The sequence below is a fragment of the Nerophis ophidion genome, linkage group LG11 (assembly GCF_033978795.1).
Source record: "Nerophis ophidion isolate RoL-2023_Sa linkage group LG11, RoL_Noph_v1.0, whole genome shotgun sequence".
Taxonomy (NCBI): domain Eukaryota; kingdom Metazoa; phylum Chordata; class Actinopteri; order Syngnathiformes; family Syngnathidae; genus Nerophis; species Nerophis ophidion.
In genome coordinates this window covers 36,478,535-36,746,977 of record NC_084621.1, presented here as the reverse complement: position 1 = coordinate 36,746,977, position 268,443 = coordinate 36,478,535, and the positions used below count along the sequence as shown (strand labels likewise).

General features: G+C 40.8%; 4 protein-coding genes and 1 long non-coding RNA gene across 8 annotated transcripts in view; 3 read left to right on the top strand and 2 right to left on the bottom strand.

Annotated features, from left to right (window-relative positions):
• Window positions 1–18,763, top strand: part of si:ch211-257p13.3 (kinesin-like protein KIFC3) — a 41,995-nt gene extending 23,232 nt beyond the window's left edge. The window contains exons 11-21 of the mRNA XM_061915776.1: window positions 1,174–1,347; window positions 5,040–5,187; window positions 5,256–5,386; window positions 5,456–5,567; window positions 5,630–5,811; window positions 7,685–7,789; window positions 11,243–11,373; window positions 11,777–11,897; window positions 12,553–12,682; window positions 13,822–14,051; window positions 17,109–18,763. Of these exons, the coding sequence (XP_061771760.1) occupies window positions 1,174–1,347; window positions 5,040–5,187; window positions 5,256–5,386; window positions 5,456–5,567; window positions 5,630–5,811; window positions 7,685–7,789; window positions 11,243–11,373; window positions 11,777–11,897; window positions 12,553–12,682; window positions 13,822–14,051; window positions 17,109–17,234 (1,590 nt within the window). The 3' untranslated portion in view covers window positions 17,235–18,763. The remainder of the gene's footprint in view (window positions 1–1,173; window positions 1,348–5,039; window positions 5,188–5,255; window positions 5,387–5,455; window positions 5,568–5,629; window positions 5,812–7,684; window positions 7,790–11,242; window positions 11,374–11,776; window positions 11,898–12,552; window positions 12,683–13,821; window positions 14,052–17,108) is intronic.
• Window positions 18,764–19,042: 279 nt separating this feature from the next.
• On the bottom strand, window positions 19,043–41,342 carry ccdc12 (coiled-coil domain containing 12). Its single transcript, XM_061915786.1, has 7 exons — window positions 41,057–41,342; window positions 27,487–27,563; window positions 21,131–21,210; window positions 20,928–20,989; window positions 20,820–20,854; window positions 19,419–19,495; window positions 19,043–19,297 (listed from the first exon to the last, which is right to left on the bottom strand). The coding sequence occupies exons 1-7, from the start codon at window positions 41,138–41,140 to the stop codon at window positions 19,218–19,220; spliced, it is 495 nt and encodes a 164-aa protein (XP_061771770.1). The 5' UTR covers window positions 41,141–41,342; the 3' UTR covers window positions 19,043–19,217.
• A 6,460-nt stretch (window positions 41,343–47,802) lies between these two features.
• nbeal2 (neurobeachin-like 2) lies at window positions 47,803–194,787 on the top strand. Of its 3 annotated transcripts, none has more exons than XM_061915773.1 (55): window positions 47,803–48,274; window positions 83,376–83,464; window positions 83,617–83,781; window positions 89,039–89,120; window positions 92,508–92,620; window positions 92,811–92,893; window positions 106,803–106,888; window positions 106,977–107,280; window positions 107,349–107,455; window positions 110,968–111,048; window positions 113,368–113,451; window positions 116,481–116,579; window positions 116,729–117,357; window positions 117,436–117,568; window positions 123,705–123,824; window positions 123,922–124,243; window positions 124,320–124,402; window positions 125,393–125,485; window positions 125,564–125,735; window positions 129,019–129,152; window positions 145,018–145,177; window positions 145,385–145,487; window positions 145,572–145,722; window positions 146,970–147,125; window positions 147,201–147,360; window positions 147,941–148,029; window positions 150,387–151,082; window positions 151,156–151,337; window positions 155,523–155,679; window positions 156,086–156,229; window positions 157,284–157,616; window positions 159,767–159,916; window positions 159,995–160,152; window positions 165,362–165,486; window positions 165,568–165,685; window positions 165,755–165,921; window positions 169,850–169,983; window positions 170,061–170,168; window positions 170,252–170,347; window positions 170,444–170,568; window positions 170,657–170,797; window positions 174,595–174,725; window positions 176,737–176,846; window positions 179,905–180,022; window positions 180,104–180,201; window positions 180,282–180,395; window positions 180,461–180,547; window positions 180,626–180,735; window positions 182,127–182,299; window positions 184,059–184,153; window positions 184,249–184,365; window positions 185,578–185,733; window positions 185,802–185,950; window positions 192,734–192,869; window positions 193,043–194,787. In XM_061915773.1, the coding sequence occupies exons 1-55, from the start codon at window positions 48,197–48,199 to the stop codon at window positions 193,151–193,153; spliced, it is 8,415 nt and encodes a 2,804-aa protein (XP_061771757.1). In that variant the 5' UTR covers window positions 47,803–48,196; the 3' UTR covers window positions 193,154–194,787. The 3 variants fall into 3 exon arrangements, with proteins under 3 accessions (XP_061771757.1, XP_061771756.1, XP_061771758.1); XM_061915772.1 differs by having other exon boundaries at window positions 47,805–48,274; window positions 151,153–151,337; XM_061915774.1 differs by lacking the exon at window positions 110,968–111,048 and having other exon boundaries at window positions 47,805–48,274; window positions 151,153–151,337.
• Window positions 194,788–224,301: 29,514 nt separating this feature from the next.
• On the top strand, window positions 224,302–266,376 carry nradd (neurotrophin receptor associated death domain). 2 transcript variants are annotated; one of them, XM_061915771.1, is made up of 6 exons: window positions 224,302–224,750; window positions 239,577–239,709; window positions 239,828–240,181; window positions 254,523–254,736; window positions 254,834–254,976; window positions 260,503–266,376. In XM_061915771.1, exons 1-6 carry the CDS (start codon window positions 224,712–224,714, stop codon window positions 260,814–260,816), a joined length of 1,197 nt encoding a protein of 398 aa, XP_061771755.1. In that variant the 5' UTR covers window positions 224,302–224,711; the 3' UTR covers window positions 260,817–266,376. The 2 variants fall into 2 exon arrangements, with proteins under 2 accessions (XP_061771755.1, XP_061771754.1); XM_061915770.1 differs by having other exon boundaries at window positions 254,520–254,736.
• On the bottom strand, window positions 242,897–252,433 carry LOC133562000 (uncharacterized). Its single transcript, XR_009808814.1, has 3 exons — window positions 251,970–252,433; window positions 251,860–251,879; window positions 242,897–243,099 (listed from the first exon to the last, which is right to left on the bottom strand). It is a non-coding gene; the product is annotated as an uncharacterized LOC133562000 (long non-coding RNA).
• Window positions 266,377–268,443: the final 2,067 nt, after the last annotated feature.

Below are 268,443 nucleotides of genomic sequence, written 5' to 3'. Positions count from 1 at the left end.
AGGCAAAATAATATATTTAAGTGTACAAAGTGCAGCCGGTGGTACATTTTAGTAATCAAATAAGCAGCAACAACTCAAAAATACAGCAAAAAAAGATATAATGTAACAAAGATATGTTGATACTACTAACACTGATTTGTCTTCAAAAATAAGTATAGCCTTTAAAAAAACATGCCTCATAGCCATTTAAGAAAATTATACAACAACGGCCACACCCACCATTCACCCAATTTGAACGCTAATAATAATCTATTTATTTGGCTTTATATGTATTTAATTTGGTCACAAAATAAAACCCTCCGTGGTTTAACTAGGACAAGACATGCCTTTTTGGCTCATCATAACTAGCTTTAAAGACGACAACAATATCAGTGCAAGTTTTACAGCATTATTTATAACCAATTAATAAACACAGGCTCAATCTGAAGTGATCATATATTACTTGGTCTGAATTGTTTTTGTCTATACGGTATTTTCAGCCAAAATGTCAAAGTTGAGATCTGGGGTAGGCAGCAAAAGAATATGCAGTTGTTAAATTCTATGGTGAAAATATGACATTGCTGTGATGTCACAGCTTCTGGTGAAGTGAAGTGAATTATATTTATATAGCGCTTTTTCTCTGGTGACTCATACCGAAATACATTGTGAAACCCATAATCAACATTTAATCCAATCCAATCCACTTTATTTGTATAGCACATTCAAACAACATAAATGCTGCACAACAATACTAAAAAAAATATTCAAATATTATCCTTAGCTCCACTAATGACTGAATAAATTTTTTTTTAAATAAATAAATGTTAAACCAATATAAAAACAATATAGAAATAAATATGATTAAAAATGTTTTTAAAGGGTAAAACCAATTAAAACAATAAGTAGAAATCAACATTTTAAAAACACAGAGGACCACACAACTCACGTAGTGTTAAAAGCCAAAGAATAAAATGTAGGCATAAAAAGAAATAGAAGCTAGATTTACACTAGTGTGGGTGGCACTGGGAGCATGGTGGGTAATGTGACCTGCCCAAGGACACAAGGGCAATGACTAGAATGGCGGAAGCTGGACGTGAACCGGGAAGCCTCAAGTTTCTGGTTGGCCGCTCTACCACCTGAACCACGCCGGTTGATTGCTGTGATGTGTTAAGGTCTCTCTATTCCTTCTTCCAGTATGTCACCCAGACCGTTGAGGTGGAATCCCCCGCCGCCGCCAAGCAGCTGAGCAAAGCTCGACAGAGGAACGAGCTGCTGTCCGAGAAGCTGAGCACTCAGAACGAGCGCTGCAGACAGCTGGAGGAGCAAATCAGAAAATCAGATGAATACAGCTGCAATCTGCAACACAAGGTGCGACAAAGAGTGGAATCCCTTAACGGCATGTTTATTATGATTACTGTATATTCACTCAATCCTTCAAACTTTACAGCTGATCCAAAGTTCTGGACTGCAGTGCAAGAAAGACAGAGCATAAAACAAATGCATATAATACTAAAATAATAGAAAACTAAGTTAAAATTTATAAAAAATGTCATTGCAATCTTAAGCTTTAAATGAATAGGTCTTAAGTCTTAAACAAATTTGTGACGGCCTGTAGTTTGGCTAGTAATGTACAAAACCCCAAACGAGTGAAGTTGGCACATTGTGCGAATCGTAAATATAAACAGAAAACAATGATTTGCAAATCATTTTCAGCTCATATTCAATTGAATAGACTGCAAGGACAAGATATTTAATGTTCGAACTGAGAAACTTTTTTTTTTTTTTTTGCAAATAATCATTAAGTTAGAATTTAATGGCAGCAACACTTTTCCACTTTGCACCAGTCCATTTTAGATAAGCTTGGGCCCAGCAAAGCCGGCGGCGTTTCTGGGTGTTGTGGATAAATGGCTTTCGCTTTGCATAGTAGAGTTTTAACTTACACTTACAGATGTAGGGACAAATTGTAGTTACTGACAGCGGTTTTCTGAAGTGTTCCTGAGCCCATGTGGTGATATCCTTTACACACCGATGTCGCATTTTGATGCAGTACTGCCTGAGGATCAAAGGTCACGGGCATTCAATGTTGGTTTTTGGCCTTGCCGCGTATGTGCAGTGATTTCTCCATATTCTCTGAACCTTTTCATGATATTACGGACCGTAGATGATGGAATCCCTAAATTCCTTGGTTGAGATATGTTGTTCTTAAAATGTTCGACAATTTGCTCACACATTTGTTCACAAAGTGGTGACCCTCGCCCCATCCTTGTTTGTGAATGACTTAGCATTTCATGGAAGCTGCTTTTATACCCAATCATGGAACCCACTTGTTGCCAATTAGCCTTTGTCAACAAGATTAAATTAAGCCTTTGACAAGTTGATTTTATGTCCGTCGCCACCCATTAGGACATTTCAAAAATGTAAAATACAATCCAATCCGCCTTGAAGATGGAGGATTTTATTTAGAAAAAAAACAAGTACCGTATTTTTCGGACGGCGTGGCGCAGTGGGAGAGTGGCCGTGCGCAACCCGAGGGTCCCTGGTTCAATCCCCACCTAGTACCAACGTTGTCATGTCCGTTGTGTCCTTGAGCAAGACACTTCACCCTTGCTCCTGATAGGTGCTGGGTAGCGCCTTGCATGGCAGCTCCTTCCATCAGTGTGAGAATGTGTGTGTGAATGGGTAAATGTGGAAGTAGTGTCAAAGCGCTTTGAGTACCTTGAAGGTAGAAAAGCGCTATACAAGTACAACCCATTTATCATTTATTTATTTATAAGTCGCAGTTTTTTTCATAGTTTGGCCGGGGGTGCGACTTATACTCAGGAGCGACTTATGTGTGAAATTATTAACACATTACCGTAAAATATCCAATAATATTATTTAGAAGCGACACCGATGAAGAAGATTTCATGGGATTTAGCGATTAGGAGTGACAGATTGTTTGGTAAACATATAGCATGTTCTATATGTTATAGTTATTTGAATGACTCTTAGCATAATATGTTAGGTTAACATACCAGGCACATCCTCAGTTGGTTATTTATGCCTCATATAAAGTACACTTATTCAGCCTGTTGTTCACTATTCTTTATTTATTTTAAATTGCCTTTCAAATGTCTATTCATGGTGTTGGATTTTATCAAATTAATTTCCCCCCCAAAATGCGACTTATATATGTTTTTTCCCTTCCTTATTATGCATTTTCGGCAGGTGCGGCTTATACCCCGGAGCGGTTTATACTCCGAAAAATACGGTACTTTATTTTGTGTTTGTGCATGACTTCCTGTCCAACACTGGCAGATTTTAGCGAATTTGAACAGATTTGCTTTTGCGTTCACCAAAAGTAGAAGCTCTGTGTATATTTAGCACTGGAATGCGGAACGGTGACAGCAAGTCAGACGTTCTGCAGGCGGTGGAAATTGACACATTGATTTGAAAATAGACAGAAGGAGTATCCCGCCGCGCGTGGGCTGCACTTAGTGGAAATTTAGGCTTAAGATGCTGGCATTTTGATGACATCATTTTCTGTGCAGTACAGGATACAGAGGGCGTGGCCATTTTGCAGAGGCGAAGCCCTCTACTTCACATCCTGTTCACGCAGCCCATTACTCAGTCGCCACTTCCCAGTGCTTCAGCGTGTTCCTTTTCTTGCCATTCAATACGTTTATTCTATTTTGCATACGCAATGTAGGTTCAAAAAAGTCAATAAACCCGCCTGGAAACAAGGGGGGATTCACTGTGGACTTAGACTTGGAGAGGAGAGGGAACCCCAGAAAAAGAGGAGTCTCCTTCAGAGAGTCCTCCTCACCGCCCTCCTCCTCTCTCTCTGTCTCCACTCCTTTTTTTTGTATTGTAGCAACATGGTTAACATTTTTGAGAGCACCAAAGGGAATTATGTGTGTGCACACATTGACAGTTGAGCTTGCTGTTGTTGTTGAGATGTTTTGATAAGAGATTGTTGATCTATTATGTCCTTGTTATGTTTGTTTGCTATACAGTACAGGCCAAAAAGTTTGGACATACCTTCTCATTCAGTCTGTTTTCTTTATTTTAATGACTATGTACAATGTAGATTGTCACTGAATGCATCAAAACTATAAATGAACACATGTGCAGTTATGTACTTACCAAAAAAAGGTAAAATAACTGAAAATATTTTTTCTATTCTAGTTTCTTAGAAGTAGCCACCCTTTGCTCTGATTACTTTTTCGCACACTCTTGGCATTCTCTCGATGAGCTTCAATAGGTAGTCACCTGAAATGGTTTTCACTTCACAGGTGTCATAGTTTTGATGCATTCAGTGACAAGCTACAATGTAAATAGTCTTGAAAATAAAGAAAATGCATTGAAATGAGACGAGTGTCAAGTTTTTGGCCTGTACTGTATGTACACAGGTGAAATTCAAAAAAATTGTATGTTGTGCAAAGGTTGTTTTTTTCCAGCAATTAGATCTACAAGGTGAAACTAATGACATAGGCTCACATGCAAGTCAAGATATTTCAAAACTTATTTTGATATAATTTTGATAATTATGGCTTACAGCTAATGAAAACATTGAATTTGGGGTTTTCAAAAACTGTCAACTATGATCATCAAAATTATAACAAATGAAGGCTTGTCATGTTTCACTTTGTATGTCATGACCAAAAATCACACATTAGTTTCACATTTGAATTGCTGAAATGAATGGACGATTACACAATATTCTTTTTTTTTTGTTTTACCTGTAGGTTATAGTGTCTTTAAATCAAATTTTTTGACTAAAATATGGACTGTTGTCGAGGCTGGAACCAATTATTCATGTTTACATTGTTTCTCATGGGGAACTCTGCTTCACTATACAAACTTTTTGATTTCTGAACCATGTTGAAGAACCAATTAAGTTTTTCATTCGAGGTTCCACTGAATAAGGAAAACAGTGCTGGTCCAAGAATGGATCCTTGAGGCGCACCAGAGGACAGCAGCGCACTGGGAGACACATAATCCTTCACTCAAGTTCTATCCGTTACTGTGTTTTATGGAACCAAACGGAGGTGTTTGTAACGTTTATTCTGTCCATGCAGATTGCAGCTTATGAGCGGGAGATCGGCCAGCTGAGAGAGGAGCTGCTGAAGGAGATCGGCCATTTGGAGGAGAAGAAGGAGGAGGCGGTGAAGGCCGCTGCAAACTGCTCGGCAGAACACTTCCAGGACCTGCAGCATCAGTTCTTCAGTCAGTCCCATCAAGCCAAGCAGCTCCTGTACGCTAGAGAGCTGTTCATTTCCATTTGTTTTTGGCAGCGTTACAGAAGCGTCTGACGGCCCTGCCCCCGACTCTACACGGCATGAAAACAGACTACGCCAGCCTGAGGAGCCAAGTCAGGAACTTCTCCGAGTTTTATGGCGCGGCGATAAAGGAGGCCAAGAAGCAGGTAATCACCTAACATGGCAAACCTGCTGGTCCAAATTGTTGTAAAAAACTTGTACTCTTTGTTTGGCAGGTTTCAGCAGCGATCTCCGAGATGTCCGAGGCCAACAAAGACCTTTTGGAGAAGTACAGGAAGGAGGTGGCTCTGCGCAGGAAGTTGCACGAGCAGCTGGTGGAGCTAAAAGGTGTGCGGAGAAGAAAGCGGGTCATGTGGCTGCGGTGTTGTCATGTCACTTGTGTCTCCCAGGCAACATCCGTGTGCTGTGTCGCGTCAAGCCTGTGCTGAAGGAGGACCAGCGTGAGGAAGGCCAATCGGTTGTGGTGACCACGGACGGCAATAACGAGTCCTCTCTGAACGTGCTGAGCAAAGGGAAAGGTCGCGCCTTCGAGCTGGACAAGGTCTTTCATCCTCAGGCCACGCAGGAAGAGGTGGGTGAACTACAAAACCAGTGAAGTTGCCACGTTGTATAAATCGTAAATTAAAAAAAAATGGAATACATTGATTTGCAAATCATTTTCAACTTATATTCAATTGAATAGACTGCAAAAACAAGATACTTAACATTCGAACTGGTATACTTTGTTATTTTTTGCAAATATTAGTTCATTTGGAATGCCTACAACATGTTTTAAAAAAGCTGGCACAAAAGGTATGATAAAAGGGCAAACAAACAAAAAAATAATAAAAACGTGTGATTGCCGGATAGATCCTAAATTGATCTAGTTGAAAAATTATGTATTACTTATTTTTTACCCTTTTTTTTTTTCAGTGGGGCCCTTTTGGATCCCTGAACATTTCAGTGTGTTTTTTTAAATGTCATTGCTTACAAATAATAATGAATGAAACTCAATGCTGCTATGAATTATTGACCTGTTTAAGGCTCCAATGGCAAAGTGGCAAAAAGACTGAGAAAGTTGAGGAATGCTCATCAAACACTTATTTGGAACATCCCACAGGTGAGCAGGCTAATTGGGAACAGGTGGGTGCCATGATTGGGTATAAAAGCAGCTTCCATGAAATGGTCAGTCATTCACAAACAAGGATGGGGCGAGGGTCATCACTTTGTTAACAAATGCGTGAGCAAGTCGTCGAACAGTTTAAGAACGACATTTTTCAATGAGCTATTACAAGGAATTTAGGGATTTCACCATCTAAGGTATGTAATGTCATCAAAAGGTTCAGAGAATCAACAGAAATCACTGCACGGGAGTGATGATATTACGGACTTTCGATCCCTCAGGCGGTACTGTACCAAAAAGCGACATCAGTGTGTAAAGGATATCACCACGTGGGATCAAGAACACTTCAGAAAACCACTCTCAGTAACTACAGTTGGTAGATACATCTGTAAGTGCAAGTTAAAACTCTACTATGCAAAGTGAAAGCCATTTACCAACCACACCCAGAAATCCCGCCGGCTTCGCTAGGCCAGAGCTCATCAAAGATGGACTTATGCAAAGTTGAAAAGTTTTCTGTGGTCTGACGAGTCCACATTTCAAATTGTTTTTGGAAACAGTGGATTTCGTGTGCTCCAGATCAAGGACGAAAAGAACCACCCGGGCTGTAATAGGCGCAAAGTTCAAAAACCAGCATCTGTGATGGTATGGGGGTGTATTAGTGCCCAAGGCATGGGTAACTTACACATCTGGGAAGGCACCATTAATGCTGAAAGGTACATACAGGTTTTGGCGCAACATATGTTGCCATCCAAGCAGTGTTATCATGGACGCCCCTGCTTATTTCAGCAAGACAATGCCAAGCCACGTGTTACAACAGCGTGGCTTCATAGTAAAAGAGTGTGGGTACTAGACTAGCCTGCTTGTAGTTCAGACCTGTCTCCCATTAAAAATGTGTGGCACAATATGAATCGTAAAATACCACAATGGAGACCCCGGACTGTTGAACAATTTAAGCTGTACATCAAACAAGAATGGGAAAGAATTCCACCTGAAAAGCTTCAAAAATTGGTCTTCTCAGTTCCCAAACGTTAACTGAGTGTTGTTAAAAGGAAAGGCCATGTAACACAGTGGTAAAAATGCTTCTGTTCCAACTTTTTTACAATGTGTTGCTGCCATTAAAATTAACAAGTATTTGAAAAAAAAAAAAGTTTCTCAGTTCGAAAATTAAATATCTTGTTTTTGCAGTCTATTCAACTGAATATAAGTTGAAAAGGATTTGCAAATCATTGTATTCTGTTTTTATTTCCGAATTACACAACGTGCCAACTTCACTGGTTTTGGGTTTTGTAAAACAACGCACACATGAGGAAGAGTGAGAAAAGTGACGTGTGCTTGTCTGCAGGTCTTTCAGGAGATTGAGCCTCTTGTGACCTCCTGTATCCATGGTTACCATGTTTGCATTTTTGCTTATGGCCAGACAGGCTCTGGAAAGACATACACCATGGAGGTAATGATGTTATGTACTGTCAATGACAGGGGTGTCCAAAAGTGCCCGCTGCAGCTATTTTTTGAACGACCTGTGGCACTTTCTAAAAATACTATTACAAAAAAAACATCAAAAAGTGGAAAAAAGAGCATGCAGATTAAATGCAACGAGGAAACGTTGCAATGTTGACTCTAAAAACACAAAGCTGCCATGCTGGCTGTTTTTTTTTCTTTGAAACTGTCATTGCTCAAACAATAATGTTTTGAATTATTGATCTATTGAAGGCTCCAAATACTTCACATCAAATATTCTACTTAAAAATATTGCATATATTGTTTAATTGCCATAAAACAATTTTTTTCTATGATAAAAGGGCAAACAAACAAAAAAATAATAAAAACGTGTGATTGCCGGATAGATCCTAAATTGATCTAGTTGAAAAATTATGTATTACTTATTTTTTACCCTTTTTTTTTTTCAGTGGGGCCCTTTTGGATCCCTGAACATTTCAGTGTGTTTTTTTAACTGTCATTGCTTACAAATAATAATGAATGAAACTCAATGCTGCTATGAATTATTGACCTGTTTAAGGCTCCAATGGCTTCCTGCTTGGCACTCAGCATCAAGGGTTGGAATTGGGGGTTAAATCACCAAAAATTATTCCCGGGCGCGGCCACCGCTGCCGCCCACTGCTCCCCTCACCATCACAGGGGGTGATTAAGGGTGATGGGTCAAATGCAGGGATTAATTTCGCCCCACCTAGTGTGTGTGTGACAATCACCGGTACTTTAACTTTAACTTTTGACATCAGATATTCTCCTTTGAACATTTTTTTGGTGAAAATGTTGCATATTGTGTGTTTTTGCAATTAAAAAAACATGTTTTTGTTTGACATAAAGAGCATAAAACATAAAAAAGTCAACTTTATATCAACATATCTCCAGGGTGTACCCTGCCTTTCACCGGAATGCAGCTGAGATAGGCTCCAGCGACCCCAAATGGGAAAAGCGGTAGAAAATGGATGGATGGATGAAATCGATCGAGGGATTTAAAATTAATGTATGACCTATTTTGAACATTTTTATGACTGAGACCCTTCCAGGTCCCCGGGACCAAACTTTAGGGGATCCCTAACCTAAAGGTAAAAAAAAATCTATATATTGTATAAGTTTTGAAAATTAAAAATATCAAATGGCCCCCGCTTGCTTTTATATTTTAGTTTGGACACCCCTGGTCTATGACAACATACTCTGTGAAACTGCATGACGACTTGTTATTGACTTGTACATACTGTACTACGAGTAGGGATGGCTGCTTTGCACATTTGAACACCATACTTTTCGTATGAATTAAAAAGTGGGGGGGGGGGAATTGTAATGGGAGGGACGGGAGGCTTCAAATAAAATTCTGCTTAGGCCCTGGGGTGGCCCTGCCCATCTCTAACCAGAGTACAAAGTACAGCATCCCACCAAAGTGTGGATGTTTAGGAAAAATACTACATAAATAAAACTTGGATTTACTTTAGAGTAGTCAGTGTATGGAAACCGAGACATATTTTGCCAGATCTCAGGGCATTCAAGACTTTGACAAACTTTTATGATCCACAAGGGAAATCAATAGTACCTGGACTGTTTGGTTTGTCTAAGAAGACGTTTTGTCTCTCATTAGCATTGTTGGGTTAGTTACTTTATTTCAAAAGTAACTCAGTTACTAACTCAGTTACTTACACCAAAAAGTAATGTGTTACTGTGAAAAGTAACTATTTAGCTACTTCTTTTAAAAAAAAAAACAAGGCTCCCATTAATGCCCTTTTAGCCTTCATTTCAGTACAGTTATTGCACTGGAGAATAATACAATCTGTTGATCAACTTGACATACATTTGCATCACTGAACTCTGCTAAGCAATGTGGTCTACATACAACAGACAAAGATAGAGATATGTTTCAAAGGGCCAATTTATTTTGGGCCAAAATTGACAAAACTATTTTAAACAGCTGCAACATATAATACATAAGTAACAAACCGCATAAAAACAACATGTCACAACATAGCTGTAAACCTGGCTTCACCCAAGGAAGGCACACATGACATGATTATATGTCATGTCACTATGTACAGCACACATACTGCTATACACACGCCCAACCGGGCTTTTTTTTCTCTCTCAAGGATTATTGAAATAAAATCATGCCTTCTTGAGATCAACACTGTACTGAAGCCCAGACTACTCTACGCATTTCCCCAGTTTTAGTTTAGAGGAAAAAAAAAGATTGGCCTGGCCCACTAGGATCCCTCTTTATGTTTGTGGACTTAATAGTCTATATATTCATATGTGATAATCAAATACTGTAGAAGTCTAGAATGAAAGAGTATAGAGAATTGACAGAGTGTGTGTACCTTCAGTGATGAATGATGAGCAGAGTCAGAGTTTGGAGTGTTTTCTTTAGCTTGCTTTCCATGTTTATGTGCTCAATGTCCACTGTGTCCAGCTGCCTGAAATTGGGTGACTCCACTGTAGAAATAGCCTGCATGTCTTCTAGCACATACGCTGCAATGTAGTCCTGGCTAGCAGTCCCTCCAATAAAATCCAGTCGCTGTTGGAGGTGAAGGTGAAGTGTGACTCTCTTTACTAGCTTTGTCGAAACATGTTACTTTTGAAGCTGTTTCAGCAGATTTGATTAGCTGTTTTGGGCAGTAGATGGGATCTTTGATCCAGGACACAACTTACATTTAACTAAAATGTTCTTTTCTTTGTGCTCGACAAAATAAAAGTAGTGAGAATATCTCTATGTTAAGAAACTCGGCTTTGGCTCCAAAACGATGTCTTGTTGGTAAACACAGACACGCTCCCCCAGCCCACACACACTCCTTCTTCCTTGGGACACAGGAACATTCAGAAGGATGACACCGCAGCAATAAAACACACTCGGATCTTCTCAGTTTCTAGCCGATACATTATAATAAATAACGTAAAATAACGCAGTAACACACCATGTAGTAACGGTAACTGAGTTACTGAATATAAAAAATAACACGTTAAACTACTAGTTACTGCCGAAACTAAAGGCTTTACAGTAACGCGTCAGTCCCAACACTGCTCATCAGTTCAGGCTCCAAGAATTAAACTGGTCAGATCTACTCTTAGACTTAGGTTGGTCAGATTTAGTTTAGTCTCAGATGAGATCTGACCAATCTAAATTTAGCATGAACTGAGGAAGCCTACTCGGATGAGAGGCGAGGCATCTTCTAAGAGAAACCAAACAGTCCAGTTGCGATTGATAGAATGCCCTGAGATTACAAAAGACCTGGATGAATGACAACATCCATAGACACATTTCTGCCGGAAACTTGGCTTATGAAAACGGAGGCACAACTGTCTCGTTCCTACATATACGGATATGACCCCCCAGAGGATATACGGATAGATACTCTATGTGGATATACAATAGGCCTATTTGTCTTTTGATTTGTAGGGCAGTGTGGAGAACCCTGGCATCAACCAGCGGGCCCTCAAACATCTTTTCAGTGAGATCGAGGAGCGGAAGGACATGTGGTTATACTCGGTCGCCGTCAGCTCTGTGGAGATCTACAACGAGGTGCTAAGGTACGTGTGGAAGTCTCCATCCCTAGTGGGTTCTCCTGACGCTGACAGAGCTTCACGCTAGTCCGGATGTCTGGTGTTCACAATGTCCTTTATTGGCAGCACACACACGCTATGATAGCACACAACTTTTCAGTTCTTGCTCCGTGACTTTTCAGTCTTTCAAATCCAACCTCCCCCTCGGTGTCTCGGCCCGGCTGCTCCTAATAAGCATGGCAGGTGATTGGATGATGAGTCCCAGCTGGATAATCCAATCACCTGCCAGCTGTGCTTCCAGGCCGGCCCTTACACACCCAGCTCTGCGGCAGGCCCGCAGACAACGCTCCCCCTCCACAGTACGGTTCTGTCAGCGAAACCTGACTGGAATTCAAAACGTCCCATCTTAAACATGTCCTCTTTCTCTCAGGGATCTTCTGAGTAAAGACGGAGAGAAGCTGGACATCAAAATCAACCCGGACGGAACAGGACAGCTGCACGTGCCGGGCCTCAGGGTCATCGAGGTCAAGAGCTTCCAGCATATGAAGAAGGTGTCACATGCTTTACCGTAACATGTAATGTCATGTAACACAGCACGTAACACTTAACGGGACATAATACAACGTAACATGTAACGTAATGTAATGTAATAAGGCCATGCCGGCCCATGGCATTAACAACTCTATGCGGTTGTGTAAGGCCTCTATCAGAAGTGTATGTATATATATATAGGAAGTGTATGTATGTATACATATACACACACAAATGTATACTTTATATATATATAAGTATACATGTGTGTGTATATGTATACATACTGTATATATGTATACATATATATAAAAAATATATATATATATAGGAAGTGTATGTATATATGTATACATATATACAGTATGTATACATATAGACACACAGACATATATACTGTATATATAAAAATATATATGTATAAATATATACATATATATATATATGTGTATATATATATATGTATCTATATATGTGTATATATACGTGTGTGCATATATATTTATGTGTATGTGTATATATATATATATATATATAGGTGTGTATATATATATGTATATATATGTATCTTTATATATATATATATATATATATATATATATATATATATATGTGTATGTGTATAGTGTAAAGTAAGTGTAACAAAAGGGTGAATTTACCTTTGCTTGTATGCAGATATTAGCCACAGCCCGCAGGAACAGGATCACGTTTGGCACTCAGATGAACCAGCACAGCTCTCGCTCTCACGCTCTGCTCTGCGTCACCGTTCACGGCACAGACCTCGCCACCGGCTCCAAAACCACAGGTGAGGAACACAGGTGATAATATCTTACCTCGCTATTGTATTGATTCTTCACACCACAGTCAGTACTTGCCCTGCTGCACATTCCATGTTACAACTGGCGACTCCACATCCCCACTGATTTGAGATTTATTTTATTCATTTTCCAGCATAACATAGCTAAGTGAACAAAACATAGCTAAGTGAATGAAACATAGCTAAGTGAATGAAACATATCAATACTACAGTAGTACCGGCCACTACATGAGACTAAAGCAATCAGAGATCGCTGTTCAGTATCGTGGCCACTGATGAGATCAGCCTCAGCCAGCATTACTGTATTGGATTAAAAGAGTGTAAAGGTGACTAAAGGGTACTATTTCATGTCTAAACAGCTCTCAAAATATTGAAAATGTATTTTCTGTAGAAGGCAGTGAACAGGTTTTTCATGCTCTAACCATACATTTATGGCAGTAAATTAAAAATGTATTTATTATTCCAGAAAGAAAAAAAATATATAAATGAGGGATTACTGTACATTTTTTAACATACAAATTGATGGATGTTTAAATGTTTGTCTATTTGTTGCATGATGAGATATTAACATTTAGAATATATGCAATTTCATAGAGTTGCATATATATTTGTTCTGTCAAAATGGAGTATGTTTAATAAGAAAAAAAAAGTACATTTACTTTTACATTTAATTTCCAGGCTTTCACACGCCACATAAAACGATGAGTATGACTCCTGTGTCCTCAGGTGTCAAGGAGTGAGGGTATACACTCTCACATTCATCCTGACTGTGTTGCCCGTGCGATGAGTATTGTTTTTTGGGATAAATACATTACATGGTTGAGCTGTTATTTAACGCCATAAGTTGGGTTGACTTGAAATTTTTCTCACAGTGCACTACAAATACCCACTGATGCTGAAATTAGGCTGTGGCTATAATTTGATTAGGATTTCCTAGGGAACAACATGGCTACCATGCAGGGGCATGGGTGGTATTACCCATAATTCATTGAACTATTTGGATCATGACAATACCACTTAAGGATATCTTTTGACCACAACCAATGGAGGCTACACAAGTCTCGTGAACAAATGAGACCTCCCCATTTGAAATGCCATCACAGACATGTTCTTCTTCTCATTCTAAGGCAAGTTGAACCTGGTTGACCTCGCGGGATCAGAGAGGGTGTGGAAGTCTGGTGCAGAGGGCGAAAGACTGAAGGAGGCCCAGAATATAAACCGCTCCCTGTTGGCCCTCGGGGATGTCATCCAAGCCCTGAGAGCACGACAGACTCACATCCCGTTCAGGAACTCTCGTCTTACGTACTTGTTGCAGGACTCTCTGGGGAAAGGCAGCAAGACCGCCATGGTCGTGCAGGTAAGATGGTACTTTTCATTTGTACTTGTAACATGGAGAATATAAATCATCCGTGGGTGTGAAAGTACAGTATGTGTGCCGCTCCAGTGGTTGGACAAGGTCCTGACTCAGATGGGTTCTCCCCTCAACCCAATCTCCTCTGTGTCCGAATAGTAGATGTTTTATTGGCTGGTGTATCACACCTTACACCCTAGCTGTGACCCTGAACAGGCGCAAAAGAAGAATAATGAATATGGGGTGTTGGCAGGTAGATTTACAAGTCACCCAATTTTTAATCTAAGGATTTAGGGGCCATTATGGTACTATATAAATATTTTTGTAAAGGGTAAAAACAAACTTATGCCAAGATGACAACATGTAGTATTATCATTATCAACATTTCGACTTTTTCTCTTAACGTGTTCCACCGAGTTTGCAGTTTTTTTTGCATTGTCTTGTTCAATTTTGGAACGTGCCAGAAAAAAAAAAGAAATATCTGCATGCCGCAGTGTTTCCAGATAGGAAATGAAAATTATTGTACCAGGAACGTATTTTGAGTAAAATGTCACCTTTTACTTTTAAACAAGTACCTAGAAATCCAAACTGGTTCTCAAATGTACCAACTTTTGGTACTTTTTTTTGTAATAATAAAATCCCATTTTTAATGTATCAGTTAAAAATTAAATGATAACTGTGCTGTCCAGTTGTTAAATCTATTTTTTCATTTTTTTACATTTCTGAGTTTCATTTGAATGTATTGTATGCAGTTGCAATTCCAAGCCTTTAGATGGCAGTAGTGTATAGGCTATGGTGTGTTGTTCTCGCTCGGAAGTAGTCTTTGCCATGGATGTGCGAGTCTAGTCTAATGTTGCGTCCTATAAACAATTAATACTTTACCAAACTGTAAAACGCCATGTAAAATCACTAATTGGCATGTGGAATGTACTTGGCAATTGTAAATTAGCATCAAGCTAGCACTTTTTATGAAAGTGCATCCTTACTTTACATCTGAGCATTTTCCATAAGGCATACTTGCTTTGTTAGATTGGAAGTTGTGACATTACCTAGAGGCACTCTCAAGTGCTGCGTAAGTGTTTGAGCTAGTCTGCAAGGGTATTGAAATGTGATACCATTAGATTTAAAGTGAAGATGGAATTAAGTCTGTGCCTATAAAAGTACAGAAATGGGTACCCACCCCTAACTGGTATAGCAAATAATGAAAATAAATAAGAGCACAATTAATGCTGACAGAACAGCGCCCCCATATGGCTGAAAAGATGCATGTGAGAGAATGCACAACATTAAGTGCAGTGTTGGCTTGTACCCAGGTATTGGAGGGTCAATTTATTGTACGAACCCCGTTTCCATGTGAGTTGGGAAATTGTGTTAGATGTAAATATAAACGGAATACAATGATTTGCAAATCCTTTTCAACTCATATTCAATTAAATGCACTACAAAGACAAGATATTTGATGTTCAAATTTATAAATTGTATTTTTTTTTTGCAAATAAGAACTTAGAATTTCATGGCTGCAACATGTGCCAATGTAGTTGGGAAAGGGCATGTTCACCACTGTGTTACATCACCTTTTCTTTTAACAACACTCAATAAACATTTGGGAACTGAGGAAACTAATTGTTGAAGCTTTGAAAGTGTAATTCTTTCTCATTCTTGTTTTATGTAGAGTTTCAGACCTTCAACAGTCCGGGGTCTCCGTTGTCGTATTTTACGCTTCATTATGCGCAACACATTTTCGATGGGAGACAGGTCTGGACTGCAGGCGGACCAGTAAAGTACCCGCACTCTTTTACTACGAAGCCACGCTGTTGTAACACGTGGCTTGGCATTGTCTTGCTGAAAAAAGCAGGGGCGTCCATGATAATATTGCTTGGATGACAACATATGTTGATCCAAAAGCTGTATGTAACTTTCAGCATTGATGGTGCCTTCACAGATGTGTAAGTTACACATGCCTTGGGCACTAATGCACCCCCATACCATCACAGATGCGGGCTTTTGAACTTTGCGTCAATAACAGTCTGGATGGTTCGCTTCCCCTTTGGTCCAGATGACACTATGTCGAATATTTCCAAAAACAATTTGAAATGTGGACTCGTAAGACCACAGAACAACCTTTCCACTTTGCATCAGTCCATCTTAAATGATCTCGGGCCCAGAGAAGCCGGCGTTTCTGGGTATCGTTGATAAATGGCTTTTGCTTTGCATAGTAGAGCTTTAACTTGCACTTACAGATGTAGCGACCAACAGTATTAAGTGACAGTGGTTTTCTGAAGTGTTCCTGAGCCCATGTGGTGATATCCTTTAGAGATTGATGTCGGTTTTTTATACAATGCCGTCTTAGGGATCAAAGGTCACGGTCATTCAATGTTGGTTTCCGGCCATGCTGCTTACGTGGAGTGATTTATCCAGATTCTCTGAACCTTTTAATGATATTATGGACCGTAGATGTTGAAATCCCTAAATTTCTTGCCATTGCACTTTGAGAAACGTTGTTCTTAAACTGTTTGACTATTTGCTCACACAGTTGTATACAAAGGGGTGTACCTCGCCCCATCCTTTCTTGTGAAAGACTGAGCATTTTCTGGGAAGCTGTTTTTATACCCAATCATGGCAGCCACCTGTTCCCAAATAGCCTGCACACCTGTGGGATGTTCCAAATAAGTGTTTGATGAGCATTCCTCAACTTTATCAGTATTTACAGCCACCTTTCAAAACTTCTTTGGCACATGTTGCTGGCATCAAATTCTAAAGTTAATGATTATTTGCAAAACAAAAAATGTTTATCAGTTTGAACATCAAATATGTTGTCTTTATAGCATATTCAACTGAATATGGGTTGAAAATTATTTCAAATCATTGTATTCCGTTTATATTTACATCTAACACAATTTCCCAACTCATATGTAAACGGGCTTTTGGAATTTTCGGACATAGATGTAGATTAGAAATAGGTACTCATTGGGAAATGGGCGTGAAAGCCTGCAGTATTGATTCATCTCAAATATGCATTCTTCTTTTGGAACAGTTCAGTTACTTTTGCTTTCCTTGTTGAAGGTGTCTTCCCTGGAGACTAACGTAGGAGAGACATTGTGCTCGCTGAAGTTTGCCCAGAGAGTGTGCAAGGTGGAGCTGGGCCCCGCAGCCAGGAAGATCGAATCTGGCGGCGGGCAGTGCGACTGAACCGACAACTTCCTGATGCTGTGAGCGCACACGCACCAGTCACACTCATCCTAACATTACAACATCAACTATCCTGCACAAGGGCTAAAACTGTCTATGTCAGCCAGACGTGATCTGGCATCAGACAGGTGAGCACCTTTTGACCACCGTTGAGCGCAAGCAGGAATAATTCTACCAACCAAAGCAAAGTCTGCCTCCACCACTTTGTGTGATTCTGTGCTTCCATGAGCCGATATTCTCTTTCCTTTACATATCTTCCGGATCTCCTCACCAACATTTAACGCATTTCTGACTACTTTTGTCCTTCTAAGTGGTATTTAAACATGTTATGTAGCGTTTTATGACACAAGTGTCACATATTTATGTAGTGGCTTAACTCCTTGTTTTGCTTTAGAGCCTTATTTGTTTGCCTTTTTACCAGGGTTAAGTAGGAGGCCTTGTGTAGTCGTGAATAGTGCAATATGCTGGGGAGGTTTGTGGGCCTATGTGGACAGAAAATGCACTTTATAGTCAAAAAGGATGTTTTTATGTCAGACCAGGTATTGAGGTGCTTGCATAGATATCACTAGTGAAGGTCATACCAAAAACAGTTCAAGTGTACCAACCCAAGAATCAAAAGTTACAGTTGAACACTTACAGGTAAATTGCACTTTTTTGGGAATTCTGCTTATGATTCATAATTCCTAGGTAAGAGAACACGTTTTTTGTAATGCATTCTAATTCGTAATATACGGCAAGTTCAATGTACTTATAGGAGTAATCTATGGTGCCCATAAAGCTCTCTAAAAAAACACCCAAAAACCGTAACAATACTCCATTTACATGTCCTGACCTGAATGTTACCCAAGTATTAGCGATAGTTATTAAAAGCGCTAATGCAGACAAACTATTTTTAGCAGCGCCTTGGTGACAGAGAGCTACCTAACTTATGCAGCTATTGACAAACTGAGCTGTTGCATAATTGTAGATGATAAATCATGCCTCTCACCTGGGCAATAGAAGGTTGTTGCCATAAACCGAGAAGCTGGCCAATTTTGACATTCAACTTAGACCCAGAGATGGTGAAAAGGACATGAAAAAACGATTGTTTTCCGCACCTGGGTGAGGATTATGATTAATGGTTCATCTAAACAGGAAGCTATAAACATCCCATCAGTTGGCATCCCAGTGAGAGCAGACATTGCACAGTAAGTGTTTGTACCTCTTGATCGGCACTTGCTGTATACGGCTGCACAATAATGCTGCATGATGCTTAGTGTTTCACTAGAATCTAGATCTGTTTATCACTCAGCTACTAAAACTGGTTGCTCATCTTCTGTATATTCAGGCTCAAAAAGTAGGTTCTGTATCACCCTTTGTCCCAAAGTAATTGTCCCTCATGAAGTCTGCCATAATTAATAGAAGTAGTTGTTGGTAAAGAAAATAATGAACGTTGTGATGAGTCTGTCGTATGCTTGAAATGAGAAAAATATGTAACTATTACATGTTATTATGAATGTGCCTTTTATTAAATTACATATATACTTACAGCGTGTGTATATAAAACAATGATAGAGGCTTTTGGGTGTTTTTTAGAGCGCTTTATAGGCGGAATAGAGCGACTCCCATTGGCTCCAACGTTAGCCGACTTTTGCTATTGTTATTTACGAGTTAGAATGCATAAAAAAGAAAGTGATCTTGTCTCACATAAGGATTGTGATTGATAGACAACATTTAAAAACAATTGCAGTTTCCTTTAAGTGATAGTTGTCTGAATAAATATGTATTTAAAGATGTGTGGATGACATTTGGAAAGAAAAGTAGTGTACTTCTATTCAAAAGTTTGTAGGTTGTTTATAATTGAATTACACATATACAGGATTGTATCATTGGATTTTCATTGTACAAAAATAAAAAGACTAGACGAAGCTGCCGTCGCGTGCCAAAATGTTCCCTGCCTTGTGACGCTCCACATTGTCCACTGTGACCTTTATTCAGTCCAAGTCAGTCTGAGTCCCTCTGGTCTTCTTGCACAGCTCCCACCGCTGCAGCCAGCTCCTCCTCGCTGCCTCGCAGACGATCGCCTGCACACAAAAACTTTGATTTACTCGTGTTCATAATTGACGAGAAGATACGGATCGGATTCGAGCTGAGGGGCTGTTTTGTTTCCTTTTGGGGTTGAGGAGAGAAACAGGAAGTACTCACGGATGAGTTCAGCGATGGCCCTTTGTGTTCTCCTTGATAGCTTCTCCAGTTTCTTTGCAACATCCCGTTTGAGATCCCTAAAACCACAACACATCAACTTCAATCCTACTATTTACACAATAATGGCTCTTTGTTGACTTTACTTTTTTTCAGGAGATACTACAGATGTCCCAATCATAAGATCCAGTTTGCCGCCCACATTTCCCTTTTTGAAATTAGTATTTTTTTAAACTGATTATAAAGATTTTTTTTTAAATAATCATTTGACAGCACTAAATAATACATTTTGATATTGATTTTTTTTGGTAATGAATCAATACTGTGTAGGAGGTGATAACGATACGAAATATTGTGATACTGGTATGACACCAGAGTCAATACAGTACAATACAATATCAGTATGGTTGATGCTAAATGGTAAATTAATGGTTGTACTTGTATAGCGCTTTTCTACCCCTTTTTAAGGAGCCCAGAGCGCTTTGACAGTATTCCCACATTCACCCATTCACACACTGATGGCGGCAGTACAATTGTAATGCTAGTGCATTACGATTGTAATGTGAATGACAACAATAAAATACCTTCTGATATCAATATTTGATACATGCGACTTGGCTTTAATAATCGATAATATAATATGTTTCCAATTTTGATGTTCTTCATTTCCTGAAAAAAGGCTTAAACCAATCGAATATGCTATGAGGCTTATTCTAAGATACTAATCTTCACCAAAAGGAATGGCTAAGCATGCCACATACAATATCGATATATAAAGGATACTAAAGCGATTGATCAATATCTAAATTTTTTTTTGTCACTTTTGTTGTTGTTTTATTGTTTACACACTCAGGGATTAAGTCTCTAGATACAGAAGGCGTTTGATGACAAAACCCAAATGATTTAAATGGGAGCCATTAATAGTGTGGAGGGGGGCGTGGCCTGCGTGCCTGCCACGGAACAGGGTGTGCCAGAACCGGCCTTGAAGACAGCAACAGGTGAGTAGATGGCCCAGGTGGGCCATGTTATCTAATCACCTGTTGCCTTTATTAGCAGCAGCCAGGATGAGACGTGTTGGAGGTGGAGTGAGAGCCAGAGAGATAGAGAGAGAGACACAGACGCAGAAAAGACATTTTGCCAGAAAGCAAAACACTTGCACTATTCTATGAAAATAAAACAGTGTTGTACCACTGATCCAGGCGCTCGTGGCACTGTGTGGTGGTCCAAAGAACCCACTAGAGAGCAGTGGTTTTTTGTCTTTTTTTAGTGCGTGAGCCAAATATTTTTTACAAAAATTGAATACTAAATAAATATTTGATTTACAAAAATAACAGCACATTCTAAATTTAATAAGATAAGCGTAATAAAAATGTGTGATTGTGTTAAGAGCCAAAAGGTTCTTACCAGTCTGGTTTCCTTGGGGCCAGGTTTGCTAAATCCTGAGAACATAGATTGTATAAACAACTTATTTGTTTAGATAGCAACAGAAGGATAGAAGAAAGAAGTACCCACCACTTCTTCAATGATGGGCTCAGGATTGGCTGCCTGTAACTGGTCTTTGACTTTGTCCTCCACTGTGAACAAGAACATGCTCTCATCAAGTCAATTATACACTTCCTGTATTATTAGTACACCGTATAAATATTTGTGTATTGTGCAGCAGCAGTACGACATTGAAAACATTAAACAATAAAAATGTAGTATTCCTAACTAACCTGATGCAGGTTTGGCTTTGGGCACCTGCCTCTCCTTCAGCCCTTCATCTTCTGGAATGTAGTTCCTCAGCTTCAGATCCCTGAGCACAAACACAAGTATGAGACAGTGTCCACCAGCAGGGTGTGCTACAGGCATGAGACTGCAGGGACTCCATCAAGAGACCATCTGCATCCCTGTATGACTGCCTGTTGACAGACTGGAATAAAGTCCCCCTTTTTTCCACCCTGGAAAGCAGTCTAGTTAACATGTCCCACCTGCTCCTGGGCACAGACAACAAGAAGCCGAGGAATGTTGTCCCTGACAATCTAATTACTTTCATCATCTCTCTTTGAGGAATTCTTGGCAGGGCGTGCTCAGAGACCACACAGGGTCCAGCAGGGTGATATGAAGGTAAACTAAAGCGCCTGTTGATTAAGAAGGGAGTTCTAGGCTACTCTGAGCCGTGCGATGAAGCTAGCAGGGGCACGTAGCCGACACATGCATTCATTCACAGACAGATGCATGCCTTGTATGGCTGAGGGCAGGGATGCTGCTCTGTTTGCCACTATTAGCCCTCTGCTCACAGAAGAGGCAGTGTGAGCAAAAAGATGGCTACTGATCCATCTCACCAACATTTAACACTGTTGACTTCATTTACAATTCCACATGTGCATTAAAAATGTGGATGAAAAAGGAAAATGCTCCAAAAGTCAGGTGAAATTCTTATATCCGGTGTGTTTATTTAATTTAAAAGCCGAATACAAGGGAGGCTGCTATTTCCAAAATCCAAAAAACAAAACCCTGTAAACTTTAATATTGATTTGGCGTGTGTGAAAAGTTGAAAGTAAAACATAGCTCTCTCTGACCACAAGGTCATTTATCAAAGAGTATACAGGAGCAACACCGCCGGTGTTCTAATAGCGGTAATGAGCTAACTGCTCAGTAGGGATGTAACTATATGACCATTTAATATCACGGTTATCATTATCATCACAGTATTGTTGAATGTGTTAAGAAGTATTTGTACATACACTGAAATCTTCTTTTTGTTAAATAATCAAAATAGACAGATTGTTAGAAAAGACAATATTTTGCATGTGTTATGTTTCCTATGCTTCACTGATAGTGTTTTAGTCTTAGTATTCCAATGGTTTTATGGCTAAGCTTTTATTGTTTTAAATATTGGTTTGTACAGTAGCACTAATGCAGTCTCCCGGGCTCCCCAAAGCCCAGCCACCCTTGGGGTCTGCTCCCGCTGAGGTCACTGTACAGCTCCTCCCACTATCTTGAGAGAGCGTTTTGAATCCGCTTCCTGACGGGGGACTTGTTCTGGGAACTGTGTAGCTGGTCACACAGCTTCCTCCAGTGCCAGTTCTCCTTCAACGGTGCAACCCACCTCTTCCCCAGCGGGGGCGTCATCAGCTTTAAGTCCGCAGATATCGCCATCGTCAGTTCTTCCTTCTGCCTATGTGCAACATCCAAAAGATTTGCTTCCTTCGATGAGGCACCCTCCATAGAAGTACAGTGTGGCATGGATGGATAAGTGGTGAGAAGGTGCTAAGGGAGCTAGAAATGGAGAATCCACTTCTTGCTTTGACGCTCACACAAGCCAAACTTCCTCCAGCCGGGCTGCTGCCTACTTCACAACTGCCGGCCCCCGGTCCTACGTCCAGCTCAGCCGCCACCTCCTGCACGGCCGCCTCCCCCGGTAATACGTCCAGCCCAGCAGCCTGCTACTCCAGTGGGCCTGCAGACGCCACCAGCTACTCCAGTGGGCACGCAGAAGCCAGCAGCTAACGCAGTGGGCCTGCAGACGCCACTAGCATTCTCTCCAGTGGGTCTTCCTACGACGCCACATCCTCGTCTCCAGTGGGTAGTTCGACGACGCAACCATTCTGGTCTCCAATGAGTCTTCCAGCTCTGCAGCCAGCCTCTGTGTCCCCTGCAGCCAGCTTCTGCGTCGCCTCTAGCCCTGCAGCCAGCCTCTCTGTCACCTGCAGCGCTTCAGCCAGATTCTGTGTCGCTTCTAGCTCTGCAGCCAGCCTCTGCGTCACCTCCAGCTGTGCAGTCAGCTCCAGCCTTGCCTCCAGCTATGCAGTCAGCTCCAGCCTTGCCTCCAGCTGTGCAGTCAGCTCCAGTCTTGTCTCCAGCTCTGGAGCCAGCTTTGCCTCACCTCTAGCTCTGCATCCAGCTAGACCTCCTGCCCAGCAGCCTGCATAACTCCCAGCTTGCCTGCTGCGGAGGCACCTGTGTAACACCCACACACCTTCTCATCGTCGGCCAAGAATGTGGCTGTTCCATGGATGCTCTCTGCTCCATTGGCAGCAACGCCCAGGGCCTGTGCGTGGTCCTTCACTGCTTCTAGAGCGCTGTTCTAACTCAGGTCAGCCTCATCGGCAACGAATGTGGCTCTCTGCGCTGTCAGCAGCAATGCCTAGGACCGTGGCGTGGGTCCTTATGGCTGCAGGTGTGCCACTGCCGCTCACTCTTGCCTCGTTGGGAGCCACAGGTGTGGCCCTTCCGTGGAAGCCCGCCTCGCCAGCTCAAGCGGCATTCAATTTGTTGACGTGACCTTTTTTCCTACGCTTAAAACACTGCAACTTATAAAACGGTGTTTTCTTTGCCAACGGCCATACTGCAAATAGTTTTTATAAAACAAGTAAAGACACTAAGGAGGTGTGTTATTGTTTGTGCTGTGGCGCCATCTTTTGGATGAGTTTGCTCACTGCTGCAGGGTGAACGTCTACAGTATTTTCTTCTGTTTAGTGCTTTGAACCGAAAGTTAAAGGCCTATTGAAACCCACTACTACCGACCACGCAGTCTGATAGTTTATACATCAATGATGAAATATTAACATTGCAACACATGCCAATACGGCCGGTTTAGTTTACTAAGTTGCAATTTTTAATTTCCCGCGGAGTTTCTTGTTGAAAGCGTCGCAAAATGAAGATGCATGGCCGTGACGTCACGGACTGTAGAGGACATATTAGCGCAGCACCATTTGCGGCTAAAAGTCGTCTCTTTTTATCGCGCAATTAAACAGTATTCTGGACATCTGTGTCGCTGAATCTTTTGCAATTTGTTTAATTAATTAATGGAGAAGTCAAAGTAGAAAGATGGAGGTGGGAAGCTTTAGCCTTTAGCCACACAAACACACGGTGATTCCTTGTTTAAAATTCCCGGAGGTGAAGTTTTACTATGGATCAGAGCGGTCAAGCGAACATGGTTCCCGACCACTTGTCAACCGGCAGGTTTCGGTGAGAAAATTGGGGTAAAAAGTCACCTCTTACTGGGGATCAGCTGAGCTTGCGCCGTCCATGCAGCTGCCGTCGATTTCCCTCAGAGACTGGCGTTAAGACACACCCCTCCGATTATCAGGTACTATTTAATCTCACTAAAACACTAGCAACACAATAGAAAGATAAGGGATTTCCCAGAATTATATTTGTAAATGTGTCTAAAAACATCTGAATCCGTCCCAATGCAATCGCCTTTTTTTACTTTTTTTTTTAATTTTTCTACTCCTTCGCAATCAATATCATCATCCACGAATCTTTGATCCTCGCTCAAATTAATGGGGAAATTGTCGTTTTCTCGGCCCGAATAGCTCTTGCTGCTGGAGGCTCCCATTGTAAACAATGTGAGGAGCCCTCACCCTTGTGACGTCATCGTCTGTGACTTCCGGTAAAGGCAAAGCTTTTTTATCAGCACCAAAAGTTGCGAACTTTATCGTTGATGTTCTCTACTAAATCCTTTCAGCAAAAATATGGCAATATCGCGAAATGATCAAGTATGACACATAGAATGGACCTGCTATCCCTGTTTAAATAAGAAAATCTCATTTCAGTAGGCCATTAAGTATAAGTGCCGTTCCACCTTCTAGTCGTCCATATTTTTTCTACTCTTATGGATTCTTTATTCATCACTCCAAGCAACCGTTGTAAGTATTACAATATAACCAAACGGTAGATTTATATTTTTATTATCACAAAAAAAAAAGCTTATTTTGTCTTTTTTTTTTTATTGTTTGCAAAAGTAGGAAATACGTCTCTGGACACCTGAGGGATTTAAAGTGATTTAAATTACAGCCAAAAATAAGAAATAGTATAATAATATAGTATCAGCAATTGGTATGGCCAATACTGCCCCTGTAACTACTTGGTGTTGGATCGATACCCAAATTTGTAGTATCACTCAAAACTGATAAAGTATTGAAACAACAGGAAAATAAATACAGTAAATTCTGAATTATAATTCTCAAATGTTTTTCCGACGCTTTGAACGGTTTGGCTAATTTATTATTTTTTCTTTGCTGAAAGTTATAATAAAAATAATTAAAAATGTGTGTTTAAAAACACTGAAAAGGTTTGTTATTGTTTGTGCTAGGTCACCATCTTTTGGACAAGTTATCTCACTGCAGGTGCTGTAGTGTATTTCCATTTATTGCTTACAACCAGAAATATAAGTCCCATTCTGTCTTTTAGCCGTCTATAGCACTTCGACTTTTATAAATTCTTCATTCATTGCTCCAGCAACATTTGTAAGTTTTACAATTTAGCTAAAAGCATTTATACCTACCAAACCGTCCCATGTGTGATTTCTGCAGAAGTGTTTCGATGATTTCCATGTTTCCATAATTGTAGGTGCTAAGGTAATATAATAAAGCAAGCATTGTCAGCATTAGCTAATATCCTAACACGTTTGTGAGTGTTAGTATTATCAACTTATAACGGCATTCTTTTTGTATTGTTTCCGTTTCACAAAGTCCTCAATAAATTCACCAAGACGTCACCCTGGAGCTATTGAGTCTCTTTAGCTGATTGGAAGGATCGCTTCAGAATCTAGCGGGTCCATGACTTTGGTTTTGTTTGATCAGCTGTTTTACTGCAGTGTCACAGGCACTGTTTGGAAACGATTAAGGTATGTATATAAACATTTACAAAATATTTCTGTATAAATAACTTATTTCTCAACGTATATACAGTATATGCGGCCTATAGTTGCAGCTAATATATGTAAAAAATATTTTTTTCCCTAAAAGTTAAAGGCTGCGGTTTATAATCTCTATAATCTGGAAAATATGGTACTTCGTATATTTAAAAAAAAAAAAACGTAGATAGAACTATGTTACAAAAGAAATTAACCATATATTGACAGTAAATTAACACATAGAATAATGGTTTTGACAAAAAAACTGAAAATGACACAATATGTTAACGCATACATCAGCAATTATTTAAGAGCCATTGCAACCCGTTTTGAAATGGTTGTATTTACATTTACATATCAGATTGGGATACGTATCGTTTATACACATATTTCGATATAGATTCTAGACCATATGGTCAATTCCTACATGATGACACTATAAGTCAACACAAACTTCTGACAAGGCAGCATTTTTTCTAAATATGGCATGGAGTCAGGAGTTTAAAACATTCCTAACATTCAACCTTCGAGGTTCCGCTGCACAAGGATTTGTACAAATTCTAATTTGACAACTAGTGCTTCAACAAAATGGTCACAATGTTTTAGGAATATTGCTCTTGGAAGGATTAATATCCTATCAACAAACACTAACTGTCCAAATATTTATTCAAGACAGAAGTAACTCTGTTGCCCTTTGCTTCCACTCACTGCTGTTGTCATTGTCCTAAAAAAAAAACTTCAATATGAATGTGTCGCTCTCCAAAAGTGTTTCCAATGGACTTTATAAACAAAATGGCTCCACTAAAATCACACGACCTTTCCTATTCAAAGGCAGTGAAATGCCCCCAGAGAACCATTAACTCTTAAAGTTAAAGATAAACTTGTTTTCTTCAACTTTGCTGAGATGCACTCAATGCAAACAGGAGTACCATGCTCTTTAAACACCAGTTTTGAAATGTGATCCCTCATCAAATTTTTAACACTGTGACACATGACACACTCGCTCAAATGTGTCTTAGTTTGCATAAAAGGACAAAGTCAACAAGGCTATATTATGCCTCCTTTAGGACAAATCTTATTATTAGGCCATTCCACTCATTCATTATATTCAGAGTGCTCTTTTGTGTTGGACTGGAGGAAATACAGAGGCACTCCCTTTGGTGTCGTCACCTCACACTCATTAAATATAAACAATGGAAAAAGGTCCTGTAGGACAGGATAGATGGCTGCTGTTTCTTTTTTGCACCGACTGCATTTGAGTATTGAGTATTTGAGAAACTATTATTAGCACAAAGCCATACGAGTAGCCAGTGTAAACAGTATGCATTGTATCAATGCTAATTAGTGTTAAGATAAAGTGTAGATAAATGTTTCACTTCCAACGACAAGCCAAAAATAACACATAGGCCAACAACTATAAAAAACAACTTCATGTGAAGCTCTAACCTGTGTCTCTCCTCCATGCTGTCCTCTTCCAGAGCAGCCTGTTTATGCTTTGGCTCACCATCTTCGGGCTCTTGTCCCTGTTGAGATTTAAAAAACAACATATCAATACTGTATGTTCCAATAAAAGTCATCACCTTCACAATAAAGTAACTCACACATTTTACAACATTAGTATCACTTACCTGATATTATTACAACTTTATTCTAGTAATATTACAATTAAATGATCGTTCTTTACCTGGAAATACATGTTTTAACAATAGTATTGCATACAAAACATCCTGTTCCCATATTAACGCAATTTTAATATTAATAATTGTGTTTAGCCTTTTACCTGTACTATTAATACTTCATGTATTCTATTATGTAGCCGTTATTCTCAAAACGATGCCTACTTTTACTTTAATGAATAAACTACTATTAAAACATTCCCTCATAATAATGTTTTGCTTGTAAAAAAATATGACTTTGTTCTAATGATTTTTGATTTTATGCTCCTAAAATTGTCTAATTATTTTTAGCATAGTCTTGATATTATGTAAACAATAAGATAATGTTCCATTCCTGTGTTGAGCACATTAAGTTGATACGCCGAAAATTTGGCCACAGAAAGACTTGGATCATCAAAACAGCCCTGTCGAACCAGAATATTCTAAAGACATAATCAATGCGTACGTGATTGTCTGTAGAGGAGGAAGAATGTCTGTGATGTGGGCGTACTTCAATATATCCGTGGACAGCGATCTACAAACTGTGCAATGTGCAAATATTAAGAGGACGGTGGCACTCTTTCAGTGGAAGAAATTGCACACGGGGCTTGTGTCGGCGGTACGACCGTGGCACCACTCGCACTTTGGGTTTGGCGGCTGGTGGCTTGGGCTGTGGCTCCTCTTTCGCACACCAGCTTTATCGACTCAGCCCTAAGAGCCAATCCTTGTCCTGAAGTTCCGGATCTGACTTCCCTTAGCCGTACTGTTATAACATGCCAGAAGCTGTTTATCTTGGAGACCTGTTGGGGATATGTGTACATGGCAGTGGCAATTGTTATTAATAAGGCTGCAAAGGAAGCCCAGCTTAATTGCAACTGATTTTCGATGTTCAAATCAAAAATGATAATGCCACTGTTAGCTATCGGAAATTTGCGTGATTTCAATAAATGGCCACCTGCTTGATAGTTTGCAGTTCGACATTGACACGACCAGCCACGCAACAAACTCAAAAGTACTGTATAAAGAAAAAAACAATGTCATGACTGCAAACCGCAAATATAAAGTTTGAGTAAAATACTGTATGTAGGTTCCTTCTGTAGAAAGATCAGTCATGCTGAATCATTGTGGTATTATCCTGTCAGTTTGTATCTACGGGTTTAGTTTCTGACGAGTTACTGCACTTTACTCGACAAACACACGTCCTCAGGGGAAATGTGGTCTTCTTTCAGGCAAAACACTACCGCTTTGGTCCAGTGGCGGCACTATAAACAACTAAAAAATTGCTTTAAATTGCCATTTTTCTTGCTTTTTTAAAGAAAATAAATGCATTATTGTTGATTATGCAAATTATAAGATTACTTCACATTGACCAGGCCCCTAACCACACATCCACCACCAGTAGTGTATTGGCAAGCTAGGGAAAACCCTGATGTAGTTGTAAATTTTAGGGTATAATTAACTCAAATTACTACAATACAAAGCTGTCAAACCACACCTGTTGAATATGTTTTACTTGAATTTGATGTGTGCTACTAAGGACTTTTAAAAATGTGCTTTTGGAAAATCCAAGAAAGAAGAACTAACAAACTGCATCAGTTACAGCCGCTTTAACACAACACCAGCGAGGTAATTTAAAAGTAAAAACAGGCTAGCAAGAATTCTGAGAAAAAGTCCAAGTTAACAAAGGACATCAAATGCCGCCCTTGTTATATTTTCCTGACGAGGCTTCCTGTTCACCTGCTACAACAATTCATAGCTCTGACTGAGTCTTGAAATGGAGTACAAAAGGAAAGCAAAGAATGTCAACAGTCTTCTGTCAAACTTGGCTTGCAAGTCAGTTTGTTTCCATACTGCAACTCCTCGTAGTCATCTACAATAATGCACACCTTAGCCAGGTTTGAACTGCTCAAAGGGGCACATTATTTCCAGAACGTGAACAATGATCATATTTTAAAAAACAAAATACTTTGTAAAACTTAAAATAATCCTGTGCACATTAAGTGCAGTTTTGTTTTATTGGCCAATAATGTGTGTGTTAATCAATTTAATAACTTACACTTGTTTTTCCAAGCCTGTTACACACTGGCTGAATACTAGGACATGATCTTAAGCTCCCGAGATGCCAAATCTTGCCATAGCAGCCTAAATCGTGTTGCTTCTCATCTGGTTAGATCCAAACTTATATTCACAGGAATGCAGTGTTTGTAAAAATCAATATGACTGTGCCTGCATGTGCACACAATAAGAAGAGTGTCATTCAAGATAATCCATAAAATATACCAATTTAAAATCTGTTTGAGGAGATTCATCCATAAAATTGATCAATTATGTGTTGTTACCTATTTGACGAAACTGTTTGCCACGTATTCTTTAATGCATATACACAGGCCTCTTGCAGTTTGAATCAGAATCAGAATAATTTTATTGCCATTGTTTGAGAACTGGTTCACAAACTAGGATTTTTTCTTGGTGCAATCGTGCAACATTAAAGAAAAAAAACACAAGATACAATTGGTGCACCAAACCAAAAAAAACTCCCTTTTTCATGACAAAAAAAAATTAATTATCAAGCGCAGCTACAAAAAGGTTGGGGACCACTGCTTTAATGAATACTTCAGCACGTGTTGCATCTGAAGAGCACCATCACCACTGTGATAGTCATTGGTAACGTCATATGATGTGTGCAAGTTAGTCTACTCAATCTTTCAGAATAATTATTTTACACCCAAACTGGATTTATGACTATGAATATTTTTAACTATTTCTCCAAAAGTTGAAGCATAAAAGGGAATGAGAAAATATTAGCTGTTTGTCGGGTGGAACCCATTAATGTCGACGCCCCTCATGCTGGCTGACTGACGGGCATAAAGGGTTAACAAAACATAACCAAAACTGAAATGATCCACTTTGACTTTGTCCAGAGACACAAAAAGAATGGACTATCATAAAGGAGTTAATTTTTTAAGCTTGTTTACATGCTGTTCATCCATTTGCGCATTTTTTTTGTTTACATGGTTATTATGTTTTATAATCTTATCTTATCGGTATAGCTCGGTTGGTAGAGTGGCCGTGCCAGCAACTTGAGGGTTGCAGGTTCGATTCCCGCTTCCGCCATCCTAGTCACTGCCGTTGTGTCCTTGGGCAAGACACTTTACCCACGTGCTCCCAGTGTCACCAGCACTGGTTTTATTGTAACTTAGATATTGGGTTTCACTATGTAAAGCGCTTTGAGTCACTAGAGAAAAGCGCTATATAAATATAATTCACTTCACTTCACTTCACATATAAGAAATAATAGGTAATAAGATGAGCTGTAACTGAGCTATCAGATCTTGTTATAGTTCATGTGTCTGATGGCCGACGGGAAAAAACTGTTCAGGTGGCGGGAGGTGTGGGTCTGGATGGACCATAGTCTCCTGCCTGAGGGGAGAGGGGAGAATAGTTTGTGTCTGGGATGAGAACAGTCAGCTGTGATCCGACCCACACGCCTCCTGGTCCTGGAGGAGAACAGGTCCTGGAGGGATGGGAGCTTGCAGCCAATCACCTTCTCAGCAGCATGCAGTCGATGCTTATCCTGGACTGTGGCGCCGGGGAACCACACGGTGATGGAGGAGGTGAGGATGGACTCGATGATGGCTGAATAAAACTGCACCAGCATCTTGGTCGTTACCTTCAGTTTCCTCAGCTGCCGCAAGAAGTACATCCTCTGCTGGGCCTTCTTGATGAGGGAGCTGACGGTCGGCTCCCACTTGAGGTCTTGGGTGATGGTGGTCCCCAAGAAATGGAAGGAGTCTACAATGGAGACGGGGGTGGGAGAGTCAATCAGGGTGAGGGGGGATGGTGGGGCTGTGACTTTCCTGAAGTCCATGATCATTTCCACTGTTTTCTTGGCGTTCAGCTCCAGGTTGTTGAGGCTGCACCAGGACGCCAGCCGGTCCACCTCTTTCCTGTAGGCGGACTCATCGCCATCTGAGATGAGCCCAATGAGGGTAGTGTCATCCGCAAACTTCAGCAGCTTTACTGACTGGTGACTGGAGGTGCAGCAGTTTGTATACATGGAGAAGAGCCAGGGGGAAAGTACACCGCCCTGAGGAGTACCAGTGTTCGTGGTTCGACTGTCCGAGACAATCTTCCCCAGCCGCACGTTCTGTCTTCGGTCTGTCAGGAAGTCATAGATCCAACTGCAGACGGAGTCGGGCACGCTGAGCTGGTAGAGCTTGTCTCGTAGCAGTCCATGGAGGATGGTGTTGAAGGCAGAGCTGAAGTCCACAAACAGGATCCTCGCGTAGGTTCCTGGGGAGTCCAGATGCTCCAGGATGAAGTGGAGGGCCAAGTTCACTGCATCATCCACAGACCAGTTGGCTCTGTAGGCGAACTGCAGTGGGTCCAGGAGGAGGGTAGTGATGTCCTTGAGGTGGGGCAGGGCCAAGCGCTCAAAAGGACTTCATGACCACAGACGTCAGCGCAACCGGCCTGTAGTCATTGAGTCCTGTGATCTGTGCTTTCTTGGGGACAGGGACAATGGTGGAGGTCTTGAAGCAGGACGGCACGCGGCATAGCTCCAAAGAGGTGTTAAAAATGTCAGTGAAGACAGGAGCCAGCTGATCCACGCAGTGTCTGAGGGTGAGGGAAAGACACCATGCGGCCCGGGGGCTTTCCGTGTGTACAGCTTCAAGAACTGCCGGCGTATATCCTCCTCTCGGATGGAGAGGGCCTTTAAAGTCCTGTGATGTTCTTGGAGTCCTTTAAATCCTTTAATGGAGTGCTGGCGTTGGTGGGGAGGGTGATGATAGGGGAAGCAGAGCTTTGATGAGCTGAAGGCCGTTCATGACGACAGTAATGAAATTGATACACCTTTTAATAAAACCGCAACGCTTCACTTAGGTATATAAAAATACAATATATTATTTGGATATAATAGAGGAACTGATTATATTGTGAAATATATTCAAAATTTATTTATTACCCATGTAAAATACTGTATCCACAAATGCAACCGGTAAAAAAGAACACCTTGGATAATAAAATACATTAATAAAATGTACATTTCCATCAGTTTGGCAAACTGGAAGCTAAAAAAGCAATTAAAACTTCAGAAATGATAACTAATAATTACATTTTCCTCTTTCAAGGAAAGAGGAAAATGTATGGTGCGGATGGTGTTCTGCTGACCTCAACTGCGGATGTTGTGGATAGGTGGAAGGAATACTTCGAAGACCTCCTCAATCCCATTAACACGTCTTCCTATGAGGAAGCAGTGCCTGGGGAATCTGTGGTGGACTCTCTTATTTCTGGGGCTGAGGTCGCTGAGGTAGTTAAAAAGCTCCTCGGTGGCAAGGCCCCAGGGGTGGGTGAGGTCCGCCCGGAGTTCCTTAAGGCTCTGGATGCTGTGGGGCTGTCTTGGTTGACAAGAGTCTGCAGCATCGCGTGGACATGGGGGCGGTACTTCTGGATTTGCAGACCGGGGTGGTGGTTCCTCTCTTTAAGAAGGGGGACCGGAGGGTGTGTTCCAACTATCGTGGGATCACACTCCTCAGCCTTCCCGGTAAGGTTTATTCAGGTGTACTGGAGAGGAGGCTACGCCGGATAGTCGAACCTCGGATTCAGGAGGAACAGTGTGGTTTTCGTCCTGGTCGTGGAACTGTGGACCAGCTCTATACTCTCGGCAGGGTTCTTGAGTGTGCATGGGAGTTTGCCCAACCAGTCTACATGTGCTTTGTGGACTTGGAGAAGGCATTCGACCGTGTCCCCCGGGAAGTCCTGTGGGGAGTGCTCAGAGAGTATGGGTTATCGGACTGTCTTATTGTGGCGGTCCGCTCCCTGTGCGATCAGTGCCAGAGCTTGGTCCGCATTGCCGGCAGTAAGTCGAACACATTTCCAGTGAGGGTTGGACTACGCCAAAGCTGTCCTTTGTCACCGATTCTGTTCATAACTTTTATGGACAGAATTTCTAGGCGTAGTCAAGGCGTTGAGGGGTTCCGGTTTGGTGACCGCAGGATTAGGTCTCTGCTTTTTGCAGATGATGTGGTCCTGATGGCTTCATCCGACCGGGATCTTCAGCTCTCACTGGATCGGTACGCAGCCGAGTGTGAAGCGACCGGAATGAGAATCAGCACCTCCAAGTCCGAGTCCATGGTTCTCGCCCGGAAAAGGGTGGAATGCCATCTCCGGGTTGGGGAGGAGACCCTGCCCCAAGTGGAGGAGTTCAAGTACCTAGGAGTCTGGTTCACGAGTGGGGGAAGAGTGGATCGTGAGATCGACAGGCGGATCGGTGCGGCGTCTTCAGTAATGCGGACGTTGTACCGATCCGTTGTGGTGAAGATGTAGCTGAGCCGGAAGGCGAAGCTCTCAATTTATCGGTCGATCTACGTTCCCATCCTCACCTATGGTCATGAGCTTTGGGTCATGACCGAAAGGACAAGATCACGGGTACAAGCGGCCGAAATGAGTTTCCTCCGCCGTGTGGCGGGGCTCTCCCTTAGAGATAGGGTGAGAAGCTCTGCCATCCGGGAGGAACTCAAAGTAAAGCCGCTGCTCCTCCACATCGAGAGGAGCCAGATGAGGTGGTTCGGGCATCTGGTCAGGATGCCACCCGAACGCCTCCCTAGGGAGGTGTTTAGGGCACGTCCAACCGGTAGGAGGCCACGGACACGTTGGGAAGACTATGTCTCCCGGCTGGCCTGGGAACGCCTCGGGATCAGTGAATACCTGACGCCATTTAGCCTTTCTTGAAGAAGTCAAAGAACGCACAAGTTTGCAGTGATCACTTTGTTGATATATGTTTAATGTTTAGTATTTCCCATTTAAGTCTTACCTTGATATAATTTGTATTTCCTGAAACACAATTTTGCAAAAATTGTTTCATAAAGCACCAACTCAGGGAGTCTAAACTAAAGAAAGCAAATGTGAGCAGAACCTGAAAGACTTAAGCTTTTACCATAGGCAGCAATCATGAAGCAAGCATTCAGTACATTCAGAGCGTTGAGATATAGTCATATTTTTATGAAGAAACGCATACGTGTAACAGCGCTTGCAACAACATTAAGGCAACAAACATGGCTGTAGACTAGGGCTGGGCGATATATCGATATACTCGATACATCGCGGGTTTGTCTCTGTGTGATATAGAAAATGACTATATTGTGATATTCAAGTATATGTTCTCACGCAGTTGCTTTTAGCTGTGGGCATTACACTACAGGCTCTTCCTACTCTTTGTCTCTTCTCACAGAGACGTAAAACAAGCGCGCCTTTTCACATACGTCACATACAACATCATACGCCCTTACAGAGCAGAGAGGTAGCAGCGTAACATTAGCTGTGATGCTAACGGAGTGGTGTGAGTGGTAATACAAGAGAAAGAAGGTGCGAATCTGGTACCAAATGAAGGAATAATTAATTACCAAGAAAAACAGCACGGGGTCCATCATCTGGCGGTGGTTTGGCTTCAAGGGGGAAGATGTCGAACATACAACCTAATGTCATGTATGTGGCAAAAGGGTACAAATAGTAGCAGCTCTACTAATGTAGCATCATTTGAAAAGTAATCTGCTAGAGAATGAAGAGTGCTTGAAACTCTGCATGTCAACATCTCCGTTTGGTGCCACACCAACAAAATGCCGAAGCAACCATTTCCACATCAACACCGTATGAAAAAAATAGTCAACAACAGAAGGAGATAACGTCCGGAGCAACCTACCACATAATGAAGGACATACACTATTTGATTTCCTATTATAGAGCTCAGTTTTATTTGACAGTTATTGAAATATCTTGTGTGACATCATGCACAAAAGTGCACTTTATTGGTTTTAAACTATTGTAATGGCGTTCTGTATAAATAAAGTGCACTTTTGTGCATGATGTTCCACAAGATATTTCAATAACTGTCAAATAAAAATTAGTTGCACAATAGGAAAGCAAAGACTGTATGTCCCTAGCTATGTGGTAGGTTACTGCGGACGTTATTTCCTTCTGTTGTTGACTATTTTTTTCATACAGTGTTGATGTGGAAATGGTTGCTTCGGCATTTTGTTGCTGTGGCACCAAACGGAGATGTTGACATGCAGAGTGTCAAGCACTCTTCATTCTCTAGCAGATGACTTTTCAAATCATGCTACAAATTAGCAGTTGTGCTACTTTTTGTAGCAACGCTTTTGCCGCATACTTGACATATTACTAGGGGTGTAACGGTACGTGTATTTGTATTGAACCGTTTCGGTACGGGGGCTTCGGTTCGGTTCGGAGGTGTATCGAACGAGTTCCACACGGACATATTAAGTAGCGCACCGCACGTTGTGTAAACAATGCACACCGAGGCACTATGAATTGAATAACGTGGACCCCGACTTACAAACAAGTTGAAAATCTTATTCGGGTGTTACCATTTAGTGGTCAACTGTACGGAATATGTACTGCACTGTGCAATCTACTAAAAAAAGTTTCAATCAATCAAAAAAAAAAAACAACACACGGCATGCTAGCAGCGACCGCGGGCTACGATAGACTGATCATACCTCCTCTTTTCACCGGACATGTCCGCTTTTGCGGGGCTGTACAGGTGGAATTTCTTAAAGGCCTCAAATGTCCGACATTTTAAGTTAGGATTGCGTGTATTTTCAAAGTACGTTCAGGGTTAAAAAGGGGTTAAAAATAAATAATAAATGTGTGCGCAGGCAACATTCATGAGGGAGGGGGAGAGAGAGAGAGCGAGAGAGTTATGATAAATGGGCATGCGTCGCCAGGCTCTGCTTTTTACCCATAGATTTCAAGATTTTATTTTTTATTATCTATAGCAGGGGTGTCAAAAGTGTGTCCCGGAGGCCAACACATTCTAAAAATACTCTTAAAATAAACAAAAACAAATAAAAGTGAAATACAAAAGCTTAAAGGCTAAATGTAATTTAGAAAAAGTTGCAACATTGACTAATAGAAAAAAGCTGTTTTTTTTCTTTATTCTTTTGCTCAAAACATAATACTGAATCAAAATCAATGTTATTATGAATTATTGACCTATCGAAGTTTCCGATTACTTCAAATCAAATATTCCACTAAGAAAAATATTTTAGGTGGAAGATTTAGCAAATGTGTTAAATAAATACCGAACCGTGACCTCTGAACCGAGGTACGTACCGAACCGAAATTTTTGTGTACCGTTACACCCCTTCACATTACGGTTGTCTTTTCAACATCTTCCCGCTTGAAGCCAAACCACTGCCAGACTATGGACCCTGTGCTGTTTTTCTTGGGAATTAATTCTTCCTTCATTTGCTACCAAATTTGCACCTTCTCTCTCTCGTATTAACACTCGCACCGCTCCGCCTGCACCACAGCTAACGTTACCCAATACCGCTACCTCTCTGCTCCGTGGGAGCGTATGACGTTGCACGTGCGGCAGTGTGTGACGTATGTAAGAAGGTGCGTTTGTTTTAAATCTCTGTGAGAAGGAGAGACAAGAAAGAATGAGAAGAGCCTGTAGTGTAATGCCCACACCTAAAAGCAACTGCGTGAGAACGTATACTCGAATATCACGATATAGTCATTTTCTATATCGCACAGCGACAAACCCGCGATATATCGAGTATATTCGATATATCGCCCAGCCCTACTTGGATGATCACCACTGTTTTTCACTTCCGGGAAGAAGTCACGTGACGGAATACAAGCTATAGGGCAGTGTGCAATTCACACGAGCACTTTACAAACTTGTGAATTACCACTTTGTAACAATCAACGAGCAGTTCTTTTCTTGTATGTTTTGGCAGTTGGCACGCTTTAGCACTTGAGCAATTCAGCACTCTTACACTTAAATCCAACTGTCTATGGTCATTTAATTGGTGGTCTGTCATTGGTAATTTGGTTTATCGTTTTTGATTTTTGTTTTGAGTCCTACTGTACTTTCTATTATTGTTTTATCAGTGTTTCCCACAGGTCAGGCATCTATTTGTGGTGGTGTGATCGGGCGGGGGGGTTGGGGGGCAGCGGCGATGACCAAGAAGAACGCGGAGTTGGAATATAATTACAACACTTTATGTACATATTTATATACATATTTATATAATATGTAACTACAAGATCCATTCACAGACTGAGCCCCATTGCTTTTATGAGCGGTCAAGCGAATCAAAAGCCGAAAAAAATATATATATATACGCATGTATATATATATATATTTTTTTTTTTGTGGCGGCCGTAATTCTTTTGTGGCGGGCCGCCACAAATAAATGAATGTGTGGAAACCCTGTTTTATTCATGTACATGGCATTGTTTTCCGGTTGTTTGGTGCTGTCCTGTTTGGTATTAATTGCCGCAGGGACAAAAGTTTAAAATTAGAGACCGGCTACAATCTTGCATATTTACATTTGTGTGTTCATTAATATGTACTGTCGCTGTTTTAAAAAAAAAGTCAAAGTCAAAGTTCATTTTTTCTAAATAATCTTAATCATCTCACCATATGAAATGTAAATTACTTCACCGATTATTATTTATTTATTTTTATTGTGATTACTTATGGAGTATATTGTGAATAAATTGAGAACAGGAAGTGAACAAATGTTTTAGCAACTGTTATGTAAAAGTAAAGGTGTAGGATTAATTAAGGTCTTCTTCTTAGACTAGTCTATAAAATCCGCCACACCTCCCTGATACCGAAGTACATGTCAAACTACTTCCTTAACGTAAATGACCGCCATAACCACAACACCAGGGGGAGTTCCACAAACCACATTAAACCCAGATTCCGATCTAACAAAGGTCTTAACTCATTCTCTTTCTATGCCACATAAAGGTGGAATGCACTCCCAACAGGTATACAGTTGTGATCAAAATTATTCAACCCCTACACAATTTTGGTGTTTTAGCAAGTCGGACATTTATTCCGTATTTTGTTTATAGTCATATCAAATAAAGATGCATTAAATAGACAAATGCAACTTGGATAACAACATTATATTTTGTAACATACCAAACAGTGTCATTTCTCTTAATATCTCATTGACAAAATTATTCAACCCCTTGAAGATCATAACTCTTAAGAACAGAATTTGAATAAGGTCTTTTCAATCAGGTGTTGAAAACAACAATTAAACTGATTGAAAAAGACTGTGACGCTCAGCTTCTTGTAGATGGTCAATGGTGTATTTGCAACATGGTGAAGTCCAGGGAGTGGTCAAAGAAGTCAAGAGAGGAGGTAATTTCTCTTCACAAGAAAGGATATGGATATAAGAAAATAGCAAAGACATTACACATTCCAAGAGACACAGTTTGGAGCATAATTCGCAAGTTTAAAGCTACAGGCGCAGTGGAAACACTACCTGAGCGTGGTAGAAAGAGGATGCTGTGTGCAACTGCTGTCCGGTATTTGAAGCGTACAGTGGTGAAAACCCCCCAGGTAACAGCTGAGGAACTACAACAGGACATTGCAGAGGGGGGAACGCAGGTTTCGTCCCAGACAATAAGGCGCGCACTATGAGATGAAGGCCTCTATGCCAGAACTCCCAGGCGCACCCCACTTCTGACTACCAGACACAAGGAAAATAGACTCCAGTATGCCAAAATTAATCTGGACAAACCCCAAAGGTTTTGGGAAACTGTTCTGTGGAGTGATGAGACAAAACTGGAACTCTTTGGGCCTATGAATCAACGTTATGTCAGGAGGAGAAAAAATGAAGCTTATAAAGAGAAGAACACCTTTCCTACTGTTAAGCATGGTGGGGCTTCAATCATGCTCTGGGGCTGTGTCTCTGCCTCAGGTACCGGGAATCTCCAGCGCGTTCAAGGCATTATGAATTATATTTCCTACCAGGATATATTAGCTGCAAATGTCATGAAGTCAGTGACGAAGCTGAGGCTTGGGAGACGTTGGACCTTCCAACAGGACAACGATCCCAAGCATACCTCCAAATCAACATCAGAGTGGTTGCAGAAGAAGGGCTGGAAGACTCTGGAGTGGCCTTCACAGTCGCCAGACCTAAATCCTATAGAAAACCTGTGGTGGGACTTGAAGAAGGCAGTTGCAGCACGCAAGCCCAAGAATATGAATGAACTGGAGGCCTTTGCTTAAGAGGAAAGGGCTAAAATACCTGTAGATCGTTGCAAGAAGCTTGTGTCCGGTTATGTATCATGTTTGAAGGATGTAATTACTGCCAAAGGGTGTTCTACTAAGTACTAAAGATGCATGTACCAAGGGGGTTGAATAATTTTGTCAGTGAGATATTAAGAAAAATGTCCCTTTTTGGTATTTTGTAAAATACAGTGTTATAATTTAAGTTGCATATGTCTATTTGACACATCTTTATTAGATATGACTATAAACAAAACACGGAATAAATGTCCAACTTGCTAAAACACCAAAATTGTGTGGGGGTTGAATAATTTTGTTCACAACTGTAAAAGTAAGTGCATCTCTATATTCCTTCAAAACTGCTCAAAAACAACACCTCCAGACAACTTCAACCCTTTACTAATACCCTCCTCCATTCACATCCCATCTCCCCGGATTATAAATAACCTAATGTAAATTATCAAATGTACTTCTAATGTATATACTTGTTCTTATGCTATCTGAACTCACTATGTTCTCTGCTCACTGTACATATCATACTATGTAAGACCTGCACTGTTTTAATGTCCAGTTCTCTGTTAATGCAATTGTTGAGGACTGAAGTGCTGATATCAACCAAAGCTCCTCATCCCACCCCCCGGATTGTAAATAATGTAAATAATTCAATGTATATACTATGATGATTAACCTGTGTGATGACTGTATTATGCTGACAGTATATATTTCTACCATGAATTGATTAACGTGGACCCCGACTTAAACAAGTTGAAAAACTTATTCGGGTGTTACCATTTAGTGGTCAATTGTACGGAATATGCACCGAACTGTGCAATCTACTAATAAAAGTATCAATCAATCAATCAATCAATCAAAATTCTTCCTACTCCTTTCCGAACATGTTGAAAAGAGAAACTGGAAATTGTGATGTGTCATGTTGGATGCTTGCATGTTCCAAATAAACTCAAACTTTACTCACTCAAATACCTATGTGATGTTTATTGTACTTGTATGTGTTAATATATACAAGCGTATATTCGTGATAGTGGATTTTGGTCTAATTTAATGTAAAATATATACGACTGTACAGCCTCAACGTAAAACGTTAAACGACTACCTAATAAATGCAGAATACATAAGTACAGTCAGTTTAAGACGAGTTTCACGAAGTGATTTTATAACATGCTTGCTGAAAAGTTGTGATGGGTTAGCCTCTTGCTAGCAGGCTTGCTCGCGGCTAACATAACTGAAAAACATCGAACATTTCTAACGTTGTGTCCGCCTTACATCGATATCTACTTACGTGAAGTTGTTTGTCCCTTAGTGCTTTTAATCTTTCTTTCCTCTTAAGGGCTTGCTCCTGTAGAGACCCGATGTTTTTCTCCATGTTTTGCTCTGCCGCTGCACGGTACACGCCGCTCACTGGTCTCTGCGATCCATTGTACAACCTGGGCTAAGTGGTGCCGTCGATTGACGAGTGGTCGATTGCACTCGCCTTTGTTTTCCACTAATACGTTTAAAGTTAGATAGATCTTTCTGTGTGGGCTTTCCAGGTCCTCCCCGTGACTGCGTGGGTTCCCTCCGGGTACTCCGGCTTCCTCCAACCTCCAAAGACATGCACCTGGGGATAGGTTGATTGGCAACACCAAATGTCCCTAGTGTGTGAATGTGAGTGTGAATATTGTCTGTCTATCTGTGTTGGCCCTGCGATGAAGTGGCGACTTGTCCAGGGTGTACCAGGGCTTCCGCCAGATTGTAGCTGAGATAGGCACCAGCGCTCCCCGCAATCCCTAAGGGAATAAGCGGTAGAAAATGAATGGATGGACGGATGGATGGACGATTTGCATTTACGTGACTGTGTGTAATTGTATTTATTAATACTATTTTAGTTATAATTCATATGGTTTGTGTTTTACTACAGCAATGTCATGTGTATGTGTTGGACCTGTTGACCCCTATAGTGCATGTCATTGATTGAACTGTGCATACCATAATGTAAACAAGGGTCCCAACCCATACAGAGAGGCACTGTCCCACTGCCAGTCTTCTTGATGGAGGAATGTAGGCCATCGCCATTGGAATATAACTCCAGTACTTACCGTCCTTCTAATGATCACCATGAGTGGGTATTGGGTAATACCTCACCCTTGCTTGAGTTGTACAAGTAAAGACTATGCATTTAATTTCAAGATGACAAAGGTAAATCAGTGGTGCTGTCACAGAATGAACACAAATTAAACTGATGAATTTGTGAATTTCAAAATATGCACTTAAATGACCTAGGACAGGGGTCACCATGCGGTGCCCGTGGGCACCAGGTAGCCCGTAAGGACCAGATGAGTAGCCCGCTGGCCTGTTCTAAAAATAGCTCAAATAGCAGCACTTACCAGTGAGCTGCCTGTATTTTTTAAATTGTATTTATTTACTAGCAAGCTGGTCTCGCTTTGCTCGACATTTTTAATTCTGAGAGAGACAAAACTCAAATAGAATTTGAAAATCCAAGAAAAAATGTTAAAGACTTGGTCTTCATTTGTTTAAATAATTTCATTTATTTTTTACTTTGCTTCTTATAACTTCCAGAAAGACAATTTTAGAGAAAAAATACAACCTTAAAAATGATTTTAGGATTTTTAAACACACATTTTTACCTTTTAAATTCCTTCCTCTTCTTTCCTGACAATTTAAATCAATGTTCAAGTTTTTTTTTTATTGTAAAGAATAATAAATACATTTTAATTAAATTTTTCATTTTAGCTACTGTTTTTTCGACAAAGAATATTTGTGAAACATTTCTTCAAACTTAAATCTTATTTCAAAGTCTTTTGAATTTGTTTTAAAATTTTTGTTCTGGAAAATCTAGAAGAAATAATGATTTGTCTTTATTAGAAATATAGCTTGGTTCAATTTGTTATATGTTATAACAAAGTGCAGATTGGATTTTAACCTATTTAAAACATGTCATCAAAATTCTAAAATTAATTTTAATCAGGAAAAATTACTAATGATGTTCCATAAATTATTATTTTTTATTTTTTCAAAAAGATTTGAAGTAGCTAGTTTTTCTCTTCATTTTTTTCAGTTGAATTTTGAATTTTAAAGAGTCGAAATTGAAGATAAACTATGTTTCAAAATGTAATTTTCTTTTTTTTCCTGTTTTCTCCTCTTTTAAACCGTTCAATTAAGTGTTTTTTTCATCATTTATTCTCTACAAAAAACCTTCCATGAAAGGAAAAAAAATGTACGACAGAATGACGGACAGAAATACCCATTTTTTATATATAGAGAGATTTATTTATTTAAGGTAAATTGAGCAAATTGGCTATTTCTGGTAATTTATTTAAGTGTGTATCAAACTGGTAGCCCTTTGCATTAATCAGTACCCAAGAAGTAGCTCTTGGTTTCAAAAAGATTGGTGACCCCTGACCTAGGAGGATCATTGTTTGATAGTAACTACAATTAAAACATTTGCATATAGAACAAAACAATGAAAGTGTAGTAGTTTAATTTAAACAGCAGAACATTTTCAAAAGGGTTCTCTATTTTTGTTTATTTTTTTGGAAGGAAGAAAGTGAGTGTGAAAGACAGTGCTGAGAAGAAGTGAATGATATTGGTTTAATTAAAAGAAAAAATCTTTAAAAATATGACCGAGTGACCGTGATGCCAACTTGGCAAAGCAACTGGAACATAGCATTATAGTGTGCACCATACTAAAGCAGAACAAGTCTAACAACAGCCAATAATGTTAACATAATATCTAAACAGTGGGCATTCATCTGTGAAAAAATGGGAAAGCTGCTTCTGGTGTGTTTGACAGGGAAGCAGCTGGAAGGAGATACAGTAGAAGTTCCCCCTCCAAGGTAAATGCTGTACATTATTATTACCGCTACATTTCTTCATAAAACTATATACTGTACATATAGTTGTTTGTAGTACATTCTATTGTATTGGTTTTTTTTTTTAACCAATATCAACTTAATGTTTGTTTTTTTTATTTAAAAAGCATATTTCATGTGAACATTCTGCTGTTTTGGGGTAAGGGCAAACTTTCAGAGAACAAAACCCGATCAATTAATCTGTATTATAGTAATACCTCAACTTACAAGCTTAATTAGTTCTGTGACAGAGCTCTTAACTAAAAAAAATGTATCTAAAATCAAGGTTTCCCACTGAAATCAATATAATTGCTGATTGGTCCTACCAAATAGCGAAATTTTAACATATTCACATATTTAGACACAAACACATCTAGATCAGGGGTGTCAAACGTACGACCCGAGGGCTGGATCAGGCCCACGAACAGGTTTTATCCGGCCTGTGGGATGAGTTTGCTAAGTATAAAAATCAACCTGAAATTTTTGAATGAAAGAAACTGCTATTCTAAATGTGTCCACTTGATGTCGCTATAGAAATTATTTGTATCTTTGTAGATGATGCTAAATATGTACAACATAAACCACATGATGTTAGTACATCAGTCGAGGAAAATGATCAAACTACATAAAAAACATACTTTAATTTTCATCCATCAATCCATTTTCTACCGCCTGTCCCTTTTAGGGTCGCGGGGGGTCGCTGGAGCCTATCTCAGCGGCATTTGGGCGGAAGGCGGGATACACCCTGGACAAGTCGCCACCTCATCGCAGAACCAACACAGATCGACAGACAATTTGATTTTGATATTATTTTTTTTGATGGATTGAAAATTAACACAAATTAGTTGACTGATGAACATTATCACATAATCTATTCAGAAAATATAAATAGCGACAAATAAAGTCCAGTATATATACTATTAACAGCAACAGCTAATTGTTTAAAAATATATATATATATATTTGTAGAATTTAAGAATGTGCTTGTTCTATTTTTAAACATGGAAAACAATCTGAAGTTGTCTTTATTTTTAAGTTATCGTGCTGTGATTTTACCAGTCCCGCCCACTTGGATGTACATTTTTCTCCATGTGGCCCCCAATGTAAAATGAGTTTGACACCCCTGATCTAGACAAACCTCCCAAATTTGTTTATTTGTAATTAATTATTTTTTTTTTTTAACAAAGTGAGAACAAATTCGACATAAAGAGTTTGACATCTGTGCCTCAGACGGTCTTAGTTTGATTAAAAAACAAATTATTAGAATTTAACTATTTATTACATTTTATTCATGAGGTATAACTCATATACAGTATTGAAATTACAGAAAAAAAAAAGTTGTCCAACTTTACAAAAGCCCAGGTGCTTGCAACATTCCAATTTGCGTGGCCAATCCCTATCATCTTACCATGAATTGATTAACGTGGACCCCGAATTAAACAAGTTGAAAAACTTATTCGAGTGTTGCCATTTAGTGGTCAATTGCACGAAATATGTACTTTACTGCGCAATCTACTGTTAAAAGTTTCAACCACTCAATCAATCAATCAATCAATCAATCAATCAATCAATCTATGCAACAATATGAACAACACAAAAACAAAAAACACACTCATTAATATTACCATGACTTGATTAACGTGGACCCTTACTTAAACTAGTTGAAAAACTTATTCGGGTGTTTCCATTTTAGTGGTCAATTGTACAGAATATGTACTGTACTGTGCAATCTACTAATAAAAGTTTTAAACAATCAATCAATCCATGCAACAATATGACCAACACAAAAACAAAAAACACACTTATTAATTTTACTATGAATTGATTAACGTGGACCCCGACTTAAAATAGTTGAAAAATGTATTCAGGTGCTACCAATTAGTGGTCAATTGTACGGAATATGTTCTGTACTGTCTACTACTAAAAGTTTCAATCAATCCATCAATCAATCACAGGCATTTGTGAAATGAAACATACAAAAATACTGAAAACATTGATTTTTTTTCCCACTTCTGACATGTTTTAATGTAATATGCTTCCTTATGTACAACTTATGTCGTTTTAATGTACAATATGTTTTCTAAATAAGGAGCGTTTTTTTTTTTTTTTTAACTTTTATTTATACATTTCAACATTTACAAACAGACGAGAAACAATAATCAAAATAAGTACAAACACAGTACAAAAACAAAACAAAACAGCGCCAGGGGGTTGTTAATTCAAAGTAACTAAAATGGAATACAAATGTGTATATACAGTATATCTATCCATCCATCCATCAATCCATTTTCTACAACCGCTTATTCCCTTCGGGGTCACGGGGGGCGCTGGTGCCTATCTCAACTACAATCGGGTGGAAGGCGGTGTACACCCTGGACAAGTCGCCACCTCATCGCAGGTATATATATATATATATATATATACACTGTATATCCATCCATTCATCCATCTTCTTCCGCTTATCCGAGGTCCGATCGCGGGGTCAGCAGCCTAAGCAGGGAAGCCCAGATCTCCCCAGCCACTTCGTCTAGCTCTTCCCGGTGGATCCCAAGGCGTTCCCAGGCCAGCCGGGAGACATAGTCTTCCCAATGTGTCCTGGGTCTTCCCCGTGGCCTCCTAACGGTTGGACGTGCCCTAAACGCCTGACCACCTCATCTGGCTCCTCTCGATGTGGAGGAGCAGCGGCTTTACTTTGAGTTCCTCCCGGATGGCAGAGCTTCTCACCCTATCTCTAAGGGAGAGCCCCGCCACCCGGCAGAGGAAACTCATTTCGGCCGCTTATACCCGTGATCTTGTCCTTTCGGTCATGCCGCAAAGCTCATGACCATAGGTGAGGATGGGAACGTAGATCGACCGGTAAATTGAGAGCTTTGCCTTCCGGCTCAGCTCCTTCTTCACCACAACGGATCGGTACAACGTCCGCATTACTGAAGACGCCGCACCGATCCGCCTGTCGATCTCACGATCCACTCTTCCCTCACTCGTGAACAAGACTCCTAGGTACTTGAACTCCTCCACTTGGGGAAGGGTCTCCTCCCCAACACGGAGATGGCATTCCACCCTTTTCCGGGCGAGAACCATGGACTCGGACATGGAGGTGCTGATTCTCATTCCGGTCGCTTCACACTCGGCTGCGTACCGATCCAGTGAGAGCTGAAGATCCCGGCCAGATGAAGTCAACAGGACCACATCATCTGCAAAAAGCAAAGACCTAATCCTGCGGCCACCAAACCGGAACCCCTCAACGCCTTGGCTGCGCCTAGAAATTCTGTCCATAAAAGTTATGAACAGAGTCGGTGACAAAGGACAGCCTTGGCGGAGTCCAACCCTCACTGGAAACGTGTACGACTTACTGCTGGCAACGCGGACCAAGCGCTGACACTGATCGTACAGGGAGCGGACCGCCACAATAAGACAGTCCGTTACCCCATACTCTCTGAGCACTCCCCACAGGAATTCCCGAGGGACACGGTCGAATGCCTTCTCCAAGTCCACAAAGCACATGTAGACTGGTTGGGCAAACTCCCATGCACCCTCGAGAACCTTGCCGAGAGTATAGAGCTGGTCCACAGTTCCACTTCCATATATGTATATATATATATATATATATATATATATATATATATATATATATATATATATATATATATATATATATATATATATATATATATATATATATATATAATAAAGAAAGTGCAAAGCCATAGGCTCACTCAATTTCAGTAAATAACTTACATTTGGAACACAGCATCATCGTTTTCAAAGCTATTTTGTTGTTAGAGGTAGAGAGTGTTTTAACGTAGAGTTCTATATAAAACTTAGCCAATAGAATAATGGGGTTGCAAATGTAAAATTCCTTTTCAAATTTTTGTTGAAAACATCGATTTATAAAGCTAGTTTGTGCCAGTCGTGACGTCATGCACTTAGTATCGATATCTCGACATTGAATCAAGTTTACTTTCTGAAACTATGGTGTTTTGAGTTATGCTTCCGTGGGAACGCTCTTCACTGCGTGTGCCTGTGCGTGAGTGTGTGTTTTGTGTGCGTGAGTGTGTATTTTGTGTGTGCGTGTGTTTGTGTGTGTGTGTGTGTGTGTGTGTGTGTGTGTGTGTGTGTGTGTGCGTGTGTTTGTGTGTGTGTGTGTGTGTGTGTGTGTGTGTGTGTGTGTGTGTGTGTGTGTGTGTGTGTGTGTGTGTGTGTGTGTGTGTGTGTGTGAAAGGCGCTCGCTCTAAACGCGGACATGGGTGTTCCTATCTCCACACATTTCCACCTATGTCTTTCTTCCTGCTAGTTCTACTCGGACATGAATCATCTCTCCGACGATCATCGCGACCTTTGCGGCCTTTTTCGCTCCACTTGCCAGAAGTTCGGAAGCCGACCAGCCTTCACTTTCACGCGGGTGACTGACTATTAAAAGGCAGTAATGGTTGACGGTAGGAGCGCACGGCGGACACCTCCTTCTTCCTCCCCGTCATCTTGTCCTGCGTGTTGGAAACAAGTTTAAGCGCTGTCGACCATGACGACTGCTGTTCGGAGTTTTTAAATCCGACCCCAAAAAAAGTGAATTAATGAGCAACCAGGAGCTCGGAGCCAAGATGGCATCGAAGGAGCGGCTGTACGAGCTGTGGATGTTGTACTACACCAAGGTGAGTGGCACCTGTGCCATTTATTACGAGATGTGGATGTTGTACTATAGGTGAGTGGCACCTGTGCCATTTATTACGATATGTGGTTGTTGTACTATAGGTGAGTGGCATCTGTGCCATTTATTACGAGCTGTGGTTGTTGTACTATGGATGAGTGGCACCTGCGCCATTTATTCAACATACACGCACACAGGTGATCCACTTCGACTTCACACTCGGTTATAAGCGGAAGTAGCTCCACTTCCTCATTTCATACATGAAAACATCTCACATCAGTGATACTCTTAATCAGTTTAAAGTAGAAAAAAAGAAAAGAAAGGATGTGAGGAGCAGGTTCACCCGGTATGTTTAATTGTGTACCAGTAACGCAGGTGGAACTTCACTACGGGGCCACTTCCTGCTTCTTGTAGCCCCGCCCCAGAAAGTCACGTGAATTGGAAGGTATTTTGAAATGCGTTATTACCTGTGGTAACGAATAAGTCACGCTCTAATTTGTAAGGTAAAACACACAAATATTGCTTGGAACGAAATTGAAATAAATGAATGTGTCTGCCAATATGAAGCATTGTATACTATATGCAATATTAAATACTTCTGTAGTTTGATTACTTAATAATAGATTAAATACTTCTCTTGTCAACACTGGACTTTAAGACAACATGTTTTCATGGAGGATTTCTATCCATCCATCTATCTATCTGTCTATCTATCTATCTATCTATCTATCTATCTATCTATCTATCCATACATCCACACATTTTCTACTGTTTGTCCCATGTGGGGTTGCGGGAGGGCGCTGGAGCCTTTCTCAGCTGCATTCGGGCGGAAGGCAGTGTACACTCTGCTATCTATCTATCTATCTATATATCTATCTATCTATCTATCTGTCTGTCTGTCTATCCATCCATCCATCCATCCATCCATCCATCCATCTATCTATCTATCTATCTATCTATCTATCTATCTATCTATCTATCTATCTATCTATCTATCTATCTATCTATCTATCTATCTATCTATCTATCTATCTATCTATCTATCGCTTCATCCATCAATCTATTTTCTACCGCTTGTCCCTTTTGGGGTCGCTGGAGCCTATCTCAGCTGTATTTGGGCGGAAGGCGGTGCACACCCTGGACAAGTCGCTACCTCATCGCAGTCTATCTATCTATCTATCTATCTATCTATCTATCTATCTGTCTGTCTGGCTGTCTATAGCTTCATTTTTTATGAATTGATTAACGTGGACCCCGACTTAAATAAGTTGAAAAACTTATTCGGGTGTTACCATTTAGTGGTCAATTGTACGGAATATGCACTGTACTGTGCAATCTACTAATAAAAGTTTCAATCCAACTATCAATGCTGCTTCAGATACAAATCAGGAAGGTAATATACACTCACAATACTTGATTTATTTTGTTAAAAGCAAATGGGACCAAAAAGTGTTTAATAACAACTTTATCAAATCTTTTTTGGACACTTTTATCATATCATAATTAAAGTTAAAGTTAAGTTAAAGTACCAATGAGAGTCACATATACTCTAGGTGTGGAGAAATTGCTTTTGACCCATCCCCTTGTTCACCCCCTGGGAGGTGAGGGGAGCGCCCCGGAATAATTTTTGGTGATTTAATCCCCAATTCCTACCCTTGATGCTGAGTGCTAAGCAGGGAGGCAATGGGTCCCATTTTAATATTCTTTGGTATGACATCATGACAGTGTTTTTCAACCTTTTTGAAGCCAAAGTACGTTTTTTTTCATTGAAAAAATCCCGATGCACACCACCAGCAGGAAACATAAAAAAATAAAACTCAGCAGCCGATATTGACAATAAAAAGTTGTTCTCGCAATTGTTGGATATGAATACAAACCATAACCAAGCATGCATTACGATAGCTCTTCTCTCAAAGTAGGTGGGCTTTCATGACCTGTCACATCACGCTATGACTTATTTTGAGTTTTTTTGCAGTTTTCCTGGGTGCAGTGTTTTAGTTCTTGTCTTGCTCTCCTATTTTGTTGTTGATTGTCATGTCATGTACGGATGTACTTTGTGGACGCCGTCTGCTGCTCCACACGCTGTAAGTCTTTGCTGTCGTCCAGCATTCTGTTTTTGTTTACTTTGCAGCAAGTTAAGTTTTAGCTTCGTTTAGCATAGCCATCCCTAAATTTCAAGGCGTTTTCTTAGCGGCACACACCTTTTGTTTATTTTTAGTTTAAGCATTAGATACCTTTTGAGCTATACGCTGTCTCCCGCTGTCGTCTGCATATTGTGATCACGACAAACCATGTTCCGGACATCTACAAAGCAATTAGCTACCTGCTGCCATCTACAGATATGGAAGAGAATTAGACGGTTACTTTGCCGAGCTCTAGACAGCACAGACACTCAACAACAGCACATTTGCGGATTATATTAACTGGTTTGCAAAAAATAATTTTAACCCGATTAGGTGAAATTACATAATCTCCCACGGCACACCAGAGAATATCTCACAGTACATGAGTGTGCCGCGGCACAGTGGTTGAAAAATAATGCATTATGAGAACGTCTTTATGAAAGCAAATAACTCCTTTCTTTTTCCTGTTATTGTAATGTGCAACCAAAATCAACAATGATTAGAGCTGGACATATGAATTTAAGTTAAAAAAAAAGAGAAAAAAAAATTCTAAAGTATTTATGCCTCACCTGGTGTATAGTTCACCGCACGTCACTGAAACACATAATAATAATAATTATGTTCAGATATTTGTACAGGTGCATCTCAATAATTATGACTATCTTTGAAAAGTTTATTCCAGTTGCTCACTTATCTATAACATATTTTATTTTGTATTGGGACTAGTGTTACAATAGTGCATATTCTCTGTATATATATCAGGGCTGTCAAATTATACTTTTTAAAAATCTGATTATTCACATCTTGGAATTTGGACTAATGATGATTACTCACTGCATAATTAAAATATATTACTCACTGCATAATTGAAATCTGCTTAAGAAAAGACCCCAATATTTTTACACAAATGTAAATTTTATTGTCAGAATGTCATCCAGGAACATTTTTAAATGTTTCACTTGAATGCATGTCATTTATTTGCGTAAATCTTGATAATAGTTTTATCTAAAGTTTTTTTCAAGCTGTATCTTTGGGGTGAAATTTACAAGCGAGTACACCAGTCGAAGTCTCCTCACTCCTTTTTTTACTGACACATGAGGGTATCGCGGTTAAGATAAAAGAGCTTGTATGGTCAAAATAAATTGCATGATTAATTGAAGTGTGTTCATGATTAATGCAATAATTTTTTTGTCATTAATTAAGTGAGTTAACTCATTAATTTTGCTCTGTATATCATATCTGTATAATATATATATATATATATATATATATATATATATATATATATATATATATATATCTATCTATCTATATATATAATCTATCAGTGACGTGCAGTCAGGGGAGGCAGGTGAGGCGGGGCCTCACGTGCCATCATGGAAAGAAAAAAAATGTAAAAAGAAAAAAAAAATAATTAAATTGTTATATGTATCCAGTGATTATACTATGAAGTTATTTTCCATTTACTTCACCAGTTTGAGATTATTTTTATTCAAAATCGCTTAATTTTCACATTTGCCGTTCAAATACTGAGAAGAGACTTGCGGTGAAACAGCAGCCAGTTGAGCCTCACCATGGATTGCGCAATGACTTGGTTAACTGCTGGCCTGCTGTGCAGTGACACCGTATTGCTATATGAACTATATTATACATTTCCATAGTTTAGTTAGATGAGGTATATAATGTACAGTGTATTTTGTCAACAACTGTATGTGTGTAACATATTTGTTGTGTTGAGCAATCATAAAACGGCTGCGAAGACGCACTGGGTGAGGCTCGTAGTAATCCCGCCTCCTGGTTGTAGAGGGCGCTAGTGATCCCAGAGATCATTCTTGCGACTACTCGGATGCAGAAGAAGTGACAACAAGCAGCAACAGTTAGCAGCCATTGTTTATTTTTTCCTCTCGCCTGGCATTTTAACATGGAGAATTACATATCTAAAATAAAACAGTTTTCTAAAGTCGACTTTCAATCAAAGCAGGAGGTCATAATTAAAGGAAGACCAACGCCGGAGCTAAAAGGTTTGCTTCAGACAGGGATCTCCATCGAGACAGAGAGACTTTTAAAACTGAAGAAAGATAAGGAAGACTTCTATAAACAAGTCATCGATGCTTTTGTTCAAAAGGAGTGGCGCATGGACTTCATTTACAAGTAAAGGTAAGACCATAATAACGTTTTTTTTATTAAATGTGCTTTTTTGTGTGCTACAGTTTGTATGTGTAAAGTTAAGTTAAAGTAGCAATGATTGTCACACACACTAGTTGTGGTGAAATTAGTCCTCTGCGTTTGACCCATTCCCTTGTTCACCCCCTGGGAGGTGAGGGGAGCAGTGGGCAGCATTGGCACCGCGCCCGGGAATCATTTTTGGTGATTTAACCCACAATTCCAACCCTTGATGCTGAGTGCCAAGCAGGGAAAAATGCTGGTATGAGCTTTTAAACATAACCCGTTAACTGCTGCCAATCAAATTGTGAATAAGATACTCTTTAGGGTTCATATGTTTGTAAATCGTCCTGCGATGAGATGGAGACTTGTCCAGGGTGTACCCCGCCTTTCGCCCGATTGTAGCTGAGATAGGCACCAGTGCCCCCTGTGACCCCAAAGGGAATAAGCGGTAGAAAATAGATGGATGTTTGTAAATCTGACTGTGATGAAGTCAGTGCCTCACCAGCCATGAAACTCACAGCACGTCACTGATATATATATATATATATATATATATATATATATATATATATATATATATATATATATATCAGTGGTTCTTAACCTTGTCGGAGGTACCGAACCCCACCAGATTTATATGCGAATTCACCGAACCCATCCGTAATCATAAAATGATATTATTATATTGAAGAAATACTAATAAAGGTATATTTTAGAAACTGAAAGTTACAGGAATGTACACATGACCCCATGTTGACATCTCATTGTGCAACATGTGAATGTTTTAGTGGGAACTGAATGCGATATCTGAAAGGGGTACACATTATTTCCGAAGCAGGACCCCCCACCCAGACATATAATATTCGTACACAGCTCATGAAAAACAATATTTTATATTAATTTTAAGTGGGCCAAAACACTTATATTACAAAATAATATCATGTAAATGACTGCTGTCATTTGATTATAATAATAAAACATTGAACTTGTTATTTAGTCGGGTTTGGGACAGGTGTGCTGCAGGTGTGACCACGGTACATGTGCACGTCTGACGTGGCCCACATGTGCTCCACTCAAGGAGTTTTTGCGTTTGCTCACACATATGGAAAATTAGAGGGAACATTTTCGGGGGGTATCCCTAATACGCCGAGAGGGACAAGTTTTTAGCTCTGCCGAACTCCTGAAGCCGACTCACCGAACCCCTAGGGTTCGATCGAACCCAGGTTAAGAACCACTTATATATATATATATATATATATATATATATATATATATATATATATATATATATATATATATATATATATATATATATGTGTATATATATATATATATATATATATATATATATATATATGTATATATATATAATATGTATGGACAAGCCACCACCTCATCGCAGTATATATATATATATATATATATATATATATATATATATATATGTATATATATACAGATATATATATATATATATATATATATATATATATATATATATATATATTTATATATATATATATATATATATATATATATTAGGGGTGGGCAAATTAATGCGTTAATTACGAGTTAACTCATCAATCTATTAACGCCGACAATTATTTTATCGCACATTTGCGTATGTTGTTTACATGCTTTTATTTTGTTAACGCCTTTTCTTAACAAGATGGCGTCGCCCGGACGGGCTTCGGCGTTGAGGGGTTCTTGGTAAAGATGGAACATTTGGCAAAAATACCGGACAATTCAGCAAATTTCATGGCTGGCTTACAGCGTGGTCACTCCGGGATCACTTACGACCGCCAGACAATTCTGAATGTGGATAGATCGGGCCGTTTTGGACTGAATGATGCGTGCTTGCTAGACCGGCTAGCTAGCATGGGAATACTGTGCCGGCTACATCCAGCGGCCTGAATAATGCAGACGAGGAGTGTTGGCTGAGTTCTTAACGTTTGCTTTCAGAGCGTGCATGTCACAACATACAAGATTCCGTCGTGGCGACACAACCTATGCGCGTCACTCCTGTTGCATGCTGGGTAGGGTATTTTTTTTTTCCCTGGCTCATAACATCACAATATAGTACCATGTATATGATGCGTTCAGTTTATCAAAGCACCAAGCAAACAATCGGAAAATTCCCATCATATCAATTCCTAGATATGGTCATAATTATTTTAAGTGCACTACGCAGAATAAACACAACTTTATTGATATTGCTACTACGGATAATTTGATCAAAAATTCCCTACAACAGCCCACTACCTATAATATAGGTTTTTTAAACATAAGATCCCTGATAAAAAAAATGTTTCTGCTGTTACCTCAGAAATTGCCTGTTCAGATGTTATGATTGTGGCTCAGAGATGTGTATGTAGATTATATTTATTTTCCATAACAAACAGGATAACTTAAATACCCTGGCAGTGGCAACAAGCTTAAATGTGTGTATTTACATTTTTTGAGTTGATTTTCATAAAATATGCTATTTAACTGCTACTGTTTAACAAGGACTGATTTAAATTGTGTTTGCACAACAAATGTTTTGGCGCTTTTGTTCATGTGGGAGAATATTCCAATAAAGGTGCACTACACACTACTTTTGAATTCATTATTGGGCTTTGTGTATACAATGCAGTTAATCGCGATTAATCAGAGAAATAGTGCGATTAACTTCGATTAAAATTTTCAATCGTTGCCCAGCCCTAATATATATATATATATATATATACACAGTTATATATATATATATATATACACAGATATATATATATATATATATATATATATATACAGATATATATATCTATATATATACAGATATAATATACAGGGCAAAATTATATATATATATATATATATATATATATATATATATATATCCCATAGTTATATCTTTTTTTGAGCGATTGTGTTGCATGTTTTGACTTTTTTGATTATTTTCTATTGATGTTTTTATTAAAAAGTGACAGCCATATATAACTGGCAGGAAGCAAACGCAATACAGTTAGACCACTTTCAATAAATTTCTGCAAAGTAGGATTATTATTAATAAATCAAATACTTTCATAGTTGGAGCATAAACAACTGTTTATGACCTTTTAAATATTTTTTTACACCTATCAGAGCTCTCTAAACTCATTTCACCCAATATAGTAGTGTTGCGTGTTTTTTACTGGACATTACAGTACTCACGGGTAGGCCAGAATAGCAAGCTGCAACAAGCTGTAGCATCCTTTTTTTTCTTTTTTTTTTGTAGCATCCTGAGAGCGGTGGCTAGCTATTGCAGCTAAAGCATGTCCATGCATAGTGTGGAGCCGCTTCTGCGTTACTAATGCTCTCCTCCATGGTGGCTAAATGAACTACATATCTAAGTATCATAATCATAGTTAAACATGCGACACACAAGGCAAGAGAGAGCAGCTGGAGTCAAGAAGTGATACTAACGTCTAAAATGTTCAATCGAAAGTAGCGAAAAAACAGAGTGAGGACCTGATCTACATCCGTAGAAGAAAGGTTTCTCTGTCCATCTGTCTTTTTTTACAGCCATATGTTTAATTACGCCAATTTGTGCGTAGATTTCATCCATCCATCCATTCTCTACCGCTTATTCCCTTCGGGGTCACGGTGCTGGTGCCTATCTCAGCTACAATCGGGCGGAAGGCGCTGTACACCCTGGACAAGTCTCCACCTCATCACAGGGCCAACAGAGATAGACAGACAACATTCACACTCACATTCACACACTAGGGCCAATTTAGTGTTGCCAATCAACCTATCCCCAGGTGCATGTCTTTGGAGGTGGGAGGAAGCCACACAGTCACGGGGAGAACATGCAAACTCCACACAGAACATGCAAACTCCACACAGAAAGATCCCGAGTGTAGGATCAAACCCAGGATCTTCGTATTGTGCGGCAGACGCACCAACCCCTCTTCCACCGCGCTATATACATACACACAACATATACACACACATATATATTTGAGGTGGGGGAAATAATAGCTTTTTAAATGCATTGCAATTCAGACATGGACGATTATAAGCATTTTAAGTCCAATGCGGGCCCCCAGTCAAAAAATGTGGACACCCCTGGCCAAGATACATTAATAGACGTCGCCACAAATATGAATATGAAGCATTGTGGCCTTTCCTCAGTCTTTTTACTTGTTTAAATCAAAAGAAGCGTGTCGGCAAAGTATCCACTGCAAGTAGAAATGTGTGTACCCGGTACGTACAGCATTAAGTTGACGTGAGGCCATGCACATTTCCACATTCAGTTCACTCTTTATACATATTAAGTTTACCGGGAAAAAAGGGTGTATGCCAGGTTTTTGTAAATACACATGCTTAATAGATGAGACCCCAGGTACGTATGAAGGTAGCTCGATACAAATAAATGAATGTATGTTATGTAATGTATGTAATTTCTAAGTTAATGTCTCACTGACAGTATAATTCAAAATCAGTCACAAACTGTCCGTTAGCAGTGAAACTGAAAACATTTGAGAGTTGGATGAGATTCAGGTAAATTCTGGATTCTGTCAATGCTTTGACAGCAACATGACATAATATTCTATATATGTCAGTGAGAGAAGGTAACTTACTGTAGTTCACTAGTGCTTTGAGATGTTTACACCACAATTATTTATAAATGTAGTCCACATCCTACAATCATATGAAAGGGAGATTCAAACCACAACTGAACTATTGAAACAAGTCTACATGTTTGAGAGATGTAAGGCATGGCCTACAGTTGTATTAATAAAGGCAGAATTATTGATGCAACTAATGTGTTGTATGTCATTGCATAACGTTTCAGCCTTGTGTGCATATGTTGCCTATTTTGTTTGGCATTCATTTGAGAGCATCATTGCAGTTTGTGAAGGCAATCAACTTATTTTACATTCATAACATGTATTCTCTTGATGGGAAATTACAAATTGGCTCGGGGTAGTATTACTATTTAATGTATTGGCAATTAGCTTCCATGCCTGAGGACAGAGAGAACAAGATGAGACGTTCTCACCCAGTTTTGACTAAGTGGGGCAAGCTTGTCTTATCATAGCAGATCTATCTGCAGTGCTGCTGTCTTGTCAAGGACGATGTTAAGTCATACACGAGGACATTTCTCTTGCAGACCTGTCGAATTTCGACTTAATCGTCTATGCCTGATAGGGTGCTAAAGCAAAATACAGAACGTTTACCAAAATCTTTGTGGCCACTTCAGTTCATTTGCATGTGTGCTTACAAAAGAGTGGTTGTTTCTCAATCTGGCTAGTTTGGAGCTCCGTCGATTACTTTCTTTAATTTATTATTTTTTTTAGCAGGATTTCATAAAAATTAAATCTGGGATTAACTCAAGATTTAGGGAATACGTACAAGAAACGGCACTTTTGTTTCCCACCCATTAAGTATCTTATCCAGATTAAACAAGTTTTAATCTATTTCAAAGCAAGCCATGAGAAACAAATCACTTATTAATAAAACATAACAAACAAAATGCACAGCCTGTTCTTACATGCAAAGTGCGAACATTAGTAGACACTATACAGTAGGGTTTGCAATGTTTAAATAAGCAAAGTAATTTTTGTTTAAGTGTTAAGAGCTAAATGTTGTCCTCTAACTTGTGCCGGTCCCTGTGCCGGGAAAGGCCGGTGTGTGTATCAAAAGTGAAATTGGTGAATTACTGTAAGTTGAGAACAATTAGTTCTGCCTCATACTGCACCATGAGATCAAGAGTAACCAATAATAATGCAAGGCCACATAAATAGGAACTAGAAACGTCAGGCTCCTATACCTGTCTCCAGCCACCATACACAAGCATTTTTACAAATAAAGCCCCCCTTTTCAATAGATGCCTCACCTCAGATAACGCCTGGTACTCTGCAGTGTTTGTAAACAAACACCCCTGGCCCATGTTTAAACAAATACTGCATGTATGAGGGTTTACAATTAGGATTGTTTGGCCTGAAGTGAGGTCTGCACAGGACTTAGTGTCATTTAAGTTCTACATTTTCATCAGGCATCCATGCTCAACTCTCTCTGGAAGCAGAATCTGCTCGTGTGCAAATGATGCCGGCAGTTTTAATTGGGTCCAGGTTTAATCTTTATAGCCAGCAAGGTGAAAGGCAAGCAGAAGAGAGAACAATTATACCCCTGAAGACTTGCAAAGTCTTTGTGTGCTCTCTGTGTCCGAACACATGCTGCTCCATAGCTACAGAGAGCTTGTGAATGGGGCAGATTACCTAAAACAAATTGATTACAAGACCTGAGCTCCTCTGAAAGGGCTTTTTGTTTGTCAGTAAACGCGCCTTTTGACCTGAAACCCTGTTTTAGTTGCCACACACACACGCACGCACGCACGCACGCACGCACACACACACACACACACACACACACACACACACACACACACACACACACACACACACACACACACGTTCTTGTATTTTTTATCTTCTTGAGACCTCAGAAAAATGCCTAGATATATAAAGATTTGTATTTACAACATTGTTAATATAGACATACTATGCAAACATAAAAAAGCTTGTTGTGAAAATAGAGTTGGAATTTAACAAGGAAAAGGTCACAATTTCACAAGAAAAACTTAGAATTTTGGCAGTATTTTAATAAAAGTCGTAATTTTACTCAAAGCAAGTCAAACAAGGAAAACTGAACATTTGTGCAATATTATGATAAAAGTTGGAATTTTACTCAATAGCAGTCGCAATTTTACAAGAAAAAGCTTAAAATGTTGGTAATTTCATGAAAAGAGTCATAATTTTACAAAAGTCACAATTTCATAAGAAAACTTTAAAATTTGGGAAATATTACAATAATAATTGGAATTTTACTCAAAAAATGTCACTATTTTACAAGAACAGCAAAAGAGTTGGCAATATTGTGATACAAGTCAGAAATGTACATGATAAATGTCACCTTTATGCATTAAAAAGTAATAATTTTACATAAAAAATAATTAATTTAAGAGAAAATATTGCAATACGACAGAAACAAAAAGAATATGAGAAAAACACACATTGTGAGAAAAAGACTGCTATTACCTTATTGTTATTATTTATTTGTTTCGTTTGTAATTTATTTTTAATCTTCATTATTTACTTCAAGTTATTACAGTATGTCCCTATATACTACATATTTATTTCATTTTTTTTGTATTAATTTTCTGCCTAGGGGGCGCATTTGATTTTTTACACACACTTGTTATTTTTTTATGTTGACCAGAGGGGGAGCATATTTAAAACCGACACACAGTCAATTTGAAAAATCCCTCCTTTTCGGGACCACCCTAATTTTGATAGATTTCACCACCAGGGGTGCAAATGAGACATTCTCTATTAGATGCAATGGTTTTCCATAATGGGACCATGATTTTGGTCTTAACTTGTTCACTGGTTGTCATATGGAAGGTACTTTTCCTTGTTGATGTCTCAGGAAGGATAGAAATACAAGAACAAACACACACACACACACACACACACACACACTGGATCTCACTTCAAAACGTTGCAACACCATCCCACTATAGATGGCCTCTGTTGTTGCCTGTAATCCTCCAATTCAAACTGGAAATAATGAAAACACAGTATGGTGTACTTACCGTATAAACAACCCTTATCCTGCATTATTTGCAAGTGGAAAAAGTTGCTCGGTCTTACATGTGATGAAGGAAATTGGCTTCTTCTGATTGTGCAACACCTTACACACCCCAGACAAAACTTAAAACCAGCTTCACTTCATGGATGATGGGAGACCCCCAATAAATACACTATTAAGCATATCCTTTAAATAATAAACATGCTTTGCGTTGCATTTTTTACATGCTTCTAAAGTGAGACTTTCATTTTCTAACTGAGCCTCAAATTATTTTTTTAAGAGGTACCTATGATGATTTTAACACACTTCTTTGTGGTCGAGATTATATTTATTGTATACGTTTTCCTTTAATTTTGCCCAAATTTTGCTCCACAGTCACACTTCTAACTCAGTTTGTAAACTGTGTGGAGGCGCTCCCAGATGCAAATGAAACCATGCCCCACCCTCTACATAATATATAAATATATTTAGGGAAAATTTACAATGGCTATATATATTTAAGACGAACATCACCCCTATGACTTTTCCTGACAAAGTCGAAAATAAACTTCATAAACATTGTATTGATTCACCCGGTCATATTAGGTACACTTGCAGACTCTGATTGATACAGATTTGGGAGCTGGATAAAAAAATGCTTTTACCAGGACTTATGTCACTGCATGTTGCACATCAGTGTAATTATGCACATGCCAAGATTAGATGAAAATAATACCTTATATAGCCTTCTTGTGTGTTTCCTTAAACCAAGTCGTGATTCCGCCGCGTTTTTCTGACAGAATTCATTGGCTAATCCCATTTTGTAGTGGCCCAGATAACCGTGGACAAATAATCATGGAAATATGTATTTTATAGTGTTTTCTTTTATAGACTTAGAGCATGCTGCATGGCATGAAATCAGAAGGAATATACATAAGTTCCTGTGGCAGGAGCCTCAACTGGGTGGGCTCAGCAGAGAGGGAGGAGGCTTTCATACACAAGAATGTCCAAGAATGGCAACTTAAGTACGTCCACCATAGTATGACATCACTGGTAGCACTGTGTCCTGCTTGGCCTTGGGATTTAGGATCGAGACACATCCTGCAAATTGGGTCTGTGAAGTCATCAGTGGTCTTTCGCCTATTTGAGTTCAAGAGTTCAATGATGAAGTCACCACATATGAAACTTACTTTTAGAATAGAATAGAATGGACTTTATTGTCATTATATTTTCATATAACAAGATTAAGGACTCCAGGTTAAGGTGCTGTATTGGCTACAAATATGTGGTAAAAATAAATAACACAAGAGGTAATAAAGGAAAAACCAACAATTGAAATAAACAGACTACTATCCCCAAAAAATTATAAGCAATCCTGTACAATATACAAAACACTACAGAAATGCTACTAAATACTGTACAATATACAGAACAAGACAAGAGTACCGGAGTAATAAAATAACAATCAGTGTCAGACGTATTGCACTCGAAAGGTAATACTGCACAGTAGGTTATTAGGTTAGGATATTGTTTAGGGGTGAATTATTATAAGTTTGACTTCAACATGGCGACAGCTCTGGGAAAGAAGCTGTCTCTGAGCCTGTTTGTTCTGGCTCTGATGCACCTGTAGCGCCTGCCCGATGGTAGCAGGTCGAACAGGTGGAAGCCAGGGTGTGTGCTGTCCTTGGTGATGCTTTTTGCTTTGTTGAGGCAATGGGAGTTGTGTAAATGGTGTCAGTAAAATGTGCCTTAATCCAGTCCTCAAACCTTCCAATACTTGACTGAGGTGCTCTGTATATGCAAGTGATCAATATATTTTTGCTTTTTTCATTAAATATTTCAATAGTTATACATTGTAATATATTATTCATAGAAACTTACAGTTTACCACCTTGCAGTGCAAGTCCTTCTTCACGTATGCTGCAACTCTACCTCCATTCTTGTTGTTTCTATCAATGCAATTTAATTCATATCCTTTCAATCCGAAATAAGTTCCTTTTTTGTCATCGATCAATGTCTCTGATTCTGCAATCACTTTGAAGTGTTTTTGGAATTTGGAATTTTTCCAAAAATTGTTTCATGCTGCTGTAGTTCGCACATAAGCTTCTGCAATTAAAATGGATAATTGACAGTGTGTTGTTTGAGTTTATGTTGGTTTTGTACTGTTCTTCCGTTTTATTTAAACAATAATTACTACTGCAGGAAAAACAGTTTGTGTCTGGATCTCTATCATTCTGCACTTCCACTCTTTTATGATCAATATGGCAAAAGGTATTTTTGCCGGTTTGACGGTCCCTCCTTGTGTGATTGAATACTGCCTGTGTGAATATATTAATCTTCTTAGCAGGATACGTCACCAGAATAACTTACTAATTTTCTGCTTATGGTCAGGTTAAGTGTTTTGAAATAATTGATTAGAGCAGCGATTGTCAAACTGTGTTAGACTACTAGTCTAGTATTAGTACCAGTCAGAGTAGTGTACAAAGAGATATGGAAAACTAAGCGAGTGGCGCATACAATTAAGGCATCCTGACATCAGTTTTCCTGACAAAATAAACCAAAATAAGTATCAATACAGTTTTAAATACACTCCAGCTCATAAACGTAGGATAAAACATCAAAGTAGTATAAACAATGTCAACTGCGGTGTGTCTGCCTCCAATGTATTGTTTGTATTTACTGTGCTGTATGCCTGTGCTTTTACTTTCGCTTTTTAAAATATTTTTCATAGGTTTTGCTGTGGGGAGTCATGGCCTCCTGATTTCATTATCACCATGTTAACTTCAATACTGAACCAATGCTGCTTTTTACTGCAATATTTTAACAGTTAGTTGGGATTTTTGATGATACCTACAGAAAAAGTGTAATTTGAAGCAAAGTTTTGTTAGGCTAAGTGTATTAATTCACTGTTACTGAGAGGGCAATATACCACGTTTCCCATGTGCATGAATGCTTGCTTACCGCGCACAAGAAACTGTAGGTATTGGCTCTCCAGCCTTCCGAACGAACCTTCACTTCCCATGTATTTCTCCTTTCTCCTTTTTCCACATTTTTTGCGAGTAGTGCCATCCCCATAACGCACAACAGAGCATGTTTACGCAGCAAACACTCATCAGTTAAAAGAAATGTACCATAAGGAAGTGCAGTGCTGCTTAACTGCGGCTTCAAACTGGTACGTAACATGGCGCCCTGTCAGCACGTCCATGCCTTTTGACCATTCATTGAGGAGATCGCTTGAGACCAGGTTGTCTATACTCTCTCTATACATGACTCTGCCTCTAGTGGGATGCTGGCTCCATCTAGTGGTGATCAGTTGATTAAAGTACAGTGTTTTATTTTCCAATTTCAAACTGTGTGTAATGTTACAGCGGCCAAAAATATTGAATATACGTGTTTAATAAAACCCATGCCTTTTTTTTATATGAATACTTAGGCCTACTACGCTACTTTGTTTTAACATTGGTCAGTGTCGTGGTACTTAAAAAGCTTTTTTCCAAGGTTCTTGGTGAAAATAGTTTGAGAATCACTGGATTACAACCAATAACATAAAGACGGACGATACCGTCCATTTTCAAGCGTATTATTATCTGTTCTGTTGTTTTTGTAAATAAAAGAGAACAATTATTTTAGACAATCCCTTTTGTCATCTAGTTATTGTTTTCAATAATGAACGTGCTACAGGATCTTTTTTTAAAATTTCGGATCAATACATCGCTCATGTCATTTGAGTATGTTTTAATGTTTTAATAAGACCACTACTACGTTTGTACAAACACTCTTAAAGCATATTGCTCGGACAAAGAAAACTGTTTTGAATATTATTACTTTTTATTTTGCTCCCATATATGCATGACATCAACCACCTGGGTTGAAACTGAAGGAGTAAAACAGAATGGTTAATGACACCATTAAATATGGTCATTTATTGAAGTGCACATGTAAATTAGGTTCCTGTTTGTTATCGATGTCGCAAACTTGAGCATTCCCATAGTCTGGAATTTTCAGACAGCCTTCTCTATTTCATTTAGCATCTGCCACTGAGTTCCCTATAGCAAGTATAATATCTTTGTATTCTTCATATTTATTTAACCTTAAATTCATGTTTGTGATGAGTCATATGCTACTATGCAACTAGCGATGTAATGATAAACAGCAATAATGATTGATTTATTGATTGAGAGTTTTATTAGTAGATTGCACAGTACAGTACATATTCCGTACAATTGACCACTAGATGGTAAAACCTGAATAAGTTTTCAACTTGTTTAAGTCGGGGTCCACGTTAATCAATTCATGGTATAAATATATACTATCATCATTATACAGTCATCACAACAAGTTAATCATCAGAGTATATACATTGAATTATTTACATTCTTTACAATCTGGTGGGGGATGGGGAGGGGGGGTTAGGTTTGGTTGATAACCACGGTAAAATTCCCGACGGTTAATATAACAGTTTAAAATTAAAATGATGGAAAAACCGAGATTGATAATTGCACTTTGATTAACTCACGGACCAACTGGCGTCAGCTCGTTATCTTAAATGCTAACATGAAAACAAGAGACGATAACGTTTTTCACCATTAAGAAATGACATACCCCAATCTAAACTTAGATATACTACTGTCTGATCAACTAAGATATTCAATTGTGCACATTCAACCTACAAACTGTGCTCTCTTAAAATAGAGTGATCGTTCTATACTCAGAGAATTATGATGTTTTTACGGTGCGTTCAAGGGCCGCTGAAGAGAGTAAGACGCAACACCCACCAAAAATAATAAATAACAATTACAGATTTTATTTGTGATGCACTTTTCATTTAAACAAATCTTAAAATTCTTCAGTACAAACTAATATTCAAAACATTAAAAAATAGCCATTAAAACAGGTAAAGTACTAAGACTAAAACACTATCAGTATGTGCGTTTCCATTACACCTACAAATGCGTAAAACCTAAATATCGCAATAAGAAACTGATAATGGAAACACCCATATTTCGGAAAAACAGTCTCAAATATCGCCAAAACCTTTTTAAGCTCTCATGAGGTGGTTTTTCAGACATTTTGATATTGAAATGTGTCGCAAACGCATGATGGAAATACTTTTTTTTAATTTACAGGGCACCTAAACACCGAACCGGCGGGGACAACTAGGGCAAAACTAAACATATAAAAAGGACAATTAAGAGATTGGATAAGTTTTTGTTCTTTTGTGGTTGCAATGCCTAAATGTAAGTATGAACACCTGGTTGTGCAGATAAATTGACGTCATATTAAGTGCTCGTAATAAATATTGTGATTGTTGGTCCAATACACCATATTTTCTTAAGTCAATTTTCATTACAGAAAGCTTGTTGTTGTTGTTGGGCAGGAAAGAAAACAGTTTTATTCAACATGAATGACCACATTATAGCGTTTTAGGTGGTATTTGTTAACATCAAGAAAATATTGTTGATAGTGTTAATAAAGTAGATGAGTAATCCTCTTGTAGGCTCAACAGCATACTGAATCTTGAAATCACACGCAAACATAGCTGAACAACCGGGACATCTATAGCTGCACGCAATCCATTTTGCGTCTCTGTCTTCATTAGTATGCAACATATATGCTGATCATCAAAACTGTTACGGATTGTACAGGGACATCGTTTAACTCTATATTTATTTATATACAATAATATGAAGTGTGAACTAACCCAAATATGTGTATGGTGTTTGTGTCTATGTGTGGGAATTTAATGTTGAGTGTTACCAGTAGTGTTGAGCGAGAGGCGGAAGTCCAAAGATGGGCAAGGCTGGCTCGGAAGTCCGTGACCTGGCAGGAAGTCGGGGGCAATAGAGAGGCGTCAATGTCTGTGTCCAGGCGGGAGGTCAAGATCCAAAAGGGGCAGCTAGAGAACCAAGGGGAACACAGGGAGACGAGACACACTGATCATAACGTGGGAGACGACAAGGGGGACACAAGACCAATCAACACGGAGGGAGGAGAAATACAGAGAGAGAGTATGCGTATATCTTGTAGAATTTCGGCTTACTGTACATGAACAGGTAGCTACGTTCAGGACCAGGATAGCAGGTTGTGCTAGTTTAAGAAGGCAGGTCTTCTCATCAGTGACAGGTGCGTTGATTGCAGATGATTAAATGCAGCCGCTTGCTGCAGCTGGAGTGGTGCGCGCCTGGCACGCGCCTGGCGCGCTCTTGGAGGTTTGCCCAGCGCAGCGCACAGATGAATGTGCGCTGGTGTGTGCCTGGGCAATGACAAAACGGCCACAATCACTCGTCCTCTGCGCACGGCAAATCTAGGGCGCCCACAAAATCGAATAAAAAGATAAGTGGATAACAGTGTGCACGTCTGCCGTCGCTCACATGTGCGCCACTGAATGCTCAAGGGGTTTTGCCGTTTGTTCACACATGAAAAATTGGAGGGAAAATTGGCCACAATACTGGGAGGAGAAAATGTAAATAAAATAACTTAGCACGCGCATTGTGATTTATCAACACTGGTCACTGTAATGGAAGCAAAAGTTAGCATTTTATTCAGCATGTCTCAGAAGGACATGCAAAACTGACAGTTCCATCCGGCTGCAAGATTGGTGCTTGCGCTGCAAAGACAGATAATGGACAGACGAGATTATTAACACATTTCCTAATATATTAGACACATTGCCTATTCAGCATTTTCTTTTTATAATTATATAGCTTCTGGATGACTTATGGGGCTGATTAAAACAGATTCAAGTGATGCATTTGATGTCTACTGACGTATTTTTTTTAGTGTTGTTCAAATGCGCTGATGATGCGATCCATAGCCTCGCGCACAGAATAAGTGTCAGTGTGCATATGTGTAGTTGTCTAGATTGCGATTCAGAAAAGGTGTTACAGATTATAGATGTGTGCTGCTGGTTCAACATGTCACACTTAGGCAAGGAGCATGTCAACATGCATCTGCAAAAAATTATAAAGTGTCTGTTTGCTAAAAGCCCCGTGTGCATGCAAAATCCTCATTTGAATAAGGCGGTCTGCACCACTTTTCAATTGCACACTCAGTGTTAGTAGATCACACGCAACACGCCCGCTCATAGTACACACTATTTTATTTTTTTCCACACGCTGTTTAGCACGTGGAATTTGGATCTTAGTAAATCAGGCCCTCTGTGTTTTGCCAAGGTCTTTTATAGGGCTTAATTGTATTCACATTATTTAATTTTCTTTGCAATTTGGTGTGGGAATTAATGTCAGACATGTAGATTGTATCGGAGCTTATTGTTGTCATTGTATTACACTTTCATTACAGTTTATTTTCAGTAAATATCCAATAAAGTCTATCAATTACTTGACTTGTAAGATAGAATTTGTTTACTGTTTATGTGTTTCCATGTGTTCTGCGAAAATTAAGCAGCAAATTTTCGACCGAACGTTTGTGGCACATCTGTTAAGCAAAGATCCATTATATTTTGATGCATATCTTATTCTCTATCAGAATTTTTATCTTCTGTTTTTATTGTTTTAAATTCTGTAATCACAACATATTGCATAGTTCTCTACAAAGCAGAACAAAATAAACCAACAAATGAATGCCGTTCTACGAGTTAGTCACGTTTCTACAGAGAGCGACATCACCGGGATCAGAATAAAAACTGGCACGGCCCGCCCAACGTTTTACATCATCCTCTGTGTACTTGGGCTGCACAATTCTGCATAAAGTGTTAATCCCGATATTCTTGCTTAAATTTGAGATCACAATTCATTTTTACAAAGACAAATGCACACACATACACACACACTCCTCATTGTCTTCTCTATGCTTTAAAGAAACGTCAAGCGGCTGCAATTCGAAGACAGTAGATGCCATTAGTGTGCCATGGCACAAAATTACACGGTTCAACGTCTCATTGACTGCCTGCACGACATCAAAGCCTGGCTTTAAGCTAACTTCCTGAGCCTAAATGAAGACAAAACAGAAGTTATGTTGTTTGGTCCAAGTCGCTCTCCCTTCCCCAACGTTGGCCTCTGCACTCAGACCCCGTATCTCAGCGACTGTGTCACAAAACTGGGGGTAAAGTTCGACTCAGATTTTAAATTCGAAAAACAAATCAGCAGCGTCGTTCAAAAAAGTTTTTATCAATTACGCCAAATAGCGAACCGCGTCTGTCAGGACATGATCTCGAGAAATTAATACACGCCTTTTTCTCGAATCATTTAGACTACTGCAGTGTCCTGTATGTAGGCATTAGCCAGGCCTCCTTCGCCCGCCTGCAGCTTGTGCAGAACTCTGCTGCTCGTCTGCTAACACAGACCCGCAGACGTGAGCACCTCACCCCTATATTAGCGTCCCTTCACTGGCTCCCTGTGCGTTACCGAATCAATTTTAAACTCCTTTTATTTGTTTTTAAATGTCTAAACAACCTCACACCAACATATCTCTCCGACCTCCTTCAGCTTTACTGCCCCACCCAATCCCTAAGATCAGCCGATCAGCTGCTACTGACGGTCCCTGACACAAGGCTGAAGCTTAGAGGTGACAGAGTTTTCGCCGCTGCTGCTCCCAAGCTCTGGAACGACCTACCTCTGAGTGTTAGATAAGCCTCCTCTCTTCCTGTTCGTAAATCTCTCTTAAAAACATACTTTTATTCCTTGGCTTTTAACACTCACTGATATCCATCCTGCAATGGCGCCCCATTATACACCTGTTGTGAACCTGTTTTTATGTTTTATTTATTTATTTTTTATCATTTTCTGTTTGTGTTGTGTTGTTTGCTCGGTTCTCGTATTATCTTTTAACCTGCCCATTGTACAGCACTTTGGCTACCCCTGTTGTAAATTTTAAATGTGCTTTATAAATAAAGTTGATTTGATTTGATTTGACTGTCCAGGCTACGGTGTGTTGCGTAGCCAGGAAGTAGTCTTTGCCAAGAAGCTGAATGTAACAGTTTAGTCTTATGTTGAGACCTACAAAGTGTTTATACTGCTATAGCTGTTTGATTGTAGCATGGATCTTAGTTGTAGTTTTCATTACCAAATTTGGAGGTGTTGAAATTGCCATATATGATTGCTAATGCTAATCAGTAGCATGTATATGGCAAATCTTATTTAAATTAGCATCGAGGTAGTGCATTTTGGAAAAGTGTAGCCTTACTGTACGTTTGAGCGTTTTCTATAAGACGATTTTTTGCTTGATTTTGAGATCACAATTAATTTTTACACACACACACACACACACACACACACACACACACACACACACACACACACACACACACACACTCCTCATTGTCTTCTTTATGTCTTTCATTCTTAATGGGAGGTCCTGTAAGAACGGTTGTCGGTAGACTTTCTTAATAAAAATGAATAGAAACAACCCATCAAGTCAAACACATGGCACACTCGCTCAGTCCACAGTAACAATCATGCACCTAGTAGACAAGACAAAAAAGAAATGTACAATTAATTTTTGAGATCACTCTTCTTGTGAGCTTATAGCCAGGAAGCCACAAAAGTGACACTAGTGTCATGATGCGTTCGAAAATTGTTTAATCAAAAATAAAGATAGAGTAGTGGTTTGGAGCAATACAGTATTTGCGTGTGAAATGTGAAGTGTGGCATGGGTTAAATTGCGTGACTGTCACTGGCAACCCTGTAACATGTTACTACAGTATATACACTTCTGTTAGAATTTGATAAGCACTTATTCTTCTGTTTTTTCAGCACAATATTAGTTTTGGGTGATTCTTCGGTATCGATCCAATACAGGAGGAAGATTTTTCATATCAATGATGCTACTTATATTTAACATTTTCAACATTATTGAATGATAAAAATTATTTTTATAAAAATTATAATTGGACAAAATCACAGGATGGTGGTGTAACAAGATCAATTAATATGTAAATTACTTAATACTTAAGTAAAAGTCCTCCTGTGTCCAGGATGTTATTCTATGTTTGTAAACAATAACAAAAACGACATGATTTTGTGATGATTAAAGTATCGATCTAGTCATTGTAATAACGACTATATACGACTCTTAACTTGATATCGTTTCATTCGGTATTTGTATCATTCCACCCATTTTTTTTTTACATTTAGGGGCGCTAGATTGCTTGATTGCACATTTAGGTGGCTATTTTGAAGAAACTAGAATATAAAACATGTTTTGTATCTGGGGTGTAACGGTACGTGTATTTGTATTGAACCGTTTCGGTACGGCGGTGTACCAAACGAGTTTCTAAGCTAAAGTCTTAACAAGCTGCTTTTTTTCTTCCACCTCTGTCTCAGCACCCAGCATTGTCCTACCCACACAACCACCTGATTGATTACATACAAAGCAATAACAGCCAATCAGCTGTGCGTATTCAGAGCGGTAACAGCCAATCAGCAGTGTGTATTCAGAGTGCATGTAGTCAATGCTTCAGTGTCGAGCAGATAGTTGTTTAGCAGGTGAGCATAAGGCAGCGTACTCTCCAGAAATTTTAATAAACACCTCCCAGTCAACTACTACTAACATCACTATGAGCCTGTTGACGTTCTAGAAACTTAGCAGGACTGCTTCACCTCAAGCAGTCCTGGCTTGAGGTGAAGGCTAATTAGCTTTTAGTGTAACGTTAGCTCATTTTGCTGTGTGTGTGTGTTTGTGTGTGTGTGTGTGTGTGTGTGTGTGTGTGTGCGTGCATGTGCGTGTGCGTGTGCGTGTGTGTGTGTGTGTGTTAGATGCAGCAAAGCCCTGTCTGTCTGTTATTTCACTTGAACTCCATGGTGTTCAGGGATGAATAGTCTCTCCTATTGCTATTGTACTATTTTTTCAGCAATAGTTACATTAATCATTAGTAATGTAGCAGCCTAGTTTTGAATGGCAAGGTCACTGCTATCACATGTTGATAAAAATATAACATTTACATAATAAAAATCAACTACAGTCACCCCAAATGCTGTAATAAATTAAGCATGATAAGTTGACTTGAAACTGTTTAATGTTGCACTTTTTATCTGTAGAAGAAAAGTTTTGTCATTTTATTTAATCTGAGCAACACCTTGAGGCAGTTTAATATGGATTAACATGCGCAGAATTATTATTGTGTTCCCAATGTTAAAAGGATAAAGCCATTGTTTACAAATTTGGTAAATAAATAACCCAAAAATTTATATTTTGTTTGTTTTCTTACTGTACCGAAAATGAACCGAACTGTGACCTCTAAACCAAGGTACGTACCGAACCGAAATTTTTGTGTACCATTACACCCCTAGTATTGAAGCATGATTTGTCATGATCAGTTGCCCGGGTCATGGCTTGATTTATATTTTGTGGCTTTTTCCCTTTGTTAGGCTGTTTCCGTGCCCTAACCGCTTTCCTTTTGTTTACTTTTGGTTTCCATTGACACTAATTCTCCACACCTGCCCTTGTTTTAGTAATTAGTGTTCCCCCCCAGCTGTTTGGTAAAGTACTCCCCTTTATATGTTCTACTCACCCAGCACAAGTCTCGATGAGCTTCAAGCACACCTGTGAAGTGAAAACCATTTCAGGTGACTACCTCTTGAAGCTCATCGAGAGAATGCCAAGAGTGTGCGAAGAAATAATCAGAACATAGGGTGGCTATTTTGAAGGAACTAGAATATAAAACATGTTTTCAGTTATTTCACCTTTTTTTGTGTAGTACATAACTCCACATGTGTTTATTCATAGTTTTGATGCCTTCAGTGACAATCTACAATGTAAATAGTCATGAAAATAAAGTCATTGCATTGGATGAGAAGGTGTGCCCAAATTTTTGGCCTGTGCTGTACATAATTTTTATTGGAAATGTAGCTTGTTCTTGCACAGATCACCGACTTAGGATAGATAATTAGGTAAAATTACGATACAGAGCCTCCATGTGACATTCCAATAAAGAAAAATGGGTATATTTCCAGTCTCTGCGTGGCAATCTGGACACATTAATAGTGGTTTGGCTTGAGAAATTGCATGTGATTATTAGACTAAGTGCACATTAATGCAGCACATACATGACATCCTGGCTCTGCTCAGCCGCACAGCTGAGAAGCCTCCTTCCACATTTGTAATAGAGGTAATGATGGTAATGATGACGATGATACCACAAGGATATTCCTGCACTAGAAAAAGAAGTGAATGCTCACATGATACTTGCGTTTGAATTCTCCGCTATTTGTCAGCACAAGGGCCAGGCAGGACTATCAAAGTGCTCTTTGCTGACACTAAAGTAGGGAGGACGGAACCAAGCAGAATGTCAAGCAGCAGCTGCAGACAGAGCCGAATGGAGTCACTGGGTTTGTGAAATTTGCAGGGTAGGTGTTTTTTACTTGGCGTTTTTTGCCCACATGAGTGTGGGTTCTCAGAAAAAATAGTTTTGTCGGGCATTGTTATTTTAATCATGGCTGTAGCAGGTAATTCCCCTGGTTTTTATTTTATCAACACTTGTTGCCATTTTCTTGTTTGATTTTTTTTTTATGTAGCTGGAATCCTGAGTATTGATATGCCATTAATGTACCAGACAAGACAGAAAAACACAATTACTTACTTCGAAGTCTGCAGATTTAAGGAGTGGTACCTTTCATTTTTGTGTGTGTTCCTGTGTTAAAAAAAAAAACTAAAAAAAAAAAAATAATAATAATAGTTTTTTGACATAATACAAATCCTGTTTCCATATGAGTTGGGAAATTGTGTTAGATGTAAATATAAACAGAATACAATGATTTGCAAATCATTTTCAACCCATATTCAATTGAATGCCCTACAAAGACAAGATATTTGATGTTCAAACTCATAAACTTTATTTTTTTTTTTCAAATAATAATTAACTTAGAATTTCATGGCTGCAACACATGCCAAAGTAGTTGGGAAAGGACATGTTCAACAGTGTGTTACATCACCTTTTCTTTTAACAACACTCAATAAACGTTTGGGAACTGAGGAAACTAGTTGTTGAAGCTTTGAAAGTGGAATTATTTCCCATTCTTGTTTTATGTAGAGCTTCAGTCGTTCAACAGTCCGGGGTCTCCGCTGGCGTATTTTACGCTTCATAATGCGCCACACATTTTTGATGGGAGACAGGTCTGGACTGCAGGCTGGCCAGGAAAGTACCCTTTTTTTTACGAAGCCACACTGTTTTAACACTTGTCTTGCTGAAAAAGGCAGGGGCGTCCATGATAACGTTGCTTGGATGACAACATATGTTGCTCCAAAACCTGTATGGACCTTTCAGCATTAATGGTGCCTTCACAGATGTGTAAGTTACCCATGCCTTGGGAACTAATACACCCCCATACCATCACACATGCTGGCTTTTTAACTTTGCGCCTATAACAATCCGAATGGTTATTTTCCTCTTTGTTCTGGAGCACACCACGTCCTCTGTTTCCAAATATAATTTGAAATGTGGACTCGTCAGACCACAGAACACCTTTCCCCTTTGCATCAGTCCATCTTAGGTGAGCTCGGGCCCAGCCAAGCTGGCGGCGTTTCAGGATATTTTTGTTAAATGGGTTTGGCTTTGCATAGTAGATTTTTAACTTGCACTTACAGATTTAGCGACCAACTGTAGTTACTGACAGTGATTTTATGTATTGTTCCTGAGCCCATGTGGTGTTATCCTTCACACACTGATGTCGGTTTTTGATGCAGTACCGCCTGAGGGATCAAAAGTCCATAATATCATTGCTTACGTGCAGTGATTTCTCCAGATTTTCTGAACCTTTTGATGATTTTACGGACCGTAGATGGTAAAATCCCTAAATTCCTTGCAATAGCTCGTTGAGAAATGTTGTTCTAAAACTGTTCGACAATTTGCTTACAAACTGGTGACCCTCACCCCATCCTTGTTTGTGAATTACTTAGAATTTCATGGAAGCTGCTTTTATAGCCAATCATGGCACCTACCTGTTCCCAATTAGGCCACACACTTGTGGGATGTTCCAAATAAGTGTTTGATGAGCATTACTAAACTTTATCAGTATTTATTGCCACCTTTACCAACTTCTTTGTCACGTGTTGTGGCATCAAATCCTAAAGTTAATGATTATTTGAACACAAAAAAAATATGTATCAGTTTGAACATCAAATATGTTGTCTTTGTAGCATATTCAACTGAATATGGGTTTAAAATTATTTGCAAATCATTGTATTCCGTTTATATTTACATCTAACACAATTTCCCAACTCATATGAAAACAGGGTTTGTATTTAACAATGAGAACATTGTGAATTTTGTGCTGTCTAGTTGTTATATAAATGGGTTATACTTGTACCGTCCGTTTCTACCTTCAAGCTACTCAAAGCGCTTAAACAGTATTTCCACATTCACCCATTCACACACTGATGGCGGGAGTTGCCATGCAAGGCCCTAACCACGACCCATCAAGAGCAAGGGTGAAATGTCTTGCTCAAGGATGCAATAGACGTGACTAGGATGGTGACAGCTAGGGATCGAACCAGGAATGCTAAGATTGCTGGCACAGCCACTCTACCAACCGAGCCACACCGTCCCCATATCTTGTTTTCTTGTTACATTTCTGAGTCTAATTTGCAAGTATTAAATAAACTTTGAATGCGGTTGCAATTGTAAGACAATACATGCCATTAGTGTACGCTCTACAGGCTAGGGTGTGTTGCATAGCCAGGAAGTAGTCTTTGCCATGAAGCTGAATATGACAGTCTAGTCTTATGTTGAGACCTACAAAGTGTTTATACTGCTACAGCTGTTTGATTGTAGCATGCATCTTAGTTGTAGTTTTCATTACCAAATTTGGAGGTGTTGAAATCGGCATGTAAGATCGCAAATATTAATCAGTAGCTTGTATACGGCAAATCCAATGTAAATTAGCACCGAGGTAGTGCAATTTTTGAAAGTGTAGCCTTGCTGTACGTCTGAGCGTTTTCTATTAGAAATGCTTGTATGGAAGTATTATTTGCAAATGCATATCTCAATCTGCGTCTGTAATCCAATTCACTCGTCTTTGTACTAATGTGTGTGTGCGTGTGTGTGGGTAATCAAAACTGCCTGTACAGGTTTTAAGTTTTCTGTCCGTATTATGATTAGTCTATGGGTAAAAAAATATTTGTTTGTCCGTATTTCCTCGATTGATTGTCTTTTTACTTGTACATTTTTGCGACGTTTCTGCCGTGAAAGAGTTGTGTGTGCCTTATCATGGTTGTGTGTCTGTATTCAGATGTGTGTATGTGTAAAGAAGTCTGTGTGTAAGAGTTGTATGATCGTAAAAAACATGTGTCTGTCTGTAATCAGATTTTTGAGAAGCAGGAACCCTGATTCAAATTAGTAATGTTATAACATAGATGGGACACAAATATCGAATTTCCTCTGTCCGGAGGTGGGGCTTCCTGCGATAGGGTGACTGAGGTCCTCTTTGTGGTCTCCTAAGGTTTGGACGTGCCCTAAACACCACCCCAGAAAAGCATCCGGGGGCATTCTGACCAAATGCCCGCACCACCTCATTTGGCAAATAATTTTTGCAACAATAATACTTCTATGTATTTGCTTTGTTGGAGTGCTACTTGTGTGCTTGTTTTACCACCAAGTGTTTGAGCCATCGCATACATAGTCTGCTACTGGACTTGACGACAAACAACAAAGGTGTTAAAACATCACATCGTTGATTTTACATGAGTCGATACTTTGTAGTACCAACAGACTTTTGTTCCAGACACCCACAAATAATAACACAAACAAATTTCATAGGCGAGGTGAGAGCCACACGAACACTACCATTGCACTTTCTACAAGTTTTTTTTTTGGATTCAACTGTGTTTCTCGCCTTCTTAATCAAAGTGTTGGCACTTGCAATTTTATTTGGTCTCATGGTGGATTATTTTGCTGTAGACTGAATAATCACGATATGCGGGCAAACGTATCGCAATTTATTACAATGATTGGCTGTATGATAGGAAACATAAAAAAAAACGAACAAACTTTTGGCAACAATTTTTAAGTACACAATCTGAGGTACTACTTTATTTAAGGTTTGAGACACCTTGATATATATATGAACATAGTTTTGTAGCAATAACAAACACAGTTGTTGCTATAATGAAGGATGTATTGCACATTTGTGTCATTTTAACTACATTCTCACAAATATTTCCAGTTTTAAAAACATACTGACCACCAGTGACGTGTGGTGAGGATTATAGCTGGTGAGGCACTGACGTAATCAGAATCAGATTTACAAATATACAGTATGCGCTCTGCGCATATTATTTGCCATTTGATTGGCAGCAGTTTACAGGTTACCGGTATGTTTAATTTCTGTCCGACAAAGTGTCGCCCACAAAATGTGCATTTCATTAAAAACGAAACAAAAATAATGTTATCGCCGTCTTACCTTTACTTATAAATGAAGTCCATGCGCCAGTCCTTCTGGATAAAAATAGCCGTCACTTTCTGGTAGGAGTCCTCCTTCACTTCCTTCAGTTTTAAGTCTTGTAAGAGTTCCACATAGTTGCCGCGATTAGCAGAGCTCATACTCTCATCATTTCCACGAAATGCTAGCTGTTACGTCTGTTCGGCTTTGTGATGCCGGGTTCGATTCCCTCGAGGATGCGTCAAGTGAACACAGCAAAGGTAAGATATACAACATGTATTTAAATAACAAAAAGAGCTATATAACAAAAATGCTAGAGCTAGTAGAATAAAACAAACAAAGGACGCTAGCATAAAAGCTAGGATATACAACAATGAGAAATAAACTGGCACATAGGCACATAAAACAGTAAAACAAAAACTTCAGCATGAGAACTGGAATGAACAATGAATGGCTAGCGTGAAAAGCTTAGCGAGAATATACATACGATATAGAGTGCAGGCGTAACTTGTTGCGTGAAAGCAAATTATGAACCCAGAATGAACAAACAAAAGAGGACGGCTTATAAAGTGACGGTGATTATCTGTAGCAGGTGTGCGGGGCGTGAGCAGCAGGTGAACTGATGTGTAACCATAGTGATGGACAAAAACAGGAAATAAACGGGTCAGACTGAGAATGAAAAAACAAACATGTGAAGATCTGAGCAGCAGATCGCAACAGTACTCCCCCCCCAACAAAAGACAGATACCAGATGTCTCAAAAAACACAAACAAAAACTTGAACCCCCTCCCCAAAACCAGAAAGTTCACAAACGAAGGGAGGGCGGAGGGAGGCCACGGTGGAGGGTCGCCAGATTGCATGTCGCCGAATCCACCGAGGACACATCATGTGGCGGCGGCGGGTGGAACGCTGCTGCCGAAAAAGTTTTGGCGGCCGACCTCGAAAAGGCCACATTAGTGGCCGCCTCGTAGGATGAGGTGCCCGGCGAGGCGGACGACCCGGGCACGGCCACATCCGTGCCCGACATGGAGGAGGGAATGTCTGGCGAGGAGGACGACCTCGCAGAGGCAACGCCCGCGGTCGACGTGGTGGACGACACCTCAGCACCGAAATCCCAGCAGGCTTGGAAGCAGCAGACGAGGGTGCGGGGACTGCAGCCAAAGCAGGCCCGAGTGCAGCTGGCGAGGATGATGCGGGTGCTTCAGCCGAAGAAGGCGTCGGAGGCGGCGTGGTAGCCGCAGGAGTCATCGGAGGCGGCCTGGTAGCTGCAGGAGTCGTCATTGGCGGCGTGGAAACCGCAGGAGTCGTCATTGGCGGCGTGGAAACCGCAGGAGTCGTCATCGACGTGAATGCAGGCGTAGTCGTCGGTGGTGCTGGTGTGGGTTCCAGCCCCGTCGTCGACGCTGGTGTGGGCTCCAGCCTCGTCGTCGGCGGTGCTTGGCGGTGCTTGGCGGCGCGGAGCTGGTACTGGTGCTTGGCAGCTCGGAGCTGGTACCGGTACCTGTCGTGGTGCTGGTACTGGAGTGGGCTCCAGCCCTGGAGTTTGTGCTGGCGTGAGAACCAGTTTAGAGTCTGAAACTGGCGTGAGAACCAGGCTAGAAACATTTTCTGGTGTGAAAACCAGGCGAGAGTCTAATTCTGGCGTGAAAACCAGGTCAGAGTCATGTGCTGGTGTGAGAACCAGACTGGGAGGAATGCCAAACACCGGTGGAGGAGAACGTGCTTGAGGTAATGACCTAGCAATATTAAACACCGGTGGAGGAGGTCTACTTGGCCGTTGAGACTTGGCCGGGGGAAAAACAGGTGGAGGAGGTCTACAAGGCCGTTGAGACTTGGCCGGGGGATAAACAGGCCGAGGAGGTATACAAGGCCTTTGAGACTTGGCCTGGGGAAAAACAGGTAAAGGTGGTCTGCATGGTGGCTGTGGTTTAGAGGGTAGTATCTGTGCTACCTCCGTAGCACAGCTATAGGTCATAGCCCCTCCCTCCAGACGGGGATCCCAGACCCGTTCCCTATGGTCAGGGACTGACCTTAAGGGAAGGTGGTGGGAGGTTTGGAGGCGGGCCGGCTCCTCCCCTTTAATTTGTCCAGAATTTCCTTTAGAAAAGGGAGGAGCTCCAACCACAACCCTAAGTCGAAGGGTTCCTTCGACGCGAGGGAATTCTTTTTTGCTGGGTTCATACTGTTACGTCTGTTCGGCATTGTGATGACGGGTTCGATTCCCTCGAGGATGCGTCAAGTGAACACAGCAAAGGTAAGATATACAAAATGTATTTAAATAACAAAAAGAGCTATATAACAAAAATGCTAGAGCTAGTAGAATAAAACAAACAAAGGACGCTAGCATAAAAGCTAGGATATACAACAATGAGAAATAAACTGGCACGTAGGCACATAAAACAGTAAAACAAAAACTTCAGCATGAGAACTGGAATGAACAATGAATGGCTAGCGTGAAAAGCTTAGCGAGAATATACATACGATATAGAGTGCAGGCGTAACTTGTTGCGGGAAAGCAAATTATGAACCCAGGCTGAACAAACAAAAGAGGACGGCTTATAAAGTGACAGTGATTATCTGTAGCAGGTGTGCGGGGCGTGAGCAGCAGGTGAGCTGATGTGTAACCATAGTGATGAACAAAAACAGAAAATAAACGGGTCAGACTGAGAATGAAAAAGCAGCAGATCGCAACACTAGCTGCTGTTTGGCGAGGAAGCAGGTCGCATTGATGACATCTTTTAAAATGTCTCGGTTGTCTTTTACCTTAGCATTGTGGACACTGATGTTGAGTCGCCACTGTTCTTCCAAAGCCAAGTCCATCCTCGTCATCCCAAACGTTTTTAGCGCAATCTACCTTTGAATATGAGCGGCCGACCGCTCATGTTTGGCTAGGCTTCTTTGCAAATTCTTTAGGTCACAAAATCCCATTTGAGTCCACACAGTTCCACAGAAAAGGCGGTTTCTTGCAGAACATCCACAAAGCCAGTCTTTTCACGTATACCACTCCGTCTGGAAAGAGCAAGTAACTTTCCATCCTGCTAAATGGAACAAACCATTCAGCTCCGGCGTTGGTCTTCCTTTAGTAATTATCTCTTGCTTCGCTTGAAAGTCCACTTTAGAAAACTGTTTGAGTGCAGAAATGTAGTCATCCATGTTGAAAGTCGGGGTGCACGAGGCGGAAAAAATAAATCGCTGTGGCACTTACCCGCTGAGGCCACCGTATGTCTGGGATCATGAGCGCCCCGCCCCTATTGTGAGGCACGAGAACTGTTCGCCTCACCTCAGATTTTTTTCTCTGCCGTTTTGATGGCTCACCAAGACACAAAACATGTTACTCGCTTCAGCACTTGACTCGCTTATGCCACCGTATGTCTCTGATCATGAGCGCCCCTATCGTGAGACACCAGAACTGTTTGCCTCACCTCAGACTTTTTTCTCTGCCGTTTTGAACGCTCAGCAACACACCAGACAAGAACGCGCTGTGACCGCACGGCAGACAGAGAAGTTTACGAGGGATTGCGAAAATTCAGCGATTTTGAAGAAAAAATAATCCAAATTGGCGAGGCTAGATGAAAATGAAAACTAACAATTACAATTAATTTATCATTATATATTTTATTTGTTTGCATGATCACAGGTGAGGCACTGCCTCCCCTGACCGCACGTCACTGCTGACCACACATGCCAGTCATCCCAATGCATTGTGTGAGCTGTGACCCTTTTTTTGTTTTGTTTTGTTTTTTAAAAAAAAAAACTCCCACTTGTCTCTTCACAACTCGCAGAAGAGGAAGAGGTTTGCCGAAGGAAACAAGTGACATATCATTTCCTGGTCGTTGGTTTGACGTCAAGGACGCTCAAAAAGAGCGGTAGTCTGATTAGTCGCTAGTGTGGGGGAATGAGTCGCCAAGCTGGAGGGGGCCATCGGTTTATCTGAGACTGGGTCGCAGGATTGCGCCCTACAACCCCCTGCTCGGCCTCATACTATGAAAGATGGACTGGCTCATAAGTCACCTGGTAATGTGAACTTCACCAGGATGAACAGCTAATGGTTTTGGTTCTTTTTTTTTTATTCCTATTAGTGGAACTGTGACAATTAGGTTATGAAGATAATGTGCAATGAGGTTTTCTGCTCATGTTCCTCATCTTTTGACCTAATAAGTCTAGGGGAAGCTCTAGATGGATTGTCATGCCGTGTGTTGTTTACAATATACTGGTATTATTTTTGCACTATGACTCAGTCTTCTTCTGATAAGCTTCCGCACAGCCTGTTCATGCACACTCTGCGGCTATTCCCTCATCAAGCACGCTAAAGAATGTTTCAGTGTACCTTGCAGTTTGTTATTTGGATAACATGTGCTTTGTGGTTTGCATGGGTATTTCTAATTCTTGCTTACACGGCAGAAACAAAGTCTGTCGACAGGTTTGACCTACAATTGTGACCTAGCTGATGTTGTCTTGATGACTTTGGTGTAAGATGAAGAAGGTGGTGTGAAGGCAGACAGGATGTGGTTCACAGAAGACGCTGAATCAAGCAATTTTAAATAATTTGGTATGCAATATTATATTCTTCTAGTGCATTCTTGTAATGAGGATAATAGTGCCTTAAATATTCGCCCAGGTAACTCCAAGTGCAATGTGATTGATTAGCCTGAACACCTCTTTCATAGCGTCAGCGCTAATTGTGTTGCTCACACTAAAATTAGTAAACGAAGGCTATTTAAAAGATTATGCTCAACTCTGCTAAAGTTGTGGCTGCATCAATCATGACAATTTGACAATTTTCTGAAATTTTGCTTTGTTTTAACTGCCTAAAAGTGTAGTCTTTTACGAGTTAAATATCTGTGCAACATCCTGTTACAAAATTCAGGTCATCAGGGTTGCTCCGTGCAATGTTTTAAGACACAATGTGCCACATTGTTTGGTACTTTTTTTTCCTTTTTTTCTTTTTTTTTACACCACCTTGGACTGCATGACATTTTTTTTGCCTTGAGCTTTAATCTCATAAGCAGATATATGATTACTTTGTATTTGCTCTGAAAATTAACCCTTTTCAGGGAAGTTGTAATCCTATCCTAAAATGTCTTGTCGCTGTAACCCTTTTAGCAAATAACATTACAAGTGAAAGTATATTTAACTTTATTATTTTTTCATTGCAACGTCATCGTCTTTACTATTGCACGGGCCTTTTATTGGCATCTATGTTTAACTTACCAAATATGGCTCACATAAATTAGAACAATACATGTGTAGGTAGTTTAATATGTATACATACTATATCAATATTTATGTACTATATATATGATGTACTTTATTGCACTTAAAATTTTTTCTTTTTCTCAAAGATCGACAGTGTGCCTCATAACCTGGTGTGCTTGATGTATTATTTCTGGTTGTGCTTATTCTGGTTGTGGTACATGATGTAATGATAAGTGTGACCAGTGGATGGCAGTCACACATAAGCAATACATGTGGACTTCAGGTTGACACCTGTTCAATAAATGATGCTAGCCAATACCGGTAAGCAAGCAGGACAAAGACGTTCATGTTTTATTGAGAATATTGAACATTAAACACGTCATTCAACAATCTGTCAAAATGTTTTAGTACAACTTTGGTAAACTACGAAGCCGCACCGCTGAATGGAATGTCGGAGCATTATGGCGACTGTAGTCAGACGCTTCAACATACGGTTATTCTTAAGGACCCCAAAATGGCACTATTAGGAGCCATATTATCCGGTGTTTTGTTTCGCCCTATTATGCAACTTTTCTTACCTATTGGTACTTGCTATTGTTTTGAACTGGTGATTGGAGGGACGGCGTGGCGAAGTTGGTAGACTGGCTGTGCCAGCAATCTGAGGGTTACTGGTTCAATCCCCACCTTCTACCATCCTAGTCACGTCCGTTGTGTCCTTGGGCAAGACACTTCACCCTTGCTCCGGATGGGTCCTGGTGAGCGCCTTGTATGGCAGCTCCCGCCGTCAATGTGTGTGTGAATGGGCGAATGTGGAAGTACTGTCAAAGAGCTTTGGGCTCCTTTTAAAAAAAGGGGTAGAAAAGCGCTATACAAGTACAACCCATTTACCATTTACCATTGTGTATTCGGGCTCTGCATAAGTCCCGAAAATTTGCGTGCATGCGCCATTTTCGTCAATAAGCTCATTCATCCACTGCTGTTGCCATTTATATTACAAAGTAGCGTATAGTTTTAACTTATATCTGTCAATAAACTCGCTATGGAGCGCAAAAAACTACAACAAAGATGACGGGGAGAGGACGCTGTCGAAGTGGAGGCATGTAAATAAGACCTCCCAAAAAATGGCACATCCTGAAGAGACGGTTAGAAAGCGACCTGAGGATGGTCTGTAAAACATAATCCACACAACATTTTACACAAAGAACCACCATTACATGTTATGTAGACCACAAGGAAGTGTTTTAAATGTAGAAAAAAATGATAATATGGCCCCTTTATTGCGCCTTATAATTCGGTGTGCCTTTTGTATGTAAATATATCTGAATAGACCCATTCATCAACAGTCCACCTTATTATCCTCTTTATGGTCTAAAAAAACATCACTTACATTTTTTTCCACTTGAAAAAACTGTAGCTGAAAATATGCTAATTTACTTACATTTCTTTAAAAAATGCTCTATGTTCCTGCTATGACGAATGCTATTACAGTATTATGCTGATACCAACCACAAGATTATGACAGAATGATGCAGTGCCAGTGTACACCAGCAACAATGTGCACATTGTTTTGGTGACAATGAAAACAGGTTTTGGTTATATTTTTGTCTTTTACTGCATCTGATTGGATGTAGCAGATTTTTGGTATGTTGGTCTTTTGTGTTATTAAAGTATATGTCATTTACTCCCTATCCAGAAAGATGTGGCCTATCTGCAGCAGTGGCTCGAGGCGTTTGTGATGTCCTTTGAGAGGCTCATTGACGTGCACTCACTCGAGCCTCGTAGGTAAGACGTCCTTTCCTTGACGCACACTTGCAGATTCCACTGTTTTCCCCAAAGCAGATTGAACTTAGACTCCCTGCAGCGAAGTTGCTTTGACATGTTTATTTTACGATGCCTTATGTCTCCTCCCTCGCATACTTTCCCTTTCCATCCAGGCCGGTGGAGTGCACTTCCGACGTGCCCCAGCTTCCAAAGGAGGTCCTGGTGTTCCTCAGCAATCAGATTTGGCAAAGTGGGCTGCACCTAACAGGCAGCCATGACAGCAACAACAGCATCCCCCACCCTCTGCTACTCCTGAAGTTCTTGATCATCGTCTGCAGGTGAGGACTAATTAAAGCATATAGTATCTCACAAAAGTGACCACTCACCTTTTAGCAACCATTGTATTATAGCTGAGCTAAATATACTTTAGACTAATCAATGTACAGCTTGGAAAGCAGTATTCATTTTCTTTCCTCCTAAAATGTCTAACAACTTATAATAATAATAATAATGGATTAGATTTATATTGCGATTTTCTATTGTTAGATACTCAAAGTGCTCACAGAGATGTGGAAACCCATCATTCATTCACACCTGGTGGTGTTAAGCTACATCTGTAGCCACAGCTGCCCTAGGGTAGACTGACGGAAGCGTGGCTGCCAGTTTGCGCCTACGGCCCCTCCGACCACCACCAATCATCCATTCATCATTCATTCACCAGTGTGAGCGGCACCGGGGGCAAGGGTGAAGTGTCCTGCCCAAGGACACAACGGCAGCGATTTGGATGTCAATAGGTGGGAAGCGAACCTGCAACCCTCAGGTTTCCGGCACGGCCGCTCTACCCACTACGCCATGCCGCCTCAACTTTGTGGCGATCTGGCGTTCACGTACGAGTCGAGTCTTTTGAATTTTCTGTCAAGTCGAGTTCACGAGCCATTTGTTTGCAAACTGTTTTAAATTGCAAATTACTTGCATATGTGGACTACCTGACTCAACTTGAGTCAACCTTTAAAAAATGAGCCATGAGTCAAAGGAAACAAAGTGACATTAGGATGCACTTTTCTGTTTAATTGTTTTGTTAGAGGGGCACAACACTTTATCTGAAATTTTGCCTATCATTTACAAAACCCAATACCAGTGAAGTTGGCACCTTGTGTAAATCGTAAATAAAAACGGAATACAATGATTTGCAAATCCTTTTCAATTTATATTCAATTGAATAGACTTGATATACAGCTTAAGTTGTTCAACAGTCCGGGGTCTCCGATGTGGGATTTTAGGCTTCATATTGCAACACACATTTTCAATGGGAGACAAGTCTGGACTAGAGGCAGGCCTGTCTCATACCCGCACTCTTTTACTACGAAGCCACGCTGTTGTAACACGTGGCTTGGCATTGCCTTGCTGAAATAAGCAGAGGCATTCATGATAACGTTGCTTGGATGGCAACATATGTTGTTTCAAAACCTGTATGTACCTTTCAGCATCAATAGTGCCTTTACAGATATGTAAGTTACCCATGGCCCGGGCACTAATACACCTTCATACCATCACAAATGCTGGCTTTTGAACTTTGAGCCTATAACGGTACGGATGTTTATTTTCCTCTTAAGTATCTTGTCTTTGCAGTCTATTCAATTTAATATAGGTTGAAAAGGATTTGCAAGTATTCTGTTTTTATTTACGATTTACACAAGGTGCCAACTGGTTTTGGGTTTTGTAAAATACTCAAGTAAGACAAGAACACACATGAAGAGTTCAAGTACCTAGGAGTCTTGTTCACGAGTGGGGGAAGAGTGGATCGTGAGATCGACAGGCGGATCGGTGCGGCGTCTTCAGTAATGCGGACGTTGTATCGATCCGTTGTGGTGAAGAAGGAGCTGAGCCGGAAGGCAAAGCTCTCAATTTACCGGTCGATCTACGTTCCCATCCTCACCTATGGTCATGAGCTTTGGGTCATGACCGAAAGGATAAGATCACGGGTACAAGCGGTTGAAATGAGTTTCCTCCGCCGGGTGGCGGGGCTCTCCCTTAGCGATAGGGTGAGAAGCTCTGCCATTCGGGAGGAGCTCAACGTAAAGCCGCTGCTCCTCCACATCGAGAGGAGCCAGATGAGGTGGTTCGGGCATCTGGTCAGGATGCCACCCGAACGCCTACCTAGGGAGGTGTTTAGGGCACGTCCAGCTGGTAGGAGGCCACGGGGAAGACCCAGGACACGTTGGGAAGACTATGTCTCCCGGCTGGCCTGGGAACGCCTCGGGATCCCCCGGGAAGAGCTAGACGAAGTGGCTGGAGATAGGGAAGTCTGGGCTTCCCTGCTTAGGCTGCTGCCCCGGCGACCCGACCTCGGATAAGCGGAAGATGATGGATGGATGGATGGACAAGGTGCCAACTGGTTTTGGGTTTTGTTAAATACTCAAGTAAGACAAGAACACACATGAAAGCACCTTTAAGCATTTGCACCATTATTTTGGAACAAGGTTGTGGTAGAAGAAAGGTAAAAATATAACAAATCTATTTGTGGCAGTATAAGATAAAGCTGTGTTTAACTTTGACTTTTGTATCTCTGCCCATAACTGTGGCGCATTCAAGGAATCTCAATTAAAAGTAGAAACACAGGCGTGACTATAAGTAGACAGGGGAGACTTAACTCCAAAAAATTGCACTAATGATAATATGCTTAAATTATAATTATAATAATGTATTACTATCACTCGTTATCCACTGATGTAAATCAGCTAATTTATACTTTTCTCTCTGAAGTAAAGGGAAACTTGACATATATATAATTAGCTTCAAGTGAATAATGACAGGTTATATAATCTAATATTGAATTTGTTGGCACTTTTTTAGTAAAAAAAATAACTCACTTTTTTTTTTTCAACAAAACCACATTTCTTAAGGGGTGCTTATTTACATCAGAATGAGAATCAGAATAGTTTTTATTGCCATTGTTTGAGAACGGGTTCACAAACTAGGAATTTTTCTTGGTGCAATCGTGCAACATAAAACAAATATAACACAGAATAGAATAACATGAGCTGTAACTGAGCTATCGGATCTTGTTATTATTCATGTGCCTAATGACCGAGGGAAATACATTGTTCAGGTGGCTAGGAGGTGGGGGTCTGGGAGGACCGTAGTCTCCTGCCTAAGGGGAGAAGGGAGAATAGTTTGTGTACAGGGTGAGAAGAGTCAGCTGTGATCCGACCCACACACCTCCTGTTCCTGGAGGAGAACAGGTCCTGGAGGGGTGGAAGCTTGCAGCCAATAATCTTCTCAGCAGCACATACTATGCGCTGCAGTTGATGCTTATCCTGGACTGTGGCACCCGGGGAACCACACGGTGATGGAGGAGTAAAACTGCACCAGCATCTCGATCGGCACGTTAACTTTCCTCAGCTGCCGCAGCAAAAACATCCTCTGCTGGGCCTTCTTGATGAGGGAGCTGATGGTCGGCTCCCGCTTGAGGTCCTGGGTGATGGTGGTGCCCAAGAAACTGAAGGAGTCCACAATGGAGACGGGGGTGGGAGAGTCAATCAGGGTGAGGGGGGATGGTGGGGCTGTGACTCTCCTGAAGTCCATGATCATCTCCACTGTTTTCTGGGCGTTCAGCTCCAGGTTGTTGAGGCTGCACCAGGACGCCAGCCGGTCCACCTCTCTCCTCGTCGCAATCCGAGATGAGCCCGATGAAGGTAGTGTCGTACGCAAACTTGAGCAGCTTCACCAACTGGTGATTGGAGGTGCAGCAGTTTGTATACAGGGAGAAGAGCCAGGGGGAAAGTACACAGCCCTGAGGAGTACCAGTATATGTTGTAGATATGTTAATTCCTTTTTTATAAAGTCAAAAACTGAATTAAGGTATTTTGTGTTTATTAAAGAGCTGGTTTGAACCAAACCCATGCAATAATTAGGTTCTCGTTCTGGTCGTGGAACTGTGGACCAACTCTATATTCTCGGAATGGTCCTCGGGGTTGCATGGGAAATTGCCCAACCAGTCCACATGTGTTTTGTGGACTTGTAAAAGGTATTTGACCTTGTTCCTCTGGAAGTCCTGTGGAGAGTGCTCAGAGACTATGGGGTACCTGACCAATTCATTGTTGCGGTCCACTTTCTATATGATCAGTGTTAGAGCTTGGTCCGCATTGTCCATAAGTCGGACCCGTGTCCTGTTAAAATTGGAGTCCACCAATGCTGCTCTTTATCACTGGTTCTGTTTACAACTTGTATGCAATCATTAGATTTGCAGTGCATGCATGCATAGTGGTAGTGATAGTGATACCACGTGTGTGTGTATGAGGTGCCGACTTTGGGTTTAGTGTGGGTTGGAGGACCCTTTAGGAGTCTAGGGGCCCAAAATATGGCACTGCATCCTTAGCACCAAGTCATTGTTTTTAGCTCTGCCTTAATCCTCTTGTACATGAAATTCACTGCAATTCTCTTTCAGTCAAGCAAGTTATTTAATTAGTTGGACCAGTGGTTCTCAAATGGGAGTACGCGTACCCCTGGGGGTACTTGAAGTCATACCAAGGGGTACGTGAGATTTTTTAAAAATATTCTAAAAATATCAACAATTCAAAAATCCTTTATAAATATATTTATTGAATAATACTTCAACAAATATGAATGTAAGTTCATAAACTGTGAAAAGAAATGCAACAATGTAATATTCAGTGTTGACAGCTAGATTTTTTGTGGACATGCTCCATAAATATTGATGTTAAAGATTTTTTTTTTTTTTAAGAAATGTTAAGCATTAAGTTCATGAATCCAGAGGGATCTCTATTATAATCCCCAAAGAGGGCACTTTAAGTTTATGATTACTTCTATGTGTAGAAATCTTTATTTATAATTGAATCACTTGTTTATTCTTCAACAAGTTTTTAGTTATTTTTATATATATTTTTCCAAATAGTTTAAGAAAGACCACTACAAATGGGCAATATTTTGCACTGTTATACGATTTAATAAATCAGAAAATGATGACATAGTGCTGTATTTTACTTCTTTATCTCTTTTTTTTTTCACCCAAAAATGCTTTGCTGTGATTAGGGGGTACTTGAATTAAAAAAATGTTCACAGGGGGTACATCACTGAAAACATTTTGAGAACCACTGAGTTTGACAATTCGCGCTCCTCCTCCACCTTCAGGTGCTCAATTGGGTTCAGGTAGTATATCCGAGTTTTATTTCAACACTATTGTTCGTTGATAAAATACTGTAATAAAAATACCACAGGGATGTACTCACTTTTGTGAGCTACTGTAGATTGTGTGGGCATATTTGATATAAACATGATAACAATTTGGACTTTGAAGTATAATATAGATAGCAAGTTACCAAACTTTGAAAATGACTTAATAACTAAATGAAGCAAAATTGCCTTTTGACTAACTGACTGTTAAGGGGAAGCAGACAAATTACAGTTATCTTGTTTCTCCTGATATTGCAACATGGATTGTGCAAAGAGGTCGCAAGCTGGCGTGAGGAAGTCATGCCTTTCAATGTGCACCTATACTGTGTTGTGTTCTTTACCATAGATGGCCATCTTGCAGAAACATCACTTTCCTAACCCATTTTTTCTCTCAAATTGCAGAACCATGGAGAACATTGACGATGACAAGACCCCTGCTTTTGTTTTTGAATCCATAAAGCTTTTGGATTTCTGTTTGCACCAGGTAAGCCAGGATACACACCTAAGTGGTTATAGGCTCTAAGCGTAGTTCATGGGCAAGCAATAAATTAAAGTTTTTTAATATACCCCTCTCAGTGTCTCAAACGGCTTCACAGGCCACAAAGGCAATGGACAATGTTGGCAATTGACCAGGGAGCAATGTATGTGAAGGCGCACACACAAAAAAATGAAGACAATCAAAACAAAATTTGTCAGTTTTCTAGACTACCGCTGCCCATTTCCATTGGTGGCCCCCTCTGTTTTGGAGAATGCAGCACATGTAATAACATGATATGTTATTACATTATTGCCCCTTTGTTGGAATATTATCATTGTTTACCAACAAACTGAGAAATCAAAGTGATAAGTGGTTATTCAAGTTCAGCAAGTGTAGAATTTTGATTTAAAAAGGGTTTCACTGACAAACAAGATTAAATTTTTTTTAATGTCAAAACTGAAATACATCAACAAAGATGAAATGCCTTATGGACGCACATTATTTCCAAACCACTATGGGCCACATAAAACGCAATCGTCGTTCAGGGGTTTTTAACATTTTTGACTTCGGGGCCCACCTCTTCACTACACAGGGACCCAGGGCCCACTCATATATATACTATAATATAGTACTCTTACTCTTGTTTTGAATGGTATTCAATAATTGCAGTATATCTAACCTACTTACAGTTTAACAGGACAAACCTTGTCAAATGATATGAAACCATATGTTAATCACAAATATTATTATCAAGACTTATGTCAGGCTCATTACCAAAGTAGATACTAATCAAATATACTTCAGAACAAGGGACTCATACAGAATTAAATCCATAAAAACATGTATACAACCTCTTAAGGGGACAAGCGTTAAAGATGGATTGATGTATATAAGAATATGTAGTGCTAAAATAAATAAATGATAACAAATAATAATAGAAAATGGATAGATGGATGGATGTATATAACAATATGTAGTGCTAAAAAAAAATATAACAAATAATAATATATTTTTGTTTATCCATCCATCCATCCATTTTCTACCGCTTATTCCCTTTCGGGGTCGCGGGGGGCGCTGGCGCCTATCTCAGCTACAATCGGGCGGAAGGCGGGGTACACCCTGGACAAGTCGCCACCTCATCACAGGGCCAACACAGATAGACAGACAACATTCACACTCACATTCACACACTAGGGCCAATTTTAGTGTTGCCAATCAACTTATCCCCAGGTGCATGTCTTTGGAAGTGGGAGGAAGCCGGAGTACCCGGAGGGAACCCACGCATTCACGGGGAGAACATGCAAACTCCACACAGAAAGATCCCGAGCCTGGATTTGAACCCAGGACTGCAGGACCTTCGTATTGTGAGGCAGACGCACTAACCCCTCTACCACCGTGAAGCCCTATTTTTGTTTAATAAACCATAAATAAAATTAATGAGCAAATGAAAATACAGCTTCAACACTTTAGTCATAATTTTGGCTCTTAAAAAACTTTTATGACTTTAGCTCTAGACTTCTTCTGTTTGTTTGATGATGTCATTACTGCCACAAGTGGTGGAAAAGTGTATTACAACTGTGTACCGCCGCTGCCCATACGAACCACAGCTGAGAAACAACGGGCAATGGGCAAAAAGACTAGAGGTTTTATTTAACAACTTTATTTAATATTTTTGGTGATTAAAGTGCTAGAGGACAGCTAGCTTTTAGCGGCACAATATTGTTATTATTTGAATATTGACAGTATTGCACAATAACAAGGTACATTTAAGACCAGTTTATTGTAAAATACAATCCTAATGTTGTACAAGATGTATAAGTAAGTGGGCCTCGCTCCTTCTCTCCATCAGTTTGAGGGGTCTTTGTCTGGAAAATGTGGAAGGCTTCTGCTAGGGCTTAAAATGAATAAACATAAAGGGAATCCAAAAATGTAATAACACAACATAATATGATAATAAAATCTCTATAATATTTTAATTAAAAACTCATACACATTAACAGTCACCCTAACTTGGATTTGATCCTGGTCCCCAAGTTCAGAGACAAAGCAACATTAGCAATTGAGCTATCCAGCCAATGACAATGCATCTCCTCTATTAGCGAGCTGTTTTCTGTAAAAGGATATGATTTTATTAACAGTAAATGGTAAATGGGTTGTACTTGTATAGCGCTTTTCTACTCCTTTTTAAGGAGCCTAAAGCGCTTTGACAGTATTTCCACATTCGCCCATTCACACACACATTCACACACTGATGGCGGGAGGACCCATCAGGAGCACGGGTGAAGTGTCTTGCCCAAGGACACCACGGACGTGACTAGGATGGTAGAAGGTGGGGATTGAACAAGCAAACCTCAGATTGCTAGCACAGCCACTCTACCAACTTCGCCACGCCGTCCCCGATGGCCGATTGTCAGTGGGTTGGCTGTTGAGGACCTCTGTTCCATAGGTTTTGAGGCTACAATGTAACACAGTTTACTGTAAAAGCTATAGGGCGACACAGGACGCCACCATCTTGCACTGACGTGACATTACCTTATACACTCTACTATGTGTCATACCATCCCTCCATTCATCCATCCCCTTCCGCTTATCCGAGGTCGGGTCACGAGGGAAGCAGCCTAAGCAGAAAAGCCCAGACTTTCCTCTCCCCAGCCACTTCGTCCAGCTCTTCCCGTGGGATCCCGAGGCGTTGCCAGGCCAGCCGGGAGACATAGTCTTCCCAACGTGTCCTGGGTCTTCCCCGTGGCCTCCTACCGGTCCGACTTGCCCTAAACACCTCCCTAGGGAGACGTTCGGGTGGCATCCTGACCAGATGTCCGAACCACCTCATCTGGCTCCTCTCGATGTGGAGAAGCAGCGGCTTTACTTTGAGCTCCTCCTGGATGGCAGAGCTTCTCACCCTATCTCTAAGGGAGAGCCCTGCCACCCGACAGAGGAAACTCATTTCGGCCGCTTGTACCCGTGATCTTGTCCTTTAGGTCATAACCCAAAGCTCATGACCATAGGTGAGGATGGGAACGTAGATCGACCGGTAAATTCAGAGCATTACCTTCCGGCTCAGCTCCTTCTTCACCACAACGGATTGATACAGCATGTGCATTACTGAAGACGCCGCACATATCCGCCAGTTGATCTCACGATCCACTCTTACCTCACTCGTGAACAAGACTCCGAGGTACTTGAACTCCTCCACTCGTGTCATACCATTATGATTTGTTATCAAATATTTGTAAATGGTTAGCGAATTAGGATGAGTGAGACTTATTTTCAGCAAAAAGAGCAGAAAAAAATAAACACATTCTGATTCCCAAAAAGTAGACCTACACTAAATCTACTAGAGAGAGTTGTACCGTAGTATATTCACTAAGGTGGGTGTGTCATTGTGTTCATTAGATAAAGAACGGACAAGGGGACCAGTTTGCCCTGCAGTCGGTTGTGCAGTACGGCCTGGTCTTGTTCGAGAGTGTCTTTGACCCTTATCAGACGTGGAGGAGACAACTGGCAGGGTGAGTGTGTGTAACTCCACCAAGGCTACCCCCATTTGATGCTTTGTAATATCTTCCTTAAGCTCAGTGCATGTGTAACATCCTGTCTGGCTGCCTTTTGACATCATGCCTACGTGGAGCGGTATTTTGTCGGAATGAATAGGACGGCCATGACTCCAGTTTGGGCTGTGTGTCTGTGCGTGTGTTGCAGGGAGGAGGTGAGCTTGATGGAGAGGAACAAGTACAAGTTCTCCCCCCTGCCTATTCCAGAGGAGCTGAATGCTCTTTTACACGGTGAGCAACTCTACTTGGGCCTCCTCTGATCTTCATCAGACATGCATACCAAAGGAATCTAACTGTTCTTTGAGTCTAAATATTAACATGTTTTTATCGCCACTGCATGTCTTACCCAAGGGGCCCTTTTGATATATTGCCTTCAGCCCGGCAGCAGAAGCAGTCTCACATTCTAGTGTATGCAATGAAAGGTCACATCATTAGGTTCATTTGCACAATCTAATGAGATTTATTCTAAAATTATGCCTTTAAAAGATAATACTGACACTGAGATAACTCTCATTAACCTCAGGTTAGTTTTATAATGAGTGCATTTTGACGATAAATTTTCAGGTGGAGGGAGAGTAGAGTAGAGTAGTTCTTTAAGAGCGTATGCAAATTAAGAGGGTCAACATTTTGTATAAAATATTACAAGCATCCAAACACAACTTGACACAGTACCTTTCAAAACTACAATTTACTAAAATATTATATAATACTGTACATTTCTGCAGCATTATAACAATTATTTACAAGGTAGAATTTGTGAAACCTTTCCTGCAGAGTTTATTTAGATTTTGCAGGTGTACCTGAGGTCGTGGTACGTAATAATGTCTTAAATAATACAGAATACATTGAACAGAATAAATATTTAAAGTAGTTTGGGCCACCTTTGACATTTTCCCCTCATCATGTTATTCTTATTAATTTGGCAAATAACAAGCTGAAACAAATATATTCATTTGATGTGGGCCTACTTTCATTGTATTTTTTAAACAAGCTATTGGCCACAAATAGCATCCGGGACACACTTCCCTTGTTTCATGTTGTACGTGTAGATTCCATGCAGGTTAAAGGTTAGATGCTCCTAAAGGGTTCTTTAGTTCTAAACTTGAAGTGTTGGGTTTCCTTGTTTGTGTCCTGAGTGGGTGTGTGCCCTGTGGGTAATAAAAATGTGCTTGTTGTCACCTCTGCCAGGAGGTTATGTAATCTTTGAGGATTGTTTGTCTGGAACATCGATTTACGAATTGAAATGGTTCTTGAACATGGTTCGGAAATTGAAAAGTTTGTTTTGGTGAAGAAACAATGTAAACATGAATAGTTTGTTGTAGCCTTGACAAAAATCCCTATTTTAGAAAAATAATGCACTTTTTAAAGACACTATATTATGTATTTATATTTACATTTATATATACATTTATATATATTTATATGTACATATTAATGGGTGTGTGTGTATGTATATATATATATATATATATATATATATATATATATATATATATATATATATATATATACTGTATTGCCAAAAGAAAATTTGGCCACATGCCTTTACTCACATATGAACTTGAAGTACCATCCCATGGATATGTCCAAAATGTTTTTGGTATCCTGGAGCATTCAAAGTTCCTTTCACTGGAGCTAAGGGGCCAAGCCCAACTCCTGAAAAACCAACCCCACTCCATAATTTCTCCTCCACCAAGTTTCACATTCGTCACAATGCAGTCCGAAATGTAACAATCTCCTGGCAACCTCCAAACCCAGACTGGTCCATCATATTTCCAGATGGAAAAGTGTGATTCATCACTCCAGAGAACGCGTCTCCACTGCTCTAGAGTCCAGTGGCGACGTGCTTTACACCACTGCATCCGACGCTTTGTATTGGACTTGGTGATGTATGGCTTAGATGTAGCTACTCGGCCATGGAAACCCATTCCATGAAGCTCTGTGCGTACTGTACGTGGGCTAATTGGAAGGTCACATGAAGTTTGGAGCTCTGTAGCAACTGACTGTGTAGAAAGTCTTTGCACTATGCGCTTCATCATCCGCTGACCCCTCTCTGGGTCAGTTACAGTGGCCTACCACTTGGTGACTGAGTTGCTGTTGTTCCCAAACTCTTCACTTTTCTTATAATAAAGTTTTCTTTGGAATATTTAGGAGCAAGAAAATTTTATGACTGGATTCGTTAAACAGGTGGCATCCCATGACAGTTACACACCAGAGATAAATAAATAAATGATAAATGGGTTGTACTTGTATAGCGCTTTTCTACCTTCAAGGTACTCAAAGCGCTTTGACACTACTTCCACATTTACCCATTCACACACACATTCACACACTGATGGAGGGAGCTGCCATGCAAGGCGCCAACCAGCACCCATCAGGAGCAAGGGTGAAGTGTCTTGCTCAGGACACAACGGACGTGACGAGGTTGGTACTAGGTGGGATTTGAACCAGGGACCCTCGGGTTGCGCACGGCCACTCTCCCACTGCGCCACGCCGTCCCTGATAGTGGCCCATTCTTTCACAAATGTTTGTAGAAACAGTCTCCATGTCTAAGTGCTTGATTCTATACACCGGGCCAAGTAATTTAGACACCTGATTCTCATCATTTTGATGGGTGCCCAAATGCTTTTAGCAATATAGTATATATATATATATATATATATATATATATATATATATATATATATATATACAGTATATATATATATATATATATATATATATATATATATATATATATATATATATATACATATATATATATATATATATATATATATATATATATATATATATATACATATACAAACCCCGTTTCTATATGAGTTGGGAAATTGTGTTGGATTAAAAATATAAACGGAATATAATGATTTGCAAATCCTCAACACATATTCAGTTGAATGCACTGCAAAGCCAAGATATTTGATGTTCAAACTCATAAACTTAATTTTTTTTTTTTTCAAAAAATAATTAACTTAGAATTTCATGGCTGCAACACGTGCCAAAGTAGTTGGGTTTGGGGATGTTCACCACTGTGTTACATCACCTTTTCTTTTAACAACACTCAATAAATGTTTGGGAACTGAGGAAACTAATTGTTGAAGCCTTGAAAGTGGAATTATTTCCCATTCTTGTTTTATGTAGAGCTTCGGTCGTTCAACAGTCCGGGGTCTCCGCTGTCGTATTTTATGCTTCGTAATGCACCACACATTTTTGATGGGGGACACGTTTGAACTGCAGGTAGGCCAGTCTAGTACCCGCACTTTTTTACTACGAAGCAACACTGTTTTAACACGTAGCTTGGCATTTTCTTGCTGAAATAAGCAGGGGTGTCCATGATAACGCTGCTTGGATGGCAACATATGTTGCTCCAAAACCTGTATGTACCTTTCAGTATTAATGGTGCCTTCAAAGATGTGTAAGTTATCCATGCCTTGGCCACTAATACACCTCCATACCATCACACATACTGGCTTTTCATTTTTGCGCCTAGAACAATCCGGATGGTTCTTTTCCTCTTTGATCCGCAGGACACAACGTCCACAGTTTCCCCCCAAAAAATGAAATGTGGACTCATCAGACCACCGAACACTTTTCTACTTTGCATTAGTCCATCTTAGATGAGCTTAGGCCCAGCGAAGCCGGCGGCATTTCTGGGTGTTGTTGATAAATGGCTTTCGCTTTGCATAGTAGAGCTTTAACTTGCACTTACAGATGTATCGACAAACTGTATTTAGTGACAGTGGTTTTCTGAAGTGTTCCTGAGCCCATGTGGTGATATCCTTTAGAGATTGATGTCGGTTTTTGATACAGTGCCGTCTGAGGGATCGAAGGTCACGGTCACGTGGAGTGATTTCTCCAGATTCTCTGAACCTTGTTGAAATCTCTAAATTTATTGCAATTGCACTTTGAGAAACGTTGTTCTTAAACTGTTAGATTATTTGCTCACGCAGTTGTGGACAAAGGGGTTTACCTCACCCCATCCTTTCTTGTGAACGACTGAGCATTTTCTGGAAAGCTGTTTTTATACCTGATCCTGGCACCCACCTGTTCCCAATTAGCTTGCACACCTGTGGGATGTTCCAAATAAGTGTTTCATTAGCATTCCTCAACTTTATCAGTATTTATTGCCACCTTTCCCAACTTCTTTGTCACGTTTTGCTGGCATCAAATTCTAAAGTTAATGATTATTCGCACAAAAAACGTTTATCACTATAAACATCAAATATATTGTCTTTGTAGCATATTCAACTGAATATGGGTTGAAAATTATTTGCAAATCATTGGATGCCGTTTATATTTACATCTAACACAATTTCCCAACTCATATGGAAACGGGGTTTGTATTAGGGCTTCACGGTGGAAGAGGGGTTAGTGCGTCTGCCTCACAATACGAAGGTCCTGAGTTGTCCTGGGTTCAATCCCAGGCTCGGGATCTTTCTGTGTGGAGTTTGCATGTCCTCCCCGTGAACGCGTGGGTTCCCTCCGGGCACTCCGGCTTCCTCCCACCTCCAAAGACATGCACCTGGGGATAGGTTGATTGGCAAAACTAAATTGGCCCGAGTGTGTGAATGTGAGTGTGAATGTTGTCTGTCTATCTGTGTTGGCCCTGCTATGAGTTGGCGACCTGTCCAGGGTGTACTCCGCCTTCCGCCCGATTGTAGCTGAGATAGGCACCAGCGCCCCCCCGTGACCCCAAAGTTAATAAGCGGTCGAAAATGGGTGGATGGATGGATATATATATATATATATATATATATATATATATATATATATATATATATATATGTATACTGTATATATGGTACAGGGGGCTTCACGGTGGAAGAGGGGTTAGTGCGTCTGCCTCACAATACGAAGGTCCTGCATTCCTGGGTTCAATCCCAGGCTCGGGATCTTTGTGTGTGGAGTTTGCATGTTCTCCCCGTTAATGCGTGGGCTCCCTCCGGGTAGTCCGGCTTCCTCCCACTTCCAAAGACTTGCACCTGGTGATAGGTTGATTGGCAACACTAAATTGGCCCTAGTGTGTGAATGTGAGTGCGAGTGTTGTCTGTCTATCTGTGTTGGCCATGCGATGAGGTGGCGACTTGTCCAGGGTGTACCCCGCCTTCCGCCCCATTGGAGCTGAGATAGGCGCCAGCGCCCCCCGCGACCCCAAAAGGGAATAAGCAGTAGAAAATGGATGGATGGATATATGGTACAGTAGTATTATGTACATGGAGCAAAAAAAGACTTACAAATGCCACATTGGGTAAAATGAAGTAGCATAAATGTTTTGGATAAACACACTTACTGTAATTGAACACAAACATAATGCTAAAATGTTCTGATCGTATTTATTACTACAAACAACTATTTTTAAGTGCAAATAATTTTGCGGGAACATCCACTGTGTCTCTAAACTTTTACTTTCAGAGAAACAGTGTCCTCTACAGTGGACAGTTTTGAAAATGCAGTTTCTCAGAAAAGTTGACTCACAATAGTCTTCAAGTCATGTAAATACCTTACAAATTTTTGTTTAGCTTCTCTGGCTTCATCTTTACCGGGTGATGGTAGCTTATCAGGTAGCTTCTGTATGCAACAGGTGCGTTCCCTCTGCACAGCGTACCTCGACCGAGAGCTTTATCACCTCCGCTTGTTAGCAATATAACTTAAAATGTTTTGAACGGATTTTGAAAAAAAAATCCTCTACACACTACAAGTGCAACACACTTCACTTCCTGCTCTCTCTTTTGCTCCACACCCCCACATTACGGACCTGTGCCGTGCAGAGAAATTGGGGAGATGTAGATTATTTTTGGACATGCCTAAGTAAAAAAAAAATAAATAAATAAAAATACATACCAAGTTTTCGTTTGATACCGTCACGGCATTATTGAGAAGATTTTCAAACTGGAATACAGCAGTATTTACAAATCATCTACTAAAACAAGCTAGCTAAAAACAAAACATACAAACATCCTTCATGTATATACATATATTTACAGTACAGCCCAAACATTTGGACACACCTTCTCATTCAATGGGTTTTCCTTATTTTCATGACTATTTACATTGTAGATTGTCACTGAAGGCATCAAAACTATGAATGGACACACGTGGAGTTATGTGCTTAACAAATAAAGGTGAAATAACTGAAAACATGTTTTATATTCGAGTTCCTTCAAAATAGCTACCCTTTGCTTTAATTACTGTTTTGCACATTCTTTTTTTTTTTTTTATTAAATCAACACAAAAACACACAAGATACACTTTCCATCAGTGCATCAACCCCCCAAAGAAAACCCCTCCCTCCCCCATTCACACCCAGCCACACCCACTCACCCACTCACACAAAAAAGGGTTGTTTCTTTCTGCTACCAAAATGCTGGTTCCCACAACATATATAACACAGTCTGCAAGGGACACAGTCCCTGAAACACACATTATTTTTTATGTAATTGTTTTATATGATTTTACTTTCTTTTTTATCCCAAATAAATGTCATTGTTTTCCTTTTTTTTAAATCTCATTTTCCATCCATCCATCCATCATCTTCCGCTTATCCGAGGTCGGGTCGCGGGGGCAACAGCCTAAGCAGGGAAACCCAGACTTCCCTCTCCCCAGCCACTTCGTCTAGCTCTTCCCGGGGGATCCCGAGGCGTTCCCAGGCCAGCCGGGAGACATAGTCTTCCCAACGTGTCCTGGGTCTTCCCCGTGGCCTCCTACCGGTTGAACGTGCCCTAAACACCTCCCTAGGGAGGCGTTCGGGTGGCATCCTGACCAGATGCCCGAACCACCTCATCTGGCTCCTCTCGATGTGGAGGAGCAGCGGCTTTACTTTGAGTCCCTCCCGGATGGCAGAGCTTCTCACCCTATCTCTAAGGGAGAGCCCCGCCACACGGCGGAGGAAACTCATTTCGGCCGCTTGTACCCGTGATCTTATCCTTTCGGTCATGACCCAAAGTTCATGACCATAGGTGAGGATGGGAACGTAGATCGAGCGGTAAATTGAGAGCTTTGCCTTCCGGCTCAGCTCCTTCTTCACCACAACGGATCGGTACAACGTCCGCATTACTGAAGACGCCGCACCGATCCGCCTGTCAATCTCACGATCCACTCTTTCCTCACTCGTGAACAAGACTCCTAGGTATTTGAAATCCTCCACTTGGGGCAGGGTCTCCTCCCCAACCCGGAGATGGCATTCCACCCTTTTCCGGGCGAGAACCATGGACTCGGACTTGGAGGTGCTGATTCTCATTCCGGTCGCTTCACACTCGGCTGCGAACCGATCCAGCGAGAGCTGAAGATCCCGGTCAGATGAAGCCATCAGGACCACATCATCTGCAAAAAGCAGAGACCTAATCCTGCGGTTACCAAACTGGAACCCCTCAACGCCTTGACTGCGCCTAGAAATTCCGTCCATAAAAGTTATGAACAGAATCGGTGACAAAGGACAGCCTTGGCGGAGTCCAACCCTCACTGGAAATGTGTTCGACTTACTGCCGGCAACGCGGACCAAGCTCTGGCACTGATCGTACAGGGAACGGACCGCCACAATAAGACAGTCCGATACCCCATACTCTCTGAGCACTCCCCACAGGACTTCCCGAGGGACACGGTCGAATGCCTTCTCCAAGTCCACAAAGCACATGTAGACTGGTTGGGCAAACTCCCATGCACCCCCAAGAACCCTGCCGAGAGTAAAGAGCTGGTCCACAGTTCCACGACCAGGACGAAAACCACACTGTTCCTCCTGAATCCGAGGTTCGACTATCCGGCGTAGCCTCCTCTCCAGTACACCTGAATAAACCTTACCGGGAAGGCTGAGGAGTGTGATCCTACGATAGTTGGAACACACCCTCCGGTTCCCCTTCTTAAAGAGAGTAACCACCACCCCGGTCTGCCAATCCAGAGGTACCGCCCCCGATGTCCACGCGATGCTGCAAAGTTTTGTCAACCAAGACAGCCTCACAGCATCCAGAGCCTTAAGGAACTCCGGGCGGATCTCGTCCACCCCTGGGGCCTTGCCACCGAGGAGCTTTTTAACTACCTCAGCGACCTCAGCCCCAGAAATAGGAGAGTCCACCACAGATTCCCCAGGCACTGCTTCCTCATAGGAAGACGTGTTGGTGGGATTGAGGAGGTCTTCGAAGTATTCCTTCCACCTATCCACAACATCCGCAGTTGAGGTCAGCAGAACACCATCCGCTCTATACACGGTGTTGATAGTGCACTGCTTCCCCTTCCTGAGGCGGCGTATGGTGGTCCAGAATCGCTTCGAAGCCGTCCGGAAGTCGTTTTCCATGGCTTCCCCGAACTCCTCCCATGTCCGAGTTTTTGCCTCCGCGACCGCTGAAGCTGCACACCGCTTGGCCTGTCGGTACCTGTCCACTGCCTCCGGAGTCCTATGAGCCAAAAGGACCCGATAGGACTCCTTCTTCAGCTTGACGGCATCCCTCACCGCTGGTGTCCACCAAGGGGTTTTAGGATTGCCGCCCCGACAGGCACCAACTACCTTGCGGCCACAGCTCCGATCTGACGCCTCCACAATAGAGGTGCGGAACATGGTCCACTCGGACTCAATGTCCAGCACCTCCCTCGTGACATGTTCAAAGTTCTTCTTCCGGAGGTGGGAATTGAAACTTTGTCTGACAGGAGACTCTGCTAGACGTTCCCAGCAGACCCTCACAATGCGTTTGGGCCTCCCAGGTCTGTCCGGCATCCTCCCCCACCATCGCAGCCAACTCACCACCAGGTGGTGATCGGTAGAAAGCTCCGCCCCTCTCCTCACCCGAGTGTCCAAAACATGAGGCCGCAAATCCGATGACACAACTACAAAGTCGATCATGGAACTGCGGCCTAGGGTGTCCTGGTGCCAAGTGCACATATGGACACCCTTATGTTTGAACATGGTGTTTGTTATGGACAAACTGTGACGAGCACAAAAGTCCAATAACAAAACACCACTCGGGTTCAGATCCGGGCGGCCATTCTTCCCAATCACGCCTCTCCAGGTTTCACTGTCTTTGCCAACGTGAGCGTTGAAGTCTCCCAGTAGGACAAGGGAATCACCCGGGGGAGCACTTTCCAGTACTCCCTCGAGTGTTCCCAAAAAGGGTGGGTACTCTGAACTGCTGTTTGGTGCATAAGCACAAACAACAGTCAGGACCCGTCCCCCCACCCGAAGGCGGAGGGAGGCTACCCTCTCGTCCACCGGGTTGAACTCCAACGTACAGGCTTTGAGCCGGGGTGAAACAAGAATTGCCACCCCAGCCCGTCGCCTCTCACTGCCGGCAACGCCAGAGTGGAAGAGGGTCCAATCCCTCTCGAGAGAAGTGGTTCCAGAGCCCTTGCTGTGCGTCGAAGTGAGTCCGACTATATCCAGCCGGAATTTCTCGTGACGTTCCACGTCCCAAGAGCTAGCTTCTGTAGCCGAGGATCGGACCGCCAAGTGCCCTGCCTTCGGCTGTCGCCCAGCTCACATTGCACCCGACCTCTATGGCCCCTGCTATGGGTGGTGAGCCCATTGGAGGGGTGACCCACGGTGCCTCTTCGGGCTGTGCCCGGCCGGGCCCCATGGGAACAGGCCCGGCCACCAGGCGCTCGCCATCGTGCCCCACCTCCGGGCCTGGCTCCAGAGGGGGGCCCCGGTGACCCGCTCATGGGCGAGGGAAATCTGGGTCCATGATTTTTCTTCTTCATAAAGGTCTTCGAGCTGCTCTTTGTCTGATCCCTCACCTATAACCTGTTTGCCTTGGGAGACCCTACCAGGGGGCTTTATGCCCCCGGACAACATAGCTCCTAGGATCATTGGGACACGCAAACTCCTCTACCACGATAAGGTTGCAGCTCATTTTATTTTATTAAAAAAATAGAAAATAAAAAAAATAACCTTATTTTCATCAGACCAGGTTGTTAATGGAATTAGACTTGTCTAAAAGGTTTTTAAAACCAGGTCCAGTCCAGACAATGTCAAAGTGGGGCTCAGCAACACACACCCTCATCCATGTACAACAACAAAAATTAGGGAAACAACAGATTGCATATAAGTTATAAACAAAATTACATTTTCATAAAAATCATTTGTGTATAGTCCATATTATGTCCAAGTCAGATTCAACACACACCTTCATTTTGTACACTCAAAAATAGGGAACACAACAATAGATAGCATATATGTTGCTGTTGTTGCATATCTATAAACATTGTTACATTTTCATAATAAGCCTTTAAGGATTTCCCATCTTTTTTCATGTTTTTTGGCATCATTATCGTTGTCAATCATGTATCTTTCTAAAGTTAAAAAATACTGAATAAATGTTTTAAAGAAAGTAATACTAAGTGAATATCTATTTTTGGCCTTAAAAATAAACCTTTTACCAAGTACTATAATTAAATTGACTAAGTCATGCTTGTCAATAAACTCTCCTAAAATAACAGAAACTATATCAAGCTTCATAAACAAACCAATCCTTGAACACGTTTTTTCAACTTCCACCCAAAAAGAAGACACAATGTGACAATACCAAAACAAATGCAGGGTGGATTCAGATTCCTGACAGCAAAAGCAGCAATCATCTGACTCAGTCATATTCCATAGTTTTAACATTTTCCCCGTGGGTAAGAAGTTATAAATAATTTTAATTTGAAAATAACTGTTTTGCACATCGATAGTAGTTTTGTAGATTAGTTTGAATATGGCATCCCACGGCAACGGGCAGTCAAAAAAGTCCTCCCATTTTCCATATGTGTTGTATGGGACAGCCTTCAAAGATTTATTTATTAAATAAAAATTATATTTTTTTATTAATTTTAGTTGCTTTTTGCCAACTAGAATTTCTTATTAGAGGTTTACAAACTAGTAATTTAGTAGTTCCATAATTAATTATTTGTTTCCATCTTTTCCTAATTACTCCAGTTAGTTGATTAAAAGAAAAGCTTGAACAAGCATCACCATACATAGTTCTAAATTCATCAAACTTCATAATTTTACCATTCTCATTGATAATATTGACAAAAATTATTCCTCTTTCAAACATATTTTTCCAAAAGAAGGGCTTTCCATCTATTAAAATATTAGAGTTCATCCATATTATCTGCTGCAAAATATCGTCTCTTTTTTCTGGCACATAAAATTGAAAACACCACCATGAGTGGATCGTTTCCTTTATGAACCCCTCCATGTTTCCCAGCAGACTGTCTACATAAGAAAAATGGGAGGGAATCTCTTGTAAAAACGGATACAATTTCTTTTGATACAGTACATGTTTTCTGTCCAACAGCACACTTGTGTACCACTCAATGTTTAAGTACATCTTTGGAACAATTGATGCTTTTAAAGAGAGACACATAGCTTCAAGGTTGAGGAAGTTTCAGGCCCCCATATTCATACTCATTGTACAAAACCTTTCTTTTAATCTTTTCTGGTTTGCCGTCCCAGACAAAATCAAAGACCCTCCGTTCATAAACCTTAAAGAAGTGTTGTGATGGAGCTGGTAATGACAAAAACAAAAAAATAAACTGAGGAATAATTAACGAGTTGACAATAGATATTTTACCATATAAGGTTAAGGATTTCCCTTTCCATAGTTGCATAATTTTGTCCAGCTTTCTTAGTCGATTATCATAATTTACTGAGCATAGATCTTCCAGATTCTCTGGTACAACACCACCAAGTATGTTAACAGGTCCATTTGTCCACAAAACAGGCACTTTGCATTCCATTCGGAAGGATGTTCCCTTTAGATTTCCGATCCTTAAAATTTTACATTTATCATAATTAAGCTTAAGCCCAGATTGCCCACATTCTTGGCATTCTCTCGATAAGCTTCAAGAGGTATAGTCACCTGAAAGAGTTTTCACTTCACTAGTTTTGATGCCTTTGGTGACAATCTAAAATGTAAATAGTAATGAAAATAGAGAAAACACATTGAAATAAGGTGTGTCCAAACTGTATACATGTATGTATGTATACATGTATATTGCTGCTCACTGCTCGGTGATGGGTCAAATGCAGAGGATAATCCTGCTGTGTGTGTGAGACAATCATTGGTACTTTAAGATATACAGTCGTGGTCAAAAGTTTACATACAAATATATATATAAATATAAAGAACATAATGTCATGGTTGTTTTGAGTTTCCAATAATTTGTACAACTCTTCTTTTTTTGTGATAGAGTGATTGGAGCACATACTTGTTGGTCACAAAAAACATTCAGGAAGTTTGGTTCTTTTTTTAATTTATTATGGGTCTACTGAAAATGTGACCAAATCTGCTTGGTCAAAAGTATACATACAGCAATGGTAATATTTGGTTACATGTCCATTGGCAAGTTTCACTGCAATAAGGCGCTTTTGACAGTCATCCACAAGCTTCTGGTTGAATTTTCGACCACTCCTCTTGACAAAATTGGTGCAGTTCAGCTAAATTTGTTGGTTTTCTGATATGGACTTGTTTCTTCAGCATTGTCCACTCGTTTAAGTCAGGACTTTGGGAAGGCCATTCTAAAACCGTTATTCCAGCCTGATTTAGCCATTCCTTTACCACTTTTGATGTGTGTTTGGGGTCATTGTCCTGTTGGAACACCCAACTGTGCCCAAGACCCAACATCCGGGCTGATGATTTCAGGTTGTACTGCAGAATTTGTAGGAAGGGAGGAAGGGCAGACAGAGAGAGGGGGGCGCTTGGAGGATGGGAAGTGTGTGTGTGTTCCCTTTCCTCTCTAAGTTTACGTTTACAGGGAATCCCTTTTTCTTTCCAGGCTGTTTTGTTTAATTTTTTGGACTCATTTTAAGTGAGCAAAATATAAAAAAACCTGGGGAATGGCTAAAAAACCCCCACCAAAGACGCACTGAGAATTGGCGACGGAGTAATGGATGGCGTAAACAGGATGTGACGTAGGGGTTGCGCACCGTGTGTCCTCTACTGCGCAGGAAATAATGTCATCAAAATGGCAGCACCCTATGGCTTCCAGCAGCACACAAAAAATGAATGAAGCGTTTGTACACTGAGACGTGGTTTGCATACATAGGCATATTTGTCGTGAGCTAAAGGTTCGTAAACCGAAAAGTTCGCAAATAGGAGTTCTTAATTTCATTTTCCACTCTACTCCATTAGCTAACATTCATGCTACAAGGCTGAACACGTGTGTGTGTGTGTGTGTGTGTGTGTGTGTGTGTGTGTGTGTGTGTGTGTGTGTGTGCGTGTGTGTGTGCGTGTGTGTGTGGGTGTGCGCGTGTGTGTGTGTAAGCGAGTGTCCCCGCCACCGCTCACGGAGACAAAGACAGTGGATGACTGACAAGATGGTTCACTCTGTTCATTTTATTCTACTGTGGGCGGATTTTAATCAAACATTCAAGATTTTTCAGAAGGAACTTGTAATTCGATTTTGGGGGTGATCCGGCTAATATTGAGGCCGGTGATGCATCCATTGTGGAAAGGGCAGACGGTCGCTAACATTGCTCAGAGCGTAGTTGTGTGTCTCATACAAGCATAGCCTGGGTAAGTGTTGTACCAAGTTAAAAAGATGTTGTTAGATAAAGTGCTAGCGGCAAAAGTTAGGGGTGGATTTTTAATGATACTTTCAGAAAATGTCAGAAATGGGATAAGGAACAAATCATGCAATTTTTTGGGTGATCCAAATCACCGTCTGGATTATTTTTAAAATGATTTTTTACTATTGCTAGATAGGTCCGTCAAATTGATATGATATTATTGATGATGAAATTTTGATTCTATATATTAACCACCGGGTACTCCGGCTTCCTCCCACCTCCAAAGACATGCTCCTGGGAATAAGTTGATTGGCAACACTAAATTGGCCCTAGTGTGTGAACGTGAGTGTGAATGTTGTCTGTCTATCTATTTTGGCCCTGCGATGAGGTGGCGACTTGTCCGGGGTGTACCCCGCCTTCCGCCCGATTCTAGCTGAGATAGGCACCCGCGACCCCAAAGGGAATAAGCGGTAGAAAATGGATGGATGGATATAGGAACCATATTTTTTCTAATTTGGGTCTTGCGCTAAAACCCTGATTAGTGCCATTGTTTTCCGTATGTGAAAAATTAGTAGCCTGAAACAGAAGCTTTAAGTAATTGTGAATGCCATATAAAAGGATCAATATATGCATGCTAACGTACTATCTTACACACATTTCCAGAAAGTCTGCAAGACAGTGAGAAAATACCAGAGCTGCTGATACTCAGGCTGGTTCATCTCCAAGGAGCTATCATCAGTGGGGGGAAGGTCTGTCTCCATATCCTCCTCATCAGCGTTTATGACTGTCTGAAAATCTGATTACAGAAGATCTTATTATCTTTTGTGTTTATTGCAGAAGAATGGCCTCCTCGCCGTCACCCCTCACTCGGCAGAGGACCTCTACTCTGTGCTGCAAGCCTGGTGCTGCCGGGCTTCTCATCAGTTGAAGGATACGTTGCTTCCTCGGCTTACCTTGCAGTGCCTGACCGCAATGATCCACCTGGTGCATTTTAGCAGCCCCTCAGAGCGGCAAGTGGAGATCAAGACCATACTGGAGAGCTTCTTCCAGCTCGTCAACTGGAACCGACCGCTGAGCATCGAGCAGCAGGATGGGCAAAACTCGGAGGAGAGTCTGATCTCCCTCCAGAGCCTGATGCTAAGTAAGAACACAGATCAACATGGTGGCAAACATAGAAGACAAATGTGGCTCTGTGCTGTCCTTTTGTAGCCGCCGTTCCTGAGATTTTGCACTGTTCGGACCGACCTGCCCTTCAGGCTGTCTTCCTGAACAACAACTGCTTTGAGCACATCCTCAGGCTCATACAGAACAGCAAGGTTTGACACTTTTTTTCTTCTTCTAGAATGTGTTTGCCAGCTTTTTATCCATGTCTTGTCCCGTCTTGTCCGTCTACTATTCTTAGTTTATTTTCAGCAATTATTTGGCTGTATCAAACAAACATAAAACAGATCAGCGGTACCTCTGTTTTTTGTAGTAAGGGTCCATTGAAAACGCTACAATTTTAGCCATAGAAAATAATGTAAATCTAATTCATTCATTCCAAACAACCAACTATTTTGAAACACTTTTAACAGAGAATACATAGTTTTACCTGTCCAAAACAATTTCAAATATGTAAAAATGACAAATAAAATTTATATATGAACGTCTAACATTACATGTATCTTCATTGAAGATTCTTAAGACGTCACATTCGTACTTTGTTGCAAGTTCCTTCTTTAATTCAACAGTGTTTTTCATCTTATTTATTAAAGTTCGGGCACTCTTGTTATAATTCAAGAATGCACAGACATCGGCTGTGTGCTCAAAAAACTTCAATCAACTAGTGCATTGTGCAAGACAAAACTACAAGGACAGCCGGTAAGCGCCATATTACATTTGTTTGTCAAAACAGTATTGCACTTTAAAAAAAATCATTCAAAATCCATATCTGAGACAAGAATACTTGTTTTATTTCTAATGCATTCTAACTCGTAAATAAACACTTGCAAAAGTCAGCTCACAACAAGATCCAAAAACTTCCATCATTGTTTTATATAGACACTGTAAGTATATAAGTAACAGGCATGTTCATAATATGTGTAATATTTACATATTTTGATCATTTTGAGCATAATTTCACAGACGCTTCAGAACGTTTTCCATTTCCAATAACAACACAACTATTATTAATAATAATGGCGGACTTCATGAGAGACAAAAAATACGACTTTGGAACAAATGATGATCCAGAACCTTATTTCTTTGAGCCTGCATATACAGAGATTGAGCTACAAGTTTTAGAAGCTGACTGATAAGCAGATCCAGCAAATACTGTAGCACTATTGAGACACTGTAATTCCGCTCAGTCAACAAGTACTTTTGGTGCTACATCGCCTACTTGTGACTCCATCTGCCTCTGGCCTTTGCTAAACATCAACGACAAACTACCAACATAATAAAACAATCACTTACTCTTAGGAATGTAACAGTATCAAAATCTCACGGTACGATATACCACGGTATTGAGGCCATGGGAAAATTATTATTAATATTTGTAACTGCAAACAAGTATTTTGAAGTGCAAATAACTGTGTGGGAACATCCACTGTGTCTCTCAACTTTAACTCTCTGAGTCCTATACAGTTTACATTTATTATATCCGTTTGGAAAATGCAGTTTCTCAGAGAAGATAATACACATTTTAACTTTTAAGGATGTTAATACCTCACAAATTGATGTTAAGCTTCGCTGGCTTTATCTTTTTCAGGTGATGGTAGCTTATTATACTGTATGTGCAGCAGGTACTTTCCCTTTGTACAGTGGGCTTTGACAGAGTCTGGTTGGGCTTGGAACCTTCACCACAGAGGTTATGCTTTCACCAGGGTTTGTTTATCTGTTTGTTAGCAATTTAGCTGAAAAAGTTATTTTGGAAAAAAAAACAATTTCTCTTAGCGACTAGGAAGGGGAACACAATTCACTTCCTGCTTCCTCTCGCTCTCCTTTACGGCGCTCAAACCTCCCACATTGCAGTCCCGCGCTACACAGGAGATTCTGGGAGAGGTAGTTTATTTCCAGACCCGCCAAAGTAAAAAAGCCAGAAAAAAGCTGCAATCACCAAGTTTACGTTTGTTACTGTCACGCGTTACGGCATTATTGCGAATATTTTGAAACCGCAATACCGCGGCATCTACAATACCGTTGCAGCCCTACTCACTGTACAAGGTCTGGTCTCACTGGGATGCTGACTGATGAGATGTTTATATCTTCCCGTTTAGATTAAAACACATTTATTCATAATCCTCACACAGGCTAACTAAAAAAACCCAAACAAGCATTTTTTCTTGTCTTTTTCGCCATCTCCGGTTATAAGTTAAATGTCAAAGTTGACCAACTTCTCGGTTTATGGCCACAACCTTCTGCTATACAAGGGAGGGGCATGATTTATAATCTACAATGAACTTTCATCAACTCAGAGGCGCTGCAGTAACTTAATGGTTCTGTATGTCAATATTGCAACATAAGCTACAGTATAAGCGAAACATAATCACAGCGCTGCTAAAAGTAGTTCTGTGGTGTTTGCACCTCTATTACCAATATCGCTTATACTTGGCTAATATTCAGGTCACGAGATGTAAATACAATTTTGTTGGTGATGTTTGTTGTTTTGGAGTGTTTTTTTAGAGGGCTTTAAGGGCTTTAAGGGCTTTTCTCTAGTGACTCAAAGCACTTTTACATAGTGAAACCCAATATCTAAATTACATTTAAACCAGTGTGGGTGGCACTGGGAGCAGGTGGGTAAAGTGCCTTGCCCAAGGACACAACGGCAGTGACCAGGATGGTGGTAGCGGGGATTGAACCTTGAACCCTCAAGTTGCAGGCACGGCCACTCTACCAACTGACCTATACCGCCCCTGTCTAAGTCTGCTGATTTATTAATCGACTTGGTCATTTCCTCTTCTTGGTAACGCGCTCCCAGTTAGACTTTGGTTGGAGTGTACAAAGCTAGCTTAGCGGTTAGCATAGCTTCTCTTACCCTTCTGCTGTGTTGTGCTCCATGTGTCCGCACTAGTTCCACATTTGAGAACTGTCTGCACTATTTTGTTCATAATACTTAAGTAAATATTTGATGTTTGTTCAGAATCACCCCCATCTCAATCAAGATATGTTCAAGTATTGATTATTTCATCAAAAACTGCTGAAAACCCACCAGACAGTGAAATTAAGTTTTAGCATATAGTAATATTGCAGGTTTTCAGACTGTCAGTGAATGCACCACACTGCTACAATAAATCTTTCATAAAAGGAAACTGCACTTTTTTGGAATTGTGCCTGTCATTTATAATCCTTACGTAAACAAGAACACATACAGTATTTGCCTTTTTTATGCATTCTAATTTGTAATATACAGTAAGTGCGAGAGTGGCTAACAATGCAACTAATCGGAGTAATCGATTAGATTGACAGAATAATATCCACACAGTGCGACAATACTATATATGACAAACCTCTTTGGTCTTTCAGCAGCCAAAGAAGAGATTTATATACATATTATTAATTAGATATGAAAATTCATAATGTATAATTCATAATGTATAATAACAATAATTATAAAAGGGACACGCGGTAGAAAATGGATGGATGAATTATCATTAATATAAAATATAATAATTAAATATACATTAATAAAATAAAAGAAGAATCATCCAAAAACTGAAGTACTAAAAATGACTGAATCTCTGACTGTATTTAAAAGCTACAGTACGGCAAAACTTCACAGGTATGCTTAAAAAATGTTGGGTCTAATTGTCTGTCTCTGTGTGTGTGTATATGTGTGTGTGTCCTGTAGCTCTTTCAGAGCAACAGGTTAAGGCCGGCAAGTGAGTGCGACCTCACTCCAAGTTTACTCACAGAGGTCAAGGTGGACCAGGTACTCCCCCCTAGATGAACCTTTGGTACTGATATTGATCCGTCAGCAGGAAACTCAGCCTTCTCGCCACTTGTTCACAGCTATAGGTCGTAATATAAGTCGGAAATTTTTGACAGGAAGTCCCGCTTATGAAGCAGGTAGCGCAGATCGTGATAAATGTGGTTTTAAAGCGAGAGAATGACCTCATCTGACCACATACTACATCCTTTTCATACTAGCAAGAACTGTTCTGATACCATATCTTTCTAAATATTATAAATAAAAACAAGAACAAGGCTGGACGTATGGTTTGTAAATCAGGGTGCTGAACTACGTTTCAAATCAGTTGGTTAAAGCTGACTCGATAGTTGCTGGGAAAGGCTGAAAAAGAACACGTAATGTTTTGACCTTTGATCTTGGCTGTCTCATCTTATTAATGTAGCTTAAACATGTATAAGGTTCTTGATTTGATATGGAAGGCCTCTAATAATTAATTTAAATTGATTATTGAGTATTGGTGTGATAATGGAACATGGAGATTTAGTAAGAATATTTTTTTGAACATATTTTAAAATGATTTTTTTTTCAATCGTTTCATGTCCCTGTTGTTGATGGCGACCAGTCCAACGATAGTTACCCTAATGGGGACAAGCGATATAGAAAATGGCTGGCACAAGGAAATATTCAAGGAAATTGATAGAACAAGTTTTTTAAATTTTTCGCGGGAAAATAAATATAAATATTGGTAAAGTGTATTCTCTATTGTAATCTTTTTTGATGTCCTGTAATTGACTGTGATTTCCTTCCCTATCAAAATCGACCTCACTGCCCACCTGCAATTTACGCCGACATTTTTTTAACCAAAAATATATTTTTTGTGTATCACAGTTAACGCATTATCTCATGTAATTAATCAACTGAAAAATGATTGCTTTAATCATGAAAAAAAAATGCGCTCTTTTATCCTAACCATGGATGGTTGTTACACGGTCAGTGATCTGGTTAATCCATACGCCAGTGCACAAATAAGAGGGGAGACTAACTGGTGTGCTGGGTGGCTAACTCACTTCAAAATGTACCCTAAACGGGGCGAAAAATGATACTGTTTGTTACCAAGTTTAAAGCAAATAATTAACATGCATTCAAGTAAAAACATTTAACAAGTGTTTGTCACAATTCACAAAATAAAATAGCATTTTTGTCAAGGTATTGGTACCTTTTTTAAAGTTAACTTGAATTATGAAAGAAAGTAATAACTGCAAAAAAAAGGTTATTGTTCACAATTCAAAAGTGTGATTAATGTGATTTGAAAAAATATTGTTTGACTGCGCAAATGTTTTAAATAACATTTTCTTTCAAGTCAAATACAGGCTAACAGGAAGTTTGCAAATAAAATTCACTCACACACAAAACAATAAAATGTTAACAACGTGATTCTTACCCTCCCGCCCATTCTAAGCAATCCAAACACTGCCAAAATCAACAGTGCACTATAATAAATGGTTTGATCCTGGAGTACAGCAAGTAGCAGCTGCAGTCAAGCTGTAACCTGAGGAGGTACAGTAGTACCTTTAAGTCAGTCAAGACAAATACCTTCAAGGTGAGGTAAATGAGCTGTACCTTTGTCCTCACAGGTTTATTTGATCATAGTGTGGATTGTCACATTTTTATTTATTTATTTTTTTCATGACAGTTAGAATACTGAAAACCGGAAGGGCTATAATACAAAGTATGGTAGTTTCCTGGGGACAGATATGCCTCTTGCCCAAAATCAGCTGGTACAGGCACCAGCTCACCCGTAAACCGAATGAGGATACAGAAAATGGATGGATTGATGTAATCATTTTAAATTTAAAAAGAAGATGCAGTCAAATTTATCATCTCCATCTTTCATACTGGATAATAAAAACAATTAAAACCATGTGAAGACTGCTTAGAAGTCATTCAATATGACCATTTTACCCCAGCTTCCTTGAACATCTTAGATAGATACATATTGTATATTTTTAATAATATATACCCTGTATCTGGGATAGGTATATAATGTATATTTTCAAATCAATTTTGCTTAAGGCTGAATTCCCTGTTGATGACACCGGATTATGGTGCATGGCGGTGTATGCATGACAGTCTTGATTGCACCAGCTTCCTCTTTGGTGGCCTGGGCTTGGAAATTGCCTTCTTTCCAGCAGTTGTTGAAAAATGAATGTGCTTTCCTCCAGCTTTCAAATTTCTCTCGCATTCTCTCCCTTCCGGTGACCAGCACGTGGAGGTGGTGGTGCACATTGTGATGGTTTTTTTGCACCACAGTAATGAGAGCATCTCCTTATTTTGATGTAGGTGCTGGGGAGAGTCTCAGACAGCATCACCGTGCACGCTTTAGGAGTCCTCACAGCCATTATGAGTAACTCTCCATCTGCCAAGGTAAGGCATCCGTGGCGTGTCCTGATTTGACTATGATATTACTGATATCCTCAATGTTTTAGACAAATCATGGACAACCAATCTTTCTCAGTCAGTCCCCCAAAGGTGTATTCTAAATTCAGTGATGAATGGGCTTTACACTCTTAAGTTGCATGGGTTCCTTAGAACGCAGCATTTAGCTTCTGTATGCGAGAAGTTTCAAGTCAATGGGGTCATAGTTGGTGGTTTTAATAACCAATCAATCAATCAATCAATCAATGTTTACTTATATAGCCCTAAATCAGGAGTGTCTCAAAGGGCTGCACAAGCCACAACAATTTCCTCGGCTCAGATCCCACATCAGGGAAAGAAAAAACTCAACCCAATGGGATTACAATAAGACACCTTGTGTGGTGTGGGGATGTGGGGAACCCCCATGCCCCCACCCCCACCCCCCCCACCCCCCTCCTTGGGCGACCGTTGCAATGGACGTCAAGTGGATCTAGCATAGAGTCCAGTCCGTAGTGGATCTAACATAATAGTGTGAGAGTCCAGTCCATAGTGGGGCCAGCAGGAGATCATCCTGAGTGGAGACAGGTTTGCAGCGCAGAGACGTCCCCAACTGATGAACAGATGAGTGGTCCACCCTAGGACAAATAGCGCGTCATCTGGGGTCACCGAATCTCTGCCCCCCTCTCTACGAAAGAGAGGGGGGCAGAGCAGAAAAGAAACGGCAGATAAACTGGTCTAAAAGGGGGTCTGCCTAAAGGCTAGAGTATACAAATGAGTTTTAAGATGGGACTTAAATGCTTCTACTGACGGTAAATAACGGTTTCACTCTGTGGTGTATTTGTCAGAAAAGTGCTAGAACAGGCAACACAGTAGAGGATGCATGTTTTAACGCATTTTCAACCTTTTAAAAGCATCAGTTCAGAAGAGGATGAGTCAACACACAGCAGGGGTGTCTCAACCTTTTCCAGAAAAACTGAAGTATGTGGGGGGCCATTCTGTACATTAAAATGCTAAAATCAATTCAAATTTGGTTAGAAGCTTTCTGAACAAAACATTGGCATCTTCGCTTTGTGGTAAACTGTTAAGTTAATAAAGTACCAATGATTGTCACACACACACTAGGTGTGGTGAAATGTGTCCTCTGCATTTGACCCATCCCTTTGATCACCCCCAGGGAAGTGAGGGGCGCAGTGGGCAGTAGCAGTGCTGTGCCCGGGAATCATTTATGGTGATTTAACCCCCAATTCTAACCCTTGATGCTGAGTGCCAAGCAGGGAGGCAATGGGTCCCATTTTTTTTATAATCTTTGGTATGACTCGGCCGGGGTTTGAACTCCCAACCTACCGATTTCAGGGCGGACACTCTAACCACTAGGCCACTGAGTAGGTTACGTGTACGTGACAAAGCAAATTAGTGTAATGTCTAACAATATATTTCTCATTCGTAATTAATTCATATGCAGAGGGTGAGCTGCATGTCATGATCCCACCTGACAGTTTGGACTTTATTTCCTATTTGTTTTGTGTTTGTTGTCATTTTCTAGTATTTTCTGTTGGGTCTCTGTGTTTTGCCGCACCTTTACATGGTTTCTTGTCTTGCCAGCACACCTCTGCAATATTGTTATTTAGTTCTATTTAGTTACACCTTGTTCAGTGCAAGGGTGCCCAAAGTGGAGGTCGGGGGCCAAATGTGGCCCGTCTAATTGTTTGTTTGGCCCTCCAAAGGGTGCGTTCCCAAATTTAATACATACAGTTTTTATACAGACCTCTTTCAAGCTCACTAGGGGTGTATCAATCCAATATTGATATTAGACATTGGTGCGATATCCGTAAAAAAACATGAATGAGGTTATATTGGTTTCCATCTAAATTACCTATATAAACTCCGATAAAAGCAATTCTTCTTGCAGAAAGTTGGACAGCCAGTTAACATCTAAAAGTCCTCCTATAAGCACACAAGCTAGGTCTTTTCTTGTATATATTGTAATAAACAGCACAGTGTTTTTCATTGTTCGACTAATTTCAATTGATCGACAAAATAATACAAATATTTACGATTCTTGCTGATTTTGTATCGGCGTAATATCGGTATCGCCCAATACTCAAGGCTCCGATGTGGCCAATTGGCACTTTTACACAAGTTTACAAAAGTTTGGGCACCCTGCTGCTTTCTGAGTTGTGCTCCTTTTCTTCCGTCTGCTTGCATTCTCTCCATCCAGGGGTCACAACAGCCGATATGCGTCGTCGTCACACTGCAGGACAAAAATTGCCCCAAGCTGCACTTTGGACACCCGTAGCTTATACACACATAAGTAAGGCTGTTAGAAATAGTACATTAGAGGTGGTAACTAATTTATTCCATTAATTACAATAAAATGTTTGACCTTAATAATGCATTAATAAAAGTCACAACTTTCTGTTGTGATGGCAGAACTGTAATGTTCTACCATGATTTGGTTTAGTTCACGCCAGGATGCAAGGACATGGCTGGGTGTAGGATCAATAAAGTCTGTCATAATAGATAATCAGTTTACATAAAGCAGCTAGGTACAAAAAAGTAACAAAGTGGTGCAGTACGCTAAGTAATAAGGCACCAAGGAAAATTAAAACAGAGAATCTAACAAGTGGCTACAGGACTGACGCCAGATAGCACTAACTACGAGAGAGCTAAAGGAAGTGCAAACTTAACATAAAAGCGAACATAAAAGACACGTGTATAGAAATTGGTCGTCTCAGAAACAGGAAGGAATCAGAAATCAGACGGTAAGTGTCATCAAGCAGTATAATGAGCAACAACGGACAATAGTATGAATTTAAACACCCATGTGAAAACAAATGTATTAGATGTTTCCTATTGTGTTAGTAGTTTAATGTTTGTTTAATATTTTGGTAACCTTCTTGTGACTGGAAAATATACAGGAATCAGGAAAGCCGTTCTAAATCGTTGCCTTGTATTTCACCCCCCGTATTTAAAGTGTGCCAATTTTGCATCCTCGGTGGAGCAGTTTTCCACTCACTATTTCTGTCTGGGCTCCCCAGGAGACTTTCAAAGAGAGGATTGGCTACTCTCAGCTCTTTGACGTGCTGAAGAGTCAAGGTCACCCCACCAAAAGGCTGCTGCAGGAGCTGATAAACATGGTAAAAAGCCTTTTCCTTTCATTACCCACTCAATACCCACCAAAAGCAGTTCATTTTCTCCCACAATTGACATTTTAAAATGGCACCCCACCGCCGCGTCGAACGTCTCATCTTCATTATAAACCACCTCCATGTTTGTTCCTCTCCAGGCAGTAGAGGGCGAGTACGCCCACGCGCACCACTTAGGCATCAGCAACGATCAGCCCCTGCTGCTGCTCCTGCAATGGCTCCCTGAACTGCACAGCCAGAGGGAGCTGCAGCTGCTGGTGGCCCAGTGGCTGGCTACAGTATGCGGGGGATCCCTGTCTTGTCGCACTGTGGCGGTGGAGGCGGGCATGGTCGGGGCGCTGCTGCAGGTGCTCTCGCAGCCGCAGAACTTGGACAGGCAGTGTGCAGACGCCCTTTTGGGCCTCCTGCAGGATTTGGGATCACTTTGCGTACGGCCAGAGGAACTGAAGAGCCTTATCAGGCTGCTCAGGGTGGACCAGGACAACGGCGTGCATCCCTTCTGCACTCGCATCATTCAAGTTCTCTCGGCGATGGCGGCACGAGAAGGTCGTGACAGCGCATTGCAGTACTTTGATCTCTCACCCCCCATGGCGGGTATCATGGTGCCCACGGTGCAGCGTTGGCCAGGCAGTGGCTTTGCCTTCCATGCTTGGCTCTGCCTCAACCTGGAGTTCCCCTCTTGTCAGGACGAGGACAAGTCTCCCACCAACTCACTCGCAGCAAGTCAACATGACATGGGAAAAGGACCTCGCAGGAAGCAGCTCTACAGGTAGGAGGGTGTGGCCTGCATGGGAAATGACTTTTGTGTTTGGTGTTTTGATTTTTAAAGCTCCTGTCCTCCATACAGTTTCTTTACAGCGAGTGGAACTGGACTGGAAGCCTTCTTTACAATGGAGGGTGTGCTGGTTGTGGCTGTTTGCACTAAGAAGGATTACATGGCTGTCGCCCTGCCGGAACTTCCACTGGCTGACTCACGCTGGGTAGGTGCAGCAAGGATCCAGCCCCTCCCAAATATTAACACCAGGAAAATATTACACATCAATTTCTTCAAGGTTGAGAAACAGGAGCGTTTAACCTTAAGTAGGGATACCACTTAATCCCTAATAATTCCAAATTGTCTCAGAGCTGTTTGCAACCTGCTGAAATATATTTTTTTTAAATATAACAAGAAAATCATTGTGTGCCTTATGTTACCATTAGTGGATTAACAACACATACAGTACTGTTTGAGGAGGACTCATATGGCCCCATTTGTGACTTTTTGCCTGATGCATGAAACGTGACAAATTGGGGGAATGCACTATCCACTTAACCTCCCAGATGCAGAAGAGTGTTGAATATCATAAAATTAATTTTGTGGCAATTCCAATTTTGACATAGCATCAGTTGCTATGTAAAGTTGTGCTTTCCATCATTTTCATCAGACCGCATGGCAAATTGATTACCCCTCACCCCCCTTCTCACGAATGGGATAGGGCCATATCAATCCCTTCCCTACTGTATATATTTTTTCATTGTCTCTAAACAGTGGAACCTCAATGTACGAACTTAATTGATTCTTGAACAGGGTCCATAAATAGAAAAGTCCATATAGTCAAGCAAATTTCTCCATTAGAAACAATGTAAATATGAGAATGGGTTCCAGCCTCGACAAAAGTCCATATTTAACTGAAACTTTTGTACACTAGTCTGAACACTAAACAAAATACTATATAGTACTGTATAAACATACTGTAAGCCAACAACAGCAACTAGCTGAACTGTGCTTTATGCTCTGCTCTGCCAACATGCGCGCACACGCAGAAGTCCCTTTTATGCCCTCACAAAAGATCGGTAATCACAAAAATCCTTAACTTCTTTAAAACCATATTGCTACAATAATAAACATTTAAAAAAAACTAAAATCCACTTACCGTATTTTTCGGATTATAAGTCGCTCCGGAGTATACGTCGCACCAGCCTAAAATGCATAATAAAGAAGGAAAAAAACATATATACGTCGCACTGGAGTATAAGTCGCATTTTTGGGGGAAATTTATTCGATAAAATCCAACACCAAGAATAGACATTTGAAAGGCAATTTAAAATAAATAAAGAATAGTGAACAACAGGCTGAATAAGTGTATGTTATATGACGCATAAATAACCAACGAAGAACTTGCCTGGTATGTTAACGTAACATATTATGGTAAGAGTCATTCAAATAACTATAACATATAGAACATGCCATACGTTTACCAAGCAATCTGTCACTCCTAATCCATAAATCCGATAAAATCTTCTTCCTCGGTGTCGCTTCTAACAACTTGTCGTTTTCTTCTGCATATTTCACTACGTCCAGCTTGTAATCTGCAGTACATGATTTCTTTTTTGGTGCCATTTTTGTTCAGCCCTTCTCAGTTTTATAAGTTACCGCCAACGTTGAAATGATCCATTTTAATAGCTACGGCAGTAGCATTTAGCATATAGCAGTTACCATCCTATGACCCACAATGCACTTCTGCCATGACCCTCTCCCGCCAAATTCTCATTGGTTGACGTGTGTGTGACGATTGCTGACGTGTGTGACGATTGCTGATATTTTCTTCGTCTCTTCTGCGAATGAGATAAATAGTATTATTTAATATTTTACGGTCGCAAACTATGAAAAAAACTGCGATTTACAATCCGAAAAATACGGTACATTAACTTCGGCAAATGAGAAGCTGATGAGAAAAGAGCAAACAGAGGGGGAGAAGGGAAGGTGCTCTGTCGGGAAGTGTGTGTATGTGTGTGCTCTTCGAAGAGGTGCCGCAAAACGAGAGGTAGTCTTCTCCTATTCGCTGTGAAATAAGTCTGTGTTGGCATATTTTTCCAGAAAGGTCCAGTCTTATCACTTTTTAAAATTTGCTGTGGTACGAAACCTGCTTTGTCGATTCGTCCATACGTGTGAGCGGCATAAATGTACTTCTTGCGAATAGCCTTTTTTTTTTTTAACTTCTATAGCGAGTCCTTCTTTCCTTCCACGCTGATATGTTGTCTTTTTGAGGCTCCTATTGAGTTGCGAAATGGACAAAACTTGTCAAAAGCCGAAAAAACTGAAAAAAAGCACACGTGCTGAAGTGTCGAGGAGTAATTAGTAATTTACTGTTCAGCAAGTTATATGGAGGGCTTCGCCTCGCCAAAAAAGATGCACCCTGCATTTTGCCTGCTGGCAGGACACAAAATGAATGAATGATTGAAGCGTTCTTACACAGAAACATGGTTAGCACACAGACGGATATTTGGCTAAATCTAAAAGTTCGTATATCGAAAAGTTTGCAAATAGAGGGGTTCTTAAAATTGAAGTTATTTTGTATTTTCCAATTATTGATTTTATAGTATAGAAATTGCCCTAGGAAATTTATCTGCCGTTCAGGCTTGTCAGTCACCGTTGCTTCATCCACTCTCAAACACAGGGAGCGCATGCACATGCACAAATCAATTTGCAGTCATGTTGTTGTGATGATAAAATATACATTCAGTGATAGCTAACTAAATGCTATTGTTGACTAGCAACACACAAGGCTAACGTGCATGCTCATGTTACTTACGGTGTATTTATATCATCAAAGCCGTAAGAGGGAAGGATATAATGCTGAAAACACATTAGAAAGTTATTTATCTCGGCAGCTCCGTAAAGATTGCAAACAGCCTCTTTAAGAACTGACACAAAATGGAGCACTCTACTGGCTGCAACCAGAAGAGGCACTGTTGATTCAATTGCAACATGATTGATTAGTTTTTATTGACCCCTTAGTTGATATACAATAGTGCAAATTATGTCTTGTAAGTAGGCACAGAGAGTCTGACATTGTTTTTCACCTTTTTTGCTAACCCTAAGAAACCCTAAAGTCCAACACTGCGAATGAGGTACATTCACGGACCCCAAAATTGTAAGCATCAAAATTACAAAACAAGCAATTTTTTTCCCAATATTCTCTGTGTTTTATACCGTTCCTGAAATAAATATAAAATAATTGTATCTGTTATTTTTTAATTGTTTTACTTAGTTATCAATTTATTTCTGTAATTGAAGTACTTTAAATTACTAATCTGTTCAACTTGAACATCAAACAATTTCGTAAAAACATAAAAGTGTTGTGCTTTTTTTAAGCAAAATATGTTAATTGGTTTTCTAAGTACTGGTTTAAGCACCGTTAAGTTTGATTTGGATCTAGTATCGGTTAAAATGTATACGATACCCATAAACACTGTCTAAACTCCAGAATGATTCCAATAATTCTTACTTCAAATAGTTAAAAACTGGTACAACACAGGACCTTCAAACACAATTGTTATAATATGTACAATAGAATCGAACGCTTTATTGTAATACACCTCACTAAGAAAGCACACGACTTGAGGAACAACTTGTAACTGCAAATTCTACATAAAGCTGAAAATCAGGTCCACAATCAAGAGTCCTAGTTGTCAAAGACATCAAGGAATCTGGATGGATATCAGAACTCCTTGCAATACAACAACAACAGCAACGATAATTGAGTCTGACAGAAAACAAAAATTGACATTCGACTACAAAATTACAACGCTCCAAGGGATTCATAGAGCAACATAAATGATCGGTGAACAGGAAAGTATGGAACTGAAAACCCTAAGCAGCATACATTACAATAGTCCAGAATTTAATTATGATATACCGTATTTTTCGGATTATAAGTCGCTCCGGAGTATACGTCGCACCGGCCTAAAATGCATAATAAAGAAGGAAAAAAACATATATACGTCGCACTGGAGTATAAGTCGCATTTTTGGGGGAAATTTATTTGATAAAATCCAACACCAAAAATAGACATTTGAAAGGCAATTCAAAATAAATAAAGAATAGTGAACAGGCTGAATAAGTGTACGTTATATGACGCATAAATAGACAACGGAGAACGTGCCTGGTATGTTAATGTAACATATTATGGTAAAAGTCATTCAAATAACTACCGTATAACATATAGAACATGCTATACATTTACTACACAATCTGTCACTCCTCATCGATAAATCCAAGGAAATCTTCTAAACAACTCTGCCAACTCCAAAGGTATGCGCCGCTTCCTCTTGTCGTTTTCTGCTGCATATTTCACTACGTCCAGCTTGTAATCTACAGTACATGATTTCCTTTTCGGTGCCATTTTTGTTCAGCCCTTCTCAGTTTTTTTAAGTTACCGCCAACGTTGAAATGATCCATTTTAATAGCTATGGCAGTAGCATATAGCAGTTAGCATCCCATGACCCACAATCCACTTCTGCCATGACACTCCCCCGCCGAATTCTTATTGGTTGACGTGTGTGCGACGGTTGCTGACGTGTGTGTGACGATTGCTGACATTTTCTTCGTCTCTTCCGCGAATGAGATAAATAATATTATTTAATATTTTACGGTTACGTGTTAATAATTTCACACATAAGTCGCTCCGGAGTATTTGTCGCATCCCCGGCCAAACTATGAAAAAAACTGCGACTTATAATCGGAAAAATACGGTAGATCCAGATACATTAAAATAGACAACAAACTGTCGATTATTAATTTAAACAGCAGAAGTTTGTATGCTAACTACAACAATGTGAATCAGTTTTTGGAACAATTCATTGAACCCTTCAAAGTTAATGCTATCTCAGAAACATGGATGGATGCTAAAGAAGGAATGGATTTTGACCTGGAATTATATGAACTGAATTTTAGCAACAGAATCAACAAGAACGTAGGGAGAGTAGCTGTGCATGTGATGAAGAATCTGAACTACAAAGTGGTAAAAAATATGTCTATTGATATAGCGATCGATAATATCTTAGAATGTATAACCATTGAAATATCTCATGAAAAAAACTAAAACGTACTGATCAGTTGTATATACAGATCACCGAAGTCAAACATTAATATGTTTGAGAACTGGTGTAAGGCAACTTTTACTGAAATCGGTCAAAAAATAACCTTTTTATGTGGAGACTTCAACATTATCCTCTTGAACCCTAACAAACAAAAGCCCATAGATGACTTGAATGACACAAAGTATAGCCTAAGTTTATATCCTAAAATCACAAGGCCAAGCAGAATCTCAGGACACAGCGCCACACTTATTGATAGTATTTTTACTAATGATATTGATAATAATACCACAAATGGCCTGCTAATATCAGACATCAGTGATCATCTGCCAGTTTTCATAATCTATGACGGAAACTATAAGAAGAGGAACATTGATGACAAAAATACTTTCCGAAGAATATGTACAGAACAAAGTATGACAGCTTTCAAAAATGATCTGAGAAAACAGTGAAAATGATGTCGATGATGCATGTGGTATTTTTTTTAATACCTTGGAGAAGCTTTATGACAAAAACTGTCGGTTGAAACAAAAGCAAAAGAAGCAAAAGAAAAATAATCAACCATTGATGACAAAAGGACTGTAAAATGTTTGCGAAAAGAAGAAGACATTATAAAGAACATTTATAACACAAAGATCTACAGAAACAAAAACAAGTACAAAACGTGTAAGAACAAGCTAACTGGCATACTATGAATATGTAGAAAAGAATATTACAGTCAATTATTAGACCGGAACAAAAACAATATGAGAGCAACATGTAGCATCCTAAATAGCATTATTAAAATGGTGCTAAAAAAGACTATCCCAAATATTTCTCAGAGGGAAATGTAAAAAATTACAATATGAACTAAGTAGTTGAAAGCTTCAATAAGTACTTTGTGAATATTTGACCAAATCTGGAGTAAAAGATTCCAGATCCTGAGTCAGTGGAGGACTTGAATGATGTTCCTCAAAGGAGTGACAAAAGAGGAAATAATCCATATTGTAAAAAACGGTCAATCCAAGACCTCAACTGATTGGGAGCATGACACAATTACAGGTGGCCACTCTGTTAGGTGCTGTCAAAATACAAAACACACAAAAAAATAACATTGAAGATAAAAGCCAGTTCGAACAGCAGTGAAAAAGTGAAAAACAGTGTAGGCTATTGGAATAGATTCCAGATCCTAATGGCCGAAGGGTAAAACAGTTTTTAACATAAAGGTTTTATCCAATACTTCCTGCAATCATTGTGCTTTTTTATTCATAATTGCAGCATGCAGTTGCCATAGTCCACATTCAAGGCCGTCGTCCTTTCGGTCAGAACCTGGTCAACATCTTCATTGATGGAGAGCTGTATAAAACCACTCAGCTTCGATTTCCATCCTTGAGTGAGGTAACTTAAATTTGTGTCTCAGGTTTTCTGCTTATAGTGTTGTAATATACATAACAAATTATTGTTTATTTGAAAATAATACATTTTACCCCCGTAGCCGTTTACTTCCTGCTGCATCGGCTCTGCAGGCAACCGCACCACTACCACCACCACCTCGCCCAATCTACCTACATCCGTATCCTCCGGACAGTCTCCAGAATTTGCCTTTCCCCCCCACAGCCCCTCCCTCTTCCGTTCCCAGTCCTTTCCAGCCTCCTCCGCAGCGGGCCGCTGGGGTGACTGCCCGGTGCACACCATCCCAGCGGGACTGCAGGACACCAACTGGGGAACACCCAGCTCCCTGGATGGCCTCCTGGGCAGTGCCTTCATCTGCCACGAGGCTCTGCAGCAGGCCCAGATCAGAGCTCTACACGCTGCAGGTAGGATGTTGTCTCCATTTAGACAAAACCACCTTTGTGCGTGTCAAGTTGCATTGCTTTCTGCCCCCCATTGCAGGCCCCAATCATGTGTCCTTATTCAAAGCGGATGGAGAATTGTCAGAGCTCAATAGCAAGCTTTTGCTCTACTACACTCCTCAGGTAACCTTTCTGCCAAAGTTGCAAGCTGTTATAAGGAAGCACTACATTCTATAAATCAGAGATGTCCAAACTTTTTTTCACTGAGGGCCACACACTGAAAAATTAAAGCATGCAGAGGCCATTTTGATATTTTTCATTTTCAAAATCAATAAAATAAATATAATAACCATTAGTGTTCCACTCAATTTTGGCCAATGTAAAGGTGCTGGAGACCCAAAAGGGGCTCAATCTTTAAAGTGTTAAATACAAGTCATATATCAATATATATATATTTTATCCAGTGTTGACAGCTAGATTTTTTGTGGACATGTTCCATAAATATTGATGTCAAAGAATTCATTTTTTGCGAAGAAATGTTTAGATTTAAGTTCATGAATCCAGATGGATCTCTATTACAATCCCCAAAGAGGGCACTTTAAGTTGATGATTACTTCTATGTGTAGAAACCTTTATTTATAATTGAATCACTTGTTTATTTTTCAAAGTTTTTAGTTATTTTTATATCTTTTTTTCCAAATAGTTTAAGAAAGACCACTACAAATGAGCAATATTTTGCACTGTTATACAATGTATTAAATCAGAAACTGATGACATAGTGCTGTATTTTACTTCTTTATCTCTTTTTTTCAACAAAAAATGTACTTGAATTAAAACAATTTTCACAGGGGGTGTACATCACTGAAGAAAGGTTGACAACCACTGATATATTGAATAGGTCAATAACTCATACCCACAATGATTTTAAATCACACCAACAATAATCTAGATTTTTTTTTTTTTTTTTAGCAATGTCCGTTTTAAAGTAAAAAAAAACTGCCTGAAGGGCAGCTTTGTTATTAGTGTCAATACTGTAACATTTTCTTGTTACATTACACCTGTTTGCTCTTTTATTCCACTTATGTTTTTTGCAATAGTATTTTTAAAAATGTGCCACAGGCCTTACAAAAATACAATGACAACCCTACATGTTATTTTATGTGTATGCTTCAGGCATTCAAGAGCCAGATATGTCAAGATCTGTCCCCCAATCATCAATATGATGGCAGGCTAACAGGACACAGAGTGGTCAACTGGGACATTAAGGTAGTGGCAGAGACAGTCTCGTAAAGATATTTAGATTTAAATATTCACAACTATTTATGGCTAACGTTTCTTCCACAGGATGTCATCAACGTTGTGGGAGGTGTAGAGGTCTTGCTACCTCTCCTTGAGCAAGTATGCGAGGCTGAGCAGGTTTACAGCGCCAGTCAGGAGATTTCAGAACTGCTCGGGCAAGAGCTTAGTCCGTCGCGCAGCCAGGCCACCATGTTGCTGCCACTCAACCAGTCTTCAGGTCAGCTCTCACCTACCAGACACAGTGCTAGTACCTTAGTAGTCCATTTTAGGGAGAATAAATGGAATTCACTTACAATGAATAATGGTAAATATATGTAAATGACCAATTAAATGGATGGATAAAGATTTAACATTACTTTTAACCTTTTTTGGTAGACTCTTGTTGGTCAAAACGGCGATGAGTGGAGAGGGAGAAGGGGAGGGTAGAGTCACACAGATGCCACCTTCAAACTTTGCTATGAAGTGTTGGAACTCCCTCTTTCTTTGGCCCCATGGTGGCTTATTTTGCAGTTGTACCAGTGTTCATTTTGACTAAAAATTGTCGATTTTTTTTTTTTATCATCGAAAACCTATTTTCCCTTGACAAAATTGGGACGATAACGAATGAAATCAAAAGCAGGTTGACTAAAACAAGGAGCAAATTACCTGTAAATGTATCAAAATTATTAAAACAAGACAAAGATGTTGACAGAGACAATTGTATTTAGGCAGGTGAGACAAAATATCCAATCCCAGTTGCATGTTGGAGAGGGGGAGGGTAAAAAAGATTTTTCACCTGGAAAACTAAAGACTCAATACAAGACATCTATTCATTATGTCTTATACACCAGGAAGAAAGAGAAGAGAAAACATATGTACACACTTCACCTTGCCGCGGTAGACAACAAAACAACTTGTAAACCCTGTGGCTAGATTTGCTTTGGTAAAAATACAAAACCTCGAGTGCCGTCTGCAGACTAACAATTGGGACATCTTCGCAACAGCAAGTAGGCCGGAGCTAATATTTAAAAATGAGGTGGCGACTTGTCCACAGTGTACAATGTACACTGTGGACAAGTCACCACCTACACTGTACACCGCCTTCCGCCTGAGTGCAGCTGAGATAGACTCCAGAAACCCCCGCGAACACGAAAAGGACAAGCGGTAGAAAATGGATGGTTAGACTTATACTGTTCTGAATTACTGTTACTATTAATCACGGTAGAACAGGAGCAAGACGGCTTACTATACCACATGTCCAAAAATAAATACTTACTTAAAAAAAACTACTTTGTAGTAAACCTTAATGCCTCTGGCTGAGCCGAGCTGACCCGCCAAATATACTTGTACAGTTCACTTTAATTGATATCTTCAGCTATTAATTGCTCAACTTTACAACCCAAAATAGCAGATTAGTCATTTTTCAAGATAACACATAAAGAACAACAGCTATGTAAGACATGTTAGTTTTGTAGCAATGGTTGCTGCATATTTATTATTGTGCACACTCAGTGTGAAGAATACAACCAGTTTGTTTCTTCATATGACCATAAAAATGCACACTTTTTTTTCATGCACTGTACCCTGCTGTGTACGGTGCATGTGTGCGTAATACAAATGTGCGCACTGCGCATAATTTCATTATACACTCCGCTCAAAGCAAGTGAATATGTTGTACCCCACAATGCACATAGCGCTACTTGGGACGGTGTGGCGCTGTTGGGAGAGTGGCCGTGCCAGCAACCTGAAGGTTTCCTTGTTTGATCCTCACCTTCTACCAACCTCGTCACGTCCATTGTGTCCTTGAGCAAGACGCTTCACCCTTGCTCCTGATGGTTCCTGGTGAGCGCCTTGCATGGCAGCTCCCACCGTCAGTGTGTGAATGTGAGTGTAAATGGGTGAATGTGGAAATAGTGTCTAAGCGCATTGAGTACCTTGAAGGTAGAAAAGAGCTTTACAAGTACAACCCATTTTCATTTACCCAGCTAGTTTTCTTAATTAAATGGGGAAAGATCTGCTCGACAATTTGCATACTACACTCTATTGAATGCATGTTCAGAAATGACCTGAACATTTTTTTCTGAAGATGTGAATGTAGTTTCTTAGTCTGAACTGATTCCGAAATAATGTGATGCACAATATTCAGATTTATTGAAATGCATCTGTATATGCTATGTTTGACAATGTTGATTCATACATTGTACAGTAATTGTAACAAACTTAATAAAGGTTAGGGTTAGTGGTCAAAACCACTTCAAAGATGCGTTATCCTTCATACTTTTATATTCTGGTCAACCAAATTTACTGTAATTTTGTAATAGCCAAAACTAAAGTAAAACAAATTTAGATGACTAAAATATGACTACAACTAAAATATTTATTTTAGTCAAAAAACTATAACTAAAACTAAATAAAAAAACTGCTGTAAAAATCAAAACTGAGTTATAGTCCACAAAAAAACACAGGGCCTGGTGATGTAACGATAAATTGGAATAATTATAACCACGGTAAAATTCCCGACCATTACTGTATTAAATCAAAATGATCAAAAAAACATGATCAATAAACTCACGGCCTGACTAGCGTTAGCTTGCTCTCTGTCTAGTTAGTTTACCTTAGGTTTTTTTTTACAAAAATAAAACCTGGTTAAAAAATTTCAGATTGTATACAAGTACTTTTTGAGTACGGTACATTCAACAATACCGTGATAATCATTATAACCGTCATAATTTTGGTCACAATAACTATGACATAAAATTTTTATATTGTTACAGCCCTACTTATGAAGGGGTTGTGGGATTGTGAGTGACCCATGAAATTATTTTTTGGGCACTTCATTCTACGTAATGTTAAACAAAAAATTGTTCAACAATTTACAAAAACTGGGGCAAATTTTGGACGGAAATATTTTTTTATCAAAAAACTAATGATACAAAAAGGGGGGCGTATAAAAAAAACAAATGTACCATTGTATAGAAATTTAAAATTTGGATCAAGCTACAAGGTTACAATATGTCCCACTGGGATACATCATATTTATAGTTGTAAATATCACTTGCTGTAAGAATGTAAAGGGGGATCCAAAATGTCCTGTGGGATACTTTGTGGTCATTTACAGCCATGTAGTAAAAATAGTGGCTTTTGTGTCTATGACAAGGGTGTCCAATATATTTTCCAGCAATAAAAACAGAATATATGGGGTGGGTTACTTTGATACATTTTAAACGATGCCCAAACCAATGAATTGTAGGTCAATACATGCTAAACTATGAACAACACATTCATATCTTAGCTTTTGTGCTGTAGGTGATCAAATAAATGGTATCATGTCTAACAATATATGTAATATTATTAATGAATTAATTTTATTTTTAGAACATACTGAGGACTAGTTAAAAACAAGCTCTGGGTCGAAAATGGCCCTTTTGACACACATCGTCTCTAATCTCTTATGTTGAATGCATTGTGACTGTCAATAAGTTTGTCAATATTTGTTTGTTTGTTGTTTTTCTACCCTTCAGAAACAAGACTCGAGAGGAACAGCATTGCAGCCTACTTGCTGATGCTGAAGAACATGCTGCGCCGTCACCCTGTCAATCAGGAAGGCCTGCTTCAGTGCCACGGGCCCAGCATCATAGGAGCCATGCTCTGCAAAGTAAGTACATTGTTATATCAATACATGTGGTTTTATGTGCTACCTCACTTTATGAGTGTTGAGATAAGAGCTGTCTCTAGGCTAATTGTTATGTTTAGGTTGTGAGCAAAAATTTGAGCTACAAGCATCCCAGACATTACTTGGCGCAGCAAATGTCACTGTGAACCCTGTACAATCCGACTAAATCATCGGGTCTTATTTGATAGAATAAAATAGAATAGAATAGAATAGAAAGTACTTTATTGATCCCTGGGCTGAAATTCAGCACCACAGTTTGCTCACAATAAACAATAATAATAATAAATTATATATGACATATATAGGGCTTCACGGTGGCAGAGGGGTTAGTGCGTCTGCCTCACAATACGAAGTTCCTGCAGTCCTGGGTTCAAATCCAGGCTCGGGATCTTTCTGTGTGGAGTTTGCATGTTCTCCCCGTGAATGCGTGGGTTCCCTCCGGATACTCCGGCTTCCTCCCACTTCCAAAGACATGCACCTGGGGATAGGTTGATTGGCAACACTAAATTGGCCCTAGTGTGTGAATGTGAGTGTGAATGTTGTCTGTCTATCTGTGTTGGCCCTGCGATGAGGTGGCGACTTGTCCAGGGTGTACCCCGCCTTCCGCCCGATTGTAGCTGAGATAGGCGCCAGCGCCCCCCGCGACCCCGAAAGGGAATAAGCGGTAGAAAATGGATGGATGGATGGATATATAATATATATAATATATGAATAATATAAATATATTCTACATATGTTCTACATTTAAGTGCAGTCAAGAAGGAACATATGCATTATACAGTCTGATGGCTGTCGGTATGAAGGACCTCCTGTGTCGTTCCGTGTTACATTTTGGGAGTCTGAGCCTTCCACTGGACATTCTCATTCTCTCCGCAAGGTCCGAGTGTAGTGGGTACACTATGATAGCATTATCTCATAGCCAGAGAGCAACATAACTTGGTTTTTTTAACCATGGGAAGGAAGAAAGTGTGTGTGAAGGACAGTGATCAAAAGAAGAAGTGAGTGATATCATCAAACAACATTGCAAATATCAACAACTTGACAAAGCAGGTTGAGTGTATCACTGCTGGTTTGCACCATACTGAGGCAGAATGAGTTTAAGTCCATCCAAAAATGTTAAAATTATATCCAAACAGCCGACCATTTATCCATGAAAATATGAATATAATGCTGCTGATGTGTTGACGTTGAAGCAGCTGGAAAGAGATACAGTGGAAGTTAATTCTAAAAAAATAAAATCAATTCACTTCTGAATCGCAATTCTTATTTATTCCAATCCTAAATCGGATTCCAAAAATGGATGTAAAAATATTAATGTAATATTATTAGTACAGTGAAAACTTGATTTAAGAACTTAATTGGTTCTTGAACATGGTTAGTGAACCGAAAAATTTGCATAGTGAAGCAGAGTTCCACATAAGAATCAATGTAAACATGAACAATTGGTTCTAGCTTCGATATAAGTCTCTATTTTAGTAAAACATAAACTGCACTTTGAAGACCCGATAATATATATATACAGGTGCTGATCATATTATTAGAATATCATGAAAAAGTTGATTTATTTCATTAATTCCATTTAGAAAGTCAAACTTGTAGAATGTATACATTCATTCCAAACAGACTGATACATTTCAAGTGTTTTTTTGCCAAAAAGGAGATGATTATAGCTGACAACCAATGAAAACCCTAAATTCAACATCTCTGAAAATTAGAATATGGTGAAAAGGTCAGATATTGAAGACACCTGGTGCCACACTCTAATTAGCTAACTAACTCAAAACACCTGGAAAAGCCTTTAAATGGTCTCTCATTTTGATTCTGTAAGACAAACAATCATGGGAAAGACTGCTGACTTGACAACTGTCCAAAAGGTGACCATTGATACTTTAAAGAAGGAGGGCAAGACACAAAAGGTCATTGCCAAAGAGGTTGGATGTTCCCAGAGCTCTGTGCCCAAGCACATTAATAGAGAGGCAAAGGGAAGACAAAGATGTGGTAGAAAAAGTGTACAAGCAAGAGGGATAACCGCGCCCTGGAGAGGATTGTCAAACAAAACCGATTCAAAGATGTGGGGGAGATCCACAAAGAGTGGACTGCAGCTGGAGTCAGTGCTTCAAGAACCACCACACACCGACGTATGCAATATATAGGCTTCAGCTGTCGCATTCCTTGTGTAAAGCCACTCTTGAATAAGAGACAACGTCAAAAGCGTCTCGCCTGGGCTCAAGACAAAAAGGACTGGACTGCTGCTGAGTGGTCCAAAGTTATGTTTTCAGATGAAAGTAAATGTTGTATCTCCTTTGGAAATCAAGGTCCCAGAGTCTGGAGGAAGACAGGAGAGGCACAGAATCCACGTTGCCTGAAGTCCAATGTCAAATTTCCACAATCGGTAATGGTCTGGGGTGCCATGTCATCTGCTGGTGTTGGTCCACTGTGTTTCCTGAGGTCTATGGTCAATGCAGCAGTCTACCAGGAAGTTTTAGAAAACTTTATGCTGCCTGCTGCGGACTAATTTTATGGAGGTGAAGATTTCATTTTCCAACATGACTTGGCACCTGCACACAGTGCCAAATCTACCAGTACCTGGTTTAAGGACCATGGTATCCCTGTTCTTGATTGGCCTGCAAACTCACCCGACCTTAACCCCATAGAAAACCTATGGGGTATTGTGAAGCGGAAGATGCGAGATGCCAGACCCAACAATGCTGAAGAGCTGAAGGCCACTATTAAAGCAACCTGGGCTCTCATAACACCTGAGGAGTGCAACAGACTGGTCGACTCCATGCCCCGCCGTATTCCTGCAGCAATTTAGGCAAAAGGAGCTGCAACTAAGTATTGATTGCCGTACATGCTGAAACTTTCCATTATCATACTTTTCAGTTGGCCCACATTTCTAAAAAATATTTTTTGGTACTAGGCGTAACTAATATTCAAATTTTCTGAGATACTGAATTTGGGATATTCAGTAATTGTCAGTATTAATCATCAAAATTTAAAGAAATAAACATTTCAAATATATCACTATGTGTGTAATGAATTGATATAATATGTAAGTTTCACGTTCTGAATATAATTATTGAAATGAATCAACTTTTTCATGATATTCTAATAATATGAACAGCACCTGTGTATATATATATAGATATATATCTATATCTATATATATATTTATTTTCTGTTCTACCACGGTATTGAGCACAGTATAATGGATAAACCCCAGTAACCTTGACTATCAGTGTTCCCCCCAGAATATTTGTTAGTTAAGGTGGTGTCTCTCCACGGGCAAGTGGGCGCTGCCCTGGACAGGCGGACGGACGGGGAAGGGGCTGGATGGCAATATAGAGGACATATATCTCGATATTTTTAATCCAACTTTTTATTGACTTTTTCACATATACAGAAAAAAGGTGCAAGTCGAAACAGTACAATTTTAAAGTCAGTGAATTCTTCATACCTTTATCCCTAAAACCACCCACCCACCCTCCCACCTCACTCAGGTCGAACCAACCAGGGACACAATGCACAAACAACAAGTAAGATGACAAAAACACACACATTCACACATACACCCATACAAGACAAAAAACAAAAAGAGACTAAAAGGAGAGAGAAAGGGAGAAAAAAAAAATAAAAATAAAAAATATATAATAATACTAAATAAAAGGGAGATTATTCCTCATCTGCGTCTGGACATAAGTCAAGAGAGTTGACATACAGTAAGAAAGGACTCCATGAAGTTTCAAACACTTGAGCAGAGCCATTTAGTGAAAACCTAAGTTTTTCCAATTTTAAATTGTAAAGAACCTCTTTAATCCAACGGCCGTGTGATGGGGGGTGAGCCAGCTTCCAATTGAACAAGATCAGTCGCCTGGCCAGCAGGGTCGTAAAAGCCACGGCACGTTTTAGTGGTACAGGGCATGTGTTATCAGGGCATATGCCGAAAACGGCTGACAATGGGTTGGAGGGAAAGTCTTGACCGTATGCCTTTCCGATAGTGTTAAAAATGTCCTCCCAAAAGGAACATAATTTAGAGCAGGCCCAGAACATATGGACATGATCAGCCGGAGATTGTTTGCATCTATTACAGGTATTGCTAACAGTGGGGAAGATTTTGGATAGTTTTGCATTAGTGTAGTGAATTTTATGGATTACTTTGCATTGGATGAGACCATGACGGGCACAAATCGAGGAGGAGTGGACCAGTTTCAGGGCAGAGTTCCAGAGTTTATCAGATATGTTGGTGTTAAGATCGCTCTCCCACAAGGTTTTTATCACTGATAAAGAGTTTGGAGCAACTGAGCTTAAGGAGGTATATATCACAGAGATACATTTTTTATGATTTGGGCTCAGAGATAGCAATGTATCTATAAGAGTTTCCGGGGGACGATTTGGGAAGTGTGGGAACTGCTTCTTTACGAAGTCCCTCACCTGAAAGAAACGAAAAAGGTGGGAGTTTGGCAAATCGTATTTGGAAGAAAGTTCAGTGAAGGATGAGAACACACCGTTTGTATAGAGGTCTTCCACAGTGGTGATACCGTGATCGTGCCAGGTCATAAATGCGGAGTCGGTACGGGAAGGTTTAAATAATTGTTTTTTAAGTAGCGGAGTCAAAATAGATGGGCCCTGAAAACCCAAATGTTTCCTTAGCTGGATCCATATTTTCAAGGAGATCGATACAATGGTGTTTGCGCCTTCAAGTTTAAGTGGAAAAGGGAGTGGTGAGCATAAGCAAGAACGTAATGAAAAGTGTGGGATTGCCGTTTCAAGGGATACCCAGGCCGGGAGGGTCTGAGAGCTTCCATCCATCCAGTATAGGAGTTTCTGTACATTAGCCGCCCAATAGTACTGTCTAAAATTTGGGAGTGCAAGCCCTCCCTCAGACTTGGGAGATTGTAGGACCGACCTGCGGATTCGGGCCGATCCGGCCCCCATAAAAATTTGGATATTGATTTCTCTAATTTATCAAAAAAAGATTTAATAATAAATATGGGGATATGTTGGAAAAGGTAAAGGAATTTAGGCAGAGTGATCAGATTGATCCGGCCAGCGAGAGATAATGGTAAAACAGACCAGCGGGCAAAGTCCTTCTCCATTTTTTCAACTAGGGGTAGAACATTTCCCCGGAGCATGTCAGACATAGCCGGAGTAATAAAAATTCCCAAGTAATGAATCCCGTCATGTGCCCATTTGAATGCAGCTAAAGATCGCGGTAACTGTTTAGCTAGGGAATTGATCGGAAATAGTTCACTTTTTTGGTAATTAAGTTTGTAGCCAGAGTGTGTGCCAAACCGCTCCAAAATGTTTAAGATTACTGGGAGTGAGCTAGCAGGATCTGAGATGTATAGGAGCAAGTCGTCCGCATAAAGCGACACTTTTTGCAACGTGTCCGACCGGGTGATACCTTTAAAGACCCTCTCCGCGCGCAGCCAAAGTGCAAGGGGTTCTATCGCAATAGCAAACAGTAATGGAGACAGCGGGCAACCTTGTCTGGTACCTCTTTTAAGAAAAACTGGGGAGGACAGTGTATTATTTGTGCTACAGGGGGACGAGTATAAAAGTTTAACCCAAAGAATAAAATCTTCATTAAAACCAAACCGACACATCACATCAAATAGATATTCTCATTCGACCCTATCAAAGGCTTTCTCCGCGTCGAGGGACGCCACCACTTCCGGGGTCGAGGGGTTTGGCGAATGAATAATTTTTAGGAGGCGCCGAGTGTTGTGTGAGGATTGCCGACCTAACATAAAACCTGTTTGATCCAACGAGATGATGGAAGGCATCACCCTTTGGAGCCGGAGAGCAAGAACCTTGGACAGAATTTTTAAATCTACATTTAAGAGCGAAATTGGTCTATAGCTGCTGCAAAGCTGGGGGTCTTTCTCTTTTTTTAGTATGAGAGAAATGGTGGCCCTCGATAAGGATTCTGGGAGGCGATGGTACAGGAATGCTTCATTATACATGTCTCTTAGAGCCGGAGAAAGAACACTAGAGAAAGTTTTATAATATTCTGCAATGAAATCATCTGGACCGGGCAACTTATTACTTTGTAAGGATTTGATGGCTTCTGTGATCTCGATGACACTAATGGGCTGACCCAAGCCCCTCTTAGCTCCACGTTCGATCTGGGGGAATGTTATATCATTAAATAGTTAATGTGAAGAAGGGGGGCAGTCTGACGTATATAATGTTGTATAAAATGTGGCAAAGGTTTCATTTATCTTAGCTGGATCAGTGTGTAGTTCTTCTGTGTTAGAGCGAATAGATGTGATTAGCCTCGACGATGCTTCCTCCCTAACCTGGTGGGCTAAGAGCTTGCCAGCTTTTTCCCCAGATTCAAAAAATCGTCGTCTGGATTTGAGTAGTTGTAATTTTGCTCTATTGACAGACATAAGGTCAAAATCAGTTTGTAGGCGAAGGCGTTCTTTATATAGTGTCGAGTCCGGGTTTAAAGCGTACCTATCGTCAAGATCCTTAATCTTACGGAGCAGCCCATTGATTTGAATGGTTTCTGTCTTATTTAAATTTGAAATAAAATATATAAGTTGACCTCTAATATAAGCTTTAGATGCCTCCCATAGTATTATACTCTTCCAATTTCTGGTGAATCGTTCAGTTCGAAAAAACACTCAATTTGATCATGGAGGAAATTCGTATAATTGTCTTCTGCTAGTGAGGCTGAGTTGAATCGCCATTGTTTAAGGGGTCTAGGTTGAGTGTCCATATTGATGTCGACTGAGGTGGGAGCATGATCAGAGATTACAATACTATGGTAATTACATGTTTTAATTTTGGAAAGTAGTCTATTGTCGAGAAGAAAGAAGTCTATCCGAGTGTAAGTGTGATGTACATGGGAGAAATAGGAGAATTGCTTAATTGTAGGGGAGGCGTGTCTCCACGGGTCTGTAAGACCTAACTGTTTAGCAAAAGTATCCAATGTTTTAGCTGAATTAGATAAGGGAGCCAGTTTGTTAGATGATCGGTCCAGTACAGGGTTCTGCACCAGGTTAAAGTCCCCGCCCATGATAATAAAATGATTTCCAATGTTTGGAAATGATGTAAACAATTTAGTCCTCTCTGAGCTGCTACCTTACCGTGGTAGAGGAGTTTGCGTGTCCCAATGATCATAGGAGCTATGTTGTCTGGGGGCTTTCATGCCCCCTGGTAGGGTCTCCCAAGACAAACAGGTGCTAGGTGAGTGATCAGACAAAGAGCAGCTCAAAGACTTCTATGGAATTACAACAAAATGAACTCAGATTTCCCACGCCCGGACGCGGGTCACCGGGGCCCCGCTCTGGAGCCAGGCCCGGAGTTGGGGCACGATGGCGAGCGCCTGGTGGCCGGGCCTGTCACCATGGGGCCCGGCCGGGCACAGCCCGAAGAGGCAACGTGCGTCATCCCTCCAATGGGCTCACCACTCATAGGAGGGGCCATAGAGGTCGGGTGCATTGTGAGCTGGGCAGCAGCTGAAGGCAGGGCATTTGGCGGTCCGATCCTCGGCTACAGAAGCTAGCTCTTGGGACGTGGAACGTCACCTCACTGGGGGGAAGGAGCCTGAGCTAGTCCGCGAGGTAGAAAAGTTCCGGCTGGATATAGTCGGACTCACCTCGACGCACAGCAAGGGCTCTGGAACCAGTTCTCTCGAGAGGGACTGGACCCTCTTCCACTCTGGCGTTGCCGGCAGTGAGAGGCGACGGGCTGGGGTGGCAATTCTCGTTGCCCCCCGGCTCAAAGCCTGCACGTTTGAGTTCAACCCAGTGGATGAGAGGGTAGCTTCCCTTCGCCTTCGGGTGGGGGGACGGGTCCTGACTGTTGTTTGTGCTTACGCACCAAACAGCAGTTCAGAATACCCACCCTTTTTGGGTACACTCGAGGGAGTACTGGAAAGTGCTCCCCCGGGTGATTCCCTTGTCCTACTGGGGGACTTCAACGCTCATGTTGGCAACGACAGTGAAACCTGGAGAGGCGTGATTGGGAAGAATGGTCGCCCGGATCTAAACCCGAGTGGTGTTTTGTTATTGGACTTTTGTGCTCGTCACGGATTGTCCATAGCAAACACCATTTTCAAACATAAGGGTGTCCATATGTGCACTTGGCACCAGGACACCCTAGGCCGCAGTTCCATGATCGACTTTGTAGTTGTGTCATCGGATTTGCGGCCTCATGTTCTGGACACTCGGGTGAAGAGAGGGGCGGAGCTTTCTACCGATCACCACCTGGTGGTGAGTTGGCTGCGATGGTGGGGGAGGATGCCGGACAGACCTGGCAGGCCCAAGCGCATTGTGAGGGTCTGCTGGGAACGTCTGGCAGAGTCTCCTGTCAGAGAGAGTTTCAATTCACACCTCCGGGAGAACTTTGAACATGTCACGAGGGAGGTGCGGGACATTGAGTCCGAGTGGACCATGTTCCGAACCTCTATTGTCGAGGCGGCTGATTGGAGCTGTGGCCGCAAGGTTGTTGGTGCCTGTCGTGGCGGTAATCCCAGAACCCGTTGGTGGACACCGGCAGTGAGGGATGCCGTCAAGCTGAAGGAGGAGTCCTATCGGGTTCTTTTGGCTCATAGGGCCCCGGAGGCAGTGGACGGGTACCGACGGGCCAAGTGGTGTGCAGCTTTAGCGGTCGCGGAGGCAAAAACTCGGACATGGGAAGAGTTCGGGGAAGCCATGGAAAACGACTTCCGGACGGCTTCAAAGCGATTCTGGACCACCATACGCCGCCTCAGGAAGGGGAAGCAGTGCACTATCAACACCGTGTATGGTCCGGATGGTGTTCTGCTGACTTCGACTGCGGATGTTGTGGATCGGTGGAGGAAATACTTCGAAGACCTCCTCAATCCCACCAACACGTCTTCCTTTGAGGAAGCGGTGCCTGGGGAATCTGTGGTGGACTCTCCTATTTCTGGGGCTGAGGTCGCTGAGGTAGTTAAAAAACTCCTCGGCGGAAAGGCCCCGGGGGTGGACGAGATCCGCCCGGAGTTCCTTAAGGCTCTGGATGCTGTGGGGCTGTCTTGGTTGACAAGACTCTGCAGCATCGCGTGGACATCGGGGGCGGTACCTCTGGATTGGCAGACCGGGGTGGTGGTCCCTCTCTTTAAGAAGGGGGACCGGAGAGTGTGTTCCAACTATCGTGGGATCACACTCCTCAGCCTTCCCGGTAAGGTTTATTCAGGTGTACTGGAGAGGAGGCTACGCCGGATAGTCGAACCTCGGATTCAGGAGGAACAGTGTGGTTTTCGTCCTGGTCGTGGAACTGTGGACCAGCTCTATACTCTCGGCAGGGTTCTTGAGGGTGCATGGGAGTTTGCCCAACCAGTCTACATGTGCTTTGTGGACTTGGAGAAGGCATTCGACCGTGTCCCTCGGGAAGTCCTGTGGGGAGTGCTCAGAGAGTATGGGGTACCGGACTGTCTTATTGTGGCAGTCCGCTCCCTGTATGATCAGTGTCAGAGCTTGGTCCGCATTGCTGGCAGTAAGTCGGACACGTTTCCAGTGAGGGTTGGACTCCGCCAAGGCTGTCCTTTGTCACCGATTCTGTTCATAACTTTTATGGACAGAATTTCTAGGCGCAGCCAAGGCGTTGAGGGGATCCGGTTTGGTGGCCACGGGATTAGGTCTCTACTTTTTGCAGATGATGTAGTCCTGATGGCTTCATCTGGCCGGGATCTTCAGCTCTCACTGGATCGGTTCGCAGCCGAGTGTGAAGCGACCGGAATGAGAATCAGCACCTCCAAGTCCGAGTCCATGGTTCTCGCCCGGAAAAGGGTGGAGTGCCATCCCCGGGTTGGGGAGGAGACCTTGCCCCAAGTGGAGGAGTTCAAGTACCTAGGAGTCTTGTTCACGAGTGGGGGAAGAGTGGATCGTGAGATCGACAGGCGGATCGGTGCGGCGTCTTCAGTAATGCGGACGTTGTATCGATCCGTTGTGGTGAAGAAGGAGCTGAGCCGGAAGGCAAAGCTCTCAATTTACCGCTCGATCTACGTTCCCATCCTCACCTATGGTCATGAGCTTTGGGTCATGACCGAAAGGATAAGATCACGGGTACAAGCGGCCGAAATGAGTGTCTCCGCCAGGTGGCGGGGCTCTCCCTTAGAGATAGGGTGAGAAGCTCTGCCATCCGGGAGGAGCTCAACGTAAAGCCGCTGTTCCTCCACATCGAGAGGAGCCAGATGAGGTGGTTCGGGCATCTGGTCAGGATGCCACCCGAACGCCTCCCTAGGGAGGTGTTTAGGGCACGTCCAGCTGGTAGGAGGCCACGGGGAAGACCCAGGACACGTTGGGAAGACTATGTCTCCCGGTTGTCCTGGGAACGCCTCGGGATCCCCCGGGAAGAGCTAAACGAAGTGGCTGGAGAGAGGGGAGTCTGGGCTTCCCTGCTTAGGCTGCTGCCCCCGCGACCCGACCTCGGATAAGCGGAAGATGATGGATGGATGGAAGAATTGTCATCCCAGTTAGGTCCATAAACGCTAGCGAGTATGACTGGGGTGCCTTGCAGTTTTCCAGACACAATAATATAACGTCCGGCAGGGTCTGCTACAGTTTGGTTAAGTTAGAATGAAATATTTTTACGAATTACAATGGCTGTGCCCCTGGCCCTTTCGTTGAATTTTGAATGAAAAATATGGCTGATCCAGGCTCTTTTAAGTTGTGAAATCTCTCTGTTGCGAAGGTGGGTCTCCTGAATGAAAAATATATCTCCTTTGAGGTGTTGCAAATGGGTCAAGACCCTCCCAATTTTAGTGGCGCTCCACACACCCCTCACATTCCATGAAACAAATCTGAGTGTATTACTGGTGCTTGTCATTTCTCACCATGTCCAACTAGGAGAGCAGAATGGGCTGATGTGTTCAAGCGGATCAGGAGGGGGGCTGATGCACGATAACTGGGAAGTGCAGAGAGTACTAGTAAGAGGAGGGGGTAAAACAGAAGCGTGAGAAGAAGGAATGAGGTGATAAACAAACCAATAAAAACATACATGTACAGAAAACACAGCAAGCTAACACACACACTCACAGACACAACAACATACAATAATGCCAGGTGTGTTACACCTGGCAACCACCTACAGGACCATCGTCCCAGGACCTGAGAACCCCATTGTCGAACCTGAACCTTCAGTGTCCTTTTCACAGCAGTGCGCTGTCCTTGCGTCTGCATGGACGTATCCATAACGGCTTCCGGTTTTTCCACCTCCCGAGAACAACAGATTGGCTCCAACTGAGTCCGAACCTTTTAAAGTGCATCAAAACTGCAGTATATTCCTTCGAGACACCTAGTACCTAGTATCAAAACAACTTCAGAAAGCAAGAAAAGTAAATTAAAAAAGTTTTAACAACTCAAATGGCATGTAGTCGGATAAAGTATAAGTAAGTGGTGTCACATATGTATATACATATAAATATATACATACATACACATAAACAATGTATACGCCTATGGATGTATGGATATGGAATGATAGTAACCAGTTAAGAAATAGGTATATCAGCAGTTAGGTCAAATAATAATAGTAATAATAGAAAAGATAAACCACTGTGTAATATATATCTATTAGAACATGATAAATAAATGTAATGGGAAGACAAAAGAATTCGAACGTCGATGTACCAAAATAGAATAAACAATATTGATGGTTGTTTAAACCCTAATGACGGTATTTGTATATTTAACAGGTTAGCTCTGGAATGTCAGCATAATTAATATATTAGCTAAATGGTTAAACAAAAAGTGAATGACAAAAAGTGAATGAGAGTGGATTCAATGAGTGACCACACAGATCTAATGTTCAAAGTCAGGCCTAGAGTTGGCGTTACGTTGGCATAGTTAAATGTGATAGAACAGGCCCGGCACGTGTTTTAAGGTTGGTGCCGGCAGTGTAGCCTCCAGACATGGCTGTAGTTAGCCAAGCTAGCGCCGTCCCGCCATGCATTGTGAGGTAGTCACATCATATCAAACAAAGTTTCATTAAAGTCATACCAACTAATGTTAGTCGTTCGCCTGCTCTTGGTTGCGTTGATTATGGGACTTGACGAGGTCTTGGGCGTCTTTCACAGATGCGAGTCGTCATCTCTTTCCATCCTTGGTTGAAACCATTAGCTTAGCCGGGTAGTGGAGGGCTGGTTTGAGGCCTAGGTTGTAGAGGTCTTTCATGACGTCCTGGTACACGGCCCGCTGTTCCAGTATTTCAGGGCAGTAGTCTTCGAAGATGTGTATCGGTGAGTCCTTAGACATTAATTTGCCTCTGCGTTTCCGAGCTTCCCGCACCACCAGTTCCCTCGTTTGGAATCGGTGGAAGCATATCACGACTGGTCTCGGCTTCTCACCGGGGCCTGGCTTCGCTGTTAGCGAGCGGTGGGCACGGTCCAGCTCCGGGGTCGACAACAACGTATGTTCACCCAAGACCTCGACCAGCAATTGAGAGAAGAACGTTGTTGGGTTTGTACCTTCAATGCTTTCGGGTACGCCGACAATTCTAATGTTGTTCCGACGGCTTCTACTCTCCAAGTCTATTAGCTTAGCTTTTAGCCTCGCGTTCTCCTCAGTTACAAATGTTAGCTTGGTGTCCATAGCCAGCATATCCTGGCTGGTCGTGTCGGCAAACAGTTCTAGTGAGGAGAGGCGCTTCTGGTGTTCCAGAAGTGTGGACTGAATACAATCTAGCGTGGTGTTGAGTTTGGAAAAGGCGGAGTTAAACTCCGACGAGAGAGAAGTCTTGTGGTCCGTTAGCATTGTAGTTAGCGTAGCCATTATGGTGCTTGCCGCCAAGTCTTCCTTCTTTTGCTCCTCCTTTTTGGCTCTATTAGACATTTTCTCGTTCAGCGCGGTAAGGTATTAGTACTATAATAACGTTGATAGCAGTTACTGCAATCAGTCGAGCTATACTGAATAGTAGGAGTTAAATATGCGGGAGCGTGAAAAAGTGCGACTACTCCATCTTGTCGCCAACCGGAAGTCTATATCTCGATATTTTTTACCTAAAGTAAAAAAATAAAACACAAAACAGTCCTAGTTACCCGAGATACTAATTATGTCATTATTTGGACTTAGATAATATTGACTTACTAAGACAAAATAATGACTAGGTCAAATTAATGATTTACTATAAATAAGTGTTTGCAATAAGCGTTTGAAAAAAGAGTTAAAAGTGGTATACATTTGCTCAACTCATCATGCTTAATTTATTACAGCATTTGGGAACCCTGGAGTTGATTTTTATTATGTAAATGTTATATTTTTATCAACATGTGATAGCAGGGAGCCTGCCATTCAAAACTAAGCTGCTACATTACTAATGATTAATGTAACTATAGCTGAAAAAAATTGTAAAATAGAAATAGGAGAGACTATTCATCCCTGAACACCATGGAGTTTGGCTTTATGATGCAGTTACATTATTATATCAACTGTCAGAGACAGAAACTCTTCATTTAACATAATGTCAACGGGCTCATAGTGATGTTACTAGTAGTTGACTGGGAGGTGTTTATTATAATTTGGGGAGAGTCCGGTGCATTATGCTCACCTGCTAAACACCCGCACCGTCTCTCCTTTCTGCCTGCCTCTGCCATGAGCACTTACTCCATGCGCTCTGAATACGCACTGCTGATTGGCTGTTACCACTCTGCGTGTAACCAATCAGATGATTGTGTGGGTGGGACAATGCTGGGTACTGCAGAGAAGCACTGACAGAGGCAGTATCAAGCGTAGTAGCTTGTTAAGACTTTAGTTTAGCACCAAATGATAATATAAATACATCTAATTTAGTCAAATACAAATAAGGCAACAAGAGAAATATCCTACACTTCTCTTTTGTAAAGTAAATCTGAACAGCCGATATGGGCATCTATATGATTTGCCTGAGAAGCTCGACAGCACCAAAAAAAAAAAATATATATATATATATATATTTTTAAGACTTTAGTTCAGAATGTGAAAAAAAATCCAGGAATTCACATTGTAGGAATTTCAAAGATTTTATTTGTAAATAATGGTGGAAAATAAGTATTTGGTCAACTATTCAAAGCTCTCACTGCTGGAAGGATGTTTTGGCTCAAAATCTCACAATACATGGCCTCATTCATTCTTTCCTTAACACGGATCAATCGTCCTGTCCCCTTAGCAGAAAAACAGCCCTAAAGCATGATGTTTCCACCCCTATGCTTCACAGTAGGTATGGTGTTCTTGGGATGCAACTCAGTATTCTTCTTCCTCCAAACACGATGAGTTGAGTTTATACCAAAAAGTTCTATTTTGGTTTCATCTGACCACATGACATTCTTCCAATCCTCTGATGTATCATCCTTGTATCCATTTTGGTATAAACTCAACTTGTCGTGTTTGAAGGAAGAAGAATACTGAGTTGCATCCCAAGAACACCATACCTACTGTGAAGCATAGGGGTGGAAACATCATGCTTTGGGGCTGTTTTTCTACTAAGGGGACAGGACGATTGATCCGTGTTAAGGAAAGAATGAATGGGGCCATGTATCGTGAGATTCTGAGCCAAAACCTCCTTCCAGCAGTGAGAGCTTTAAATGGTTGACCCAATACTTATTTTCCACCATAATTTACAAATAAAATCTTTAAAATTCCTACGATGTGAATTCCTTGATATTTTTCACATTCTGTCTCTCACAGTTGAAGTGTACCTATGATGAAAATGACAGACCTCTGTCATCATTTTAAGTGGGAGAACTTGCACAATCGGTGGCTGACAAAATACTTTTTTGCCCCACTGTATATATATATATATATATATATATATATATATATATATATATATAATCGCATTTTGTTCATAGTTAACTTAAAACAGTGCATTCTCCTTCGCTATAATTCGCAGAATTAAAGACTTGATCAAAGCCCCTTTCACTGATAATATCCTCAAACTAAAGGTGCCACGAGCCGTAGGCTAATTGGCTAAAACGCTTGTTCAAACCGATTGTCTAGCAACACGAAGCTATACAAGAGTTTAGACACATTTAGAGTGTTTATGGGGTACTCCGGCTTCCTCCCAACCCCAAAGACATGCACCTGGGGATAGGTTGATTGGCAACACTAAATTGGCCCTAGTGTGTGAATGTGAGTGTGAATGTTGTTTGTCTATCTGTGTTGGCCCTGTGATGAGGTGGCGACTTGTCCAGGGTGTATCCCGCTTTCCGCCCAAATGCAGCTGAGATAGGCTCCAGCACCCCTGCTGCCCCGAACGGGACAAGCGGTAGAAAATGGATGGATGGATGGATGATCATACAAAGTAATCTCTCAGACAGGCTGACACAGCTATGACTGTCGTTAGGTAGGACAATTATTGAAATAAATACGTCAGTGCCTTTTTCCGCGGAAGCTTTTTGAAATTGCCTCTCCTGTGTGTATAGGATGTAAATGAGACATAGAGGGGCCCCACCTCTTCCAAATGGCCATGCACTTGTGTACAAGAAGTGATGTCTTTAAAATGGCAGTCCCCGATGGCTTCAAGCTGCATGCAAAATAAATGAATGAATGAAGTGTTCGTACAGAGGCATATTTGGCGCAAAGTAAAGGTTACATGTTAAAATTGTGCTGTTTTGAAGGGAAGCACCAATTAAATTGGTGTCAGTTCATTTCAGTGGGAGACATCGATTTATGATGTAAGGGTTTTGAGTCAAGAGCTCTGTCACGGAGCCACTTAAGCTTGTAAGTTGTGGCACTACTCTTATCTTGTTTGTGGACAAAATGCAGAATTGGGCCTCTTTCTATGTCTATTGCGAGGTTGCCACAGGAAAAAAAAAACTATTTCAATTCTGATATTGCGTAAATGACAAAAATGTGCATTATCAGCGTGAAAACATATCTACTTCTCCTGTGTGCAGGTTCCAGGCAGCAAGATGGACCTGAATGTTTTGACCGCATGTCAGCTGTTACTTGAACAGGTTTTCAATGAGGGAAACAGCCCACTTCTGCAGCAGCTCTACCAGCACCTGCTCTTTGATTTCCGCATCTGGACCAAAAGCCATTTTACGGTTTGTCAGGGTGAGACATAATCAGCCTTTTTGTTGTTAATCAGTGCACCCAGGCCCGACCCTTTCATTTCCAATGAAAAGTCTTGTACGCTGCTTTCAAATGGAAATGCAAACAGCGGCAAGACCTGTCATCAAAATATACAAAGGATATGTTTTGTAAATGGATGCATTTCTTTGGTGTTGTCATACTAAAAGGATGTTACTTTCTTTCCTAAAGCTCATGTCCGGTACATTTCCACTGTTATACACAAAGGAAAGCAGCGCTTGAAGAGGAAGTACGGAGTCCAGTACATTCTTGACACCATTCGCACGTACTACAGGTGAGCTTGGAGATGCTTCCTCTGGACAGAGGGGAGAATACCAAGAATACCATTTCATGCAGTTCCATGGTGTGTCATTTGCAGTGTGGAAAAAGATGGCAGCTCTCTCTCAGATGAAAAGCAGAACATTCAGACATTGTTGTTTGAGCTGCTCAAAGACTTACTCAAGTCTCCGACACCAGAGGAGCTTCACAGTGTCCTCGCTTACGTGCTGAGTGCAGGAGAGGAGCGGCAGGTACGACTCATTTTCTTTTTTCTTTCTTGTTTGCTTTTGGTCGAATTTTTAGGCAACTTTACCAAATTGATGTTATATGCATAATACATCCATCCATCCATTTCCTACCGCTTATTCCCTTTGTGGTCACGGGGGGCGCTGGTGCCTATCTCAGCTACAATCGGGCGGAAGGCGGCGTACACCCTGGACAAGTCACCATTTCATCGCAAAGCAAACACAGATAGACAGACAACATTCACACTCTAGGGACCATTTTTAGTGTTGCCAATCAACCTATCCCCAGGTGCATGTCTTTGGAGGTGGTAGGAAGCCGGAGTACCCGGAGGGAACCCACGCAGTCATGGCGAGAACATGCAAACACCACACAGAAAGATCCCGAGCCCGGGATTGAACCCAGGACTACTCAGGACCTTCGTATTGTGAGGCAGACGCACTAACCCCCCTATCACCGTGCTGCCCATGCATAATACAGTATAACCTAAATTAACGAACTATGTTCGTTAACACAGTTTGTAAATCAGAAAGTTTGTATAATGAAGCAAATGAATGTATAAGAAACAATGTAAATATGAATTATGGGTTCCGGCCTTGTCAAACGCTCTATAGCCCGCAGACTTTTTTTGGGCTCTGGGAATCACTAGTAAGCCGGAGTCCTTTAAATGCAGATTTCTTGCCGGGACATATGGTACAATACAATCGGCAAGATAGGCTGGAGCTAGACCGTGTAGTATTTTATACGTAAGTAGTAAAACCTTAAAGTCACATCTTAAGTGCACAGGAAGCCAGTGCAGGTGAGCCAGTCTAGGCGTAATATGATCAAACTTTCTTGTTCTTGTCAAAAGTCTAGCATACGCATTTTGTACCAACTGTAATCTTTTAATGCTAGACATTAAAAGAGAATGATACGTTACAGTAATTGAGACGAGACGTAACAAACGCATGGATAATGATCTTAGCACCGCTAGTGGACAAAATGGAGCGAATTTTAGCGATATTACAGAGATGAAAGAAGGCCGTTTTAGTAACACTCTTAATGTGTGACTCAAACGAGAGAGTTGGGTTGAAGATAATACCCAGATTCTTTACAGAGTCGCCTTGTTTAATTGTTTGGTTGTCAAATGTTAAAGTTGTATTATTAAATAGAGGTTCGTGTCTAGCAGGACCGATAATCAGCATTTCTGTTTTTTTGGCGTTGAGTTGCAAAAAGTTAGCGGACATCCATTGATTAATTTCATTTCATTCTCCAGGTGGTGAAGGCCCTGGACGTGCTGTACGAGCTCTTGCGGAGCAGCCCTCCTCGTGAGCAGGTGCAGGCTGTCTTGGTGGACTGGGGAGTGGAGCAGCTTTACAGCCTTCTGCTCAACACCACCTTCCAAGACCAAGCCAGAGAGAGTGTGTTTAGGGTGAGAGTGTTTATTGAACGTGTTCTCCCCGTCACAATTATAAGCCATCATGATAATTTTACGGTGTGTCAGCAGGTTTTATATAAAATCCTCAAGAGCGAGCGTGTGTCCGAGCGCAACAAGCAGCGCATCAAACTAAAGGACTTTGGATATCTTGGCCTAGTGTTTTTCCTGGAAGACATTCCTGTAACCATGACGACTGTGCGATGTCTGTACGAGCAAGTCCTTGCCACAGGTAATTGAAAAAAGCACGGCGTGTACAAAGGCTAAAGCTTTTAGAGACAATGGGTTGGAAACACTTATAAGTTTGCATATTCCCTCTGCCTTACGTGTGTGCGGGGTTTTTCTGGGTACTTCAGCTTCCTCCCACATTACAAAGACATGCACATTAGGTTAATTATTAGTGCCCATAGATGCGGAAGAGAGAGTGAATGGTTGTTTGTCTATTTGTATCTCGTGATTGACTGGTGACCAGTCCAGGTTTTCTGGGAGGATGTAAAAAAATACATCATTCACTTGTATGATCAATGAGTAAATTTCCCTGTCTGTCCCTATATTGAAATGCCTGTTAAACATCCTTGATGTTAAAAAAAACATTTTTGTGTAGTAGAAACAGGCCTGGTACTAACTACAAGTACTACAAGTTGTCTAAAAAAGTGCCAGCTTAAAGCTGCTGTATGTCACATGCTTTAAAATAAAATTTTTTTAAAACCAACAGCTTCTGTCGATGTGAGTCAGCCAATATGAGGCTGACTCATAAAATGAAAGCTTTCTAGCCACAGAAAAATAAACCTTTATTTGATGCCTCCTTACAGATGCAAGCCCTAACTTCAAAGACCTCCTAGCTGTGGTGTGTCTGTCCCACCGCGCTGATCTCACTGTCCGCTTGGATGTCTGTCGCAAGGTCAGTCTTCTCTAACCAAAGACTTCCCTTCCATCGAACCTTCCTTTGAAAAAAAATATGAGTTATTATCCAAAAAATTAATCTGTACTTTGGATGTGCAGATCTGTCCGCCACTGCCGATTCATGTCTTTCAACACCAATCACCTCTAACTGATACACTATCACTCGACTGACATGCGGCTGTCAGCTAACTGTGTCCGTCCATACTCAGTGTGGCAGTGCTAATAATAATCACAGACATTGCTGGAAATAGACTGTATTTCTTAGTGCCTTCAATATCAATATCAAATAGTATTATCACTGGATGACAAAGCCAAACCTTTTTCACACAGAGTAAGAGCAAGGTAGTAGCAGGCATGTAAATCGCTAAGCTAGCTTGAAACAACACCATAAATAAGTGGTTTAGGAAGTCTTGATTTTTATTTTCACAAACTCGTTTACAAGCTCAGGGAATAATTGTTGTTCCTTCCTTGAGAGTACAAAAAACAAAAAATTTAAATGAGCAGTAAAGGGTAGTTTTTGCTTTTGCTTAGTTAATGTGTAGCATTGAGTTTGTTTTGCTCAAAAAACTACTGTATTTTTCGGACTATAAGTCGCAGTTTTTTTCATAGTTTATCTGGGGGTGCGACTTATACTCAGGAGCAACTTATTTGTGAAATTATTAACACATTACCGTAAAATATCAAATAATATTATTTAGCTCATTCACGTAAAATGAATAGACATATAAAATTTCATCGGATTTAGCAATTAGGAGTGACAGATTGTTTGGTAAACGTATAGCATGTTCAATAAGTTATAGTTATTTGAATGACTCTTACCATAATATGTTATGTTAACATACCAGTCATATAATGTACACTTATTCAGTCCGTTGTTCACTAGTCTTTATTTATTTTAATTTGCCTTTCAAATGTCTATTCTTGGTGTTGGGTTTTATCAAATAAATTTCCCCAAAAAATGCGACTTATACTCCAATGCGACTTATATATGTTTTTTTCCTTCTTTATTATGCATTTTTGGCGGGGGCGGCTTATACTCCGGAGCGACTTATACTCCGAAAAATACGGTATATGGATGTAATAAAAAAGCATAAAGAACTAGTTTAAATATTTTGTTGATATTGTTTCCTTGTCAATGTCACTTATCATAATTAAAGTAAAACATTGGACCCAATCTACTAAAGGTTTGCATATATTAAACTTGTTAGCACACGCAAAGCTGATCTACTAAACTTGAGCACAGAGGATGGCGCCTCTTAAATGAGCAAAATAAGGAGCGCAATCCATTTAGCGTGTCTGTCTTCATTAACATGCAGAATATATGCTGGTTATCAGGATGCCCACTGGGAGGAGAACATTAAAATAGAATTACTAAGCACACATGGTGATATTTATCAAGACTGAAATTGTTCGGTGACCGCTTTTCACATATTTTTTAGCCCGTCTGAAATGTCCACGCAAACTGGCATGCAGAAATATTACTTGAGAAAGTAGGCAATTTGAACATTTATATGCTGTCAAATATTAAAATACTAAACGTGTTGAATGTTCAGCAACATCATTTTATAATTTAATAGGGGCTGTTATTTTTTTGGGATTAAGTAATATATATATATATATACATATATATATATATATATATATATATATGAATTATTGTGTCTAAAACATTCCAGCGCACACTCACAGTTGGTGCCAGTGTCTCCCAGAACACACCTATATGCGCTTAAAAAGTTGGTTTTGTTGTAGATAGCGTTATAGGACTACTTCTAAAATGCCCAGAAAAAGTGGTACGTTTTTGTCTGCTGCATAGCAAAACAGCAAAGGTAGACGCATGCAAACATTAATATTCAGTAAATAGCTCTATATCCATGATGAAAACTGCATAGAAATTGCAAAAAAATCATTTAAATAAGGTAGTCAATCACCAGTTATCAATAGCACATGCTGTCTTAGTAGATCACACACAGCACACCCACTAATAGTAAACACAATTTTATAGTTTGCAAACGCTGTTTAGCGTGTGGTATTCGGATCTCAGTATATCAGGCTCTAAAAGTAAATACATGTGATTGTTAGTGGGCGATCTCACTCATGGAAGACTACAAATCTGTAACATAACACCCTGTTCAGAACATCCCTAAACTTTACTATTCCCGTAGGGTTAGTAAACCAACAAAGTAGCAGGCCATTGACTGTTCAAAGAACACAAGAATAATAAGAAAAAAATTGTTATACCCCCATTCAAATTTTTTTATTTTGTTTTAAAATGCGCCATGTTTGAACATTTTTCAGGGGTGGTAAGAACAGCTATAAAAACAAAGTTTTTTTATATTTGCTGTACTTCTACCGCAGCTCTTCCATCTCATCTACCTCAGCGAGGACTACGTGAAGCAGCTCGCCAAGCAGCCTGGATGGCAGGACGTCCTCACGAAGCTTTATGTCAAAGAGTCTTTTGCTGCCAACATTGCAGGCTCTATGTCCACGGAGCAGAAATTCCGGCCCCCATTGCGTAGAGAGCAGAATCTGATCATCGAGGACGCCCAAGCGGACATTTTCCTAGGCTACAGCATCTCGCAGGAGGAAGATGATTATGAGGAGGCGGAGGACTGCGGCCAACGGGACATCAATGAAGAATTCTCAGGTTTATCCCAGTCGCTGCCTTATGGAGTCGAAGGCCAGCTGAAGAACTTCTCTGGTTCCCTGCAGTTTACGTCGTTGGATTCTGCGGACCAGGAAAGTAACTCGTCCTCCCTCTTCCATGCCAATGCGATCGATATAGCCTCGTCCCGCCCCGATGAGGAAGGGCGCGATTACCATCCCCTCTCCCCGTTTGGAATGTCACCTTTTGACTTGGAGCTGGGCAGCAGTAGTGAGACAGGCACCCCAGCAGGGAGCCTCACTGACACGCCGTCACCACTGGAGCTCAGTAAACCCTTTCCAGCACAGAGACCGAGGAAGAGCTCCAGTCTGTCCAATGTTCTGGACCACACCAGTTACGGAACTGACCCTCCGACGGCGGACACCATCTCCAACACGTCCAACCCACAGGTTTTTACCGCCTCATATCTTGACATTTGTGGTGTTTCTTCTTCAAGTTTGAGCGTTGTTTGCATTACAGCAGACGCCAGAAGAGGAGCTGTGCAACCTGCTCACCAACATCATCTTCTCTGTGCTTTGGAACGGCAGCAAGGCGGACATGTCCGAGGATGTAGTCTGGAGAGAGAGAGGACAGGTCTTTTCTGTTCTCACTAAACTGGGTTCTTCCTGCCAGTTGGTTCGTCCGCCTGATGACATCAAACGCAGGTCAGCCTCCCTCACAGTACATTTACTTGGTAACTCAGGTGAACCATTGGGCACCTAATGATTTGATTTGATTCTGATTCCTGGGTAAAAGATTCAATTCAGAATCAATTCCTGATTAAGCACGATTTTTTATTTGAACAGATTCTTACAATATATTATTTGTTATAATAGTTATAATGAAGCTTTTTTTAGGGCTTCACGGTGGTAGAGGGGTTAGTGCGTCTGCCTCACAATACGAAGGTCCTGCAGTCCTGGGTTCAAATCCAGGCTCGGGATCTTTCTGTGTGGAGTTTGCATGTTCTCCCCGTGAATGCGTGGGTTCCCTCCGGGTACTCCGGCTTCCTCCCACTTCCAAAGACATGCACCTGGGGATAGGTTGATTGGCAACACTAAATTGGCCCTAGTGTGTGAATGTGAGTGTAAATGTTGTCTGTCTATCTGTGTTGGCCCTGCGATGAGGTGGCGACTTTTCCAGGGTGTACCCCGCCTTCCGCCCGATTGTAGCTGAGATAAGCGCCAGCGCCCCCCGCGACTCCGAAAGGGAATAAGCGGTAGAAAATGGATGGAAAAATGGATAATGAAGCTTTTTTAAAACAGGTTACAGGTTAGAAAATCTCCCTCTGTTTGCATGGAGATGGTCTAAAAACATAATTTAAAAAATGTATTCTTATAAAAAGAATTAATAAATACTAAGGTTTTTAAATATTTTTTTCTTCTGTTTCTTTTCCTTTAAATAAATGATAAATGGGTTGTACTTATATAGCGCTTTTCTACCTTCAAGGTACTCAAAGCGCTTTGACACTACTTCCACATTCATCCATTCACACACACATTCACACACTGATGGGGGAGCTGCCATGCAAGGCGCTATCCAGCACCCATCAGGAGCAAGGGTGAAGTGTCTTGCTCAGGACACAACGGACGTGACGAGGTTGGTACTAGGTGGGATTTGAACCATGGACCCTCGGGTTGCGCACGGCCACTCTACCACTGCGCCACGCCGTCCCTATAAATGCATTTTTGAAAAATAATAAATCAATGTATAATTGGAATGAATAAGAATCGCGATTTGGGAATAAATCGATTTTTTGTGTGCAGCCCAATAGGAGGTAACAAATGCTACAGTTTAATTGGGATCATGTTGACATTTTATGGACAGTGGAAATCTTTCCTAGGATTGGCTGACCCATATTGACATGAGCTGTGATCGACATAACCATGAATTGATTAACGTGGACCCCGACTCAAACAAGTTGAAAAACTTATTCGGATGTTACCATTTAGTGGTCAATTGTACGGAATATGTACTGTACTGTGCAATCTACTAATAAAACGTCTCAATCAATCAAACCGATTTCAAAACCCAAACTTGCCATTGCGTGGCGTGCATATTTACTTTGGTCAGAGACATAAGGAGAAGAGGTGATAAAGAATTTTTTTGTCCATAACTTTATCTAGATTTTTTTTAAAGGCTGTTAAAAATGAGTTAAGTCATGAGATTGATCACAAAAGAAAATCGCATTAACCCTGTATAATGTACATACACAGATTAATCACGCAATTCATATTGAGCGCACAAGCTCTTAAAGGGGAACTGCACTTTTTTTTTTATTTTGCTTATCATTCGCAATCCTTATGAGAGACAAGAAGACAAAAGGTTGCTTTTTTTGCATTCTAATTTGTAATAATTGGCTCGTTCTAGATGGCCTGCAGTGTAGCTAATGGGGTGAAAACCGTTGTGCCTCTAAATCCCTTTAAAAATGGACCATAAAACCGCCAAGAATAATTAATTTACGTTCTATTACCTGTATAACAACCAAACAGTAGCGACATTGTTATTGTAAGAGAGAACACTGAGGAACTCTGCTTCTAGCGTACTAACAAATTGGCTTGCCTATGCAATAGCCGTAAACTAGCTACGGCAAGAGGTAAGCTAGCTACGGCGTCAACAGCTGAATGGCTTTTGAGTTTGTAATGCACAACACAATGCGATAGTGTGAAGTGAAGTGAATTATATTTATATAGCGCTTTGCTCCAGTCACTCAAAGCGCTTTACATAGTGAACCCCAATATCTAAGTTACATTTAAACCAGTGTGGGTGGCACTGGGAGCAGGTTGGTAAAGTGTCTTGCCCAAGGACACAACGGCAGTGACTAGGATGGCGTAAGCGGGAATCGAACCTGCAACTCTCAAGGTGCTGGCACGGCCACTCTACCAACCGAGCTATACCGCCCCACAATAGTACACCAGTCTATACTGACTGAAAAACATGAACAATCATATTCCAGTATCTGTAAAGTATTAACCCACATTTCATCTTTTGTTCGTACTCAGCTTGTTCAACAGTGTATGTACTGTAGCTGTACTAACAAGCTGCATGTATCATGATCAATATTTTAGTGACCTACTTGATGGACAGCTGTCCGTTTGGTCCAGCTGGCCGAGGGCATTTTTTTGTCCCTGTTGAGTTCGGGTAAACACGCCATTTATGTCGGCATATCTTGGCTCCTAGTTCCACATTCGCAGCGTCTAAAGCACGCCGACCTCACTCTCTCGGCTTCCCTCTGCTCCAAAGTTTCAGCCTCTCTTCACTGACAGCTGTTCTTTTATGTACAGTAAACATTCCCTGTTCAATTCTTAATCAACAGACAACAAATAAGGTTGTGAATCCTCATTTGTCCAAAAATAGTCATCTTTGTTGTCTGTTACAAAGTTTGCCATATTTAAAACACCCTCATGTTTGTTTCCGGAAGTAGGAACACACATTTGTTGCCGGAAGTCGGGAGTACATTGCTATGGAAACAGAAATGACGAAAATACAGTAAATGTTGTACATATTGTGATGAATATGTCTATTACTACACTATATATATACTTGCAGTGTGTGTATAAAACGTTGATGCAGAGTTTTGAAGTTGTTTTAGACGTCTTTGATGCAGCTGATGGTGACTTCAATTAGACGCATCTTGCAAGCGTTTTTATCATCTTTAAAACCCTGAAAAAAAAATAATTTGTGTTCTTGTCTCTCATAATGATTGTGAATGATGATTACCTGAAAAGGTGTGTTGTTTTATGGTCAGTAATAAGGTCAATGCATACGTCAGTGTAAGGATGAGTGAGAAGACTAAGACTGGTGGCAAATTGCACTTCTCGACAGGAGTTTAGATAAAAATATTAACAAGTTTTGATCAAATAATAGATCTACATTCAATTAAAACATTTAAAAAATGTTCCTGTTTGAAGTTTGACAATAAAATTGCACTTGTGTCCGAATTTGGGTCTTTTTTAAGTTTAAATTATGCAAGTGGGTAATAACTTATGATTAATCATGATTTATCTAATTTTAAAAGTGGAATCAATCTGATTTACAAAAATATATATATTTGTTAACACTCTTATCTAATAGAGATACTGTGGTAATTGGGTTGTATTTCCTGACTACAATGACAGTAAAGCTTTCGTATTTGCCGGAATCTTTCTCCCGGTGTCTAACAAACAAAACAAAAACATGACATGGGTGGGTAACACTGCCATGCTTTTATTTTGGCTGCCTACTTTGCACTAAACAGGAAGTCACTGTGTACACGTTCTAATACTGCCCAGCTAGACAGCAGTTATGTTGCTGTTGTTTCACGCTGCTTTGTAATAATGAGGACATTAACAATACTACAAAACATGAACTGACCCATTTTTCTCTCGTTTTATGTCAATAAAAGCGGTCGATCATGCATGTCTATGTCAACGTAATTAATTTTAGTAGTAAAAACACGGCGAACGCCCTCATATTGACTGGTTGTCGACATCAACGAGACTGACTTAAGCATGTTCCACTATAATAGTAACAGTACTTGAGATCTCACCATTCACCAAATAAAGTGCTTTTTTCATCTTCAGTATTTAGTACATTGTAACATCATCAATTAAAAGAAATTCAAAAAAGTTGATCTTATTATTGGAACCTAATTGTTTGTTGAGGAACATTAATGTTCAGTGGTGTCCTTGGTTGTTAGTTGGAGCACTACACTGGTCTGAAGAGGAAGACTTAAACTATTACACACAAGTACAAAGTGCATTATTGGTCTATTACAATGTTTTTACATGATACATTTTTATTACATACAATACATTAAATCTGAACGTGTTTTGCTCATATTGGGACATCATGTGGGGCTGTGTCTGTGTCAGTCTGCTGGAGATGATGCTGGAATCGTCTTTATCTGACCTGAGGGACGCCCAAGGGGTCTTTCTGCCCTTCTGTCCCAGCCTGGTGAGACTCCTCAGGCTCCTGCAGGATTTCCTCTTTGCAGAGGGGACAGACAATAACACGCTTTGGAGTGAAAAGGTAGATTTGTGCAGTGATTTTTTTTGCATCTTCATGCAACCTGTTGTTTTTATGTTAGTACATGTGACATTTAATGCCACCTTTTTAGGGAAATGTGTCATTGCAATCATTTTGCGATGACAAATGTCCGTGATGCGCCTTTTTCTCATGCATGAATGATGACTCAGTGCAGTAGTATATTAGAATTTAGAGCACTTGTCAAATAATTCAGACAGGCGGGTGTGGCTGTAATCAGCCGAGCAACATATCTGCCCAGAGGGTGCCAAGTGCCTGCCTTTCAGTCACATTATTGACATTTTTTAAATGCAAGTAAAGCTCCAGTTGGCGTTTTGAATGGCTCAATGTGAGAAAACAGCTGTACACTCTTAGTATAAGCCGTGTGTAGACTGTCACCGCTGTGCCGCAGATCTTTGAGGGGGTGGTGAACCTGCTGGACAAGTTGCAAGCCTGGCATTCCACCCCTGGCAGCCCCGGCGGAAACGAACTAATGGAAATGGCGCAGATCGGCCTGCGGATCATCACCGGCTACATCCAACAGCAACAGTCACAGGTTTGCCTGTTATACAGTACATTTTTTATTCATAATGTAAAAGGTTCACACAGATGAATCCAGATTACAAATACCAGACCTTGTATGGGTTTCATTTGAAATACACTGGTAAGTGTTTTGTATATGAAAGGGTAGCTCATCTTTGAGTTATGACTACTGCATCGTGGGACCGAGTGAGTGGACATAACTGAACTAACCACAATGTTTCCTATCACATGACTTAGTTGAAACTCATTTGGAAAGTAAAGCAACTCCCACAAAACCAAGCGTCAAAATAAATCAACCTTATTGCGCCGTGACTCAACATCTATGGGCCATTTGGTTTTCATTTGTGTGCCATTGAATTGAAAACAAATACACAGATGTCATTTAATTACTCAGATCATCTTTAAATCTGTTATGTATTTTAACTGACAACTGTTCTTTTGTGTAAAACATTTTCTCTGTAAGAGCATACTTTAAAAAGCTTTTGTAGGTAACCTTTTTCACATCTACATTTGATTCAACTAGTAACTAAAATAAAATGTGAAAAAGTTTAACTTTCTGAGATATTTAACCACTTGTTTTTAATATTAGGTGTACAATTTAAAGGGGTGTAAAAATGCGCTGCAATGCATACTTTAATATTGTGTGTCCACTTTAATAGAATGTAAAACTGCACTACAACACACAATTTTATGGGTGTTTCTAACTTGAGTTTAATTACTTATGTAGCTAGTTGCAATGTGTTGTTAGACTATTTGACACGTTATAGACTGAGATATAATTTTAAAATGCAGGTATACCTAGTGTCTTGGTGTATTCTATTTATCAAACCTTTACTTTTATTTAATTTAATTTAGCATGTGTACCTAATGCTGTAGTCCTTGAATGAATACATTTTATTAATTAAACAATATATTCTATATTTCAAATATTTTAATAATCGTTTTAATTAAAATAGCATTATTATTTATAATTGTATAATATGTTATGATTATAATAATAATAATAATAATCATAGCATAATATAGAATTATTATTAATTTAACGAGAACTAATGTTCCTTACTCAGGTGTGTGAGATGGCCTTTGTGAAGCTGCATAGCCTGCTGCAGACTGTCTTGAGTCTCAGCTGGCAGGAGGTGTGCTTCCTTTTGGGCCGCCTTGGCGTCCCCTTGTGGCCAGATAAGGCTCAGGGGGAGACGGACAGCGACAACAGGGAGCATGCCGAGATGTTCTCCCGGGTGGTCCCGGTTGTGCGCGCCCTCCTGGACCAGCACGCAGACCGCAACACAGTCCAGCAGCTGCTCCCTAACCTACCCACCACCAATGGCAGCACCACCTTTGCCCAGGACCTGAAGGCCTACAGCCACACGTCGGAGTGGCAAGACTTTTACCAGCAGCAGGTATTTAAAATGTCAAAATACATGTTGTTATCATTGCGCTGTGATTGGCACTTGTATTAATAACCAGATATGTTAGCATTGGACCATCGCAATGTTGACCCTGGATTATGAAAACATGTCCAAAAAATGTTAGGACAAGTTTACTAAAGCACATGTTTAATGTTTATATTTGAACAGAAGCAGATACTGTATCTTATAATTGTGTTTACCAAACTCCCCTTTAAAGTCTCTATTAAGCTGTATATGACATAAAACATGCATGCATCTCTACTTTTATGTACACATCCTACAGCAGGGATGTCAAACTCATTTTAGCTCAGGGGCCGCATGGAGGAATATCTGTGGACACGCGGGCCACACGGGCCGGACTAGTGAAATCATGGCATTAAAACAAAAAAATAAATACAACTTTAGATTGTTTTCTTTGTATTACTTTAGCCAAAAAAAACCCCAACACATTCTGAAAATAGTACAATAGAAATATAGAAAAAATATCAGCAGCGGTAAAGTTTGGATCCATGAAGGAAAGAAGTAAGTCATTGAATGTTTATAACTTAAGACATTAACATATGCATATAATTTTTAAATTAATTAAGTATCGTTTATGATAACCTTATTTCCAAAACACAATATAGAATGTGAGATATAACAAAATATCGCATACATTTATCATTTGTTTTCAAAACAGTTACAAAAAAGTGGGACCCCAAAAATGTATTGTGGGACCCCATTATTTTGACTCGATGGGGTCCTTGGGACCCCATTTTGAAAATTCCTAGCGTCAACACTGATGGAGTATTGGTGCGTGCAAAACATGTGCAGGCGGCTGTGGCCTGCGGGCCGTTTCTAATACTAATCAAATATAATCCCAGGGGCCATAGGTACTTAATTTGGCCCGCGGGCCTCGACTTTGACACCCCTGTCCTACAGTAGATTAGTAGAACCAGTATCAGTCATTCCCCTTTTTAAATAAATATGTCTTTTACTAGTTTATGTTGTTTTTTCCACAGTTTGTTTGTTTAAAGATACTAAGTGCTACTCCTACAGTATATACACTGTACACAACATTTAATGTTAATAAGCTTACAATGGTATTCAGAGGTAAAGTTGTAACAATTTTATAGACAAACTATGCTATTTGTAGTCATGGTGGAGCCCAAATCCTCCCAAAAATGGGACCTGAACACCAAAATGGCCGTTGGTTTATTGTACATGTGTATACATTTCTTCCAAAATATGATACATTTTTGTGTATGCAAAAGCCTTCAAATAAGTTTTAGTTGGCAAAACAATAAAATTAGCGATTAAGAAGAAGAAGGGATAGGCTCCAGCACCCCTGCGACTCCGAAAAGGACAAGCGGTAGAAAATGGATGGATAGATGGAAGAAGAAGAAAATACATTTCTCAAGTGGGTTGGATTAGATGTTAGACTAATTTGCTTTGTTATCTAAAACACAAAACTAAAATGTGGTGTTTTGTTCAGATAGTTCATCATGTATCAATTGACCTACATTGTTTTAGTAACTTTAATGTACAAAATATATCAAAGTGGCCCTGCATCTTTCACTTTTTTTTTTTATTTGGCCTTTTTTGTATGCCAGTGCTGTAACAAATCAGACCTTCAAAATAAAAGCACACCATTGAAATAACACACGTGTACCATAGTTGGGTTTTTCCAACATAATTTTCACCTGGTACAATTGTTTGCCAGAATTGTTTTGGTTTTCTCTCACTTTCCATTGATTTCTGTGCTATTTTTCATATTTTCAAATGGATTAGATTAGTTATCATAGATATAGCTTAAAATTCTACCTAAAAATGCATATAGAGGTTATAAAGGTGTTATGTTGGTGACAGTTTGACACTAGAAAGGGTTATTAAGATTATTTCCTATTGGGAAAAAATCTGGTAGTAAATCTGGTGATGATACATTACACTGCAAAGTACAATCACAATAATAAACAATGTAGTTTAATTTATATCTGTCGATCAAAAGTGAGCATTATGTTTGTGAAGACACACCTATTTCTTGTGTCTTGCTTGCATGTGTTGAGTGTGTTGATCGTATTAAGTGTGCATTTGTTGTTCAGTGGTTTTGCTGCATTATTAGATGAAATTGTACCTCTCATATGAACTAAACTTGTGTGTAGGTCCGGCCTACAATGGAGCAGTATGAGTTGGACACTTTTGGCCGCAGCCATGACATCATGTCTAACTTCTGGAACTCCTGCTTCGATGACCTGATGAGTACGGCCTTCAGACGGGACAAAAACAGATCGGACAGCAAAGCAAAGTTCCAGGTGTCCATCACCTGCAGAATTCTTACTATCAACCTGTCGAGCTCTCCACTCACCTGCCTCTGATGGTTATGATCACAGGAAATGATCGTTGACCCCTACCTGAAGCGTGTCCGCAGCGAGAACGGCCGCTACGTCAGCTGGCAGAAGCAGAGCTCCAGCCAGCAGGGGGTGGTGTGGCAGCACTGGAGAGCTCTGCGGAGGCTTTTGACCAGCGAGAGAGCAGCGTGGGCCAAGAAGTAGGCCTTCCTCTTTATGCCAGTGTTATTTTTATTCACTTTATCCAAACATGCTTTACATTCCTTCTGAAAGTGTACTTGGCTACTTTCTCTCTAGAATCTGTTAGTGGCTCAAAGTACTACCCAGCACACTCACTCTGCAGCCTCGTCTGCAACATTACTCATTCATGTCATCACAACTACAACTCTACAATAATTACAATCAGAAATTATGCTTTATTTAGTGTACATCAGGGCTTCACGGTGGAAGAGGGGTTTATGCGTCTGCCTCACAATACGGAGGTCCTGAGTAGTCTTGGGTTCAATCCCGGGCTCGGGATCTTTCTGTGTGGAGTTTGCATGTCCTCCCCGTGACTGCGTGGGTTCCCTCCGGGTACTCCGGCTTCCTCCCACTTCCAAAGACATGCACTTGGGGATAGGTTGATTGGCAACACTAAATTGGCCCTAGTGTGTGAATGTTGTCTGTCTATCTGTGTTGGCCCTGCGATGAGGTTGTGACTTGTCCAGGGTGTACCCTGCCTTCCGCCCGATTGTAGCTGAGATAGGCACCAGCGCCCCCCGTTATCCAAAAGGGAATAAGCGGTAGAAAATGGATGGATGGATAGTGTACATCATCAATAAGTCAATGCTTGGTCAATATCCAGCATCTATTTACTGTATACATTTCTGTCAGATTTTCTACTCTATCATTTTTGTTGTCTGTTATTTTCCTGTTTTTCCCCCATTTGATGAGGTTTTTATTTATGTATTCATATTAATATTTCAACACTTTTCCTTTTTGTCTTACAATCTACACCAGGGGTGTCAAACGTAAGGGTGGCCAGCGAACAAGTTTAATCTGGCCCGTGGGATGAGTTTGTTAAGTATAAAAATTAGCCAGATTTTTTCAATTAAAGGAACCGTTGTTCTAAATGTGTCCACTAGATGTCGCAATAGCAGTTCTTTGTATCTTTGTAGATTATGCTAAATATGTAAAAAAAACACATGATGTTAGTGCACCAGTCAAGGAAAAAGAGCAAACTACATAAATAACATCCTGTAATTTAATTTTGATATTATTATTTTATTTTGATAGATTAAAAATGAACACCAATGAGTTGACTGATGAATATTATCACATAATTTATTCAGAAAATATGAATAACAACAAATAAAGATAGAATACTATTAACCGCAACATGTAAGTGTTAAAAAAACAAAACAACAACATTATGATTTTGTACATTTTCAAAATGTGCTTGTTCTATTTTTAAACAAAGAAAACAATCTGAAGTTGTCTTTATCTATAAGTTATCGCGCCATAATTTTACCAGTTCAGCCCACTTGGGAGTAGATTTTTCTCTGTGTGGCCCTCAATCTAAAATGAGTTCGACACCCCTGATCTACACGCTGTCTATTCTTATTTTTCTCTCCCTATTCGTAAAAAAAACCCTCCTAAACACAAGAAGCATACAAAAGACTTAATTATCATTTTTAGACATGTTTACTTGTGTAAAAGTAAACATAGTGCTGTCAAATGACTATTTTTCAAAAATCCGATTAGTCACACTTTTGAATTTGGATTAATCATTAATAATCGCAGGTTATTACTTGCTTGTATAACTTAAATTACCTTAAAAAAAGATCTCCACATTTGGACACAAATGCAATCGTATTGTTTGAATGTCTTTCAAGAACATTTTTGAAACTGTTTTACCTACAAAATTTGATAACAGTTTAATCTAAATTCTTGTAGGTGTGTATTTTGGAGGGAAATTTGCCTGTTAGCACACCTGTTAGCGCAGTGCTTCTCAATTTTTTTCTGTTGTAAAAAAATAGATCAACTTAAAAAAACCTAGTAATTGTATTAACATTGTTTATTAGTCTATAACAGAAAATATTTGCATCAATTTGCCTGAACTAATACAAAAAATATATTTATTTAAACTATAAACAGTTTTTGACTTCAACCATTTAAGGCTGAAAAAACCCTAAATAAACTCAATCAACACCCCCCCCCAGTGGGACGTCGATGTGAATGACGTCAATCAACACCCCCCCCCCCCCCCCCCCCCCCCCAAACCCTTATTATTGGGTTTGGGGGGGGGGATTGCCCACAAATGCGGTCCTCTCCAAGGTTTCCCATAGTCATTCACATCGACGTCCCACTGGGGTGAGTTTTTCCTTGCCCTTATGTGGGCTCTGTACCGCGGATGTCATTGTGGCTTGTGCAGCCCTTTGAGACACTTGTGATTTAGGGCTATATAAAAAAACATTGTTTGATTGATTGATTGATTAACTCAGGAACACAATATATAAAACACTATAAAACTACAAAACTAATACAAAACAAAAAAGAATAAAACAATTAGTACAGATTTTTTTTCTATTCTTTTTATAAATGAGGATATAGGATATCCGCCTTCCGCCCGATTGTAGCTGCGATAGGCACCAGCGCCCCCCGCCACCCCAAAGGGAATAAGCGTTAGAAAATGGATGGGATGGATGGATATAGAATATCCTCATTTATAAATTGTGGTCATTGTAGCCATATAATGGCAATTTTTGTACTGCTGCACAAGTTTGCATAGCACAGCACTGCGCCCTCACTATTTGAAAAGTACTGACTCATTTTTACACTGACATATGTCCGAGGTTAAAGTACCAGTAGAGTGGAAAAACAAGTTGACTTTATACGCTTAATTGTGTTTTTTTGTATCCATTAAACCCGATCCAATTGTATTTACAATCCGCAAAGAATGTGAAAATACTTTCTAAACAAAAAGCCACAAGTTGAATAGACCATTTTGAATAATCCGCTCTGAATATCTTCTGTAATTTCTGTATATTTTCGTCACTGGAGTAACACTTCTTCACTCTGACCATGTCATTAATCAGTCATACTGGAAAATACGCAAAATTTGGAAAGATATTTGCGGTTAATCATTCACAATTCTTATGTAAAACACGAACACATCAGTTTTGTCTTTTTTATGCATTCAAAATCGTAAATAAATAGCTAACAATTAAATCAACAGATGGAGGGTCCTCTATTGCGGTCATTATATCCTCTAAACACATCCGGAAACCGCCAACAATACTCCATTTGCATCTCGTCACTTGAAAATTAACCAATATAAGTGATTTTGTTATTATAAGCGCCAACGCAGACGGCCTATTTTAGTGGCGCATTGATAGCAGTGAGCTAATGCTAGCTTACGCTGCTATTGTTTGATTGATTGATTGATTGATTGATTGATACTTTTATTAGTAGATTGCACAGTACAGTACATATTCCGTACAATTGACCACTAAATGGTAACACCCGAATAAGTTTTTCAACTTGTTTAAGTCGGGGTCCACGTTAATCAATTCATGGCACACTGAGCCGGCGTCTGCTTCTGCTTCATCTCAAACTTAAAAGTAAATTCTAGTGTATAATTCGTGCAGCTCTCACCTGGTAGTAGACAAATGTGACCAAGAGCCGAGTGGCTGGTTGACTTCGACATCCCTGAGATGGAAAAAAAGACGTAGTTGCGGTAACTTTTTCTTTAACCCTTTGTGAGGATTGCGGTTAAATCTTCATCTAAACGAGATTATGTGAGCGTCCCGGCAGTTGGCATACTAGCGAGAGTGGAAATTGTACAGAAAGTGTTTATTTTATTATGGTTTATTATGGTTAGTTTGTTTGTTTAGCACCTCGCAATGCTGTTAAGGCCATAGTGTTTCAATAAAGCTGTATCCGTTTAGCACTCAGCTTCTAAAACGTAAATTGCTCATCATCTCTATGTTCAGGCTCCAAAATATAAGGTTCTGCATTATATTTTTCCCACAGTAATCCTTGTTGGCTCTCACAAAGCCTGCTTGATTCCCAAGACAAACTGGTGAGACTCCTGCTCAACCTCCCATACAGGACTAACCTAACTCTGGCCCACTTCCCCAAATTAGGATGGCTTAGAGTTGAGGAAAGAGTACACCAAATTGCAATATGCATGGTATTCAAAATACTCAAAGAAACTGTCCCCAAGTACCAGTCCAACTATTTCACCAGAGTAAGTGATGCCCACAGGTACTACACGAGAGAGAGTTCCTCAGACCTCGTCCCCCCAAATTCAAGACTCTCATGGGAAAAAATGCATTCAACTATTTTGCCACCACACAGTGGAATGCACTACCAACAGACCTTGAAATTCAATCTTCCCTACTAAATTTTAAAACTGCCATAAAATTATGGCTCAGCTCAACCTCTACCTGATCTGAACCAAAAATGATCCCCAGCAACTTTTCAAAGCATCGAACAGGTATATATGTGGTTATTGTCTACATTTTCTCATTCTGTTTTGCACACTCTTAGAGTCAACATGTGCATAGTCATGTACATAGTGTCATGTACATAGTGGCTATACCCCCTGCCCCCCATATACATGTTACATATACACAGGGGCGCCGAAAAGGGGGGGTAAAGGAGATGGATTCTAGGGGCCCATGATAGAGGGGGGCCCAGAGCGGACCCTAATGATGACGAAATTATAATACAGAAAAAATAATGACACTAACTTGAGGGCCCTGTAAAGATTCTTTTCATGGGGCCCAAAATCCCTAGCGGCGCCCATGCATATACATGTTACAGGTTATATATATTTTATATTGAATGCATCAAATGTGATGAATATTTAATGGACCACAATGGAAACAGACCTTTTGGCTTTTGTGCCATCTATTTGCCTTTTTAAAGAATTACATGGATTAAGTTATTTGAGATGTCAATAAACTTCTCAATTAATCAATCAATCAGTTAGCATTGTTGTTGATGGGAAAGGGATCTCTGGTTCGCAACGCTATGTCACAGGATCACGGGACTGGCTTGCTCCATATCATTCAAAATGGCTCGGCAATCTCTGTGAAATTGATACTGTTTTGGTCATATCCATTTATTCGCAAACTTTGGAAGTCTTTTGGTGTAATAAATCAGTGTGATAATAGCTATAAAATAGAGAAAACTTGTTTTTCCACTCTACTGGTACTTTAAGGTCAAAATAAATTGCGTGATTATTCTGTGTATATAGATGAGTACTGCAATATTTGTCTGTGATTAATCACATGAGTTAATCTGTTATTTTTGACAGCCCTGGCAAAAATGTAATCATGTGATGCTGCCTAACATAACCATATCATTAAAATCCCACCGATGCATGAATAATATTGGCTGTTCTGTCTACATGTTATCTAGAATCCAGCCTGAAGCCAAGTGGATTCTGTCCAGCGCAGAGACGTATTCAAAAATGCGTTTCAAGCTTGTCCCCAATCACCACTATGACCCTCACACCGAGGCTAGTGCCCAGAGGGACAACATGGGTGCGTCACTCCGCCACTAGCATACTTCACCTCACTAGTTTTTAAAGTAAAATTGGAAAATATATGTCATTATTTCTCCAGGAGCACACAGTCCGCATGGTACCGAGCTTCTCACTTTGGCTGTCGCAAAAGAAGCTAAAGTGAGCGACATGGAGGACGACCAGTTGGGCGAAGAAGATCTCGTCTTTTTGGACAACAAGTGAGTCACTTCATTCAAAGTTGTTGACAGCAACAACATTAATCTCTCTTAAATGTGCCATTAATACAGTACATTCAGGGCGGAGGCAGAAGATGAGAGCCAGAAGGAGAAGCTGGTTTTGTCCGAAGACTGTGAACTCATCACCATCATTGACGTGGTTCCAGGCCGCCTGGAGGTCACCACACATCACATTTACTTCTACGACGGCAACATCGAGAAAGTGGAAACGGAGGAAGGTGAGGAGTGTAAAGTTAGTGGACACTTTATTAGGTACACCTACCACACAATAGAAAACTACTTGAAAAATACTGTATATGTTCATTATTGTGACGGGTCAAACATACTAAAACATGGACATATCGGATTATGAAACACAAGGAGTTATACTGTGTCCCTCTATGCCTTGATGTGTGTGTCACTCTAAGGAAAAACATGGGACTGATATAACTGCTGTGACTGCGAAGCACGTAACTGTGTTTACCAGGAAGCACTTCTTTAGGCTGTGGCGACTGAAGTCTTCTACTGAAAGAATTCAGAAGACTGGCGTGTCGTGTTTGACATTGGCATTCGTCGCCATCATCCATTTTTAAATGGAATTTATTTAAAAATATTTTTTATCATGTCGCACCAAATAATTATTTTTTGTTTAGTATTTGGCTCATTGATCACAGTTGTACATTTCCTACTCTGTTTTGACTGCCATTCATCTATATATACATATATATATATATATATATATATATATATATATATATATATATATATATTAGGGCTGGGCAACGATTAGACATTTTAATCGAAGTTAATCGCGATTAATCGCAATTAACTGCATTGTATACACAAAGCCCAATAATGAATTCAAAAGTAGTGTGTAGTGCACCTTTATTGGAATATTCTCCCACATGAACAAAAGCGCCAAAACATTTGTTGTGCAAACACAATTTAAATCAGTACTTGTTAAACAGTAGCAGTTAAATAGCATATTTTATGAAAATCAACTCAAAAAATGTAAATACAAACATTTAAGCTTATTGCTACTGCCAGGGTATTTAAGTTATCCTGTTTGTTATGGAAAATAAATATAATCTACATACAAATCTCTGAACGACAATCATAACATCCGAACAGGCAATTTCTGAGGTAACAGCAGAAACATTTTTTTTATCAGGGATCTTATGTTTAAAAAACCTATATTATAGGTAGTGGGCTGTTTTAGGGAATTTTTGATCAAATTATCCGTAGTAGCAATATCAATAATGTTGTGTGTATTATGCGTAGTGCACTTAAAATAACTATGACCATATCTAAGAATTGATATGACGGAATTTTCCGATCGTTTGCTTGGTGCTTTGATAAACTGAACGCATATACATGGTACTATACTGTGATGTTATGAGCCAGGGAAAAAAAGAACTACCCTACCCAGCATGCAACAGGAGTGACGAGCATGCGCGGTAGCCCGGTAAAGGTTGTGTGTCGCTCTGAAAGTAAACGTTAAGAACTCAGCCAACACGCCTCGTCTGCATTATTCATGAATAGACAGACAACACATACTCCGCTGCTTCACATGCCGCTGGATGTAGCCGGCAAAGTATTCCCACTAGCTAGCCGGTCTAGCAAGCACGCGTCATTCAGTCCAAAACGGCCCGATCTGTCCACATCCAGAATTGTCTGGCGGTCGTAAGTGATCCCGGAGTGACCACGCTGTAAGCCAGCCATGAAATTTGCAAAATTGTCCGGTATTTTTGCCAAATGTTCCATCTTTACCAAGAGCCCCTCGACGCCGAAGCCCGTCCGGGCGCCGCCATCTTTATAAGAAAAGGCGTTAACAAAATAAAAGCATGTAAACAACATATGCAAATGTCCGATAAAATAATTCTCGGCGTTAATAGATTGATGAGTTAACTCGTAATTAACGCATTAACTTGCCCACCCCTTATATATATATATATATATATATATATATATATATACATATATTCATATATTTATATGTACAATCAAAATAAATATATAAAGAGGCTGTCAAATTAGATTTTTTTGAATCAGATTAATCACATGTTGGAATTTGGATTAATCGTGATTTATCACAGGTAATTACTTGCTTGCATAATTACATTTTGCTTAAGAAAATACCCCAATATTTGTACACAAATGCAATTTTATTGTCAGGATCTTATCCAGGAACATTTGTAGACATTTTACTTGAATGCATGTCATTTATTGACACAAAACTTGGTAACAGTTTTATTTAAAGTTTTTCTCAGCTGTATTTTTTAAAGTGAAATTTGCCAGCAAGCACACCATTCGGAGCCTTCTCACTCATTTTTGTTCGAATGTGCATGTATGCATTGATCTGATCACTGACCGTACAGCGGTTAAGGTAAAAGAACTTGTACGGTCAGAAAAAATTGCATGATTAATCAAAATGTGTACATGATTAATGCAATAATTTGTTGTGATTAATCACAATAACTTGTTACAGCCCATATGTGTTGTGTATGGGTGTGTTTGTGTGTGTATATGTGTGTGTGTGTGTGTGTGTGGGTGTGTATATATACTGTATGTATGTATATATATATATATATATGTATGTATATGTACATATATATATGTATATATATACATATACATATATATATACAGTATATGTGTGTGTATATATATATATATATATATATATATATATATATATATATATATATATATATATATATATATATATATACAGTATATGTATATATACCGTATTTCCTTGAATTGCCGCCGGGGCGCTACTTAATTTCAATTTCAAACCTCTTCTCACTCCTGCGCTTACCAAAGGCATGCGGTAAATGTAAGAATGCGCTATTTATTTTAAAACCTCTTCTCACTCCAGCACTTACCAAAGGCATGCAGTAAATTTGAGGGTTATGTAAGCTTGGACCTTAAATCCTACTGAATAGCTCTTAATCTTCTTCCCTTTATGCGATTTCAAATTACCGGTATTGAAATCTGCCTCCTCCATTTTGAAAATGATGACAGGAGAAGTGTCACTCGTCACGTCACAAGTTTGACCAGGCGGTAGTACTAAGCATGCGCTAATTATTTTGCGAAGCGAGTTTGACCCGGCAGTAATTCAAGGCAGACGCATACTATATGCCCTGCGGCAATTCAAGGAGATACATATATGGTATCCATATATGTATATATATATATGTATATATATATATATATATATATATATATATATATATATATATATATATATATATATATATATATATATATATATATATGTATATGTATATATATATATATATATATGTATATATATATATATATATATATATATATACACATGTATATTTATGTACATATATGTGTATATATATATATATATATATATATATATATATATATATATAGTATTGACCTTTTTAATCCAGCAGATGACACCATTATGAATCAGTAACACAGTGTCAGTGCAGTGTCGTTACAGCTAGTGAATGTGCCACACACTCAATGAGGCGTCATTTACCCATCACAACTGACAGCCATTTGTTTATTTTATGTAATTGCGTGATAATCACAGTAAATGTTAGAAACACATGCATAAGTAAAATACTCAACAATAACAACAACCACTGTGGTAATCCAAAATGTCAAATATATCCAAATTATGTCATGATTTTAAATGCATATTATTCATTTGGCTTCACGTTGGCAGAGGGGTTTGTGCGTCTGCCTCACAATACGAAGGTCCTGCTGTCCTGGGTTCAATCCCAGGCTCGAGATCTTTCTGTGTGGAGTTTGCATGTTCTCCCCGTGAATGCGTGGGTTCCCTCCGGGTACTCCAGCTTCCTCACACTTCCAAAGACATGCACCTGGGTATAGGTTGATTGGCAACACTAAATTGGCCCTAGTGTGTGAATGTGAGTGTGAATGTTGTCTGTCTATCTGTGTTGGCCCTGCGATGAGGTGGCGACTTGTCCAGGGTGTACCCCGCCTTCTGCCCGATTGTAGCTGAGATAGGCGCCAGCGCCACCCGCGACCCCAAAAGGGAATAAGCGGTAGAAAATAGATGGATGGATAGATTATTCATTTGACCTGATAAGATTATCCAGGTGTTCCTAATGTTGTTATCTTCTATTTTTTCTGAAACAATATTCCCGATCCCTGCAGGAATTGGATTCGACTTCAAGAGACCTCTTTCCCAGCTCAGAGAGGTCCATTTGCGGCGCTACAACCTGCGCCGTTCCGCACTGGAGCTCTTCTTCATCGACCAGGCTCACTACTTCATCAACTTCAAAAAAAAGGTGAGTTCATTCAGTCATTTCAACTTTTGCTTGATAAAAAAACTTCACACCAGATTCTTTACTTTTGCCCTTTTTAGTTACGAAATAAAGTATATTCAAGGATTCTGGGGTTGCGACCTCCCAACCTGTTTTACTTTGGTTCCCGTTCGCCTCAAGAACTCCTAAAGGCTTCGGGACTCACACAGGTGTCATCTCTATTCATCTTATCGGGTTATTACGCGCCACATCGCTCATATGACACTCAACTTGATACTGTTATGTTGCGTAGAAATGGGTCTGCAGGGAAATCTCCAATTTTGAATATTTGATGCAACTCAACACCATCTCTGGACGCACTTACAATGACCTATCGCAATATCCTGTGGTAAGACCACACACACACACCAGACAAAGTAGAAGAGCCCTCCTCTAGAAATCTGATAAGAAATGACGTTAATGTTGTCTTTGGTTTCTCGGCCAGTTTCCCTGGATACTCTGCGACTACACCTCTCCTGTTCTGGACCTTGAGGATCCGGCTGTTTTCCGAGACTTGTCCAAGCCTGTCAGTGTGGTCAACCCTCGCCACGCACAGGCCGTCAAAGAAAAGTATGTTGACCTTGTTGTGTTCAAGCTTTTTCCCACAGTAAAACAACTCCTTCCATAGATCTACTATACCTGTAATATTTGCTTTCAGGTATGAAAGCTTTGAGGATCCGACGGGCACCATCGACAAATTCCACTACGGCACACACTACTCCAACGCAGCAGGAGTCATGCACTACATGATCCGAATGGAGCCCTTTACCACGCTGCACATTCAGCTGCAGAGTGGCAGGTGGGAACGACATTGATAAGTCTTAACAAGTACATTTTCAAGATGGCGCCAGTGTGTCTGGTTCGCCGCTTGCCTCTAAACACTACTGTCTGTTTTGTGGTTATTTTAACGTGTGTTTTGAGGACCATCGACTCACTTCTAGTGTATGAACGACAGGAGTTGTTGAGGATAGGGGAGTCAGTATGGTCATGTGAACTTTACAATGCAAGAGACTTGGATTAATTTTTCCGTGTTAATGCAAACCTACCCGAGTGCTTCCGTCGGGTGAACGCGCCGCTGCCCAGGAAGAGGAAACGCCAGGAGTGCGATCCGGCCGACTGATAAAAGTGAAAGCTTGGTTGGCACATCCTGACGCGGTGAAGATCTCTGCACTTCCCCGGGAGTACAGCGACTGTTTTGGTCGCTATTTGTCGTGGCGGGCGCTTCGACTGGTCGGGTCTTGGTTGGTGCCAATCATCGGACAGTGGGAGGATCCCTGCGCGCTGCGCCCTCTTCGCTCATCTCACCGGGGCTCAGGTGGCGTGTCCCTGGCTAATCTTCCGCCGCTAAGCTGGGCACCGCGCGTGGCTACAACAACTTCTACGAAGTGTGCACTCGTGAATGCGAGATCCGTGATGAACAAGACTTTTGTTCTCCAGGACTTTTTCTCGTCACACTCCTTGGATATACTGTTCTTGACAGAAACCTGGATTGGCACCGGTGAGTCTGCTGCTTTTTCAGAGCTATTGACCCCAGACTGTACTTTCATTAACACGCCGAGAACGAGCGGTCGTGGCGGGGGTTTAGCTATTGTTTTAAAGGAAAGCGTTCATCACATGGTGATCTTGGAGTGCTCTTTTCCCTCCTCTGAACTGAGCTGTTTCATGCTGCGACAGACTGATCCAGTACTTTGTTCTGTAATCTACAGACCACCAATGCACAACAAAGACTTGATCAAGGACTTTTCGGACTTCATTGCTTTTAGTCTGGTGCGCTACGACAAGATTTTAATCATCGGGGATTTTGATATACACATTTGTTGTCCTTCTAAACCCATGGCCGGAGAGTTTTTGGACTTAATTGAAGGTTTTAATTTGGCTCAGCATGTTACTAGCCCAACACATGTACATGGACACACTCTAGACCAGGGGTCTCAAACTCAATTTACCTGGGGGCCAATGGATGCAGAAACTGGATGAGGCTAAGCCTCGAGAAAATATTTCCTAAAAAATCTAACATGCAGTTTTTAATGAATTCATCTTCTGTGAATGGCTTTCCTGCCCTAGCAACATACTTGCCAATCCTCACGATTTTTCCAGGAGACTCCTGGATTTCAGTGTAACCATTCTCCCGAATTTTGCCCAATTTTCACCTGGCCGACATTATTAAGGGCTGCCGTGACTGCACTGCCTTTAACGTCCTCTACAACAGTGGTTCTCAACCTTTTTTCAGTGATGTACCCCCTGTGAACATTTTTTTAATTCAAGTACCCCCTAATCAGAGCAAAGCATTTTTGGTTGGAAAAAAAGAGATGAAGAAGTAAAATACAGCACTATGTCACCAGTTTCTGATTTATTAAATTGTATAACAGTGCAAAGTATTGCCCATTTGTAGTGGTCTTTCTTGAACTATTTGGAAAAAAAGATATAAAAATAACAAAAAAAACTTGTTGAAAAATAAACAAGTGATTCAATTCTAAATAAAGATTTCTACACATAGAAGTTAATCAACTTAAAATGCCCTCTTTGGGGATTGTAATAAAGATCCATCTGGATTCATGAACTTAATTCTAAGCATTTCTTCACAAAAAAATAATATTTTAAACATAAACATTATTTATGGACCATGTCCACAAAAAATCTAGCTGTCAACACTGAATATTGCATTGTTGCATTTCTTTTCACAGTTTATGAACTTACATTTATATTTTGTTGAAGTATTACTCAATAAATAAATTTATAAAGGATTTTTGAATTGTTGCTATTTTTAGAATATTTAAAAAGAAATCTCACGTACCCCTTGGCATAACTTCAAGTACCCCCAGGGGTACGCATACCCCCATTTGAGAACCACTGTGTTAGCGACAACATCAACAGCAGCTTGATTTCTGGCAGTGTGCCCTCTTTTTGTAAAGGAGCTGTTGTTGAGCCTTTGATAAAAAAAAAAAACAGGTCTTGATCCGACAAGTTTGTCAAATTATCGGCCCATTTCTAAATGACCTTTTCTGTCAAAAAATTTGGAGAAATGTGTTTTGGTGCAACTGCAGCCTTTTTAGATGAAAATGCCACTTTAGATCCATTTCAGTCTGGATATAAAGCTTTGCACAGTACTGAATCTGCACTTTTAAAGGTTTTTAATGATTTGCTTTTAATGTCTTTTTCTGGCAACTCTGCTATTTTAGTGCTTTTAGATCTTACAGCTGCCTTTGACACAGTCGACCACACAATTCTTTTAGAGCGTCTGAGAGACTGTGTGGGCATTAGGGGGACTGCGTTAGAGTGGTTCAGATCCTACCTGCCAGAAAGGTCCTTATCTGTCAGGCTGGGGGACGCAACCTCTTCTTCTGCTCCGCTTTACTGTGGTGTCCCCCAGGGATCTATTCTAGGCCCCATCCTGTTCGCTCTTTATCTCCTCCCTCTTGGAGAGATTTTTAGGAGGCATGGAGTGTCTTATCACTTTTATGCGGACGACTGCCAAATTTATATGCCGATTTCAAAAGGCCACGGCCCCTTGACACCCCTTCTCAACTGTCTATGCGACGTCAAGACTTGGTTAGCCCAGAATTTTTAAATAATGAATGAGGGAAAAACTGAAATTATAGTTTTCGGTCCAGCCCTCACTGACTTGGGACCTTTGCAAAATAATGTGCCTCCCAAGGTCACCAGCCTTGGTGTCACTATAGACAGTGATTTTAAACTTGACAAACAAGTCAATGGCGTTTTAAAATCTTGTTTTTATCATCTTCATCTTTTAGCAAAGGTAAAACCGTTTTTATCTTTTAACCTTTTTGAACAAGTTGTGCATGCTTTTATTTGAAGTCGCCTGGACTACTGCAATGCACTTTATGCTGTCAGTAGCCAAAAAGCTCTCTCCGGGTTGCAGTTAGTCCAGAACGCGGCAGCACGAGTTTTAACAAGGGCCAGGAAACGCCAGCATATAACCCCAATCCTTGACAGTTTGCACTGGCTCCCTGTTCATTTTAGAATTGATTTTAAAATCTTGCTCTTTGTTTTTAAAGCTGTACATGGACTGGCACCTCATTATATCTCGGACCTCATCCAAATATACAATCCTGCGCGCGCTCTGAGGTCCGAGAGCCAGCTCCAGCTCGTGGTGCCCAAGACCAGACTTAAAACCAGGGGAGACAGGGCCTTCTCTGTGGTCGGCCCTAAACTCTGGAACACTCTGCCCTTCCGTGTTCAAACTGCTTCCACAGTGGAGTGTTAAGTCTCATCTTAAGACCCATTTTTATTCTCTGGCTTTTAACACTACGTGAGTTGTGTGGTCCTCTGTTGCCCTTTGTGTTTTAAAATTTAGATTTCTATTTACTGTTTTAATTGGTTTCACCCTTAAAATCGTTTTTATTCATATTTATTTTATATTGGTTTTATACGTATGTATTTATTTTTTGTTTTTGTTTTCATTCAGTCATTGGTGGAGCTCAGGATAGTATTTGAATGTTGTTTTTCATATTGTTGTGCAGCACTTTGGAAACATGTTGTTGTTTAAATGTGCTGTATAAATAAAGTGGATTGGATTGGATTGAAGTAACCCACATGTTTTAGCCATGACGCCACATACCTATCGCCTTCCTTTAGGTTCGACTGCGCAGATCGACAGTTCCACTCGGTGGCAGCAGCTTGGCAGGCTCGCATGGAGAGTCCGGCTGATGTCAAAGAGCTCATCCCGGAGTTCTTCTACTTTCCAGAAATCCTGCAAAACATGAATGGTAAGATGCATTTGCACATCATTTATTTCCTCACAGTGGCATTTGTTTACTTAACTGCAGCTTTTTTAGTATAGAAGGTATGAATGCCTTAAGACAGGGGTGTCCAAAATGCTTCCACCAAAGTCCGAATTCTGAAATATAAAGCATGTGAAGGCCATTTTGAGAACTTTTTTGTTCACCCATCCATCCATTTTTCTACCGCTTGTTTCTTTCGGGGTTGTGGGGGGTGCTGGAGCCTATCTCAGCTTTCTTCTATAAAAAAATTGCTGAAAGCAGAATTTTAACATTTTGTCAGCTTTGTGTTATGAGTGACATTATTAGATAAATACAATACCTTATTAAAGCCCTGAGTATTGTCCGAAACCGATATCAATTTGGTATGATATCAGCACCAATTATACATATTTTTATTATTTGGTAGTGTTAAATGTTAGAAAAGGTTTGATCAGGTGAAATTACTCAAATATTAAACAATGATAGGTTAAAAAAAAACACTAACCTATTTATTATTAGCTGCCTGGAATGACTTATGATGTCTTTAATTTGAAATGAAGTGGTAATAATTATTGCCTCCACTTAGTGGTCACAATATTTATTAAGCTCATAATGCAGTAAGTTTAGTGATGCAGACACGTTTGTTACTTGATATTATCTAACACGCCTCTCTGCCTTTGTATCTGTATTTGTGATATCAGATATAAAAGTCAGATTGAGAAACCTCTAGTTATTAGTATCAAAATGTCAGATTTTTCTCAATACATTATGGGCCTGATTTACTGGGATCCAAATACCAGGTGCTAAATTGCATGTGCAAACTATAACTGTGTGTGTATTAGTAGTAGGCGTGTTGGGCATGACTATATGCACAATTGATAACAAAGTGCAAAAGTGGCTTAAACCACCCTACTTTGATTATGTTTTTGCTTGTACTGTGGGCATTACGTGCCCATGGAAATGCTCCTTTATCTCATTTATTAGAGGTTTTTTCAATGGCACAGTTCAAGTTCACAACAATGTAAAAATATTAGTGCTGTTAACTCACGTGATTTATCACCAAAAGATGATTGGATTTGTCCTGTATAAATACATACATATTAATTGAGCTTTTTTTTTTGAAAGCTCATTTACTTTATCGGAAACACTACGCAGATCAAAGGATACAAAAATGCAAAGACGACGTGAATTCAAGTAAAATATAAAGCAAATGTTCCTGTATGATTTTCTGACAATACAATTGCATGTGTGGCCAAATATTGGGCTCTTTTGTTAGGTTAATTTAATGCAATAACCTGTCATTAATCAGGATTAATCCAAATTTTAAAAAAAGTTTATCTTATATTTGAGTAATTTGACAGCACTAACATTTTTTTTTTAAATACAAAAAATATTTATAAAATATCAAAATGTTGCTTTCAATCATGTATTAAGTATTTTTAGTTACAATTGACTGTATATTTATTGTTGTATTGTATGTATTAATTATTTCCATTGTCCAGGGTGTACTCCGCCTTCCGCCCGATTGTAGCTGAGATAGGCGCCAGCGCCCCCCGCTACCCCAAAAAGGGAATAAGCGGTAGAAAATGGATGGATGGATGGCATTGTATTGTTTATTGTCTTATGTGGATTTTGCAGCACTTTGGTCAAAGTAGATCATTTAAAAGTGCTATAGAAATAAATCTTGACCTGACTATTTACAACTATGATCATTTATATTACAATTTCATATGTGTTATTATATACCATTATTCCAGGTATGTTACGCTAAATTACTGCTATAATATTTTTTTTTGTACAAATAGCCCTCAAATGATCACATGGACTCATTCTGAACTAAGGTTGGTGTTCATTTGAGATTAAACGTTTCTAGAGGCCACTATAAAACTGACTTGGCACAACTTTAGCACTGACCAAGAAGGAACAGACACCAGCTGGGCAGAAAGAGAGCATATTTGGAAAAAATAGAATAGTTGTCTCACTAAAGACCCTCCTTACCATTTGCATGTTTCTGTAGGCTTCGACCTGGGATGCTTGCAGATATCTCAGGAGTCGGTTGAGGACGTTCTGCTGCCTCGCTGGGCCTCATCAAGGGAAGACTTCATCAGAAAGCACAGGAAAGCTTTGGTGAGAGGCGCTTGTAAACGCCGTAGTCTACTCAAAGAAGCTCTATCCTACATTTGCAACTTTTCAGATGTATGTAAGTGTTTTAAATGCTGTACTAAGTGATGTGGAATTGCCATATCAGTAACTTGCTGTGTTGTTGCTTTTTTATGACACTCCTAGATCCCATAACCTCCCAGGTAGGAATACAGTATGTCACGAGATTTTCACAAGAATTTCTCACCTCACAACTTTAGGAAGGCCATGTATGACAAATTGCCTATTGTGACCGCTGCTTAGTACCTTGTTTTGCTTTTTGGCAGCCAGTTAGTGTTTTTGTAAAAATTGTGTTTGTAAACCAGAACAAGGCAGCCATGGGAAGATTGTTTAGTTTTCTGGAAAGCTCACAGTCATTTCACATACAGCTGTTTTGGGAACAAAGCACACTTCGAAGCCAGATTTTCCACTTATCATCCAGTTTTACCTAATATCCAAATGGTCTTAGTGTTAGCTGATAACCATTAACATGTAACCGTTTAAGGAGATATGTCTATGCAGTTCTGAGCGGTAACAGGAAGTGTGAGAATGCCAGCTGACTCTAGGTCCCTGACCAATCGCATCAAAGTAGGCGTGGTAGAGAAGGAAATTGAGCGTGACGGCCAAGAGGAGAAGAATACAGATTCACACTGGAGACAACCTGAGATTTATCACTTGAATGAATGAATGAATGAATGGTTTATTTTGAGCCATGCAAACAAAACAAAAGAATGACATAAAATACAAAATAAATATATATATACATTATTTTTACACCTACATTGAAAACATTACATGTGACTAGTCTTTTGTAGATGTCAAGATTGGCTCAAAAGGGAGTGGGAAAAATTAAACTTATTAGTTCCCACCCCTATACATATACAATATATATACATACACAATATATAATACAATAATACGTATAATATAATTCAATTCAGTGGTTGCTGCATAGATGCTATATATTGTCTAGTGATCCAATATCATATTTGTAAGATGTCAAAGTTCCTGAAATGTGCAGGGTTACGTTCTCTGGTTTGTACCCCAGGATGCAGAGCAAGGATGGCCATGCGCAGACAATAAATCATTCTAAATAGAAAAAACACAGAGTGCAAAACAAAGCTAGTGCAGCATGGAAGAGTACAGGAGACAGTCTTGTTGAAGTAAAAAGCCCAATGATCTAGCACCAGCGAGGAGCAACAGGGGACACTAAATAAGCTAAATTGACAAACCCCGTTTCCATATGAGTTGGGAAATTGTGTTGGATGTAAATATAAACGGAATAAAATGATTTGCAAATCATATTCAACTCATATTCAATTGAATGCACTACAAAGACAAGATATTTGATGTTTTAACTCATAAACTTTTTTTTTTTTGCAAATAATAATTAACTTAGAATTTTATGGCTGCAACACGTGCCAAAGTAGTTGGGAAAGGGCATGTTCACCAATGTGTTACATCACCTTTTCTTTTAACAACACTCAATAAACGTTTGGGAACTGAGGAAACTAATTGTTGAAACTTTGAAAGTGGAATTATTTCCCATTCTTGTTGTATGTAGTGCTTCAGTCGTCAACTGTCCGGGCTCTCCGCTGTTGTATTTTACGCTTCATGATGCGCCACACATTTTCGATGGGAGACAGGTCTGGACTGCAGGCGAGCCAGGAAGGTACCCGCACTCTTTTTTTACGAAGCCACGCTTTTGTAAGACGTGCTGAATGTGGCTTGGCATTGTCTTGCTGAAATAAGCAGGGGCTTCCATGAAAAAGCAACGCTTAGATGGCAGCATATGTTGTTCCAAAACCTGTATGTACCTTTCAGCATTAATGGTGCCTTCACAGATGTGTATGTTACCCAAGCCTTGGTCACTAATGCACCCTCATACCATCACAGATGCTGGCTTTTACACTTTGCGTCGATAACAGTTTGGATGGTTCGCTTCCTCTTTGGTCTGGATGACACGATGTCGAATATTTCCAAAAACAATTTGAAATGTGGACTCGTCAGACCACAGAACACTTTTCCACTTTGCATCAGTCCATTTTAGATGATCTCAGGCCCAGAGAAGTCGGCGGCGTTTCTGGATGTTGTTGATAAATGGCTTTGGCTTTGCTTAGTAAAGCTTTAACTTGCCTTTACAGATGTAGCGACAAACTGTTTTTAGTGACAGGGGTTTTCTGAAGTGTTCCTGAGCTCAGGTGGTGATATCCTTTAGAGATTGATGTCGGTTTTTGATACAGTGCCGTCTGAGGGATCGAAGGTCACGGTCATTCAATGTTGGTTTCCGGCCATGCCGCTTATGTGGAGTGATTAGTCCAGCTCCAGATTCTCTGAACCTTTTGATGATATTATGGAGCGTGGATGTTGAAATCCCTAAATTTTTTTGCAATTGCACTTTTGAAATAGGCGCCAGCGCCCCCCGCCACCCCAAAAGGGAATAAGCGGTAGAAAATGGATGGGATGGATGCACTTTGAGAAACGTTGTTCTTAAACTTTTTGGGAAGCTGTTTTTATACCCAATCATGGCACTCACCTGTTCCCAATTAGTCTGCACACCTGTGGGATTGTCCAAATAAGTGTTTGATGAGATTTCTTTAACTTTATCAGTATTTATTGCCACCTTTCCCAACTTCTTTGTCACATGTTGCTGGCATCAAATTCTAGAGTTAATGATTATTTGCAAAAAGAAAAAATGTTTATCAGTTTGAACATCAAATATGTTGTCTTTGTAGCATATTCAACTGAATATGGGTTAAAAATTATTTGTATTCCGTTCATATTTACATCTAACACAATTTCCCAACTCATGTGTAAACGAGGTTTGTAGAAAACAACAGGTTTGTTGGCCCGAAACAAAAAGTTAAGGTGCAGCAAAACAAGGATCCAACAGGAAGTAGAGCCAGATGAGAGCTGCAGGACAGGAAGTTATAAAAAACACAGGAAAATACCAAAAAATGTAAACAACTGTCATGTGTGATCATGATAGTCAGTGACGCTTCTATAAATAAAATAACTTCTTTAAATCAGCTTTCCTTGCCTTTAGGAAAGTGATCATGTGTCAAGTCATTTGCACGAGTGGATCGATCTGATCTTTGGCTACAAGCAGAGAGGAGAGGAAGCAGTGAAAGCCCTCAATGTCTTCTACTACTGCACATATGAAGGTAGAACACCTGTTTTTGATATGTTTTCCTAATTATGAGTGTTAAGGTGAAATGGTTAACTCCTGAAAGTCTTGTTAACAGGTGCTGTGGATTTGGATGCCATTGCTGATGAGACGGAACGCAAGGCACTTGAAGGCATCATTAGCAACTTTGGGCAGACGCCTTGCCAACTCCTGAAAGTGAGACTTTCAGATTAACTTCTACCTTCTCGCTTTCTATGAAAATGAATAGAATGACTTACATTTTTATCTCCTAACAGGAACCTCACCCGCCACGTATGTCTGCTGCAAATGCATCAAGGCGGCAGTCGCGCCTGGAGAACCTACCTGTTAATATCTTTGAGCACCTTGATGATCTACGGCCGTTTTTAGAGGTAACACGTATTTATGTTGATATTGTTCAAAGAAATAAGTAAAATATGTAATATGGTTTATTTAGGTGGTGAGCGATGATGTTCCTCTAGTCCAGGCAGTCGTACCAAAGAACCAAAACCGATCCTTCATCATCCAGGGCTCAGATATTCTGGTATTGTTCTGTTTGATGCCTTCACTGGGTGCACAGCCAGCTTTCTAAAAAAAATGGTTTTATCCTTTTTCCGTCCAGGTGACCGTGAGCTCAAACGGCTTGATAGGAACACACAGCTGGCTGCCGTATGACAAGAACATCGCCAACTACTTCACCTTCACCAAAGACCCAGCCATTACTAATCCCAAGTAAGTCCACAAACTGCTTTTTAAGGTTCTGAATTATATGGATTGAGTTCTAGAAAAAGATTTATCTAGTACAGTGGAAACTCGATTCACAAACGTAATTGGTTCTTGAACATGGTTCGTAAATTGAAAAGTTTGCATTGTAAATCTGAGATACCCATAAGAAACAATGTAAACATGAATAATTGGTTATCTCTTTGACAAAACTCCATATTTTAGTATAATAATGCACACTTCGAAGACGCTATATCGTACATATTAGGGATATACCGGTATTATAAATAATGTCGTATTTCGGTTTCACAGTCATCTCAATAATACTGTGACGTGTGACGGTATCGAAGGAAAACTTGGTGAGTGTAGTTTCTTTCTGTTTGAGTTTAGTTTTTTAAGTGTTGGCCGGGCCTGTTATTAAACTGTGTCTCCCATAATCCGCTGCGCAGCGCGGGAAGGGCAAGGTAGGGGCATGGAACACTGTAAGCAGGAAGTAAAGTGTGTTCGCACTCGACGTAGATAAAAATAATAGTTTTTTTTGGCCTCAAATCTGTCCATAACTGGTGAGTTATGTTGCTAACAAACACACAAACAAGCCCAGGCCAAAACATAACCTCTTTGGCGGAGGTAAGAAAGTTTGCGTTTGCAAAGCGAGTGTGCCGCTTTTGAGAGATGGTGACCGAGTAATGGACTGCGTAAACAGGATGTGACGTAGAGGTCTCTGTCCTTGTGTTTACTGTACTGCACAGGAAGGGATGTATCCAAAATGGCTGCACCTTAAGGCTTCCAGTGGCACACAAAATGAATGAATGAATGAAGCATTTGTACACTGAGACATGGTCCGCGACAAAGGCTTCTTGACTCGATTTAAAAGTTTGTAAACTGAAAGGTTCACAAAAGGGGTTTGTAAATGTATACTGTATGTTATATGTAGGACTGTAACGTTAAACAGTAATAATGATAACCGTGGTAAAACTCCCAACAGTTAGTATTACCATTTTAAATTAAAAAGATGACATGCACCTGGGGATAGGTTGATTGGCAACACTAAATGGTCCCTAGTGTGTGAATGTGAGTGTGAATGTTGTCTGTCTATCTGTGTTGGCTCTGTGATGAGGTGGCGACTTGTCCAGGGTGTACGCCACCTTCCGCCCGAATGCAGCTGAGATAGGCTCCTGCACCCTTTGCAACCCCAAAAGAGACAAGCGGTAGAAAATGGATAGATGGATAGCTGTTTGGACAGATGGATGGAAAATAACGTGTTTGATAACGGCACTTTGATAAACTCACAGACTGACTGGCTCCAGCTCGCTATGTTGGCCGAAGTAGGAATAACAAAAACACACACTGGACGTCATATGAAACAAAGTGATGTTCTGAAGTTTAGCGGTTTTTTGCAGAACACAGCGTTTCCTGGGCGGGCCTTTTTCACCCGGCGTGGAGCTTAGCGCTCAGGTGCTGGTGGTGTCCAATGATGGACGCCTACTCTTTAGCGGAGGACACTGGGACGGCAGCCTGCGGGTCACCCAGCTGGGCAAAGGCAAGCTGGTGGGCAGGATCTGCCGGCACATTGGTGAGCTCTTTTGTGTTACACTCAGTGGACACGTCATTATGTACACTTGTACCATAAGGGGGTCAAGCTTGTTTTTATTGAGGGCCACATCGCAGTTATGGCTTCTCTTAGACCTTCTTTTCTCATAGACTTTATTGCACCCACATTGGGAAAATCCCATGGTTGCAATGAGGAATAGACATATAGTAGGAACAAGACAACAAAAAGTAAACACAAATTAACAAAAAAAATAAATGAAAGATTAAAAACAAAGTAAAATAAAAGTATGAAAATGTAAATAAATGTATAAGAACATGACGGGGAATATTGCAGTACTTATAGTTGTGGTAATATGTCACTACTTAAACCTCCTCTGACCCGCCTTTAGTTAGGTGAGCCCAACCGGTTTATATACCCACCACTTCATAGAGGAGGACAGCTTAGGAAAAAAGAAAAGGCTCCTCTACTTGGGATGGGTACCGAATTCGGTACTTTTATAGGCACCGACCATATTCTGTCGGTACTTCAAGGTTTTAATTGACCTTAAAATCAAATAGTGCCATATTTTGATACCTTTGTTGCACGTGACGTGATGTCCGGTGCGGTTGCGGACTGAAGCACTCAGATCAGACTCAGCCAAACTCCCTTTAAGTAATTTTGCAAATTTTCAGCACCAACAAAGCAAGTATGCTTAGTACAAAAAGCTCAAACGTAAAGTAAAGCACCACCCTTCCAAAATGTGCTAGCTTGATGCTAATTTACTTTGGATTTGCCATAGACAGGCTACTATTAACATTAGTGATTTTACATGGCAATTTCAACACCTCCAAATTTGGTAATGAAAACTAACTACAACTAAGATGCAAGTAAAAAAATTCAACAGCTGGTGTGTAATAAGCACAATCATTGCAGCATTAACACTTTGTAGGGCGCAGCATAATACTTTTTTTTTTTTTTTCTCCAATTCCCCCCACTTTTTTGTTTACCTGTATCTCACCTTTTTTGTAATGGGCGCCAGAAGTTGGCAGACCCGTCAGGGATCCTGTTCTGTCTCCCTGTAATGTTTGTCTGATCTTGAATGGGATTGTGCTGAAAATTTTAATTTCCCCTCGGCGATTAATAAAGTATGTCTGTCTGATTCTGATTCATCTACATGGAAAAAGCTACTTCCTAGTTGGAGAACACACCACAGACAGCATCTACAGTACTTCTAACAAATGTCTTCAAAGTGCAACTGCTTTGCAAATGACACTCAAATGTAACCAGAAAACAAGATATAACTGGACAGCACAGTCATTATAATCAGCTTATTTTGACATGTTACATTAAAAAATAACATTTTATTTTCAAACAATTAACATTTATTAACGCACACAAAAGTACCAAAAATTAGTACCGTATAGGTTCAAATGGGGACAATACCCAATCTTATCCACTACACATCTTAAAACCTTTTTATAGCTCTCATTACTTGAGGGACGGCGTGGTGCAGTGGGAGAGTGGCCGTGCACAACCCGAGGGTCCCTGGTTCAATCCCCACCTAGTACCAACCTCGTCACGTCCGTTGTGTCCTGAGCAAGACACTTCACCCTTGCTCCTGATGGGTGCTGGTTAGCGCCTTGCATGGCAGCTCCCGCCATCAGTGTGTGAATGTGTGTGTGAATGGATAAATGTGGAAGTAGTGTCAAAGCGCTTTGAGTACCTTGAAGGTAGAAAAGCGCTATACAAGTACAACCCATTTATTCATAATATTTTTTGCATACATATGTGTTCCCCAAAGATGTTGTGACTTGCTTGGGTCTGGATCTCTGTGGCATCTACCTCATCTCTGGTTCAAGGGACACGTCCTGTATCGTGTGGCAGGTTCTACAGCAGGTAACAAAAAAAAAACATGAAACCTTGTTGGCCATTTTGGCGCAGTCAAAATGAGTTTAGGACGTGAAACAAAAATGCTTCCTTTTCCACTTCAGGGCGGTTTCTCCAGCACGCTGTCCCCTCGGCCCATTCAGGTGCTGTCTGGACACGATGAGGAGGTTACCTGTGTGGCCATCAGCACGGAACTAGACATGGCTGTCTCAGGGTCAAAGGTCAGATATTCCAATCTGTGAAATAAAAATGTTGCTGTAACAAAAAACATGATAATATTGTAGGAGCATTATGTCTATACACATAAACTCTCCAACAAAAGTTCATTATTGATTGTATTTGTGTTGTTCATGATAAGAACATCATAAAAAAAACATTTATTTCAGTGTACTTGTTTAATGTGCTACTTTAATGGAAACTTGTGTTTAAAGGTATTTATAAGCAATACAGTGCTCCCTCGGTTTTTGTTAATAATCCGTTTCAAAAGCTCAGACTAATAAAAAATTATATAAATACAATCAATCCCTTATAGACACCCTAACATTTATAGGAAATAATAATAGTTGTACATGCAGAAAACAAAGTGAAATACATAGAAATTATTAATTAAATAAACAAACATTCAACGTCACTTTCACTTTTTACAATTGGTCATTCCTTTGATTCAATAGTGTTTCTCTCCTTTTCTATCAAAATACTAGCACTCACAACTCGAGATGTCCGATAATATCGGGCTGCCGATACTATCGGCCGATAAATGCTTTAAAATGTAATATCGGAAATTATCAGCATCGGTTTAAAAAAGTAAAATGTATAACTTTTTAAAACGCCGCTGTGTACACGAACGTAGGGAGAAGTACAGAGCGCTAATGTTTCGAGGCATGTTAAAAAAATAATGCACTTTGTGACTTCAATAATAAATATGGCAGTTGGCATTTCTTTCCGTAACTTGAGTTGATTTATTTTGGAAAACCTTGTTACATTGTTTATTGCATCCAGCGGGGCATCACAACAAAATTAGGTATAATAATACGTTAATTCCACGACTGTATATATTGGTATCGGTTGATATCGGAATCGGTAATTAAGAGTTAAACAATATCAGAATATCGGATTTTATTAAAAAAGCCATCATCGGACATCTTTACTCACAACTTTCTTTGGCCCACGGATTATTTTGCATTCGTACTTAATAAAAAACAAAACACTGAGTGTGTCTAATGGCCTACTTGTCTGACACTCAGTTACACAGTGCACTTCAAGCGCCTCATTATGTGAATAGCACATGGGCACAGTTTTGACGAAAAACTAATTATTTGAAAAGTGGGGCGTACAAAAACCGACGTATACAGTATATGATAAATTCAGACATGCTTTTTATAACGCTGACAGAATATTTGTAGGTGTAATATGTATTGACCAATCATTGCTAGGATGGGACCGTGATCGTGCACACAATCAGAAGAGGTCAGTACTTGAGAACCCTGCGGCCTCCAGGTGAGCCTTACTACATCTCCAGGCTCCAGGTGGGCATGGAGGGCCACATTGTGGTGCAGACTTCTCAAGAAAAGCGCTCCAATCATTGGACGGTACGTCATGGCAACACTAGCGCAAACACACGACTTACTGTGTACTTAGAGTGTGTTGGTTTCCACAGGACAAGTACTCCATCCATGTTTACTCGGTCAATGGCGGCCTCTTGTCCTCCTTCACCACGGAGGAGCAAGTCAGCGCTCTCCACCTCGTGTCTGAATACGTCATCCTGGGCACCATGCAGGGCAGATTACACATTCTAGATCTGTACAGGTATGGAACTAGCTGTAAAACAGAATTGGTTAAAAGATGTGATCAGAGAATTATTGGGTCGGGTCACTTAGCTGCACACTTATTCAAGCAAAATATCTGAAATGAAGGTAGCTGATGTTCATCTAACAAGATATTTTTCTTACTATGTTAGACCAATTTACTCATCCTAAGTAACAATACTACTGTATATACCTTACAATACGCAAAATAATATACTCACAGAATAACAACATGGAGAACTTGCCAAAGTTATTAATATTTTAGGGTTAAGTCTTAACCCTGAAGACACGTGCATTGTTACACGATCTGGGATCGCCATGAAAGACGACAAATTTTGATTCAAAACAGAACTTTAGATAAAACTGAGGTCACTTGTTGGTAGTGCAGCGACAAACTTTCTTATCATTGGCGCACATCCAGTTTAAAATACCATTTCAAAGCTAAACAAGTCCTCGGGGATGGCACCGATAGTATGAACGCTAAATTGAACACAAGCTGAGGAGAATGCTTCGCCGGCAGAGTTTGCCTGCGTCAATGTTGTCAACAAAAGTACCACAGGTAAGTTAAATAATGCCTTTGCTCAATGGACAACCACCTTACCACTTAATATCTGTGAAGACCAAGTCCTGCAAGGAGATGTCGTTAGTATTGCCACAGCTGATCAGTTGTAAAATACCTTGGAGAGGCACAATTACCACGAGGATACACCAACTATACAGTACTACACAAACAAGAGCATCAAGTTGCAACTACTGACTGAATGGAAATTAATTTTGCTTACTGCAGAACGCTGGACAACTGTAAGTAATCACAACAAGCTGGAGTCGCATGGTAGCAAAAAAAAGCAGCAGCCTAAGCAGAGAAGCCCAGATTTCCCTTTACCCTGCTACTTGGTCCAGCTCTTCCTGGGGGATTCTGAGTCGTTCCCAGGCCAGCTGGGAGACATAGTCTCTCCATTGTGTCCCGTGACCTAAACACTTCCCCAAGGAGGCATCCGGGGGACATTACTTTACTCTTAGCTCCTCCTGAATGACAGAGCTTCTCACCCTATCTCTAAGGGAGAGCCCCGCCACCCGACGGAGGAAACTCATTTCAGCCGCTTGTACCCGTGTGTGAATGCCTTCCTGCCAGCCTCTCTTCAGAACTACACAACCACCACGCTGGATTGACACTGTTTTAAATTTTTCCTTTTTCTTGTCGGCACACTCAAAGTTACAACATGTATTTTGCATCAAAATGTTTCGCCAACTCTTTTTGGGTAAACCGCCGTGCCGTTTGGGTATCTGTCGTCACCCCATGTCTCTCTCGGTCTTTCGACCCTGCTCATGGTCTCCGGCACTCCTGATAAAGAGACAGGTGATTAGACAACTCGTTCCAGCTGAGAAATCTTCTCACCTGTCATCGCTTCACAGCCGGCTCCTGCGCATGCCCCGCCCGCAGGCGACCCGTCGACCATGCCCCTCCACACCGTGATCTTGTCCTTTCGGTCATAACCCAAAGCTCATGAGCATAGGTGAGAATAGGGAGGTTGATCGACTGGTAAATTGAGAGCTTTTCCTTCCGGCTCAGCTCCTTCTTCACCACAACGTATCAATACATTGTCCACATTACTGAAGACGCCACACCGATCCGCCTGTGAATCTCACAATCCACTCTTCCCTCACTCGTGAACAAAATTCTGAGGTACTTGAACTCCTCCACTTGGGACAAGATCCCCTCCCCAACCCGGAGATGGCACTCCGCTTTTTCCCGGGCGAGAACCATAGACTCAGACTTTAAGGTGCTGATTTTCATCCCAATCGCTTCACACTTGGCTGTGAACCGATCCAGTGAGACCTGCAGATCCTGGCCAGATGAAGTCATCAGGACCACATCATCTGCAAATAGCAGAGACTTAATCATCCAACCACCAAACCGGATCCCCTCAATGCCCTGACTGCGCTGAGAGATTCTGTCCGTAAAAGTTATAAACAGAATTGGTGAAAAAGGCCAGCCCTGGCGGAGTCCAAACCCCACTGGAAACGTGTCCGACATACAGGGAGCGGACAGCCACAATCAGGATAGTTTTCAGGCGAAATAAATTATTATTTATTTCAAAACATCTTATGTTAAAAGTCTAATAAAATTATTTAGTATAAAAAACATACAACACGCTGCTTATTGTTAGTGTGCATGAGATTAAAAGCTGAAAAGAATTCCCTGCTATTTATTGAAGTTTAAACACGACACTCACTGCAAAAAGTCCAGTTAAAGTCCAAACGTAGTAATAATGTTGTTCTGTGTCATCAACAGTAAACCTAGTGTGGGATTTGTAGACAAGAATGTAACCGCGGGGAAGCAAGTTCCACTCCCATAAAATAAAGATCTAGACAGTGTGTGCGTGAGTGTCAGCGCGTGTGCGTGTGTGCGTGTGTGTGTGTGTGCGTGAGTGTCAGCGCGTGTGCGTGTGTGTGTGTGTGTGTGTGTGTGTGTGTGTGTGTGTGTGTGTGTGTGTGTGTGTGTGTGTGTGGGTGTGGGTGTGGGTGTGGGTTTGGGTGTGGGTTTGGGTGTGGGTCTGTCTTTGTATTTCTAACCTTCTTGAGACATCAATGAGGAAAAGTTCCTTCCATATGAGGACCGGTGAACAAGTTAGGACATAAATCATGGTCCCTTGCATCTAATAGAGAATGTCTCATTTGCACCCCTGGTGGTGAAATCTATCAAAATTAGGATGGTTCCAATAAGGAGAGATTTTTCAAATTGACTGTGTCGGTTTTAAAAGTGCTCCCCCTCGGGTCAACATATGAGATAACAAGTGTGTGTAAACATTTGAAGTGCTCCCCCTCTGGCCAGCATATGTAATAACAAGCATGTGTAAAAAATTTAAATGCACCCCCCTTTTGCCAAGTTTAATAAAATAAATATGTATAATGAGACATACGGTAATAAATTGAAGTAAATAATGAAGATTAAAAAAAAAGAAGTAAACAAATTATTTAAAAAAAGATGAATTAACTAAAAGCAGTCTCACAATGTGTCGACTCCTTTCTTATAAAATTGGGAACAATTTCTCATATTATTTCTGTTTCTGTAATATTGCATTTTTTTGGTGTAAAATTATTACTTTTTAATGCAAAATGGTGACATATGTCGTATAAAATTCTGAATTTAATCACAATATATTGCCCATTTTTTTGTTGTTCTTGTAAAACTGTGCCATTTTTTGAGTAAAATTATGACATGTGTCATCATTTTTGCCAAGTAAAACATTCCGATTATTATTATAATATTGCTAAAAAATCTAAAGTTTTCTTATGAAATTGGGGTTTTTGTCGAGTAAAATTATGACTCTTTTCATAAAATGGCCAAAATGTTAAGCTTTTCTTGTAAAATTGCGACTGTTACTGAGTAAAATTCCAACTTTTATCACACAAATGCACAAATGTTCAGTTTTTCTTTTAAAATGTTGTCTTGCGTTGAGTAAAATTACTACTTTTATTATAATACTGCCAAAATTCAAAGTTTTTCTTGTGAAATTGTGACCTTTTTCTTGTGAAATTCCATCTAATTTTTCAAAGCAAGCTTTTTCATATTTGCGCAGTATGTTTATGTTATTAATGTTGTAAATACAAATATTTATATATCTAGAAAGGGTGGTCCTAAAGAGGTCTCAAGAAGGTAACAAATACAAGAGTGTGTGCATGTGTGCGTGTGTGTGCGTTTGTGCGTGCGTGTGTGTTCTGGCAATGCTTACTTAATGGGGACATCGCTCTGTTTACACAGTCACCTTTTGGGGACCTCTGACGGTATGGGGACAAAAAAACAGGTGCCCTAAAGGGAAATCTTTTTAAATGATAGTCAGATCCATTCTGAAGATGCCTAAGTGATTTTTTAAGCGTTGGCCCATAAATTTGGGTTACTTTGTTTCCATCCATCCATCCATCTTCTTCCGCTTATCCGAGGTCGGGTCGCGGAGGCAACAGCCTAAGCAGGGAAACCTAGACTTCCCTTTCCCCAGCCACTTCGTCCAGCTCTTCCCTGGGGATCCCGAGGCGTTCCCATGCCAGCCGGGAGACATAGTCTTCCCAACGTGTCCTGGGTCTTCCCCATGGCCTCCTACCGGTTGGACGTGCCCTAAACACCTCCTTAGGGAGGCGTTTGGGTGGCATTCGGGGGGGGGGGGGGTTACTTTGTTTACGTGTTTTAAATATTGGTAAAAGAGAAAATACATTTTCTTGGAAAAGATGAACATTTTTTATCCTGGCATTAATAGTACTGTGATTCCGTATGGTATCCATCCTTAGTTAAAACTAATATATTTTTCCAAAAAGAAAATCTGGCTTAGTGTTCCTTAGGATGACATTTTCATACAGCCTGATTATCAGAATCAGAATCAGACATACTTCATTAATCACTGAGGGGAAATTAAAATTTTCAGCACAATCCCATTCAGGAACAGACAAACATTACAGGGAGACAGAACAGGATCGCTGACGGGTCCGCCAACTTCCGGCGGCCCTTACCAAAAAGGTGAGATACAGGTAAACAAGTGGGGGGAATGGGAGAAAAAAATTAAATTAAATTTAAAAAAATCGGTCTAAGCCTGGGCCCCCGGAGAGGGGGTCAAGGGAAAAAAACAACTCATAGCCATAGCACACATCGCTCTTAGATGTGTGTATGAGGGAAACATAAAAGAAAACAAAGGACATTAAAGTAGGGCTGGGCGATATATCGATATATACGATTTATCGCGGGTTTGTCTCTGTGCGATATAGAAAATGACTATATCGTAATATTCGAGTATACGTTCTCACGCAGTTGCTTTTAGCTGCGGACATTCAGGCTCTTCTCACTCTTTCCTGTCTCTCCTCACAGACAAGCAGACAGTACATGACGTATGAAGTCATGTACTGTTACGTCATACGTCACATACGTGTCCGCCCTCGCAGACCAGGGAGGTAATATACTGGGCTACGTTAGCTGCTAATGTAGCCTTACGAGAGAAAGAAGGTGCGGATCTGGTAACAAATGAAGGAAGACTTAATTCCCAATAAAAACAGCAGGGTTTCCATCGTCTGGCGGTGGTTCGGCTTCAAGTGGGGATATGTCGAACAGACAACCGTAATTTGTCAAGTGTGGGGGGCAAAAGCGTTGCTATAAAAAGTAGCATTTTTGCTAATATGTAGCATCATTTGAAAAGTCACTCGCTAGAGAATGAAGAGAATTTCATAACCGTAGTAACATACCACATAGTGAAGGGCGAATCCTATTTGATTTCCTATTATGCAGCTCATTTTTATTTGACACTTAAAATGTCTTTGACAATCTTGCACTTTAGGTTTTGGAAATGACTTGAATGTTTGTGCCATTGCTTAATAACTTTAATAAATACACTTTTGGTCTATTGACTTTGTCAATTGAAAGTTTAAAAGTAGCATATTTGAATGCAGTATGAAGAAGAATGTTATAATGTATACACATAGAATCATCATACTGCTGTGATTATATGCATCAAGTGTTCATTCAAACCCAAGGCAAAATGTTGTAATATATATCGTATATGGCCTAAAAATATCGCAATATTAAAAAAAGGCAATATCGCCCAGCCCTACATTAAAGACATTAAAAGAGCAGAGCTGATGCAACCAGCCACTTCCACATACAGCTATGAATAAAAAGTAAAAGAAACATATACACTGTGGTGGCCTCTGCAGTGTTCCACGCCATTGTCTGCTGGGGTGGAGGGAGCATGGCCAGAGACAGGAGCAGACCCAACAAAGCAACCAAGAGAGCCGACTCCACTCTCGGTTGCCAACCAACTCTCGGCCAGTATCCAGTCCGCATGGATGAACGAGGATACGTCCAAGGAGACTGAGATGTCCGATACTTGCTCATATATAAAACATTATTACCTTAAAGTATGATTCACATTCAGAATTTTCCATCCTTAGTTGGAGTTGCAGACAAATTAATTACAGGATGGTGTGGCGAAGTGGGATAGTGGCCATGTGCAACCCGAGGGTCCCTGGTTCAATCCCCACCTAGTACCAACCTCGTCACGTCCGTTGTGTCCTTTAGCAAGACACTTCACCCTTGCTCCTGATGGGTGCTGGTTGGCGCCTTGCATGGCAGCTCCCTCCATCAGTGTGTGAATGGGTGAATGTGGAAGTAGTGTCAAAGTGCTTTGAGTACCTTGAAGGTAGAAAAGCGCTATACAAGTACAACGCATTTATCATTATTTACTGCTAAAAATCAGTTTTCAGTAATGTCACAGAAGATGCAGGGTTTTGTTTTAACATTTAAGTGGTGGAACTTCGTATAAGAGGACAGCTGTAGTGCTGTAATCTGAGTATAATGTCATATTTCATTTGAACTTTTTTTTTTAATGGTCGTCAGTAGTCAGGTACAAATTTGTGTGAATTATGCAAAATTATTTAAATTTGGTCCCCATGAACCATATTAACTCTTTCTCCCCAGGATCCCCAGTAAAAATGATCAGCACGTTACTTCATCAATCCAGAGATTTAAAGACGTGTATGAGCTAACTGGGCAGTGGCCATTTTACCTCATTTTTTTTATGCCTCCACAAAAAAGGGTGGTCCCTACAAGTGATGATCAAAAACTGGGTCCTCATTCCAAATGATAACCTGTGTGTGTGTGTGTGTGTGTGTGTGTGTGTGTGTGTGTGTGTGTGTGTGTGTGTGTGTGTGTGTGTGTGTGTGAGTGAGATAAGAGGTGTTGCTGTTGTGTCAGAACAAGTATTAAGATAATTAGGTAGATGACTAATGATTGTATTTTTTTCAGGCTGGTTGCTGCGGTCCCACCTTTGGCCTTGAAGGTGCCTGTGAGGAGCGTGTTCGTCACCAAAGAGAACAGCCACATCCTGGTGGGACTGGAGGACGGCAAGCTCATTGTGGTGGGGGCAGGGAAGCCTTTGGAGGTGAGAACCAGGACATAAAGTGCTTGTGAGATGTGTGTGCCGAGAAGGAGGAGGAGGAGATGTTAAGTGCTTGTGTAAAAAAAACAAAGGAGCATTTTCGCATGATAAAGGCGCACGGCTGGTCCTAGCGTCTACGTGTCGTCCTCTCTTATGTTGTCTCTGCATGGCGTCAGGTTCGCTCAGGACAATTCTCCCGCCGCCTGTGGGGGTCCACGCGCCGCATCTCCCAGGTGTCTGCGGGCGAGACGGAATACAACCCCAAGACCGATTCCGCGGGCAAATGATGAGACGCTCCTAAACGGACACTCACAATGGCTTTCTTCTTACAAGCCTGCGAGGACTTCCTTAAAACGCCTGTGAGGAGATGAACACTCAGCACTTTTTTGTCATTTTTGCCTTTCTAATTCAAGAACAGTTTTATATTTGATTGTGCGCTGTCTGTTTTTAATCAGCACCATTCCAAAGACTGCACGTACACACACACACACACACACACACACACACACACACACACAAAATGTCACTCTTTTCCAGTTGCTGTGCCAACTCTTCCTAACAGCAAAGTAGAAAAACGTTGTTTGTTCCATCATGCAATGCCAGTGACCACCACCAGAGGGCCACTAGTGCCTCCTCATGCACCACAGTGGCCTGCAGCAGACAACCTGGGTTTCTTTCAAGAAGGTTGTTTACAAGTAAAACAACACCAACAAAAAGACGTGCTTTAACGGTCAAGTACGTGAAATAATTTCACTTTATGTAGTTCATGTTGAAGATTGGATGCAATGAAGTTGGGGGGGGGGCAGAAGGGGTGTTTGTTACATTGCACAATGAAGTAAAGTGCTGTTGTGATTCTCTATATGTTTTATATTCAACATAAGAGGTGCCTTTTCTTTAACTTGGGTGGATGCATGTAAACACTGATTGCAGTCCTCTGCAATCACACACACACGCACACACACACACACACACACACACACACACACAAAGGCTTGACTCACATGTGCAGAAGATGGTTTTAATGAAGTCAAGCTCGGCCTGTGCTGCTTTATGCACATCTGAAGGCGGAATGCTTTAGTTGTGGTGAGAAGAGAACACACTAGGTGGTATGCAGCGTCAGCACCAAGCCAAATGTTTTGGGGTGAAACAAAGTGTTGCGCAACAATTGGAAGTATGGCCCAGTCTTCCATCCATCCATCCATTTTCTACCGCTTATTCCCTTTCGGGGTCGCGGGGGGCGCTGGCGCCAATCTCAGCTACAATCGGGCGGAAGGCAGGGTACACCCTGGACAAGTCGCCACCTCATCGCAGGGCCAACACAGATAGACAGACAACATTCACACTCACATTCACACACTAGGGCCAATTTAGTGTTGCCAATCAACCTATCCCCAGGTGCATGTCTTTGGAGGTGGGAGGAAGCCGGAGTACCCGGAGGGAACCCACGCATTCACGGGGAGAACATGCAAACTCCACACAGAAAGATCCCGAGCCTGGATTTGAACCCAGGACTGCAGGAACTTCGTATTGTGAGGCAGATGCACTAACCCCTCTGCCACCGTGAAGCCCAGTCTTATTGCCAGTTAATGAATGTGACCCTGCTATGCATTCATGCTCACCTTTCTTTTAATGCTCTCTGTTACTGTACATAAGAACTTACTGTATATAGGAATGTTTCAGGTGTTGTATATGATTTAACTTAAAGCTTTGGACCAGCACTGCCTTTTTGATTTATATTACTGTGTTCTTTTTTTGGACTATCTTCAACATTGTTGACATTGATCACCACCCAGCTGCTGTTCTCTTGTATTAAATATGAAGTTACACTTTTTGTCCCAAAACTCTTTTATAAAAGTAAAAAAAAAAAAGGGGGAGAACATATTCATGTATTTTTTGTCATTAAATTTGTTCAACCACTTCAGACATTGTTTTGTATTTGTCAAGTTTTTGACAAATGTGATGTAGTTTGGAACTTTGCTTCTTTCACTTATTGATGACATTTGTTTTGAAGCATTATTGTGATTTCAATTATACTATTTTAAACTTTAAATAACAGCCCCTTTCATCCATCCATCCATCCATTTTTTACCGCTTATTCCCTTCCGGGGTCGCGGGGGGCGCTGGCGCCTATCTCAGCTACAATCGGGCGGAAGGCGGGGTACACCCTGGACAAGTCGCCACCTCATCGCAGGGCCAACACAGATAGACAGACAACATTCACGCTCACATTCACACACTAGGGCCAATTTAGTGTTGCCAATCAACCTATCCCCAGGTGCATGTCTTTGGAAGTGGGAGGAAGCCGGAGTACCCGGAGGGAACCCACGCATTCACGGGGAGAACATGCAAACTCCACACAGAAAGATCCCGAGCCTGGATTTGAACCCAGGACTGCAGGACCTTCGTATTGTGAGGCAGACGCACTAACCCCTCTGCCACCGTGAAGCCCCTTTCATAAAAGTGCAAAAAACATTGATCACATTTACTTTATCAACTACCAACCTAAACATAGATATAATTTACATTTTAAAAAATCAGTTTTTCACCTTTTAAAGCCCTTTTTGTCGTAAGGACACCTAAGTTTGTCAAAGGTAGAATACAAATTATGCAGTATTCAACGAAGTGAACTTAGGTTAGTTATTGAGAATATTGATTTTGATTTATTATTGGTGATTTATTTGTCTATTTTCTAAAATACTTACATGTATTATTTACCCTTGGGTTCCAAAAACGGCCCCTTTCATTAAAGTGCAACAAAATATTTTTATTTTTTTGCATTCACTTCATCAAATCTTTTCATCAACTCTGGATCTAATAATTACAGTAAGTCCTTTGTTATTTTAAAAGAGTTTTCCCTCTGTTTATGGTCTTTTTTTCATAAGTTTTTTTAATATTCAAGTTAACACAAAGGCAAAAATCGCAAGCATGTGCAATATATAACCAAAAGTGTCATAGACAGTCATTAATACAATTTCTCCTCCTGCCAGTTAACATTGCTAACCACCACCTTGCTCAAAGTTAAAGAAGGCCACAGTAACGCACTCAAAGACAGACACATGCGGAACATTCACAAAATGATTACAGACTGATTTTTTCTCACATTAGTTATTAATGGCAGTCACCTTCTTGCATCATAAATAAGTACAAAGACTCAACATAATCCACTAAGTCATTGCGCACAGTACACATTTGCTCACGCCAAATCTTAAATACATGCAAATCATATTTTGACTTAGACAATCTTTATTAATCCACAAGAAAATTGTTTCACACATTAGCTCAGTTTCAAAGGATGGAAAGGATAATGCAAATATTAAGTAGACTAAAAATGTAGCATAGTAGCAATATAGAATATAACATATATGTATTATCTCTGAGCTGCAACCTTATCGTGGTAGAGGAGTTTGCGTGTCCCAATGATCCTAGGAGCTATGTTGTCCGGGGGCATAAAGCCCCCTGGTAGGGTCTCCCAAGGCAAACAGGTTCTAGGTGAGGGATCGGACAAAGAGCAGCTCGAAGACCTTTATGAAGAAGAAAAATCATGGACCCAGATTTCCCTCGCCCGGACGCGGGCCACCGGGGCCCCCCTCTGGAGCCAGGCCCGTAGGTGGGGCACAATGGCGAGCGCCTGGTGGCCGGGCCTGTTCCCATGGGGCCCGGCCGGGCACAGCCCGAAGAGGCAACGTGGGTCACCCCTCCAATGGGCTCACCACCCATAGCAGGGGCCATAGAGGTCGGGTGCAATGTGAGCTGGGCGACAGCCGAAGGCAGGGCACTTGGCGGTCCGATCCTCGGCTACAGAAGCTAGCTCTTGGGACGTGGGACGTCACGTCACTGGGGGGGAAAGAGCCTGAGCTAGTGCGCGAAGTCGAGAAATTCCGGCTGGATATAGTCGGACTCACTTCGACGCACAGCAAGGGCTCTGGAACCACTTCTCTCGAGAGGGATTGGACCCTCTTCCACTCTGGCGTTGCCGGCAGTGAGAGGCGACGGGCTGGGGTGGCAATTCTTGTTTCTCCCCGGCTCAAAGCCTGTACGTTGGAGTTCAACCCAGTGGACGAAAGGGTAGCCTCCCTCCGCCTTCGGGTGGGGGGACGGGTCCTGACTGTTGTTTGTGCTTACGCACCAAACAGCAGTTCAGATTACCCACCCTTTTTGGGAACACTCGAGGGAGTAGTGGAAAGTGCTCCCCCGGGTGATTCCCTTGTCCTACTGGGAGACTTCAACGCTCACGTTGGCAACGACAGTGAAACCTGGAGAGGCGTGATTGGGAAGAATGGCCACCCGGATCTGAACCCGAGTGGTGTTTTGTTATTGGACTTTTGTGCTCGTCACAGTTTGTCCATAACAAACACCATGTTCAAACATTAGGGTGTCCATATATCCATGCGTTTGTTACGTCTCGTCTCGATTACTGTAACGTATTATTTTCGGGTCTCCCCATGTCTAGCATTAAAAGATTACAGTTGGTACAAAATGCGGCTGCTAGACTTTTGACAAGAACAAGAAAGTTTGATCATATTACGCCTGTACTGGCTCACCTGCACTGGCTTCCTGTGCACTTAAGATGTGACTTTAAGGTTTTACTACTTACGTATAAAATACTACACGGTCTAGCTCCATCCTATACTTGCCGATTGTATTGTACCGTATGTCCCGGCAAGAAATCTGCGTTCAAAAGACTCCGGCTTATTAGTGATTCCTAGAGCTCAAAAAAAGTCTGCGGGCTATAGAGCTTTTTCCGTTCGGGCTCCAGTACTCTGGAATGCCCTCCCGGTAACAGTTCGAGATGCTACCTCAGTAGAAGCATTTAAGTCTCATCTTAAAACTCATCTGTATACTCTAGCCTTTAAATAGACCTCCTTTTTAGACCAGTTGATCTGCCGCTTCTTTTCTTTCTCCTATGTCCCCCCCTCCCTTGTGGAGGGGGTCCGGTCCGATGACCATGGATGAAGTACTGACTGTCCAGAGTCGAGACCCAGGATGGACCGCTCGTCGGGACCCAGGATGGACCGCTCGCCTGTATCGGTTGGGGACATCTCTACGCTGCTGATCCGCTTGAGATGGTTTCCTGTGGACGGGACTCTCACTGCTGTCTTGGAGCCACTATGGATTGAACTTTCACAGTATCATGTTAGACCCGCTCGACATCCATTGCTTTCGGTCCCCTAGAGGGGGGGGGGGGGGTTGCCCACATCTGAGGTCCTCTCCAAGGTTTCTCATAGTCAGCATTGTCACTGGCGTCCCACTGAATGTGAATTCTCCCTGCCCACTGGGTGTGAGTTTTCCTTGCCCTTTTGTGGGTTCTTCCGAGGATGTTGTAGTCGTAATGATTTGTGCAGTCCTTTGAGACATTTGTGATTTGGGGCTATATAAATAAACATTGATTGATTGATTGATATATGCACTTGGCACCAGGACACCCTAGGCCGCGGTTCCATGATCGACTTTGTAGTTGTGTCATCGGATTTGTGGCCTCATGTTTTGGACACTCGGGTGAAGAGAGGGGCGGAGCTTTTTACCGATCACCACCTGGTGGTGAGTTGGCTGCGATGGTGGGGGAGGATGCCGGACAGACCTGGGAGGCCCAAACGCATTGTGAGGGTCTGCTGGGAACGTCTGGCAGAGTCTCCTGTCAGACAAAGTTTCAATTCCCACCTCCGGAAGAACTTTGAACATGTCACGAGGGAGGTGCTGGACATTGCGTCCGAGTGGACCATGTTCCGCACCTCTATTGTCGAGGCGGCAGATCGGAGCTGTGGCCGCAAGGTAGTTGGTGCCTGTCGGGACGGCAATCCTAAAACCCCTTGGTGGACACCAGCAGTGAGGGATGCCGTCAAGCTGAAGAAGGAGTCCTATCGGGTCCTTTTGGCTCATAGGACTCCGGAGGCAGTGGACAGGTACCGACAGGCCAAGCGGTGTGCAGCTTCAGCGGTCGCGGAGGCAAAAACTCGGACATGGGAGGAGTTCGGGGAAGCCATGGAAAACGACTTCCGGACGGCTTCGAAGCGATTCTGGACCACCATACGCCGCCTCAGGAAGGGGAAGCAGTGCACTATCAACACCGTGTATGGTGCGGATGGTGTTCTGCTGACCTCAACTGCGGATGTTGTGGATAGGTGGAAGGAATACTTCGAAGACCTCCTCAATCCCACCAACATGTCTTCCTATGAGGAAGCAGTGCCTGGGGAATCCGTGGTGGACTCTCCTATTTCTGGGGCTGAGGTCGCTGAGGTAGTTAAAAAGCTCCTCGGTGGCAAGGCCCCAGGGGTGGATGAGGACCGCCCGGAGTTCCTTAAGGCTCTGGATGCTGTGGGGCTGTCTTGGTTGACAAGACTTTGCAGCATCGCGTGGACATCGGGGGCGGTACCTCTGGATTGGCAGACCGGGGTGGTGGTTCCTCTCTTTAAGAAGGGGGACCGGAGGGTGTGTTCCAACTATCGTGGGATCACACTCCTCAGCCTTCCCGGTAAGGTTTATTCAGGTGTACTGGAGAGGAGGCTACGTCGGATAGTCGAACCTCGGATTCAGGAGGAACAGTGTGGTTTTCGTCCTGGTCGTGGAACTGTGGACCAGCTCTATACTCTCGGCAGGGTTCTTGAGGGTGCATGGGAGTTTGCCCAACCAGTCTACATGTGCTTTGTGGACTTGGAGAAGGCATTTGACCGTGTCCCTCGGGAAGTCCTGTGGGGAGTGCTCAGAGAGTATGGGGTATCGGACTGTCTTATTGTGGCGGTCCGTTCCCTGTACGATCAGTGCCAGAGCTTGGTCCGCATTGCCGGCAGTAAGTCGAACACATTTCCAGTGAGGGTTGGACTCCGCCAAGGCTGTCCTTTGTCACCGATTCTGTTCATAACTTTTATGGACAGAATTTCTAGGCGCAGTCAAGGCGTTGAGGGGTTCCGGTTTGGTAACCGCAGGATTTGGTCTCTGCTTTTTGCAGATGATGTGGTCCTGATGGCTTCATCCGACCGGGATCTTCAGCTCTCGCTGGATCGGTTCTCAGCCGAGTGTGAAGCGACCGGAATGAGAATCAGCACCTCCAAGTCCGAGTCCATGGTTCTCGCCCGGAAAAGGGTGAAATGCCATCTCCGGGTTGGGGAGGAGACCCTGCCCCAAGTGGAGGAGTTCAAATACCTAGGAGTCTTGTTCACGAGTGAGGGAAGAGTGGATCGTGAGATCGACAGGTGGATCGGTGCGGCGTCTTCAGTAATGCGGACGTTGTATCGATCCGTTGTGGTGAAGAAGGAGCTGAGCCAGAAGGCAAAGCTCTCAATTTACCGGTCGATCTACGTTCCCATCCTCACCTATGGTCATGAGATTTGGGTCATGACCGAAAGGATAAGATCACGGGTACAAGCGGCCGAAATGAGTTTCCTCCGCCGTGTGGCGGGGCTCTCCCTTAGAGATAGGGTGAGAAGCTCTGCCATCCGGGAGGGACTCAAAGTAAAGCCGCTGCTCCTTCACATCGAGAGGAGCCAGATGAGGTGGTTCGGGCATCTGGTCAGGATGCCACCCGAACGCGTCCCTAGGGAGGTGTTTAGGGCACGTCCAACCGGTAGGAGGCCACGGGGAAGACCCAGGACACGTTGGGAAGACTATGTCTCCCGGCTGGCCTGGGAACGCCTCGGGATCCCCCGGGAAGAGCTAGATGAAGTGGCTGGGGAGAGGGAAGTCTGGGGTTCCCTGCTTAGGCTGTTGCCCCCGCGACCCGACCTCGGATAAGCGGAAGATGATGGATGGATGGATATATATGCAGTATATAATATACACTGATATATTATTATATCATATTTTTTACATAGTGTTAATATATATATACATATATATATATATATATATATACCCCCCCCGATGTCCACGCGATGCTGCAGAGTCTTGTCAACCAAGACAGCCCCACAGCATCCAGAGCCTTAAGGAACTCCGCGCGGTCCTCATCCACCCCCGGGGCCTTGCCACCGAGGAGCTTTTTAACTACCTCAGCAACCTCAGCCCCAGAAATAAGAGAGCCCACCACAGATTCCCCAGGCACTGTTTCCTCATAGGAAGACGTGTTGGTGGGATTGAGGAGGTCTTCGAAGTATTCTTTCCATCTATCCACAACATCTGCAGTTGAGGTCAGCAGAACACCATCCGCACCATACACGGTGTTGATAGTGCACTGCTTCCCCTTTCCTGAGGCGGCGGATGGTGGTCCAGAATCCCTTCGAAGTCGTCCGGAAGTCGTTTTCCATGCCTTCCCTGAAATCATCCCATGTCTGAGTTTTTGCCTCCGGGACCGCTGAAGCTGCACACCACTTGGCCTGTCGGTACATGTCCACTGCCTCCGGAGTCCTATGAGCCAAAAGAACCCGATAGGACTTCTTCTTCAGCTTGACGGCATCCCTCACTGCCGGTGTCCACCAACGGGTTCTAGGATTACCACCCCGACAGGCACCAACCACCTTGCGGCCACAGCTCCAATCAGCGGCCTCGACAATAGAGGTGCAGAACATGGTCCACTCGGACTCAGTGTCCAGCACCTCCCTCGTTACATGTTCAAAGTTCTTCCATAGGTGGGAATTGAAACTCTCTCGGACAGGAGACTCTGCCAGACGTTCCCAGCAGACCCTCACAATGCGTTTGGGCCTCCCAGGTTTGTCCAGCATCCTCCCCCACCATCGCAGCCAACTCACCACAAGGTGGTGATCGGTAGAAAGCTCCGCCCGTCTCTTCACCCGAGTGTCCAAAACATAAATATATATATATATATATATATATATGTATATAAATATACAAATAAGCGGTAGAAAATGGATGAATGGACATATAAGAAATACTTGAATAAATAACAATAACATACATACTTAATAATATACTGGGGGGTGTATACTTAACATATACACCCCCCGCCCCCCCTACCCCGCCCACATCTCCTGAATTCGGAGGTCCCAAGGTTGGCAAGTATGGTCAGTATACAGCATTGTAAAACTCCCGGGCTGTTCCAAAACTTTTGTCTATAGTTGCTATAAGCGTCGAGAAAGTAGAAGGTTTTAGAAACTAATCTATAGAGCAGGAGTCACCAACCTTTTTGAAACCAAGAGCTACTTCTTGGGTACTAATTAATGCGAATGGCTACCAGTTTGATACACACTTAAATAAATTGCCATAAATAGCCAATTTGCTCAATCTACCTTTAACTCTATGTTATTATTAATAATTAATGATATTTATCTCTGTAAAAACACTGATCATCTTAATGATTTCTCACAATAAATATATATAGAAACAGATAAACATTTTTATAAATATATTTCGACTCTTTAAAATTCAAAATTCAACCGAAAAAAAGAAAAGCATGACTAGCTAATTCGAATCTTTTTGAAAAAATAAAAAAATAATTTATGGAACATCATTAGTCATTTTTCCCACTCTCTCTTGTGGAGGGGGTCCGGTCCGATCCGGTGGCCTTGTACTGCTCGCCTGTGTATCGACTGGGGACATCTCTGCGCTGCTGGTCCGCCTCCGCTTGGGATGGTTTCCTGCTGGCTCCGCTGTGAACGGGACTCTCGCTGCTGTGTTGGATCCGCTTTGGACTGGACTCTCGCGACTGTGTTGGATCCATTGTGGATTGAACTTTCACAGTATCATGTTAGACCCGCTCGACATCCATTGCTTTCCTCCTCTCTAAGGTTCTCATAGTCATCATTGTCACCGACGTCCCACTGGGTGTGAGTTTTCCTTGCCCTTATGTGGGCCTACCTAGGATGTCGTGGTGGTCTGTGCAGCCCTTTGAGACACTAGTGATTTAGGGCTAGATAAGTAAACATTGATTGATTGATTGATTTTTCCTGATTAAGATTTATTTTAGAGTTTTGATGACATGATTTAAATAGGTTAACATCCAATCTGCACTTTGTTAGAATATATAACAAATTTGACCAAGCTATATTTCTAATAAAGACAAATATTTTCATCCTATTTTAATCATAATAAGTTTGAAGAAATATTTCACAAATATTCTTCGTCGAAAAAACGGAAGCTAAAATGAAGAATTAAATTTAAAATAATGTATTATTCTTTAAAATAAAAAATAAAAAAATTACTTGAACATTGATTTAAATTGTCAGGAAAGAAGAGGGAGGAATTTAAAAGGTAAAAAGGTATATGTGTTTAAAAATCCTAAAATCATGTTTGGTTGTATTTTTTCTCTAAAATTGTCTTTCTGAAAGTTATAAGAAGCAAAGTAAAAAAATTAATTAATTTATTTAAAAAAGTGAAGTCTTTAAAAAATTTTCTTGGATTTTCAAATTCTATTTGAGTTTTGTCTCTCTTAGTATTAAAAATGTCAAGCAAAGCGAGACCAGCTTGCTTGTAAATAAATACAATTAAAAAAATAGAGGCAGCTCACTGGTAAGTGCTGCTATTTGAGCTATTTTTAGAACAGGCCAGCGGGCTACTCATCTGGTCCTTACGGGTGACCTGGTGCCTGCGGGCACCGCGTTGCTGACCCCTGGTATAGACTGACCTGTTATTATTAGGATTATTTAAAGTTAAACATTTTCAAACATTACTAAAAAAGGCTGAAAATGGCTTCAGTTTGACCCTGGAACGGACTAAACGCATTCCCATTGTTTCCTATGTTGGCCTTCTTCAGGCCTGCCATCACATTCCAGGGTTTTTAAAGTGCTTATACTGGGCTCCATCCTCCTCCCTTTTTGGGGGTTTTATCTTATCACTGGAGACGGAGCGGTGATTGCGGCGAGAAGGAAGGAAGCGTCCCCAATGACCCGCCTCCTAGCACGCGTCTGTGATGTCCGGACCCCGCAGGTGAAAAGGTCAGCGGTGAGCAGCCTCACATTGGACTTTAGGAGGACACTTTGATCTCCCGGTGGGCCCAACATCCTGTCGGCCTCCTCATAAACACCTCCGAGGTACAATTGAGCCGAGTGGGAAGGTGGGGGGGTGATAAAACCAAACTGTCCCCCTCACCCCCCAGTCAAATAAAGAAGAAAATAGTGAATAAGGGAAGTGGAGCAGGAGGTTGAAGAAGAGTACAGGTTACTGACAATGGTGGGAGGGGTCCACACCTCACGTTCAACTCATTGCAGCGTCTCCGAGTCCTGACCTCCCCACTGCACCCCACTCCCACTCCATTTCCCACTAACAAACTTCTCCAGACCTGAGGGCGAAAAAATTCATCATAGAGCAATATTCCAGCCATTTTAATGCTTTTTCTGCTTTCTTCCCCCTGTCGCTTTAATTAGCCTTAATCCCTTCTTTTTGATGTGTGATTGCTATTGTTTATAACCTCTTTTCTGGCAAAGCAGCATCTAGTTTAGTGTGAAATAACATTAATTAAATCATGTTTACACTAGATGGCAGACCACCCAAAAAGAGGCCCTTTATTCATGTGAAATTGTAATTATGTGATTTACTCAAATGTAATTGTATGCATGTTTGCAATCAATGAATACAATGCCATTTATTGCAGGAAAATATCCAATGGAGAAAAGTATCATTTTTATGAAAAGTCTTGTAATAACATTACAGTAACATAGCCTGTATAAATAAAACAAACTGGAAAATAAAATGAGAAAAAATACATTTGTATATATAAAAATAATTCCTAAAATCACATTTAAAAAATCGTTTATTAAAGAAATAATTAAAAAAAAAAAATAAAATACATAAATAAAAATAAGAATAATTCATTATAGAAAATATGTGTCACAAATATATCCATCCATCCATCCATTTTCTACCGCTTATTCCCTTTCGGGTCGCGGGGGGCGCTGGCGCCTATCTCAGCTACAATCGGGCAGAAGGCGGGGTACACCCTGGACAAGTCGCCACGTCATCACAGGGCCAACACACATAGACAGACAACATTCACACTCACATTCACACAGTAGGGCCAATTTAGTGTTGCCAATCAACCTATCCCCAGGTGCATGTCTTTGGAAGTGGGAGGAAGCCGGAGAACCTGGAGGGAACCCACGCATTCACGGGGAGGAGTCACAAATATATACTAAACAATATTCTGATACAATAATCAATCAATCAATAAATCAATGTTTATTTATGTAACCCTAAATCACAAGTGTCTCAAAGGGCTGCACAAGCCACAACGACATCCTCGGTTTGGATCCCACTTAAGGGCAAGGAAAAACTCACAACCCAGTGGGATGTCAATGTGAATGACTATGAGAAACCTTGCAGAGGACCGCAGATGTGGGTGACCCCTACAAAATATAAGTAGATAAATAAAAGGGTTGTACCTGTATAGCGCTTTTCTACCTTCAAGGTACTCAAAGCACTTTGACACTACTTCCACATTTACCCATTCACACACTGATGGAGGGAGCTGCCATGCAAGGCGCTAACCAGCACCCATCAGAAGCAAGGGTGAAGTGTCTTGCTCAGGACACAATGGACATGACGAGGTTGGTACTAGGTGGGGATTGAACCAGGGACCCTCGGGTTGCGCATAGCCACTCTTCCACTGCGCCACGCCGTATGTAGTGTTAATCGTGTGAGGCAATGCAAATTAAACAATAAAACAAACAAATAACGGTTTGAATTGGTCCAAGGTTATCGGGGACTGTTATTACTGACGGACAGGTGACACAATGTGACTGGAGCCAGGCACGTAAGAAAACCCTCGTCTCCATGGCAACGTCTCCGACACTTTCACTCATTTGCTGCTTTTCCACTAACGCAGGGGTAGGCAACCCAGAACGTTGACAGAGCCATTTTGGACCCAGATAACACAACACTGTCAAGCGCCATACATATAAAACTTGCGGGCCGCATTAACATTAAATTTTTACATTAAGGTGGGGGCCGCAAAATAACATCTCGCGGGCCGCAATTGGCCCAAGGGCCGCGTGTCTGAGACCCCTGATCTACATTAAAATCTTATAATCAAATGTAATTCAATCATACAATGGATAAATTCACTTGCGAAACATGGCCCATAGTAAATAACACAGTAAAATAAAATAGATAATGATTTTCCGTTCGGGCTCCAGTACTCTGGAATACCCTCCCGGTAACAGTTCGCGATGCCACCTCAGTAAAAGCATTTAAGTCTCACCTTAAAACTCATTTGTATACTCTAGCCTTTAAATAGACTCCCTTTTTAGACCAGTTGATCTGCCGTTTCTTTTCTTTTTCTTCTATGTCCCACTCTCCCGTGTGGAGGGGGTCCGGTCCGATCCGGTGGCCATGTACTGCTCGCCTGTGTATCGGCTGGGGACATCTCTGCGCTGCTGGTCCGCCTACGCTTGGGATGGTTTCCTGCTGGCTCCGCTGTGAACGGGACTCTCGCTGCTGTGTCTTGGATCCTCTTTGGACTGGACTCTCGCGACTGTGTTGTATCCATTGTGGATTGAACTTTCACAGTATCCTGTTAGATCCGCTCGACATCCATTGCTTTCCTCCTCTCTAAGGTTCTCATAGTCATCATTATCACCGACGTCCCACTGGGTCATTATTGTCACCAATGTCCCACTGGGTGTGAGTTTTCCTTGCCCTTATGTGGGCCTACCGAGGATGTCGTGGTGGTTTGTGCAGCCCTTTGAGACACTAGTGATTTAGGGCTATATAAGTAAACATTGATTGATTGAGATAAACAGAAAAAAAAATTATTTGAAAATTAGCAGTCCATTAATAAATTAAAGAAACATATTTTTGATAGAAAAATATCCCATATAATTATGTATTGTACAGCATTACAATATAATGATATTAGCAATTTCATACTAAATTGTTTATTTTTCTATATGAAAATTAGCATTTTGAAAGTAAAATAATGTCACAAAATTAAGTCAATTAAGGTATGTAATTTAATGTTATGGTCCATATAAAATAGTACATATTGGCAGAACTGTAAATAAAATAACTACATATTTTAAGAACATAGCTTTTACAAAACAGTGCAGAACGTTTACAATAAAATAAAAAAACAATTTATTAAAATGACAATCAAAATACACAACATAATTTATGTATTTCAGGAACACGGCCTATGTGGAATAATAAAAAAAGTAGAATAAAAAAGATAAGTGTTAAGATTAGTATCCATTAAAAATAACTAAATTAGATAGATAGATAGATAGATAGTACTTTATTGATTCCTTCAGGAGAGTTCCTTCAGGAAAATTACAATTTTATTAGAGAAAAGGAAGAGTAATGTGTCATAGAAAATATCCCATAATATATTATTCTAATATTATAACATAAAAAAACGGTATCTTAAATATTACAGTGTAATAAAATTAGCATTCAAGAAATAAAGCAATGGAACAAAATGAAGTCGGATCAGTCATTTGATTCAGTCCCATAACCCGAATAAAATAGTACAAATTGGCAGAGCTGTACGTAATATACAAATATATACAGAGCTGTTTCACTACTGGCACAGTTTTCCAAAATCATTGGAAAACTATTCAATAACTGATTAGATAAATGTATCAACAAAAGTGGAACGCTTGTAGAGAACCATTCTGGGTTCCATACAAATAGCTCAACATCCATAATATTAATCCAAATAACAGAAGAAATTACCAATGCAATACATGGGAAATAATGTGCAGCCACAGTATTCATGGATCTTGACATAAATTACAACGAAATGGCATCAGAGGATTGGTATTGAACTGGGTAAGAAGCTATTCAACCAACAGCCAGCAATACGGGAAGATAGGTGAAAATATGTCAACAAAGCTAGATATATCTTGTGGTGTACCCCAGGGATCAATACTGGCACCAAAATTGTTTAATCTTTTTACAAACCACATTTGTAAATTTACAAAGGACTTAAAGTTAGTTTTATTTGCAAATGCTTTCTGTTCAGGAGAGAACATGCAGAAGATAATACAAATAATAGCAGAAGAAATTAACAAATTAAAAAGATTGCTTGACAAAAACAGACTATCTTTGAATCTCAGTAAAACTAAAATAATGGTATTTGGTAACAGTAGAAGGAGAAGTCAAACACAAATACAAATAGACAGAGTAGACATTGAAAGGGTAAAATAAACTAGATTATTTTCGTGTAATAATGGATTATAAAATTAACTGGGAATCTCATGTAAAAATGATTCAACATAAGGTGGCAAGAAATATGTCAATAATGAACAAAACAAAACGTTTTCTAGACCAAAAATCACTTCATATTGTGTTGCCATATCTGAGTTATTGTGCAGAAATATGGGAAAAGAACTACAAAAGTACACTTCATTCATTAACTGTGTTACAAAAAATGTCAGTTAGAATAAAACATTAAGTGGGATACAGAGAACATACAAACACTTTATTCATTGAATCACGAATATAGAAACATTCAACGATTTGGTAAAATTGCAAAAATGATGTACAAAGCAAACTATAACCTCAGGCTACCCAAGAATGTACAACAATTCTTCTCAACTAAAGAGGAGAAATATAACCTTAGAGGAAAATCTAACTTAAAACAAATTAAATACTTAGTACATTTAACATATCAGTGTGTGGAATTAAACTATGGAATGGATTAAGCAAAGAAGTTAAACAACGTAATGATATGATCGAGTTCAAGAGGTTGTTCAAATTAATAGTGTTTACAAAGTAAAAGGAAAAAGAATTATGGGAAATACCTTCATCCTTATTGAAAACAGGATATTCTTCATCTCAGTATGTGCATCAGCACTGACATAAATTATATATTGCAAGAACTGTTCTATTAATCATTCACTGATGTCATTGTGCTACAAAAAGAAGACAGTAAATAAACATATGTGTTTGTAAAAGCTCTGAAGTGGGAAAGGGGTAAGATTAAATAAACTTTGCTTCTTCCTACTCCTTTTCGGACTTGATGTAAAGACAAATTAACTGAAATTATGTGTGGTGTATTATGTTGTAAGTGTGTTCATGTTCAAAATAAACTAAACTCAATCAATCAATCAATCAAAGTACCATAAACAAAACAGTACAAAAGTTTTAGTTAAAATAATAGTGTATACACATTAATAATAGAGATCATAAATACAATTAATTATATGATCATTGTGACAAACAATTCTTTTTTGTGTTATTTTTTAAATTGGTGATGTATATATATATATATATATATATATATATATATATATATATATATATATATATATATATATATATATATATATGTAATCCGTTCATGGATGAGTATATCCGTTCGGCCACCGTGTTCAATGGAGAAGTCTGATCTACAAAATTTGCAGGCAGCATACCCCTTCCCCTTCAAACTGTCCTGGATGAACTGAAATTATTTTTCCAATCATTTTGGAACTTGCAAGCGTACTTTTTCTTCTTACTCGTCGTTGCCATGTCTCTTTTTCGTTCTTCTGCTTCGTCTCTGTTATGTTTTTGGACATTACTACTTGCCGTAGTTTTGAAGCAAGGCATGATGGGAATCCGGATGTTGCGCGTCAGTGTATTAACGTGCCGGCTGGAATAAACACACGCTGAGAAATAGCTTCGTGCCTGCCTACTTTATGGGTTATATATAAACCTATGGATAACGGAGACATATATAATAGTCTCCTTTTCAGGTGAGAGAGGACGCTAAAGGCAGTGCCTTTAAGGCACGCCCCCAATATTGTTGTCCGGGTGGAAATCGGGAGAAATTTGGGAGAATGGTTGCCCTAGGAGATTTTCGGGAGGGGCACTGAAATTCGAGAGTCTCACGGGAAAATTGTGAGGGATGGCAAGTATGAGTATCAGCAACAAACAAGTATGATAATCACAAGCCAGAAATATGAAATCTTCATTGGTTCCAAACAATAAGAGCCATTGAAAACTGCTGTGTAATCAGTAATGTGTTTAACGCAGCTGCCCAGACACTTCTCCACTTGGACAGGATGACAATGCAGGGCAATTCCATGCATGAGGGAGCAAACAGAGAGCGATGGCTGCACGTTTGATCAGAATCACAACGTCCCTCTGCAGCTTTGAAGTGCAAGTAGTGCAGCAGTAATAGCAGTGGTAGTATTGTTGTGTCTGCAGGATCAACACTTGGTCCGAGGCCCCCTGCCGTGCATTCTCTTCACTTTACAAGGTGTGTCGTTTGCTTTTCTAATCTTTTCACTTGCAAGAGATCAAAAACCCTGCTTCTTTTCTTCTTTCACTCACATGCTCCCTTTTGTCTCGCAGACCCAGTGCGGCAAATACACGAAGAGTGAATGACAAGGTACGCAATCATTTCTACTAACAAAACCATCTGGTTGAATGTTGGAATCATCAGACTTAGAGGATGCTCATTCAGTTGTTTAATTTTGCAGAAAAAAACGGATGACAGACAAAACTACAGTCATTACAGATGGCAACTTTCTGGTTTTAAGTAAGACTTATAGAAATCAAGAACATAAATTGAGGCAGTCAGTAACAGTTTAATTTTTGGTTCAAGCAAAGTGAAACTATAGAATTGCTCAAATCTGAGGACAAAAATGATAGAATCATGATTTTATAACAGGTTGCAGTCTCCAAGGTATGGACTTAACGAGTGACAAAAGGTGTTCTTCATCAATCTTGCGCCAACTTTCTCTGATTGCTGTTGTCAGATCAGCTTTGCAGGTTGGAGTCTTTTCATGGACCACTTTCTTCAATTTCCACAACACATTTTCAATTGGATTGAGAGGCAGACTATTTGCAGACCATGACTTTGACCTCCATCCACCGCCTCAGGAAGGGGAAGCAGTGCACTGTCCACACCATGTATGGTGCGGATGGTGTTCCGCTGACTTCGACCGCGGATGTTGTGGATCGGTGGAAGGAATACTTCGAAGACCTCCTCAATCCCACCAACACGTCTTCCTATGAGGAAGCGGTGCCTGGGGAATCTGCGGTGGGCTCTCTTATTTCTGGGGCTGAGGTTGCTGAGGTAGTTTAAAAGCTCCTTGGCGGCAAGGCCCCGGGGGTGGATGAGATCCGCCCAGAGTTCCTTAAGGCTCTGAATGCTGTTGGGCTGTCTTGGTTGACAAGACTCTGCAGCATCGCGTGGATTGGCAGACCGGGGTGGTGGTTCCTCTCTTTAAGAAGGAGAACCAGAGGGTGTGTTCCAACTATCGTGAGATCACACTCCCCAGCCTTCCTGGTAAGCTGTATTCAGGTTTACTGGAGAGGAGGCTACGCCGGATAGTCGAACCTCGGATTCAGGAGGAACAGTGTGGTTTTCGTCCTGGTCGTGGAACTGTGGACCAGCTCTATACACTCGTCAGGGTCCTTGAGGGTGCATGGGAGTTTGCTCAACCAGTCTACATGTGCTTCGTGGACTTGGAGAAGGCATTCGACCGTGTCCCTCTGGAAGTCCTGTGGGGAGTGCTCAGAGAGTATGGGGTATCGGACTGTCTGACAGTGGCAGTCCGATCCCTGTACGATCAGTGTCAGAGCTTGGTCCGCATTGCCGGCAGTAAGTCGGACACGTTTCCAGTGAGGGTTGGACTCCGCCAGGGCTGTCCTTTGTCACCGATTCTGTTCATAACTTTTATGTCTAGCATTTCTATGCACAGTCAAGGCGTTGAGGGGATCCAGTTTGGTGGCTGCAGAATTAGTTCTCTGCTTTTTGTAGATGATGTTGTTCTGATGGCTTTATCTGGCCAGGATCTTCAGCTCTCACTGGATCAGTTCGCAGCCGAGTGTGAAGCGACTGGGATGAGAATCAGCACCTCCAAGTCTGAGTCCATGGTTCTCGCCCGGAAAAGGGTGGAGTGCCATCTCCAGGTTGACTCTACCCCAAGTGGAGGAGTTCAAGTACCTAGGAGTCTTGTTCACGAGTGAGGGAAGAGTGGATCGTGAGATCGACAGGCGGATCGGTGCGGTGTCTTCAGTAATGCGGACGCTGTATGGATCCGTTGTGGTGAAGAAGGAGCTGGGCCGGAAGGCAAAGATCTCTATTTATCGGTCGATCTACGTTTCCATCCTCACCTATGGTCATGAGCTTTGGGTCATGACCGAAAGGACACAATCACGGGTACAAGCGGCCGAAATGAGTCTCTTCCGCCGGGTGGCGGGGCTCTCCCTTAGAGATAGGGTGAGAAGCTCTGCCATCCGGGAGGAACTCAAAGTAAAGCCACTGCTCCTCCACATCGAGAGGAGCCAGATGAGGTGGTTCGGGCATCTGGTCAGGACGCCACCCAAACGCCACCCTAGGGAGATGTTTCGGGCACGTCCGACCGGTAGGAGGCCACGGGGAAGACCCAGGACACGTTGGGAAGACTGTGTCTCCCGGCTGGCCTGGGAACGCCTCGGGATTCCCCGGGAAGAGCTGGACGAAGTGGCTGGGGAGAGGAGCGTCTAGGCTTCCCTGCTTAGGCTGCTGCCCCCGCGACCCGACCTCGGATAAGCGGAAGAAGATGGATGGATGGATGGACATTGACCTCATATATCTTTCTTCAAGGAACGTTTTTTTATAGTTTTTGCTCAATGGCAAGATTCATTATCATCTTGAAAAATTATGTCATCCCCAAATCCCCTTTCCATTGATGGAATAAGAGACGTGTCCAAAATGTCAATCTTTATTTAAGATGTAATGGCACACTGCAAAAACTGAAATCTAAGTGAGATTAAACATCTCAAATAAGGGTGATATTTGTTTATTTTCTGTCAGATAAGATAATTCTTCTCACTAAGCAGATTTTATGTAAGATTGTTTTACTTGTTTTCAGGGTTTTGATCCTAAATGATCTCAGTAAGATATTACAGCTTGTTGCTAAGATCTTATCACCTATATTGAGTAAAACATGACACTTGAAACTAGAATATTAACTGTTGCAAAGCCGTGTCGTCAACACCCACAAGTATAAAATTACTTTTTCAAAGTAATCATTTCTTATTCCCCCCAAAAAAAAATCATGATTTTGACCAAATTGTGTCTCATAATTAAAACAAATAGCAACCAAATGGACTTTGCTGTTTGATTTTCAATGAAACAATAGAATATGCGTACTCATATAGTAGTACGGTTGGCACAGTACAGTAAACTGACAGTTAATATTTAAACATTTAACATTTCAAACAATTTTGAACACAGATAGTTTGTGCATATTCAGACAAATTCTTCAAAATTACAATTTAAAATTTTTTAGCCCGGGGCCGGCCTGTAGAAATGCCCACAAATTGACTGAAAGAGAATGCACTTGGTGCGATGATGTCATGTTGTTTATGGAAAAATGCATTTTTAGACAATAAGATTTGCCTGAGCGGCTAGTAGACCCCGGGAGTAATAAGTGGTTGCTTTGTTGCCTTTCCATTAAGAACAATAAATTACTTTTTAAGTATAGGTTTGCTGGTTTCAAGAAATGTAAGGCATATCATTATGTCAAGATAATGGCATTAGAATTTACTTAATTTCGGGATATTTTTCAACATATTGAGCAAAAAGGTCTTTTTTATACCAAGAAAAGTGCACTTGTTATTACTGAGAATATTCGTATTTTAAGGTATTTTTGGATCCATTGAGGTTAGCTAATTTTACTTGTTTTGGAAAGTCTTGACAGGTCAAATTTTCTTGTTCTATTGGCAGAATATTATGCTTAGGTCAAATAAAATACTCCTCATTTTAGTATTTTTTTTCTTGTTTTTGAACACTGACTTTTTGCAGTGCAGCCTTCTCCCAAGTGCCATTACCTGACATGCAGCCTATATCAACAATGACTTTGGAAATGTGCATGTTTTCTTCAGGCAGTCGTCTTTATATACAGTATCTCACTGGAACAATACCAAACAAAAGTTCCAGCGTCACCAAACAATTCATCACTAAATTAGACTTTCATCCAGTCACCCATAAACCACCATTGCTTTTCCTTAGCTCATTAGACCCTTGTTTTTTTATGTTTCGGTATTAACAACAACTTTAATTTAGCTTTTCTGTATTTAAATGCCATTTTCTTTAGGAGCTTTCTACAGTTCGGTCCAGTTTCCACCTATTTGTTCATTTGTTTTGCTGTACATTTTCAAAACATATTGCTTGAAGTTTTCTGTCTTGGCCCTTTGACGTTTGATTTGGTTGACCAGTATGCTTGTCTTTTACAACCTTTCCATGTTGTTTGTACTTGGTCTTGGTTTTTGACACAACCGACTGTCAACAATCAACATACTTTGCAACATTGCATGATATACCTTCTTGCAGAAGTTTGATCTCTCCTTTGTTTCAATTGACATCTCTCATGTTCTAGCCATGGTTTATGCCAATCCACACAATCCAAACAGCCCTCCTAGGTGTGAACACTCCTTCTAAACTGCGGACTAATAAACATATTTAATTTGATGTAGGTATTAGTTTAGGAAATTAATACTTACAGGGTAAATCCATCATTTTCCTCAGAATTGACTGATTCCCTCATTTGAATCATTGTGCTTGATCTAAAAATGAAACTGACTACCACATTTTATTTTCTTGATTTATTCTAGTGTTAAAGGACAAACGTTGCCAGTTGAAATTATTGTAGTTTTGTGTCATGTCTGTTATCTGATTGTCTTCTACGAAACTAAACAACTGAATAAACATCCTCTAAGTCTGATGCCATCCATCCATCTTCTTCCGCTTATCCGATGTTGGGTCTCGGGGGCAGCAGCCTAAGCAGGGAAGCCCAGAGGCTTACCCAGGACGGCTGGGAGACCTGGTCTTCCCCGTGGCCTCCTACCGGTCGGACGTGCCCTAAACACCTCCCTAGGGAGGCATTCAGGTGCATCCTGACCAGAAGCCCAAACCACCTCATCTGGCTCCTCTTGATGTGGCACAGCAGCCACATGACCATAGGTGAGGATGGGAACGTAGATCGACCGATAAACTGAGAGCTTTGCCTTCCGGGCCAGCTCCTTCTTCACCACAACAGATCAATACAGCATCCGCATTACTGAAGACGCCGCACCGATCCGCCCTTTGATCTCACAATCCACTCTTCCGTCAGTCGTGAACAAAACTCAGAGGCACTTGAACTCCTCCACTTGGGGCAGGGTCTCCTCCCCAACCCAGAGATTGCACTCCACCCTTTTCCGGGCGAGAACCATGGACTCGGACTTGGAGGTGATGATTTCTCATCCCAATTGCTTCACATTCGGCTGTGACCTGATCCAGTGAGAGCTGAAGATCCTGGCAGGATGAAGCCATCAGGACCACATAATCTGCAAAAGTCTGATGATTCCATCATTTTGCCAGGGCTTGTACTTCCAACACATTTGCAGTCCTCCAATGGAGAGATTGATAGTAAACCAGTCTTCTCCGAATCGAATTGTCAAAAAGTCGACTCTTCTAACCAGGGATGGGCAATGTTAACATTTCAACCGATACGGTACCATTTCCCGGTACCTGGGAATCGATACCGGTGCCGTAAGGTACCAGTTTTTGGTTCTTATGTGTGTGTTAATGTGTTAATAAATATTAGTTTCTCAAAAAATTATATATATTTTTTAAAGGCTTACTGAAATGAGATTTTGTTATTCAAACGGGGATAGCAGGTCCATTCTATGTGTCATACTTGATCATTTCGCGATATTGCCATATTTTTGCTGAAAGGATTAAGTAGAGAACATCGATGATAAAGTTCGCAACTTTTGGTCGCTAATAAATATGCCTTGCCTATACCGGAAGTAGCAGACGATGTTCGCGTGACGTCACGGGTTGTCGGGCTCCTCACATCCTCACATTGTTTACAATCATAGCCTACAGCAGCAAGAGCAATTCGGACCGAGAAAGCGACGATTTCCCCATTAATTTGAGCGAGGATGAAAGATTCGTGGATGAGAAAAGTTAGAGTGAAGCACTAGAAAAAAAAAGGCGAGGGCAGTGACAGCGATTCAGATGTTATTAGACACATTTGCTAGGATAATTCTGGAAAATCCCTTATCCGTTTATTGTGTTACTAGTGTTTTAGTGAGATTATAAAGTCATACATGAAAGTCGGAGGGGTTTGGTGACCGCCAGTGTCTCTGATGGAAGCCATGGAGGAGCCAAGAAAGTCGCAGCTGCCTTTTTGACAGCTGCTGCAGGAGGACGCAAGCTCTGCTCATGTCTCCGGAGAGAGCCGACTTATTACCACAATTTTCTCACCGAAACCTGCGGAACATGTTCGCTTGAATGCTCTGTTCCATATTAAAGCTTCACAACAAACAAAGAAACACTGCGTGTGTTTTGGTTGCCAAAGGCAGCTGCAATCCACCGCTTTCCACCAACAGCATTTTTCTTTATAGTCTCCATTATTAATTGAACAAATTGCAAAAGATTCAGCAACACAGATGTCCAAAATACTGTGTAATTATACGATTAAAGCAGATAACTTTTAGCCGTGAGTGGTGCTGGGATAAAATGTCCGCTACAACTAATAACGTCACAAGCACGCGTCAACATAAGCGTCATCATTCCCAGCGTTTTCAACAGGAAACTTTGCGGGAAATTTTAAATTGCAATTTTAGTAAACTAAAAAGGCCGTATTGGCATGTGTTGCAATGTTAATATTTCATCATTGATATATAAACTATCAGACTGCGTGGTCAGCAGTAGTGGGTTTCAGTAGGCCTTTAAATTGACGTTTAACAATGTGCTGAAAATTTCTGTTGTGTCGTTGTTAAATCGTATTTTTTTTTTTTTTTTTACTTCTTGGTTAAAAAAAAAAGTACACTGTGGGAATTAGCAATTTTAAGAAGTCAAATCACAGCCCATACTAAAACGTTTCCAAAACTCTCTTGGGAGCTCGAAGGGTTTCAGTGGCAGACATAGTAGTTCTATATCAGCTGTGCATACAGCCTGTATCAGCTGACCCTAACATACACACCACACCCCCCCTCAACTGCTCAGACAAAAGAGTCAATGAGAGAGTCCGCAATAAAACTTTATGGAGCCATGTTATGAACACCATACCAATACCCGCTAGTATCAATGGAATTTGGTCGGTGCCTATAAAAGTATTGGATTCCGTACCCATCCCTAATTCTAAAACACTCATAGTCTGAAACAGAGTAAATGCGATTTTCATTATTTTTTATTGGAAAAATGGTTTCGGTTTTTAGTCTATCGAAACCACAAACCCACAAACCCTGAATGCGTGGAGAGGTTGAGCTTCTTCTCAAGGAGAGGAATGCAGCCTTGGAGTCTGGAGATCAAACACTTCATCGTGGCCTACATAGACAACCTACAGAAAGTAATGGAAGAAAAGATAGAAGTCTACCTTGTTAGTAACAATCCAAGACAGGTGTCCCACAAACTCACAACAGCAGAGGAAGAACTGTCAGAAGAACGGAACATCTTCGACATCCCCTACTGTGACCAAAAAAAAAAAAAAAACACTTTCTACAGTCAACATGAAGTCTGCCACACTCTGGGAAGGTTCAAAAAGCAGTTAGACCAGATGGTGTTCCTGGTCATGTTCTAAAGCAGACCTGGGCAAAATAAGGCCCGGGGGCCACATGCGGCCCGTTAAGCTTTTCAATCTGGCCCGCCGGACATTCCCAAATAATTTTTTAGATTTTTAAGATGGAAAGTGTAGCTGCCATTATGATGTGCACTCATGTTTTCTACCGACCGTAAGTCTTCAACTATACTAAGTATTTCAGTGGTTGGAATCTGTACTTATTGCTGATATACTAGTTACTATGGTAATCTAATTACTTACTATGGTCATCTAATTAGTTACTATGGTCATCTACGTCCCAGCAGCTCAGACGAGGCACCAAGCAGTGTGGGCGGGAAGCGTTTCCAAAGACGCGGAGGGAGATTTTCACAACAAAGTTCTAAAGCTTAGTGATGTTTTAAATATATCAGATTGTAGATGTGTTTATTTTGTACCCTTCGCATTCATATTTCACTGTTTGTTGCATTTTTGTTGCGTTTCACTTAATTGTAAAATAAGTCGATTGAAAGGGGGTGTGACATTCATATTTTGTCAATATTCAGTGTTTTATCCTTCATAGAAAAATTTAAAATTCCATCACGTTTTTTTAAGGCAGTCTGTCGTAACGTTTTTAGCATTCAATCAGACATTATTGTGAGATTTTGTGTTAGTGTTCCTAAAAATTTATATACTGGCCCCCAGACACATTTTTTCTCTAAATGTGGCCCCCCTAGTCAAAATAATTGCCCAGGCCTGTTCTAAAGACCTGAGCAGACCAGCTGGCTGGAATCTTCATGCTAAACTTTAACCAATTCCTGCTCTACCAAACTGCTAGAAGTTATTTGTTATTGTTCCTCCTCCTAAGATAAACAATGCAAAACTTAGACTTGTCTAGACTAGATCTGACCAATCAGACTTAGATCTGACCAAGGTAAGTCTATGAGCATGACCCGATGAAGCCTACTCGTGTAACGAGGGCCAGCCAGTGGGCTGGACCACGTGTACGTTTTTAAACCTCACTATCTGACGACTTCAAGAGCAGTGCTGGCTATTGGGTAAGTAGCCCGGGCTCTTAGCTCAGTAGATAGCATGCTGTGTCAGGACAGGAAAGCAGGGACTGAACCATGGGGGTTACACTGGGCCAATCGGTGACGGACCACTGGACAGACGTTTTTTTGTTAAGGATAACGACAGGTTGCTGCGCACAGGTCCACATTTTGTCTCACTTGCTTCTCCCCCTGCAAAACATTTTAGCATCGCATGACGTGAGCCTACATCTGGTTTGGGATTGTAGCGGGGCAGTCTGAACCAAAAAGTTCAGGGCCAAACATTGTATCCTAGGCCACTCCTGATTGCTCCACAGTAGGTTTCCTGGCACTCGGCATGTGTGTGTAGTGTATAAATTGCACAGCTGCAGAAGGCAAAGCGCTCCAGAGACTCATCAACACCTCCCTTCGATGACAGATACCACACATGGTGTTTGAGGAAAGCCAAAACCATCTTCAGAGCTCCATCACACATCAACTGTCTGAACAAATGTGTGGGACAATATATCGTCCAGCAAAATGTGGCTTAAAAACAGTATACTCTACATCCATTTTTAGTCGTAGATATAAGAAGTTTGAAAACACTTTTCACCCAAGAGCAACAACTGTCCTGAGTGAGGAACAATACTCCTATTTGCACTGCTTTGAAAAAAAAAATCATGTCATGTATGATCCATATTTGCACTGCTTTATAACATTTATACTACATATTTGCCCATACTGAAAGTGAAAAAAAGAAAATAGATTTGAGAGTTTTGTCTTTTTTTGTAGCTTATCTTGTTTATGCTCAGTGGCCTAGTTGGTAGATTGTCCGCCCTGAGATCGGTAGGTCGTGAGTTCAAACCCCGGCCAAATCAGACCGAAGACTACAAAAATTACCTCCCTGCTGGGCACTCAGCATCAAGGGTTGGAATTGGGGGTTAAATCACCAAAAATGATACCTGGGCGTGGCCACCGCTGCTGCTCACTGCTCTCCTCACCACCCAGGGGGTGATCAAGGGTGATGGGTCAATGGGTCAAATGCAGAAAATAATTTCGCCACACCTAGTGTGTGTGTGACAATCATTGGTACTTTGACTTTAACTGTGTTATTACTTGCTGTAAGTGACCTCAGGATGCAGAGACGGGAAGACAACGTGCAGGTAAAAAATATTTACTGAAGAAAAAAGCATCACTGTAACGCTTCGAAAAAAGAAAAAAATATTGGTTCTTTTGTGAACATCACAACCCTTCATTGTTTTGATCAAGTTTGATACTCTAACATTTAACGATGTAGAACAAATAAAAATACAACTAAACTAAGATTCAACAGAAAAAAGTTGATTTGCAATTCTGGTCATAATTTGCATTTTTTAACTCACACATCTTCTTTTCTTTAGGTTTATGGATTTCAATGCCTTGAAGTTGATAGTTCTGCTATTAGCTAATAATTAATGCAGGAACCATTTGTTTTGTATGTGTCTATTTAAAAAATAAACACATTACATTGTTCTGGCATGATACATGATACGTTTAATTTTCTTATCACCATGCAAAGCTGACATCTGCATCGCATTGTATTGAATTGTAATGTTTTAAAAAGTATTGTTAGTGAATCGAATCATAATCATAACCCATATATATATATATATATATATATATATATATATATATATATATATGTATATATATATGTATATATATATATATATATATATATATAAATAGGCCCCAGCACCATATATATATATATATATATATATATATATATATATATATATATATATATATATATATATATATATATATATATATATATATATATATATATATATATATATATATATATATATATAGGTTTAGATTTACTTTTGGGTTTTCAATCATTTCCGGCTTCAAAATAAAAGTGCTTACACTTTACATCTGGTTTGACTACACTAACAAAATAAAAGTGTCTTAATTGTCTTATATTACGATCGTGCTTTGCCAAAGATGTTTTGTAAAGTAATCTGTGATATTTCCATCTAAATAAATGCTTGTGCATCAGTTAAAGAATATTGGGGAAAATGTTTTTGACCGGCTGAAATATTGTGTAAATTATTTTAAAACATGTTCTGATTAATACCCTTCAGTTACAGATTACAGGCTGGATGTTACAATTTATTGATAAACAAATAAGGTTAAAACATTGTCTTGCAGCGATATGAATTCCATTAACTTGTACGTTTGTACACCATGTAATGTATTGAATATCAGAACCATTTTTTCAGGTAGAAATATCGCAGAACATTTTTGACAATCAAAGCATGTTCATTACCATCTAGAGTTTGTGTTATTAACACTTGAAACTGGTAAAAACATGGTGTAGCTCCTCGTCTCAATACAAGTGTCTGTCATGGTCCTTGCCTGGTTCATGTTTGAAATGTTTCGTTTGGTGTTTGTTGTTCATTTCTGTTCTTATGCTCCCTTCGTGCCATGGACAATAATTCTTTTGCACCTGCCTCTTGATCTTTCTGTGTGGAGTTTGCATGTTCTCCCCGTGACTGCGTGGGTTCCCTCCGGGTACTCCGGCTTCCTCCCACTTCCAAAGACATGCACCTGGGGATAAGTTGATTGGCAACATTAAATTGGCCCTAGTGAGTGAATGTGAGTGTGAATGTTGTCTGTCTATCTGTGTTGGCCCTGTGATGAGGTGGTGACTTGTCCAGGGTGTATTCCGCCTTCCCTCCGAATTAAGCTGGGATAGGCTCCAGCACCCCCCGCGACCCCGAGAGGGACAAGCTGTAGAAAATGTATGGATGGATGGTTGTATTATTAGCTGTCTTATTATAATTTTACTGATTTGCAACAAGTTATTACATCTATACATATACATACATACATACATATATATATATATATATATATATATATATATATATATATATATATATATATATATATATATATATATATATATATTTATATTTTGGCCCTGTGATGAGGTGGTGACCTATCCAGGGTATACGCCGCCTTCCGCCCAAATGCAGCTGAGATAGGCTTCAGCACTCCCCGCGACCCCAAAAGGGACAAGCAGTAGGAAATGGATGGACGGGTGTGAATGTGAGTGTGAATGTTGTCCGTCTATCTGTGTTGGCCCTGGGATGAGGTCGCGACTCATCACCCCCCAGATCCCTGAAAGGGACAAACGGTAGAAAACCGATGGATGGATATACACACATATATATATATATATATATATATATATATATATATATATATATATATATATATATATATATATATATATATATATATATATATATATATATATATATATATATATACATATATATACACATATAGATATATATATGTATATATATACACACATATATATATATATATATATATATATATATATATATATATATATATATATATATATATATATATATATATATATATGTATATGTATATATATCTTAGGGCTGTTGTGAATCTTTGGGTGTCCCGAGATTCGGTTCAATATCGATTTTTGGGGTCACGATTCGATAATTCATCGAATTTTTTTCAATTCGATTCGATTCTCGATTCAAAAATGATATTTTCCCGATTCAAAACGATTCTGTATTCATTCAATACATAGGATTTCAGCAGGATCTACCCCAGTCTGCTGACAAGCTAGCAGAGTAGTAGATTTAAAAAAAAAAAAAAGCTTTTACAATTGTAAAGGACAATGATTTATCAACTGATTGCAATGATGTAAATTTGTTTTAACTATTAAACGAACCAAATATATGACTTATTTTCTCTTTGTGAAAATATTGGACACAGTGTGTTGTCAAGCTTATGAGATGCGATGCAAGTGTAAACCACTGTGACACTATTGTGTTTTATTTTTATTTTTATAAATGTCTAATGATAATGTCAATGAGGGATTTTTAATCACTGCTATGCTGAAAGTAAAACTAATATTGATACTGTTGTTGATAATATTCATTTTTGTTTCACTACTTTTGGTTTGTTCTGTGTCGTGTTTTTGTCTGTTCAATTGCTCTGTTTATTGCAGTTCTGAGTGTTGCTGGGTCAGGTTTGGTTTTGGAATTGGATTGCATTGTTATGGTATTGCTGTGTAGTGGTTTGTTGGATTGATAAAAAAAAAAAAAAGATTTAAATTTTTTTTTTTTTTTTTAAAAATGAGAATCGCACAACGTGAGAATCGCAATTCAAATTCGAATCGATTTTTTCCCATATATATATATATATATATATATATATATATATATATATATATATATATATTAGGGCTGGGCAACGATTAAAAATTTCAATCGAAGTTAATTGCACTATTTCTCTGATTAATCGCGATTAACTGCATTGTATATGTAAAGCCCAATAATGAATTCAAAAGTAGTGTGTAGTGCACCTTTATTGGAATATTCCCCCACATGAACAAAAGCGCCCAACATTTTTTTGTGCAAACACAATTTAAATCAGTCCTTGTTAAACAGTAGCAGTTAAATTGCATATTTTATGAAAATCAACTAAAAAAATGTAAATACAAACATTTAAGCTTATTGCCACTGCCAGGGTATTTAAGTTATCCTATTTGTTATGGAAAACAAATATAATCTACATACAAATCTCTGAGCCACAATCATAACATCTGAACAGGCAATTTCTGAGGTAACAGCAGAAACATTTTTTTTTATCAGGGATCTTTTGTTTAAAAAACCTATATTAAAGGTAGTGGGCTGTTTTAGGGGATTTTTGATCAAATTATCCGTAGCAGCAATATTAATAATGTTGTGTTTATTCTGCGTAGTGCACTTAAAATAATTATGACCATATCTAGGAATTGATATGATGGGAATTTTCCGATTGTTTGCTTGGTGCTTTGATAAACTGAACGCATATACATGGTACTATATTGTGATGTTATGAGCCAGGGAATAAAAGAACTACCCTACCCAGCATGCAACAGGAGTGACGAGCATGCGCGGTAGCCCGGTATAGGTTGTGTCGCCATGACGGCATCTTGCATGTTGTGATATGCACGCTCTGAAAGTAAACGTTAAGAACTCAGCCAACACTCCTCGTCTGCATTATTCATAAATAGACAGACAACACATACAGTATACTCCGCTGCTTCACAGGCCGTTGGATGTAGCCGGCAAAGTATTCCCATGCTTGCTAGCTGGTCTAGCAAGCACGCGTCATTCAGTCCAAAACGGCCCGATCCATCCACATTCAGAATGGTCTGGCGGTCGTAAGTGATCCCGGAGTGACCACGCTGTAAGCCAGCCATGAAATTTGCAGAATTGTCCGGTATTTTTGCCAAATGTTCCATCTTTACCAAGAGCCCCTCGACGTCGAAGCCCGTCCGGGCGCCGCCATCTTGTTAAGAAAAGGCGTTAACAAAATAAAAGCATGTAAACAACATAAGCAAATGTGCGATAAAATAATTGTCGGTGTTAATAGATTGATGAGTTAACTCGTAATTAACGCATTAATTTGCCCACCCCTAATATATATATATATGTATATATATATATATTAAAAAATTTAAAAAGAAAATAAAAAAATCGATTTAAAAAAAAATTAGAATATATTCTGAATCGCACAACATAAACGATTCGATTCGTATTCAAATCGATTTTTTCCCACACCCCTAATGTGTGTATATATATATATATATATATATATATATATATAGATATATATATATATATATATATATATATATATATATATATATATATATATATATATATATATATATATATATATATATATATATTTGTGTGTGTTTGTGTTCGTGTGTGTGTGCAAATAGTCAAATTGTTTAAGAACAACGTTTCTCAATTTTTACTCTATTTATGTTTTTTTGTTGTTTTTTTTAACTTGGGACAACTTGCGGGCCAGATTGTGGACACTGGCGGGCCGGAATCCGTGGTTTGAGGACCACTGCTGTAGAATGATGAAAGATGGTTACTGTTCTGAGCAGGCAGACTGTTAGGACAGACCACGCCCCTCCGATGATGCAGCCAATCAGGAGGCCTCTCTGAGGGCCAAGGGCAGGGAGGAGGAAAAAGGTTTATTGGCTCACCTAGCAGCTTTTCTCGTCTGTGCTGTGGAGGAGAAGCCGGAGAGCACACACACATTTCATACACACATGCACACACACGTATGCACAGGTTCCGCGGTCACTGCATCCTGCAACTTGAAACAAAAGAAACTTTGTGCCAATTCACACAAAGCAAAAGGTACAAATGACGGAGTGACTTTGAACGCATCACTTTTTTTCTGCGGAGACAACAGCGTCGGACTATGAGGAAACTTCCCACTCCAAACAACCATTTTTTTCTTTTACAACTTTTTGTCCTTTTTGACTCATTTGGAGAGCTGGATTTTTGGATGAGACCCCGCTAGTTTGGACTTTAGCATATTTTTTGTGGGGTGGGAGGAACGATCGTTGATAGGCAAAGTCTCGGAGGATTTTGGAGACAGAAAATATGGCAACACTTCTGATCTGCGGGTTTATTCTACTCAAGGTAAAACCCTCCTTAAATCACTACAATTTGTTTTATAACAGCTAAAACACACTACTGACTTTCATTATATTCATTATTTGGTCATTTATTTCTATATTTAGTATAATACAGGGACAATAAGATTACTTTAATGTCATTCACAATCTAAATGTTTACATTAACTTCTTGTCTGATACGTACAATTTAGAGTATTGAAGTTTCTCAGTTACCACACTTCCTGCAAACACACACACACACACACACACACACACACACACACACACACACACACACACTCTCTCACACACACACACACCAAAGAGTTTTCATGTTGGAAAAATGTTTGCAACTTTTTTTTCGGAGAATGTCTGATGTATTCAACTGTAAAAAAAAAAAGAAAAAAAAAAGCCACTTTTCCATTCACATGACACTTTTTTCATGCCACCACAGTGGTCCAACAGCTACAGTGGAGCAAAGTTATTTTTCTTCATAAAAGTCAGGAATGTATATATGCCAGGGGGCTCATTAAAGTTGCAGTTATAGTTGATTGCATATTATTATCATTATTATTAGGTCGAGATGAGTCTAGGCCAGACCTGGGCAAATTAAGGCCCAGGGACCGCATGCGGCCCGTTGAGCTTTTCGATCTGGCCCGCTGGAAATTCCCAAATAATTGTTTTAGATGTTTAAGATGGAAAGTGTAGCTGCCATTATGATGTGCAGCTACTTCAACTATACTAAGTCTTTCAATGCTTGGAATCTGCGTCATATACTAGTTACTATGGTCATCTAATTACTTACTATGGTCATCTAATTACTTACTATGGTCACTATGAGATTTCTCAGACTGTAGGTGGTTTTTTTTTTCACTATGTTTGTTGCATTTTGGTGGCGTTTCGGTTGGTTGTAAAATGTGTTGTTAATATTCAGTGTTTTATCATTTGAAGTTAATATAATAAATTCCACATTCTTTATTTTCATTTACATTCTGGGTGTCTCATTCAGTAAAAAAAATTCAAAATCAATTCCGTTTTTTTAAGGCGGTCTTTCATAACGTTTTTAGCTTTCAATCATTATTGTGAGGTTATGTATTAGGGTTCCTAAAAATAGATATACCGGCCCCCAGACACACTTTTTTTAATCTAAATCAGGCCCCCCTACTAAAATAATTGCCAGGGCCTGGTCTCGGCCCTACAGCCTCAGGCATCCTGCCATCCAACCCCCCCTGGGGCTTGTAGTCATGTCTCAACATTCTCCCCAGTGAAAACACTTGTGTTACATCAAAGTCTAACTCTATATACGTACTGCCTTTTGTTGTCTTGAAGAATGCTATATACGTGTCATACTTTATTGTTATTATTATCATTAAAATACCGATTTGTTTTGACTTTCAACTTCTATATCGTATATTAACTTTTTTTCTCTCTACTACTTCACATATTTAAAAACCTCTTAAGGCCCAAGCTGTTTGTTTACATATTTTTTTTTAAGTTCTCATTGTTATTTGGGCTTATTGTAACCTAATTAGAATAAAAACTAAGAATCATCTTTTGATATGATGTACTTAGTCCATAAGTAACAAACGTGTACTTCATGTTTAGTGACATGCTAATTCTTATTTTTACACTGTTTCCAAATTCCATTGTATGTTATACTCTTCTGACACCACTAGATTGCAGTATAAGTGTCCACATACGGGCCATCTATATCCTACCGCTTGTCCCTTTTGGGGTAGCGGGGGGTGCTGGAGCCTAGGCGTCCATCGTTGGACAACACCAGCACCTGAGTGTTAAGCTACAAGCCAAGTGAAAAAGGCCCGCCCACGAAACGCTGTGTCCTGCAAAAAAGCGCTAAACTTCAGAACATCACTTTTTTTCATATCACGTTCTGTGTGTGTTTTTGTTATTCCTATTTTGGCCAACATAGCGAGCTGGCGCCAGTCAGTCTGTGAGTTTATCAAAGTGGCGTTATAAAACACGTCATTTTCCATCCATCTGTCCAACCATCCATCCATTTTCTACCACTTGTCTCTTTTTGGGGTCGTGGGGGTCTCTGGAGCCTATCTCGGCTGGATTCGGGCGGAAGGCGGCGTACACCCTGGACAAGTCGCCACCTCATCGCAGGGCCTACACAGATAGACAGACTCGGGCCAATTTAGTGTTGCTAATCAACTTATCCCCAGGTGCATGTCTTTGGAGGTAGGAGGAAGCCGGAGTACCCGGAGGGAACCCACACAGTCACGGGGAGAACATGCAAACTTCATAAGACCCCAATTCAGTAGTGTACACAATTTTGGAAATAAGAGCCAAATGGTGCTGTCCACGCATGTGGCCAACTAAGCCTTAAGTAACATTATGTGTCTACTATGTGTAGTATGCATTCCAGGCCAGTAGTGGGCGATGTCTCTTTAGAAAACAGCGTAGAATGTGAAGCAACTGCCTGCAAAAGTCTTTTAAAATGCTCCAGTTCTTCATGTGAGTGACAACATCGGTCACTGTTTATCCGCTGGACACAGACATGATAAAGTAAATGTATATTCTGATGTTAATAGCACCGCTTTAACGACATTTGCCATTGGCATATTCTTGCTTGTTGTCCAGGAAGTATTTTTAAAACACGCTTCGCCGTCTACTCATGACATACGGATGAACAATTTGGTGTTTTGTTTGTTTCGACATTGTAGCTTTAAGGCCCTGCGATGAGTTGGCGACTTGTCCAGGGAGTACCTTCCGCCCGAATGCAGCTGAGATAGCTTGCATGCAATGCAGCATTATCGCCGGATACGCGTTATTAGCACAAACATTAGCCATGTTGCCATCGTTTTGGTGATGGCAACCAGGAAACAACAATTATCGCGCATCCACACATAGGGCAACGTATTTCTAAAATGTATGCCAGTTTTAAACATTTGTTCCAAAATTATAAGACAGAGTTAGATTTGTGATACTTAGGGCATCTCATTGTGAAAATGTGGCCTCGCTCAGGGGTTTCCAGAGTGGAACATTTACCCTTCTTTTCTCCCAAATTGTGGCCTATATAAAGCGTGACTATTTATTACGTTAAACATTTAAACAACTCCCTAAGGCGGATGGGCCTGGAAATTTCAACCACAGAACGACACTTGAAAAATGATCAGCGTCTCTCCGGTTTGATTTACCATCTTACTTTGCACAGCATCCATCCTTTAATTTGTCCCTCATGCTCCCTGTATATGTACTAATGACAGTAATCAACATTGGGGGTGAGGGGGGTTGGGAAGGCTAGACACCATCACCCCACCCGCCTCCTTTCCTCCCAAGACGAGGCAGGCCTTCTCTGCTGAAAGAGCCTTGTCTTGTCCGCCATGAGTGGGTCAACGTGTCCGCGTGGGGGGAAGAAATAATGCATCCTTTTGTGAGTTTATTTTCACGCAGATTAGATTAACTATGGAAAGGCCATCACAGGTTCTAAAAGAAAGTCACTTCAAAGGCCTCAAAAATGTTTTAGTGGCGAGAAAGCAAGGATTGAAGATTGTGTGTGTGTGTGTGTGTGTGTGTGTGTGTGTGTGTGTGTGTGTGTGTGTGTGTTCTTGTACTTTTACCCTTCTTGAGACATCAAAAAGGAAAAGTACCATCCATATGAGGACCGGTGAACAAGTTAGGACCAAAATCATGGTCCCAAAACAGAAAACCATTGCATCCAATAAAGAGCCAAATACTAGAGTCTGTGAACATTGCTCCAAAGTCAGGATTTTTGGTTGATTTAATGTGCATACAAAAAAAGCATTGACAGGTGCAAAGGCAGCATTACTGTATATGATAAAACAAGACGACAGCTAAAGAAGAACTTCCCTATTCATCCCAGAAAAAAAAACGTCCAGGTGAACAGCTGATTTTCCGACTTCCGGTGCGGACGTAAGACAACCCGTAGGATGAACAAATACACTACGGTACTAAGACTATAGTGGCCATCAGTAGTTAGCTTCTACAGCTGGGTTGACCAAAGTGCGCCACAGGGGCCATCTGTGGTCCGTGACTTGTTTGTTATCAGCCTTAAGCCCATTACAAAAAACAGAATATATTTGCAAAGTATGTATACATTATTAATGTTGTAAATACAAATCTGTATATATCTAGAAAGGGTGGTCCTAAAGAGGGAGGCATTTTTCGGAGGTCTCAAGAAGGTCAGAAATACAAGAACGTGTGTGTGTGTGTGTGTGTGTGTGTTTGTGTGTGTTCTTGTACTTCCACCCTTCTTAAGACATCAACGAGGAAAGGTACCGTCCATATGAGGACCGGTGAACAAGTTAGGACCAAAATCATAGTCCCAATACAGAAAACCATTGCATTGAGAGCCAAATACTAGAGTCTGTGAACATTGCTCCAAAGTCAGGATTTGTGGTTGATTTATGTGCATAAAAAAGTAAGCATTGACAGGTGCAAAGGCAGCAATATATAATAAAACAAGATGGCAGCTAAAGAAGAACTTCCCTATTCATCCCCGAAAAAAAAACGGCCAGGTGAACAGCTGATTTTCCGACTTCCGGTGCGGACGTAAGACAACCCATGTCCTATATATAACCATAGGATGAACAAATACACTACGGTACTAAGACTATAGTGGCCATTAGTAGTTAGCTTCTACAGCTGGGTTGCCCAAAGTGCGGCACAGGGGCCATCTGTGGTCCGTGACTTGTTTGTTATCAGCCTTAAGCACATTACAAAAAAACAGAATATATTTGCATAGTATGTATATATTATTAATGTTGTAAATACAAATCTGTATATACCTAGAAAGGGTGGTCCTAAAGAGGGAGGCATTTTTCGGAGGTCTCAAGAAGGTCAGAGATGCAAGAATGTGTGTGTGTGTGTGTGTGTGTGTGTGTTGACTGAGTGACTCCGGCAGCCGTGCATTAGAGAGAGCCCCTCATTGAAAGCGCTTCTCCTCCTCGGTGGTCCGTCTATTCCCAGTGGGGAATCCCTTCCAGATTGCGACGTCTTATAGACCCCTAATGGGGGGAAAAAGGAACTGTGGTCCTCATTGCGTCCTTTTAACTCTTGACTTTCTTGCCTTAAAGGCAGCAGATAAACATCAATGTGCTTCAGTGCATGCACAGCCTCCTTGAAATGTGCACTTTTAATAGCAGTTCACTGCTTGATGTTTATCTGTTTTGAGATGCTCGGAGTGTATGCGGTGGGGACTTGCTTTTCTTCTTCTTAAGACAGAGAAACTCTTAAGGGATTGTGGTTAAACCAGGGTTGGGGGATAAAACAATATCAATATATATCGCCATAGACACGTAATCGATATCATTACAAAATGTGCTCGAGGAAACAATAGATTATTATGTTTTCTTCTTTGTTGTAAGAACTGGAAGTTTGCATGAACAAAGGCACTCGATCTCTGGTAATTGAACAACGCAGGAAGTGGTCCCTGATCAGTGGTAGTGACACGCTAACAGCCAATCAGGTTCAGTGAAGTTGTGATTGTGCCATCTAACAATGAGTGTTACAGAGAGCAAATGAATTGTGGATAAAGCAGGAAAAGTCACCCTTCGGCAGTATGGCAGTTTATTTTAATTTTTTTTCAAACGAACTGTAGTCAGAACAAAGTGGTCTGTAAATTATGCAAGATGCTCGACCCCAGCAAGACTGGTGATACCACACCTTAGCCGCGCTCACCCTTTAGAGCACAGGCGTGACTTCCTGGCACTAAACCTGCAGAAAATATTTTTTCCCTAGGTCTCTATGATTACATTTTCACACACTATTTGGTTACATTTTATAAGCATTTCTTACATATTTTCTATTTGTGCACCTTCATTTTAAAAGGTTATTGTTTAGTGTTCAGTCTTATTTTATATATATATAATATGTATATATATATATATATATATATACATATATATATATATATATATATTTATATATATATATTCTACATTGATTATTTGTGTTTTCCATTGTTGTTGACATTTCCTTTTCTTCCTGTCTTGATAGCTTAGGGGATTGTAATTAGAGGGAGGTTACATTTATGGTCCATATAGGTCACAAGACATATCAATAATTGTTATGGATGTAACGATGTCAAATAAATAATAAATACAATATTATCACGGTATTTGGCCACAGTACGATAATATTGTGATGTATGTCGTCGTCGTCATCCACAAACACACACACGCACACACTCACACACAAAGTCACCGCCTAATAATGTTTGTAAAAACTAACTGAAGTGCACTTACTATAACTGTGTAAAGTTACGTAAGTTACGATTTCTGCAACTAATCATCGATTGTCTTAACAATTAGTCGAAACAATGGGATTATGGAGCATAAACATAATCAATAGCTGTAATTTAGCCATCTTTTTTAAACTCATCTTAAGATATTTTTGGCATGTCCATAGATTTATTTATACTCTAACTCACTGTTTTTCAAGCTTTTTTGAGCCAAGGCACATTTTTTCTGTAGAAAAAATGCGGAGGCACACCACCAGCAGAAATCATTAAAAAACGAAAATCCGTTGACAGTAAAAAGTCGCAATTGTTGGATATGACTTTAAAGCATCACCAACCATGCATGACTATAGCTGTTGTCTCAAAGTAGATGTACTTATTTAGAGTGTTTTGCTGTCTTCCTGTGTGTAGTGTTTTACTTCTTGTCTTGCGCTCCTATTTTGTTTTGTTTTTCTCTTTTTTTGGTAATTTCCTGTAGCAGTGTCATGTCTTCCTTTGAGTGATATTTCCGCATCTACTTTGTTTTAGCAATCAAGAATATTTCAGTTGTTTTTATCCTTCTTTGTGGGGACATTGTTGATTGTCATGTCATGTCTTTGCTCCACAGTAAGTCTTTGCTGTCGTCCAGCATTCTGTTTTTATTTTCTTAGTAGCTAGTTCAGTTTTAGTTTCATTCTGCATAGCCTTCCCTAAGCTTAAATGCCTTTTCTTAGGGGCACTCACCTTTTGTTTATTTTTGGTTTAAGTATTAGTTACCTTTTTACCTGCACGGTGCCTCCCGCTGTTTCCGTCATCTACAAAGCAATTAGCTACCAGCTGATATGGCAGAGTAACCCTGTAATTACAGGGTTACTCTGCCGAGCTCTAGACAGCATCGACACTCCACAATAACACATCATTTGCAGACTACAATTACTGGTTTGCACAAAATATTTTTAACCCAAATAGGTGAAATTACACCATCTCCCTCGGCACACCAGACTGTACCTCACGGCACACCAGTGGGCCGCGGCACAGTGGTCGAAAAACACTGCTCTAACTGCTGCTCATTAAACTTTTGTCCATGAAAAAGCAAGGCTAGGCAAAGTGTTGACCACAAAAAAGTATCATACTTTATGAAAACAAAGGGCAGTAAAATATTGCAACAATAAAAACAAACACCAAAGTTATCTAACATGATTAAAAAAATAAGCAAAAAAACAGGCATAATGTGAGGGAGTGAGTGAATTATATTTATATAGCGCTTTTTCTCCAGTGACTCAAAGCGCTTTGCATAGTGAAACCCAATATCTAAGTTACATTTAAACCAGTGTGGGTGGCACTGGGAGCAGGTGGGTAAAGTGTCTTGCCCAAGGACACAACGGCAGTGACTAGTATGGCGGAAGCAGGGATCGAACCTGGGACCCTCAAGTTGCTGGCACGGCCACTCTACCAACCGAGCTATACCGCCCCATTTTAAACACAATGTGATGTGTTTAAAAAGCTGCGCACCTGTATATTATTGATTAGCCCCTGATATTTTAGCAATCCACGAGACTCAATTAATTCTGAATATTTTAGCCATCAAATAGATTGTAAATTTATTATTTTATGATCTCAGCGCCATGGTGCCTAATATTTATGTGTGTGTTTGTGTGATTGAGGTTTGTTATTGTGCTGAGGCTGCTTCACACCAAATAAAACAAATAAAAAAACAAATAAAAAAAAGTACTTGAATTGATTCAGACAAAGTTTAGCTGACGGACTTTGGCTGAAATGAGAGGTAAATCAATTTTTGCACACAACTTTCCACACAAGCTAACTATCTTGCCGAGTTGAGATTGCATCCTATATATGTCAGACATCATGCTTCCGCTTCAAATGCTTTAAACACTTGACATGTTTTCCCATGCCATGTTGTAGTGAGCTGACGCCAGTCAGTGCGTCAGCTCACTACAACTTTTTGGAAAAAAACACGAGTGATGACATTACCGACTATCATCCACTAATTAATTTGTCGGCGACGCATTTTGGTTGCACCCCTAACAACAAGCCAATAGTACAAATTAGAGATGTCTGATAATGGCTTTTTTGCCAATATCGGATATTTCGATGTTGTCCAACTCTTAATTACCGATACCGATATCAACCGATACCGATATATACAGTCGATGAATTAAGACATTATTATGCCTAATTTTGTTGTGATGCCCCGCTGGAAGCATTAAACAATGTAAAAAGGTTTTCCAAAACAAATCAACTCAAGTTATAGAAAAAAATGCCAACACGAAACTGTCATATTTCATTTTGAAGTCACAAAGTGCATTATTTTTTTTAACATGCCTCAAAACAGCAGCTTGGAATTTGGGACATGCTCTCCCTGAGAGAGCATGAGGAGGTTGAGGTGGGCGGGATTGGTAGGGGGGGTGTATATTGTAACGTCCTGGAAGAGTTTGTGCTGCAAGGGGTTCTGGGTATTTGTTCTGTTGTGTTTATGTTGTGTTACGGTGCGGATGTCCTCCCGAAATGTATTTGTCATTCTTGTTTGGTGTGGATTCACAGTGTGGCGCATATTTGTAACAGTGTTAAAGTTGTTTATACGGCCACCCTCAGAGTGACCTGTATGGCTGTTGAGCAAGTATGCCTTGCATTCACTTGTGTGTGTGGAAAGTTGTAGATATTATGTGACTGGGCCGGCACGCAAAGGAAGTGCCTTTAAGGTTTATTGGCGCTCTGTTCTTCTCCCTATGTCCGTGTACACAGCGGCGTTTTAAAAAGTCATAAATTTTACTTTTTTTTAAACCGATAGCGATCATTTTGAAACTGATACCCATAATTTCCGATATTACATTTTAAAGCATTTATTGGACATCTCTAGTAGGGATCAGTGTAGTGAAATTGGGAAATGATCAGATAGTTCTAAATCCTTCTGTGGCAGATCGCCACAAGTACATGCATGGATAGTAAAGCCTGGTGGAAGCACTACTCTGTATTCACTGTAAAACATGCAGTATATGGGAAATACGAATGAAAAACCACCATCTTTTGGATTCTCCTTTTAATGGATATATAACAAACATCTGTACTGCATTATGTTTTTTCCAAATTTAATTGAACTTTGAATTAGCTCATAATGTCTCAGCTGTGCATGAATAAGGTTACATGCTCATCTCATGTTTGGAAGTCCTGCTGCTCAGCATTATCCACCATTCCGTTTATGAAGTGGATTATGTCTTAGTTGCCAGTCTGCAGCACAGATGAGTGCTCCCACTGTGGATAGACGCCATACTTCCTTTTGCACAGTGTTAGTGGCAGGCCCTTTTGCCAGCGGCTGCTCTGGACTGATTCTGACCTCCAGGCTGTGCCCCCCCCACCACAAAAAAAGTGCACTGAGGTGATGTGAAAACAGAGCCGCCATCTTTAAATATTTATCAAAGTCAAGATTTAAGTGACGTTAAATCTGCAAGAGGGGCTCTGTTTTCCGTGGTGCAAAACTAGTCCTGGTCTGGTAAATCCAAACATCTTACTGGTTCCTGCCGGATGCCGCCACCCCCGCACCCAAGTACGTCTGATCTGGGTTTTGTGGCTGGCGCTTCAGATATCATCAGGCTCCTCTGAAAGGCCTGCACTCAGCCCGGGTGTTGTTTTTGGATGGAGGCAAGGCCCCAATTCTAAACGGTTTCTCCAGTAATATCAGCGCTGAGCCTTCTGGGATTACGGCACAAAGTGTGCACACACAGGTCGGCGCACGTTCTCGCCTTTTTTCCTTCAGACATCAGAGACAAAGAGAGTTATCAGCGGGTTGTTTAGCTGTTACGTTTCCCCTTTAGGTTAGTTGTTAGACATCTGTTTGCTCTCGTCAGCCCCCCCGAGGCACAGTGGCCCAATCTGCCTTTAAGTGTGTGCATGTTTAAGATGCCTGAAGAAAAGGAGCAGTGAAATCGTGAGCCTCATCCACACACCTGCAGGGCTCTTGGGCACTTCAAAGGACTCTTCCTCCAGACAGACACTTGCATGCTGTGTAGCTGCGTTTAACCGACACCCTCGCCCCGGGCTGGAAGTGTCCTCTTGATATGTCGCCCCCCCACCCCACATGTCTCTCTCTGGAAAAACCCCGCCATTGTCATTCGCTCGCAGTGGGCCGGAGGTGTCAGAGCTCCTTTCCTTCCTCCTCTTCCTTCGCCCCCTCTTGTTCTTTGCAGCGCTCCAAAGCCATCTGATTAAAGCCAGCCTCTGCTGTCAGGCGCCAAACCCCGCTGCACAATCCGTTAGGAATGTCTGATCTATCCCTCCTGTCATAACTCATGCTGGGCTCTCCATTACCCACTTGTAGATAAAGGCTCGGAGCACTTTAAGGGGGCCAAAACCGTGGCAGATGGAAAGATTAAGAACGGTGGAAAAGACCTAGTTCTAGTCACCCACTGCCCTGCTTTTTTGTTCTACACAAGTGGGATGTGTGCCATTTCCCAAGTTGGGGCCGAGGGTAAAAACACACGTTGAGACGTTGCTTGTGTGCATGTGAAGATCCAAATATGCAAAGTAGGGTTGGGAGGTATAGCTGAAAACTGTTTATGGTTTAGGGCAAAGTTCCCAAAACCTTTTGACCCGGGGGCCGCATTGGGTTAAAAAGATTTGGCCAAGACCCGGGATATATACATATATTAGGGCTGTGAATCTTTAGGTGTCCCACGATTCGATTCAATATCGATTCTTGGGTCACGATTCGATAATATATCGATTTTTTTCGATTCGATTCGATTCTCGATTCAAAAACGATTTTTTTTCCCGATTTAAAAGGATTCTGTATTCATTCAATACATAGGATTTCAGCACGATCTACCCCAGTCTGCTGACATGCAAGCACAGTAGTAGATTTTTGTAAAAAGGTTTTATAATTGTAAAGGACAATGTTTTATCAACTGATTGCAATAATGTAAATTTGTTTTAACTATTAAACGAACCAAAAATGATTTATTTTATCTTTGTGAAAACATTGGACACAGTGTGTTGTCAAACTTATGAGATGCGATGCAAGTGTAAGCCACTGTGACACTTTTTTAAAAATTTTCAAATGTCTAATGATAATGTCAATGAGGGATTTTTAATCACTGCTATGCTGAAATTATAACTAATATTGATACTGTTGTTGATAATATTAATTTTTGTTTCAATACTTTTGGTTTGTTCTGTGTCGTGTTTGTGTCTCCTCTCAAGTGCTCTGTTTATTGCAGTTCTGAGTGTTGCTGGGTCAGGTTCGGTTTTGGAATTGGATTGCATATTTATGGTATTGCTGTGTAGTGGTTTGTTGGATTGATTAAAAAATAAATAAAAAATAAAAATAAATAAATAAATAAAAAAATCGATTTAAAAAAATTTTTGAATATATTCTGAATCGCACAACATAAACGATTCGATTCGTATTCAAATCGATTTTTTCCCACACCCCTAATGTGTGTGTATGTATATATATATACATATATATATATATATGTATATATATATTTAGACATCGGAAATATTGACCCGGAGAAAAATATATTAAATGTAAACATTTTTATTTCTTTTTTTTTTACTCGAGACTAACCACGGGCCGGATTTTGGACGCTGGCAGGCCGTATCTGGCCCGCAGGCCGTAGTTTTGGGACCCCTGGTTTAGGGTTTTAGTTTATTTTGAACATGTATGCAAATTACAATATGACACACAACAATTTCCATTGTTTCTTCTTTTTAACATGTTTGAAAAGGAGTCGGAAGAAGCAGAGCTTATTTATTCCTGCCCCTTTTCCATTACATAGCAAATTTTCACTTCCTGTTCTTAATTTATTTACAATGTACTCCATAAATAATGATTTAAAAATAATGAAATAATTGTGAAGCAAGTTGTGTTTCACATAGTGAGATGAATAAGATTATCAATAAGTTTGAACAGTTTCTTAAATTAGTACTGTTTCATTTATTTACTAAACCTTTCAACTGTATCACAATATAAGTGTTTTATGTCGGTCAATATTTAGAGATCGGAAATATGGAGCTGGAGAAAAATATATTTAAAGTTAACATTTTTATTTCATGTACAAGCTTCCTCTGATTATAATCCCCTTAGCCAATAAGACAAATAGGAAAGGAAATTAAATGTCATGGAAAACGCCCAAACACGGTGGAAGAGGGGTTAGTGCGTCTCACATACGAATACGAAGGTCCTGAGTAGTCCTAGGTTCAAGCCCGGGCTCGGGATATTTCTGTGTGGAGTTTGCATGTTCTCCCCGTGACTGCCTGCGTTCCCTCCGGGTACTCCGGCTTCCTCCCACCTCCTAAGACATGCACCTGGGGATAGGTTGATTGACAACACACAAATTGTCTGTCTATCTGTGTTGGCCCTGCGATGAGGTGGCACCTTGTCCAGGGTGTATCCTACATTCCGCCCGATTGTAGCTGAGAAAGTCACTAGCGCCTTCAGCGATTCCAAAGGGAATAAGCGTGAGAAAATGGATGTATGGTTGGATGGATGGATAGATGGAAAACGCCCAAACAATGTAAACAGAATTCTAAAATTACATGCAATACTTAACAACAACCTCTTAAAATGAAGGTGCAAAATTAAGGAATGTGTGAGAAATGCCTAATAAAGTGTAACAAAATAGTGCGAGTGTAAAAATGTAAACAGAGAAACCTGAGAAGAACTATTTTCTGCAGGTTTATTGCCAGGAAGTTATGGCCGTGCTCTAAAGCGTGAGCGCATGTATTCTCGGTCTCGGTGGGGAGGGCGCTTTGCATAATTCACAGACCACATTGGTCTGACTACTGTCCGTATCAAAAAATCTAAAGAACTGCCATACTGTCGAGGTGACTTTTCCTGTTGTGTCCACAATTTCATTGCTCCTTGCGGCACACATTTTTAGTTTCTCTTCTCTATTTCGTTATTTTAAATGGGTGTTCAATTTACTTGCAAACAGCCAATCACGTGACAGCATCAACTAGCAATATTGGTTGCGCCGTCTTTCTGTCTCGCTGTGGCAGTGTGGATTCTCTGCATGGAGTGGAAAGGGAAACTGTTACATCTTTGTATATCAACTCAATAACAGAAACCTCTCTTAGTTTTTTGGGGTTTTAATGCAGACGGTGCGGCAACATCCTGACACTTCCAATGTGTCGGTTTATTTAGTTGCGTCCCAAACTAATCTGTGCAGTGTTCAATATCTCATACACTACTGCCATCTAGGAATTAAAACTGAAAATAACTTTAAATCGATTATATTTTATTGTACCACCTTAGCTGCGCTCATCCTACCTGGTTACCAGACATTCACTCCACTGATAAGTAGCACCCTTGGTAAGTTGGAAATTGCATTACTGAATTTATTGGCAGGCTTAAATACCGTATTTCCTTGAATTGCCGCCGGGCATGTAATATGCGCCTGCCTAGAATTACTACCGGGTCAAATTCGCTCCCCAAATTTATTATCGCATGCTTACATTTACCGCCGGGTAAATTTTGTGACGTCATGAGTGACGCTTCCCCTGTCGTCTTTTTCAGAATGGCGAAGGAGGTTTTGTTTAGCTTTTACGATGGGTAAACCAGGGCTCTTGTTCCACAGCCATACAGATCACACTGATGGTTGTGATATAAAACAACTTTAACACTCTTACTAATATGCGCCACACTCTTTGAACCCACACCAAACACATTTCTGGAGAACATCGGCTCTGTAACACATTATAAACACAACATAACACTTTCCCAGAATGCCATGCATCTACAGTATGACTCTTGGCTATATTGTACACCCCCTCTCCGTGCGTCGGTTGAGGTGGGCCGGGTTGGGTGCGCGTGTATAATATAGCCAAGAGTCACGGATGCATGGCATTCTGGGTAATTCTTATGTTGCGTTTATAATGTGTTACAGAGCCGATGTTCTCCAGAAATGTGTTTGGTGTGGGTTCACAGAGTGTGGTGCATATTAGTAAGAGTGTTAAAGTTGTTTATATCACAACCATCAGTGTAAAAGGTATAGCTGTTGACCAAGTATGCATTGCAATCTCGTATGAGAAGCATCAAAATGCATGCGTCCGGCCGGCACGCAGATAGCATGGTGTGAAGGTGGGCGCGAGGACATGTTGTAGAGCAGTGGTCTCCCAATCTGCGGCCGCAGAATAATTTTTTATTAATTATTTTTTATCACACTCAATTTTTTACTGCATGCTATTGGTAAGCGCAAGGATGAGAAGAGGTTTTAAAATTATTAGCGCCTACTGACTTTTACCGCAGGCCTTGATTAAGCGCAGGAGTGAGAAGAGGTTTTAAATTAATTAGCGCCCCGGCGGCTATTCAAGGAAATACAGTAAGTCATAAAAAATATTAATAATTATCGGTATCAATCAATATAAAAAAGGTGTATCATGATACAGTTTTCAGCCCTATCGCCGAGCCCAAGTTAAAAGTGTAATTTCAATGTTGATGAGCATTTTTATTCATGGCGAGCAGAAACATTGTTTATTTCAACTATTTTCCCTAAAATACGCATTAAGGTTATATAATGTTCTTTTAATCCGATTAGTAAAATAGCTGCTGCCCAACTTCTAAATAGTGTGAACAATAACTTCCTTGGCTGAGATAATCACATTTACACACCATTTTTTTCCCCCTTTCAGGTCGTCTTCGGGGACGCTTGTGCCAGCGGACAGTTTAGCGAATCAGGCCAGTGCTGCAGTTTGTGTCCTGCAGGCTTTGGAGTGTCGACTGAGTGTGGAAAAGAGGACACCAAATGCATACCATGTCCACAGGGTGAACAATTATCTCCTAACGTTACTTCACCTATATAGAATACCTGTCTAATTGTTGTCTTTGTCCGTGCAAGAGGCACATGTCAGACTAACGCCGCCACTGTCGTCTTCCCCCCCAGGGACTTTTTCCTCTTCGGAAGACCTCGGGCGTTGCCTCCCGTGCTCGCAGTGCCCGTACGGCGTCCCCACGTTGGTGTCCTGCTCGGCTGCTGAAGACACACAATGCGAATGCGATAGCGGCTTCTTCTACCTGCGATCTTTCAGAGTGTGCGCGCCTTGTTCAAAATGCAACCGTGGCCAGGGGGCGGGACAGCAATGCGGACCCAAGGGGGACACGCTGTGCAGGGCTTGCGGCCGCGGAACCTTCTCTGAAGAACACCACAGCACCAAGCCGTGCCAGACCTGCACACAGTGCACAGACAGCGAGGTGGAGATCCGGGCCTGCATGCCCAACTCGGACACACTCTGCATGGGTAAGTTGTTGAGAAAATACAGAGAATATATTTTTGAAATGCCGTATGGTAGATGGGATATGTAGAAAGGGTAGATGCATTCATAGTGCTTTTACACAGTACATTTGTTGAAACTTAACTACAGCGCCTCTGCTGGTTCCTGCCATGTATTGCACATCATTTGACCTCAATGGCCCCGAAAGGGACACGTTGTAGAAAATGGATGGATGGATAGATGGGCTTCCAGACAAGATTAGGCCGCAACGATAAGAAAACATAAATCATATATGTATATACATATATATATATATCCATCCATTTTCTACCGCTTATTCCCTTTCGGGGTCGCGGGGGCCGCTGGCGCCTATCTCAGCTACAATCGGGCGGAAGGCGGGGTACACCCTGGACAAGTCGCCACCTCATCGCAGAGCCAACACAGATAGACAAACAACATTCACACTCACATTCACACACTAGGGCCAATTTAGTGTTGCCAATCAACCTATCCCCAGGTGCATGTCTTTGGAAGTGGGAGGAAGCCGGAGTACCCGGAGGGAACCCTCGCATTCACGGGGAGAACATGCAAACTCCACACAGAAAGATCCCGAGCCTGGATTTGAACCCAGGACTGCAGGACCTTCGTATTGTGAGGCAGACGCACATATATATATATATATATATATATATATATATATATATATATATATATATATATATATATATATATTCCATGGTTTTGATTAATCGTCTAGAGCAGGTGTAGGGAACCTATGGCTCTAGAGCCAGATGTGGCTCTTTTGATGACTGCACCTGGCTCTCAGATAAATCTTAGCTGACATTGCTTAACACAGTAAGTAATGAATAATTTTGCTGGTAATCACAGTGTTAAAAATAATGTTCCAAATATAAAACATTCTCATGCATTTAATCCATCCATCCGGTTTCTACCACACCTGTTCAAGAAGTCGCATTAATGGTAAGAAGTATTTTATTTATTTTTAGTTAGCCTCAGAATAACAACATTATTAAAAATAATAAGAGACTTATTATACTCTAAAAATGTTGGTCTTTCTTAAAAATGAACGTATATCGTTGTATTCAATGTTAAAAAAATTATATGGCTCTCACGGAAATACTTTTAAAAATATTTGGCTTGTATGGCTCACTCAGCCAAAAAGGTTCCCGACCCCTGATCTAGAGCAGTGGTTCTCAAATGGGAGTATGCGTACCCCTGGGGGTACTTGAAGGTATGCCAAAGGGTGTGTGAGCTTTTTAAAAAATATATTCCAAAAATAGCAACAAATCATAAATCCTTTATAAATATATTTATTGAATAATACTTCAACAAAATATGAATGTAAGTTCATAAACTGTGAAAAGAAACAACAATGCAATATTCAGTGATTACAGCTACATTTTTTGTGGACATGTTCCAAAAATATTGATGTTAAAGATTTCTTTTTTTGTGGAGAAATGTTTAGAATTAAGTTCATGAATCCAGATGGATCTCTATTACAATCCCCAAAGAGGGCACTTTAAGTTGATGATTACATCTATGTGTAGAAATCTTTATTAATAATTGAATCACTTGTTTATTTTCAACAAGTTTTTAGTTATTTTTATATATTTTTTTCCAAATAATTCAAGAAAGACCACTACAAATGAGCAATATTTAGCACTGTTATACAATTTAATAAATCAGAAACTGATGACATAGTGCTGTGTTTTACTTCTTTATCTCTTTTTTTCAACCAAAAATGCTTTGCTCTGATTAGGGGGTACTTGAATTAAAAAAATGTTCACAGGGGGTACATCACTGAAAAAAGGTTAAAAACCACTGGTCTAGAGCAGGGGTGGCCATTAGGTCGATTGCAAGCTTTGAGAAAATAGACCTAAAAATTAGAGATCATCAATCTTCACTATGACGTCACTTGATTGACATTCACAGGACCCGGGGATCTCGTGAGATGATGCTGGCTGCTCCGAGCTCATTGTTAAGAAAAAAAACGACTGTCAGGTTAGCGGGAATCGCGACGTACCTGCGGTCACAACCCTAAAGACCAACCCGCTCAGTTCCTGTCTTGACAATAAAAGCGCTGCTCCATCCTGCCTGAGCTAACAAAATAAGAGTTTCAGAAAGCTAGCAAGCTAAGGTGTTTGCAGTCAGTGTATTTCTTATAAAGTGTATAAAAACGAATATAGAAGCTGGCCAAATAGGATGGCAAAAAACAACTTTCATGTGGTATTGAACATTTTTCTACTCCATTCAAAAATGTGGAAGATCCATACATTTTTCTACCGCTTGTCCCTTAACACTAAATGCAAGTAATCAGAATCAAGTAATACACAGACATATTCTTGTCTTCATGAAAGAAATGGCTCTGTTTGTTAAACCTGCTTGTATTTTCATTAAACACCTTTAACATGATTGTGACGGGTTTCCAGCCGTCTTCGTGTGGGGTGCAGTGCCGATCGATACAAGACGCATCATAGCAGATTTGACTCGTGTTTATTCTTTCAACAAACATCAGGTCTTGCCAGTCTGTCGCGCCAATTTCTGGCCTGCTGGCTCTTCCTGGTCGTCGCGGCGCACCTTTCGGTGTCCGGGGACTGCGTCTGCTGCGGGGGCTCATTTTTCTCTCGGTCGATCTCGTCGCGCTCGTGGTCGTTGCTGTCGGGTTGTTCCTCTCCTACTTTTGCCACGATTGCTCCTCCCTCGCGCTTTTTATGCTGCAGCAGAAGATGTAATGATTGAGCGCAGCTGTGTTGTGTACGCACCTGACGCTGATTGCTGCAGTGTTGCTCCAGGCGTGCCCCGCCTCTCCGCTCTGCTGCATGCCCCGCCTCCTGGCCGCCATCTTGGTCAGGACAACCATTCGCCCTGTCCCGCTGTCGGCTTGTCAGCTCCGCCTCTCCACAATGAAGTTAACAAAAAACATCTGTTTCATAAATAAGTAAATATAAATTATAAATAAATAGATATATATGTATATGAATATTATATATATGTATACATATATATATATATGTATACATATAGATATATGTATACATATATATGTACTGTATATCATATGCATATACATATATATGTATATCATATGTTTATATATATATGTTTATATATATATGTTTATATATATATATATATATATACATACACACACACACACATATATTTGTGAGATAGATCACCTCGACTTGGTCATTTGATAAGTAGCTTGTCTGCTGAAAAGGTGTGGTTTAGAGTGTAACATGAGAAATTAATAATATCTCGAATCTTAACATACACATTTTAAAAGTGCAATTTCAATGTTGACGTGTGCATTGAATAGAAAAAAATGAAGGTTATGGCAAGCAAAAAAAAGTTGCCATAACCAACAACAAAAAGAACCTCAAAATATGCATTATGTATTTTATGTATTTATTTATTATTATTAATACCTGTGGGTACAAATAAAGAAATCTAATGTAATCTAATGTAAACTACAGAGGGGCCTGGAACCCACTGAATAATTACCTCTGAATTAATAATCTCACTCTGGATTTTAGTCATATTTAATCATTATATCTAGCTTACTTGCAGTTTAACAGAATAAATAAACCTTTTCAAATGATATGAAAGCATGTTTTAATCACAAAGCTTATTTGCAAGGTTTTGGTCAGGCTGATTACAAAATTGATTACCAATAAAATATACTGCAAAATAAGGTGTTGGCCCTGCGATGAGGTGGCGACTTGTCCACGGTGTACCCTGCCTTCTGCCCGATTGTAGCTGATATAGGCACCAGCGCCCCCGCGACCCCAAAGGGAATAAGCGGTAGAAAATGGATGGATGGAATAAGGACACATAAAAACTGATGGATACATTTTCATACAATTAAACGCTATTACAATAAATAAATTATATCTAAATTAATAGGTTTCCTAAATAAACTGTCAATAAAATTAAAGTGCAAAATACAGCTTCACTCCTTAAGTCATATTTTTTTTGCTGAAGAAACTTCTCTATGACAAGAGGGAAACATTAAAGAACATAAAAGAGCACACAGTTGCTTCAACCAGCTTCAGCGCCGCCATTTTTCATACAGCAAACAAAAGTAAAACACAATGAAAAACTAAAAATATGTATTTTATACCGTGTTTTCCAGGCTTTAGAGCGCACCGGGCTCCAAGCCACACCCACCCAATTTTAGAAGAGTAAATATTCTTTCATATATTAGCTGCACTGGACAGACCCATTCAGCTTGACTTTCTGAGCTTTTAACCAAAAATGCATTTTGTTTACGTTTGTCTGCCTTCCACAAATAAATTAACCACTATCTGTTTTGCTCTTTTAAAAAAACACATTATGATGAGACTGACTGTTACACTGGTTTAGTATAAAAGATTGTAATAATATTACAGGTGTATCCCATCCATCTTCTGTAACGCTTATCTTTATTATCGCAGCGAGTAAGCTGCAGCCTATCTTAGCTGACTTTGGATGAGAGGCGGGGTACAATCTAGACTGGTGGCCAGCCAATCGCAGAGCTCATATACATTCATACCTGTTGAGAATCCATAGTCTTTAATTGACCTAACATGCACATCCTACGCACGCACACGGACAACATGCAGACTCCACACAGAGGCGGAGATTCGTAATGAGCATCCTTGCCAACCCTCCCGGATTTTCCGGGAGACTCCCAAAATTCAGCGCCTCTCCTGAAAACCTCCTGAGACAAATTTTATCCCGAAAATCTCCCGAAATAAAATGTAGAATAGAATGTACTTTATTTAATTCAGCACTACAGTTCGCTCACAATAAACAATGATAATAATAAATAATATGATATATATAATATATATCCATCCATCCATTTTCTACCGCTTATTCCCTTTCGGGGTCGCGGGGGGCGCTGGCGCCTATCTCAGCTACAATCGGGCGGAAGGCGGGGTACACCCTGGACAAGTCGCCACCTCATCGCAGGGCCAACACAGATAGACAGACAACATTCACACTCACATTCACACACTAGGGCCAATTTAGTGTTGCCACTCAACCTATCCCCAGGTGCATGTCTTTGGAAGTGGGAGGAAGACGGAGTAACCGGAGGGAACCCACGCAGTCACGGGGAGAACATGCAAACTCAACACAGAAAGATCAAGAGGCAGGTGCAAAATAATTATTATATAATATATAAATTATTATATGATATATAAATAATATAAATATATTCTACATATATTTTTCATTTAAGTGCAGTCAAGGAACATATGTATTATACAGCCTGATGGCTGTCGGTATGAAGGACCTCCTGTGTCGTTCCGTGTTACATTTTGGGAGTCTGAGCCTTCCACTGAACGTGCTCATTCTCTCCGCAAGATCCGAGTGTAGTGGGTGGGAGGTGTTGTCCATAATGGCTAGGAGTTTTGCTAGACTTCTTCTCTACCAGCTGTGGTTAGAAAAATAGTGACAGAGAATAGAACAAAGATGGACATTTCAACCCTTAACTCAACAATGAGTAGATGAGTGTGATGTGCAGACAAACCGCCTGCCTTGCCTCTTACTACGCCCACGCCGAAAGGCGAACCGCCTGCTCCGCCCACGCCAACAGACAAGCCACCTGCTCCGCCTCCGGCTCCACTTCTGGCTCCATCCACGCCGACAGACGAGCCGCCTACTCCGCCTCTGGCTCCGCCCACGCCGACAGACGAGCTGCTTGCTCCGCCTCCGGCTCCGCCCACGCCAACACCCCTTGCTTCCACGACGCCTCCTCCTGCTTCCACGGCGACGACGCCTCCTCCTGCTTCCACGACGTTGACGCCTCCTCCTGCTTCAACGGCGACGACACCTCCTCCTGCTTTTACGGCAACGAAGCCTCCTGCTACTTCCACGGCGATGACGCCTCCCGCTGCTTCCATGCCTGCCTCGCCTACGACGTGCCCGCCTCCTCGTGTCCGGCGGTCCTCACCACGGCGCCGCCCACCTCCTCGTGTCCGGCGTGCCGGACCACGGCGCCGCCCACCTCTTCATCCCTGGACTATTAATGGGCGTCTTTGGCGCCAACAGCAGCGACGCCCAGGACTTGGGTGCAGGACTGAAAGACTGCTGAGGTTCTGGCGCCAGTCTCGTCCGCCTCCTCAACAGCCACAGACATAGTCGTTCCGAGGTCGCCCGCCTCGACCAGTGTGGCGGCAATCAACTCGCCGCCGCCACCTGGGGACACATGGCCTGGCGGCCCACCGCCAAGTCCTCCCTCCACCCTCCCGTGACTTTGGACTTATACCGTTATTTATTTTTCGGGTGGGAGGGGGGGGGTTTCTAGTTTGCGACGTCTGGTATCCGTCCCTTAAGGGGGGGGGGTTATGTCATGATCCGTTACCTGGGTCATGGCATGATTCATGTTTGGTAATGTTTCTGTTTTAGTCTGTTTCCTGGTTGCACCCTCTTTCCCTGTTTTCTGTTGGTTTCCTGGGCACTGATTCTCCTCACCTGTCTTAGTTTAGCAATTAGTGTTCCCACCAGGTGTTTAGGTTAATCACTCCTCTTAATATTTTCCTGTCACCCAGCAGTAGTTGCTCGGTCAATGTTTGCTGTAGGCAACATTTACGTTCTCCTGTTTTTTGTCCTTGCTATAAAAAGACTTCATCTTACCTGCACGCTACTCCTGTTTGTTTCCTGCTTCGGAGGGGAACACGACAATCGCAGCCATGCGCCCTCAAAGACCTAACATTTATAAATTAAACAGTTTTTCCGGTTGAGTAACGGGTGATAGTGTCTTGAAGTGCGTAGATGTTTGATGTGTTTTTTTCTGTATGTTGACCAACTACCCCATGTGTTCAAGTGAAAAAATGTGCGCAATTGCGCAGATTCTGGATGTGCGGCATTGTCCTCCTCGACTTAAGTATGTGGGCGTTCCCTGTCAAGTCTGACTTTCTGCGTGTTCTCCCGACGACTTAAGTACTTTTGTTCTTACGTGCCTTAAAGGCTGGATATAAGTCCAGCGGCCCTGGAAGGTGAAACACAATATTACACTTGAAGTTTGGATGCAGCGTATACAACACACAATAACATGAGAAAAGAGACTTCCAGAAAACTATCAAATCTATTCTGATTGCTTGAGTTGACAGACCTACAAACATCCATTGAAATGAGTATAAAAAGACCATGTTGCCACACTGTATTAACTATAAAAATCGAACTCTACATTGTTTTCTCGTGAGTGCGACCACAGCGGAGGGAACTGCAGGCTTGTCTGCCGTGTTTGAACATCCTAGTAGTAACCGATGTTTGATGAATCTGGACCGTGATCATTGGGCTATGTGACTATATAATAGAGATTACATATTTAATGTAGCGTCTATCAATTGATTCCATTGTTTGTGGTTCCATTGGACACACAAACAGCTTCCTAAGCCCATCCTGATGCATGGCAAACATTTGTACTAGGTCTGGGCGATACATCGAGTTTGTAAGATACATTGATATATTGTTAAACAAGATATAGAATTAAGAAAATATAATATAGATATATAAGTTATTTCCCATTACAATGACCAAACACCGCTTATTTGTTGTGTTCCTATATCCACTCCCTCTCAAAACTCTGTGGGCTACTAAACCCCTCCCCTTCCTCCTTCCAAGACATGCTTGCATGTATAAGAACATCCATGATTGGTTGTTTGTTTACTATGATGAGTCACAATTGGTTAAGATTAGAGCAAATCATTAGGGACAGGTTAATCAGAAGAAAGAGAGGGCGGGTCATGGAACCAGGAAGGGAAATCACAACAGACATCCCAAATGACGATGAGAGAGTTGTACAAACCCCGTTTCCATATGAGTTGGGAAATTGTGTTGGATCTAAATGTAAACGGAATAAAATGATTTGCAAATCCTCTTCAACCCATATTCAATTGAATGCACTACAAAGACAATATATTTGATGTTCAAACTCATAAACTTTATTTTTTTTTGCAAATAATAATCAACTTAGAATTTCATGGCTGCAACACATGCCAAAGTAGTTGGGAAAGGACATGTTCACCACTGTTACATCACCTTTTCTTTTAACAACACTCAATAAACGTTTGGGAACTGAGGAAACTAATTGTTGAAGCTTTGAAAGTGGAATTCTTTCCCATTCTTCTTTTATGTAGAGCTTCAGTCGTTCAACATTCCGGGGTCTCCGCTGTCGTATTTTACGCTTCATAATGTGCCACACATTTTTGATGGGAGACAGGTCTGGACTGCAGGCGGGCCAGGAAATTACCCGCACTCTTTTTTTACGAAGCCACGCTGTTGTAACACTTGTCTTGCTGAAATAAGCAGGGGCGCCCATGATAACGTTGCTTGGATGACAATATATGTTGCTCCAAAACCTGTATGGACCTTTCGGCATTAATTGTGCCTTCACACATGTGTAAGTTACCCATGCCTTGGGCACTAATACACCCCCATACCATCACAGATGCTGGCTTTTGAACTTTGCACCTAGAACAATCCGAATGGTTATTTTCCTCTTTGTTCTGGAAGATCACCACGTCTTCTGTTTCCAAATATAATTTGAAATGTGGACTCGTCAGACCACAGAACACCTTTCCACTTTGCATCAGTCCATCTTAGGTGAGCTCGGGCCCAGCCAAGCCGGCGGCGTTTCAGGATATTGTTGATGAATGGGTTTGGCTTTGCATAGCAGAGCTTTAACTTGCACTGACAGATGTAGCGACCAACTCTAGTTACTGACAGTGCTTTTATGAAGTGTTCCTGAGCCCATGTGGTGATATCCTTTACACACTGATGTCGTTTTTTTTTTACTGCCGTACCGCCTGAGGGATCAAAAGCCCGTAATATCATCGCTTACGTGCAGTGATTTCTCCAGATTCTCATCACTTTTTGCTGATTTTACGGACCGTAGATGGTAAAATCCCTAAATTCCTTGCAATAGCTCGTTGAGAAATGTTTTTCTAAAACTGTTTGACAATTTGCTTACAAAGTGGTGACCCTCACCCCATCCTTGTTTGTGAATTACTTAGCATTTCATGGAAGCTGCTTTTATACCCAATTATGGCACCCAACTTTTCCCAATTAGCCTGCACACCTGTTGGATGTTTCATATAAGTGTTTGATGAGCATTCCTCAACTTTATCAGTATTTATTGCCAATTTTCCCAACTTCTTTGTCACATGTTGCTGTATTCAAATTCAAAGGTTAATGATTATTTGCAAAAAAAAAATGTTTATCAGTTTGAACATCAAATATGTTGTCTTTGTAGCATATTCAACTGAATATGAGTTGAAAATGATTTGCAAATCATTGTATTCCGTTTATATTTACATCTAACACAATTTCCCAACTCATATGGAAACTGGGTTTGTAGAAGAGAAGAGGGAATATTCAAGCGGGTGATTTATATATTTAAAAAAACTATTGGAAGATGGCAGAGGGATTCTCTTCTTTAGATTTTTCTTTTAGCCAAGTACTGTAGATGACATCCAGGAAAACCACAATGCGTCTACTTGGCCACATTTGGACAAATGTATGCGTTTGGTTAAAACATTCATTTCAGTTGTTTACCATGTAAGACCAAATCAAAACTGTTCTCGAGTTGTCATATTTCACATGACAAATGCTGCCAAAAAAGTGAGGAAGAGATAGCCGCACAATTAAGTAAAGTCACTTACTAGGCACTGACCAGAACCGTACATTTGTGACAGTCCATTACATCGTCGACTGGAAATTAAAAAGTGCCTGCCTGCAAATGTATTTTTTATCTGAGTTTGATACATTTTGTATTATTTGCACAGCCATGTTGTTTATTTTACGTAGAAAGAATATTTTTCTATTTAATTCATGGTATGTGCTACTTAAACAGTTTGTTTTTATGTGCTGTTAATACCCATCTTGACTAACTGGGTTAATAAAACTGTCACTAACTGTTAACAGTACAATTGTCATTAGCTTCAATTTCAGTGGATTTTGCTCAAAAATGTGTATCTTTATATGTATACTTTCCCGGAAAATATATCGATATATATATCAAATAGAATACAATGGACTTTATTGTCATTATATTTGCATATAACAAGGTTAAGGTGCGGTAGTGGGAACAAATATGGGATAACAATAAATAACACAAGAGGTAGTAAAGGAAAAACTAACAATTGAAATAAGCAGACAACTATCCAATAAAAATAATAAGCAATCCTGTACAATATGCAAAACACTATAGAAATACAAAATACTGTACAATATACAGAAAAGACAAGAGTACTGGAGTAATGAATATGAATGAATATGGAATGAATATCGAGTTTAAGTAAAAATATATCGAGATATATATACTATGTCGTCCATATCACCCAGACCTAATTTGTACTAAACACAACTCTGAACCTCACAAATAACATCAAGGTTGTTATAATAAACAAGTAAACAACGTTTTATCTACAAGTGATTATTCACATTCAGCCAGGAGGAAGAAGCGTGCTAGGGATGTAACGATAAACGGTATAACCGTGGTAAAACTCCCCACAGTTAGTATTACCGTTTTAAATCAAAATGATCAGTTCGCAGCCGAGTGTGAAGCGACCGGGATGAGAATCAGCACCTCCAAGTCCGAATCCATGGTTCTCGCCCGGAAAAGGGTGGAGTGCCATCTCCGGGTTGGGGAGGAGACCCTGCCCCAAGTGGAGGAGTTCAAGTACCTCGGACTCTTGTCCACGAGTGAGGGAAGAGTGGATCCTGAGATCCACAGGCGGATCGGTGCGGCGTCCTCAGTAATGTGGGCGCTGTATCGGTCTGTTGAGGTGAAAGAGGAGCTGAGCCGGAAGGCAAAGCTCTCAATTTACCGGTCTATCAACATCCCTATCCTCACCTATGGTCATGAGCTTTGGGTCATGACCGAAAGGACAATATCACGGGTACAAGCGGCTGAAATGAGTTTCCTCTGTTGGGTGGCGGGTCTTTCCCTTAGAGATAGGGTGAGAAGCTGTCATTCGGGAGGAGCTAAGAGTAAAGTCGCTGTTTCTCCAAATCGAGAGGAGCCAGATGAGGTGGTTTGGGCATCTGGTCAGGATGTCACCGGAACGCCTCCCTAGTAAGGTGTTTAGGGCACATTCGACCAGTAGGAGGCCACGGGGAAGACCCAGGACACGTTGGAGAGACTAATGTTTCCCAGCTGTCCTGAGAACACCTTGGGATTTCCCGGGAAGAGCTGGACGAAGTGGCTGGGGAGAGGGAAGTCTGGGCTTCACAGCTTAGGCTGCTGCCCCCATGACCTGACCTAAGCGGAAGAAGATGGATGGATGGAAAACATGGATAACTCTTTGATGAACTCACAGTGTTATGTTTCACTGATGGAGGTGACGGCAAACGGACACCTGGTGGAAGTAGTCTACAGAGATTTAATATATAGTAAATATATCTATATATAATACTACTACTAATAATAATAATAATAAACAATACTAATAAGCTATAGAATGGTGTGTGTCAAAACCGAAGAGGTGTAAGGTGTATGGTGTAAGACTATGTGAAGTATTTAATTGGAGTGTGTGTTACCAACGTGTTGACGAGAGCGAAGGAACGCGGAAGTCCGTAGGGCAGGAGCGAAGAGACAAGATTCGTGTCCAAGCGCAGGGAGTTAAGGATTGAGGGAGGCAGTCAGAGTCCAGAGGGAGATCCAGGGAAAAAGGTGAGACGCATAGCTCACCTTAAAGATGACGGAGGGTACTGCAGGGGCGACACAAGAAAACACACTGAGAAGACGGAGAGGGAGAACACAGGGAGAGCAGGATCGCACAAAGCAGGATTATCGCTTACTGAACGTCAATTGAGAACTAAGTTCCCGCGCCGATCCTTGGTCCACTGGTCCCTTTATGCAGCCTCACGTCATCAGTCACAGGTGTGTCAGGCGTGGACTGCGGCCGGCTGCGGCGGGGAGTGGGTGTGGTCCGCTTGATGAGCGCGGGAGCGTGTCTGGAGTGCGCTATCTGTGGGTCCTCTGGTTGTATCCACAGCGGAGGGAGACGCGGAATGCGCATGTGCCACAACACACAGACCGCTGATACTGCTCATTTACTGAAGAAGCAAGCAAGCGAGACTGCTTTTATGCTAACATAAATACAAGAGCCATTAACCTCTTTCCACATAAAAAAAAGACATTCCCCAATCTAAACTTGTATAAACACATTAGTGTCTGAGCAGCGAAGATGTTAAAGTGTGCACATTAAACCTACAAGCTGCGTTCTTTTAGACAGAGAGATCCATCGATACTCGAAGCAATATGACAAACAGGAAGTGAATTTTCTTGACGTCACATCAACCGGATGTAATTCTATGTACTTGCATTACTAAACTTTTACAAATTAAAATGGAGGGGTAGCACGGTGGTGGATGGGTCCGTGCCTCTGCCTCACAATACGAAGGTCCTGAGTAGTCCTGGGTTCAATCCTGGGCTCGGGATCTTTCTGTGTGGAGTTTGCATGCGTGGGTTCCCTCCGGGTACTCCGGCTTCCTCCCACATACAAAGGGAATAGATTGATTGGCAACACTAAATTGGCCCTAGTGTGTGAATGTGAGTGTGAATGTTGTCTGTCTATCCGTGTTGGCCCTGTGATGAGGGGGCGACTTGTCCAGGGTGTACACCACCTTCCGCCCAATTGTAGCCGAGATAGGTTCCAGCGTCCCCCGCGACTCCGAAGGGAATAAGCGGTCGAAAAATGGATGGATGGATGAAAATTAAAATGGAAGAAGATAAATATATTCAAACACTCAAACAAAAATAAGCTCTTAAGTGGCCAGAACAATATTATTATACAACATATTTGTTCTGCCAAGAAAGTATATATATTTTTTTTAGAATAAAACTTGGTTATCTCTTATGAGTGTATGAGTACATTTTAAGCACATTCAACAATAGCATTATATTTTTGGTGACAATAATGTGATATGAAATGTTCACATCGTTACAGCCGATTTATTTAATTTGATTTCATTTTTTTTTTTAATTTTCTATTTTTTTCTCCCATTCCCCCCTTGTTTACTTGTATCTCATCTTTTTTGTAAGGGGCGCTGGAAGCCGGTAGACCCGTCAGCCATCCTGTTCTGTCTTCCTGTGATGTTTGTCTGATCTTGAATGGGTTTGTGCTGAAAATTGTATTTTCCTGAAGGAACTCTCCTGAAGGAATAAATAAAGTACTATCTAATCTAATCTAATCTAATCCCTGTAGCGTCACCATGGCAACACATACAACAGCTTCGTTACTTTAATGTCTTTCATGTCCTTTGTGTTCTTTGATATTTGATGTTTCCCTCTTACACACATGTAAGAAGGATGTGTACTATGGCTATGAGTTGTTTTTTTTCCCTTGGCCTCAGTCTGGACCCCCTCTCCAGGGCCCAGGCTTAGACCAATTTTTTTAAATTTTATTTTAATCTTCTATTTTTTTCTCCCATTCCCCCCTTGTTTACTTGTATCTCATCTTTTTTGTAAGAGGCGCTGGAAGCCGGCAGACCCGTCAGCCATCCTGTTCTGTCTTCCTGTGATGTTTGTCTGATCTTGAATGGGATTGTGCTGAAAATGGTATTTTCCTGAAGGAACTCTCCTGAAGGAATAAATAAAGTACCATCTAATCTAAACTAATCTAAACATGTAGCGCAGCCTGGATTTGTACGGCCTTTTGTTGTCTTTTTCATGACATTCTCAAGTGTTAGTAAACTCTATACCCCAACATTTTCACTCAACCAATAAACTAAGGACTACAGATGGTTAGTTAAATCTGGTGCGTCCATCGAGTATTTGTGAAAAACATATATATTTTCAAACGTACCGATGGAGGTATTTGATTGAAGTTGAAAGATTATGTGCACGTCCTCCATTTTTACAGACACCGTGTTCAATGTTTATATCGCCTGTTGTGTTGAAAAAAACAAAACAATATTTTTTTTTAGCATGAACCAGTGAATGTAAACAAGCATCAAGAGATAAAAGAAGCTGGAAATAGTAGGAGGGCCTCTGAGGGAAAACACGGACATGTGGTCAACATCTGAGTCCACACCTCATCCCAACACTAACTCCCCAACCAGGAAGTCAGCAGTGTGGAATAAGAGCCCACTTAAGTAGTGGAGGTTAACTCGCCCTGCAGCGTGTCTCCTTGCTTCCTAAAAAACATTTAATGGTCATCTCTGCACATGTCCTGACTCCTTCACCCCCAAGGGGTCACCGTGGTACTTTGTGCTGTTTGATCCTAAAATAGGGAGACCACAGAAGCGTGAATAGGTTTTTAAACTTTTTTTTTTTTTTGAGGGACTATTTTTGCCCTAATTTGATGTGTCCATATGTGCACATGTGATAAAAAAAAACTGTCTCAGCAGATAAAAAGCTACACGTTCTCTCTGATGCGTCCCGCAACGCTCCGAGCTGGTCGGGTGTTGAAGAGGTGACGCAAGGGGGAGGCAGCGCCGTCCAAGGGACACCAAAGTCCACCCTGCAGAATGAGAACGGCAACAACAACAACAACATCCTGGCCTATGTGTCCGTACCAGCTGCAGTGGTGCTGGGCCTGCTGGTCTACGTCGCCTACAACTGGTGCGTCCTCAGCCCTGATGACACGCTCCTTATATGGAGTCCAGGCAAAAGCATGGCGAGTTTTTTGCTGACATCATCTCCCTTCTGCTGCCCGCAGCTGGAGATCGTGTAAACAGAAGAAGGCTCTGTCCAAGGCCCGGGCCGCCGAGCTGGGCACGTCCCCAGAAGGAGAGAAGCTGCAAAGCGACAGCGGAGTGTTCCTCGACTCGCAGAGTCTGCAAGACAACCAGCCCTGTAAAGGTGCGACACACCAAGCACACAGTCTTAGTCAGGCCTCGCATACATACAGTGGGGCAAAAAAGTATTTAGTCAGCCACCGATTGTGCAAGTTCTCCCACTTAAAATGATGACAGAGGTCTGTAATTTTCATCATAGGTACACTTCAACTGTGAGAGACAGAATGTGAAAAAGAAATCCAGGAATTCACATTGTAGGAATTTTAAAGAATTTATTTGTAAATTATGGTGGAAAATAAGTATTTGGTCAACTATTCAAAGCGCTCACTGATGGAAGGAGGTTTTGGCTCAAAATCTCACGATACATGGCCCCATTCACTCTTTCCTTAACACGGATCAATCGTCCAGTCCCCTTAGCAGAAAAACAGCCCCAAAGCATGATGTTTCCACCCCCATGCTTCACAGTAGGTATGGTGTTCTTGGGATGCAACTCAGTATTCTTCTTCCTCCAAACACGACAAGTTGAGTTTGTACCAAAAAGTTCTATTTTGGTTTCATCTGACCACATGACATTCTCCCAATCCTCTGCTGTATCATCCATGTATCCATTTTGGTATAAACTCAACTCGTTGTGTTTGGGGAAACTCGCCAAGGGATATGTAACCAAATATTAACATTGCTGTATGTATACTTTTGACCCAGCAGATTTGGTCACATTTCCAGTAGACCCATAATAAGAATCAGAATCAGAAATACTTTATTAATCCCCGAAGGGAAATTAAAATTTTCAGCACAATCCCATTCAAGATCAGACAAACATTACAGGGAGACAGAACAGGATCGCTGACGGGTCTGCCAACTTCCGGCGTCCCTTACAAAAAAGGTGCGATACAGGTATACAGTGGGGTGTGGGGGGTGGGGGGAATTGGTCTAAGCCTGGGCCCCTTGAGAGGGGGTCCAGACTGAGGCCAAGGGAAAAAACAACTCATAGCCATAGCACACACACCTCTTACATGTGTGTAAGAGGGAAACATCAAACATCAAAGAACACAAAGGACATTAAAGACATTAAAAGAGCAGAACTGATGCAACCAGCCACTTCTACTTACAGCTATGAATAAAAAGTAAAAGAAACATATACACTGTGGTGGCCTCTGCGGTGTTCCACGCAATCCTCTGCTGGGGTGGAGGGAGCATGGCCAGGAGCAGACCCAACAAAGCAACCAAGCGATCACTGTCGGCCAGTGTCCAGTCTGCATGGATGAGCGAGGATGCGTCTAAGTGGCCCAAAGAGTCCGATACCTGCTCATTCAGCCAAGACACTGTGAAGCCCGTTTGTCCCTGCGCTCAGTGCTAGCTCCGCAGCCCTGTCTCTACATCCGCATCTCCTCCAGTCTCTCCAAACTGACTCTGGTGTAGCCCAGACCCAGCAGCTGGTCTTCATGGCCAAAAGGCTCCCAGGAGGCAGATCCAGAAGTTGACAAAAAAGCATCGCAGAAGTCACAAAAGTGCACCCCTTGTCACACAGTCCCAATGTCTCAAACCAAAAGGCAAAAAAAAAAAATAAAACATGTGAAAAACTAGAGGGAAACACAAAAGGATGACACAAGAGCACAGAGCTCCTGCCAACAGCAGCCACTACAGCGGCGCCATCTTGGGAAAACCCCCCAAAAAAACAGTAAATAGTAGGGATCCAACGGTGCTTGCTATAATACTGCACGGGACAATCCACTTTAAATTAAAAACATTTTAAAAAATTGTGACATTAATGGAGATAATTCTTTTTGCTGTATCGCCCAGCCCTAGTAATGACAATTACAAACCAACAAAAGAAGCCTGGAGCTAAAGTTTATGACTAAAGTGGTGAAGCTGTATTTTCATTTGCACTTTAATTTTACTGATAGTTTATTTAAGAAACATAATATTTGGTTTAAGAGTTTATTTTTAGGTATTGCCTAACTGTCTGAAAATGTATCCTTACACCAGATTTTATAAGTCCCTTATTTTGCAATTTGTTTTATTTTTATTTTGTGTTCAGCCTAACTGAAGCCTTGAATATAAGCTCTGTAATCAACACATGCTTTCATGTCGTGTGACATGGATTATTTATTCTGTTAAACTGCAAGTAATTTAGATGTACAGTAATTATTGAATATGTCTAAAATCAAGAGTTAGATTACTAACTCAGTGGTAACCATTAAGTGGGCCCCGGGGACCCTCTGTGGTTTAGGTTAGATTAGTTGTGATTTCTTTATTTGTACCTGCAGGTACATTTGGTGTCTTAGTGAGAGACATTGATACAAAACAATACAATAAATAAATAAATAAACAAATAAACAAGAGTGGAAAAGTTTAGCCTTGAGGTCAAAAAAGTTAAAAAAAAAAAAAAAAACCTGATGAAGGCTAAATAAATGATATAACTTTGGCCCTCATCATATTGTGAAAATACATGTTGATTACATTCTGGCTGTGTCCTAAAAATTTGACAGCAACAAGCAAACAAATGCGTCGTCAACACAATGTAGCATTCAAGCTAGCGACTGATATCCCTCTACCGTGCAAAACCATTTTTAAGTCGTTTCTCACCAATATAATGGTGAATCGTTACCCGGTAGTACTGATGGAATTGGTATTAAAAATAATCATTCATGTCGTTTTTTTCTGGGTTTTTGTAAATGTGCGCTAATTTTAAAGATAATATGCATGCTATTGTACTTCACATATATCGCTATAATTGTTGTGATTTACAAAGGGGAGATGACGGCAAAGACACCAGGGGGCGGTCTAGCTCTTTGTATTTTATTATATATATATATATATATGTATATATATATATAATAAAAAAAAATAATAATATTAATAACTACGGAAAAGAAGTGTGAACTAGCATCCAGATGGGGTGTATGGTGGAAGACTATGTGTATGAATAATTAGCTGTTGACTCTTACCAAATGTTGAAACGAGGAGAAGGAACAAGGCAGGAAAGGCAGTCCATGGGGCAGGCAGAAGAGAGAGAGGCGTCAGTGTTTGTGTCCAGGTGAGAGTTGAGGATCGAGGAATGCAGTCCAAAACCACGGAGAAAACAACAGGAGATAACAAAGGGGGAGACTCGGGAAGGCACTGCGGGAGACCAACAGGATGTCAGAACAGGGAGGAAAAAACGCAGAGAGAGAGAGCATAAGGCTTACGGTATACAAAGAGGTAAACTAAGTTCCCGCATGGATCCTTGGGTCCACTGGTCCTTTATCCAACTCGCCCTCATCAGGTCTGGGTGTGCAGATTGACGATTGTTTGCAGGCTTGTCGCTGCGTGGGCGCGGGGGCGTGTCTGGGCGAGCAGCCAGAGGAGGAACTGTGACACTCATTTGCAGGAAGGAAGCGGGTTCGAGTACGCGCCATTACAATAATGATGTAAAGATGCGTTATTTGTTGTGCGACCAGGTCATCTGTGGTATTGTGCATTAAGAAGTCACTCAGTCGTAGGGTTGGGCGATATGGCTGAAAACTATCAAGTATAAGTGTTTTGTATCGGTCAATCTGGATAATTATTAATATTTTTTTATAATATTAATAATAATAATGGATTAGATTTATATATATATAGCTTTTCTAGACACTCAAAGCGCATCACAGAGAAGTGAGAAGCCATTATTCATTCACACCTGGGCGTGTTAAGCTACATTTATAGCCACAGCTGCCCTGATGTGGACTGATGGAAGCGTGGCTGCCAGTTTGCGACAACGGCCCCTCCGACCACCACCCATCATTCATCATTCATTCACCAGTGTGAGCGCCACTGGGGGCAAGGGTGAAGTGTCCTGCCCAAGGACACAACGGCAGCGATTTGGATGGCAAGAGGCGGAGAGCGAACCTGCAACCCTCAGGTTTCTGACACGGCCGCTCTAGCCACTACGCCATGCCGCCCCCATGACCTATGAAAAATAAGGACAAGGAAAAAAAATCTGTTAAATGTTAGAATTATGATATATACTGTAATCCCCTCAGCTAACAAGGCAGAAAGGAAAGAAAATGTCGACACAACCATGGAAAGCACCCAAACAATGTAAACACAATTCAATCAATCAATCAATCAATAAATCAATCAATGTTTATTTATATAGCCCTAAATCACAAGTGTCTCAAAGGGCTGCACAAACCACAACGACATCCCGAGCGGAGACAGGTCAGCAGTGCAGAGATGTCCCCAGCCGGGTCCTGACACTGGACAGCAACTACTTTATCCATGGCCACCGGACCTGTGCCCCCCACCCCCCTTTACAGAGGAGACGGGGGCAAAACAGAAAACAAAAAAGAAATGGCAGGTCAACTAGTCTAAAAAGGGGGGTGTATTTACAGGGATGGGACTTAAATGCTTCAAACGAGGTAGCATCTCTAACTGTTACCTGGAGGGCATTCCATAGTACTGGAGCCCGACTAGAAAACGCTCTATAATTCTAAATCAACATTGAACACTTGACAATAACTTTTTAAAATGAATGTGAAAAAGTAAGGAATACATAAGAAATGCTTACTAAAGTGCAACAAAATAATGTAAAAATTTAAACATTGAGAAACCTGAGAAGAACTATTTTCTGCAGGTTTAGTGCCAGGAATTTACGGCTGTGCTCTAAAGGGTGAGCACGGCTAAGGTGGTGTGGTATCAATGGTCTTGGTGGGCACGAGCGCCTTGCATAGTTTACAGACAACTTCGGTCTGACTGCGGTCCGTTTGGAAAAGAATCCAAACAACTGCCATGCTGTCGAGGCGACTGTTCCTCTTTTATCCACAATTTCTTCAATTTCTTTCATCTGCGGCGGTCCGAATGTAATTGTGGTGGGCTGCCACAAATAAACTAATGAGTGGAGAAGGAGGACTGGCACACTTCCACATGTACACTCAGAATGCCAAGTGTGTGTGCTATGACACTCTGCGACGCTGGATGGCTTTCAGCATCTTTACTGGACAAAATGTATCAAATTGTAATGTTTGGACACCCCGCTATGATAGAAATAATGGGAAGCGAAATGAATTATCTTTATATAGCGCTTTTCTCTAGTGATTCAAAGCGCTTTTACATAGTGAAACCCAATATCTAAGTGCAATTTAAACCAGTGTGGGTGGCACTGGGAGCAGGTGGGTAAAGTGTCTTGCCCAAGGACACAACGGCAGTGACTAGGATGATGGAAGCTGGGATCGAACCTAGAACCCTCAAGTTGCTGGCACGGCCAATCTACCAACCGAGCTATAGCGCCCCTGTATAATCGGTTCCAGGGTCAAACTGTCACCATTGATTAAGCCTAAATACCTTTACAAGCTATTTTTATAGTAGCAGTCTTATCTGTCATGCAAGTGTAAAAATAAGTGCAACCAGTGTTAGCAGTAAATGGCGCTTTACTATGTTATCATACCATACAAATCACTGTACTATATACGTCACATTCACCCATTCACACACAAGTAGAAATCAAGTTTGTTGTTTATTGATGTTTTTCTGCCACTATTCTCAATGCATGTTGAAACAAAGGAGCAAGAATGTGATGAAAAAGATTGTTAAAGGTCAAGCAGTGACGTCATATTTGTGTGGTCCAAAGGTACAAAGAGGGACAGCAAGCAGGACACACGCCTGTACATAAACCTGCCCCCCCACAGGCAGGAAGAGGTAGAGCGGCTCCTGGAAGAGGGGGCGGGCCGCGGCTGGCGTCAGCTGGGCCAAGCGCTGGGCTACGACCCCGAGCAGCTGGACCTGTTCGGACACGGCGAGGCCCCCGCTCGCACACTCCTCTCCACCTGGGCGCTAAAAGAAGGATCCACTCTGGGACTGCTGTGCTCGGCGCTGGCTCGCATCGAGAGGCCCGACGTGGTCTCGGCCCTCAACTGTCCCACGCAGGGCGTCTCAGTGGTGTGAAGGAAGCCCCCATCAAGCTGCACCACTTTGGCTGCAGAGCACGCCTTATGGATCTTTTTAATCCACACTAATGTACAGTAGTACCTCAACTTGACAGCTTAATTGGTTCTATGACCGAGTTCTTAACCCAAAACATTTTTATCTCCAATCAACATTGGCCATTGAAATTAAATGAATCAATTTAATCCGTATTTGACCCCCAAAACTGCATCATTTTAAGTGCCCGAGATTGGTAGGTTGTGAGTTCGAACCCCGGCCGAGTCATACCAAAGATTATTAAAATGGGACCCATTAACTCCCTGCATGGCACTCAGCATCAAGGGTAGGAATTGGGGGTTAAATCACCAAAAATTATTCATGGGCGCGGCCACCGCTGCTGCTCACTGTTCCCCTCACCTCCCAGGGGGTGATCAAGGGTGATGGGTCACATCTAGTATGTGTGTGTGTGTGTGTGTGTGTGAGTGTGAGACAATCATTGGTACTTTAACTTTACTTTCCTCAATCAATCATCAATCAATGTTTATTTATACAGCCCTAATAATAATAATAATAATAGATTTTATTTGTAAAAAAGCACTTTACGTTGAGCAAGCAACTTCAAAGTGTCACAGTGTAAAAGCAAATGGTAGTAATAATAATAATGATAAAAAGATAATAAAAATAAATAAAATATAAAACTAGAAACAGCCCAATAGCTAGAACCAGAATGCATATCTATAAAAAGGTTTTTTTTAAAAGAAGGGTTTTTAAGCCTTTTTTAAAAGCATCCACAGTCTGAGGTGCCCTCAGGTGGTCAGGGAGAGTGTTCCACAGACTGGGAGAAGCAAAGCAGAAAGCCCGGTTTCCAATAGTTCGTAGCTTTGTCCTTGGAGGTTGGAAGAGGTTTGCCTGTTTGGAGCGGAAGTGTCGTGTGGACGATTTGTGGGTGAGCAGTTCTTTGAGGTAGACGGGGGCATTTCCATGGAGGCACTGGTGAGTTAGTAGGGAGATTTTGAATTCAATCCTGGGCGGAACAGGAAGCCAGTGAAGGGATTGGAGAGTTGGTGTGATGTGGTCGTATTTCCGCACTCTCATCAGGATCCTCGCAGCACTATTCTGTATGTACTGCAGCTTCTGAATGTTCTTGCTGGGGATCCCGACAAGAAGTGCGTTGCAGTAGTCGAGACGTGTCTCAAAGGGCTGCACAAGCCAAAACGACATCCGCGGTTCAGCGCCCACATAAGGGCAGAGAAAAACTCACAACTCAGTGGAACGTTGATGAGAATGACTGAGAAATGTGGGTAACACCCCTAGAGGAGACCGGATGCAATGGACGTCACCCATCATTCATCATTACTTTCCTCCAAACAACTCCAGTAGTTGTGTGATTTTGAGGCTGACATACTAATCACTGGCTTACCATGCACCCCTGGCGGGATTGCAGAATGTCACAAATGTATAGTTTTGGGACTAAAATTGTCCTCAACGTTAAAAAATGTACACATATATGAAAACATTTTGATGGGGGAACTGAGCCGAGGATGTCGTTGTGGCTTGTGCAGCCCTTTGAGACGCTTCTGATTTAGGGCTATATAAGTAAACATTGATTGATTGATTGATTGATTTTATGAAGTAATTGATTTATGGTACCTCCTTCCATAGGCTTCTCCATCAAACACCATCAGCAGCTTTTTCCATATTTTCCTGGATAATGTCTGGATAATATATTTGAACATTCTCGGCTGGCATGAGACTTCCGTACGGCGCAGACTGTCATGTCTGTTGATCATGTTTTAATTTTTGCCATGTGCTGTTTGACCTTTGGACTCTTTAAGTTCCTGTTTTTTTTTTCACTCCCTTGTTTTGTTGCTATGGTTGCAAATTGTGTCCAGCTGTCTCTGATTAGTGCTCGCCCGCTCACCTGCTTCCCGAGCACTAATCAGAGGCTGTATTTAAGCTTGCCTTTGCCAGTCAGTCGCCCTGGCGTCATTGTGTTCTTTTCTTACTCTGTGCTGACTTTTTTCATGCCTTGCCAAGTAAGTTTTTATTTATTCATGTCATAGTTACCTATTTTTGTTTCTTGTCCATAGATAGGTTTAAGTTGTGTTTTCGCGTCATGCGCCTTTTTGTTTGTACCTTTTTTTAGTTAAAATTAAATCATATTTTTACCTAAATGCCATGTCTTGAGTAATCCGTCTGCCTTCCAGGGAGAACGACCCCGCAGCAAGCTGCGACCTCCCCATAGTGACAGAATGACGCCAGGGCGACTGACTGGCAAAGACGAGCTTAAATACTGCCTCCGATTAGTGCTCGGGAAGCAGGTGAGCGGGCGAGCACTAATCAGAGACAGGTGGACACAATTTGCAACCATGGCAACAAAACAAGGGAGTGAAAAAAAACAGGAACTTAAAGAGTCCAAAGGTTAAACAGGACATGGCCAAACAAAAACATGATCAACAGACATGACACAGACTGGCAGTGATGCGCTCAAATTTCTTTGATGATTTATTTTTTTAAGAACCGTCCACTTCATCTCAACATCACCGTCCTTCACACCCACTTTTTTTTCTCCTTTCTATGGATTGTAAAACAAAATGATGTCCCTCCATAGCTATAAGCTAATGCTAGCGAGTAAGATGTTTTGGTCCGATCTTACAGGGTTCAAAGTGACTAGGCTGACCATACGTCCTCTTTTCCCCGGACATGTCCTCTTTTGCGGCGGTGTCCGGCGTGTCCGGGCGCGTTTTTTTAAATGCGTCAAATGTCCGGCATTTTGAATTAGGGTTGCGTGTATTTTCAATGTAGGTCCAGGGTTAAGTTACCGTATATATATATATATATATATATATATATATATATATATATATATATATATATATATATATATATATATATATATGAAATACTCGAGGTGGTGAATCCTAGCTGTAAATATTGTAGCGGCTGGCTACGGGGTGTTAGCCAATGGCTTTGGTTGGGGGGCGGGACTTCCGGGGAAGTTAGGGAAGTGACGCTATTGACAGGAAGTTTTGGTTCGAGTTTTGCCAGGAAAAAGAAATAGACTTCTTGGTAAACACTAAGGTGAGTGAATGACTCCAGAGATTTAAGCGTTAAATATAAAATTTATGTATGCCCTGGCATACCATTATCATCATTTCATGACCCAAGCTAAACACTTTTTAAACTTTTATACTGAAATAAATACACCTACAACTTATTAAATAAAAACATAGAAAAAACTACCAGCAGCGGTAAAGTTTACATCCATGAAGGAAAGAAGAAAGTGAATGAATGTTTATAACTGAATACATTTACATATGTATACACATTTGTTTTCTTTTATTATTTTTTTTTAAAATGAATTAAGTAACGTTTATGACAACCTTTTTCCAAAACACAATTTAGAATGTGAGATATAACAGGACAATGAATATGTTTATCATTTGTTTTCAAAATGCTTACAAAAAAGTGGGACCCCGAAAATATATTGTGGGACCCCATTTTTATGACTTGATGGGGTCCCTGGGACCCCATTTTAAAAATCTCTAGCACCAACACAGCCGTCAACAGAGGATAAAAAATGCTTTATTTAAATAAATATATTATTCATAGCCCTGCGATGAGGTGGCGACTTGTCCAGGGTGTACCCCGCCTTCCGCCCGATTGTAGCTGAGATAGGCGCCAGCGCCCCCGCGACCGCGAAAGGGAATAAGCGGTAGAAAATGGATGGATGGATGGATATTATTCATAAAGCAAGTTCGAGTATCATTGGTAAATGTTCACCTAGTCCCGGCCTTGGCATGCTGCCCGCCTTGGCATGCATATATGTGTCCTCTTTTTGGGATTTCACAATATGGTCAGCCTAAATGTGACTAATTTTGTCACTCACATTTCAAAGTATAACAATGAGTTGTTATCTCAAAACACTCTTAAGTTGAGGTACTCTGTAATATTATCTCCTACTTTTCCAAAGGCATTGCCTTCACCTCCACTTCCATCAAGGAGACTCCGTGGTATCATTTTCAAAAATACAATATTGTTTGCATCAGTACTACTCACTATTGAAAATATACTGTATTTGGCTTCATGTCCTCATAATATGCATGAGTCATCTAGCCCAGTGTTCCCCAACTTTTTTTCCACCAGGGACCGGTTTAATGTATGCATTATTTTTCACGGACCTGCTTTCTCCATTTAAATTAGCCTTTGTCAACAATCTGGCTCATTAAAATGTTATATATTCATTAATGTGCATTGTCCCATTACAACTAGTTGTAATATGCATTTATTGACAGGATTATTGGTGTTTAGTGGGACAGGCCAAAGTTAAGTCTGAGAAAATGTGGTGGTTTATAAATTAATGCTTCTGTGCAGCTCACGGACCGGCGGTTGGGGACCACTGATCTAGCCTATAATTGTTTGTATTTGCAACTTAAAAAAAGATGAATTATTCTAATTGCCACCTGAGGAGTTTACATGTTCCAATACTCCAATAATTTTTCCAATGAATATTGGGTAAGACTTAGGTATGGAGAACATATTCACCATTAATTAGTCGCTAATTAACATACAAATTAGTAACATATTGGTTCTTAATTTGTCATTATTAAGTACTTATTAATGCTTTATTCTGCATGGCCTTATTATACAACCAGTAAGCCAGTAACGAAGAGTCTTCCCTCAAAAACCTCAGAATTATTGCTTATTAGTAACCCTAAACCTTATAGGTTCCCATCCATCCATTTCCTACCGCTTGTCCCGTTCGGGTTCGCGGGGGGTTTCTGGTGCCTATCTCAGCTGCATTCGGGCGGAAGGCGGCGTACACCCTGGACAAGTCGCCACCTCATTGCAGGGCCAACACAGATAGAAAGACAACATTCACACTCACATTCACACACTAGGGCCAATTTAGTGTTGCCAATCAACCTATCCCCAGGTGCATGTCTTTGGAGGTGGGAGGAAGCCGGAGTACCTGGAGAGAACCCACGCAGTCACGGGGAGAACATGCAAACTCCACACAGAAAGATCCCGAGCCCGGGATTGAACCCAGGACAGCAGGACCTTCGTGTTGTGAGGCCCATGCACTAACCCCTGTACCACCGTGCTGCCCCTTATATGTTCACCTAGTGTCCAAATAACTCTAAATTAATCAGGATCAGAACCAGAATAAGAAATACTTTAATAATCCCCAAAGGGAAATTAAGTCTGTCACTTAGAATATGTTCCACATACTAAAGTGTTACCGAAGATTGCCATGACAACACTTGAAATCGGCTTCATATTGTAATGACGCCGGTATTGTTGGTATTCCTGATGGAACACAACCGAACAGAACTCTCTTTTTAAGCTCTTCCTCACGTGTTCACCCTTGTAAATAAAAATGTGTGAGGGCCACCAAAGGGATCATCGAGAACGGAACACCTTCCCTATTTATTCGAGCAGCATGTTCAAACGTTACTCTGTGTGCTGCACTGTGTGATGGCTTCACATGATCATCTTATCTTTATGTGCATATTTCATATTTGACTTTGCCTGTTTATGGGGTTTTGTCATTCAATTAATAAATCATTTGTAATAAAAAGGTCTGTTATCTGCTCTTTTTTTGAACACCTTTTAACACTTTAATTATGGCCATAATTAAACAGGACATAAACGTCCTTATTGAGCCTTAGAATTCCTTTTTGATTCTTTTTTTTGTTTGCTTTAGTCCATAACCTTTTTTTATTTAATTTTGTTCTTTTTGATATATCCTTTCGAATGCTTTTTTTGTCAGTTAATGTCACAGGTTTACATATTTGGTTGTTTCCTTGGTTTGTGTTTTTTTGCTGTGTGAAATGAAGTGAATTATATTTATATAGCGCTTTTCTCTAGTGACTCAAAGTGCTTTACATAGTGAAACCCAGTATCTAAGTTACATTTAAACCAGTGTGGGTGGCACTGGGAGCAGGTGGGTAAAAGTGTCTTGCCCAAGGACAACAACGGCAGTGACTAGGATGGCGGAAGGGGGAATCAAACCTGGAACCCTTTTGTTGCTGGCACGGCCACTCTACCAATTGAGCTACACTACCTGTGTAGCGCTGTTATTTTGGTTTCCATTCCTGCACGTCTCCCTGAGCACTCTTTCCCTCCCCTGACCCTGGTTGGCATCCTGGCACACCTGGCTATATTTAAAATCAATCAATCCAAGTTTATTTATGTAGCCTTTAATCACGAGTGTCTCAAAGGGCCGCACAAGCCACAACGACATCCTCGGCTCAGATCCCACATCAGGGCAAGAAAAAACTCAACCCAATGGGATGACAATGAGAAACCTTGGAGGGGACCGCAGATGTGGGGACCAAATGGACAGAGGAACTGTGCCAAGACAGCAGTCACAAGACATTGAAACAACATTGATTATACATGCATGTCCTTCAACACTTTCTACCAATCACCATCTGGTGCCGGACAGACTTTGCAGGCCCAAACGCATTGTGTGAGTCTGCTGGAAATGTCTAGCAGAGTCTCCTGTCAGAAAGCTTCATTTCTATCCTCCGGAAGAACTTTGAACATGTCACGAGGGAGGCGCTGGACATTGACTCCGAGTGGACCGTGTTCCATATCTCTATTGTCGAGGCGTCCGGTTGGAGCTGAGGCCGCAAGGCAGTTGGTGTCAGCGGTGAGGGACGCCGTCAAGCTCATGGGACTGCGGAGTCAGCAGACAGGTAACGACAGGCCAAAAGGTGTGCGGCTTGGCGGGTCACAAAAACTCAGACATGGGAGGAGTTCGGGGAAGCCATTGAAAACGACTTACAGACGGATTCGAAGCGAATTTGAACCACCGTTCGCCACCTCAGGAAGGGGAAGCGGTGCACTGTCAGCACCCGTGTATGGTGGGGATGGTGTTCCGCTAACTTCGGCTGCGGATGTTGTGGATTGGTGGAGGAAATAGTCCGAAGACCTCAATACGACTATGAGAAAGCAGTGCCTGGGGAATCTGTGGGGCTGAGGTTGCCCAGGTAGTTAAAAAGTTCCCATCCACCACCAGTGTGTATGGGATCTGCCTGGAGTTCCTTAAGGCTCTGGATGATGTGGGGCTGTTTTGGTTGACAAGACTCTGCAACATCGCGTGGACATCGGGGACGGTGCCTCTGGATTGGCAGACCGGGGTGGTGGAGGGTGTGTTCCAACTATCGGGGGATCACACTCCTCAGCCTTCCCGGTAAGGTTTATTCAGGTGTACTGGAGAGAAGAGGCAACGCCAGATAGTCGAACCTCAGATTCAGGAGGCGCAGTATGGTTTTTGTCCTGGTCGTGGAACTGTGGACCTGCTCTATACTCTTGGCAGGGTCTTTGAGGGTGCATGGGAGTTTGCCCAACTAGTCTACATGTGTTTTGTGGACTTGGAGAAGGCATTCGACCGTGTCCTCCGGGAAGTCCTGTAAGGAGTGCTCAGAGAGTGTGGGACAACTCTGCAGATAACACTCAGAACTACGTGTCACTGACGGCAGGTGAATGTCGGCCTGTTGATTCATTTTATCCTTGCATCATACAGTTCAGTGTATGGATGCAAAACCAAATTTTGTCAGCTAACCTCAAGCAAAACTGAAATAATTGTCTGTGGCCCAAAAAAGCAAATATTAACTATTATTAGTCAACTTGAGACACA

Excerpts from the sequence above, each read along its gene's own strand:
- ccdc12 (XM_061915786.1), bottom strand. The coding sequence starts at position 41,140 with ATGGAGAAAAACATCGGGTCTCTACAGGAGCAAGCCCTTAAGAGGAAA. Across the intron at positions 27,564-41,056 it reads TAAGGGACAAACAACTTCAC|GGACAAGAGCCCGAAGATGG; the intron begins GTAAGTAGATAT and ends AAATCTCAACAG. Across the intron at positions 20,855-20,927 it reads AGCCCATCATTGAAGAAGTG|GATTTAGCAAACCTGGCCCC; the intron begins GTGGGTACTTCT and ends CTATGTTCTCAG.
- nradd (XM_061915770.1), top strand. The coding sequence starts at position 224,712 with ATGGCAACACTTCTGATCTGCGGGTTTATTCTACTCAAG. Across the intron at positions 239,710-239,827 it reads ATGCATACCATGTCCACAGG|GGACTTTTTCCTCTTCGGAA; the intron begins GTGAACAATTAT and ends CTTCCCCCCCAG. Across the intron at positions 240,182-254,519 it reads CTCGGACACACTCTGCATGG|CAGATAAAAAGCTACACGTT; the intron begins GTAAGTTGTTGA and ends AAACTGTCTCAG.
- nbeal2 (XM_061915772.1), top strand. The coding sequence starts at position 48,197 with ATGAGCAACCAGGAGCTCGGAGCCAAGATGGCATCGAAGGAGCGGCTG. Across the intron at positions 116,580-116,728 it reads TGCAGGAGCTGATAAACATG|GCAGTAGAGGGCGAGTACGC; the intron begins GTAAAAAGCCTT and ends GTTCCTCTCCAG. Across the intron at positions 160,153-165,361 it reads AGAGCAGCGTGGGCCAAGAA|AATCCAGCCTGAAGCCAAGT; the intron begins GTAGGCCTTCCT and ends CATGTTATCTAG.